The 267,410-nt window shown below is 38.0% G+C and overlaps 3 protein-coding genes and 1 long non-coding RNA gene across 6 annotated transcripts; 2 read left to right on the top strand and 2 right to left on the bottom strand.

Moving 5' to 3' along the window:
• The first annotated feature begins 1,170 nt into the window (after window positions 1-1,170).
• GPR176 (G protein-coupled receptor 176) lies at window positions 1,171-33,439 on the top strand. Its single transcript, XM_059849781.1, has 3 exons — window positions 1,171-1,964; window positions 29,289-29,541; window positions 30,515-33,439. Exons 1-3 carry the CDS (start codon window positions 1,736-1,738, stop codon window positions 31,620-31,622), a joined length of 1,590 nt encoding a protein of 529 aa, XP_059705764.1. The 5' UTR covers window positions 1,171-1,735; the 3' UTR covers window positions 31,623-33,439.
• Window positions 33,440-34,401: 962 nt separating this feature from the next.
• On the bottom strand, window positions 34,402-37,197 carry LOC132329088 (uncharacterized). Its single transcript, XR_009486957.1, has 2 exons — window positions 36,929-37,197; window positions 34,402-36,021 (listed from the first exon to the last, which is right to left on the bottom strand). It is a non-coding gene; the product is annotated as an uncharacterized LOC132329088 (long non-coding RNA).
• A 93-nt stretch (window positions 37,198-37,290) lies between these two features.
• On the top strand, window positions 37,291-106,779 carry FSIP1 (fibrous sheath interacting protein 1). 3 transcript variants are annotated; one of them, XM_059849780.1, is made up of 12 exons: window positions 37,291-38,385; window positions 38,725-38,911; window positions 39,738-39,887; window positions 41,270-41,442; window positions 42,319-42,403; window positions 43,836-43,934; window positions 46,809-46,900; window positions 47,617-47,724; window positions 51,079-51,243; window positions 55,225-55,362; window positions 103,088-103,634; window positions 106,529-106,779. In XM_059849780.1, the coding sequence occupies exons 1-12, from the start codon at window positions 38,293-38,295 to the stop codon at window positions 106,549-106,551; spliced, it is 1,860 nt and encodes a 619-aa protein (XP_059705763.1). In that variant the 5' UTR covers window positions 37,291-38,292; the 3' UTR covers window positions 106,552-106,779. The 3 variants fall into 3 exon arrangements, with proteins under 3 accessions (XP_059705763.1, XP_059705761.1, XP_059705762.1); XM_059849778.1 differs by lacking the exon at window positions 106,529-106,779 and having other exon boundaries at window positions 103,088-103,663; XM_059849779.1 differs by lacking the exon at window positions 106,529-106,779 and having other exon boundaries at window positions 41,273-41,442; window positions 103,088-103,663.
• Window positions 106,780-113,662: 6,883 nt separating this feature from the next.
• On the bottom strand, window positions 113,663-129,549 carry THBS1 (thrombospondin 1). The gene is made up of 22 exons (XM_059849782.1): window positions 129,398-129,549; window positions 129,138-129,232; window positions 127,840-128,417; window positions 127,279-127,354; window positions 126,835-127,031; window positions 126,538-126,663; window positions 124,912-125,005; window positions 124,389-124,562; window positions 123,841-124,017; window positions 123,365-123,538; window positions 123,062-123,189; window positions 122,792-122,944; window positions 122,059-122,277; window positions 121,451-121,558; window positions 120,912-121,071; window positions 120,410-120,528; window positions 118,518-118,752; window positions 117,906-118,133; window positions 117,432-117,703; window positions 116,873-116,970; window positions 116,623-116,762; window positions 113,663-116,005 (listed from the first exon to the last, which is right to left on the bottom strand). Exons 2-22 carry the CDS (start codon window positions 129,205-129,207, stop codon window positions 115,998-116,000), a joined length of 3,534 nt encoding a protein of 1,177 aa, XP_059705765.1. The 5' UTR covers window positions 129,208-129,232; window positions 129,398-129,549; the 3' UTR covers window positions 113,663-115,997.
• Window positions 129,550-267,410: the final 137,861 nt, after the last annotated feature.

Raw genomic sequence — 267,410 nt, forward strand, 5'->3', positions numbered from 1 at the left:
GAGAGGAAAAGGTAGGAGGGTGAGTGAGTCTGAGGCCACAATCAGAGTGAGTCAGAGATGGGAATTACTAGACAAGTGGCTGGAGCAATGAACTCCCAGAGGAATGAGAGGAGGCTGTAAATGGCTGGGCCCAAACGCGTGGAGGTACAAGCAGAGGCTTCACCAACAGCTTCCAGGATCTGTGGTGGGATGGGGCAATGGAGTCCCCTATCCCAGTGATCAGCAAATGTCTTTGAACCCATGGCACAGCACCTAGCTCTGTCTGGATCACTGAAGTTCACATCGCAGGAGACCGGGTGAATGTCACTGGAACACATCTCACGGGCCTGGCGTGCCTGAGAAAGCCTTGACGTGCAGGGGCTGAGCACATGGATAGCTCCTCTTCTCAGAGCTCTTCCAGACTGGTACCCAGTGGCTGAAAAAAATCTTTTTGGCTTAATTTTTAACTAGCTCTAACCCCCCCCACCCCACCTCAAGTCTTCAAATTAAAGGCAAACGCGTGCCCACTATATGGACCCACACCATCTGTAGAATCAATGCCCTAACTTATTACGACCACTGAAGAGGTTTTCTGGAAAATTATACATTTAGAAAAAAAATCTATTTTAACAAGTAACATGCGTATCTAGCACCGTCTATGGAAAGTCTGTCATCAGAACTAGGGACCTGTTTCAAAACACCGGTTTAAAACGCGCCCGCCCGCTCCCACAGCCCCCGAGCGAAATGGCGGCGCCGCCGAGCGCCGCGGCCGCGGCTACGTGATGGCGGCGCGCCCGCCCTGGGGAGCGCGGCGGCTCGGCGGCTCCTGCTTCGGCCCGGCTCGGGATGGCCGCAAGGTTTGGCCGTGCGGAGCCGCAGCGGCTCGGCGCCCGCACCGGGATGTGGCAGCACCAAGGAGCAGGGCTGCCGCTGCCAGCCGCGCTCAGTGCTCGGCGCGCAGGGATGGTACGGATCGCTCGAGCGCCCCCCGCCTTGCGATTCAAACCCCAGTTCATTTCCCCCGAGAAACAGCGGGAGCGCAGGGGCAGCCACTGAGCAGTCACTGGCCTCTCTGGACGCTGTGCAAGGGTCTTCGCGGCGTCCGGCGCCGCGCAGGGACACCAGAGAGACGGGAGGGAGCCGCGCACAGCCACGGGCGGAACGGGCAGGAGGGGAGGAGAGAGCGGGAGCAGATGTGCCACGGGAAAAGCCATGCTCTTCCTCTCTCAGAGCTGTGAGCAAAGCCAGAGCCAACGTTGAGAGTGCAGTGAGGGGACAGAGTTGGAGGCCCCCCCACTTTTGCAGGCCGGTTTTGCTGAGCAGTGAGCCCGTGGCCGTGCGAGCGTGTGCGCGGCGGCCGCGCCGCGACCCTGGGCAGCGGAGGGAGGATGAGCCGCGGTGCGGGATGTGATTCTGGGGACCGTGATTCCTTCTTTCTCACATATTGCGGTAAAACATTGCTGAGGAGACCTGTGGCAGTCTGAAGCAAAAACTATGGCACAGCTGATCGGAAGGAGAAGCCTGGCTTGTTTTCTGCTTTTGTTTACTGGCTGTCATGACTTACAAGGTGACAACGCGAACAGCCAGCCCTGCTTCTCGGGACACAGGAATGTGGTGAAGATACCTCCGAGAGGCAGAGACCAGGCTTTATCCTCAGAAACGTCTTTTTTGCCTTTCTGGGCTCCATTCGTTCACTAAAGACAAGGGCTGGACAGCCTGTGTTATTAGGTGGCAGCGAGGAAGGCGGAACTTCGCCATGGGGTACGACAGAAGCTGGGTGTTGGTGAATGAAAGCGACCATGCCTCGTCCCAGGCTGTCACCGGAGCTCTGGAGACGGGGAGCGCCTCGGCCGGGCAGATGGTGTGGCAGGGCGGGAATGTCAGCGAGGCGGGCGCCGTGGAGAGCGAGGAGCACGGCGAGGAGCAGAGCTACCGGCACTTCACCACCACCGTGCAGGTTGTCATCTTTGTGGGCTCTTTGCTGGGTGAGTGAGAGTTGCTGGAGTTCTTTGTTGATTTTATTTTATTTTTTTTTTTTTAAATCCTTGCGGTCAGGGACTGCAGGCCAAAAGGTAACTGGCATCACTGGTTGCCTTCGTGACTCTTCTTGGTACATTTCTGGTCCTCAGATGTATGATTTAAAGTTTCTTGTAGGTTTTGATGTGTAAAAGCTGTTGCTATGAAATATATTTGTCATGGATAAGAACTTGTACATTAGATGTATGTATTACTTAGTAGCCTTTTCTACCAGAATTTAAACGGGCAAAATTTAGATGGGTTGATGACATGCTTATTTTCAGCTGCAATCAGATCTGTTCTCTTTAATATAAACAAGGGTGTGGAGCGATTTAAAACAAGTTTTGCTGAATTTCTGTTTCACTCTGCTGTGATTTCGTACTTGTGTCCTCCAGATTTTAAATAAATCCTTTAGAAGTACTTTATACTGTAACTATGTATAACCTTGTGCAATCTTGCCTACTTACAGTAGGAATCATAGATTAGATACGTGGTCGTAAGGTATTGCTATATAATTTTACAAATGTGTGTATATTTGCTTTCTCGATGCTTACTCCAAATTTTGTTAGGAATATGTGTGCATTTCTTAGCAAAAACAAACAAACAAACAAAAACAAAAAAACAAGGCAAAATAAGCCTTATGGTGAGTCAAATTAGTGCTGTTTGGAAGATAAGTAAGCTGGATTTTACTAAAATGTCACTACTACCTCAATAATTCAAGGCTTTACACACAGGGCTTGACTTGAGAAAACACCCAGCTTCCTGAAGGGAGTTAATCAGGAATTTGCTGATGGTCATTGGCTCATTTTATCAAGGATTTGTTTTGGATTTTTTGGATTTTCCTGATCTTGAGCAATGCTAAAGTCCATTTCTGTGGTCATAGTAATAAATTCTAATATCTATCTCCTTTTGGTAATACGTAATATCACTTAAATAATTTCTAAGAAGATGGTAAGTGTTGAGTCCCAGTCACTTACTGAGTATTAGTGTAAATCACTGAGTTTTTTGGCATCAACTATTCCTCTGTGCAGTGGAGATAATCCTCATGGTTCTTGCTTTTTTTCTTCTTAGCATATAGTGTGGGGAAAGGATATTTTTAATAGCATAGGTACTCTGTGGTTTTTTTGTATGTTGGGGAGTACCTGGCACTAAACAATAACCAGCAAACAGTGTCTTAAAATAACAAGACTAGATGCGGAAAGTCAGAATTTTAATTCTTTTTTTTTTTTTTTTGGGTTTTGAACCTTACAGAGAATAAATTTGAGTCCTATGTTCAGGTTTAGTTTCATGAGCGTGGATCCTCCAAAATTATTTGAAGAAGAAAACAGACATTATCACGTAATCATTCCTTCAGGAGCCAGGAGTTTTTAAAAACTAACCAACCAAAAAAATACCATAGGTACAAACTTTGCAAGATTAATGTCAGTTATGGTTTGGCCTTCCTGCAATTTGTTTTCAAGACGGAGAAAACATTTCAAAATGTCACAAGGGGTTTATTTGCTGACTGAATGGCTGGGAGGCTGATGAAACTTCCAGATCAATAACTTTTCCAGGCCTATCAAAGGGCTAAACAGGGGAGGAAAGAATATACTTTTTTAATTATGAAAGTGCACCAGTCCAATGACAAATGTTAGCAGTGGGCCTCATGCATTTACAGTGATGGAAACCAATCTAAACTATTTTTTTGAAACTAGTAGCCTTTGCTACTAGTCTCCCTGTGTCCCTGAAGTGCTAATTTAAAACACTGATGATACACAGTATCATAACAGCTGAAAACTTTGGAGTCTTTAAAAATGTCTTCCCATATGAACCTAATGACTGCACTATTATTTCTTCTTTACTGAATGGAAAGAAAGCCACATCTCTCATATGTGCCAGAAGTGTTGGATATTCACATGTTGGAAAGTATTTCTGCATCAGCAAGGGATAACAACTGGGTACTTGCCTCACACTTAATGCTTCCAGAAACTCTGTTAATTAAGTTGTCATTTATCCTCTGCCATGGTCCTTAGAGCGTGAGTGGCATCCAGCTCTTTTCTCCATCATGTGAGCCCCCCAGTTAAGCTGCAGAATAGCAGTTCTTTGTTCTAGTGAGTCCCAGGCTACTCTTTGCAGCAGGGCAGCCCTTCAGTAGGTAGATGAGACTATCCTTCTCCCTAAAGCCTGAGATGGGGGTCACGCCCCTCAGGGGTAGGATGTGTGAACGAACAAAGGATGTTTGAATCCTCTCTGGTTTGGATGGATGTACAGCTTGTACATTTCACATCATCAGTGCGTGCCCAAGGCACTTTGCTGTTGATAAAATAGCATTAATTATCCTTTTAAAGGAAGAAATTTCAGCTTGAAATGGAACAAACCTGTATGACTCACCCAGTCTTGATAATGATTACAGGGGTCTGACATTAGCAGGAGTCTACAGCATGGAGAGGTCCAAGTCCTGCAAGAAGGAAGAGTTGCAGTTGGTGGTGTGAATTTAATTTAGGTCCCTGCTGCACAGAAGAATGTTGTTAGCTATGAGAGAGATGCTTGTTACGGTTTTCTTTTCTCACATTTAAGACCTCCGTTTGAGTCCTGTGGGAAGACTTGGGACACTAGGATACATTCTTGTGTTAGTTCTCACTGATATGACAGAACAGTGCTGTTTTGAGTGTTTCATTATATCTGCTGAAGGCAAGGAAGAGTCAAATCTTTTTTTTCTTTTTCTTTATTTTAAGTTTGGAATGACATAGTGCTCCCTTTCCAAGTGAATAAAGTTTTAATAGCTTTCTTTTTATCAAAGAAGATTCTTGAGATCTGTTTTGTGGTGAATATAGGAGTACAGCGACACTGATCTGCAAGGTGTATTTTTCTCTTGCCATTAGTAGGAATCAGTATGCAAAGACTAATTATTACTTCAGCTTTGAAAGAAGAAAGAGGGTGTATCACTTCTGAGTTTTGGTGGGGAGAGGTCACTAGAGATGGCTGCAGCCTCTTTCAGTTGAGTGTGAGCAGTAGGGTGAGAAATGGAAATGAAGAGGGTCTCCAAAGAGCTCTTGGAAACAGCGTGCATAGTGAGCTTAGTTTGAAAGGGAGATAAAAATGATGGATGGAATGCAGTGGACAATAACACCTTCTCAGGAAAAGGGAAAGGAAGACCAGAAATAACAGTTTTGAGGCAGATGAGGATGTGGGCTCTCTCTCTGAACATGGGCTTCCCACGGTTTACTTACTTGCATGTAAAGTCACAGCAGATAAGTGGGAGGAGCTTATGAGTTGTGCTTTTACTGACAGGTGTAACTGAATGCTCATGTCATGTCAGGTTGAGCTAAGATTATATCCCATTGTAGAATTATATGCAAAAGTGTTTGGGTTGGAAGGGACCTTAAAGATCATCTCGTTCTAGCACCCCTGCCATGGGCAGGGACACCTTTAGTTAGAGAAGGCTGCTCAATGCCCCATCCAACCTAGCCTTGAACACTTCCAGGAACAGGACATCCACAACTTCCCTGGCCAATCTTTTCCAGTGTCTCACCACCCTCACAGTTTATTCTTCCATATATCTAACTGAAATTTCCCCTTTACTGGTTTGGGGTTTCTGTTCTTTTCATGTTTCCAGGGTCTGAGAATCAACATTTGTTCCTGAAGCTATTTGACTATGTTCACAATTTTCATGTTATATAAAACTGAATTTCTTCTTTATAAAAATAATTATTGTCAGCCGCTTAGGAAAAAAAATCCACATGCACAAATTTGATGCAATTTACAACGAGAAAGAGATGTCCTCAGTGCTGATGTCTACTCCCCAGACTGAATATACCTCCTGGTTTCTAGCCGTGCTTTGAAGGAAAATGATGTGCTTTGAAAGAGGCATCCAGTATCACCGTGCAAAGTGAACCTCTGCTGCCTTCCCAGTGCCCTGTAGGACAGGCTTGCCCCTTTTCATGAGGATTTCCCAGTCTCTCTCTGCCCCTGAAACTGATCTTCTCCTTGTCTTGGTATCTGTGCAGAGAGATGTAAAACAGTATTGCAGTAACTAATTTTTAAATGGATAGGTCCCTTATGGGGTACAAACCTTCAGGTTTGTAAGACAGCCTAGGTAACAAACATTTACCTAATGTTTACAAACATTTGCCTACTGTTTGTAAAGGCAAGTGTATGTTAGCAAGTGTATGTTATATATTTTTGAATAGCTACCAGTAAAGCTTGCCATAGGCATCTTCTGTAAAGAATGGAGCAGGGAATCTTGGAGTAAAAAATACTGCAGATATATGACTCAAGGCTAGACTGAGAGAATTTTTAAAGAATGAGGATCATGTCTGCAAGAGCTTCAGCCAAAATTTATAGCTGTGCCCACAGAAAAGGGTAGAGTTACCTGACAGTAAGAAACTAAAAGGTTTGGGGATGGAGATGATGATGTTTTGTTTCACTGGTATCACACTTATAAGTGTCTTAGAGGAAATCTTCTGAACCAGGGACTTTGCATAGATTAATTTAGTTGCTGATTAGCTGAAATAAAGTTTGGCAAAGCAAAAAGTCACTGAAAATCAAGTCTAAAAAGAAGCATCAGGTGAATTATATGAGTGGTTGTTGCATGTACTACTAACTGCATAGAAATACCATATTGCAGTACCATAACATTGTAGTAATAATTTTCCCCTGTGGTTTTGTATGGGTGGTTCTAAGCCTCAGGAGTCATGGACTGTGCAGCAGTTGAGTCCAGTCCAGGATGACTTGGTAAAGTCAACCTGGAATAGATGTTATGCTTTTGTTTTTTTATGTGTGTTCAGTTGAACTACTAAGCAATTCTCTTTGGAAGAAAAATTGAGTTTGAGGAAAGGATGAAGAAGAGGGGTTGTGAGAGTGCTGGGGCCCCTGTTGCCATGGAGACCTCTCTTCTCCCCGAGCTTCAGCAGAGCCGCCTTGTCTGGCTTTGGCTGAGGGGCCCTTCAGGTAGCACTGCTGCTGCCTTTTAAAAGAGAGGCTTTGGGAAAACAGCCCTTTACCTAGCCTGGAAGTGTGAGATGCAATGATTTATACCTGAAATGCATATGCCTGATGCTGTGGGGATACTGTGTGATGAAGGGTTCCTCAGACATGTATTGGGGGGGGGTTAACCAATGTCTCTAAAGATCATGTGTGTCAAGGATGTTAAACTGGTGCCTTGTAGTCAACCATTGATCCCATTTATCCTAGAATCACAGAATATCCTGAGTTGGAAGGGACCCACAAGGATCATTGAGTCTGACTCTTGGTCCTACACATGACAGCCCCAAGAATTACACCATGTGCCTGAGAGTATTGTCCAAATGCTTCTTGAGCTCTGCTGCTGTGTCCACTTCCCTGGGCAGCCTGTTCCAGTACCCAGCCACCCTTTGGATGAAGAACCTTTTCCTGATATCCAATCTGCACCTTCCCTGACAGCTTCAGGCCATTCTCTCAGATCCTGTCACTGGTGGTCATAGAGAAGAGATCAGTGCCTGCCCCTCTGCTTCCCCTCTTGAGGAAGTTGCAGACTGCTACTATTTAGGGAGAAACTGATTCATACCAGTCATTTTACTGTCTGTACTCTCCTGTGAGCACTTTAATGAGAACTATGAACCACAGTTCTTTTACTAAGTGACTGGATGTCATGTTTTGCTTTTTATTGTGAGTTACAGTTGCTGAAACACCTGCTGGTGTGTATGGCTCGATTGTTTTGAACTTCAGTGAAAATCTAGATACGAGATTTTGTATTGATGTCATGGGCAGTAAGTTAGTATTTCAGGCATGAATGAACCCACACACCTAGCAAGAATTTAAATAGTGTTAGTTCTGTTACAGATTTCATTTAGTGGCTTGCTATTAGGCAGGCATCATGAGCTCTTAAATGAGTGTTTTTTTCTATTCTGTTCATCTTTAATTTCTTATTTCTATGATGTTGGAAAAAGTACGTTTGCCACTGAGGAACATTTTTCAAGATCTAGGAAATTTTACATATCTCCAGAAAAGGTGCTGGCTGTGCTGCAGAATCGTGTAGGCCAGTAAAGGTGTTCCTGATGCAGCTCCATGTCCTCAGAATGAGCAATATCAAGGCTGAGCACACATTCCCAAGAAGCACACATGCACACAGTACAGCTTATACCTATTACCCATGAGCAGCCACACAGACTGACACAGAAAGAAAATGCAGCATTCAGGCAAACACAGGGAGTACTCATCCTCTTCCCCTCTCTGGCTGCTCAGGATGAAAGCCCATTAGTATAAAATATATATGTATACAGACATATAAGCCGATATGGATCACTCTGTAGCAGCTAGTCCTGGAATCCCAGTCTGCCCAGTAGCTGGCCTGGGATCCTCTTGTCTCCCAGTTGCCTCACACACAGACACACAGATGCAGATGGCTCTCTCCAGTAGCTGATCCTACTGGATCAGTTGCTGGCCAACTCTCAGAGCGCTCTTGTCCCCCGTGGTTACCTGGATCACACCTATGGCCTCACCAACACTGGCCTCCTGAGCATCTCCTTCTTGCTGGCTGGTCTGGCTTGATGTTTAGTAGTGATCACACACTGACCCACACCCACACAAATGCTCACTCTCTGTCTCTCCAGACATTGCCATCCTGATGCATCAGCCCTGATGATCCATGGTCTTTCCCCAGTTACTGCACTTGGATTTCTGTTTGCTCACAGGTCCATGGAGGAGAGAGCCCCTCACCCATGAGAAGAGTTGGCAATGGAGTTTAATGAGAAGGTAGGACAGACTGTGCTGATCAGGTGCAGGGTGTGGCCAGACCAGTGCATGAATCAAATGACAATTTATAGATGGCTTTTATCTCATTTTCCCTCTGGTCTCCTGCACTTTTTCCTACCCAGACCACCATGGCTGGATACCTAGAGCTTGGACTGTAAGATAAGTCACCACAGTGAGAACTCAAGATAAAGGGAATACTATTGTCCAGGTGTTATTTCAGACCTAGAAATGTTAGAAATGCTTGGGGAATGCAATGTTAGAAAAGCTTGGGGAGAAGAATCTATCACTGGTAATGGGCACAAATAATGCTGGATTTACAAGCCACAGCTTAGCAACTGTGCTGAAATCAGCTTGGATTCCCTAAAAGGTAATTCTGGCAGGGGCACATTGCCACCACCGACTCACAGCCCACCAGCTCAGAAGAGAAAGAATTAGCACGTGGACTTAATAGCCTTAGAGGTGAGGAAATAATTTAGCCAGCAGAATAAGAGAGCTGTGTAGTCAATGAGCATGAATTCCTTTGTTTGCTAGGGTGTATAAATAGCAAAAAGTTTTGAATGACTTTTGGACCCCCACCACTGAGAAGCCCAGAGTGAAGAAGGACCAGCAGAATGTCACTGGATCCACAGGTGGTGACTATTTTCTACTTGATTTCTCCACTGCTCCCCCTCCCTTTTCTATTTCTTTCTACCTCACATTCATTGTTAAATAAAATCCGTATTATCAGCTTTGGCATATAGTCTCGTTTTCTGGGGAGGGTTTGGGGTGGGGGCTCCTTTCTCTGAGTAGAATTTTGAGGTTCCCACACTTGCTCTCTCCCTGCTCCTTCATGGAGGTGAAATTTCCTAATATAGGCTACAAGACACTTCTTTTTGATGTTTGGTTAAGATGAGACTCTGAGATCATATAGGAGATGTATACTAGTGGGAATATCAATGTGAAATGCTTTGCAGTGAAAAAAAAAAAAAGATTTTATATACATCCTGTAATATTTAAGGAAAATTTTCCATATTACCAAATTAATGTTTTGTTTTCCTGTTGTACTTGTTTTTGATCCCTGCACCCAACTGGCCCATCACAGAATTTGTAAATTGCTCTAAGTAGTCTTGGGTGTCCAGTATGGGAGCTCACTGGGGCAATAGCTAAATTGGATGCCCAAAGACTTGGGATTTCTCCATATTATGTTTCCTATACTTGTCTCAATATCCAACGAGGAAAGAGTTGACAAAATGTTTTGATAGTGGGGTAGGTACTGCTAGAAAGTTTGCAAATGGCAGAAATACTAGTGAAACAATTATTGTATTGTACCTTTGTTCATCTCACTGCTGATTAAATGCTCTCCCTGCAGGAAATACAGCCTCTTGTTTTCTGAACAGTGGTGTTACATGTAAGCCTTTTTTATTTTTAGCATCTTTAAATTAGATTTAGCTGCTGGAAGCAGGGAGAAGAGCTGGTGCCTTGTAGTCAGCCAGCTTCCACAGAAACATTGCAATAAGGAAAATATCCTGGACTGGAAGACTGGCTGAATAAGAAATTGTATAACCTCTCATGGTAAGGCATGAGTTTAGCCAGGCAATGCAAATGGCAATTATGGTAGTAAGGAAAGCAGTAGTGAAGCTGAAATGGTGATGGCAGGGAGAACTCTGATTGTCTTATTCTCTGCTCACGGTCTTGCTGTCATTGATGATTGCTGGGAGATTGCTGTGGACTGCTGCCTTTTAAAATGGTTTATTAGTTATGATATTCTATCCTGTAATTGACATTCCTTTCCATTACAAATAGTCTGGATCCTAGGAAATGGAGTCCTTCCTTCTGTTCTGCCAGTTCTCTTGGGAGGGCATAAAAAAGCCTCTAGTTGTTTGGGAGACAGAGACTATTTTTAGTCTGCTTTTTTCTACCACCTTTGACTTATTTTCTTGTCTGTCAAAGCAATTCCATACAAAGATTCAGGAATTTCTTCCAGAAGACTGATAAAATACAAAGTGATCTTGCTTCTGGTGTAACTTCTTGTATCTTTCTCCCCAAGCCTTTTGTCACTTGGCATGTTTCCAGACCCCAGCAGGCCTTACTTTTGTTGTACCTATATTTTGTGTGGCACAACAAGATCATTTCTTTGATACCATAGAACAAACAAAAAAGTCAGACATAAAAGGGGATAAAATGCATTTTCTTCTGCTATTGCCTGAATTAATTGGAACAAGTGGAAAACACTGAGGTAGGGTGGTTTTTTTTTTGTTTCAGTTTAATATCAGTAATTTTTTAGGAGTATCTACAACAAAAAGAATTGTTTGGTTTGCCTTTTCCATTTGTGGTATTAGGCTGCTTATTTCCCATTTCCTTTTCAGAGGAGCATTAGCTACAACCCATTTGGATTGAGTCAGTCTGAATTAGGGACTTCTCTGCCCCTGAGCAGGTATTCACAAATATTGTGCTCTGGCCAGTAGCATTGTTTATTTCTGGAATTTGGCTGGCACATTGAACTTAGCATGTTAGTTTTTAAAAGTTTTATTAGTTTAGCTTGTCTTTTGCTTCAGTGACTAAGATTGCTGTCCCCCCAGTGTACTGTAGGATGGTGCCTGTGTAAGGTGCTTAGCAGTGAATTAAGATGCAGTTGCTTGGCAAATGCTCAGAGTAGCCTCAGCAAACTCCCACTTACCCAAAGCACATAGCCACCAAAGGAATCAGGCCAGTCCCAAACTCACCAGTCTTGCTTGCCCTTCCCCCTGCTCCTGTCTTTCCTGGGCAAAACAGCTGTGCCACCTGCCCTGTGTGATTGCCCTTTGTTTACTACATGTACTCCCAGGACAGAGAGATAAGCATTCATCCTATTTTGTTTGGCATGCACAGATGCCCTGTGATGGCTGGACACAGCATCCATCTTTTTTTTAATTGACACCTTGTGTCTCCATCTTGCCTAAGTTCAGTCTGGGAAACGACCTGCGTGTGTACAGTAACACTGTGTATATGACTGCTAATCATCAGGGAATTGCAGGAGGATGTTGCCACATACAACACACTGTTCTCTGACATGTCCATGGCTTTTTTTGAGCCCATATTTTAAAAGATAGAGGCTTATTTTGCCCAGTCCACACAAACATTGATGCATTAATAGAAAATGAGGACATTGAAAGGAACATCATGTACAGGTCAGCAGAATTATTATTATACTTACAGAAAAAGCTGCAGAACTCAATAGTCTATTACAGAATGTTCTTTTACTTCACTTATAAAAATTGTTATCTGTTATCCTTATTTTCATCCACTGCAGTTCTCTAGTGTTCGTGTGAGATTTGGTTAAGTATTCTATTATGTATTCAGTATTCTATGTCTGCACTTTAATTTGAAAAAAAGAATAAATTGCCACCACACTAAAATTTTTCTGACTGTAACAAGCCTTTGTAATAGGACAGCAAATACATCCTTTTTTTTAAAATTTGTTTTTTAAAACACAGTCAGTAGAAGAAAAGAGATACTAAAGTCCAGGGAGCAAAGGAAAGAGTAAAAGAAGCCAGAGTATGTGAAGGTAGCAGAAGGAGCAATGGTTGTGATGTGCATAGAGATTCGTACAGCTGAAATTGTTCAGAATTATGAGTGAGTTTTGGCTGTCTGTCCTGAGAAGCCATGCAGATGGATGGTCACCATCTGCTGAGTATCGGGCTTGGGATGTCACCCAAAGAATCATCCTCTGCTTTTGCAAAATTGGGCCATAAGTGGCTTCCGAAGGTAACATGGCTTCTTAGGGAATACTGTGATCTAATCTCAATACTCCTCCTATTTGTGGTCTCTCATTGTAGACAATGGCCAGGTTGTACCTTTGGAAGCTCTAGAAAGAAAATATTCATTTACTTTTGATTTTAGAAAACCCACCCTCTCCCTCCTACACACTTCTATCATGTTTCAGTCGACTTATTTTTATAATAGGTTTTTATTTGAAAAATTATTCACTACACTGGAAGAGTCTTAATTAGAAAATCCCTGCTGGTTGTTGAGTGCTTTTAGTTATTCTGATTAATCAGACACTACTGCTATGTGGAATAATTCTGCCACGATATGGAAAGTCTTTTAAACAATTTGCTCCTGCTTAGGGGTTCCCTAAGATTGATTATAAACTGAGATCATCACAGGAGCATGCAATAAAAAAAATTCTGTGCTTTTTTAAACTCTGTTGCAAAACCTGTAAAGAACTGGAACAGAGACTGAAATCTAACTGTAGATATGAAGGTGAGTTGCACAAAATTACCTTGGTCTATGGAAAAGACAGCAGGCAGACCAAAGAGTTGTCTTACATTTCCTTTTTACTGTTTTGGTTCTAAACCTCCTGGGAGCAACCAGATTTTTTTCTTTGAGATTTGTCATTTTTGGCATGGTAACTGCGGTGACTGCAGCATATAACAGGAGTTTCAGACCAGTAGTATGTTAGGTAGCTCTTAGGGAGTATGCTTTGGTTTTCCTTGCACAAAGGAGTAGGTGTCAGGAAGCTCAGTGCCATGTCTGGAGCAGTGACTGCTCCAGAACTGCTCTGTCCCATCTGTGTAGACTAGAGGTAGAGTGGAAATATGCTCTTTAAAGTCCTTGAAAGAAAGTGGATTTAGAGAAAAAAATTACCCACTAATATCTTTAGTAGCCAACAAATACAGCATGAAAATAGTCTTTGAGAATCTTCATGTTTTTAAATGTCATAAATAAAAATATTACCCTTAAATTACCCTTTGTAAGTGGACAAAGAGGCAGAGCTGTACATTTCTTTTTCAGCATTTGTCCTGTTTCTCAGTAATGTAGAAATGGTAAAGAAATCAGTTAACATAAGTTAGAATAGACTAAGGAAATAATTTCAGTGCCAGTTGCATTGGATGACAGTTTTTATATTTTTTCAGAGCAGTGGAAATCTGGTAATTGTACTATCAATATACATCATTCATCTGGATGTGATATTTGAAAGAAATGAAATTTACCAGACAGTGCCTTCTGATTCCTCTGGTAGGCTGTGGAGAGGAACACTGGGGTCTGCCAATGCTGATCACACTGGGGGCATGACAGGTGATGTAAGGAGTGAGTTGTTGACAGAAGAAGCATCTGCTGGCAGCTTGGCCTAGGTCCTTTGTTGCAGAGAGAATTAAAAATGGTGATCAGAATAATACAGAGCAGTTTCTGACTTTGTGTCTCTGGGAGGCTAACACTTAATATTCCCAGCAGAGCTTGGACTTGCCATGTGAGGGATGCATACAGGAGGGAAGTCTCTTCCTCTCTCGTTCCCCCACCCCTCCCTTTTGTATTCCAAAGAAAAACACCTGCCTTCTTCTTTTATGGGTTGCATTACTTGGATTTATTAACCTGATGGAAGAGTAGAGGAAAACTGCCCATCTTCTCTTCATTCTGTTGTCCATAGCAGGGAGAATCAGAGATGACCTGCCAGTCCTGCTTTCCTCTCAGGACTTGTCATAGACTTAGCATGTTTGAGGGGGCAGTAAGGTGTAGTTTTATGATCATGTTCCTCTAAGTAAGTATTGGGACAGCCAAATTCATTGGCAGTGCTTGCTTCAAGGTTCAAAAGTGGCTTCAGGTCTCAGTTTTGCATTTTGTTATGGTTTTATCTTTTCTAGGATAAAGGTAAATTTATAATGTAAATCTCCTTGTATTTCCTACAGAGACACTATCATGTTGGCAAAGGAAAGCTAGGTATGAAATATTTCACAACTACTTCATACATCAGGCAGCCTGGGATCAGTGGGATGGCAAAAATAGGATATATAAAAATGCTTCCCAATTAAATCTCCCCATTTCCAATAAATGAAAATAGTCCATTGGTTCATTCCCCAATTCTTAGTGTATAGCAATATAAAATTTAATTTCCATTTTGTTTTCAGAATATCATTATCAAGTCACATTAAAAACATGCAGCCTTGAGAGAGTAGTGGCTTCTACTGATGCCTACAAGGGAGCTTTCTGTACCCAGGCAGGTACATCTGTGGTTTGTGTGTTTCAAAACATTGCAAAAAATAAAGCTAAATGACTGCCATCATATTGTAATGCCCCCTGAAGTAGAAATCACTAGCCATGTGTTTGATCTGGAAGAGCTAGTTTTCTTAAAACAAACCAAAACAAGCAAAAAGCCAAACCAAAAATCTACAGACAAAACCCTCAGACATGTTGTAAATTAGATGTGAAATAATGGATGCATTGTTTAGTCTAACCACTCAGTACATCAGATTAAGACTATTATAAGTAGGCTATTATAATCAGGAATTTAAAATCAGTAATGTATATACAACTCAAACATTAATAGTTCAATACTTTTTTTGATTGATGCATACAGTAGATGCTTTCTGAAAAATTTATATAACCATTGTATTTGTCAGTTCCATCCCTATTAGCATATTTTGCCAATAAAGCTTGGAACAGTAAATTCACTTTTCTGTCCTTAAAACACCAGTAGTTTTTGATTGATTGCTGTTGGAACAGTGAGGCATGAACAAAGAAATTATTATCTCCAGTAAAACCAATTTTACAGGCATCAGGGAAGTCATGTAAATCCTGCTGGAGGATGCAGGCTGGGATGCCTTGCTCTCCTCAGGGTGCAGGTTCCACTGTGCTCTGTTGAGCAGCTCAGACAAACAATGGTTGAACGAGTCAGGGTTTAACAATGCCTTTGAGTTCTGAGGCAGTGGTTTTCTTCACAGCATTATAGTGCTAATTTCTGAAGTTAATTTTTAATTGAGTAGGCTCCAGAGGCAACTGTAGCCTCTCACTAGAATGCTGTGGGCCCTTTGTTTTTTCTTTCTTTACTTTCAGTCTAGATCACACACTGTTTAAATTTCAAGTTACTTGACTGCTGAAGGCTTCCTTTACTATGCTCTTAGAAAAGAGGTTGCTTCTGAATGCACTTCTCATAAATTAAAGCTTTTAAAGCAGTTTTACAGTTAGTGTCACTCTTACAGTATTAGCACAGAGATCCAAGTGGATCATGGATATGGACCATTCAGAGGTTTCTGTGTACATAGGAGTGGGTTGTCAGGACAAGGCAAAGGGTTGTCATATGGTTTCCTGTGCAGAATATTTTTCTAGGAAAGCACTGGAGTGTTGCAATTTGATGGTAATAAATACCTTTAAAAAACAAAAAAGGGATCACTTCAACAGAATCTGAAAGAAATACGTTTGCTAGTTTGCTAAAATGAAAGCATCTTATAAGAGATTATCTTATTATATAGAAGCAGCTTATTTTCCTGCTGTATTTATATAATTTTCAAAATATGACAGATTATTACAATTATGTAGTCTTAAATTATTATCACAATGAAGCCTTCTGTTTGCTTGTATTAAACTTGCCCTTGAAGTTCACACAGTGATTCTCATGTGGTTTTCCCCAGTACACATCTAGAAGCAAATTGTTTTGAACAGTTACTGACAATGGGATGTCTCCCATTGGCAAATCAGAAAGAGTCGAGGTAACCTCTAACAGTGGATTGTGCTGTTCTTTGAGTATCTCCTCATTTAGCATTGCTGATGCTTGTATTGGCACTTCAATAACTGAATGGTTTATTACAATTTCTCTTAGGTAAAGAGAATTTCTGGAATGCCTTTTTCTTGATAAGTTTTTTGAATAAAATGTCCTAGATTGAATTAACACGAGAAAAACAAGTAATATTAATTTATTTGTATTTTAAGATTCATTCATAGTATTTCTTAGTGTAACCATGGTGATGGTTTGATTTTGGAATTTCAGTGATAACAAGCCTGAGAGTTTGTTAACAAAACCTGAGAGTAATTTAGTTATATGACATTGTTCACCATATGCACTACTGTTTGTTTGGTTTTTTTTAACTATTCCATTTCTTTCTTTTTCAATTCATTTATCATATGTTTTTGATGTGATTTACTCATTTCTGGTGCTAGTTTTATGCCTAGTAACTTATTCTAATAAAACATCCCAAACACATTCCAAATCCAAATAATACAACTGTGCTATTTTATTATGAAGTGATTTTACATTTGTATTTGTGAATGTATTTATTAAGTTGTTTTTGTGGTCATTGTTGATACAAATGGGTAGAATGGTGAAATAAAAGTGATCTAAAGATTCAAGTAATCTTCATCACAAATGAATCAAGAGGGTATGTTTTGAAAATATGTTTTATCAATGCATATAAATATCTTAAGGGCAAATGCCAAGAGGATGGGGCCAGACTCTTTTTAGTGGTACCCAGGGACAGAAGAAGGGCACAACTTGAAACACAGGAAATTCCATCTGAATATGTGGCAAAATTCCTTTACTTCGAGGATGACAGAGCACTGGAACAATCTGCCATGAGAGAGTGTGGAGTCTCCTTCTCTGGAGATGTTCAAAACCTGTCTGGATGTGATCCTCTGCAACCTGCTCTGGGTGAACCTGCCTTACCAGGGGGTTGGACTGGATAATCTCCAGAGGTCTCTTCCAACTCCAACCATTCTGTGAAACAACTGAAATGTTGTCCATATCAAAAATAATGTGTGGTTAAGAAAAACTAAATCTTTGATGGCTTCGGAAAGGCTTCATCTGAAAATTATCAAAACCACTTTGATAAGGAAGAATTTAGTCTTTCATGTGCAACAGCTTAAATTGACCAGGACCAAGAAAAAAAGCAGAACTGGTTTGTACTGCCTCTATCTGATGTAATATTGTTACTGTGGTCTAAAAATTGCTGTCAGTGGTGTCTTTGTTTTATTCATAGATGACATTCTTGTAATAAAGCATTCTTGCTTTATTGCTTCTGCTGATGCTTTCACATTTATTTGCTTCTGTTTGCATTTCATTCAGACTGATCTTGGTATTTCTGTTGCAGGTCTCCACAGACAAATCCCTAAATGGCTCAGGAAAGGATCCACTACTCTTTCTTGTATTAAGGTCACAACTTGAAGTATGCCAAAACCCCTGTAGTTAAATAAACAAGAGCTTTTTCTTTGTCTCTGCTATCTTGGAAGATCTTTTGGATTTGTCATAGTGATTTTTGAGGGACTGTTGAAATATGGGATCCTTATCTTGCTCTTCATATTCCATACCCTGAAGGTACAAAGTATGTCCATGTTTGCTTTTAAGGTAACAAGACTAATTATATAGTTATTACTGAAAATATTGCATCCAGGCAATGGCAGTACAACTTGAAGGGTTTTCATGTGTTAATGACACATTTTAGTCCCTTGATGGAAAAGATGAAATCAGTATAGATATTTGGAATAAGTTTTTGTTGCTACTTTGTCTACTGAAGTCAAGCAAAATTGCTGAATTGTTTTTACTTTCTGCTTGTTTCCATGCAGCATAGAGAGATACTAAACATTTTCACCTGCTGACAGTGGGTGACTCAGTGTACAAGAGAAAAGCAATTACATAAATGTATCATCCAAACATTCCCAACCAGTGTGACATGGTGGTTTTTGTAGGAAAGCAAAAGAGAAAAAGTGTGTGAGAAATGTAAAATTACAAAATATGACGTATAAGTAATACATGCCTTGGTTTGTAGCAGTAAATGGGTTGAATGTTTAATAAGCAGAGGTCAATCATACAGCAACCAATATCTTGGTTATTTGTGGATTTACTGCCTGTGTCACAAGAAACGTTGTTTTTGAGATGGTGCAGAGAACAGATGCAGGAACCGTGGAAAGCTTTGCAAATGAGCATGTATTTGTATATGTGTGTTGGAAAACACAGCAAGCTGTAAGTGGTTTGATGCACCCACTTGCTGATTTGCCCCAGTCAAGTCACTGCCTGTGTGCTGTGTATCCTCTTTGGTGGAAGAGGTAGGACATGCACATATGGAGCCTCCCTCTCGTTTCTGCTGGAGGCTGCTGTCCCTTACAGGGTTAGCTGAATGCTGCATGTGTCTTAAGTTCATTTAATTTTTACATGCATATGGCTAATTAATGCATGATTTACCTTATCAGGTCAAACATACATACATACACACACATATATATATGTATAGGAAGACAATGAAATATTTTTTTAGTTTCAGAAAATAAAGGTAGAAACTAAATGTATGTTATATTGTTCCAGCTTTTTATCATTTTTTCACATTGAAATCAGTTTGATTTTAATATGCTAAGAGGCCTAAAAATTCCATTTTGCCAGCAAAGAGATTCTGTTCAGCTGCATCTATCAGCAAAACACAAGTTTAAAATTATGTACTGCATGCAGATGATTGATGAGGGAGATTGTGTCATCAGTACATGATATATCATGCACTGCTGCACTAGTGCAATGTAACACACAGCAAAGTACTGGCAATGTTATGGTAGGTTTCAGGGTACATTATCTTCTACTGTGTCCAGCAATTTATGAAGTTCAAATATGTATGTCTACTTGTGTTTCTAATACTAGGGAAGAAAAACAGATTTAAAGAAAAAATTACCATCTTCTCTTCCTTTGCCAGCATGGCAGTCATCTGGATTATTGGAAGGTTAAAGAAAATTAAAAACTTTCAACACATCAGGGGTGTATTTGGAGTGACTGCTAGGAAGTTTTACAGCTTATCTTACTATCAGAACTATTTTGCTGCTAGACAGTGTCCACACATAGATTTAAAAAAAAAAAAAATTCATATTCTTAAGGTAAAGAAAAATTTCAATGTTTCTCCAGTTTTTGTAGCTTAATCTGGTTCCATTTTTTACAGTCAATCTCGGGCACTTGCATGTTGCTCTGGATTCTAAGCCATCAGTCCTAATGAGCTGTATTCCTGGCTTTTTTTTAATTGAATAGAAGTGTTAAGTACTAATATTTTTTTTTTTCAGTGTTTCCTGTGAAGGCATTTGAAGATTGAAAAGTTGAGGGCCATTTCACTAAGCCCAGTGTTATTCTGGGTTTAACAGTGCTGTTTTACAGAGAATGGGCCTGTGAACTGTGTCTTGCTGGCAGGATTTTGAGTTTAGAAAAGGGAACTCAGTTATAAAAAGTAAAAGAAAGCAGACTGGGAGAGGACAATACAGAAGTCCAATAGTTGAGTTCTGTGGGAGACTGTAAAAAAAAAAAGGAAGAAGAAATCTGGGGAGAGTCTCTGTCAACAATAGATTCTGTAAGTGAAATGCTTGATCAGAAAAATCTAAAATTATACTTCAGGCCTCTATATATTTTAAGAAAAAAAAAACAAACCAAATCAAACCAAACCCCACTTGCATTCTGTCAGGCCAGAAATGCTACCAAATGAAACTTCACTGTTTCATCATAACAGCGAAGCACCTTGCCTGCCCAGAGTTATTCCATGGGAGTACTTTTCTTTGACAGATGGGATAAACCTGATTTGGTTCCATAAATTCATGTTTCTTCAGAGAAATGCCACAATTTGGTAGCTAAACAGATTATTTTTCCATGTGATTTTTTTGATAGTATTTTATTTAGGATGATAGTGATTTTTTTTTTTTAAACTCCTGGTTTCTCAGGTGTGTGTCAGAGTTCCCAGATCTACTTTCTTATTCCTAGTGAGTATTACTTTAGTACATTTAGAGGGCTGGGAGGAGTGGAGAGAACTATTCATTACAGTCAGCTGGCAGGGAGGGAAAAAAGCTTGTTTCTAAATATAATGAAAATTAATCCCACTGCACAGGATGTATTAGGCATATGTAATTCCTATCTGAAGACATCTGTGTTTGAAAAATGAAGAGCAAATATGCCCAGCTGGTGACCTGGTGAACGGTTGCATGGCAAAACTATATAAAAAATAAAATTTTATTTCTAGTAAGCTGGCACTTGGAGAAAGGGAAGCACTAGCAAACTAATGCAGGAATGATGTCAGATCTTTCTTGGTTGTATAGAGCAAAAAAAGGTCACAGGAGTGTGGGGTAGGTCCAGAAATAATTTTTGCTCTATGAAATAGCTGTTGGTGTGATATCTTTCAGCTACAAACTCCCTAATTTCAGCTGTAATGGGGGATGAAAACTGGGAAGGAATTTCTTTTAATCAAGAGCACAAGACAGCTCTCTGTTAAGTGCCATTCATTTTAAATTGTGTATATGTCTCATTTTTGCCTCAATAAGCAAGCCAGGGAAAAACAGCTACTCAGTAATTTAGTCAGATTGAAATTGTCCAGTTGGTTGTACAGGCTGCATAGATCTCACATATCCACTATACTGAAATATAGCACAGCAACTAATTTCTAAGTTTTGTCTGAAAATCTTGAGCGAACAACTAGAAAAGGACTGGATACAGAAGAACTAATTTTGCATAAGTATGATATTGTTGGACTGTATTTGCATTGCATTCTGGTCTGGCAGCATTTTGTGTAAGGGTGGATGTGAGGGTGAAGGCAGGGGAGAATAAGGTTCTGAACAGCTCGGGAGGCCATCAGGTTGAGTGTGGAAGATGGGAAGTTGCTCCTGTCAGCTGATGATGGTGGAGCAGCTTACAGCCATGGCCAAATGCTGGAGTTGCTCTAAAACACATTTTTTTTCAGAGGCCAAATGCTGGAGTTGCTCTAAACCACAATTTTTTTCACAGCCTCTCAAGTGCAAAGCTGTCAGTCTCCTCCTGGATCTGCCCCTGGCATGTCACGCAGCGGTGCCAGGGTCCCGCAGATTCCTCCTGAAAAAACCTTGTTAGGGACCAGGGCTGGCTTTCTAAATGAAGCATCTGTGATGTGAGAAGTCACATCTTTGTGACCTTACATCCTTAATGGCACCAACATACCTGCCTATGAGTTGCAGGTGCTTTTCTGTCTGCTTGCCAGACAGAAAAGGTGCATTTGAAGAGCCATGTCTGCACTTACATAAGGAGGGTACCAACAAAAGTGACAGTAGGCTCTCTGCAAACAAAGAGGTACAAAGAGGCAGATAGCAGTGTTATTTAAAAACAAATCCTAAAACTTGCTTGTTTCCTGTGTTAAGACTGCTATTTCCAGTTAGATTCAGCACAGTGGTCAGGGTTGCTCAAGTAAATCACTCTGCTGCTTGACACAGTCCTCTCATGACAATACAGGTTCAAACCAGCCCTTTTTTGATTGCTTTATAGAACAAAGAGACAATGGCTATTCCTCTTGTGCCAAGGATGGTGAAGAACAGACAGCTTGTCCATTCAGGAAGATTACTGGCTTCACTTGCATTCCAGGCCTAGTGGTGTTTCACTGGCAACATCAGATTGGCTCTCTGAGGCAAGAAGCCTTGTGTAAGGTGGCCAGGGGTTTCACTACATATGGTCCTTTGTTGGCAAAGGAGATTCAGGATCCCAGATTTCTGCTAATGATTTCACATATGTTGATGATGTGGGCATCCAATATTTTTATCTCTTCTATATCTGTTCCTTGTATCTCCTTTCTCTGTACAATTGGTCAAAAAACTGTCCCTATGTCAAGGGGAAATCTCATGGAGATCATGTAAAATTCTTGGTTTAAAAAATTTGGTTACATTTTTGTACTAAGGCTAGTCCCTTAGGCACTGTGATTTAAAAAGCTGCTAACTTTGAAAAGACTTCATATTCCTGTTATTGTTAGAACAGTACATCTGGACACTCTTTTTTCAGTTTTTCAATTTCCTAGCTTAGGTTTGAAAGGTAATGCTGCCATATTTTCCTGACATGGGAACAATCCATGGTTCTGAAGTTGCAGATGCAATATTCTCTAAACTTTTTTCCTTCCAAGGTCTTTAAGAGTTTCAGATTCTTTGAGGAGATTGGTTTTAAAATAGAGGCCAGGAATTCAGGCAAGTCAAGAGTACTTAAGCAAAATAGGTAGGTTTTTAGATTTGATTGTTTTCTTGATGGGTTGAAATGATCTTGATGGCTGTTGAAGGACTGTAGTTTATCAAAAGGGAGAAAATTATTGTTCCTAGAAATTCTTTCCATTTAGTGGGATAGCAGATACAAAGGGTGAGGTAGGAAAAAGTGGCAGGGGGTACGAAGAACTGGAAGATATCCAGTGTAATGCTTTTTTACCTTCCTTCAAGTAAGCATATCTGACAGAAATACAAGTGAGAATACAAGACCATTAGCAGGATGCAGTTACTTTGGAATCTCTCTACAGACAATAAACATATCAAATACTAAGGACAACAGTAAGAAAAAAGTCACAATGGAAATACATTAGTGGTAAATTTACATAGTTATTTTGACATTAAAAATACTCATATAAGTTATGTTTGCTGTAAGTGTAACTTAAAATTTCCTCATATGTGTTTTCTACTTTTGCTCTTCCTTCAGAGCAAGTCGGAATAGCAGCTGCCCATGAATTATGTAGGCAGGTTGTGGCCTTGGATAATTCTAAGTGGTGCTGCAACAAAAAGTAACCAGTAACCTACCTGCTCCTGCAAGGAAATCTTTGTTCACTTTCTGAGACTAAGCTGCTATGAACTACCTCCTTCCATAAAACCTTGTAACTGTACATTGCTGGGAACAGAAACCACGTGGACAAGTATCAGACTTTAAATGAAAGGGCCAATATATATTAAATCCATGCTGAAACACTGCAAGGAATTACCCTGTGCTGGGCACATTCCTGCTTTGTGTAGTTCACTGCACCTGATAAATCTCTTACATAATTATACTTCTGAATCAATAGTTAGGATGAAAGTAGGAATGTGTGAATGAGAATTCTAAGAATAGGAGTGAGAAACATCTTAAAATTAGGGAGTTCATCTGTTTTATGAAGGGAAAGGAGGTTTGGCATACAGCAAACCTTGTTCCAAGGTAGTTCCTTTGCAGCAGACACTTCATTTTGGATATAAAACATTTGGTTGCACATATTGAAATTGAAAGAAATATACTAAAATGACAAATCAAATACTTTCCCACTATTTCTAACTAAACTGCAATTGTTATTTTAGCACCAAATTTTGAAGTTTGTAGCAAAAATATTAGAAAAGGTTGGATTTGGTTTCAGGAAGTTTACTTTTTGGTTTAGTTTTACGGTCTTCTTTTGTCTATAAAGGTTATTTGATCAGTCTCATGGCTGCACTTCTTCAAACTAATATAAAAATAATTATAAAGACTTATAAAGAATTGCAGGAATTTATCCGTGCTTGAGCAGGGTCTGGCCAACGTGATCTTCAGAGGTCCCTTCCAGCCTCAACCATTTTGTGATTCTGTGATAAATGTACACATTTCTTCAAGCTGTATTTCTTCAGTATATCCATACTCTTTCTGGAAATGAATAGGTAAATATAAATATTAATAAGAAGAGTTTGATAGCTACCTATCGTGAGTGCCAAAAATGTTTTCAATTAACCACTTTTTTGGAGTGTGGTTTGTCAGAGTAAGGTCTGTGAAAAACACCTTCCTCGAAATACTTGGAAAAGCAATAATAAATAGTATTGGAGATTTGGGAATTTAGTCACTCTGGTGTTTCAACACGAGAATTTTTCCCATTCATCATGTTCACAGAAACGGTGACTTTTTCAGTTAGTTTTTAATGAACAATTTTAATGGCTAAAGCCTAGTTTCTAACCTTTTTTGTGGCTTCCTGATTTGTTTTTCCAAAAAGAAGGCTGCCAGCTCCTTTCCTGTGACAATGCAGGGTGTGTGGGTGGGGTACACAGAGGCTCTCTTCTAGGAGGGATGGCTGGATTCCTGGAACCCTGCTCTGGAGGGAAGTGAGCAAGCAGAGGATGTCAGGTTGTGAGGAGGAGGATTTTGCTGGAGAGTGGACTTTGTTTTGACTCAGTTGTGTGCTGATTAAAGTTAATAAAAATGTAAGATGGATGTCATACCCAGCTAATGGATTGAGTCCCATGAATTAGGCACCAAAGAGCAGTATTTTTTTTTTTTTTTTTTTTTTTGACTGCATGGCAAATGCCTTCTTCAGATAACTGTCTCTGGTTTCCATGGCGATCTTACTTCTGCTTGTTAAAGGTATTTTTATGACTCTCTCACATTATTTGAAGTAGTGCTAAAAGCTAGTACTTCAGGACTATCTCGGCTGTTGATGCCTGCATTTGGCAGTGAAATTCAAGGAGTACAAATTGGAAGAGGAGCAAAAGTAATTTTTGCTGCTCTGAATCAGACTAATGTACTCTGATAACATTTCATGGTCAGAAAATGTTACTGTTTGCAGATTCAGTGAACTTGAACCACAATAAAGGCTAGAAGGACTTTGGGGCAGCATGCTGTGGTGAACCACTGTAGTTACTTTCTCAGTGTACTTCTGTGCAACTTAAGGTACAATGTAGCTGCCTATCTATAATGTTTCTCAATTAAAAAAAAAAACAGGGAATGACTGGAAACAATCATTTTTTCAATCTCATAAAACAGAGTTGGTATATAGTACATGGAGATTTATTGAATGTTGATAGTTATGATAACTAATAACAGGATAAAATTAACTCTGAGTTGGCAGGCTTTAAACATGTTCCTAAAGTGAAAAGAGCTGCTTCTCATGCAGTGGTTACCTTTAATATTTCACATTTCTTTTTTACTTGGACAATTGGGCAAAGGCACAGATGAGCTACTTACAGGGAACAGCTGAGGTCACTTGGTCAGCTTGGAGGAGAGAAGGCAGAGGGGTGACCCCACTTCAGTCTGCACCTTCCTCAAGGGGGGCAGCAGAGGGAGGTGGTGATCTCCTCTCTCTGGTGACCAGAAATGGGACACAAGGAAATGGAATCAAGCTGGAATCAGTCAGGGGAAGCTCAGATGAGGCATTAGGAAGAGGTTATTCACTGAGAGGGTGATTTGTCACTGGAACAGAGAAGTGGTCCCAGAGAAGTGGTCACAGCACCAACCCTGGCAGGGTTCAGCTAGTTTCTGCATGATGCTCTTAGTCATAGGGTTTAGTTGTGGGTAGTCTTGAGGCAGTCAATGAACTTCACTGGGCCTCTTCCAACTTCAGCTATTCTATTCTAAGCTTGATTTTTCTGTCCTGCTCAGTCAGTCTGTGTTCTGAGAATTTTGTCAAATAATGTCAGGTGTCGTAAGGGTTTTATGTAGACACTCTCTGAGAAGACCAAATATATGCTTTTCCTTTTTAAATTAAAAACACTTCATCTTTCTGCATTAGTGGTGGAACTTGGCAATACGGGATATGCTTTGTGACATGTGATTGTTTATCTCATGTTCCTGACAGTATTGACTTATAGGAAATCGCAAGGTGCTGCATTTTCCAGCTGTTTGTTCACTCCAATTTTTCTTGGATGCTTCTCAGCTAACCAGTACAAACCCCATGGGAAGTTTGGATCCAAGGTTATGTAGCTCTAGACCGGTTATCCATCAGAAACCCTTCTAAAACTAACCTTTGGTAGAAAGCTTTGCCCACTGTGAGGATGTGCAACATTCCAGGACACTTGTACCCTAAGGAGAATAAATTTTTCCCAGGTTCATCAGTGAATGACGAATACATAGAGAGTGGAAAAGAGCCTCTAGACATTGTGAAAAGATTCAGAGCACAATTGGTATTCAGAGCACAATTGTTTATTGAATTACCTTGTTGCCTGGAGCAGTGTTATCCTCTTCCATGGAAAGAAGTTGCTGGGGAAAACTGAGGAACAATGAAAAAGGAAATGTTTGTGGTTTTTTTCCAAACTTCTTATATTTAATGCCATGCAAAGTTTCTGGTGTAATTTTTCCTCTGCTTTGCGATGTATGAAGGGAATTACTTGATTTGTAGGCATCAGCACAAAGATCTACCAGTCTATACTAAAGCTGATCTGTTCATTAGAGCAGTTTATTAATAGATAAATCATAGTTGCTAATGAAAAAATAATGTTTCCCTGAGGGATATTCCCTGACTAATTTTCCAGTGTCCCAAGTGGACACTTCTGTCTGCTTATCCTTTTTTGCCTTTCAGGCTCTGATTTGATTTTTATCTGCTTAAAGAGTTCCTTCTCATCTTTGAACCAATACTTTTTTACACTTCATTCTTCCCCTTTAGGATCAGTCAGGACAGAGCTAATTTAATTTCCTTGTGACTCTCTGATGTATAAATGACAATATGACATAATTTGCAGCAGTAATTAAACAGATGATAATGTGGAGTCTTGCATGAAGCTCCTCTGCAGGACCCTGAAGAAAAGTTTAGTGGGTCTCTAGAAGCTTCTGAAGTATTAATGAAAACACTTCTGAATTCTTTTAGTTTTCCATTCTTCGTTTATATTAATTCTAACAAAGGTGAAACTTGCTTGGGAATTAACGTTATAAAATCAATGCAATTGAAACTAGATGAAAGATCTAAATTCATTTTTAACAAACAAACAAAAACACACAAAAAAAGCCTGTTTTCTCCCCTCTCCAGGGCATCGTAAAAATATATTATTACTGTTAGAAGTACTTTCTAATAGCTGGAGAGTTGGAGATATTTTTGAAAGCAAGTGGTTTGATTGACTGAGTATCTCCTAGCAACTCAGAAAGCTTTAAACACAACTAATTGAATACTGCCTGAGGAATACATTGTCGAGCCCAAAGCACCTGCCAAAACCAGGTGATGATTCCTTTCTTCAAAATACATTAGATATTAGAGGTGTAACTCAATATTTTGTCAGTATCAAAAGGGATTTGCATTAAGACACATGACACAATATATAGAAAATTGAATCCCAAATGACATTCAGGTACTCCAGACTGAAATAGGAGGTGTGTGAGGTAGATTTTAAAGTTAATTTTGCATGCCTCCGTCGAAACAGTGCTGTTTTATCAAGAAGCAGAAGTAGATTTTTTGCTAGTTCTTGGTACTTGCCATTTGGTATACACATTGGCCATGTGAACAGGAGTATGGTCTTGCTGGTATTTGACATGGACAGCCATTGGAATACTCTACTTGGCACATAAAAGCTTGGGTTTTTTTTTTTGATTGGAGGAGAAATCAAGGCAAAGAATGATAAAGTCAACAGAGAGAAGTTTTGGGGGACTGCAGCTGCTTTTTCATATCTCAATCAGCAGCTTAAGATGCTGTTTTCTCTCATTATGTCTATTTGTAGGTAACCTACAAAAATGCTAACAAATCTGCCACATAAAACAATTACACTTCAACTCAAAAGAACTTCTGGTAAGTGTCAACAATATAGAGTATCCACAATGTGGCTGTTCTTACTGCAGTAAGAACAGTTTAACTTTGCTTGGAGGTGGGAAGCTAAACTCTACTTTGAACACTGTCCAGCTGCAGAAAATAAATGGAGTTGTCTTGTCGAGCAGTGTTTGTATGCTGCTAGCTATGCTTCAGCTGATCTAGTGGTACTGCACAGTGCAGCTTTGGGAAAAATAAAATAAAGGAGAAAAAGAATGTCTGTGAAGTCAGGGCTGGAAAGCTGGGAGCAGGTTACGTGATGTTGTTACATGATGTTACATGAGTGTGCCCCACTCAGCTGTGCTAGCAGAGAACTTTGCCTCCATAGATCAGAGGGCTGAAGCACTTGATCTAGACAGGCTAAAGTAGTTGGGCTGTTAAGCCTGGAGAAGAAAAGGCAGCAGGGAGACCTCATTGCAGCCTTCCCATACTTCAAGGGAGCTACAAGAGAGCAGGCTGGAAAGGGATTTTTTACAAAGGCATGTAGTGATAGGACATGGGGAAATGGCTTTAAGCTGAAAGAGGGCAGGTTTAGATTAGATATTAGCAAGACATTTTTTACTGTGAGGGTGGTGAGGCACTGGAACAGGTTGCCCACAGACATTGTGGATGCCCTTTCCCTGGATGTGTTCAAGGCCAGGTTAAATAGGACTTTGAGAAACCTGGTCTCGTGGAAGTTGTCCCTGCCCTTGGCAGGGGGGTTGGAATGAGATTATCTTTCAGGTCCCTTCCAACCCAAACTATTCTATGATTCTGTGATCTTTCTAAAGACAGACTTTTAAAGGAGAGAGAAAATGCTTCTTACGGTGTCTTGATATGCATTAGAAGGGGCCCATGCTGTAAGAACAGATCACTTAATTTACTCTTGCACTGTTGCTGTGTAAGATAGAATCATAGGGAAATTTGTGGAGAACTTGTGTCTATCATATGATATTTCTTACTGAGATTTGGATGGAATGCAATGATAAGGGGAAAATACTGTCATAGATAATCCTGGGGTTTTTTTATTGAATGTCTGCTTCACTGCTATCCACCTACCCTATTTGAAACAAATGTGTAGAGCTTGAATATCTGAATCAGCAGGTTGCATTCTGTGTGTACTTCTGTGAAGTTACGTGCTGCAAGTCTTTTTTTTCTGTTCTGCTTGTCCCATTTGTTTTGTTATTATGTACATAGAGAATGTCTTGGGGGAGGGGGGGGAAGGTATATTTCTTCTGGATGTTGCTTTACACAGGCCTGTCCATGCCATTGAAGTGGTCAATGAAAAGAAAAGCAAGCTGCTGTAATCCACTTACAAACAGATTAAAACTACATACTTATATTTATATTTTAATTGTATCTGTCTTTAATTAGGCATTTGCCTTTGAAATCCCCTAATCCATTCATTACCAAAAGCTGCGAGGGGATAGCTGGGGTAAATATGTTTTCAGCCTTCTGATTCATAAAGGCACTAGCCCTTACAGACTTCCTAATTTGAGCAGCATCATGATCCAAATCAGTGATACCTGGCAAACTCCAAACAATTATTTTCATTTGCAGTACTAGGGAACATTCAAATCTGTTAAGATCATTGTTATAGGGGCATTGGGTTAGTTGTTTGTTTGTCTGTTTTCCTTTTTTTATGCTTCCTGTCTCTACTCACAGGTAACATCATGGTGCTGTGGTCAACTTGCAGAACATCGCTACTCAAATCGGTAACAAACCGGTTCATTAAGAATTTGGCCTGCTCGGGGATCTGTGCCAGCCTAGTCTGTGTGCCTTTTGACATTGCTCTTAGTGCCAGCCCACACTGCTGCTGGTGGATCTATACGATGCTCTTCTGCAGAATTGCCAAGTTTCTGCACAAAGTCTTCTGCTCAGTGACCATCCTTAGTTTCCCAGCCATTGCTCTTGACAGGTAATGGGGAAAATTTGCCATGATCCTGGATTTTTCTTTCTTCTTTCTCCCCTTGTCTTGGTAAATGTGGTATCACTATCTGTAATGCACACCAATGTTGCAACCACAACAGCATATCAGTTGAAAACTTGTGATCTGCCTCACAAAAAGCACAAACTCCTACTCTTATATTGATAAGTGTGAAAAGTTAGGTCTGCCATGAAAACTCTTTGACCTTAAAAGTCCACAGCAGTACTCCAGTAGTAAGCAAACAATCAATCAATCAGTCTCTGAAATTTGAAGTGCATGTTAGAGAAGCACTTTATTTTTTTAAATGCACACAGAATATTCAGTATTCAGCAATGCTTTTGCTCAGGGCTTGCCAACCACAGCTTGTGCAAAGCAAAACATCATTGTACTTCCATTAGATGTAATGTAATTGCATGTAATTTAATAACATGTACACAAATTACATGTTATTACATATAATGTAATAACATGTAATTTGTGACCAACAGCTTTTTCCAAATATCCAGAAAAAAATCTGTTATAAAGCAACTTCTAAAACTATGAGTCTGGCCTTTGAATGTGACACATGCCTCCATAATGTCTTTTGAAATTTTGAGTGTGTGCAATGTACTGTCTAGTTTACAAGGGAGTTAATGGTGAAATCTTCAAAATAATATTCGTATGCATCAGCCAAAGTGATGTATGGAAAGAAATTTCCACCACCAAAAATGTGATCTTGACATTTAAACAGTCAGATATTTTCTACAGATAGACCTTCAAAGGCAGACCTTTTGAGTTTTTTTTTTGGGTGGGTGTTTAATTTATTTATTTATTTATTTATTTATTTATTTACTTTATTTTCCCTTTCATAAACAGGTAGTCAGTTGGCAACCCAGTTAGGAATTTGGACTGTTATGCTCAGGTGGCTGAGAGGTTTCTGATAAGCAGTATGGCCAAGAAAATAATTTTTTTTTTTTTTTGACAGATACTACTCTGTTTTATATCCTCTGGAAAGAAAAATATCTGATGCAAAATCCCGAGACCTGGTTATCTATATCTGGGCCCATGCAATAGTTGCCAGCATTCCAGTATTTGCTGTTACCAATGTGTCTGATATTTATGCCATGTCCACTTGCTCTGAATCTTGGAGTTACTCCCTTGGTCACCTGATATATGTCATCATCTATAATATCACCACTGTGATTGTACCGGTGGCCGTGGTATTTCTCTTTATGATTCTTATTCGCAGAGCACTGAGTGCCAGCCAGAAGAAAAAAGTCATCATAGCTGCATTAAGGACCCCTCAGAATACAGTTTCTATCCCATATGCCTCCCAGCGAGAAGCTGAGCTCCACATCATGCTGCTTTCTATGGTTATGATATTTATCTTCTGCAGTGTCCCCTACGTGACTCTGGTGATTTACCGCACCATACTGAATATTTCAGATATTTCAGTCTTCTTGCTCCTCACTGCTATTTGGTTGCCCAAGGTCTCTTTGCTGGCCAACCCTTTGTTATTTTTAACTGTTAACAAATCTGTACGGAAGTGCTTAGTGGGGACAGTACTGCAGCTGCACCGAAGGTTCAGCAGGAGAAACATTGTCAGCTCGGGTGGTATTGCAGATGATAATCTGGAGCCCAGTGTCCATTCAGGAAGCCAGCTTCTGGAAATGTTCCATATTGGGCAACAACAAATCTTTAAGCCGATGGAAGATGAGGAGAATGAGACCAAATCCATTGGCTCTGGTGACTTTCACCAGAAAGAAATTCCTAGCAGCAGTTTGGAGCTCGGACAGACTTCGGTTCACAGGTTTATACCACAGACGATTGCAGACTCTGCAGCTCAGGTGGCCCCAGCTGTGCCCACAGAAGCTGATGCAGTAAATGACAAGTATTCCATGCAGTTTGGTTTTGGACCCTTTGAGCTGCCTCCACAGTGGCTCTCAGAAAACCGGAACAATAAGAAGCGACTCCTGCCTCCTTTGGGGAATACCCCTGAAGAGCTAATCCAGACAAAACAGCCAAAGTGTAAAGCAGAAAGAAAAGTCAGCAGAAACAATAAAATCAGTATCTTTCCCAAGGTGGATTCTTAGTAAGAACAGGAGATTTAAGTGACTGAGGAAGGTCACTTTCTATTACATTTTTGATCCCATGGATCTTTATTACGATGAAATTTGTAACAGCCTGAATTTTTTGCCAAATATAAGTTAACGAACAAACAAAAGAAAAACATATATACAAGTGTTCCTTATTAATATGAAATACTTAATGAAAATAATATATAAAATATATATGGAAATTTGTAGTTTGAGCTCTGAAATCCCTACAATGATACCTTGTTATTAACTTTCAAAAGTACATATGAATTTGGGAACTATTTTAATGGCTAAATTATGGGAATACAGCAGTTGGTTTTCTGGGAAATGTTATGTTGTATTAAAATGGACTGGGCATCAAAGTAACTTAACAGGAAAGGCTGTAGAGAGCAGAAGATATGCAGCATGGTAAGTCCTGCTCTCCCACAAATAGACACAGCAAGATTCTTTACATTTCATTAATGAAGTAGGATAGACTATCAAGTGCATTTGTGTTCTGTTATGCACATTTATTTGATCAGTGTTAAAACTTGCGGGGATTTTTTGCACAAATTAATTACCAAGCATCTAAAATATTTTAAAACCTTGAACACCGGTTTTTGGCTTAAAACATCCCCAAGAATACCCAAATCATCATGCGTGTTAAACCTGAGAAAGACCTCTTTTTATAAAGATCCCACATATATTCTTGTGGGTATAAGTAAAAACTGGATTGGAGACCATGCAGGACAAATCTGATTCCAATAAACAAATATGTATGTGCTAAGAATCCTGTGATAAAGGCCATATACAAATGTCCTTAAAGTGTAATGTATGTATTTAGTAAGTAAGGGGTAAGCCTTGAAATAAACTTAGCTGATGGTGCACTCTGCTGTTTTCTTATGGGAAGGCAAGCAAATGAAAGAAATGGGTGTGAAATGCTAGTGGCCTTTCTCTGAGTGTGACATCAGTTTCTGAGTCTGTCTCGCTCTCATACAGAGAGAGAGACTCACAGAGAGGGATTCTAAGTGTTTCAGTGACAGCAGAACTGTTGGGTGAAGAAGCTGGCAACAGACCTAAAAAGGCAAAGGTTTGTTAGTGCTGTTGCTCAATGTTGCCAGAGGTAGAGAAGTTTTCCTTCTATCTTCACAGATACAGATACCAACCCTCCTGCTCCACTCATCTTGCAGAGCAGATCATCCAGTGTATGAACACAAGACTTTCAAATCTGGTGCCTAATTCCTGAGTGAGTCAGTCATGCCAACCCTGGTATCAGCTTGGCAGCCTTTCTGTGAGAGTTCAGGCATTGTGCTGCAGCTTGCCTCTCTGCGCAATCACAGGCATATTGTCTCATTTATACTGAATGTGAACTTTAAACTCTATCTGTCTGTTAGGTGACCTAATACTACTGCAACCCTGACATTTTAGTTCTTGTTCAAACAGTCTTTCATCTGCACTCACTGTTGTCTCTGTGGGTAGTTTCTTAAAAGCACAATCTTGTAACACCTGCTTGCTCCTTGTGGTTTTCCTGTACTTCAGCCCTTTGCTGCATGCTGAACCTTTATCTGTGTTTACTGTCTGTTTGTGAAAGTAGTTTTCTTTAAAGCATACTTTAAAAGGGACGAGGTGAAGAATTTTGACAAGTTCAAAGAAACTTACTAAATCCAACCAGTTAATCATAAAAGTAAGAAGAAATTCTGCTAAAGCAGAATGTACCTTTTCTTCCTTCAACATGATTGAAGGAAGTCACCAGCTTCTGATGGCTCCAAGGTTGTGGATTTCTACAAGTCATTAAAAGCAAATGTTTTAATAAAAATGTATTTAAAGTGTATAAATTACTGTGTAAAATATGTTTTTTCTCCATTTCCTCTTTGGTTTCAGTGCATTTCAGTGCTAGTTCAAGAGCTTATCAGTTTGGGAGTGAGGAACAGTCTTCAAGGGGTCCAGATGGGTGGTGGGAGCCCGAGCTGCCCTTCTTAGATACAGAGATGAAAAGACAGACATAGCTTGCCTGAAATCAGACAGAAGAAAGATTCCAGAAAAAATTGGTCCTTTTGTGGCAGAGGTGGAGAAGTACTACAGCATGCATTTTTTAAAAGCACCAATAAAAAGCAATTTAATGGAGTGTTTGTTTTTTCTAAATTAGTGAAAGAATAGATGCCATTGAGAAAATCTTGAAAACCTAAAAATCAAAGTAGGAGTTTGTGGAGGGATAGAATGTAAGAAAATAAAGATAGTGCAGAAGGTAGTCTCACACCTGAGGAGTTGCGGCTGCACTAATCACCAAAGATTAGGAACAGGCCTGCCCCTAACAGACCCCAGTTGTGTCCAATAAGAAGATGAGTGCTGCAAAAGAGTGGATTAGCGAGTTGGGTTTTGTTGGTTGTGCTGTGAAGAGAGTTGGCAGCTGTGAAGAAGAAGGAGTCAGTGCTGTGAGGAGCTGCCCTTGAGAAATCACCAAGAAGTTACGGGAGCTTTGCAATATGATGACAACAGGAGTTGTAGTTTCCTTACGAATTTTGGCTAAGTTTAACATTCGTGTCTTGCTTACGTATAGGTACTGCTCAAAATCTCTGTGATTTCTGAATGTGGATAAATGTTTACTCACATCTGAACTCCTTTGAAGAAAGCAAACTTGTTTTTGTCCTTTTCAACTCTCATGTTGAATGAAACACCAATGATAAACTTAAAGAGTTAAACTGTATATAATTTCATGTTATATCTGGAAAGGAAAGGGTTTGTGATGGGTTTTTACTGTTGAGACAAAAATATTTCTTCCTTTCAAAAAGAACACACGTGAACACTTGATTGTACTTTATTTAGCAGATTGTATCCAAAGACACTGAAATCCTTCACCAAGAAATTATGTACAGTGGTTTTTCATACATCAAGAATTACTTGAGAATGTTTTTAGTTCATATTTTAGCAATTAATCCATGTGGAAAATATTCACAAAAGCACATCTTTTTATAGTGTGTAAAAACCAATCTGTGTAAAAACAACCTGTTTAATCTGTGTAAAATTCACAAACCAGCCTCTATGCTAGAACTGCCATCAGAAAACAATTATTCAGGAAGTTCTCTATGCAAGATGGAATATTTGACTTGTTTCATTTTTAACTCCTTTTAAGACAGTAGTAGCTTTGAGTCATTACTGCTGTTGCTTGGATTGTTGTTCAAATTATTCCTCTGGGCAAAATGTTTTCCAGTGTCCAACTTGAAAAAAAAATCAAATCTTGTTATAACATCACATTAAAATTACACAGAAGTGAGTTACGGGGTTTTTTTTTTTTTTTGGTCTTTTTTACATAATCACTTTTTCCTTTGCAAGATAGGAGTCTGTTTATTGCCCTAAGCGTTAGAGGAATTAATGTCGTGAATATTAGCTGTGCTTGTCCTAACCTGAGTACTGGAACTGTTACAGTCTGCCTTAGAAATATTGCCTATGGTAAATAAAAGGTACTTCAGGTGAGTACAGAGATACTAAAAAAAAAAAAATCAAAGGTAAATAACAAATGACTATTAAAAAATCTTGGTTTTTTTTCCTCCAACATCGATGAGACAATGAAATTAAAGTGTTTTGGCTACCTTTTGTGTATTAAAAGGCTTTTCAGAAAAGGAGTGTGAAGGTAAGCAATAGTAATTGGGAACAAGTTCCCTGTATGTCCCCTGTTGTTTGTATCTCTTTTTGATTGGATCAGGAAGAAAAGGATAAATAAATTGTTACTATGACAACTGTGTTCTGAGTATCAAGACAGCTTGTCTAAACATGATTTCATCATGTTATAACCTATTTTTTAGGATGAAAAGCACATCTTGGAGTGTTTTTCTTCCTGTCCACTTTCTAGACAGAGTTTTTTCCATTCCAACCTTTTTTTATTTTTAAGAAAAAAATTGTTATACTTCAAAGAACTATGTATTTTATCTTGGAACAAAATTGACCTGTTCCTGGAAAGGCAAAAAAAAGCTCATCCTTGATTCTGCTTTTCTAGTTCAAGCTTCAGTACAAGCTCTAGTTCAAGCTTAAGTACACCTGTCACCTATAACAATATTTGAGATTATGTAATATTTAATGTTATTAATAAAATTCAGTCCTTCTTGGAGAGGAAGACTCTTATGACCTGATTTACAGGATTTGAGATGAGCTCTATGAACCTCTTCATCTCTGGGTCTTCAGGACACAGGGCAGATGATAAGATCAACTGTGGCTTGACATATCCCTGCTCAGCCATTATTTGTCCATCTCAGGTGTGACAGCCTCACTGGAAACCTTCACTGGTTCTACATGGACAAACAGCAGCAAGAAGCCTATTCCTGCACCAATTTCAAAAGAGTTTTATGTCCATTTGTAAACAGATCCAGAGCCAGATCTGCTTTCCAGGTCTCCTTTCAAAGGCTCTTGTGAGGTTGTAGGCAGTCTGTAATACGAACAAGACAAACTCTGTCAGCTGTTCAGCATATGCATTGTACAGTAGAAAAAAAATAGATATTGGGCAGTTGCACCTAGCTGTTGCCATACCTCATTATGCATAGGTAATGTAATTCCTAATACCCCCATATTTTAATTTAGACAGTTTGGAAGGATACTGTCCATTCTACTGTTTTCTCATTGTCATTACTGGCCCATGCAAACTTGCACATGTAAATATGCACTCTTCTTTTTTTTTTTTTTTTTTTAAATTTTTTTTTTTCTTCAGATCATCATCTGCACCATCTGGAAAGCACCACAGGTTCCAAACACCACTATGGTGTTGCTTTAGCAATCAGAAGACATTAAAGTTTTAACATATCAGAGCTCAGCTTGCTTAGGGAGGAGGCAAAACCACATAGGGTTCCCTACTGCATTTTCTGTTTGTCTTCAGTTCTTAACTGGGAACCACACTGCATGGTGACTACACTAAATACCAGGAAAAATGGTTCTCTTAGTGGCACATGTGACAGTAAAATGCAATATACTGTAAGCATCAACAAAAGCTCTACAGCAGACCTCAATACAAAACACCACTAGCTAAGTAAGATTTATTTTGGCACAAACATTTGTCAATCAAATCCTTAATATGAGAGAGATGCACTTTCTTTCTTCAGAGGAAACTATTTCTTGTGAATTTTTACTGCCAATGAAAACCTGCCTTTAACACACATGGGTATCAAAGGAAGCAGTAGGAGCCCGGAATTGTCTCTGCCGGGTTTTTTAAGATAATCGGACCATGGGAATTAATCCTCACGTTTTGTTTAAATGCAGGAGAGATAAAAACGGATGGGATTAGGAAGGCAATGGCGCTCCCCTTATTAATAACGAATTCCTTATTAACAGCGAGTGCTCACCTAAAAACAGTGACGACCGTAACAACTTTAACGGGTTTATTGAAAAGCGATTCAGCTATCCTTGAGTGCGAGCATGACACAAAGAGTGCAGGAGCCAAGCCTGGGCAGAGAACACCAATAATGCACAGCACAGGTACTGCTCCGAAGGCTCGGCAGAGCTCCTGTGCTCACACGGCTGCGGCACGGCCGGCTCGGAGGACGAGGCGCCGGGCAGGCAGCGCCGCGCTCTACCGGGACGGGGAGGGCAGAGCTCGGCCCGCGCACGGAGCGGGACCGGGCCCGCACCGCGACACCTGCAGCTATCGCGAGACTTCGCCGGCCTGGTCGTCACGGCAACGGCGCCGGCGCCCGCGCTGCTGCCATCCCGCGGTAAGGACGGGGCTCCTGCATCGCTGCTTTCCTGCCTCCCTCTCTCCCTGCCTGCCTCCCCGCCTTCCTCTCTGCTTTCCTGCCTCCTTCGCTCCTTGCCTACCTCCCTGCCTTCCTCTCTGCTTTCCTGCCTCCTTTGCTCCGTGCCTGCCTCCCTGCCTTTCTCTCTGCTTTCTTGCCTCCTTCGCTCCCTCAGGGTTAGGGTTACGCCTAGGGATGGCGTCTCAGAAACCACAAAGCCCACAGCTCCAGGCACACTGCAGCCACGGAAGGCAGCCCAAGGGGAGCGCAAAACTTTCCCAACATGCCTGCCTCCACGGCTTTTTCCTCGGAGGCAGCACTAGGCCAGGGGCTAGGGCTTCCTGCCTCCCTTTCTCCCTGCCTTCTTCCCTGCCTTCCTCTCTGCTTGCTTGCTTTCTTTCCCCCCTCCCTGCTGGCTTTCCTCCCTCTCTTTCTGCTTGCCCTCCCGTTTTCTTCCCTCCCTGCCTGCTTTCCTCCCTGCCTCCCTTACATTGAAATAAAGACTTGCATTCATTTGAGCCTTCTGAGAATTTCCAGCACGTGTCATGATGTGTTGAGATGTCGAATTCCTGTGAATTCACACAGTTTTGTTGTTTCCTTTTTCAGAGAGACACGCGTGTCTGTGGTTTATACTACAGCCATGATAATTCCTCTTGTTGTGAGATTATTTGTAAGATGTATGCTATTCAAAGTGTCTTTGATAATAAGCACGTTTGAGTACTTTGATTGGCTTGATATAAATATATATTTGTATGTATATTAAAAAGAAAAGCACATACTTGAGTGGCAAGCCAGTCTGAATTGGAAAAACCTTGCAACATGGAGTTGCTAGAAAGCATTTGAAACTTACATGTATTTCTGAAATATTGCAGGGGTTGTAGTGCTTTATTATAGAACTATTCATTTGAAAGGTTGTTTTTGCTGAATTTTTCCCCAATTTTAGGTAACAGTGGATAATACAAGTAGGAACTTGGATGAAATTTCAAGGCCTGCATCTAGCTCAACCTATTTGTAGATCTTTAAATACATGTATGGAGTTAACAACACCAGAACCATGTTTGCAAGAGGTAATTTTTCTCTCCTTCAGCAGGTTAAAACCTCCATGGCTAATTCTTCATAGTAGAATGTTAAAGAAGTAGTATTCTTCTTTTTTAGTACCCTAACCTGACAACACCAAATCTGACAGTCTGGGGGATGATGAGCTGGAGAATCAATGTGAAATCTAAGTAAAAGATCTCTTTCCTAGCATCAGTATCAGACCTGAAAATGGTTCTGTTACTTAAAGAGTACTCTGCAGTGTTGTACAGAATCATTGTTGTTCTTTGTGATAGCATGTGAGTATTGTGGTTATCGTCTTCACCCAAAACATCCCTGTTTTCATGGTGGCAATAATTTGCATTTCACAGGTTGATTCACCCGTCAGTTTGGCTGATGGTTATCAGACAGGCGGTCTAGAAGATGGCTGTCCAGCAGAACACAAAGGTGATGACAGAGATAAATCTGATGCCCAGGAAGTAAGAACTGATCAGCAAACAGTGGAGAGCGTGACCATCTCTCTTCACAAGTGTCTATGGAAACCCGATGAGTTGTCAGGTGGGAATTACTAAAACTTTCTTGTATTGTGTCTAGACCAAATATCAAGTTTTTAGAGTTCAGGTAAAATTCTGCTGATGGAAGGAATAGAGGTTGCAAATAGGCAAATTTCTGGAAAAGAAGATGTCAAAATCCATACCTTCATTTCTCTTCACTATTTGAAATCTACCCTTGAAAGACATGTGTTAGTACTGTCAGTACAGTACAGTACATGTCTTGTGGCATCATGAACTGTGATCTGGCTTAAAAGATAATTAAAACCCGTGTGTGTGTGTTCTATGGAATCATGTTAGAAGGTGTTTTTGTTAAGATGTTTTTATCAAACTTTTCAGAGTAATCATGATCATTTGTTTGACACATTGTATCCTAATAATGGTCCACCTGTCCTAAAACCTGGAATTTATGGTTAGAAATTATAGTATTTAACAAATGAACAACGTTAATACTTATAAAGTACTTTGAATGTAAGTATGCAGTGTATAATTTTAATTGAAACACTTGCAGAAGTGTTTCATGGCATTCTTCTGTCGTTCTGTAAATGGTAATGGATTAATGTTTTGGGGTGTCCATCTGTTTACAAATAGAGACGCAAAGGCCAATGGCTGAAGCAGATATTTGGATACAGTCTTGAAATTTAGTTAAGATTTCATGACAGAATTTGGGTCAAAAGAAATCCCTTGATTCCTGCTCCTGCTTTTAACATGAGTTCTGGTGTACTATTATATGCTATTTTAAAAATTAATTCATTGCAAGGACTCTGTGGTGATCCCCAATTGACAAAAATGTACCTGGTTTATTGTGAAAGACTTTTCCCTGTGTTTTTCAGGATGTACCTCTGCTTCAGATTCTCGAGATGAAAGCACTGAAACAGAAATGTTGAAATTCTGTGAACCTTCCCCAGGACAACCAAGTAATGCAAAGTCAGATACAACTTCACAAACGTTGAAATCTTGTGAGCCTTCCCCAGGAAAACCAGGTAAGGCAAAGTCAGATAGTACTTTTCAAGTGTATAAAATGAGTAGTGCAAAGTAGTAGTACTTTTCCTTTTCTTATTAATGCTTCTGAGTTTGTAATGGTCATGTATTTATGTGTATATTCTACAGTTATAAAAGGATACTGCACACTGAATGTGTGTATGAATTGTGCTTTTCAAGAGGTATTGGATGAATTCTTTATTTAGAGATTGCTTTATTAATGGATATTAATTTTCTTTAATGCTATAATAGAATTTGAGTTTTCCATAGATTCAATCAGTCTAATAAGGCAGAATTCAGTGGTTATCATATCCAGTGCAGCAATATTAGTCACCAAATGTGATATTAATATCTACAGAACAGAAATTCAATAGAACTCAACCTAAAGCTTCACTCAGTAGTTTAAGGTTTATATCAATCTGCTGAGTTCAGGCCAGTTGAAATATGTGCTCTTTTTTTTACCATTTGTCCTTTGGTCCACCTGTCCTCTGTAGCTCACTTAGATTTTTATAGCTCTCCCCTTGTTGTATCCCTGATCTTTTTATGGCATTAAGTAGACCAATGCATCACAGTAAATGGTTGAATCAATGGCTGTGTAAAGCATTTGACCTCAAAAGATTAGAAAATGAAATAGAGTGTTGCAGGGTTCCAAAATTTGTAAATCTGTGGGATTAGGGACAGTGCTACAAGTGTTTCTTCTACTCTTAATGTGGAAGCCATAAAAGAGGACAGAGCATGAGGATGCTATAGGAAGGGGAAAAGGTAAAAGTTTAATTAAAATCTGCATATTTAGGAAAAAAAAGGAGACAGTGTAGAAATGTACTTTAATTAAGTAATGGTAGTTTCCATCATGTTTCAGAGTTTTTCATTTTTTATAGCAATATTTTTCTAGAACCAGTATCGGAATCTGGTTTTGCTAAGACATAAGACTGAAACTTCTCTAATATTTAAAGGCAGAGATATTACAGGGTCTCTCTTAACCCCCCCTCAAAAATGTCTCTTTTGAATTATTAATTTTAAAATGTATTCTACAAGTCAGGCTGAAAAAATTATTTTATATTTTTAAAGTCAGTGATTTTTTGCAGATACCATGGAGATCTTGTCACTCTGCTATTATAAATTTGAATCAAATCACTTGCCCAAAATAGGTGACTTTTCTTCTCCCACAGCTCCATATCCAGCTGATACAGCTCAGAGTTTGATTCATCACTCTGTTGCAAAGACTTCTATATTTTTCCCTGCTACAAACAGGTTTAGAAATTAACATGTGTTTGAGAATGCTGAACTCTTGTCTATGGTTGTTGCCAAATTACTTCAACTGCTTTTTAGTGTTTGTTTTTTTGACATGCTTTAAGCCAACATTAATTTTAAATATATTCTCCAGCAGACTCGTCTGACTTGGAATGTTCTGAAGACATGGACATAAATGCTCAGATTCAAGCAGCTATAAGGAAAATGAATAAACTTGACACAATACTTGAAAAACGGTGTTTTAAGGAAAAAGCAGTTAAAAAGCAAGGCAGAGAAATGAGGGCAATGCTCTGGGAAGAACTTCAGGTTAGAAGTGTTCTGCTTATTTTGTGACTGATATATCTTAGAGTACTGTCTTTTGAAATTATCATATTTCAGAGAGCTTTATTATTAAGTAACTCATAGTTGGCTAACTAAAATGAAGGAATGGATCTTAAAAAGTAAGATTGGATAGTTTTAATACATATTGGCTAAGCAGGCTTTGAAAGAAGGAGATGGTCCTTAAAAATTGGTAAGACAAATTGCCAAATACACAGCTGTCTGGGTGTGGTTTATTAGCACAGAATTAGCTTGAGTTCTCTGCTTGCAGGGAGAGTAAGGTGTGTCAGGAGGTAACATCAGTGAACCCTGGCTGAAAAGCATTTATTCTGCTCAAGTGGGATCCTTCTTAGGCCCAGCTGTTTCAGTAATGTCTTTTGTTGAAGAAATTAAAGATGCTGCTTGAAGAAGTCATAAGAATGCTACAACACAAATTCCTTTTCCCTCTCCATGTCCTGGCCTCTAGCCCTTAAATGCCTTGAAACAAGTTAGTATTTCCTCTGTTTTACATGAATAGAAATGTGAGTTGCTAAAAAACATGATTGGTTTGACTGCATTTCATAATTTCATTGGATTTGCATTTGGAGCCGCACAGAGGTTACAGAGCTTCTTTGTCTGGTGAAGTGGGCCTCCACATAAAAGGCAATGTGTAACAGAGGCTTTATTTAATGTTTCACCATACTTTTGTCATAACTTCTGGAGATATTTTCTTCTTGAGGTCATCTGAATAAATTGAGAGGAGTAATTTTTAATAGGGTCTGAAGTTCATTAGATCTGATAAGCAGACAGTGTATTTTCCTTTAAAGAATGTACTTTAAATGCATGCATGTATCTCTGCATACACAGTTTATTTCTTTTGAATAGTGTATCAGAACCACAGGAAGCAATGAGGAGGTGGAAAACACAAACCGGTTTTTAGCTGTGTTCTCACCGTGGCATAATACAGCTGGTAAGTAAAGAAAAACAGAATTGTGATACATCCTATCTTTTTTCTTTTTGGGGAGAGAATAAGGATTTGAGATCTGAATGGTTATTGCTGAGCAAAAATCTCAGCTTGAATGTTGGAAGTACATGCATAAGAATGGTAGCAGTGTGTAGTTAAAATATTTAAACAAAAGTTACTATTTACAATGTAATCTGCTTTTATTTCTATGCTAAAGTTTGTGTTACTAAGGGAGGGAAACAATTTGATACCAGTGATATTTAGACAGCCTCCAGTAGATGTCAGGATGTATTAAAATAGCAGTAGACAAACAAGACTGTATAACTGCTAACTCCTTTATCTCAAAAGTATCTCCTGTAGAGACCATGTGCATCATGTGGTTTCTGGTGTACTGCACTGAAAAAAACACATAGTTTAGATTTATAGCTTTCCTCCAGCTTGATCTTGAGATTTTCTGTGAGATTTTCTAGTGCCTTACTTTTCACCTCTTTTTTATTTTGCTATTTATTTAATTAAATGAATGTCTTGATGGCTGCCCTGATTTAAAATATTTTGCTTTTCAGAACTTGAATTTGATAGAGCTTTATTAAGTAAATTATATATGAGAGCTGTCATAGTTTCTAATATAGCTATGAAATCAAGCACAAGTTTGGTTACAAAGTCATTAATAACTTAAGTGTTCCAAGCCTTTCAGGCACAGCAAAACCTCGTGACACACTCACAGCAGAAATGTAAACCAGGGGTTAATTAAGCAGCCCTAAATTCCTTACCCGTGCTCTGTTTAACAAAATCATTTGTTCAGTGGAGTCCATTACACTTCATTATTACTGGTTTTTGTATGTTTTTTTCATTGTGAAAATCACATTTAATTAGTTTGGTTCTTTGCAATAGGAGTCCTTTTCTCTAAGTGCTAAGTGTGTAGACTGTTACTGCTCTAACTGGTATTTCCAGTTGGCACATATGAATACTTCAATTGATTTATTTTTCCCTTTGAGTAACTGAAACAACTAGGATGCTTGAACACTATTTTTCTAGACTGTGGCCTTGACCTAAGCTTCTTGGAAGTCTAATAATTCATGCACAGGCAGACACCAGCTGTGAAAACCTGGATGCCTTACTCTCATTCAAAGTTTTAGATGACTTGCCACATGGCGTCTGCAGAGGCATTTGAACTTCAGGGCCTTGGGCTATGTCTTGGAGAATGTGATGAATTGTCTTCCATGGGCAGTAGTTGTTAAAAACATGAACACAGCCATAAGAAACTGCATAAATATGACTCACACTTTGCACTTTCCCCCTTCTTTATTTCTTGAGAAATACAGTGCTTATGTCATTTATCCAAGTGAATTTCTTTACTTTCCAAGTGTTTGATACACATGACGCTAGATCTTCTTTAAATACATTTCAATTAAATTTTACTGGAAAAAATTCCTTACAGATCTCTCCCATGCTAAGGAAGATGAAATATGCACTTCAGTATTTCACATACATGCAAATCCTGAAGATTATAATTGCCATAAAGCCCAAGAAAACCAGGGTAAGCTTTATTAATGGTAGAGTTTGTATTTTTAGAAATGGCAAAACGACATGTGCAATGGGTGGGTAATGAAGACTCAGCCTTTTTGGCAAGGCCAGTGAAATGGGAAAAAGCAAGGTTACTTACTGGAAGAGTGACAGTTCTTAACCTTTTTTACAAGTGAAAGAAGAGAACAGCTATGTGACTTATCTAAGACATTTTACTCAACATGCTAAGAAAATTTTTTACTTTTGAGTTTATTAAGCCATTTTTCTTTAATTTCAAAAGTAAGAGGTGTGTAACTGATATATTGTAAAATGTATCATTGTTTCTTCATGGCAGTTCTTTGAAAACTTATCTTTGCTGGTACTCTAAGGTATCTAAGCTTTTATTAATAGGCTTATATTCAAAAAACTATCTGGAAATGACAAGTGGGGCTGAATCTGACTTCAACTGTTCTGTATTTTTTTTGGTTTTCAGCAGAAATTGTATGGACTTGTGTCAAACATAAATCTTCAGACAACTTATTTTATGTTTTGCTATCCTGATTATTGTAAAGTCTGCATTGCTTTTATGAAATAAGTACTTTCTGGCAAAACTCAACCACCTGCTGATTCTTTTAGGGACCATGTGTTATCATGCGTTGTACAAACATTTCAAATGCTGTTAGCGGTGTATGTCAAATAAATGGAATTGTGCTTGTATGCCTCTATTCTTTTCCTATTTGAAATTCAAATTTGTGTGGTTAGTAACTTTTCACATGTGTTGTGATATAAGAATAATAGCTTCAGCTGCCATTGCTATCAGCTGCAATTGTTTATTTCTTTGTCAACTACCATTCTATGTAAACAGAAGGAATCTATCTTCCTGGTGACTGGCTAAGATGACAAAGATATAATATAAGTGCATTCCTTAAGGCTGAAGCATTGATGGCAGCAATATCTCTGCAGTTTGTAGAATGTGACTGCATGTTTTAATTTTTTAACATGGAACTCAGCTCCTTTATCATTTTAGCACTTGTCTTAGTTCCCCAGTATGTGACCTTATCTTTGTGGGCTGAAGCTTTTAATTTGTCTGTCTTTCTACCATGTATTTTCATTCCTCCCTTAAAATAAAGCTTGGCCTCAGCTTCTTTCTCCAAACTTTGAGTTGTGCTGGAGTGCCCTTAAATAACAATGGCAGGTTTCATTACCAGTATTCAATACAGCACTGACTTCTGGAGCTCCCAGTACAGGAATGGTTGGGAGTTGCTATCACTTGCACTATTTTGAGATGTTCTGCACATTCCTACTTTGGGAATGCATGAAGCAGAGATCACTTACAGCTTGTGAGCAATATATATTGCTTTAAATGACTTTTACTATTTCTGCTGGAGGCTTTTCATGTGGTGTCTGAATAGCTAAGAATTACTGTTTTGGTTGCTTTTGGATTTCTATGTCACAGCTGTCATAAAGGCAGACCAAGAACAAGAGGGGCTTGGGAAGAAGAATGTATGCACTAGTTTTATGCTGTTACTTCATCAGTCTCATCAAGATTTATACCAAATCTTTGAAATATGTGCCAAGTCTACCAAAATGCATATGGGAAATTTGTTTAGCTGCAATCTCTTTTAATTACACTTGGCAGTCTTCAGAGTATTCTTTGTCTCAGTGATCCATATCTGTCCCTTCTTTATTCAATGTTCTGAGATGTTCTGTATGATAACTCCCTCTCAAAAATGCTATTCTACAGTCAAGTGAAAGATATAGCTTAAAATAAAGTAAAGCTTGCATGTTATGTTGGTGTTTGGTGTGTTCTGCTCATTTCAGGATGCAATTTGTCATCTTTATATTGATGCTTACCTTCCTATATGGTCCATTTCCTTGACACATGATGTTGCCTGGTAATGGTAAAGAAAGCTTAGGATGCTTTCAGAAAACAGTTGTGCATTTGAACTGTGAGGGGGTTTCTTGGTCAGATGCAACACCTCAGTCCTTTAAAGTTTGTGTGTAAAGGATGCATGGAATTTATTTCATATCTTTGGGAGTTTGCTTTCATTCTCTCTTCACTCTGAAAAAGAGTTATTTCCATATAGCCTGTCTTCTGTTATCTAACATGTCAAGTTAATTTTTTGTAGGGAAATAACCTACTCATTTTTCAACTTTCTGCTTTCCAGAAAAGTGAAAAGTTCCATGCCTGCTTTTAAAGTAGTTTTTGAAATTTAGAAGTTGATTATATTTGCTTAGACTTGTTATTTAATGTGACAAATATTTGCTGTTTATAAGGAATTGTTATTTTGAGTATGGTAAAAGTCTCTGAAAAACAGAATCATGGCTGTTTTTTGGTCATGGATAGAAATCTATTGTTATTAGAAAATCATGTGTGTGTTTAATAAATTTACGGCTCTATGATGAGTTTTATTTTTTAACAATATTTGTTTTATAAGCTGTGTTATAATAATATCAACCATATCATCTGTTTTTCAGCTGTTTTATTTAGAAAAATGTACTTGATATGTCTCCAGATAGTTCTGTGGTTTTCAAAAAAATTATTGTCTGGTTTTGTAATGATGAGAAAACTGCAGTGATGATAGGGTTTAAAGGAATGCTGTGGCTTTTAAGGCCACCATGTTTAACATTTTTGAGGTCAGAAATCCAAAAGTATTTTAGCCTTTGTAACATTGAGTGATTTCATACAATAAAAAGTTGAAAACGAAATTAGATTTTGGTAATAGTATGTTTTAAATACAATAATACATAATACTATTTACACAAATAATGAAAACAAAATACAAAAGTTTATCTATTGACTCTATATATTTGCTAAAGATTTGAATGGGACTGATGTTACAACAGTTCTTGTAGAATCAAAATAGTAATGATTTTAATGTAACAACTTTTCTTCCTCAAACATCAGATTATCCAAGTGAATTAGAAACAGAAAAAACACCAGAAAAAACGCATAGCAAAAATAAAACCAGCCTGCATTTCATTAAAAAGAACATTGAGGTAAGCATTGGAGCATAAAACCAATAATGTCTTTAAAATGTTAGCTAGGAATTAGTCAATAAGTACTTTTGGAAACAGTTTTCTCTTAAAATCAGGAACTTTAGAAGCTAATTAAGCATAAATGAAGAAATTACCTTTCTGTTAAAACTGCTGTTTATGGCAGAGTACTGCATTAGGCAGTTCTCAGCTTGGATGCTCATATTGGTTAGGATAATACTGCTTCTATGCATTTGATAAATAGTACTGGAAACTGAATTGTTGTGTTTGTGCCTGGACATAAGTTTTTTTAAGGGCAATATCCTAAGACTTAAAAAATGTTTTTACTGTTAAATAAACTTAACATTATTTACTGTTAACCTGATGCATAAATAAAGGATAGATATACATGTTGTTCATGTGTAGCCTGGATGGGACTGAGTATCAGAAAATACATCCCTTGATTTTCTGCTTTTTTTTTCCTGTGAGGTCTTCGTAGGTATCATGATTTTTCATCCAATGAAAAATATTTGCCTCCCCACTATGTCAAAGACTAAGATAAGATTATAAGTTTATTATATGTAGGCTGCTATATTTTTCTGTCAGAGTGCTAATTTGTATTATTGAAATAAATAAGATTTGGCTGTTAATTTCATAGAGTTTAAAAGCTTTGTTTTGGAGGTGTTTGAGTTAGTGGAGTTTTTAAGCATGGATATTTTTTCTTGTTGTAAATATTTCAGCTAGCAAGGGATTCAGGAAACCAATTTGTTATGCTTGAGGGAGAAAGGAAAAGGCTAACTGAACTATTGAATGATACAGAAGATGGGACTGAATTGCAAGACCTTGAGGTATGACAAATTTAGTCAGTACTGTTCTGTTGTATTTGGCTTATTTTTACAGTAAATCTAAATTTGATCTTAGTTCTACCATGAAATACCCTACTGATATATGACAGAAAATATGGATAGATACTGTTGAATTTGTCTCCAAAAATGAATTCTCATTGTTACTTCTCTTCTTCTCTTTGTTAATTTTACTAACATCAGAACCTAAAAGAAAAGTTAGGCACGGGAGGAGGGAACCTTAGAACAACACTTGGAGAAAATAACTTTTTTTTTTTTTTCCCCCATAAAATGTAAAGTTGTGGAGTATCAATCTCAGTGGTTAGTGCTGTAGTCTCAGAAAGAAAGGCCAGCAACTACTTGCAAAAACTTCCCAACAACAATTTTTTGACAACTGATAAAAATGCAGTAACTAGGGAAATATACATTTTTGAAGCTCGTGTGTCCATTTAGAAAGATAATGTGACATCTTTCTGTGGCTTCCAACTCAGTCTGTCTTAAAAGTACATAAAGTCTGCTTAAGCATTAGACATCTATGCCTTAACATAATATTGTTAACTAATGCACAGTCTGCACATTTCAGTGGATAGCAGGAGCTGAAGTGAGTAAAAATTATCCTCATGGAGAGTAACAGAGTGGCTGTCCCTTCAATCACTGTTTCTAGGAGATGGTCTTCAGTTTGATAAATGTCATCCTTTAAAGATCTGGAGATGTTTTAAACAACCTTCTGTTAGTAAACATAGCTTTCTGACTTAGGGATTAGTGGCCTTTTAAAACTAATTTATTTTACTGATTGCAAAAGTATTCTCTCAAAATGCGTAGTTACTAGGTTTTCTTTTCTCTTTAAGCTAGTGTCTGTTGTAGAATTTAGAGGCATTTATGCAGAGTAGCTAATGCAAATTCCAACTAACAGTATGTTTGGGTTTTTTTGCTTCAATTCTCAAGGCATCAGGGCAATGGACAAGTGTAAAATTTGTCCATATTTTGTATTTGGCATATGTCACTATTGTGTTGGCATTAATCTATAGAGATTTCATTGTTAATATTATATATGAAGTAGATGATCCTACATGACACGTGTGTTGTTGTATGTCCTTGATACTGTGGACAAGAAGGGTAATTTGTGGGTTGCTCTAGTCTGTACTAGATCATTTCTTTAGAGAAAAAAGCACCTAACTCCCCTATCAAAGTAGCGTGAAAGAAAGAAAGGATAATAGTTACTTAGACCTGTCTAGTCTAGTGATGGATTCTTCTTCTCCCACATTTGAAGTTTTTTATGGGTGAGGCATATCCTGTGGCTACTTCATAACAAAAATCATGTGGAAATTATCAGCTAATGAATAATCTAGACAACTTCAAGCTGGCCCAGGTAACTATCCAGCTGATTACCTCTTTCATCTTATTTTATTCTGACTTCTAAAAAGCTGGTGCAATCACATTGGCTGGAGTAATATTTTGGAGTCTATCAATCAAGGTAGATCTGGTTATGTTCTGTGAATTCCTCTGTATGGTGTAATGTAGATTAGATAATCTCAGTTGATTTGTACTACTATATATGCCAAATATCCAAACAGCATTTCTCACTTCTTGAAAGAATGTTTTATGAGTGTTAAAAATATTTTAGAAGTACACATATTCATGCTAATTTAATTGTCAAAGCTGAAGCTGCAGGGCTATAATTGTTTCAGATGTTCCACAGAAAGCACTGACCGTGCTGTTATAAAAGTATTGTTCTGAGTTAACACACAGGAAACATTGACAGGACAGAAGCTTATTTTCCAAACAAAACTATCCTGAAAATACAAAAGACAATGTGTGAGTCCATTTCATCCTGGAGTAAAATGACTGCTGGGGTAATTTGGATATTTGGAGTATGGGATACTGACACTGAGCTGTAGCTAACGAGCCCAGTTACATCTCACCGGACTCCTGTAGAGTCATTTCTGTGTTTTTGCTCTGTGATTTTCATTCTCTGATTAGGAGGTGGTTAACATGGCACAAATGTAGTACCATGCTGGATACTTATGTTTTTGTGGTCACTGTCTCACCTTTACAGATGTCTCCACAAAGCTGGCAGTATCTGAGACATTTGTGAGTGGCTGTTTTGGAGTCAGCTCAGATCTGGTCAGGCTCATTAGTTGTGTCTCATCATACTTGTATGAGAAAGCATTAGAAGTGATTTTGTTTCACGAAAAGGATGACTCTTCTTTCTCTTTTTTTTTTCCCATTTATTCTGAAGATAATTTATGACAGGTGTTTGGGGTATGCTTCTTTTTTCTTATTGCATCTGACGTGCTTTAGGGTAATGGGGATGAACCACAAATGACCTCATAGCAGTGGTATTGTAATTGGAAGCTGATATTTCCTCCTCTTGTATGGGTGCAACTGCTTGAATAGCCAGAGGACTGATCTGGAAGCTGGAAACAAATGGTGGACATGAACTTCTTGCAAGGCAGATGTTAGAGTCTTAGGGCAAGTTGCTGCTCCTGTTCTGGTAGGAAAAAAAGGAAACCAGCCATACACTCATGTCCTTCCACACATCCTTCCTCTTCTAAGGTCCTATCTACTGCTTCATTGTGGCCAGGACAGAGATGCAATCTGCTACTCTGATACTCGGTGGAGGGGGGCTGTGCAGACTTGCTTCCCTGAGTGTGAGGCAGGGAGGGCCAAGTTGCTGTGGGTATGAGCTCATTTGCTTGGCTTAAGTGGCCTAGCTCACACACAATATGCAACTGTATGTAGTAGGAGTATATATTCATGTGTTATTCAGGTGCTAGCTGCTATCAAGAGGGAAAAGTAATGTAAATCATGATCAGGAAAAGAACTCTCTGCTTTGTGTCTCTCCCAGGGTTTCTGTGATAACACATAGGGGCTCTAGAAGGATGGCAGCTGCTGACTTCAGAGCAGATCCTTTGATTTCCTATGAATGCCTTGTTTTCTTCTTTGGTGGTACCTTGCAAGCATCACATTGCATTTCCTACCCTCTGTTTGAGATTTGGCTCCAGGTGGTTTCTGCTGAAGTATCAACCTCTGCAGTTTCATTCCAAACCAAGTTTTGGTTAAGCATTTTCACTTTTTGACTCCTTTATCAGGTAGAAAGTGGTTGTCCATTTAAGTTGCTCCTTGGTTATATTTAAAAGTGATGAATGTATGGATGTCTCTACTTGTTCTGTCCATAGCTGCTCTTTAGTGTGCTAGGGACATGAATATTAGGGAGATTTAAGCTTTTTACTGGATGAAAATGTACATTTTACTATTATGTATGGTGTATCTGAAAAATAAATACACTTCATATGCAACTGTCCTTAAAGTCTGTTTCTTTTGCAAATGAAGCTGAAGTATTTTTTATACTTCCAACAGGAGAATGTCTCTGTCTGGCATGCACCAGGAGAAGGGTACACACCTGAACTGATGGAATTTCATCTGCTGAATGAGATAGACAATAAGCTTCAACTGCTACTCTCTGATGGGGAGTTTCCTGCACTTTCCAGCTCTAGCTCAAAAAGTCCAAGCCAGATATATCAGGTAGGTTACAGATCAGAGCTCATCTGCAGATATTTTATTTGAAGTGTGTGTTGAGATCAATGCTGCACATGGCTAGATTTGTATCTTTTGAATTTTTCTTTAAGAACATCTATTTATTCATAAAGTCTATGTGTTAAGGAGTGAAGTGAGAAATTTTAGCTGTAGAAAACAATGGAAAAACAATTTGTTGCTATTTTGAGTCATATGTAATTTGAGAACTGACTTGTTTTTAAGAGTTGTTGGTTCCACACTTCCAAGATACATATTCAGAAGTTGGTAACTCATACATTTTTATCTGCATGAGGGTGGTTTTTTCAGCATAGTAACAAATTATCCATTATGGTTTATCTTTGGGAATTAGAATTAATCTTCTTATCTCAGGATACCAAAAGTGCCTGTTCACTTATGATCTGAAAGATAAGGCAATGACTGATAAGAAATGTTAAAGACTGTAGCAGATAGATTGAAATTGTATGTCCCTTGTTTTTAATGGCCTTTGTCTTTTTGCCTTGCCGGCAATATTGAGATTTGAAGATTAAGAATCAAGGTCTCAGCCTTGAGAAATGATTGTTTGAATTTTGTACTTAGCAGACTCCAATTTATCCCATGCCCTGGTACTGTTGCCTCTACTATAATGAGGTTTAAACCAAAAACCCCTAATTCTTATTTTTCATTTATTTGCATAAAGCTTATATTCTTCTGTAATATGTTTGTTTTATGGCCAGAACTGATGTATCATAAAATATCTGTAAAAATGTTCATTCACAAAACTGTTTTCAGTTACAAGGGTATGGGAAACATCTCTTTCAAGGGCTAAAATAGCTGTGGGTTTGATTTTTTTTCTCCTTTTGTAAGGGCACTTCATTGTCATTTTTTATTGGCTTCTTTCTGAACGTGAAGTTTTGTTTTACCTCTAGCAGTATTTTCTGTAGCTCAGTTCCATAGAGTCACATTTTCATGTTGATCATTTACCAGCTGGAATCTAATGTGTGAAAAAGAGGGAGCTCTTGTTGGTAATCACATAACAAATGCAGTTGTTACCCTGAGCTTCCCAGTGATTGCCTGATCTTGTGTTCAGTGTTGCAAGACATCAGCTTGAAGTTAATGTGACTTGCCTGTGATAATGAATGCTCTGTTTGGAAATGTTTGTCCAAGTTATTGTTGTTGCTTCCTTTCAGGTAATAGCCCAGAAGAATTTGAATAGAAACTTGCATTTAGGTGTATGCTAATTAAAAAGTAACGTATTATCTTTTTTGAGTAATATTAACCTAACAACCAAAACCAGGTAGATAATTCCTTGTTACCTTTCATTAGTGAAAAGCAATTCCCTTCAGTTTTGTTTTGCAGCATGTAAAAAGCTTTCAGACATTGTAGGTCTATGATTTTAGTTTAGAATTAGCTTTGAGTTGCATATGATGAAGCTGCACATTCTTTTCTTCCAAGAATTGTGTTAGATGTAGCTTCCAAAATGCAGACACTTAATCACTGTTGCCTCAGTGGGAGATGTCCTTTTTGTCGCTGATGGATACTTTGCCAGGATACAGGAACTATTCTCTCACTCTGAAATCTTTTAATAACGGGCTTCAATTATCCTGCAGTACCATAGCTGAGCTGTAACAGAGGAGCAGACATGTTCATCTTTTTGTGCAAGAGGTCCAGCAGGATTAAGAATGCTTTTCCATGACTAATGTTCCCTTTTACATGGAAATGTTTCTCATCAGAACTGCATTTCTCTCAGAAATGTTTCTTTGCTCTGGTGCCAAATCAGCTAAATATTTAAAAATGTTTCTGTCTTACTTAATATTTTTTGGGGAAGAATAAATTAAGTTGAATTTAATCTTGAAAGAAACAGGAAAATGACAAGCTGAAGAATATAAAGTGTAAGACCATGTGTGATGAGTACAGTTACTAGCTTGAAAAACTACCTGAATACTAAGGCAAATTAACATAGTATTTAAAGAAACAATAATATCTGTAGACTGGATTTTCTTAAAAGATAATGTGTATTTCCATCAGGAGTTCTTTCATAACTGATTGGGGTTTTTTTAGTCAGGAAAATATTCCCCTTTTCTATTATAGAAGTGGTCTACAGTTAGTAGTCTAAGATTAGATAAATACTCAAAACTCAGAAGATACACTAATTTTTTCAATTAATGATGTCCTTGATAGCCTATGCTCTATGCCTATGCTTTGCCAAAACAGATGAATTTCACAGATGATATCTCTTTCAGATCATGGTTAGAAGCAGGTTAATAAACTGATCAGCCAACTTATGTCTCAAGATGATTGTATGACCCCAATATGCTTAATTAGGTGGGATTTTATTATTTATTTATAAAATTCAGAGGAGAGGGAGTACAACAAATAATTCTAGGTATTTGAAATGCTGTGTATTTCTCTTTGGCATTACGTTTGTTACAGCTTTGGCACTTGCTTATTTGTATTTTCCCTTGTGTAAAATGTTTAACAGTTTTATTTCCTACAGATCTAAAAATTTGAAAGACAAAATAATCTTAAATGGACTTCTCTACTATGTACATGTGCTTTATAATTGAAAGAAGACATATTCTGAAGTGTGAGAAACATTGGCAATAAAATGTTTTCCTTGATATAATACTTTATACATTTATTTCATGATATCTTGAGAACAATGTTAAAAAAATTAGCAAGTGGAGAAAAGCATTGACTTATATTGTGTGAGTTTCTATCAGTTATTATTCTGGGATGTGAGAAGTGAGGCTGTAAGAACTACTTATGAGAAAGCAGCAGCTTAATTCTTCAGAGTAGTCAAATATCAAATAGATTATTGTGAATAATTTTGAAAGCAATACAGAATGAAGCAGAAAATATGACTGTTATAGAAAAATTTACTGTCATTGTGGTACTGCCAACTATTACTGATTGTAAATATAAATTCAAAAATTTTTACTTATTTTTACTTATTAAAATAAGTTTATCTTCAAACAACTAATATTTTAATTTAAATGTCAGAACTCATAGATTTGCTTGATGTTTTGAAAAAGTCGTTTACAGATACAATTGTTTGTATATTGTAGCTGAGGAATTTACTGTTGAATGTTGAATTGTGAAGGTTGTTTTTCTTTCCAATTAGTCCTGCTACTTGGAATTGTTTTTCTTGTGTGTCTATTAAAATTTCTCGAGCTGCTTCTGAAAGTAAGAATGAATAGAGTACTTTTTTATTCTATGGCTGCTCATGTCCCTTTGGGTTGAATTGATTATCAAAATAGGGGAAGGTTTTTGCTTAGGCTTTTTACTTTTGCCACTATTGGATTTTTCTATAGAAACTGTGATTTGCAAGAGAAAGCTCTGGGTTTTTTTCTGGTTGCAACATAACTTTGCAGCTTAGCCAATACTTTCATTCTCAATGAACTGAATTGTGTGTAATACTGAAACCTGATTGTATTTGGGACTGATACAAACTTCAGAATCTAGTCCAAACCTATTGAAGGATGTGAGGATGTGAGGATGTGTAACTCAAATCTTTAATAAAGGCTGGGAAATTAACTCCAACTTACAGAGAGAGGGTTTTTCCTCATTTACCATGATACCTAGTAAACAAAAGATGTTGTCATTTTGGCTCAGTTTTTTCCTTCTGGCATGATTCTGATCCCAGTATGGTTAAGAGGAGCAATCTTTGAACCAGTCCTTCAGTCACCCCTATTGTCCAGGACACTTTTATTGCTGTAGTAGAAATTAAGCATCCAGGTTTTAGATCTGGAGACTAAGAAATTCCTCTTAAAATGCAAAGGGTAAGAATTATTTTATTGAAATATGTTTTGCCTGATATTTAGCTATTGTATTTGAAAATATGCATAATGAAAACTATGCATTTGCAGAATTTGACATTGATGTGTTATTCTAAGCATTTCACTATTTTCTTAGTAGAAATCAGAAGAACCCTCATCTGTCTATGAAGCAATATAAAGTTATGTGGTTAACTTCTATGAACTATTTTCTCAGGAGCCTCTGGTTTTTACAAGCAGAAGCCTAGAAACAATTCCAGGAGAAAAGGTTCTGCGGGACAATAAGGAAAAGCGTGATCAACAGAATCGTCTGAAAGAAATAGATTATCAGCTGGAATCCCTAGAGAGAAGGCTTGTAAGTTTCCTATTTTTGTCATATTTTTCTTCCCTCAGTCTGGGAGTTTGGAGTTTCTCATTCCTTGTGTCTTTAAATAAAATCAAGTTTTTTAACCTTACATAAATTTCTGAAGGAATCCCCAAAGAAATATGCAGGCAAAAGCCTCAAATAATTATTCTTAGTCTGGGGAAATCTTTTTTTTTTTTTTGAGTTGTCATGCATACTTACCTTTAATATAGGATCTTTCAAAGTCAATGTCATTATCCTCCTCTCTTCTTCCTCAGAAGTGCATACCATAAATAATAATATATAAATGCATCCTAAAAGGATTTTTTAATGGCTCATGTACTTCAGTGTTCTTTGAAGGACCAGGTCTGATGAGAATATTGTATACACTAAGTTATTGTGGTAATCTTTCTTTATTATCACTAAGTTGAAAGAAAAATAACATTTTTATGTCTGTGCATTGTAGAAATTTGTTTCTTGTGTGTAGCTGATTTTAGAGTTTTTCACTTAGTAAGAAAAACATAAATATCTAAGTTTGTTGTGACTGACCAAAGATCCATGTAGCCTACCTTTTTCTCTTGGAGGTCTTTATTCAGCAGTAGGCTTACTTTCCACAATAATCAGAGTTAGGAAAAGTATTGTTCCTGTTATCTTTTATCACCATCAAAAAGGGATCTCTAATGCAGGTCAAAAGCTTTGTGATTCAGGTGGCAACATAATCAGAGTGGTATAATGCCACTTACTTATGGCACCATTGCTGTAGTTGCAAAAGCTCCAGCCACTCAACATAAGCAAGGTTTATTCTGGTAGTGCTGGAATATACATGAAGAATGGGAACAAAGACTTCAGACAAGGAAACAGTGATTGTTTTAGAGGCTGTTCACTTGAGTGTGTGTGACTGCAGTAAGGAAGCATATTTAATTCTTTTTAATTCACAGTTCCAAAACAATAGTAGAACTTCATTTTAATACACTATTATGTTGTATTAAACAGTTAAAAGAGAGAGGCAAATAAATAGGGAGAGGGAAATCTGTGAGCTTTAGTATATTGAGTAGGTTAATGGGTAATCAGATAAAGTAAGTCTGCATATTGTAATATTTTTCTACTCATTGACCTTTATATCACTTTTTGTTGCTACTGACCTTGCTCATGAGACAAGTACAATCTGAGGAAGTGTGTCTGGGGATTGCATGATAGTCTACAGCAGGCCTGGGAAATGCAGTGGGCTGCTGACTCATTCAAATATTTTGTTTATAAATGGGTCAGTTCCAAAACTTGTTTGGGTTATAACAGTTTTGTTTGGTATCACATTACATGCAGACTCTTGCAATACACCACCCATTTTTCCTTGACTAGATTGTGTGTATTTAAAGTTCCAAATTGGTAGACTGTAATGCCAGTTTACACTGTTTGTAAATACAGAATGTCGCCTGCACCAATGTGTAGCATTGCTGCCTGCTATGCAGCACCTGGCAGGGCTTCTTTAGGGGGACACACTGTCTTCTGATCATAACTGCTCTGTGGCATGACTGAGATCATGGCATGTGGATGTCAACTATGTGAGTAGTAGGTCCTCTGTGAGATACTTCATTTGTCAGTGAAGGTAAAGAAGTGTTCAGGTCTGAATTAAAGTAGATTTTTCCTTCTAACAGTAAAGTTAAATGTATAGAAAGGATACACTTTCTTGAGTGAAAAAAGAACAACCTTTAAAAAAGAGTGCCTTTTCTTTTTCTTTTTAATGAAACACACATAATTTATTTTTTTCCCCTTAAATCAGGTAACTTAAATGCAGTTTTGTTTGGACCTTGTTTCTATACCAAAGTATAGAAACAAGGCAAATCTGGTCTCTGCCAAGACACTGAATGATGAAAAACTAAACTGAAAGCTTGGGTTGAGGAAGGGAGTCCATAGACTTCATGTTTACAGAATAATTTAATGATTTCTGGAAATACTGGTTTTTATTCAATAGGTGGCACTCTTCACTGTATGTCAGAAGAGGAATGCCTAGGCATGGTTCTAGGGATATTTTGGCTGGTAATATAGTTGTCATTTCTGCTTTATAAAGTGCAGGTTGTGAGAGATTTGCCTCTCACTTGTGGCAAGAGCCCATGTATGCAGCTTTTAGCATAGTTATTTTTCTACTTTTTTAAAAAATTGGGTATTTAAAATCGATGTTTTTAAAATTCACATTGCATTTCAATTTCTCCTTTACTCTTTCCTAAACCACTGTAATTTGCTATGTAAAATTATAAACAAATTCTCTGCTCTGAGTAGAGGAGGTAATTTGCCAGCCGTTAGGACTGTTATTTCTGAATGCATGGTTATACTTGGTAGTTGTAAAATACAGTATTTTACAAACATAGTATCTGAGAGAACTTATGTTAAAATGTATTTTGAGAAGTCCCTTGGACAAAATATTTTTGGTTTTCACTTCCTAGGTGGAAATTATGAATAGTTTATCTAAACAGAATTTAGCTCTGTGTGTTAGGACGTTACTTGCAGTAGGTATAAAGGTAACTCTGTTAGCTTTTCTTGGTATGTATCGCAGAATGCTGTATTTTTTCACTACTGTAAAATGGATTTTTTAAATTTATTTGATAATGGTAATGACCTTCTCTTCAAGGGGAATGAATACATTAATCATATTTCTGGAGGAGGCTATTTAGTAGGTGCTGGCTTCTGAAATGATTACATTTATGGATTCTTCCACTACAGTTAACCTCATATATGCTGTGAGACTTCATGGTCTCAGCTAAATCTGGGAGTAAACTCACAAATCAAAGCCAGAAGATAAAACCTTAATCTTATTTACATTTGATATAAACACATCGAATCTGCTAAATATTGCACTTAAATTAGTGAAACTAAGGGCTTTGGAATCTGAGTTCCTCCTTTACTTTGAAAAAAATTGTCCCTGGTGAATTAATATACCAAAGAACGTATTGTATGCATTGTTGAAATGCATTGTGAAATTTCAATCCAACTGAAATGTATCTGTACTGTGGTATCTGGGCCCTTGCTGAATTTCTTTTAGGTTTCAGTTTGACCTTAGTTCACTTGTTCTTCATTTGAGACCATGTCTGACTCTCTCCGCATTCTTTCATCTTTCAGTTTCCTGGAAACCACTGAGCTTATCTTTGTTTTGTGGATTGCATTGTTAACTGCTGCTTCAAAAAAAAATACCCAGTTCAGCTGCCAAATGCGTGTTGCTGAGCATTAATGAAAAGAATTTTATATAGAAAGAATAATACATGTAGTTATTTTTCAATTGTGGCTTTGTCTGCTTGGCTGTTTGTGATAATCCAGTGGCACGTTTGATGATGTGTTGAATTTCTTCATGGCAGACAGTAGATTTAAATGCCCATCAAAGCAAGGCATAATGTAAGATAGATTCACCTTTGCTGCCTATATTTGTGTTGATTTCTAATGTATTACATTGGAAGCTGATCAATTCCTGCCAAAAGCCTACTTACACATCTCTTTTTGGGTTTTGGTTAAATATATAAAATCAGAAATACTTCAAATGTATATTTAATATGTATGCATGTAATAGTGTGTATGCACACTTATAAGTGTAAATACCAGTTACCTCTTGGCACAACCAAGATACTGATACCTCCTTGAAAAAAAGGTGTCCTCCTACTTCTAGTAGGTACTTTTAAAACAGAGGCTAGATATATTTACCGAAGTCTTAAATTTAAATTTATCAGATATCTGTACACCTCTAGGAATCATTTTTTTCCAAGTTTGTGCAATCTTGTGGCCAAATGTATTGTGTTATTTTTAATTATTATGGAGTTTTTTTAATGCAAAGTAGTATGAGGAAAATATACGTTTGATTATTGCAATAGTTAAAATTTGGTGTGCAACTGGGGAGGATGGTGAAGAACAAAAATAATTAATGTGACGATGCTTTCAGCAGCTTTGATTACCTGTAGAAGCTTACTCCAAAAAGCATAATTCTTACCTTTTTGATGCAAAATAAAGTATATCTGTGGGAAAATCTCAAGATAAAAGTAATTGTTGTTTGGTCCTGGAGAAGGTCTTACATCACTTACATCATTTACTGTTCATCATGCTGATGATGGGGTTTGTTGTTACACATAGTCTTGTTCTAGTTTTAGCCCTGGTACTGACTGAATTCAGTATACCTGATCCTGAGTCTGTATTTGTCAGAACTCAAGACATTCCTTTAAAAGTCCAGAGTTTCCTAAGACCCTTGCCAGAGAACTCAAAGACCCTAGCACACAGCCCAAAACACCAACGTGTTCGATTACGAACCACAAAACAACTTGTCACCTTTATAGAAAGAGATAAAAGCCACAATAGTGTAAATAGTGTAAAAATAAAATAATTACAAAATCTAAATGTAAGTTTTAAGATTTTTAGTATAAGAGTTTCTAGTGACAAAATAGAGAGATTTGAGCGTGTCTAGCCTTTCTTCTTCTTCTCTACCTCCATCTTGTCTAGTAATGTCAACACTTTTAGATTAGTCTAAAGTAAAAACTCACTGTCTAATATAGATAATAAGTATTAAAAAATAACTGTAAATATTGTACACGTAGTTTGTAGTATATAAAGATAACACCGCCCTAAAAGTGGAAGAGAGTGCCTCTAGCTGTCCTACCAAACAAATCTCAACTAGACAAAGAGAAAGAACTTTATAGATAAGATGCAATAAACAATCTTGAGACCGAAAAAATGAAAAGCCCTAACTTCTTCTTCAAACACCGAACTAAGAAAAGAAACTTTCGAACTTTTCTCAGAGTCACTCTGACCAACTAAAAAGAGAGACCCCGGCATGTATTAGCCAGAAAAGAAGAATAATTTCTTCCTGACCTCTGCCATAGTTCCTTTCTTTCCTTCTAAAGGGAAGAAGAGAGTAACATAAGGCCCTACCACATATCTGGAAAGTAATTTGTCAACCAGACAATACTGTAATATGTTGTTGTATCACAGTCTCTCCAGAAATTAACAACTAATACTTCTGAACACCGAAACACATCCATATTTTTAACTGTGCATTGGTAGTCATTGTAGACTATAGCAGATGTCTTCATTTTAATTCATGTGGTGTCTGGTTTCTAAATAACTATGTTTTTGTTCATAAAAGTAGAAGTTGCCTAATAAAACATTTTCATAAGACAGGCTGTCCTTTTTCCCTTTATTTGGTGCAATATCTAAATCAAGTTGAGATATGCCACTCTCTATATTATTTCTTCAAAAAGTATCTATCAGGTGCTAAATTTGCTTGTCAAGCTGCTGTCAAGCTTCAAGCAAATCTTGTTTATTCAGGTTTTACAAGATTTCATTCTAATTATGTGATTGTACAGAGTTGTTTCAGAGTGAAATGTGGTAGCATTTCCACCTGGGAAAATATCAGTGTGAACATCTTATTTTCTTCATTGAACAGCTACTACACACTAGAAGAGAGCAATAAAATTAATTATAAATTGACAAAGTGTAAACATTTCACTCACAATTAAATAAATTTACTGTGTATTTATTGTTTTCCACTATACTATGGATAAGAATCAAGTGGCTGCTTAAAGGATTTGTAAAAAATATTTTAAAACTACATGTTGCATTAAGATTTAATAAAACTAAGTAATTTTTGTACACGTGTTGAATTTTAAAAACTAAATTATATTAAAATATTGATCAGTTAAACCCTTAATAATGCTTTTAGTTTATATGGAAGATAAAGATAATATTTATGTAAATGACTATTAAGTTGAACTGCATCCATGTGATGGTGATGAATAATATTGCTAGTTGCATCATAAGTATTACTTATCTGTTGATATTGTATATGAGAAATCATTGCTGGAATTTGATGTCTGTAATGGGACCTGTTCTAAATATAATGGACTTCTAGGTAAGAATGATCAAATTTTCTGTTAATTCAATGTACTGATCCTCCCTCTCCCAAAATGTAATTTCCAGTCAAGATAACTCTGCTGGTTTACAACTCTGCTATATTATGGTGTTTGCAATCATAAAATAACAAAGCGTCTTTGACTACTCACCCATCCTTAAATTCATGTAGTGTTACTTATAGCTATTGTTTGATCTCCTCCCATTTTGTGTCTCTAACATGGCTGTGGTTTCTAGCTGTGGTAATGTTGAAGTAATGCTTAAAAAATTCTCTGGTTAGTAGGTGTCGACACCGTGAAGTTTTCTTTATGGAAGTGTGCATGTCCCTCTGAGGCAAGGAGAAGGCATACACCTGTTGTCACACATCTCTGCTAGTAAATGCAGGACTTCCTTGTTCCTTGCTGCAAGTTAGCACTGTTCTTTAATCTCTGTAGGAAAGAGGAATTATTTTTGTTGACCTGCTTGTGCTCTGTACTATAAGTGAAATAGTCAGGAAAAAGCCTGCAAATTTTTTTGGGGAAGGTTGTTTCTGCTTTTCCCCAGGATGTCCCATTTAAATGAGAAATTAAAAACAATAGGGCTGCTGTGGAGGAAACCTTCTGCAATGTGTACTTAGGTGTAATTTATCCTTTGTCGGTGAGCATCTTAATATTTTGATAAGTAGCAATAAATGCATCTCTCCATCTTATAGTTGGGGCTCTCTGATAAATGTCAACATAGAAATTTTAGGCTGTAAATTTATCTTATAGCTGTGTGTATCTGTATGTCTGCATGTATAAACGCTGTAGTAGAGCTTTGGTTTTATTCTTGAGACGCTTTAGCTTACTTGGCCAGGATGGAAGTGTAATCATTCAGCATCTCTAAGAGTGAAAGATATAAAGCACATAGCAGATGCCCAGGTTGGAGATACTCCTGTAAACTACATCAAACTATTTGACAGCCACATGGGGTTCCTAAGCCAAAACCTTCTTTAATGTCCTAGCAATATGTGACTTCTAGAAGTATTTTTAATATTGCTGTTGGCGTGTTGATTATTTCAGTTTAATTTATATAATATTTTATGTATTTTCACCTATGAAAAGCAGTAAACAAAATGTTATTTTAATTATGATTCCTAAGAATATAAAAATCCCATTGAATTTATAGGTGAGAGGAATACTGCAATGAATGTTTTAAAGCAAACTGATAGCATACCATTATAAATCTGATAATCACAGTTTTACAACAAAGCTTAGTTGAAAGCTTGATGTAGTTCCAACAGAATTTTGGCTTCTAGAAAGAGTTTCCTGGGATGACATCAGCAGTGTTTCTAGCATGAATTTATTAATTTTATTTTAAAAAACAGGGTAATCCTGTTTACTGAGTTAAATAAAGTTGGTTGGAGTAAAGATTTGGAAGTTTTTTCTTATATATCTAAGTAGTCTAATTATACATCATATTTTTTAGTTGTGCTGCACAGCACAGGTCAGTATCAAAAAATACTTAGGAGGCTGGGATGTCCTCTTTCCAGAAAATCTGCACTTAAAATATTCCCTCTCATTAGAGCTAAGGGCATATAAACTTTTGATAGAAAAAAATCGGCAAATGCCCGACATTCTGCTACTGAGTATTTGTACTGGTTGCCAGTTTGGCAGGGTTGGGCACCTCGTGGCTTGTCTCATGCTTAAGTCTGTTTTTTGATGCTGGACTGAGCATTCCTTTGTCTATGGCCTCTGTTTGGTACACATGCTCAGAGCATGCCAATACACCCAAGCAGCCATAGATACAAAACATGTTATCACACATGATCAAAATTATGCCTCTTTTCTTTCAGAAACATAACCTGGCTTAGCGTACACCCCCACTTTTTTCAACCTAAACAATTTCATCTCAGTAACTTTATCTCCATTTTGCTTCAAGCAAAAGACTGACCTAACCCTAACAGAAATCTTTTTCTGTTATTTAGAGGAGGAAGGACATCATCTTTCCCATGGTGCTATTGTGATAGTCATCAAGGAAGAAAATATTCAGGGCAAACCAGCATAAATTAGAAGGATGATATTTCTCCAGCCTTGTACTGGGTGGAATATTGAGCACTGGTTGTATCTCTCATGTGAAATTCATGAACAGATTGTTGTACTAGGAGCTTCCTTTTTCTGATGACAGTCTCATCATGGATCTAGATTAACCATTATGGTTAGAATCATCATGGTTCTAACACCGTGATTTTTTTTTTTTTTTCAGTCCTAGTGCTTTGTTTCCGGGCTGTGATGAAAATTTTTCAGACTTGCCGATGTCCTAGCCATTGAAGTCTTCCCTCATAAAAAGGGAAATTAGGCTGAGACTTAGAAATGGCTTTCTGGGCACGTACTTTTGTAACTATGCAGGGCAAATGCAGTTGTCATCACACAAATTGATTGTATCCCTGTAAGAAGCATGGCCACATATTTTGTGAAAAATCCTAGCCTTTCACACAGTCCTCCAGTTCTTGAAGAAGCAGGGTTGTAGGATCATCTCCTTGGCTCTTTTTTCTGTGGTTTGGTTTGATTTTGGTTTTGATTTCCCCTCAGAGGAGGGTGCTAATAACACCAAGGTTGCAGGTTCCATCCATGTACAAGCCATTCATTTCAGGTTGGACTTGGTCATCCTTGTGGGTCCCTTCCAACTCAGAATATTCTGTGTGATTTGCCCACTTATTTCTTCGTTTTGGCGCTGTTATGCTTAGAGATTCTGAGAAGTGTACATTGGTACATCATACTGCATGATAAAGACCATTTTTTATATGTTTTGTACAACTTATTTATGGAGAAATTCTTTCTACGTAGGGTATTACCTTTAGTTTCAACTATTCAGTAGTACCAGAAAAAAGAAACCCCTTGTAATAAGTTGACATTGGAACACAGAAGATACTGACTGGACTTTGAGAAGAAAAGGACTTTTAAGAAATGGTTCTTAATCTGACCCATTTTTATTTTTCTATTCTGTCAGTTATGTTTAGGAGTAAATAGGTTTATTTGAATTCCTTCTCTAGAAGAGGAGGTTTCACATTTCTAAATTATTCCTTTCAAGAGTATTCATTTAAGAGTATTACTTCAAGAGTATATCTTCATAGGCTTTTTTCCCCACCTCTTCATTGTAATTTAAAGAGTAAATCAGTTGTGTAGTTAGTTACATTTTCCAAATGCAAAACCCAGTCAAAATTAAACACACCTCATACTAATAATTGTCTCCCTTTGTATGTGCTCTGTCACTGCCCTTTTTTTTAGAACACTTCCCTATTCCTTATGTGGTTGTCTTAATTTTCTGACATGCAGAGGACTCCCCATTCTATTCTGGTGAGATCCAGTCATTATTCATATCATATAGTCATTTCTGCCTGGACTATTGATGTTCTTTGTTTAAAATAATATATTTTTATTTTGATTGCATTTATCTTCCCTAGTGCCTCAATGCCAAATGTAATTAATTATACTGTGGTATATATATGTGTTGAACACTAAACAATGTTTGTTGCTAAGAAGAGTATTTAAATGTTCTGAATGTTTTCACTTTTTGAGATGTTAGTGGAAAAGAAGATTAAAACTGAATAACTGCTTCTACAAACATGAGCCTGTGGTTGTAGCAGTTCTTTTTTTCTTCCTAGCTGCTTTTCTTTCTGTAAATCAAAGCCTTCCTTCAAAGAAATATCAAGGAAGAGTGGTGTCTCTCAGCAGGGAGTCTTCATTCTGCAGGAAACAAACATTTTGTGCCTGTCCTTTGCTATTGGCTTAAATGTAATAGACGCCTATTAAGAGTGTGCTGGAAGCTTCTGGTTTGTAAGGAGCAGTCTACAGAGCCTTTTTGTTGTTGTTGAAGTCATGTATATTACTTTCTCAAGGTAATTGCAAATAAATATAACACACTGCTACAGTTTTTTATATATTTAACAGGTATATGTATGTAATTGGGAAAGTAATTAGAGTTGTTTAGGGTTAGAATTTCACTCATATGCAATATCTTGTACTTATTTTTTATTTAGGATAATTGGTTGAGGAAATAAAACCCAGTTATTAGTACCACCAAGTGTTTTTATTGCTAGTATTTCTAGAGGCAAAGCTAGAAAGCAGTAGTGAGGTAAGTGACTTCAGAGTGATAGCAATAACCAGCTAAGAATTTTTAATTTAGTAAAGGAGCAGAAGAATGGTGATCTTTTTGGTATTATATGCAAAGGAAGGCATTGTAACCTATATTTGTGAGAGAAATTTCAAGTATAGTGTGATGGTGGTCCTTCTCAGAAAGACATGTCTGTGAACTTATATAAAAATAATAATAAACTTGAATTATGTTAATTCAAGAAATGACATAATTGTATTGTACTGTATAGAATGTAGAGAGTATGTGCTTATTTGTGGAGAAAGATTAGAAATAGTCATCATGCATACGTTATTCAGACTCTATGAGTGATACACTTAGACTGTAACCTGTAAATATTATAGGTGTGAGGTGTGGAGATTAATTAGGCATGTCTGGTGAATTAATTCCAACAGTCATTATGCAAACAAATGCCTTTTCACCTGAATGGTACAAAAATGGAATTATCAGTGCTTGAAATTACTGTATGAGTAACTTTGGTTTTTCAGTCTCTTTCTCATTACCTGGTGACTTCCAGTTACTTTATAGATTTCTCAAGGTGTAACAGTGTATCTCCCTTTTTATTCAATCCACCTGTCAAACACTCTTTAATGGGAGAAGTGTGAACACTCTCCTGTAATACAAGTTCCAGTACAGAAATGGCCTTTTAACTTGTCTTTCAGTTATCTGTACTTCCTTATCTGAAAGTTTGCTTTTTAAATGTTTATAGTACAATAGTTTTAGTTATTTTATGACATTTTTTACTGTCACTAGGGGTTTCAGGTGCAATATATGTAGGCTAAAAAACTAAAGCATAGTTTTGGAAACAGAATTGCTAATGTAAGCAGGAAAATCAGCTGCAAATTTAGATTCCTTATGTTAATGGTATGTTTTTATTTTCATAAAAATGAATAAAGCCAAATTAGTTTATATCTGTTTTGTTGTTGCATGCTAAAGAAATTGCCTTTTTTTTTTCCTAAATGCAAGTGTTGCTTAATAAGAGGATGATCATAGTAGGAAAAGTAATATCTGTATCTTGCTTGGTTTTATACCAGGGGTTCATAACAGCATTTAGCTACAGAGTAAAGTGAGTGGACAAATCTTTTAATTAACCTCTGTCGTGATGCATCATGCCCTCTTCATTAAATAGATGTAACAGGGAGAAAAGCCAGTTGTTTCTAATAATTTTCGAGTGCTTTTGTGGTTTGTATACTTCAGTGTTCTGAAGGTCGGATAGAACTACCAGACCATAAAATCCAGCCAGCGAGAGATCTGGAGCTAAGAGAGCTCAAGGATTTATTAAGTGATGTGAAACTCTATTGTTTTGTGCATGTGTTACATAATTGCTGTCAGTGCAAGGCTGTTAAAATTCCCTGCTAGTAATAACACGAATACCATTTTATAGCTTCAAGAGGAGATAAAAGAAGTTTCTTAGTCAGCACTTCAACAATATCACAGCACATGTCAGTTTTATTATTCTGGGGCCTTCAGTTTTGGCAGATGCTCTCCATTCTGGCTGTGGTGTGGTAATTACCATATAAATTAAGCAGTGAAATAAGCTGAGTGCAGCCTTATCCCTGCTGCCTGTAACCAGGTTGCAAGTATCACAGTGTGAAACAGGCATAATTCAGGCTGATTATATTTAGAAGGCCACATTTTGAAATCCTGGACCTTTATCCCAATTCAAGTCAATTTTAAAAGTAAATTGAAGCTGTTTAGTTGCTGTGCAAACAGAGGGATCATTCTTTCTCCACAAGGTACTCTCCATAATAGCATTCCAGGAATTAGTTCAATCCATCCTGGTTTGATTCATAGCCACTAATTATATTTCAGCATGCATTCTAATGCTTCAAATTATATGTGTCCCTACTTTAATGAGTTGTAACTAGTCCTTAAATGGGGAGCTTTGCACTTTTCTTTTATATCTAACAGGCTTTGCTTTGGATTTTATGGGATTAAGCTGCTATGGAAAATCTAGGAAAGTAAGCTGAAATTAGTGGTTTTGTTTTATTTTGTTTTGTGCTTTTTTCCCCCCCAATACAATTAATTCTGCTCATTTGGGAAGCTTTGGAAATTGTTAAATCAAGAGCCCAAATGCAAATTTTTCCGATGATAGTGGTAAGCCAGATATTTTTCTCCATGTGATAAACAACTGCATGTGTCAAGACTGGGCAAAAAATAAAGATTATGTAGGCAACTGATGCTTTTTAAAATCAGAAAAATTGTGTTGGAAAATAAAAGCCTCAAAAGAAAAATAGTCTGTTACATAATTTTTTTTTTCTTTCTGGTGTTGCATTACAGAAGTCAAAGCATTTTAGAGAACTGGATATGTTATGAATGGCGTAGTGGACACAAGAAAACATGGCCAGGGTTTCAGTGGGCAAGTGACAAAGCTGATGATGTAACTGCAATCTTTTGATTTAAATTTTTCTTTTAAATTCAGTGTCATGGAAAGAACAAGAGCAGAAACTTGTGCCATCAGTGTTAGGTTACTGTTAGCTGTCTTTTGCTTTACTGGACTATTTTTTCTACATTAAAATGTGAATCCACAAAACTGCTGCATTAGAGATAACCTCTGATCTTTAATAGGATGGAAAGTAAAATTTGCTTACTTTCCACCTCTGAGGGATAATGTGCAAGATATCTAAGTTATTAAATTTATAAGAATTCAAAAGGTACTGAAATGCCTATCTTTTCAATTTACAAGTATTTTTGGAATAAAAACTGTTTTCCCTGTTTTGTTGATTTTATTCAAGTAGAGCAGATGGGTTTCCTTTTACATTCTTGACATGAAACCAGCAGTGTAAACAGTGAGACAAACCGGAAATAATAGGAATTTTAATCTTTAAATATCAGAATTGTGTTTAACTATTGTAGAAATAAACACTACTGTCAGAACCAATTCCAGCTCAGCTAATTTTATTATTCCTACTTCAACTCCTCTTTGGTGTAAGCTAATTCTTTTTTTTTGCTCTGATATGTTGTTTGGTTGAGATCCTTTTCCTCTTTTCCCCTTTTCCTTCAGTAAGCTTTTTTCAACAGCTGATTGACTTATTTTTTCTAACTGACAATTTTGATAGTTTCATGCAGCACTTCAGTGGCCTTTAGAAACAAAGGTGGTACATAAAAATAAGCTCTTATTTGAATAGCTTGATTTTGAATTACTAAGGACTCATACTGTTAAATGCTGGAGTAATCTTTTTGTGAGCATATTGAATAAATTTTGATACGATTAAAGAAGAGGCACCTCCAGTCTACCAGATGGATGGTACATGACATTTAATGACTTTTTATCTTTTGAAGAATCCTATTTCTTTCTCATTTTTGTTAGCCTTTTCTGAAGATAGTATTAGGTAAACCATTTAAATAAAACCCGCATTTTCTGTATGTGTATCTACTCTATGCATTGTTATTAATTCTTGCTATATAATCACCTTCATTAGGGCTCTTCTGTGTGCATTTTCTAAAAGATGACATCAATTAAGACCTGCCATAATCTCACAACTTTTGAGAAGTCACTGAGTATGACTGAGTAGTCACTGAGTATGACTGGCTGTAGAGATCTGTTTGGGCAGAATAATTTTAATATTGATTGCTGAAGTTACTACTTTGTTTTGAAACCCAGACCTTTCAGTAAATGCTTCTTTTGGTAAGACCTTCATGGGAGTATTTTCTGTGCTTGTCAGATATCATCTGAGAACACAGGTAACAGTGGATAAAACCAGTAATTGGTGCTGAGAATATGGGAAGGAAAGAGCTTGGTTAATCAGTAGAGATGTGTTACAGTTAAAGTTTGATAAACTGTTGAGCTTGTTTCATAAGCAAATACATACAACAAAACAACTCCAAACTACTAATTATATTATACTACATGACTTATTATCTGGATTTTTGCCAGGTAGAAAATGATTAGGCCAAATCTTACTTGTACTTTCACAGTTGACCTCCCAGTAATCCCACAGAGGAGGAAAAAAACCCAAAAAAACAAACCCAAAACTCAACCAAAACCCATGGGAAGAAATAATTTGTGGGGAAAAAATGTGCTTAAGTGTTGTCAAACTTCATATTGCTTCTGGAAAAATTTAATTACACTTCCATCCTTTGCCTTTATTCATTCACAACTTTACCTATTCCATTACAAATAATAGTTTTAAATAAAAGTAAAATGCTTATTTTATGTTGGTATCTAAGACATTGATAGAACCTGTTACAGTAACTCCACATCCTGGCTTATGTATTTGAATGGAGCTTTTGACTCTTTAGCTTTTCCTTCTCTGCTGTCTCTCAGGCTTCCTGTTTGTATTCTGTTTACTGTTATTTGTAATGGGGTTTTTTTTTGAGTTTCAGAGTGTATCAGTTGACTAACCGTGTTAAGCAGGGCAATGTAGATCACAGCTGTTCTCTTATGTTTAGCTAGTTTTGAATGTGGAGTTTACTTTTATAAATTCCATTGAGCAGGCAGATAACAGAAAACAAAATGCACTGTGAGAACAACATATTATAATGTGCAATTTTAATTCTGATTAATGATTTTCTCTCATTTTGGTTTTGGAACACAGCATGCAGCAAACACTTTCTAATTCCATTTGTTCATAATCTTCTCAGTTTAAAACCATTTCTGTGGTTTACCTCATAATTATGTATTTGAAACTATAAACTTCCAGGTGATGTGCAGATTTGCTAACTGCAAATAAATATAAAGTTTTAGGTTACATTAAGTAGTGTTGATGTATAGTTTTGGTACAAAATACGAGAATCTCATGCAGAAATATTATTTATGTTCTGGTGAAAGCTAGAGAGAACAGTCAAGTTGTCTTAATTAGTCTCCATATATCATTAAGTTTTACTAGGTTGGCTTTTTTCACTTAAAGGGAAAAATTGGTGCCTGAAAGAAGCCTACACGATTCTTCTAAAGGTGTCCAAATGTGATATAGACAAAAGGAAACAAACTAAGCAAGGTAAAGATGGGAATGACTTTCAGCTCTTTGATACAACACAACTGCTAATGTCCTTAACAGAAGTTTTAGAAGAGTGTAAAAGCTAATAAAGCAATATAGTATAGGAACAATATAATATTCAAGACTTAAAATCCTGGTTTTGAGGAATTTATGGTACAGCAAGTTAAATTTTGAATTTAGTGATTTTAACAATCTATCTGGCTTGAACTAGCCAAACAGTCTCTGTAGGAGAACATTTAAAGTACAGTCTAATTAATCATTAATACAGTTTAGTGAAATGAATGCCCCCTGCAATGAATTAGCTCTATCTGCATAGCAGCCAGTTGTCAGCCACAGCTGAAAATTGCAAATGCTTTCTGCTCTGGAGAAAAGCATTCAATTTTTGGATAGTTGTTAATGCAAAAAATAGAAGGGAAAAAAAATAACAGTACACTAGATTTGAAGTGAAATTGTGTGAATGTACTCTGAATCATTCTTGCATAGCTGCCTAGTTCAAAATGCCTGAAGACAATTAATATGTATTTCAGCTTCATGGGCTATTAAGTATTACTTTGGCCCCAAATAATGCAGTCTTCTAATAATTAAACAATAATTTAAAAAATGCTCTATTTCTGTTAGTGATAACATCATAATTTTGGAAGCTGGTGGAAGCTTTCAGCCTTTTGAGTTTCTTTTCTGTTAAGAAAGGGGAACTCTGCCCAAAATTCTGTGTGCTACCAGATTGCCTGTGTACAAGGTTTTAACTGTAGATGCAGTTAGGCAGGTGTCAGGTAAATTCAGAGATTACTTGTATAAGTTACTTTATAAGTCCAATATTATTTTTTTTCTCTAGGTAACTATTTTTGCCCCAGAATAATCTGCTAATTCATACTCTATTAAATCACTGTATTTCTGTCAGATAAGATACATATAAGAACTTAAATCATTGCATGACCAGTCACTTTAGAAACTCTTGATTTTATATAAACAAGTGTACACTGCAAGAGAGGCTACATTCAACTAAATGAAATCCACTAAGTCCTACATGTGCATTCAAGTGCTCTCTGTGAATGCTGTTTGTACTTGGGTGTCTGCTTGCCTCAAACGTATTTAAAAAAGCCCCTCATGCAGTTTCTTAGATTGTACTTGAAATGTTTAAGGAGTCTGCTGAAGTCTTCAGTCAGTTGAAGTTTCTAAGCTAAAGCTAGTCATAATCTATGCTCGTGATTGCCATTAGTAAAATTAGAAATTCTGTTAGACTGGTTTTTCTAGTTTACCTTTTGAAAAACTAGAAAGTAGACAGATGTCCTTTCATTTTGAGCAGAATACTGTTATTTTATATTTTGAGTACAGGATGAGTATTATAGCTTGGATAAAATAAGAAGTCTTTCATTCTCAGGCCAGTCTAGTTTCAAGGAATGTCATTTATGTGGTAATTTCTTTCAGCGTTTATTTCCTGTCCTAAATCTTGAATGAATCAAATGGAATATATTACCTGTGGCATAGATTTTAAAATAGTATCATCTTGACTATCTCTTTGCAAGGAGGAAGAATATCCTGACACTGTGCTGCTTCTTAGGCTTTCATACAACTCAGTAAATTAGTTAATCAGAATTATTGCTTATTTTGAACATTTTCTTTAGATATGAATAAACCTGCATGATAGTATTTACAGGTAAACTAGGCAGTTGTTTAATGAGCCATAACATTTATGGGTTTTGGAACAGTTTATCATAAATGTTCAAGAGCCATATTCTTTGTTATGTTTTTGTAATGTGACAGAGAAGGAGCAGAATACGTATTTAGAGAAGAATATTGAAAATGGAATTAATTTTCTTTAACCCATTACTCTTCTTCTTCTTTGTAGATATTTTGTGTTTTAGCACAGTAGCCTTAACAAAGAATTTTGGAATAGGAAACTGGTGATAATAGAAACAGTGGTCTTGTATCTCAGACTTCTCTAGTGAACTGATAGTATGCAAGTTGTCCAAAACATTTATTTAAACATCACAAATATTTTCACTTAACCTAGTGACATAGTTCTGAACATAGTTCTGAAATAAATGGAAATAATTTTTTAAAAAATTGTTTTTCTGCCACATATAGTATGGTTTTGACTAAGAAGGTGTACATAGACTCATTTAGTTTAGAAAAGATCTTTCATGTCATTGAGTCCAACCCAGCACTGCCAAGTGCGCCCCACAGCTATGTCCCTGAAGTGCCACACCTACACATCATTTAAATACCTCCAGGGGTGATAACTCAACCACTTCCCTGGGAGGCCTGCTCCAATGCCTGACCACCCTTTCAGTGAAGAAATACCCAGTCTAATCCTCCTGTGGTGCAACTTGAGGCCATATCCTCTGTCCTGTCACTCATTTCATGGCAGAACATCCATCTGCCTGCAGTCTTCTTTCGGTAGTTGTCAATGTAGCAATGAAGTCCCCCCTGAGCCTCCTCTTCTCCAGGCTAAACAAGCAGCTGGAGAAGGACTCCAGCAGCTCTAGCAGGACTTGTGCTCCAGATCCTTCACCCCCTTTATTGTTCTTCTTTGACTCTGAATTTTGTTAACTAGTAACGTTATCAATAACATAAAGTACTGTGGTAAGTCAAAAGGTGTATTTAGTGTTTGAGCATTAGTAATACATAAGTTACAAAGCAGTAAGAAAAAGGAACTAGCTATTCAAAATACCATACTTAGGCTGAGAGACAGAACACAATGAATGATATCTTTAGCTCAGTACAGTATCAGTTTTGTATATTTTCATTAAAACTTAGATCACTGGGTTTGTTGGAAAAAGGGAATATTGGTCAAAGAGCTGTTTAAACTGTTACTATATAGACAATGCCAGAAATAGTTTTCATCTTGAATTACCATATTTATTTTTCTATTCTGACAGATTTATCAGGGCCATTCATATAAAAAATGGAATAGTAGGAAATGTCTTAGGCTTATTTGCTGTGAAAGCAGAATGTGGACACATAACAAATGTGTTACTCTTCCATTATAGTTTATAACATCAGGGTGATAGTTTGGCTTAGGGTGTCCAAAATGTCAGTAGCTTATCTCTAACTTTTGGCATCCTTTAATAATGTTTATGCTTTATTGGCATATACCAGCACAACCATCTTTAATAAAATGGGAAACCTTGCTATAAGTGGGGTTTTGTTAGTGTGACAAGTAGACTAAACAGTAAAGGTGATTAAGTGTCAGAATTCATATTGGATTTCAAAGTGTCTTGCTTCAGACATGCTATTGAGTTCTCTTTCATCCCATCCATGAAAGACATATAATAATATTGCTAGACATAACCATCTCCTCACTTTTGGTTTCAATTGTTTTCCCTCTCCAGAACCAACATAATAGTTCTGTCTAAAATATGAGGTCAGTATTTGTGTATTTAGATGCTTCTGTAGTAATGAAGTTTCACAGATGCTGTAATTATGTACTTGCATTTACTGTCAAGGGGTAAATTGAGTGGCTTTGTCATGATTAGGTGTACATGCTTAAGGCTGTTGAAGTATGAAAAGAAGAGTCTACTTGTTTAATATTTTATGATCTTTTCAATCTGTCTTCACTACTTAAATTCATATTATAAATGTCTGATCCTGCAGGTCCATGCTTGTAATGTGAATAAAAAGTACTATCTATAATTTTTTTTAGGTTTTTAGGGGATTTTTTTTTGTGTGTGTTTATTTAGGATGAGGCCTGTAATTTGCATTACTGGAAATTATGGAAGTGGCAGAAAAGCAACATAACTCCTTATTCTGGCCTCTGTCTATGAGATGGTTTAAAAAATAATTCAACTAAATGTCTAGACAATTTCAGAGATTTCATAACATAGCAAAAACGCATGATTTTAGGATAAAAGTGCAGTTTTCTGGTAAGTGGAATGCTTTTTTGCATTTTCTTTATGGCAGTAACAACTATGAACTTCCTCCAGCTACACTAAAAGGTGGGCAGAAATATTATGATAGTCCTATCTGTGAAGTTTGACTTCTATTGATTTTTAAATTATTGCTAGTGAAGTTTATGCATGTGTATTCAGTTGTGTATGCTTGCTTAGTTGCTGCCTTGCCAAGTCAGGCCATAGAAACCAGGGCTAAATTTTCAAAACACTGTGGCATCAGTAAACTCTGCATAGTGCACATAGGCTGTGTGCAGTCATTTTCTCATGCAAATTTCCTGTGCATATCTAGTTGCTGCTTTTACCATAGTAACATGGAGATTTGCTTTCACAATAGGAAAGTGCCCATTGTGTGCACATAATAAATTAGATGCATAACTCTAATCATGTGAAAAGAGTTTTTTGCATGACCAGATGAGACATTGCAAGGTAGCTATTACTCCTTGAGATGGCCAGCTGTGAAAAGAGCCAATGAAAAAAGGGACAGATAGTCCTTTTTTCCATCTTGGTAGTTGTCTCATATGTTAAATCATTTAAAAAACTTGGTTTTGTCTCTTTACTGGTCAGGAAATATTAATCTTCTAATATGTAAATCATATCATGGTTTAAGCAATGGTTCATATGCATGAATTTTGTATAAAGGAATAAAACTTTTTTTGCTATGTTGTATGGTTTGGATGTGGTTTCTACTTGCAGGCTTTTAATGTACGATTACTGATCTACTTAAAGACCAACTATTTTCTACTTTTATGGGAAACAGATGGAATGTCTGGAATTCCACTTACAAAAAGGAATCTGTATCCTGCTGAGTAATAGCAAGATGGTTGTCTTTTTTTCCTAGCTGCAGATGTAAAATTCAATACCCAAAGGCATGCAAAATATTGAAGGTGATTTATGGTTAAGATTTAATATTGTTCCTTAAATTACATAGCTAGAAGAAGTATATCTGGCTGCATGATTAATTTCAAGAGATGTAGCTTAATATTTTATTGGAGAAATACATTTCTTAAAGGTAAAATAGAAGTAACAGGTTTAAGTGTTTCAGTTGTTCATATTATTTGTATTTTTTATTTCATGTATTTGTTGCTGTTTGTAAGCATTTGTTACCTGCATGTGTACTTCCTATGACTTTACCAAGTTTAAATACACAGAGCAACTAAAACTGCATTGCATTGTTGAATGTGTTTTGCTTATGTTGATGACAGCAGAAACAGGAGATGCTCAGAAAGTTGAAAGATATAGCTTTATATATTATTGAGAAATTTAAATACATTATTCTTAAGACTTAAATACCAGCCACTTCTGACGACAGCAATGAACCAAAATGTTGCTTCACTTCCATCAATAACTGTAATGCAGATAAGCAGTGCATTTATAATCTTCTTTTATGGGTTGGACATATATAATTATTTTAAGAAGATGATAATTTGCATTTACCCAGAAAAATTCCTGACATTTCTTTCATTGATAACATTTTGTAATTATTTTCTAGTTATCAGCCTTTTTTCTGAGGAAAAGTATTGTAATAAGAGGAGGACTTTAGAAATACTAAATGTAAAGAACCTCAAGCCATTACTCAGTTTGAAGCAGATATGTGAGGATAAAATAGCAATTGCCCTCTTTCTTTACTGGTGTGGATTTTGAATAGTGTGAACTATGTGTCTGCATTCCTCAGATTTGATGATTTTAGCAAATCGTTGTTATTTTTATAATAAATTAACTCTTAATTTTCTTCTTCAATAAAATACTTGGGTTAGCAGATGAAGAAATATCACCAGTTTCTATCTTAAAAATATTTAATTGAACATCATTTTTATGCTATCAGAAATCCAATTTTAAATTTGAAGTCCTACATAAAGACTTTTGAGCAATTGTTTGTCGCAAATAGAGGCAAAAAAAAACCAGACTCGCAAGTCGTGTTGTTGACCACTCTACAAAAGTGCACCATATACATATACAATTCATGAAGGTATTTTTTAAAATATAGAATGAAACTGTCAAAAGCAACTTAGAATTTGGCTAAGCACAAGAATCTTCACTCTCATTTTTTCTGCAACCCTCTGGTTGTTGAAATCACAGTGCTAATTTGTTATGGACATCTAGTAATTGGAAAAATTCCACATGTCTAGGAAATGGAATTAACAGCTCCTTTTTTTTTCATGTTGGGAGAACTAATTGTTACAAACATCTAGAGTAGAAGGAGTAGAAGTGTGGGAGAACAATATTTAAGTTGTGCCAGTTGCATGTTTGAAGTCAAGCACTTCATGCGTCTGAAAAAGTAGCAGTGAGAAGTATGCACTGTTTCAAAGGGGAAAATATGATTTTGGGGGCTGGAGATTTTTTTGGTGTAATGAAAGCACAGAGTTCATGCTGAAATAATTGGAATTCAGTCTCCTAATTGGGTTTTATAAATCTCATTTTATGGGGTTAGAATACTTGGTTTCTTGACCTGCGTTTTTGTGTAATTGATAATATTATTTCTGTTGGTACTGGGTGAGTCATTTAGACCTCTATATACAGATCAGAACATGGGTACCTGAGTGTTTACCAGTTTGCCTCCTTTTTCTAGTCTAGTTTGATTTATCTTCTTTTAATTGCTTCCGTAGATTTTGGGGTTTGGCTTTTTAGACTAATTCAAGGAAGTAAGTTTATTTTACTATTTTATTTCTGCCTTTAAACACTGAGTATATTACTGTGTCCATTAACTCTGCTCAGTAAATGAATATGCTTTAAGTCCAGAAAGAGGGTTTTTTTGTGGGTTCCTTTAAATAAAAGACAAGACTTTTGGAGAGAATGCTGTCATATTGGTGGCGGGGGGGGGAAACTGTGAACAGTCCACCACATTTTCCTTTGACACATTCTCTGTGGCTGAGAACACACTCTTACTGAACATTTTAGAAGTCATTCTAGGTATGAAATGTCTTTGAGGATGTTGTGATGGGAAGTCATCCAAGAAACAATGTGCCATAGAGGAAGAAATAACAAACATAGTTATACTACTGTCTCTGCTTATAAAATATTACTTTATTATGCTGAAAGCATTGTAATACTAGCCAGAGTGAAAGAGAATACGAATACATCTCCATCCCCTTGTCATATTATTTCTTGTTCTGTGTAGAGCACACCAGTAACGAGAGGCGCAAAGCATTTATTTGGAGGAGATGAACTGTTAAGGGAACATTGAGCATTTGTACTGTTTTCTGAAAATTTGGGTTTTGCTGTTTGTTTTTAGTGTGAGTTGCCTTTTTAGTGCAGGGTGGTTTTGTGTGTGCTTTTTTCTCCTAGGTGATTTCTGGTGATAATGTAGCAGGGCTGTTGATAAGATGTTTGGAAGTGTGGCTGATTCATTTTTCTTGATACAATTTTGAGCAAATTAATGTTTTGATGAAGCAGAAAATTGTCTTTTTTCCTTGGTTCTTGTTTCTCAAATTTTGGTTGTGTTGTATTTCCCACATGTACTTCTTTTTGCCTTTTCTGGTATCATAGTCCTTTTCTCTTTCTTTCTTTCCCTGTTTTCCCCATAGAAGAGATGGCCCTTTTTGAGTTGTTATCAAACCATTATGATCGCTGCAACCCACTCATCCCTTAGTTTCTTACAAAATCTTTCTGTTGTTAGTGTTGTCTCATGCTTTGTATTTTCTCCTTTAGTTTATGTAGCTTCCTTCTTTGACCCCTGTGTGTTCCTTCTGTTTTGTGTCTCCTGCAAGAAATTTCTGATTTTTAGTCACTGTAGAAACTACTCTTTGTCAAGAAAACAGAGAGGGGGTATAAGAATCTCTTTGAAGATCTTTTTCTCCTTTTGTTGAAGAGAAGAAGGTAGAATGGGAAATTCTTTTCCCTACTCTCAGTACATTTTTGGAAGCACTTCTTTCCCCTACTAGGGAAAGTGTGTTAAGTTTTTAAATTCAGAAAGCTTTTAGTTGCTGTAAGTAACTGGATTCAAAACTACTGGTTTTGAATCCAGTAAGTAAGACTGGATTCAAAACCAGGTGGCAGAGATGAATAGACAATGTCTGTTAACAGTGCTGCGTTGTATTCTACATCACAATACCTACCCTGATGAGATTCTTTTCTTCATACTGAAATAGGAATTTAGTGCACAGTGGATCACTGAAAAATGCTTTAAGAAATATTAAAAAAAAATAAGTATAGCTATTGTTTTGGTATCTTTGTCTGTTTCTTTGTTGTCTAAATTCAAACTGTTTTTAATCCTTCAACCCCTGTTGTTTCTTACATTATTGCTCTGAATGCACTGCACATTGTTATTTCTGCCCAAGTTCCCTTCAATGAGACAGGGTTGATCCATTGTCCCTTCTAACCTCATATTGTGGGGAAGTGTTGAGAGTGTGAACTACAGAGATAAATTTTTGTATTTGGCGTACCACTATGATTATTAATATAGCTGTATTTTTTCTTGTTCTCTTCAGTCTTTATTGCCATGAGCATGTAATTGGGTACTGAATTTGGTATTTGTCCTGAATGCTCGCCTCTCTAGAATATGTGACTCCAGGGGAGGAAAATTCTTCTACTGTGACATCAATTAATGGTATTGTGTTGTATAGTAGGCATGAATGGCAGAAACCCAGCCAGTCAGAGGAGGCATGTAACTTCAGGTTCTTTTGTTGTAATATTCAGAGTTGGTTTAAGCTGGATACAAAGCTTTGATTAGTGCACAGAATCCTATCACTTTGAAAAATTTAAACATACTTCAAAGTTGAAGGTGGGAAGGGATATAGATAATTTCTCAAGATTTTACTTAGTCATGAGATTCATAGCTTGGATAATGATTTCCATAGAGTAGGATGAAAATCGGAAGCATTAATTTCATAGGTGTTTATAAAGTACACTGTTCTTGTTCAAGTTTGAAGATGATACCAGACTGGAGGAGGCCAGAGAGGGTGATGCAACTCTCAGCTCAATATGCTTTAGAGCAGGGCTGCTGTCCAGAGAAACTTCAGCAAGCTGGGGCAATGGGCCAACAGAAGCTTTATGAAATTCAGCAAGGGTAAGAGCAAAGCCTTGCACCTGGCAAAGAGGAACTGCCAACAGCAGTTCTGGCGACCTATGGGCTGGAAAGCAGTTCCACTGAGAAGCACCTGGGGTTCCTGGTGGCTGGAGGGAGGGGGGGTCTAGCTGCATGGGAGCCAGCAATGTGCCTTGGCAGCAGCGCAGGCCAACAGCATCTTGGACAGTATTTACAGCAGCAGAGGCTCCATATGATTACTTATATTCTATTGTTTAATATTTATCCTAATTTCCTATCATGTTTTTGTATTTGTAAACAATGAGCTTATTGTCTACTACCATTTCTGTTACTGTCCTTTTTATAGATTTTAGCTTCTTCATCTTTGGGCAAATTTCCTTTTTTCTGAGGGCAAACTTGTATATATGTGAAATGTGTTGCTTCATCTCAGTATGTTGACTGGAAGCTGGGAATTCTTCACATGAAATTATTGCCCTTCTCACATAAATAATTCCTATTATTCTAAATGTCTATATATTAAATGAAGGGGAAAAGATATGTTTACATGATGTTAGTCCATTCTGGTTGATGTTTTGTGTTTTGAAAAGAAAAAGCTTCATGTTTGGATGCTTGTCCATCTCTTAATAAGTAGCTGCTGAGGAATGCTGCAAGGCTCTACCAGTGCTTTTTATAACCATGAAGGATTGTACAGGTATTTAAAATCTGTACCGGGCATTCTCCACTTATAAGGAACTCCTGCTTAATTTAAACTCAAATCAAACTTGCTAGTTGACCAGCTAGTGAGTATCAGCCTGGAGCATTATGAAGGTGGAAACATATCTAGCAAATGGGAGCCAAGTTATATAGGACTGGCTTTCTTCACATTACTGCATTCATATGTTTATCAACATGGTTTAGATCTAAAGATTTACCCCCTCCTTTCAATTTTTAAATAGTGATAAGCCCTACTGACCTCTGTCTTGCTTAGGCTTAATGCCTGGCACTTTAAAATCACTTTTACTGTCACTTACAATGTTTAAGAAAAAATCCAAACCAACCAGTAAATGTAACCCTTCACAGATGTTAGCACGTTTATAGCACAGTTGTTTTAATAAAGCACAGTAACACCTTTGTTGCAGGAAATGTGGGCAAATATCTCTTCCAGCAGAAAATATGGGAAGAATTTAAAGAGAAAGAATATTTGTGCACTTTAGGTGGTAAAAGTAAAACCTATATGCTTAAAGTGCTGTGGGATCTCTCTAGCACAGTTATTAAACCCCCCAGTTTTAGATATAATTCCTGTTGAGGCTGGTTGTGCTATAGAACCCCCATGTCTGTAGGACAGGAGGAAAGTAGGGCTTTTTTATTCAAAAAGCCACCTGAGTTGTGAAATAGAAGTTAATTAGATCTCTCTTGTACAAATTCGGAGTGGAATCTGGTTCTGCTTTTATAGCATGCAAGATTGCTGCCCAACAAGGCTATGGAGCATGTTGAGTGTGATCACACAGCACATACAGGACAACAAGGGATCAGATCCAGCCTGAAGGGGTTTATGAAAGCCAGGTTCTGCCTGATCAACCCCTGCTGGCTGGGGCTGATCCCTCGTGACCAGGTGACCCACGTGGTGAATGAAGGAAAGGCTGTTCATGTAGCCTATATGACTTCAGCAAGGCCTTTGGCACTGTCTCCCATGGCCATGGTCTCTGCTGGAAAAGCTGGCAGCCCACAGCTTGGACAGGGGCACTCTTTGCTGGGTTTAGAACTGGCTGGACAGTCAGGCCCAGAGAGAGCGGTGGTGAGCGGTGCTACATCCAGTTGGCAGCCAGTCACCAGTGGTGCACCATAATGATCAGTGTTGGGCTGAGACCTGTTTGATATCTTTACTGATGATCTGGATGAGGAGATTGAGTCTACTATGAGCAAATATGCAGATAACACCAAGCTGAGTTAAAGTATTGATCTATTGGAGGGTAGCAGTTCTTTGCAGAGGAACAGATGGGCTGAGACCAACAGCATGAGGTTCAACAGAACCAAGGGCCAGGTCCTGCAATAACCCATGCAGTGTTGCAGGCTGGGGGAAGAGTGGCTGGAAGGCTGCCCAGTGGAAAGGAATCTGGGGATGTTGGTCAACAGCTGACTGAACATAATCCAGCATGTGCCCAGGTGGCCAAGAAGGCCGGCAGCATTCTGACCTCTGTCAAAAATAGTGTAGCCAGCAGGAGCAGTGAAAGGATTCTCCCACTTTACTTAGCCCTGGTGAGGCCACGCCTTGAAGTGCTGTGTCCACTTCTGGGCCCTTCAGTTCAGGAGGTACATTGAGGTGCTGGAGTGTGTCTGAGGAAGGGCAGCTAAGAGATCGGGTACTATAAGTGGGGTATAGCCTTTTCAAAGTCAGGCCAAAGAATCAGAAAAGAAAAGCATGCACATCAAAGTTGAGAGGAATCTTGAGTTATTTAATGAATTATTAAGGTCTGAAAGGAAAATTAGATGAATTCAAAATGAGCAGATCACCACAGAAGATCAATAAATTTATGCAGACTTTTGTAAGCAGTTAACAAAGCAATCTAGGTTTTGGTGGTATGACAAAATGTTTAATTACCCAGATATCCTTTGAGAAAGGTATAATAGAGTAAGTTTAACAAGCATTCACTGGTGACTTTTTTCCTTTTAGCAATGTCATAGTGGTTTGGTTTTTCTTTCTTTAGAAGGAAAATGAAAGCAACTTGCTGGAAAGTTTCTATAGATGTAGTTTTAAATAGTGAGAAACCAGCTAAAAATGGCTAAGTGAAAGGCAACTTGATTGATGTGACAGTGCCATGATGGTACTCACAATGTTTAGTAAAGAAAACAAAATAGAAAAAGTGGATGTCAAGAAGCAGACTCTGAGAACTAATAGGACTAAACTTCTCAAGGGAATAAGGATTGAAAGAAAGCTTTTTAAAAAAACAACAAACATCCCAGCCCCCTAACTTTCAAACTCTTTTTAAAAGTGAAAGGTCAGATGTGAAGGTAATCCAGTTGCAAAAGAAGGCTTGGAACTAATTTGTTGATTTCAAAGGCACTAAGACAGTATATAAAAAGGGGAAATAATCTTGCATTCGTAATGGTAATATGGATAAGTATAGAAAAAAAAAATCAGGTTAGAGAATTTCATAAAGGCTAAGGCTGTTAGGCTCAGAAATCAGCAAAGTATGTCAAAGAAAAAAACAGTGTATGTTAGAAAATCCTACTACTAAAAGGAGGACCAAACCTATTTTAAGTCATGCTAGGGACAAAGTTCTTAATTTTAAATTTTTTTTTACATCACGCTCTGCTAAAAATATTGTATACAAGTGTTAACCTTACTGTTTCTAATGTCAGTGAAATAACATCTCTATCCATAGCAAAAATATCCCCCCAAAAGTAAGATAGATTTTTTGTGCAGACTGAGTATTTTCAAATTATCTGGTGGATAATCAGACTTAAATTACAGCTAGAGGAAATCTCTGAAATGTTCTTAGTCAAAATTAAAAATGGCCACAAGAGTGGTTACTGAGAGACTGCAAATGGGAAAAAAAGCACTTATTTTTTAAAAATAAAAAAAAATAATGAGGATAAAACAGCAAACAGATTTGTCAAGAAAAGGGGATCACAACAAAAAGGACTTCTTCCTATGCCAGAATGGCTTTAGATAGAAGCAGTAAATTGAAGTTGGGTTCAAATCAATTTATATGTGCAGGCTAGAAACATTTAAGTGTTCACTGTGGAAAAGGCAGTGAAAATTGACTGTGACAGGATTTCTCTTTGGTTCAGTTTTATTTTGAATGTTCATATGACCTGGAAATTGAAATGAACAGTATGCTTATTAATTTTTTGGTAGCATGAAGTTGACAGATATGTCATTATCTTAAAAAAATGAGTATTGTATAAAAATGGTCCAAAAATAGGCTGCAGTTCATCAAGGTGCTGTGATTAGAAATGACAGCACAAATACAAAGGACAATACCTGTTTAGGTGGAAGGCTTCTCAGCTTTCTGACAGATCCTGAACTGCCTGAGTCATGTTACATCATGAACCATCATACAGTGTTGTATAAAAAAGATATATCTCTGTTCTGTGCAGGTTTGTTAGGTCTCAGTTGGAATCCCACATTCTGTTATGTAAATCTTAGTGAAAGAGCAGTGGACTGTTTAGTGAGAGAGCAAAGGAGAGATTCAATATGTGTCTAGACGCCTAGATCATAGACCTAGAAAATAACTACACCAATATGGAAAGACCTGGGGTGAGTTGGAATAAGTGGGAGAACTCTTGGGAGGATGTGGTAGCAGTCTTTAACTAAGCGCTTCTGCAAAGTGGAATGAAGGAAATGGTTTCTGTAGTGAAAAGTCAAAAGAGAAATTGTGCTTCATTTGAACAACAACAACAACCACCAAAAATAATCCAGATGAGCTATTAAGAAAACAATAAATAACTTGGTATTTTAAGTAACTTATACCCACTAGGGGTGTGAAAACAGATTAGACAAAAGCTGAATTGGAAATGGCATGAGGATAGTTAAATATTTCTAGAGGGCTTGAAATAGGAGATTTTTCATAGCCTCTTCTAGGTAATTTTTCATATTTCTTTTCAAAATGTCTAATTTTCTGAATAGGTAAGAGGAGATGTCACAGAATTTCATAGAAGAGCTAGATAAAGTGACAGACAGCAGTAATAGGGAAACTGCAGTCCTCAAAAGAATTGATTATTGCAGGACCTAGAGTGGATATGTTGAATAAGACATTATGGGGAGGGTGCAGTTTCCCTAGATTATGAATACATCTGTACCTGTGAAATGCTGAATAAAAACTATGTTTCATCTGAAGGTAGTCCAGTAACAGTCATCTGTGAAATGCCTGTAAAACATCCTCCGTTAGTAAAGAAGAGAATTGAAATAAGCATTCAGTCATGAAAAGAAGGTAGATCAAGAGATACTGTGTAGTGTAATTTATTTTTCATTGTGTATTGACATTGTGTTGCAGGCTTTGATATATTTCATCTTTATTACATTTTTAGTTGTTCATTTGAAAGCATTAAGTATGGATTTGATTCTTTGAACAGTCATGAAGCCTTAATAAAAGCTAAAATGACTTTGCATCTCAGGTTATGCAGTATTAACTTAACCTGAGACCTGAATTGTTTTCATAATGTGAACACCTTATTGTTATAGAGTGAATCACTTAGGAAAAAATGTAACTCTGGTTCAGAAGAGTATTTCCCCAATCATTAAATCCAATGGTTGGTCTACTAAGGCGCATCTAATAAATTTCTCATTGTCAAAGAAAACTCATAGACTTAGTAATCAGTGAAGCAAGTGTCTCATTTTTGTACTCATATTTGAAAAAGGAGATAGGAAGAAAAGCAAAAGGGACAATGAAGAAGTTAATTGAGTATTAATTTATAGTTTCATGAATAAAGTAAGAGGTTTTAGTCAAGACTGAGAGGCCTAAAATAATCTTTGAGCCCTGTTATTCACTGGGATTTCGTGATGAGATATAGCAAGCATCAGTTTAGTTTGATTGCGCAGATGGTGTATGTCTAGACTCTCATACTAAAAAACCTCATGAGTTTTTCCTAATTTGAAATCTGGGGCTTGTTCTTTGTAGTTGAAGAAAGAAACACTGTGAACTGGAGGAGGTTGTGGCTCTTAAGTCAAGTACTTGCCTATATGCTGTGGGAACAGACATGATATTTAGTACAAGTTGGGTAAGTGCTTGGTGAATCTGCTGTCCCTAAAACAGTATGGAAAAAAAAAGCATATTTGAGAGTAGTGATCAGCAAGACTGGCAGAGAGGACTCCTTGTACCAAGAGGGTGGGGAGATGAAGCAGAAGCACGCAATTTCTGTAGGGGTTAATATGATATTAAGAATACAAGTGTGTATCACCCTCTGCCATCTCTCTGTTAACATCGAGAATATGAGTGTGACAGTGGTGCTAGCACTGCTAATGGAGCTGTCATTCGAATGGATTCACCTTGGACTGCATGTGCTCTCTGGAGATGATGAGTACATTCCATGCGCTGGCCTATGTGGAGTTCTCTCTTGCCATGATTTTCCTTCTAACAGCTGTTTTCAAGATAGCCTATATATGGTCTCACAAACAGCCATCACACTGGATGGCAATTCATGCACAGCTTTAGACTCAGACATTTATTTTATATATTTGACAAAGAACAGTTGTGTGCTAAAAAGTTCTTGGTAAATGTTTGACTTGACAACAAATTCCAGTGTAAAACATAGATGAATTTCAGCCATTCTTTCATGTTTGTCTGGCTTTTTTTGAACCTTTGTGTTGTTAGCCGTTGTATGAAACCCAGCAACTGGCTGATGATTTTAGCTTTTTTAGAACTGTCAAGTAAATAGTGACTTTAGCAAGCCCAGAAGATGACGTTCATGAACAATGTGTTGTTAAACTGTTATGATGATTTACCGAGACTGTTGAAGGAAAATTAATTAACTTGGTGTTAGAAGCTGAAATGTGAGATGGAGAGTCTTCCTTGTAGTTATTGATGGTGGCACATATTGTTTGAGTTTTCTAAGAAAGAGCGTTAAAATCTTTTGCTGGTTAGGAGTATTAAATTCCTGGCATTGTGTGAATGTTTTTCAGACACTCCTTTGTGAATATTTAGGGTTATTGAAGTTTAACTAGACTCAGAATGCAATTGGTGGAAACTAGCTCACAAATCATGCTTCATAAGCATTATTTTCATATCTTTTCCTTCAGAAAGAAAACAAGATGGGTGCAAACTGCAATACAAGATGTTCCTTTTAAACATAAGGGGGGAAAATCCCAAGCCTTTGAGAATGATTAAACACTAGTATTGGTGACTAAGAGGCTGTGGAGTCTTCATCCCCAAAGAGAGTTGGAATCTGACTGGACACAGCCTGATCAATTTAGTGTAGTTGATTCTGCTTTAAGCAGAGTTTTTCGACTAGGCAATCTCCAGAGGTCCCTTCCAATCTCAGTTATGCTATGATCCTGTGATTCTATATTTGATAAAATGATTTTGTGTCTTTGAAGAAGTCTTAAGTATTTGATACCTACTCATACTAGTTTCTTTCAACCTAATGATTTTTCTTTTGTATTATTTTATCGGATATACTGTATTGGTTGACTGTTTCATTCTGAACAAAACCAGACAAAGCCAGTAATTTTAATGTTTATGAAGAAAGGAGGCAATCCATTAAAAGCATAAATATGAAGTTTTTGGTGACCATGTGTATGAACACCATGCTTCACATGTTATAACTACAAATTATACGATAATAGCCCTTGAATTTTGGCAAGGTTGGGATAAGGTAAATGTCTGAAAATTTAGAGTGGAATTTTGCTAAGATATGTTTATCTTGTTTTTGGAAAATACCCTGGATAAAGGTGGTAGAGGATATAGATGAACTCTATGTACAGGAAGAAAATCCTCTGAAGCAGGGAAATATAAACAAGTATTTAATACTGCATCACAAGAATTTTGGTTATATTTAGATGCCAAGGAGAGTGATGAGCAGGAGAATTAAACTACAGTGGACCACCCTGAAGTGGTTTTGAAGTATCTTGGCCCAGAGCAACCCTTTGAACAAGCCAAAATAAAAAAGGAATAGAATTTTTTTAATCCTTTTGCCCTTTACGTATGTAGACTGTAAGTTCCTTGGTACTATTAAAAGATGCATCAGATAATCTCACATCTGGATATCGTCTGTGGCTTTACTCAAACGCCTTGTAGTTATATGACAGGAACATTGAAATATGCAGATGCAAAGAGCATATCAATATGCCTTGGCTTTGCCTTGTGATATTTTCTATTGTTTGAAATGGTCATATGCTTGAAATGTAATGTTCTTATCAGGTAGTGCTGTAGAATGTCCCAGCTAATCCCCTTCAGAAAGCTACCTTTGGCACTCATCTTTAGCAATGATTTTAGTATATTTAGTAATGCTGTAATTTTAATTACAGTTCAGTACTTTTGTAGTGCCGGGCATACTGTGCAATAGGTGCTGTGTAGATAGTTGATAGTTGTAGGATATATAGCAGTGAGGATTAAATAGCGATAAAGGAGTCACTGAACTGTACTAATAAACCAGCAGTGATTACAGTCTGTGGCAATGCATAGGCAGAGATTAGAAGATGTGTGCTGATGAATAGACCATAGACTTTCTGCTTATGGTATTTTTCTTTGTGTGAGGTAAGTGAAGAGAAAATGGTAGTGTAAGAGTAGGGTCCTAAATTACCTGAAATATGTAATGAAGGCAGTAATAGTTGAGGAAGTTGAATTAAATATTCCTTCAGTTTTGTGAGGTATGTCACCTCTTGTTTTTAGTTCTGTTCATCAACGTTTTCCTCTTTTCAATATTTTATAGTAATCTTACTGTTACGTGGTTGTCAATAAAAATACTTTGCTTTACTGTTCCAATAAACTAAAATTTAATCACTTGAGGTATCATGCTGTGTCTAATTTCAGAAAAAAATATAGAATGCAATTTTCTCTTAATTTTTGGACTTTTTTTGTGCTTGCATTTCTCAAATTCTAATTTTTTTTTGCTGTAGTCTCAGTTTTGTGATCACTTGTATGACCAGAGACACTATGTTGTTCTAAAAGATTTGTAGGTCTGATTTCTCAATTTTAGCATATGCAATATTGCATAGTTTGCCCATATTAGTATTCTTTCATGCATCATATAATATATTTTATTCAAGTAAATCAGAGTCCTCCAATCAAGCTTTTGACTGAACCCTTTTGTCCCTTTAATAGTAATTTTTTCAAATAAATTAAAGTGAGATACAGTAAGTGGCTGAACAGAAAAAATTATACAGTAAAACCAGGAATAGAAATTGTATTGTAAGCAAAATTTATCCTTTTATGGGTACTGTATCTTTGGTCTTTATTTCCTTCATGATAGTATATAAACCTTCTAGTAGCAATTGCAGTTTATCAGGTTAAACTCCTCTGGTTCACTTTGCAGCATCTTCAGAATAGCCACAAGTGTTTCTTAAATTTAGGATCCGGTTTCCTTTTGTTTTAGGATGAGAGATTGAATAAGATGTATCGTTGGTTTCTTGACTGTGCAACTGTTCCTGTCTCAGGATCTGTGGGCACCTTTTCTGCAGTGCTGTAACCTCAGCCAGGCGTGTCTTTATACTGTAGCTGTGACCAGATGTAAGCACGAGGAGCCTGGCAAGGCTTTCCCTTCTCCTCTTTGTCACACTATTCCTCTTTTCACATGGGCAATACAGTACTGGCCCCTCCCAGCTGTCCAAAAGCCACAAGATTGCCTCTTGTTAAAACTTTCAACCAAGTACTGCTCATCTGTTATAAAGAGGCCTCATTTGGAGAAGGAAAGCTGTCCTTTTTTTCTTATCTCATTATATTTGGTTTTTTTATCAAATATCCACCACTTCTTGTTTTCTTTTTTTCCCAGAGTAGCCTTTTAAAGATTTTAGTGTGAACTTTTTTCCTGTGTCATGTGAAGAATAAATCTTAAGTTTCTCATTAGAGAAATTGTTAGAATTCTTTGATGAGTCTTGTCAAAAATATTCCTGAATATTTTTAAAAGATTGATTTTTTTTCCATATGGTTTGTTTCATGAGCATATGGGTCTGGTTTGTGGTTTTGGAAGATACAGTGATACAGATTTTTTTTTTTTTTGCATGTCCTAGAGTCAAATATTGGGATTTTACAAAATTCTTTAATTACATACTGCAGAGTAGGAATTTGCATTCCACACATTCACTTAACTTACTAATTTATTCTTAATACTTCATTATTTTGTACTGGTTTCATTTGCAGCCTTTTCCTGTGCTCATCCTAATATTTCTGGTTTTGCGAATAAAGCCAGTAAATGATTTATTAACTCATTAGGGTGCGCAGTGGGTATGTGCGTACATACTTGCACATCCTTACCCCATTCCACATACACAGTATGTGGAATAAATCAAGAGAGAGAGGGAGACAGAAAGACTCAAATCACTGATTCTTTTTCATTACTAAGCCTTTTTTTATTTTTTCAACAGGATGTGAATTTCTATCCTAGGAACATTGTGAAAGACAGGTAGGTACAGTGGCTTAGCACATTCTGCCCTCCCACCTTGGGCAAGTCAGTTAAAACTGTATTGAGTGAATGTATGTTAATTCCTGGGCTTTCTCTGCAGTTCAGGGTGAGGATTATGTGGGTTTAGAATAATATTCAGAGCAGCCAGTTTACTGAGCTGGGAACAGCCTAAGGCTAACTTATAAGAGGAAAAAAAAACCTGAACTCGGAACCCAAATGTCTGTGGACTCACCCTTTCTGGAGTCTGGTTTTTTTTATGTGGGTTCCAGTCAGGTGCCTTTGTCTTCTTAAGATCTAAAACCTAGAGGAATTTTTTAAAGCTAGGCACTTTTAAAACATTTTTGTTTCAAACAAGGAAGAGCTCTTCTAATTACTCAATTTATCTCATGGTTCAAACATTTACTTGGCAATGGGGGAACTAAATTTAGTGCTTTGTAAGGCCTCTATTTCAAACTAGAAGTGTGGTCTGCTAAGAGAAACCAATCCATCCTTGGCAGAATGCTGTAGAATAGATTTGGTGCATTACTGTTCATGGCTATCGATGAAACTGCCCTGTCATGTGAAAGAGCCAAGCCAAAGAGAGTGTGCCTGAAAAGGTGCAAGATGTTGCGACACAGTGCTTATCACTTCCAGCTCTGAGCAGGGTGACTGAATTGCCTTAATCCTCTTTCCCAAGAGTGACTTGAGGATAAAATACAAAAGTACCTATGTCATGTCCCTTGCCTTGTTATTTTCTCCATATTCCATTTTATGGCTTTTCACTATGGTGCCTGACAGCCTATAACTCCCAGTAGCCAATATTAGACTGGCTCACATAAAGCTACAAATGACTCACCCATGTGAGGAATAGTTTTCCAATAATGCATAAAATAAAGCATAGACTCTGTCAAATGCATCAAGTGCATTTAAATAATTCCTGTATGAAGTGGTGCTTAATACGGTAAGGGGATACATGTGTGAATAGATTCCATAAGGCAAGAACAAGCTGATGGTGTCTCCTGCCAGGCAGACCAGTGAGATCCACAACAATTCATTCTTAAAATTCCAGAAAGAATGAATTTCTGATGTCTCTGGAAAGGACACAATATCATTGTGTGGCTCAGATCCCTTCTCTGTCTTTCTTAATTAAAATTCATTTTAGGAATTAAATATAACTCTCAAACTGTGCCAGCTAGGCTGGTATATGTACATGTAGTCGTATTGTAAAGACTGTACTGATACACAGCATCATTGTTCCAGATTGTAGCTGTAGTCAGCCTTGCTATTTACATACCCTTTTATGTCTGAAACAACATGTTAGACGTTTATGTATGTTTTTCTTTTTGCCATTAGCATAAAAAAATCAGATAAATGGAACTTCCATCTCTTCTGATTTCCTTTTGAGTCTTATGCAGCATAATAATGCTGGAAACTGCAGCTGCTCTATGTTTTCAGAGATGTATCTCTTTCTAAGAACGTATATTATACTTGCCTTATTTTTGATATAGAAACTGTTTTTCAATCTGGTCCTTGGTATATTTCATTTGAATAATTTGAATAATCCTGGAAGCCTTTTAAAAGTTTGAAATTTTAATAAGCCTAATGGAAAATCATGTTAACCTAAGCAGTGAGTGTCCTTGTTAAAGAAGTTAGGATTTTTAAATATTTCTCACTCACTCTAAGTTCCTATGTTTTGTTTCAAAAAATATGATCAATTCTTTTCTCAATGTTTTTTAAAAGGAACTTTCTATCTGAATTAACCTAATGAATAAATAGTTTTCTCCTAACTGCCTGGAAGAAGTAAATAAAACCCTTGATTCTGTCACTGCCTAGTGATTCAGTAGCTGTGATTCCACATAACTGAGAGTAATATAGTGTCTTCTAAAACCAACAATGTCATCATTAATTCATCAGAAACACAGCTGTGAACTTTGATTATTCTTTTTTACCAAAGCAACTGGGCAAAAACATTCCAATGTGCAGTAAAGAAAGTTCCAAGCAACTGGGGTGCACAGTCCTTTGTGTTTAAGCCATTGACCTTGTAATGTGATCACACAGACTTTTTGTAAATTAATCTTTCAGATCTTATGAGTGACATGTGAACTTTGACTTTATGGGCAAAAGACAGACTCCAGGTTCAGCAGAGTCACCTGTATCCCAAATGCATGATAAATTTTCATAACTTTCTTTTGAAAAACATGAGCCTTTCGGTGCTTTCATGTCTTTTACTAGGGGAAATAGTATACTGTTTTTTTCCTTTTTGTGCTGTGGTGTACATCATTGAGTTTAAATGGGATTGTCAAAAGCTTAATTTAAAAATATATTTTATATCCTATTGCAAGTATGCATTAAAAATTGCAAAAGAGAAACTTTTCTCTGAGTTACATGCATCTGTATCTTTTTACGTTTTTGTAATTTGTTTGTTGTTTCTAGAATTGTTTTAATTTCTCTAAAAGCAAAATTTCTTAGCATCAATATTTACTCAGCTGTTTTGAATTGCATTTTACGTATGAGCACATTCTGCAGAAAATGGTTGAAAAATTCAAACACTGCAATATTCTCCTATCATCAAGACATTATTTTTTAAACGAGTCTTTTTACTATAAAGCCTTCTACATGAGTGTAATTATTTTTTTCCCCCTCGTGCAGGAAAGCTGGTATGCTTATGCTTAGTATATGCTGTTTGGGCTATCTGATTTCCTGTACCTCTGTCACTTGGCTTGTGGCATGCTCCTTGGTGATGAGGAGGAAATACAGGAACCTGCCCAGTGTGATTGTGTGACCTGTTGAATGCTGATTTTGCTTCTAGTTAGAGACACACAGCTCTCTCTTATCTGCCAGGCATGGTCTTACCAGGAAAAGTGAGTGGAGACAAGGAGAAGTGTACTACAGTGATGTGTTGTGTACCTTCTGGTCTATGGCTCCCACTGTCAAATCAACCAACTGCTTCTCTAAACTGAGTAAAGGCTTTCTTGCTTTTTATCTGTATGCAGATACCTGTGCTTCTGATTATGTGAACCAGGATAATAACAATAAGGAGCTGCAGCACTTGGAATGCATGGGCTTTTTCAGTTGTCCTTGCTACAGGACATGAGGAAGAGAACAAATGAAGATGCTGAAAATGGTTTTTATTGCTAAGGCCTAGGGAATTGAAAACTATTACAGTTGTTGGCATAAAGTAGCTGAGGTTTTCTTTATTGCCTCAGAAGAAAAATAGAGAGGTTTGTTCTCTTACCTGTTCTTAAAATGTTTATGCTGTTTCCAGTTTGGCAAAGACATAACATACATGGTTACAAATATTTGGTTATAATAATAGATGAAATTTATCATGCCAGCAGGAATATAGACATTAGTACTGTTGCACATTTACTTTGCTAGACAAGCCTGAGAAAAAGCATGTTTTAATAAATAATCAAAACTGAAGTTTACTTTAACAACTAGACTTTCTGTGCAGTGCCTTTTGTAGTTAGAAAAAAAAAATTATAATTTTGCTTTTTTATGTGTCTTCATAAAAACAGCAGCCAAACATCAAGTAGTAACAATAGATTAGCACTCATATTATCTTAGTCTCAGCTTTTTTAATGTTATTGTTATGTGGTAAATGAGAATTTTCTGGTAATATATGTTTAAATGTTTCGAGATTTAACTCCTGCTATTGTACTTACTGAAAGGTTTTGTGCCCCGCCCCCTTCCAAAATCAAGAACGGGTGCAGGAAAGCTTGAAACTCCAAATAAAATGTTTTGCCTGGGGCAGTATTGTTCATCACATTCTTCCTAAAGGCTTTTGGGTTTTCCTTTTGAATGGAAATAGAAGAGCCAGATGCAGTTACCTCATTTCAAAATACCCTTCCATTCTTCAGTAAAGAAAAAGCTTTTTATTATTCTTCTTTTTAAAAAATGCTATTTCAGTGCTCCATAAAATATTTGCCCACATTGACAAACACAGCTACAACCTGATGTTCCCTGTAGAAAGTTTGCACTTGCCTTGTGGCAACAGGTCCCACCAAACAGAACTGATAAAGAATTTTCTTTCTCTGGCCTCTCACAAGCAGAGACAGAGCTGTGGTGCAACTATCCATACCCTTACACATTTATCTATGCTTATGTAGAGGGATCTTTCCCTTAAAGACAATGACAGTTTCTTAGATTTTTGATGGGATCTTCCTTTATCGGTGTAATTATCCATGCCATGAATTGAAAAGTACAGAAACATTTCAGAAGCAGTGAATTGGGTACTTGATTTTGTCTTTTTTTAAAGACACTTCATAGTCCTGAGACTGCGAGGTAGGATTCCATATTTGCATTTCACACAGCTACAAAGATTGACAACTTCTCTTCTTTATTCTTCTTTATTGTAATTTTTGGTACCGTTAATGTTCTAGATTTTAGCAGTGTTTGAATTCTTGCATTTTCCCGCACATGACAATACTGTTCATGCTGTTATATTAAGCTTGTGGGAGCAAGACCATGAAATGCTAAACTAGTATTATACATTATGGGTCTTGTTATTTAAAGTTAGATAATAGATTTGCAATTCTATATTTCAACATATTTCTTCACCACAAGTTTCTGAAAAGTAGTATATTTTATTCCTTTTTGTGTGACTTGCCAGATTTATTTTTTAATATTGATTTCTACTTCTTCCCATTTATTCTCTTTTGGTTGAATAGCTTTTCAAACTTTTGTCAGAAAGGCTTCAGTTTTAAAGCAGTAATTAGTAAGCAAAATCCTAAATGTTCTATCCTTAAATTTTAGCTGGGTTGAATTAGAATTGCCAATGCTGGTGTCCCTCTGCTGCCTGTGAGGACCTTGGGGAACAACAGCTGACATTAGCACTTGGCTGAGGCTCTTGATTTAGGTGGTGTGAATGTGAAACAAAGAGAGGATGTCAAAAACTCTGTAAGAAAACCACATTCATAAAAGAGAATTTGATCAACCTAAGGTTGGATAACTGAGATTGTACCCTACCTGTATTACTTCACTGAGGAACCCTGTGGGTTTTTGTATCTCCTTATTCTACATATAGCAGACCTTCCTTCATATAATACTTCTGCTGTCAGAAGAGAATATTTACGCCTTCAAAATATGTACTGCAGGTCAGGCTTACCATATACATAATTATGTTACTTAGAAAAAGTCAGTATTTAGAGCTGCCTGTTGCTATTGACACACACAAGGCCAACTGTTAAGAGTCACTTTAAAAGATATCTCTGAAGAGTATCAGAAAACTGAGTCTGAAGCTTCTGTCTGTAGTGTGCTTTAGATGAGTCTTTATGGCCTGCTGCTCCTTGGGCCAGTCCTTTCCAAATTTTGTAAGACTAATTTCTCTTAATTGCATAGGTCACCTAGTTCACGTGTTTGTGGTGTCTCTGTTTTCATAGAATTATAGAAGGATAGAATAGTTGGGTTGGAAGGGAGTTGAACCTCATTTAGTTCCAGCTGCCCTGCCGTGGCTAGGGACACCTTCCACCAGACCAGGTTGCTCAGAGCCACATCTGACCTGGCCTTGAACACTTCTGTTCTTGAACATTTTCTGTTCCTCCAGTAGATTATAGACCTGTAGGCATTCTTAAAATCTCTGGATAGTTCATTACAGTATAAAAGATGCTGTATGTGAGGGTGATCCCATTATGCTGCATTATTTCTCAGAAAAAAATATTAAGCCAATATGACCAAAAAAAACAAGGAAAAAAAAAGAAATGGGGTTTTGTAACAGAAAACAGCTGCAACCACATCAAGGCATTTTTGTCTACTCTACTGGCTTTACTGAAAATTAAAGCCACAACTTAATATTCAAGGAAGAGATTTCTATGGAATGAAATCTGTTAAGTGCTTAATAACAAACAGTTAAAAACACAAAACGGGTTGTTTAGGAAACTGGTTTTGAATGCTAAATAGTCTAGATTGCAGAAGTTCTGCTTCTTCAGGAGAGGATAGAAAATGAGAGACTTATTATGAGTAAAGGATTGTAAATACCGGTTCAGGAATTTGTGTCTTATGTTTTCACACACCATCAGTGTGTTTAGTTAAAACCAGCTTGCTTCAAATATAAGAACTCTTGAAACTGCATGAAATCAAGTGCTCTAAAAACAGGGAGCTATCCATTTGCTGAGAAAGGTTTTAGAAATGAAAATTTTTAAAGTGGCTCATATATGGAAAAGTACTTAGATTTTTTTCTATCAGCAAACACAGTAGATTAGACGAGATAAGTTTTGAACTAATCTGGAGTTAGAAGAGCTGAATTCCTGCAAAACATCTGTTGACAACCTTGGAGTAGATGGATTTTCAAATTCAAAGTGATTTAAATCAGACACTTTTCTCATAGTTGAGTGTTTAAATGAAGGGGAATTTACATCACGATTTATGTAGCTTTAAAAATTCTTAAACTTTGAAATTACATTCTCTAAGGAACGCTCAACTCTTATTGTTTAGTGACTAGTAGGATATCCAGTTAAACAGGCTTTTTACACTCTTTGCCCTAGCCAGGAAAATATACTCTGTGCACATTTAATTACACAATTTAAATATATATTTATTTAGAACTTTAGTTCTTATCTTCAATTAAAGATAAATGCTGAATAGCATTTAGATAAAATGCTGACTAAAATTGCTTCCTTTGTTAATTCCTGCTTACTTGAAATTTGTGCCCTGCTGCTAATGATGGAAGCTGGAGTAAAATTGAATAGCAGGACAGTGTTGAAACTTCACAAAAGAAAATTTTATTATACAATATATACAAAAGTAAAATATGCTATATAACTGGTGTTTGGACCTTAGGGGAAAAGGTACAATATATCATGAAGCATAAGTCTTATATTAACTCCAAAATGACAGAAAAAGCCATCATGCTAATGGAAATACATATTTTGATGAGTTATATTTAATATTTTAATTGTTTAGGTTGAATGCAGTGCTGCTTAGGGTGTAAAGGTTAAAAATACCCTCTTGGTTCAGATGGAGAAATAGAGCTTCAAAGTCATATGTATTTAATTGAGGAAAAAACAGTGATGCAGAGTAATTTTCAGTTACTTGAAAAATACTTATTTTTTATTACAATATGTGCCTGATAGAAATGTTAGAAACTTTAAGCCTGCATGACATTTTCAGGTTCTGTTTCCCAAAGTTACCTTCTAGAACTTGGTGAGGACATACAAATTTAGATTTTAGTGCCCATGGGTGAGAACCTGGTAATAGATAAGCGCCTAGAAAATGTTATGCAACCTGTAAATCAAAAGCTAAAATGAAATGAAGTTAAAATTGAAAGTTAGGGTAAAATATACAACTTGTAGCCATTCAGAAATACAGCTTTTTGGGTCTTTGAAAACAACGGAAACATTTCCATAGGGTTCTACGAAATATTTCCCACTTACAAACCTCTTAATTAGACCCTCATATAGTACCATGAAATCTCCACAGCTGTAAGCAATGTAGCTTAGTGTCTATAGGGTCAAATGAGAAGGAAATGCTTGCAAAAGCTCTTTTAGCTTCCTTGTTTGTTTTTTTCCTCCAACTTCTGTTACCTCTAGTAGGCAGTTGCTCTTCCTTTCTAAAGTTTACAGTGTGGCATAGCCAGTGAAACACACTTTTCCTTTATTGGCACATTCAAGCCACAAGCAATTGACTTGATATTTTTGAGAAAGGCAAAATTTAAGCAAGTGTTACACCTCTTTGTAATGACTAAAATAGGCATGTTTATGACAAGTTCTTGGAGGCAAAACTGATTTAATTCTTTTACCTCTATAACCTATAGGCTACCTTTAAAAAACTGCTGCAACTATCATGTCTTGTCTCCACAGTTTTCACCTACTTTGCTACTCTAAATAAGATCAAAATTGTATAAACTCATGTCTCCTTTTGATTTATTTTAAAATTTCTCTTTGTCAGAGAAAGAAGGGAAAAAATTCTATTTTTAAAAAATTTCTTAATGAAGTTAATTTCCTCTTCTAAAATTCTGATTTTTTTTTTATAGAAGATGTTTTATACTATTCCACAAGGCTGATAATCACTTTGATGTTGAGGTTCTGGTGGCTCATAATATTACAAATTGAATTTTCTTTTCAGACAGTGATGTTACCAGATGCCCAATAATCTCCTCCTCTTTTTGTCTGGTGCTTCTGTGTTTTTGCCAAGATACTTATGTCCTTTCTGTGTTTTGGCTCTTAGCAGCAGCACCTACCAAAAATTGACTAGTAGACCTGTTCATTTTGCCCTTACACAAACAGAAACAGTGGAAAAAACAAGAGAAGGGAAAATTTAACTAACATAAGTAAATATAGCAGAAGGAGGGAAAAACAGAAGCAGGAGATATTCTCCTATGGCTTAGAATCCTGTTCATTCTTGAAGATGTATGTCATTGCTGAAACACTACAGAAGTCCCCAAGCCCTCTAGACATAAGCACAGAACCATCAGATGGTAAATCATGATTGTAAGGAGCTCTTAATTTCTGATTCAGCTTTCAGTCTCAATTTTTAGCACCGTCAAATCCATACACTTTACTGGCCTCTCCAAAAACATGCTCATTGAGTTGTGAGCATGTTTCTGGTCTGCTCCCTGTAATACTTTCTGTTACATTCTGAACTAACCCCTCTGAAGCAGTTGTACAGAGGAAAGCTTTACTTTTTTCTTTTACATTCATTAAGCTTTTTCTTTTGACACAGTTTTTATAAAACAAGCAACTACTAGAAGCAGTAAAGTGACATGCTGAACACTTAATTTCTTTGTGCAAGCAGATGTGTGGGTCTCTGTACTGGATTTGGCTGGGATGTTAATGTTTTCTTAGCAGCCTATAGGGTGCTGTGTTGTGGATTTGTGACCAAGAAGTGCTGCTGACTCACCTACCTATGTTTTAGCTGTTGGTGAACAGCCTTTGCACAGCATCAGGGCTTTCTGTGGTTCTCAGTCTGCCTTCCCAGGGAGTAAACTGGGCATGTGCAGCAGGCTGGGATCGAGACAGGTGACCCAAACTAACCAAAAAGACATTACATGACAATGCATATAATCTTATGCACAGTAATAAAAAGGGAAAAGAGGGGATTCTACAAAGTTAACCATTTTTTGCTCAGAAGTGGCTGGGTGTTTGTCTACCCATGGGAGATGCTGAGTGATTGCCTTTGCATTGCTTGTTTTGTCATCTTTCTCTCTCTTTGCTTATTAAACAATTTTTATCTCGATCCACAAGTTTTATTGCTTTTACTCTTCCTTTCCTTTACTCGTTTTGCTCTTCCTGTCCTCTTACCGTACCCCACTGGGAAGTAAGCAAGCATCTGGGTGATGCTTAGTTGCCTGCTGAGGTTAATCTACAATGGACCTACTACATTAATTTAAATCAGTTTACAAGTTATGGGTACCAAGCTGACTTCTGTGGTGCAAAAGAACTTTGGGCTTTCGACATGTCTGGAAATTATAAGAAGCTCTTCCACAATGACATGATGTGTGTGGTTTGTATGCAGCATGTTAATAAGATTTCACAGTTGCACTGACCAGTACTGTTCGCAGACAAGTACATGATGCTTGGGTGTGATGCAGAAAGATGGGACCTTGGAGTTGATGTCCACATCGAGTTGAGTAATGTGGAGATAGAAGGCAAGGATTGCCTTTTCAAAGCAGAATAGAGCTGTTTGAGAAACTGTCAATAAGTTATTGAATAACTAAAACTTACAAAACTTTCCTGGGCTGATCTGTCAGAAATCTGAACTTTGTCTCAATAGATCAGTATTCTCTTTAAATGGGGTCATTTTACCAGAAGAAAGCAGTTACCTCAGAATTGACTGTTGCAGTCTCACACACTAGTAAAAATGTGAGCAAATTAAGCATCAAAGTAAATTATTTCAAACAAATACACTGTCATGTGAACTATTGAGTGTAGCTCTTTCAGACTAAGGAACAAAATTTCCATGTTTATTGATGTGCCAGCTACATGAGTCCTTAAATATCCTGACTTTGTAGTGCTTGCTCATTTACTGTGTGTCATTTTTTGATTATTTACTATAATTAGAAATAATCCTGACATGTTAGCTTTCTCCCCATGGTAAAATCTGATACGGGCTTTTAGTGTTAGTCTGTTTTTGTTACTGTACAGATGTAGAAAGAAAGCCTAAAGATTTGAACTTGAAAACTTGTAGTCACAGCAGGGCTGTCCACAGCGAACTACAAGTTTGCATTCCTACCACATGCAGTAAGGTTTTCTCTATAGACTCCTGTCACGGAGGAATTCAGCAAGGAACAAGAAATCTTCAGTCAGAGGAGGGCCACAAGTGTGTGAAAAGCTAACCACACATAAACAGTAAAGGTCATTAGCAGGCTCCTAAACTCCTGGCTGGGAATTAGTTTTTTGGATCATTAACGTTAAAAAAGCCTAGGAAATGAATAGGACTCACTGTCCTATTAAAAATTAGCCAGAACAATTAAAAGGTTTTCTAGTTTTTAATGGAAACCAGACCTGATACCTCATTTTCCCTTGTCTAGAGGGTTGTTTCTGCATTATGAATGACGCTCATTTTATGTCCTTGTATTTTTAAAAAGATGTCTTGAAGTATTTATTCTGTATAGGAGTTGTAAATTATTTACAGTGAGGGGAATGAAAGCTTGGGAGATGTAGAATCGAGTGTCTCCCTGAGACTGTGTTTCTGATTCCAAGTCATGGCTCTGAACTGTTGCAGTTGGTTGTGACTGGATTGCTTCTCATGTGTGCAAATATATACTCTGCAGACTCCTAAATAAAGTCATTGTATTATGCAATTCCATGAGTCCAAATGCTCATTTGGTTGCAAATGCACAGCCTTTTTTGCTGTGAGATGTCTTTCCCAATGGTGTTTCCCTAAACTCTGTTTCCTGATTTTAACAGCAGCCTTTCTGCTTTCATTTCAGTGTAAATTCCTGGCTGCTGAGTGGATGACTGGTGGCTGTTTAACTTCTCCACTGTGTATTTTTCCTTAAGCCCATAGTCATCTCTTGAGTTTGGCAAAAGAAAATAACAGTGCGCCTTTAGTATTTTAAAGCGTAATTTTTGGAGAGGTTTATTAAATACTTTCCTTGTCTTTACATGCATGTCTTACAAAAAATCCAAAGGGAGAAAAAGAGAAAGAGAGAGAAAGAAAAAGGAAGGAACAAAGAAATGTTTTACACTGTCTGCTTTGGCTGCAGGCCTGCCACTCTGGAGAAAAACAAGCCCACTAGTTCCCAAACTTTTTAACTCCATAGTTATTATATTCATTTCCCTCCCCAAATGCCTTAGGCTCTAAATCTTACCCCTCTGGTAATAATCAAGGTAATCTATGAATACAAACCATATGATTTTCCTGAAAGATAAAAAAAAGAAAAAAAAATTGGATGAGGGAAAATCGACTGCAGATAAATGGGGTGGGGATAGGGGAAATGAAAGGACACAAGAAAGGCAGGAAAAGATGATCTTCCTCCCAGTGTTAATTTTGTACTGATCATTCATTTGCTTCATAGACATAATTCCTTTCTGCAGTGAGTGAATTGCCCTGTCATTAACATAAAATTAGCTCCAAATGATCTTGGCCAAGAGGTTTGGAATATGTTAGTATAGAACCACACACTCAAAACCATGTGGGAATCTTCTATGTTACAAATATAGTTATGTTTACACAGTATAATCTGCTCTGTGGATATACTCTCAATTCAGATGTGCTTCCAGTAGTGGTCTCTTATGTTATGCTCTTCCTGTGTGGATGCCTCTGTTTCTTACAGTGACTCCATTCTGATAATCACTGCTTGGAAACAAAATTAATCCTGCAAATTAAAATACTTTTTCAAGAAATTGAAGGACTTCAGCATGGGCTAGTAGTTTAAATTAAAAGTGAAAATTTGAAACATTTCATGTTTCACTTTTGATTCATCATAGTGTTTTGCCACTAATTTTTTTTCCCTGAGTTATTTTTCATCAGTGACTACTTTCTACACCAGGATTAAAATTTAGAAGACTAAGTAAAGTTTGAAAATGTTGTAATATTTTGCTTGTTTTCTATGTTAAGCATTTAAGCTTGAGGTTTGATTTTATTTAATATTATCAAAAATACATAGATTGATACCAAGATTACTTGAATCTCAATATAATTACCTGGTGATGTGTTCATCTAAATAAAGACTAATATATACCCATAATAATAGTCTGTCAATGGTCTTTTTCTTTCTCTCTTTTTTTTCTTTCCCCATGTTTAAAAGCCCTTAACATCTTGATTTCTTTAATACAGTTGCAGTTTTATGTGCAAGAAAGAAACTTGGAGTATCTTTGGGAAGGAAATTGATATCTGCAGGAAAAGACTGTTGGGTTAAATAACTCTATAGAGCTGACCTTATGCACATCAGTTAGTGCCTGAACTGTACAGGCATAAAGATTTGGTCTGTAGCAGTGATTATTAACTATTATTAATGTTTGAATATGTAAGTACAGAATGGTGATTGAAGGTAACTTAAAATGTCATTCTTGTTCACTTTTTAGTGTCATCTTGTAATTTTAATAGCCACACATGTTCCAAAGAAATATTCTTTCCTTCCTGACTGAAAACTGTCCCCATTGATGAACATGAGTAATCAGTTCTCAGGCATAATCCATACACATTGTATGGTCCCTTGGCTGTAGTCTAGTCATGTCATATATATCAAACAGGACAGTATGACTCCTGTACTTGGATCAGAGACCTTCAGGGAAAAAATATCAGCTAAACATCTGATATTGATCTCTTCTCTGAAATGACAGCAGCTTCATCCTCTAGCACAATGTAAAGTAAATTCTCTGTAGAAGTCCTTACATGACAAATAAAATTTTTGTTTTACATAAAGCACTGTAGCCTAAGGGTTCATTAATGTGTCAGCTGATCCTTTGTGTCTTGGAGGTTGAGTAAACTAAGATTTTGATTGCAGAAAGCATTTTTCTCTATTGAATGTTGCATAGTGTTTCCAACATTTTAAATATATATTATGATATATTCTATAGCTCCTATTTCATGGGCAAATGTATTACACATATCTAAAAATAGCCTTGTCCTAATCATTATAATCTTTAAATTGTCAGGGAAAATTGTGCTACTCTTTTTTTGGGAGCGTCAAGGACTGCAAAAGCTGGAAGTAACTCCCTATTGCTAACCTCTTTAAGCAAAATATCCTTTGCTATTCTTCACCACAACCAAGTAATATCAGTCATTATCTTTAACATCAAATTTTAAGAAATGTCCTGTGTGATAAAAATGATGAGCGTGCCAGTCTCTGAATAAGAAATTAACTGAAAAGATACATCTGTGAGCTACGCAAGCAGTGACAGCTTGAAGGAAGCACTAAATCTGTCCTACAGAAGACAGAGCTTTCTTCTGTCACTTGCCATGGGTCATGCTTGCCATGGTAGGTATCTGATGTGCTTTGTGTCACTTGGTTGAGAGAGAGACTATGTGGCATTTCTGCCGTGAGAGGCTGGGAATATTTCAGTCAGCCTGTGACAGTCTTTGTGGGGTGGTGCTGCCCAAAACCTTTTCTAACCCCAGTTGCATTGCCCCAACAGTCCTTTATGAATGTGCTATTTTGCTTTCAATAACCAAAATCTTAAAGAGTGCGTATGTGTGTGTGTCTGTAGATATTCACAGCAAACCAATAAATGTGAGAAAGTGCATGCTCTGGTAATTAAAAACCAGTCAGAACTCATGGAAGACTATGCAAAATCAAAGGCCTCTCAGTGCCTTGTGGACATCAGGCTTCTTTCCTAACTTTCATTGCAGAATCTATCTAGAACCTAGTGAGGATGCTGTGTAAATTTTGTGATTATGGAAATGTATATTTAAATTCAGTTTGAATTGAAAGACATTGATATTTATTTAAGGATTCTGCCTATCTCTCAAGCTGTTTTATGGCACTGCTTTTCATTAATTATATTTTGACAGAAGAAATTCTCGCCTTTTTTTTTTTTTTTCAGACTGAAGAACAAACGAGCCTCTCTGAAGAGCAGCTTAAGACCCTTCTGGAAGAATGTATGCAGCCTCAGAGAACAATAAGTAACGTTACCATGCCACAGTCTCAGGAATCTCTTTCTTTTGGATTAAGTCCCCCTTGTTACACAAGTCAAGACTCCACTCTTCACTCCACATCTAGTCTTTCCAAAATGTTAGTTGAAGACCATATTGTAGGGCTGTTAATGGCTCAGGAAAAGGCTGGACTCGAAGACAAAAGCTTATGTGTTAATGCAGAGAGCAAAATCCCTGGCTACTATACCAGCAAAGCATTGGCTGGTAGTCACTTATCAAAGGATTCACTGGCCCAAACAGAGGAACCTGATGACCTAGAAGGTTTACAGAAGATGGAAGATAAGAGTATTACTGAAGGTTACTTTATGTCAAGAGCACTCAACAAAAAAAGATTGAAGAAACCTTCTTTCTTGGGTGAACCATTATATTGCATCAGCATGAACAATGAGCCATCCACAGAGGCTGACATTCTCAGCATACCACTGCAAACCAAAGGAGGTGAGACTCTTAACAACCCTTTAGAATAGGCTTTTGATTATAATGAAAAAACCTAAGCAGGTTCTCACCAAAGGTATGCACCAATACACACTGATTATTACGGTGGGACAAGAATGTTCTTTTAGAAAACATAAAACTGTGCCAAAAGTAATAGACACAAAATTACAGAATGTTTATTAAAATTCTTACCCTGAAATAATTGACTAGGAGTTTTATGAAATATATCATTGATGTTGATTAATTCTGTCAACTGGAAAACAGTGTTGAAAAGATGTATGGATTACCTTTTTGGTAGTAAAAAGTCACGTTCACTGTTCTGTGGAGAGCAAATATTCGCGGAGTAGCTGGTACAAAAATTCACATGAAAATCCAAGTGTTTCATGAAAGTTTTTAATAAGGTAAACTCGGTCATATAGAAACAAACATAAACTGGCTACATTAAAGATAATAAACTGCTTTTAGGGAGTTCAAATTTACACACAAAAGATAGCAAAATTAATAATACTGAACAATTACTTCTAGTTTGGTAAAAGAAAGAATAGACTTTAATCAGAAAAAAAAAAATCTCTCTGGTGTTATAAAACAGTTGTGGAAATGTCTTTTGGTTTCTTTATGGTCTTTACTTATATGTAATTACATAGTGATATTGTAATCTAAATCTATATTTAGATTTTTAACCTAAGACTAGTTCTCTTCCTGGAAAGCCAGCTATTCAAATAAGCCAGATTTTAGGCAGGTAAACCTTTTATTTTTTTTCATAAAAGTTTTGACAGCATGAAATTTGTGATTATAGTGCTAGAATCTAATCTTACTAGAAATCAATACATTTTGCTATGTTTGTCAATTGGTCTTTTTTGTACTGGCAATCTGTTCTGGATTTAGAGAAACTGTTTTTTTCACATACATCAGAAATTAAGAAGAACATTCTAATATCCCTCTGCTATGTTATAATTTCCTAATTATGATCACAACACTTTATTTGATTGTTTGTACTTAATCTTTCTACAGTGATGGAATTTTAATATTTTTCAATGTGATTCCACCTGTCAGAATGCAGGAAGTCTTGGTATTGCTGTTTTTACACTGCTAGACATAGTTGATATCTATACTTACCTGCACTACTTTCCCCTTAGGACATTTAAGTGCTAGCTTCTACATGAAGAAAATAAAAATAGTACCTGTAGAAAAGGTTGGGTGGTTTTAGTTTGGCTTTTTTTTCCCTGGCAGCTGATAAGGTAAATTATCAGTTACCTTCACAAGCTGTCTTTGCTCTTCATGTAGATGCAGGCATCACAGGAGCAGAGGGAGGGAAGAGAGTGGTCTGCCCAGAGGAGAGCAGGGTGGCAGTGGTGCTCATGGGGAGCACCACAGGGCTCACCTCTGCCAGGGGCAACCTGATCTCATACAGGAGTAACATGATTACATACTGCACTATCAGGCTTCTTTGGCAACCAACAGTGAGAAAAACTCAGTAACTTGCTGCCTTTACTTGAGTTAAAATTCTCCTTTAGTTTGAAGGACGTGGTCAGAGCCAAGTGTGAGTCAGCCTCAACTACCAGCTCTCACTATGAGTGTGTTTTAAGAGGGGATGTGTTAAATCAGGGAAAGCACCGTGCCCTGAGACCACTGGGTAGTGAAGTGAGCAGGTAACTGTAGATACAGTCACTGTGAGGTAATTGTATTGCACAGGAGAGGAGGAGATTTTCAATATTAAGTGGATTTCCATATGGGACATCTCATTGTAAAAGTCTACAAGGTGAATGTGTTAACATTTATCACATAATAATTTAAATATCTTTGAGTCAAAATCATGGGTGTCAGAGTAATGTAATGGGATATTTCGATTACCTGTTTTCACTAGTGACTGAAAAAGATGATGAGTAATGTTTAATCCTGTAGAGCTCAAATCTGTATGGTTAATAAGCACCTTGGTTTTTCTGATGTTTTTGCATACAAATTCTTTTTTTGAGAGGGGAAGTATTCTGAAATTTCAGTCCCTGATTTTTTTTCATTTTTTACTAAGCAGCTAATTAATTTGTTTCCTGCAAAGGTGACTCAGTTCTGTCTGAAGCAATTAGTTCTGGACAGAGGCCAAAGGGTGTGTTATTTATTGAATTTGTAAACTTGCATAACGTATTCTGTAGATAATTTGCTTGTTAGTTCAGACATGATTAAATGTGCTAATTAAGAAATAGAGATCCCAGTGCTACCCAGTTAAAGGCAAATACATCTGCAGATGAAGGTATGAGAAGTGTCAGGTTCTATTTTAATTTGTAAGAGGTATTTTCATAGTTGCATTTTATTGTTGTCTTAATTCTAACGGACATTTAAATATGTATGCATAACCTTCTGTAAGTAGTTTGATTTTATTGCCCACTCTACATACAGTTTAAATTCTTTGTAGTGCTGGCTAAGCAAACAAAATAGTGTGAAACTGGTTTAGCACAATTTCAGTTTAGCATTCCTTATGGTACTGTAGACTGATAGAGATTTATTGTAATACATTAAATTATATATATTTCGGGAACGCGTAATTATTAGCATAATGCATCTCTATATGTATATACATGAAGGAAACTCTCGTGTGCCTTCAAAGGTAAGTAATGCCTGTTTCTTGAAAGAAGCACTAATCTATACCCAGCTCATATGGGTATATAAACATAGATGATGTTTACTGAGCTTAACAGAATCCAGACTTGCCCAGATGCAGATATGAAAAGGCTGATATTTCTCATAGTTGTATGAGCCAGTAAATTATTATTTCCAGCTCTATTTTGAGGGGCTATATTAAGTTTTAAGTAGAAGGGTTTTTAATAAACCATTGTTATATTTTGCTGTTGAAAAGAATGTTGTGCTTACAGCAGCTCAGCACCTTTTTCTCTTCTCTTTTTCAGATCATATGAACATTGAAATTTGAGGGGAGAGTGACTGTGTGCTTTTCTGCACAACTGTTTTCTGAAGGTGTAGCTAAACCTCTATCAGTGATATTGCACTGATACAGTATCATATCAAGCAACCTGATGGGAATAAATTATTATAATTGAAAATGTTTCATGAGTTGATTTTTTCTTTAGAGCTAATTATTATTGTCATTGTCATATATTGTTGCAGTTTGGTTTCAAAATAAACTCTTGCATCTCATTAAATTTCCTGGGAGTGTTCTGTCTTATAAAGAAATGTACACAGATATTGTGTAGCTATGTGTCTGGTAAGACATATGTATTTGTTTGTAAAAAAAACCAAAACAAAACCAAAAAAACAACCAAACTTGAAAAGTTTAGTATTTACTGATGGGGCTTTATTAGAGAGGGTGTGAAATATATATAATAATTTCATTTTTCTTGACATACACACAGAGTCTAGCTTTTTCATAAAGTTAAGCTAAATCGTGTCTTCTGTTATCTCACTGCAGTTTGCTGGAGCTTGCAGCCTGTCTGACTCAGAGTCCTGACTCAGTGAAGCATCCCATTACTCAGTTTTTTGCCCCGGGGCTGTCTGTTGGCTGGACCCCTGGTTTGCCCGAGGGCTGGAATTGCACAAGTGCTCTGCTGGATCAGAACATCAGCGCTAGTCTGCTCAGGTCTGCCTGATTCTTGTCTGGGAAAACCACACAGCAAACATTGATGTCTTTGAGTTAAGAAATGCAATTAAACGAGGAAGGATGGCAGTCCCCGGTGAAGGCTTGGACGGAGTAGAAGTGGAGGCATTCAGAAGTTTACCCTAGCAGCTACTGGGTTGTGAAACCGTGTAGTGATGGGGGAGGGGTAATGCAGCTGGTTTGGGTTTGAGAGAATAGTAACAATTCATTACAGGTTTTTGATTGTCTAGTCTTTAACTAGTATTTTTTCCTGATTTTTTGCTTATTTACTCAGCTGATGGTCGGTTTCCCATTTCATGTGCTCCAATGTCAGAATAAGAAAACATTATTAAAAAAACGTGGTTCATTCTTTAAAGTTTTTTTGAGTGGGGAGAGATACTCTAACCAAGAAGACTCAACATTTTCCCATTTACAAGCTCTCTTGTGACTTCTTGACCTTAAAGGACATATTGTTTCTCAGATCCTATACCTATAGTCGTTTAACATTCACGACAAAAAGATGTATGGATAGTACATTAAACATACATGGGCTTTTATTGCATAGGGCTTACTTGATCTAATATGAATGTTTAAATAGATGCACATATTGGCCCAGATTTTACTCTAATTTACAGAGTTGCCAGTAGGATTGGATGCACACTTCTGGGGAAGTTGTAATTGTGTGTGTGTGTGTGTGTATATATATATATATTAGATGTAATTATATATATATGTATAAAAATTGTGGATATAACAGAGATTGGAATCTAACCAATTTGCTTTCAGTTAAAAATCTGAATGGAACATGATTGCAACAAGCTGTTGCTGTCTCTTTTTTTACTTCCCGATATTTTTACTTGTTCTCCAACAGCAATAACAAACCTTTGCATAGTGGATGTTCTGCATAGGATTGCTGTAAGCACATTTCATGGAACTTTTCAAATCTCACCTACATGTATTTCTTATTGTAAAAATATTAAGCCAGTGTCATAATTTTTTTAGCATAAATATAATTAAAGCAATACTGACAAGTGTTTTTAAGAGTATTTTCTGTGCCTGTATGATATTCATTCAGAACTGTCTGCTGGTTCTAATCTTTCCACAGTTATTTTGACATGGAACTTGTGTTTTATAGAGATCTTCTCAAAAAACAGTGTTTCAAGTGCTTGGGTAGTTTTTGAAGAAATCTAAATTCTGTTTAAAGATTGTATGTATAATATCTATAGAACGTTAAGAAAAATACTAAATAATTCCTAATATTCCTGGTTTATTTTCTTATCTTGAATCTCTTGCTGCTATAAAAAAGCTTTTGCTAGCACCCTTATGGAAGGGTTGCTGTTGCTAACAAAGATTTACAGCATTCCTGAAGCCACACATCTTTTTATTTGCATCTGGCATTTCAGGGATAAGCAGGTAAGTTTGGATGGATATTGACTTGAAATGTATATTGCAATAGGAAGTCTGAAACCTAACTTTTAGTAATGGGAAGTGCTGAGCACCCTGCACCAGTTGAAGTCACTCCAAGCCAAAGGGACCTAGCACTCATGGCTTGCTATTCCAGAGGTGTGTTGGGTCAGTGCCCAAAGCTCAGAGACTATAAAAAATTAGTGACCTAAGATTTATCTGTGCTTGGTTTCTACTGCATTATATTAAAAGGTTGTTTGGAAATATTTTATTTCCTGCTTGATGTTACAGGTGAAATATCAATTCAAGCCCCCTTTTCTTTTTGCATTCTCAGTTTTAAGTAAACTGTTGGAAAAAATTATTTGGAAAAATATGGTACTGGCGAGAGGAGGACAATAACAGAGATATTATATAAAATATAGTGACAAGGTCATTTGCTAAAACATCACCAATACTAGGGTAAAAAGAAAGTTGAGCCCAGGAGGATTCATGGGTTTTTCTTTGTTTTTCCAGTGACTCTGTGTTGTGACCTGCAATAACCCCTCCACTGGGGCCGCCACTTGAATTCCAGCTGCACTGGAATGTGGCAGCTTCTCCTCAGGGAGTGATGCAGCATTGATGATTAAGATATTTAAATTCATTTTCTTTTGCAGCCTAACTTGGGACTTGGAAGCAGGTTTTTTGAAATACATAGCTTCATTTAGCATCAGTTGTATTTGGCAGAAAATTCTGATAACTAACTTCTTCAATGTCCTCTCTATCTCCTTTAATCCAAAAAATAGGAGAGCACAGGAGACTGATTTTTAAAGTTATCCTTCTGATTTTTGGGCTTTGCGGGGTTTGAGGAACAAGAAGTTTTGTGTGTGCATGTAAATTTATGCTGTTCGTTCTCCTTATCTTTCTTCATACAATGATTTCACAGCACAGATAGATGCTTTGTTCCAAAAATTTAATATTGGTGAAGGCAACACAGCCATGAAGAAAAGATTCTGGTGTGATTCATCTAATTGCTGAGCAATACAGGACCAAATCATTCTGTCTTTGTCACTGAGACCCCTCAGTGATACACAACAGTGCTGGTGTTTGTGCTGGCCAGTGCTCAGCTGTTGATGCTGATTTTCTTCAGAGGGCATGTTTTGATGCTGCCATGGTTTGCTCTCTTTAATGACAAACTGCATATTTTTGTTTTGGAAATGGAAAATTAAGGTGGTTCAATCAATTTCATGAACATAATGTATGTATATTTATATATATATGCACATATAAATTGTATGAATTGAATATGTAATATAGAAAATATACTACACATTTGAGTGGGATATTTTAAAGGATTACAGCATTGATTTCAGTACACTGGAATGGTGTCAGAAGTTCACTCCAGCTTTACAGTCATTGTGCAGACTTAGAGTGGCTGAGGGATTTTCATTTCAAAGAGTAGTGACAAAATATATATCCTGATTAAAAAAAAAAAAGTTTAAAAGTTTTGAGAATCTGGACAACAATAAAACAAGTGAAATTATTCTTTTATGTTCAGAATTCAAGGTTAAATTAAAGCAGTTCTACCAAGAGGTGAAAAAACTTTTAGTTTTGTCATAAAAAAAAAAAAAATAATAAAAGAGGAAAACGCCCCACAAGAATGCTGGGCCTAATGCCTTTTTCCAAGACACGTGGGCTGGTGTCTGCTTAGTGGAGCTGTGGTGCATGCTTTCCTTCTCACTTCCCAAGCAGAACTCCTGCAGAGCCAGTGGGCATGCTGAGCACAGAGTGAAAACAGGCTGTGCAAAAATTATCTGCTGCACAGATCAGAGAGGAAAGGGCTGCTTAAACATGTCATCAGAGTAACAAGGACTGGTCTAGAAATGTGAAAAAGTATGCTAGTAAATTCATGTGCTGGAAAGGGTGCATTTTACCTCCATAGCAGGGATGGATAAGTGAGAGGCAGTTGTTTGCAACTGAATTTCTGTGATTTCAGTGACTTTGAGAGTTTTTATATTTTATTAAAACCCCGTATTTGCTGGATAAAATTTCAGCAAATATGAGAGTGCACCTTTTTGTTATGTTTCTTAAAAAGGCTTTCTAAGCACAGCCTTGGAAAAGATCCCCTCTCTCTTGCTTTTTAGATGAAAAATTTGCCAGAGTTTAGCCTTACAAGTGTGTTTCCTCCCCCACTTATGAAAAGAGAGCCTCACCTGTGGAGTCTCACAGTGTGAAGGACAGGCACAAGACAAGGTGGTTTGGCAGGTCCTCAGGAAGCTGACAAATTTGGAGGGTTTAAGAAAGCTAGGAAAAATAGTAATTGATTTTTTCTTTAATTTAATTTAATTTTCAACAGATATGCTTGCTTATTGAGAAATAATTGCTCCTTTATTTGTAGTGAGATTTAAAGGTCAGAAAAACTGTTTCCTTTTCAAATAGAATAGAGGCAGCTGAATACTACTGATGCCATAACCTACATTTATCCAATTATACGTTTCATTGAGGGATTGGCTAGAATCCAGATGCAGTAGTTGAAATAAAAGGCTCCCTGTCATTTATGTCTATGTGAAATAGTTCACTGCTTGCAATTGAATCTGCAATACCTCTTATGTTTAAAAAAAAACCCTGTAAACTGGAATATTCTGGAGTGTGCAGTAACTTGCAGAGTGTAAAGGGCATGAACAATTTTGCTTTGTAAGCAGGTATTCTGTATTCAGAACATTTTTTCCCCTAAAAATCTGCTGTTTTCTTGTGGAAATACTGATCTGTGCCATTGTTTTTTATTGTTTGCTTTGTGTATTTGGTATGCATAGTTTTGGTGGGAAGGGCATTGCTGGAGGCATTCTACCCTAATTTTACAATAACACTAAAATGGTCTCTCCATACTCATTTTGTGAGCAGAGCCATCAAGGGACATGGACACAGAGTCTCAGCAGCTCTCAGTTTAGCCTTGTATGTTTTGTCTAGGCTAGCAGTTCTTCACTTTGAAAGCAAGTGAAAAATAAAAGACAAATGATGTCTGGGCTTCCTGGGATTTGTTTAAATTTGAAAAACCAAATTTCTCTATGATACTTGTCCAATTTTATGGATTTCCTGTGGAAGATTTATTCTTTAAGACTTCTGCTTGCCAAGCACTTTTTTAATAGTTATCTCTCTCTTGTCATAACTCTGCTTAAATATTCATACAACTTTGTGTACCAGTTTTTTCTCTTTGGAAAAGGTGAGAAATAAGAACCAGAACTCCCATTGTGGATACTTTAAGATGCTTACTTCTGCAATCTCAACAGTCCTTTCCAAAATGAATTTATGTTGAAAATCTACCACTTACTGGGGACTTCCCTGCAATATGAGTAAAAAATGCCCGATTGTCATTAAGATGCAGATCTTTCTACACTTATCTCAGTCTTTATCTCCACAGCTTATGAATACCTGCTGGTTAAGCTACTAGTCCTGTTGAATATAGGTTCAGTGCAAATGACCACTTGAAAACTGAAGAAGCCCATTTGCATGGGCTCTGAGAAGACTGTGTTGTGGAAAGAAAACATTGTGTTCTCTACAATAGCAAGAAATTAAAAGATTTCTTATGCAGAAATAGTTGGCCAATGCCAAGTAATTTTAGAAGTGGCATGCATTGCTTGGTACACTTACATGTTCCACTGATGAGTCTGCAGGGAAGTTGGGAACAGCAAATTTCCCACAGGATTCTCTGCCCTGTGAAGTGTGGCCACCTGCCATGTTCTTCGTGTTTAGTTCTTCTTTAGTAGTTTCTTTGGGCAAGTAAAGGCCTAACTTACCTCAAATATAGCTCTTTCTTGTGTCCTACTGTATTCACACCCACCAAGCATTAAGTGGGTGGACTTAGGCTATGGGTTAACACAAAGCATATGGCTTGCCTTTTTTATTCCAATGACAAGAAAAGCTGCAAAAATGCATGCATTAAATTAGCATGAAAGTTTGGCATGGCTCTGACCAGATCATTGGAATGGGCTGCCAAGGCTGTCTTCCCCACAGCAGCAGCAGTTCTCTGTTTCAAACTTTGGTTAGACCTACATATATTCCTATATAGATATGTCCAGATATAGATACATGCTGAGAAAACTGTTGGTTTTAAGGTATCTCCTTCTTCCTGCAAGTAAGTGAAGGGATTTCTCCAGGTTGGAACCATCTTTGTTTTTTATAGTTCTCAGTCTTCTCGGTGTCTTTTGGAGGCCAAAAGAGTTAAGAGACCAAACTTGCAGGACAAATGGGAGTCCAGGCCCAGGTAAGATCAGATGGATTACACTGACAATGCACTCCCACTACCCCATCTCATTCCAGGGAACTCAAGCAGACAGTCCTGTAGCTGAGGGCAGAAATTCCTGGCCCTTCATAACAGGCCAGGAGTTCTTTGCTCTCCTTGTTCTCAGTGGAAAAAAATTCAAATAATACAGGACTTCCCTCAAATGAGTAGTGGCATAGCAGTCTTCATCCTCAGGAAAATAAAATGTAAATATTAATTTTCTATACCTGCAGGATACCATCACTACATTTCCCATGTGGGTACTCCTGCTACAGCACCTGCCTTTGCTAAGGGGTGCACAAGACAAGCTGCTGCTGCACGTAGAGATCGAGGAGCCAGTCTTGACCATTCTTAGTTTTAGCAGCATGTTCTAGAAGTTGACTGAGTGCCTTGGCATCAGCTCTTTGATCACACTAGCAGTTTCAGTCATGAGAGTCTGATGTAGCCCCTGCAAACAGCCAATATGCTGCCATGTGAAAGGGGCAGGGGCAGGCCTGGCAGGGCATGACTGCAGTCACTCTTCTGCCTTCTGGCTGCATCAAGGGCAGCAAGGCTTGGAAGTCTTAGTCTTCAGAATCCAAGGTGCCAGCTGCCCGTGCTGAGTGACTGCAGCACTGCCTGCAGGTGGGCCAGAGGTTACATGCAGGGGAACAGCTCAGGTGCACTCCCTCAGCACAGCTGTAATGCAGAGTGCAGAGAAAATCTTGCATGGAAGCCAAATTTGACACAAGTAACACATCAGTGATCCAGAGATGTATTACAAAACACTAATAAAACCAGAGCACAAAGGTATAAATATAAATGTCCTTGGTGGTTTATTGTTCTTTGTATGTAAGAAGCTTTATTGTACAACTTACACAACTTTAGAATGGAAAAATGGTTAAAAATGTTTACAAAAAAAGCATGTTCTTAGAAAATTATGCTAGCAAAAACATTGGGAGGAGGGAAGCAAAAAAATCTTCAGTGTGCAAACTTCTTATAAAAATAGAAATACTAACTCTACAGGTAGCATTTCATGATAAATTATTTAAATAGCCTATCTACACAATTATGTGATTAACTATTACAATGGCAATGAGAAAAATAATTTATAAAAATACAAGCAATGGTATACAAGATGACAGGAAAAAATATAATACAACATTAGAAATTGTATTTGACTTTTTTTTTTCCAATGCCATTTCCTTTCTGGGAATACATTTTCTGCAAAGAAATTTTTACTATGTACAGCATTAACTTTTTAGTACTACAGTAGCTTTAAAGTTTGTTAGACATTTGAACTCTGCTTGCTCCAAAGGTTTTTCTCAGTCACACAACAATGAGGTAATATTTGTACGTAAAACTTTCACCATGTTCATTTCTTTTTGTTTTTTGAAAAGACAAGGAAATATTATAGGTATAAGGATGCTGCCCCTTCTGCTGGGGAAAAACAGTCTTTTAATGTACATCAAGGCCTCTCCCTCTTTTGCAAGGAGCTCCTGAAACTGGCTAGTCTGTGCTGAATTCCTTTTGTAGCTGCATGTCCCTAGTTCCAAACTGAGCATGCAGCGGCCCAGAGAGCCCGTTACAGGGTTATACAGGGCTGTCCTCGTGCCTCCCGCTGCCATCTCCGCAGGGCAGCTCTCCTGGCTCTGCAGCAGGCCCACTGAGCAGAGGTGAAGCATCACAGACATTTCCCAGCACTAGAGAACACTAAGAGGGTGAATGGCATTCCCTCACCCCTAGTGCTACGGATGGGACAGAAACTGCTACTATCAAAAAGGACTGGAATTTTAGCACTGCAGAAGAGTTGCCTGCCAGGCTACCAACTGCCTTGCACAAAGAAAGGAAAAGCCAACATTGAGCTCAGACTGAGAAAAACAAACATCCGATTGCCCACACCCTCACTTTTCCTTGTGCCTCAAAGCCTTTATGGGAAAATTGCTCTTTGTAACAAATACATCACCACTATCTACTCCAGACAAGACTTTTTTCTTAACTAAACCCTCTCTAGTTTCAGTATAGAACAGAGACAATAAATAATCTGTATTTACAATCTTACAGTCATGAAGACTTGTAACAATGATTAGGTGGATAGTCTTGACGCATTTCTTGTTGTTTTAATCAATAATCCCTCAGTCATTATAACATCAAGAATAGGCAAAAATAAATATTTTACAATTTTATCTACAGGCCCCTTTTCCTCCCCTCTAAAGAAGCGAGGGGTTTAAAACATCTATGGCATGTAGAAAAGGAATGTTTTCATTACATTATTTTTGTGCCTCTTTAACCAGAAAAAGTGAAGCATGTGCTGGTTTCCTAAAGGACAGCACAGTGCTAGCTGAGATGGTGGTGCTTTCTGGCACCATATCTGAAAGAACACATTTGAAGGTAAGCAAGGCCAGCATCTAAATCAGGCAAAACAGAATCTAATCATAAATCCCAGTTCTCCCAAAGCTGGTGTGATCCAGTGTACCAGTTTTTATCCTCATTCCCTCCTGCCATGACAGAAATCAGTTTTAGGATATCTGTTTTGTCCTGTGTAGTACAGCGGCTGATCTAGCTCACCACAAACAGAGTAAGGCTATGTTTTTATCTGAAAGGTATGACATAGAAAACAATTTCTCCAAGTTAAATGGATGTAAACCAAAGTAGCACAGCCTTCCTTAAAAAAACTTCTCTACCCCATAAAGAAAGACTTAGAGTTCCCCCTCCCACCCCAACTCCCTCTTCCCCACACAATGAAAGGTCTTCAGTTTAAGTAGTCCACAGCACATCCAAAGATGTTCTTTTACAAAATGCTACTCCATGGGACCTCCAGTTAGAGAGGCAGTGACACTGCACTGTGATAAACAGCAAACAAATGTCTTTCCTACTGAAAGAAGTGTGCTTGTTCAGTGATGACAATTCTCATTTGCAAGACACATTTGTTTCCTTCCACTTCAGCAGAGGTCAGATACCAAGTATGTTCTCACTTTCATTCTCAAAAGCATTCTCTTGAGGCAGGTCATGTGTTTCGAGTCCACATTTACGCAGAAAGAAGAAAGGAAGGAATAATATAATGGTCCCAGGATTTGTAAGGCTAAACATTTCAAAAGGTGCAATTACCAGCATTTTTAAATAGTCTCTGAATCCAACAATCTTGTGATTATGAATCTGTGAAAAAAGGAAAATATATATTTAAATATTTCTGTGTATTATGCATGATTATGTCCAAGTCATTAATGCCCAGAGACATTTGTAGAGAAAATTGAAAGTACTCTGAATTAGGTACTTCCTTGAGTTAGACTTCATAATCTAATCTATGTAACCATTACATAATGAAGTGACAATTTAAGACTAAGACAGCTGGAACTAGCTGTATGCACTTATCTCCACTAAACTTCAAGACTGCAATACTTTGCTTACTTTTAAGCAAAATCAGCTTTTTACTTGCTAAAGTCAATGTATTGCATTTCTACCTTAGATTTTGTCAGATGTGCTCATTCATTCTAATCAGCACTTCGTAGAAGAGTCAAGGTGTATTTCATTTCTGGAACTCAACATGGATTTCTGATACTTTGAAATAACACAATAGAAATATACTCAGATTTTATATATTTAAATTTTTAACAGTGAAGAGTTTATCGTGGTGTCCTGTTTCTGCCTGCAGAACTTGTTTGAACCTGAACCATGAAAAAATCACAGTTGAACTTTCCCTCTTGGCTCTTATGTCTTATGTTCTTGAACCAATTCATTTATATAGGATCTCTTTAATGCAATGTCATCCTTACCTCTGCATTCATATTTAAGGTCTGAGAAGAACACCATTTCTTGAGAGAAGACAAATAGTCCTAGCCGACCACCAGCATAGGTTTTATCGTAGATTGGTCCTGAGTCTGCCATGATTTTCTTCCCTTCATACATTACAACCCTACAAAGAGACAACAGCTCAGCCATCTTTGACAAGGTCCTGTGGGGTTTATCTTCCCAGACATCCACTTTTCCTGTGATATTTACTTCAGATAAAAGGATGATGCTCACCTGATGTAGCCGGTCTTTGGTCTATGGCTAAGTCTCCATCTGTATGCAGTGAAGTCTTTCCAGCCTATGTGACGAGGATCATGCCACAAAGTTCTCACCTGTGAAAGAAAGTTTTTTTATCAACCAAAGGCCAGAGATAACACAGCAGTTATTTTGACATGAAGGTGCCTTATTATTAAAGGCTGCAAATAGGTCATTAGGCTCTGTAATAGCCTAAAGACAGAAATAATAGAAATCAACTGCATTTATATTTACTTTTAAAATATGTAAATGGGAAGCTACAACACAATTCCACAAACAATTGATTCATTGCTGCTGGGAAGTCTGTCTGCAGCAAGCAATCCTGTTAATTGTATACAATATTTTACTTGATTAAGAAAAATTATGAAGTTTTTGGTATTTGCCAAGAAGTCTACATGATCAGCATGTGCAGGCCCCCTCTAAGTGTCTAATTTTCTGGAACAACAGCCTGCCTTATGCAGAAAAGAATGTTACTACACTGGAATACTCATGTTATCACGTTAAAAGTACTTCAGCATGTAGTAAGTGCCACTCTTACCTGGCCAGGAGTGTTTCCTGTGTGCCACAGAGCATTACGAAGGTGTTCTCCTGGACCAGTGGTGGAATTCACAACTTTGATGGAGAGACCTGAATAGCCTTGAGCTTTGGTTGGTGTGGAGTCCCAGTAAGACTGGGTGATCTGCTTCCACATGACAACATAGAAACGACTGCTAGACTGGTAGCCAAATACAAAGCCAGCATAATCATCATCCCTTTCTGTATTGATAAAGAAGGTACCACTGAAGTCCACAGCATTGAATTCATCAAAACCTATGGGGACATTGAATAATAAAGTTTTAGGTGCTACTTCTTTACAATTCTTAAACAACTCCTTAATAGTAACTTAGGTCCTCTTCCTCTCCCCTACCCCAACTAATAAAAACAAGAAAACTACCGCTCACCCCCACTAACAAACAAACAAAAGAAATCAAAGCACGCCAAACAACAGTTCCTGTTAAATTTTTCCCCTTACCGACTGCAAGGCCAGGGTCACAGTTGACTGTCTGAACCAGTTCTTTACCCTGGTGACGAACAACCCAGTTTGGATCATTCTGGGATGTTCCTTTGGGATCCAGGGGAATCATCTGAAATTTTCGGAAATCAGTCTCACTAATTTCCACATTTTCAGGGCAGATATCATCAATGTCTGGCACATTGTCTTGGTCAAAGTCATCTTTGCAAGCATCTCCACGTCCATCACCTGTAGGATAAAAGTAATTTTACTGTTTAATTACCACCACTGTTTGCTTCTGAGTCATACAGCTTGGGAGCCGAAGTCTGAATTGCAGATCTCTGACTGCCCAGGTACTTGGCAGACACATGACAGAAGCCACAGCAGCTACTGTATAAATGCCCATTCACTCCAGCCTGATAGTGACTTAGGAGTAAATTGGATATGAGGTCATTTTTTGATTGATCTTTACTCCTAAGAAGCACTATAAGAACATTTTGGCTTTTTCTGCTGGTACAGACATTCTTGCGTTTTGTTACTTAGTTATGTCCCATATTAAACAGTGTCAAAAAAAAGCGCATCAAACTACTGGAAGAAACTCTTAAAATGTCATTATGATACTGGCTCTCTTACCATCAGAATCAGCTTGATCTGGGTTGGCAACCAATCTGCAGTTGTCTTTGTCATCAGGGATACCATCATTGTCATCATCATGGTCACAGGCATCACCTTTTCCATCCTTGTCATGGTCAGCTTGATTGGCATTGGGCACATAGGGGCAGTTATCAAGGTTATTTTGATGACCATCTTCATCTATGTCCTGGTTGTTGTCACACTGATCACCTATGAGATCAGAATCAGTGTCTTCCTATCAGAGGAGAAAAAAAACACATTTCAAAAGGCCATTTAAAGAAGGCTGAGATAGGAGTCTCTGAAATAGGAGTCAGAATACATAGAATTAATTGAGATTTCTGCTTGCTTTATCAAGAGCTAAGATGGCTATAGTGAGTGGATTAATACACGCTTACAACTGCCTGTGCTACTTATGCTACTTTAGTCTTGTTCTGGTTTTAATCTGAATTCACAGCAGATCAGAAAGCAGTGTGATCATCAGCTATCTTGTGCCTTTGCCACATCCCTTATCTGTCATTAGTCTACCATACTGGATGCAGGGTGCTTTATCTCCTACCTTCCCTGGGAGCAATGTGCTTTCAAAGGCCATTTCAGGGTTGGACTACTCTGTACTTAGCAGAAACTGTAACATTAAAACAGTCTACCAATGCTTAGTGTTACATCCTCTACACCACAGAGCTTAATTTTCTCTACCATAAATGCTCTTGATGCCCCCTGATTCATCACTCAAGACAATTGTTCCCATGGTGGTGGCACACTGCATTAACTAACTAGTGTGCTTGCTGATCACATATTTTAGCCAGTCATTTGCACAATCAGCTCCTGAACTAAGAAAAACAATCCTGTCATCCCTGAGGTTGCCTCACATTTAGCCTAGTAGTCATGAGAACACAGGTGGTGTAGACAGAAGACATATCACACACTGTTGGATTAGCTACTAATTCTGGCACTTGAAATCTAATATCTCCACTTCTAGAACTTGATTACGATCATGTTTGGAAAGCCATTAGAGTCTTATATTAAAATTTCAAAGTCACAAGAGAAAGGATCCTCCTGAAAGCAGCTGCTTTAAAGGATCTTCAGGCAATTCCCTCCCTCAAGGAGGGAAGTAGTAAAGCAAGTGACAATGACTAAGACATTTTATATTATCTGTTTAAATCCTTCAAGTAACACTGCTTTTAGGCTACTAGGCCACACCACACTACATTCCACTGATTTGCAACAGCTTTTCTAACCCTTCAAACATTCCAGTTATGTCCCTGAAGCTATTAAACTTAGTCTTTTAACTAACAGGATGTCACAGGCTTTATCCATTTCTGCCTTCAATTTTTCAATCAGTAAGCTGTCTGAGAGTCTGGATCCCCCTGGATTTTTATGAAGGTGAATTTTACAAGTATCAGAATATGACTTTTTCTTAGGGAAAAGCAACTTGCGCTGCCTTCTACTTACTCTAGAACAGTTATCTTCTGAAATGTAGTTGACTTCAAGTTTAGGGACAAAGTTTAAAAAACAGCTTTGTGTCTAAGTGAACACAGCACTACAGGCTATGAAGAGAGTAGTTCCACTATCCACATTTTACACAATGTTCCCAAACTGTTTCATATTCTCGCTGTGAGCATCACCACAACTGACAAACCTAAGAAATGTTTAGGCAATAAGCACATGCAGTAGTCTCACAGATCTTCACTACAGCTACCTTTCAGAAAATATCTAGCAGCTGTTCAAACTCTGAGGGCATGTTATTTGATAAAGGCATCAAATGGAAAAGTAGTAAGAATGATTTGTGACAAGTCAAACTTCAGGTGTACCCTATTCAAATACTTTCTACAACACATAACTTGCTGTATTTTCTAGCACACCAGTCCTCTACTTTTATAATTCAAATCCCTTACCTGGTCAGGGTTGTGTTCCAGTGGACAGTTATCACACTGATCTCCAACACCATCCAAGTCTGTATCCCGCTGGTCTACATTGTAGACATACTGGCAGTTGTCTCTTTCATTAAGCACCCCTGTAAAAGTTCATGAATGAAAGTCAGACATCTAAATGCTGCAAAGCCACTACACATGCCTAGATACCTTTTCTAGAGCATTTTGAGCAGCATTTAAAAGCTTTGAAACATGACTGATCACTAGCTCTGTCGCACACTCCTGCTCCTATTGCCTTGTGAGAGTGGAGCGAGAATTCAGCTGTGCCAAAATCTATATATTCCAAAGTGAATTTCCATTAGCCCTAACTGTTCCTTCAGTAGCCTTCATGTCCTGAAACCACCACATGGGAACTTTTGTGCGTTTTGTGGGATGAAATTTTGGTAGGAAATCAGGATTATACTGGGTTCATTCGATTCATGGCTGATTAGAAAACCATCTAAAGGAGTGATCAGAGGCCACTTACCATCTCCATCAATATCTATTGCACATGCATCTCCTTCTCCATTGTTGTCAGTGTCAGTTTGATCAGGGTTGTGATTGTAGGGACAGTTGTCACAGCGGTCACCAACATCATCCCTGTCATAGTCATACTGCTGTGGGTTGTAGATGAATGGACAGTTGTCCTGCAATAGTGAGAAAAGTCAAGTTTTAAAATGAACCAAATTAAAGCTTTAACCAGATTCTGCTTATGCTTGTACTGCTATATGAAAGAAGAAATGAAAGGAGGGGAAACAGTTAAAACTCAGATGCTACTATCTCAAAACATCTTGCTGCTGGCATGAGTGTATGAATGGCTGATTGAAAAATGAAAATTCACCTCCAAAGCTCAAACAGCTGCAGAAAGTTTGTCCACACAGTTATGCATATCTAAGGTTTCTAGGATAGCTGTCAGTGCCAGCAATTTCCTATGGTCCTTTCTTAAGGTTAGAAGCTAGAGCTCAGCTTTGGGAAAGGGAGTGGGAAAGCCACATTCTCAAAAGCTGTTCTTTTCTGTTTCCTTACCCGGTCATCAGGAATGCCATCATCATCATCATCGCTGTCACAGGCATCACCAATCCCATCCTTATCATAGTCTTCCTGCCCTGAGTTAGGCAGATTAGGACAATTATCCTACAAGAAAGAAGTACACAGAGATGTTCACTCCTGGTATTATTACAATATGGATTTGAGCAGGTAAAATCTAATAATTAGGCAAAATTGTAACACCTCAATCAGGTAGGAGTAACCTTACTGTAATTCTCTTAATTTCAGCTGGTCATTACAGTGGTAAGTCTTAGAAAGCCAAAGTTAAATAATTTTTAAAATAAAAATTAGGTTGCTTTTGAGAATCTTACCCTGCTGCTCTTCCCTTGGAGATTGCTATGAGAACCCAGGTGATATAGGTATGGCCTAAACTAGAATCTTCCTAGAACATTTACAACAAATCAGGTTTCATTTTTTCCCATATCACAGGAATATATAAAGCAATACAGCAAAAGCAAGAGCCTCCCAGCAATGCCTTGACAATGGTATCCCTACACCTCCTCTATCCCTAGAAGGTTATTTGCAGGGAGCATAGTTTAATAGCTTAGGCTGTTAGAATGGCAGATGGTAAAAGAGGATAAACTTACTTTTTTACAGTGGTAAGTAGCATTGGCAACACAAACCAGGTTCTCATTTGGCCATCCATCCAAGTCAGTATCTTCTCCACAGATTATGCCATTGCCAGCATAGCCTGGTTTACATTCACAGCGATACATGGGGTCACTAAAGTGGCCAAGGTAATTGCATTTGGCATTCTTGTTGCAGTCATGTGTTCCATCTGTGCATGGATTACGTGGCTTGCAGACCTAGAAGACCACACAGAAATTAAACCCACTGAAAACATTGTTTTATCCCCCTCTTTTCCCCTAAAGATTCAAATACGTCCTAGTCAATCGGGCAAAAAAAAGCCTCATATATGGCTTTCTTCCAGTCCTCAACTCCAGTACCAGTCTTAGCACTAATTATTTTTCTTGTTCAAACCTTATGTATTGTCAAATGGAACCAAGCACTAAGATATGAGGCACAAACTTTTGTATCATTAGTGAATATTGATTTACTCCTGAGTTACTCCTAAAATTATGTGTAACCTCTGAACCCTCCATGGCTGAGGAGGACACTGATATTTAAAACTCATTTTGATCTTCAAAAGAAATTGGTTAATGCTTCTTCTGTTCTGAATCAGAGAAGATGGTTCTATTTTAAATGCTCCAAGTTTTATTAAATGCTCCAAGTCTTTTTTGCCTAGAACACATAGGTGTTTTCTGTTTTTTAGAAACTGTGAGATTTCGTAACCCAGAACAACTCTCAAATTGACAATACCTGTTTGTTACTCATGGCATCCTCAACACTGCGGCCAAATGGCTGTGTTCCAGTGAAACGTGGTGGGCAGGGCAGACAGTTGTACCCAGGCTCAGTATTCTCACACCTGTGCACTCCATTGAAGACAAAGCAGGCATCAGGGACCTCTTTGCACTGAAATATGAGTTTGAGATAGAGGAGAACAACAGTTAGCATTATAAAACAGTGATTCTGACCTCCTTTTCTGTTTTCTTTCTTTCCCTTTCAAGGAGAAAACTATAGTCTTCATACCTCATCAATATCTTGGCAGTGAATACCATCACCATGGTAGCCAGCAGGACAGGCACCACACTTCCAGGAACCATCAGGGGCACTGGTGCACGTAGCCCCTGCAAAGCAGGGATTAGACAGACACCCATCTGTGAAACAAGCAAGGAAATGTTATGATAAGGGACACTACCATGCTGCTGCAGTGCTGTATTTGGCTGATATCCTGGTCTAAAATTCTAGCACTTGAGGTCTGCAGACTTTTTACATTGGTATTTTCAAGATTATCAACAACCTTCAGATGTTTATGGGCAAATGGATACTCACCAATCGGACAGTCCTGTTTGTTGCAGACCTGAGTCCCTCTAGCTTCACCTACACAAGTCTTCCCACCATACTGAGGCTCGGGATTATTGCAGAGACGGCTTCTCTTCTGAAGTCCTCCTCCACATGTCACTGTGCAAGCATCCCATGGAGACCATGGGCCCCAGTTGCCATTAACTAAAGGGAGAAGAGGATAGAAAACATGTAAAGCTTTAAATTCAGTGCTACAACTAGTTTCTACCTGACTTTACTTTTGCAGGGAGAGCAGTTCAGACATTGTTCTGACATAAATGATAGAATTAATGGACTCCATGAAAGAGGCATAAAAATAGTTTCATCTGAAACTAACCTGTGCAGTTTTACATAGCCCACCTCTAAATTTAAAAAGAGAAGAATACTAGAACAAGCTTACTTAGCAACTATTCAGAATGTTCACTATTTAAGCTACCAATTACTAGTTACCACTAGGACACACTTACTTGGGCAAGGGTCTTTCTGGCAGGCTTTGTTTTCTCTTGCTTCACCCTCACAAGGTTTGCCATTCAGCTGTGGTACTGGAGAGTTGCAAAGACGAATTCTAGTAATGATGCCCGTGCCACAAGTGACAGAACATGATGACCATGGCGACCAGTGACTCCAGCCACCATCCTGTTTAACTACAAGAGAGATTTCTGTTATTCATAATTTCTGAAGACTTCAGCTGTACAGCACCTAGGACATAGCCAGTACCAGGACCAAAGACTCCATGTGTAATGGATAGCCTCCTGAGTGTCACGGATCAAGTTTTGCAACTAGGGAAATTTCATACCTAAACTGGCATCACATTTCGTCCTGGGAGCAGTGCCCAAACATGCCTGTTTACTGCATTAACTATCTGCTCCCCTCCACCTTGTTAATACAAGTCCTTAAAGCTGGAAGCCAAGGATCCATGCCAGTGGCAGAACTACATGGTAATCCTTGCTTTTAATATTCAGCCAATAAAAGCAGCCTCTGTTTTTCTACCAGCATGAGTAGATTAAGTACTTACATCTCTTATCACACTCCTGAAGGTGGCAAGTCCGAGTCTGTACAGAAGAGCCTTCGCAGCGGTTATTGAGACTGTCACAGGAACGGCCTCTCTGCTGAATCCCATTACCACAGGTCACAGAACATGAGGTCCATTCAGACCAAGGAGACCATCCATCGTCTGCGTAGTCGCTAGCTGCAGAGGGATACAGGTCTGAGTAAGAATCCAGGTAGATGCTTTTCCATATCTTTTCTCCCACCCCTCTCTCAGCAAGAAAGGACACAACTGTCCTCAGAAGCCACACGCATCTTCCTTCTTTGTGTAAGATAAAGGCCATGAACTCAAACATTTCAGTATGTTGCATATTGTAGAAAGTATTTGAACATGTATCACGTAAGTGATTAGCCTCAAAGACACATCAGATTAACCTACTTCAGAAGTACAGGTTAGCCTTGGATATCCAGTTCTGGTATCCTGTAGAGCAGCGTGGGTCTAGTTAGATGTGAACAATGGCTACAGGACTGTGAAAGTGGTAAGTACTTACGCCAGCACCGAGGGCAGCACTCCCCATCAGGCACAGTGGCATTGGAACAAGGCATGAGAGGACAGGACACTTTCCGGCATATAGTGGCAGAGTTCTATAAAGAGTTGAGAGAATTACAGTTACCAAGCAGAATATAAACAATGTCTGGAGTCTGGGAAAATAATAGGGACCTTTTCTGCAGAACTTTAAGACTCAGTAGCATATCTAAAGCAGAGACCTTTGTATTTAGAGCTAAAATACAACCCAAGGGGTAGTCCCAGGTATTTTAAGTCAAACTTCATCTCGTTTCTGTTCTCACCCATTATTTTTTAGTCAAAAGCAGAAATATTTTGGTTCTGCAGAAGTTTATCAGTAGTAGCTAGCAGATGCTGGCTCAAGTAAATTACTATTATGTGATACCAAAAGTACAAGGTCAGATTTCAAAGAAATGAAAAAAGAATGAAAAGCCAACATTCTTTTCAGTTAATATGGATTTAAGCTGATTATATGGTAAAGATAAAATGAGTTTAGTGGACTTTGCTCAAGTGCTGTGCAATCTATAACTTATAATTAGAGGTTTTTGATCTGTAAGCCAAACAGGCAGGGTAAGAACACCCACCTCCAATCTCAGTAAGAGTCTGTAGTTTTGCTTCTTAAAGGTAGCAGCTTGGTCAGAAGAACACTCTCATGATTACTATTTTAATCTCCCCAAGCAAATTACTAGATTAAGGCAATTACAGCTAACATTGAGTAAACAGGTTGGTAGGAACAAAGCAAATGCAAAAGTCACAGTTCCATTTGCTGACTACAAGACAAAAGACATAATGAGCTAAAGGAGAAGACACAGAATTTGAGTTGCCTTGTATTGCACATATACAAATACTTGACTTTTAGTTTCTAAAGAGTGGTACGCTTATTAACCCACTCTTTGGTAGACTGGTACCCCAAAATGCTTTTGCTAAGGTATACTTAAATGGAACAAGCAAATAATTTAAAGAAATCCTGAAACTGTACGTTTTGTGTATATTTACAACATTCTGTGGAAGTGAAACACAAAGCTTAAGTATCTTGCGAGGTGATCCAGGGATTTAAACAGCTACACTGAAATCCAAAAGGGATTGCTGTTCCATATAATCTGCAAAAGCTAATAGGACACACCTGGAAGCATTTTCTAGATAAAGAAAAACACCACAAGTTTAAGCGTCTTTACTGAGAACTAGAATGTCTTTTTCTACTAAGTCAGCAGGAGGCTCAGTGAGGACAGAGGGTAGATCTAGAAAAGTTGATAGTACTATGCATTTGTTGTGTTGATACTGACTTTTAGTTTACTGATGGACTTCTGTAAAGAATACAGGCATTCCCCAAATTAAGGAACTAAAACTGTAAATGGCTGTATCAGAGTGATACATATAATTTCAGAGTTTCATATAATTTTCTAGAATACTGCTGTTGAGACAAGGTATGGAAACTGCCTTTATAGCAGAGATCTAGCAGAATGAAATAAACTGAGTAATTCCAAGGCTTCTCTAGTATACTCAGTTCTGTGTCTGATTCACTCTTTCTAACAAACAATGCAGTTTAGATATATCTGTTAATTCCAGCTTATGAGTTTATATTCAGGTGATTTTTGAACGTGAGGAATCTTACCTGGCAAGTACATTCAGTGCAGCTGTCAATAGTCCACTCCTCTTTATTTTTGTGCAAGACTCCATTATGAATGCATGCTCCAGGAGTGATCTGGACTACTTTAGCAATGATTTCATTTTCTTCAGTCTTGGGGGTGAGAAGCAAAAAGAAGATATTTAGGATTTAATACAGAAATACCCTTTTTCACAAAGTCAAAGTAAATATTTTGCTGTTTACACAGGCTCTCAAAAGTCAGGTTATAATTAATTCACTAAGTGCTAGTTAATGAAAGGTACCATGAAGTTGACCATCACTTACCACTTTTCGAACTCTGTCTTGAAGTGTTGTAACCATGGACCGTAGCCCTTGCATTTCCACAAACATATTTGTTAGTTCATCACAGGAAAATCCACAGACTGCTTGGATGTCCTTTGTTTTATGGCCAATGTAATTAGTGCGGATAGCTGGGCTGGAACCATTGATGGGGTTGTCCAGAGTAATGATTGCACTAGTGGCTAAGAGAAAAAACCAGACATGAAGTAAATGCATTTTATACCACATGCATTTATCGTTCCAGGCTAACACCTGCTAAACAGCTGCCACCAGATTCATTAGGGTGCCTGCAGAAATATAATCTTATTTCTTATGCAATGTGGATTTGCATGTCAGCATACTTCTGAGTTCTGTTTCAACCTGTCTTTCTAACGTAACGAGAAATCTTATTTTTAATAGGTCATTGGACTCAGAAGATTGTAAACTTACAGCTGGAGCAGCCTTTGTTCCGCAGGATAGTTTCCAGAGTTGTTCCAAACACAAACCGCACATTCTGCAGCAGACCCTGTGGACAGAAGCAGAATTACAGCTACTTGAGCAACTTCAAGGGAAAGAAGTACCACTTGCACTTGGAGAGGCTGAAGGTCGTGCAAGACCTTACAGAGCAATTTCATGACAGACAGACGGAAAAGTGAAACATATTGCTCTATTCTCCTTAATGAAAACCAGCCTTGCTTCCTAACGGTCTTATCCTTGAGCATAAGGACTTGGCGACTCTCCAGACAGGAAGGAAAAAAACCCATGGATTTCTGAATCTCAAATAAGAAGCTAAGCAATGAAGCTGCAACTACCTCTCTGGAAGCTTCAGTGCCTTCTTATTGCTGCAGAAAGGTCCTTCCCTGCAAATCTAATGCTTTACTCTTCAAACTCCATTAGTAAAGTTTAGCAGATTTAGAGGTCTTTGTTGCTGTTTAGGCTCATTGAGTAGGTAATGCACCTTCAAAACAGATGACTGAAAATTCTAGGCAAAAACATAAGTGAAAGTCTTACCTGGAAGTTGTCATTGACTCCTCCTTTGGCAATATGGAGCCTGGCACTGCTGGCGAGGTCCCTAGTGAAGATGTTCTGGATGGGGATGTCCAGTTCAGCATTCTCCATTTTCTCACACCCCACATAGAGCTGAGCTCGGTCCTCCTGCACAAACAGGGTGATATTCTTCCAATGCCCTGTAGCTAGCAAGACATCCTCTACTGACACTAACTGCTGCTTGCCATCAACAGAAAGGCTCAGGTCCAGGGAGCCTGCCTTGCCATTTGATACTAGACTGAAGACATGACCAGAGCCATCTTTCTGTTCCACAGAGAGCAGTGTGCCTCTGCTCTTCTTGGCTTGCCGGAGAGTGGCCAGGAGAATGAAGCCCTTCTCAGCATGGATGGCATCTAATAAGTCTTGGAACTTCGAGTCAGGGACAGCAGGGATGCGACTGGCATCTTCAATGCGGTAAGCAGGGCTGGAGGATTCTGGTCCCTTCACCAGGTACACCCCGGGGGCCCGGCGCCCGGCTCCCTTCCGCATGAAGCCAATGAGTTCAAAGAGATCAAAGACGCTGTTATCATCATTCCTGGACTCTGCAGGGAGAGATCAGGGCAAGCATCATGAGAAAAGGACAAGAGGCTGAGTATTTGCAAATCTTCCAGTATTAACATTTTGGCTCCTGGTGGACATCGAGCAAGGCACAGTGCCTCATCACATCAGAGCACAGACAGTAGCTCTGATGGTGCAGCAGTCCCACCAGGAGCTGCTGTGCAGCAGTACATGTGCATTCTTGTACAGGAGCCAGTCGGCACAGGAGTGCCAGGTACCCGCTGACTGACACACAAAGGTAGCAGCCATTTCGGCACCTCATTACACTCTAGCAGGACAGAAATAGACAGCAAAGCCCAGTCTGCAATATTCCTATGCTAGGACATGTCAAAGTGAGTTTGCATAATCTAGATGAGTGACAGCAGCACAGCAGCAGCTTCTCTGTGTCACCAAGACGGCAGCCTACTACCTCATTTCTTCTTCAGGCAGTTCCTACATCATGTTCCTCCTTTCCTCTGCTCAACGCAGAGGTAGACAAGCTACATGCTCGAGTTCTGGAGACTCTGCGTTCCTGCTTCTGAAGGCTACACAAATTCTGCACCGGAGAGAAGTTTCCTGTTCCCAACTAGCTGATGCTCAAGTTAAAACGTTTTTATTCATTGAGAGCTTTAGAGCTCTTTACCATTGAGCACAACTCCATCTGCCTACACAGGCACCAAAGTTTTTTATTTTTGCCCCCGGTACCAGCACAGAGCTGGCCTTACCTGCAGTGCGTTTGGTCTCTGAGCCGCCGAGCACGAGGAGAAGGAAGCAGAGAGCAGTCACTGGCCCCATGGCAAAGGTCTGTCTCTGAACCAGCCTGGGGACACACACACGAGGAAGGTCACGGCGCTGCCGTCGCACCCACGGCCGGCGCCAGCGAGGCTCCCGCAGGCAGAGAGAGTGCGCAGCGGGCACGGTGCAGGTGTCCTCGGCCGCCCTCGGACGGGACAGCGAGCGCGGCGGGAGCCGCTTCAGCACTTACCTGTGGCAAGAGCGATCCGGGCGGTCAGCGCCGGCCTCTGGGCACCGGCGACCAATATCCGCGGGCGGCCCCGACTGTCCCGGCGCGGGAGGGCGAGTGCAGCGGGCAGCTGTAGCGGCGCTGCCGGGACTCTGCGGGCGCCGGCCGCCGCGCCCGGCTATAAAGGGATGGCTCGCATTCCTGGGCGCACGGCGGGCCAATCGGCGGCGGCGGGGCAGGAAGCGGGAGGCGGGAGCCGGGTGGCTCCGGGGCCAGGGACAACTTTCCGCAGGGGCCGGGGGGCGGGGGCGGGCGCGCCCCGCGGGCCGGGCGAGCGGGCGCACGCGGGGCCGCTGCCGCCTGGCCGCGCCGCGAGGGGGCGCTGGCCCGTCGGGGTCTCCCGCGCTGCCCGCGGCCCCACGCGCCTGCCGGCTCCCATCGCCTTTCCTGCCGGCAGCGGGAGCCGCGGCGAGGCCGCCGGGAGTCCTCGTTCCCTCAGCCGGCCGTGAACCCTGCCTGGCATTAGCTCCCGCCTGTCCCGCCGCCCGCTCGGCGTCCCGGCCCTGCTCTCCGGCCCCGGGGCCGGCCGCGCGCACCGGCGCAGGGGGGGCGCTGGGGGCGCGTCCCGCCGGTGGCACCTGGCGGGGCCCGGAGGAGAGGTGCCTCCAGCTGTCCTGAGCGCTGGTGGAAGCGTCCTTCACTTAATTAACGCAATTCACTTAATGAGACCTTCTCTGCCTGCCCACTTGTTCCAATACACAGCACACTGGACACTGGGTTCACAAAAGGGCAATAACGTGGATTCTCGTTAGCCCTTCCTGGCCGCCCTTGGTAGAGCCGGGCCCTGTGAGGGCAGAGGACAGAGGATGACAGGCTGGAGCAGCAGCGACCTGCTGTCTCCTTTCCACTCCTTGTCGCTAGGGAAAAGTGTGTGGGGATGACCCTCAAACAACTTGGCCTTAGGAATGAAATGACTGTCGCTGTAGTGCAGCTGAGACTCTCCCATAGCAGCTTTGTTTAATGAACAAAATGACTGGCACTACTTCAGCTAAGAATTTCCCACGTAACAGGAATTTCAGGTAACAGGAAATCTAAAGGTTAAAAGGTAGGTTTCTTACATCGTGTCATATTCTGAATGACTAAAAGTGACTTGAGCGTGTGAAACAGCTTTGAAGTAATCGAATTCCAAAAATGGATAATTCCTCTGCATTCCCTGGCCTTTCTATGCTTGGCGTGTGCTCCCGTGGAAAGTGGAATGTCAGTGAACGAGAAGGACCTAGTCAGGCAATTGCGTGTGTGGTGAGGGAAAATTGGAGTGAGCAGTGGCTGAGTTGGACTCTGAACAGTGTAAAACGCATCAGACAATTGTGCTGGCTAATATATGAGGAGGAATTACTACAGAGTATCCTAGGAAATGCTCTGGGAAATTCTTGACCCAAAGAATGAGATAGCTGCAGAATTGTGTATATTAGGGCAAAGCCAAAATTACTGCCTGCCCTTTTAACTTAGAAGATAGAGTATACCATCTGAAGTAGGCCTCTTCACTGTACAGTGATTCATAGAATAAAAACCTCAACTGTCTCAAGATAAAGAACTGAGAGAGAAGAGAAATTATGGTGATGATGAGAGCTGTGTCAATAAAAAAAACCCTAAAAGGTCAGCAAGAGAGAGAGCATGCAAGATACATGGACTGCTCTAACCTGGATAGGTTTAACATTTTATGCTAGTTGAGATAATTTTTCTCCCTTCTTGCAATCAGTGTTCTCAGCATAAAGCTGAAGAACATAGTGAATGCAGTATCATATATCACAGAGTATTTCACTTCTATAAGTATAATGGTACAAAAAAGAACAGCTTATCTGTTAGCTGTTTGCTGGATAAGGAGTTGACCTGATGGTCACATCCAGTGGGTGGTGGTTAAGGGCTCAGAATCCTGATGGACATGAATCCCTAAGGGGTCTGTACTGGGGCTAGTTCTATTTAATGTCTTTCTCAATTACACAGATGAAGGGATCATCACGTTTGCAGATGACACCAAACTGAATGGTGGAGCTGACACACCTGAAGGATGGAATATCATCCAGATGGACTGGGACAAGCTCAGGAACCAGTCCATGGAAATCTCATGAGATTAAACAATGCCAACTGCAGGGTGCTGCACCCAGGTCATAATCTAGTATCAGCACAGGCTGTGTCCAGAATGGATTGAGAGCAGCCCTGCTGAGAAGGACTTGGGGGTGCTGGTGGCTCAGAGGCTGGACATGAGCCAGCCATGGGCACTCCCAGCCCAGAGAGCCAAATGTGTCCTGGGCTGCATCCAGAGCAGTGTGGGCAGCAGGGCCAGGGAGGGGATTCTGCCCCTCTGCTCTGCCCAGACCCCACCTGCAGAGCTGCATCAGCTCTGGGGTCCCAGCACAGGAAGGACATGAAGCTGCTGGAGTGAGTCCAGAGGAGGGCCAGCAAGTTGATGAGAGGGATTGACCACTTCTCTCACCAGGAAAGGCTGAGAGACTTGGGATTGTTCAGCCTGTAGAAGGCTGTGTATTGTGGCCTTTCACTACCTGAAGGAGCCTCCAGGAGAGCTGGAGAGGACCTTTTTACAAGGGCATGTTGGGGTGGAAAAAAGGGTAATGCCCTCACACTGAAAGAGAGTAGATTTAGATTAGATACAAGGATGAAATTCTGTATTCCATCTCTGTAAGGCCAGGCTGGATGGGGATCTGAGCAACACGGTCTAGTGGGAGGTGTACCTGCTCATGACAGAGGGAATGTAAAGCAATACTGGAGTGTTTTGCCCACCACAATTTCTCCCTCTGAAGGGAGTCCAGTCCCTGGAAATTGATGTGAGATGGTATTGAATAACATTAGGGCCTGGCTACCCGCCCTTCTGGCTATTGTAAAAAATTAACCCTGTCCTGTCTGAAACTAGGACAGTGGCTAAAGTCAGATGAGAAGGATCTCACCATTTATGACTTTCTGTGGGCTGCCCTCTGTTGATGTTTATTGTCCTGATAGTGAGGAAGCTAATGGTTGCCTACCAAGGGGAGGTAGATACCTGTGGGAGGAGTGTGGATTTCAGTGCAGGGAATAACCCTTCCTCTCTGGAGTGGAATCCAGGACATTGCTGTTTGGCAAATCTGTGCCATGTCTATGAAAGAATCATTCTACATAATTTGGAGTAAAAAAATACTTTGATGCATATGGTCTTGACAAGAATACCTTGCTTATCAGTGTTCTTTTTTTTTGCAGGCATATTCTGTGTGCTAATCACAGCTGTAACCTGCCTGCATGCACAAGGCAGATTGGGTATTTTTTAATTTTGAAGTTCTTCCATCAAAATTAGACCTTTGACCTTTTCTCATACCAAAAAAAGTGTGGGCAATTGCAATGTTTGATTAACTGATAGCTAACTCATTGAGCTGAGCCCTTACCCCTCAGAAAACAGAAATGTTTTAATTTCTTCTAAATTGTAATGGATGTGCAGCACATTTGTTTACTAAAAGTCAAATCTGGGGGTTTGCAAAGTCTACTATAATTTAAAGAGAAGAATATACTTTAAAGGGGTTAACTGAGTGGTAAAATTTTCTTGTAGGGTTGCATATAGTTTTGTACCAATGTAAAGCCAGTAGCACTTTTTTTGTCAGAAAAAGTGAAGCCATTCAGTAATTTTTAAGCCTTTTTTCCCCTAGAAGAGAATACATTTCTTTTAAAGAAATATATAGAATTTGCATCATGAACCAAAAAATACCCCTGAACTCTATTCCTGAAACTAAAACCAAGTTGGTTTCTTTTGTCTGTGAAGGCATAAAGAGGAAAACCCTAGTATCCTGTATCAAAAGGCTTTTTCATGTTCTTCCTTTGTAAGTAGCCGAAGAAAAGTAACCGTAGATATAGGCATCTAGTCTCTGCCTCAGTGAAGTATTTCTAGTCAGTGAATCATTAGAGCATGTATTCAAATTCAAGCACATGGTAGAGTTTCCTTGGTTTTCATTAGAATTCTTGTGGACATACTTGTGGACCTGCGTTTTCAGATGTTTTATTCAGCAGAGGTGACCATAAGTACATGTTTGTACATTTATATACTGGGACCTTTGATCCTCTGAAGTGAAAGAAAGCCGTTCATTTACATCCGTTAGCAATCTGTGTCCCAGTGTGTTTTTGTGAGTTGTAAACAGGCAGCTGCAGAGCTTATATTCCTCACAACATAATCACAGATAAAGTGAAAAAGAGATTTAACTTTTTGTTCACCTACCAGAGCATCTCCTGTCTCCATTAACTTCATATTACACAATCAGGCAGGATTGATTATGTGCAAGACAGAACATACATGTTTTGCCACAACATGAAACCTCACTTGAGCAAAATACCATATCATATACAAATCTTTACTATCTTCTTTCCTTCTTTTAATTAGGCAGAAGCAATCAATTATTTGCAGATCCGATAGAATACTCTTAAAATGCTGTTAATTACTTAATATTGCATAATATCTTCCAATCAGCAGGAAAAAAGGCATTGAAAGATCTGTGCAATACATAGCTGGGTGTTGCTGGCAGTCATGTGGTAGAAAAAAACAAATAACTTGTATATTAAAAAAGGACTGTTCTGTCATTACACAACTTGAAAGATATGTGTTTAAAATAACTCAGAGAATTGATGAATAAACAGTTATGTGCTCATGAGAGGGAAGATTAACTTTGTGCTAGGAAGTGGCGTGCCTGGAGTTTCTTAAAGGCCAGTTGCTTAAAATGGAGTGTCTAGAAGGGACAGAGAAATATAAAATAGAAAGCCTGGTTGGTAATTTCCAATGTCCTCTCTGTGGTTATCACAATATGTGTGATATCTCTGTATCTCTGCTTTTTTTTTACTTGCACAAAAACTGTTAGTGTAATCTATCTATGTTACAGTCTCTCATGGTCTAGAGTTAGCAAGTTTAGGCAAAGGATGAACTTCACAACTGAGCTGTAAAATGAAGAATACTGGCATTTAGTCATTCCCTTATTCTGCACAAGTTTCTGCACAGTTTGATGCAGCAGCACATTAGGAAGAACACAGACTGGAAGAGATTCCATTTGATGTTGAAGAAGGAGACTGAATAACAAAATTGCCTGGTATAGTTATTTTCAGGCTTTTATTACAAACAGTGCCTTGGGGGCAGGGAAGTAAGATGTCTTGCCAAGAGATTATTTTGAGCAAATAAAATGATCTATAAAATTTATGACTAAGAATCCTTGACACCCCCCAGCTGAAACTCCCAAGCAGTCTGCTACTTAGTGGAACTGCAGGCCACATAATGTATATACATGAGGTGAAAAGTGCATAGAAAGTATGGGTACATATTATGTCTCTCCTTTTCTTTATCCCAGAGGTCATAATAGTTGTGTTGAATACTGCAAAGCCTTTCCCATTCCTGTAGATTTTAGATAGATCATTAGCCCTGTTGACCTGCTCATACAAAGTCAAAAATTCTTCAGAATCAGGTTCTTACATGGCTTTATTAGAAGGTATCCTGATTTTGTGTGAGATAGAGTTAATTTTCTTCCTGTTACACAGCACTGTGTTTTGGAATTAGGATGAGAATAATGTTGATAACACACTGCTGTTTTAGTTGCTAGGTAGTGTTTATGTTGAGCCAAGGACTTTTCAGCTTCTCACCCCATTCTACCAGTGAATAGTCTGGGGGGCACAAGAAGCTGGAAAGGGATAAAGCCAGGACAGCTGACACTAACTGGCCAGAGGAATGGTCCATGCTATGTGGCATCATGCTGTACAAATTGGGGAATTGCCATGGGAATGGTGTCTCACTGCTTGGGCACTGTCTGGGCATTGGTCAGTGAGTGGTGAGCAATTACATTGGGCATCATTGTGTATTTTAATTCTTATAACAGTAATAACAAATAGCAGTATTGTTGTTATTATTTTTCCTTCCTTTTTCTGTCCTTTTAGTCTTTATCTTAACCCACAGATTTTATTTGTTTTTCTTCTGCTTCTCTACCGCATTCCACTGATGGGGGGAGTGAGTGGTGTTAAGGTGCCTGCTGGGTTAATCCATGACAGAAGTGCTGCCTGCTGTGACTCATGCTTTCTAAATTCAAATCACATATAGCATTATATCTATATCCATTGCAGTTGTCTCCCAAATTGTGTCACTTTAATTACTTTAACTGTTGGGAATGGGAGGAAATTTTGAGAAAGTTGTCTTAGCAGTTTGCTTGATACTGTAGCATTGCCAAGTTGCACAGCACCTGGAGTAGAGTAAGCAGTTCTGGAGAGAGTCATGAAGGACTGAAGAAGTCTGATGTGTAGTACATACCTCCCTCTTTCCCCTAAAAAAATAAAACTAATATTTTCCACTATCCAGCATTCTCTGAAATAAAACCTCTTAAAATAGCTGAAATAGGACAGTCTGACAGCTCCAGTAACATTAGAGACATCAAATAATTTGATCCTTACTGAGGAATAATTCTTATGGCTCTTTTAAGGCTCCAGGCTTGGCCTGCAAAATAGAATGAAAGCACAAGCAGTACTCTGCAACAGTTCAGCCTAGGCATACTTTCACTCAATATTAGGAAGTTCTCTAGGAAATTACTCTGGGACACACGGGCCTTGAAGTTACAGCCTAGCAGTAGTCTGTACAGCCTTCTTTTAGTAGCCTCACTTTGTTAGCAAGCACTTCAACCTAACAAACATGTCAGTGAAAATAGTTCCTAGGAACTGATAATGTATACATCAAAATTACTTTGTCTATGATTTGAATGGGGGTAGATTTTTTTTTAGCCAAATTTTGTAAGGAGTTGAAACATCTGTGATTATGCTCTGTGTCTGTTTGGATATGTCTGTGAAACAAATTGCTCTCTTGCTATCCCCCAGATAAATTTAAAACTGTTTTCAAGCACAGACAAACACAAATTCAGCAGAGGAGCAGCATTTTAAAGGAATTTCTACCAGGTCCTATGAAAATTGGCACACAAATTGGGATGCCACTCAGAGGGATCTTGACAAACTTGGGAGGTTGGCCTATGCAACCCTCATGAAGTTCAACAAGGCCAAGTGCAAGGTCCTGCACCAGTTTTAGTGCAATCCCAAGCATGAATGCAAGTTGGGCAGAGGACAGAAAGTAACCCTGAGGAGAAGGACTTGGGGGTGTTGATGGTTGAGAAGCTCAGCATGACCCAGCAATGTGCACTTGCAGCCCAGAGAGCCAATCATGTCCTGGGCTGCATCAAAAGAAGCATGATCAGCGGGTTGAGGGAGGAGTTTCTTAGTCTCTGCTCTGCTCTTGTGAGACCCCGCTTAATACTGCACCCAGCTCTGGGACTTCCAGCATGAGTAGTTTGTGGACATGCTGGAGCAAGCCCAGAGGCAGACCATGAAGATGATGCGAAGGCTGGTGCACCTTTCCTATGTAAACGGGCTGAGAGTTGGAATGCTCATCCTAGAGAAGAGAAGGCTCCAAGGAGAGACCTTATAACACCTTCCAGTACTTAAAGAGAGCTTAAAGATGCTCAAGTACAGCAGACCATTTCCAATTGTCCAACCCGTTTTTGTAAACCTTTTGTTCAATTTGGTTTCAGAGCTTCCCCATGCAGCTTGCTTACACCTCTTGTAGAGTTGCTTTCACAGTACAGTTTTCTGTATTGGAAATGACTGATTTCTTCTCGTCCTTCCTCCAGGAGGCATAGAGATTGGATCCTGTCCCCTTACAAGCAATCTTGCACACATGAAAGCCTCCTATCATGTCTTTCCTCAGTCTTCTAGACTAAACAAAGCCAATTTATTCAATCTCTCTTCATAGTTCATATTTTCTGAACCTCTTCTTCTCCAATTTGGACTTTTTCCAGCTTTTCTTTAGCTTTTTTGAAAAGCATGGTTATAAAAGCTCTTATGCAATGCAATTCTCCATCTAAAGCCCTAATAAGACTTAGAGAAAAAATTTAGTCTCTTATGTATAGAGTATTTCTGGTAGCATGTACTGGCATGACAGTGGTCTTTCTTTCCTTGAATTTTAGTTTTGCAGTGTCATATCATTAATTTTTATGCTGCCTGTGGTTTAATACAGGCCTCCAGTAAGGTCAATGTTTTTTGTTGTCTTGCCAGTTATTTTTACATTGCATTTAACTTCTTGTTCATATATACAGGAGTTGGTCTTCACTGTGATGAATTTCAACTTCGTTTTTTGTATACAAGACTGTTTATAAGGTAGAGCAGTTTGCATCTTAACATGGCTTTAGCCAAGTTTGCTAAGGTAAGTGAAGACCAAGAATCTGATATAACGGCACAGAGCAAGCCAGCAAGTCTTGGAGGTTACGGTCAGTATTACAGCATTTATTACAGAAGTACTCAAGAATATTCTTTAAATATTTGCAGACTTATATTATTCAATTGTGGGGGTGGCAAACAGAGGCATGAAGGAAGGCCTCGACAGTAAGATTTTTAAAAACTGCCAGTTCAAAATTGGTGTCCCTGCAGAACAGCCTTGGATGTATTAGCGAAATGTAAACAATTTGCTTCCTAAGAATGTCTCATTCCTGCAATGGTAAAGGCATCTGAACTTTAGGGCCATTTGGAAAATTTTGTCCAAAGGAACCTATCTGAAAACATCAAGCCAAGGCATAAACAAGGCATAGGCTGGAATGTAATTTGAGTGTCTGTATCTAGGAGTACATACTATCTTATGTCTTGGCAACAGGTCTGAAGTAAAATATACAGCCTTGCAGCTATGCTTATTAGCTCCGGCACAGCACTAACCGGCAGCATCTCTGTACCACAGCTGTGCGTGTCTAGCTGGCTCAGTCTGTGAGCAGAGTTAATGCAAGACTATCTCCATTGTTCATTTAGACAAACACTGAATCTTTGTTCTCTGTCTTTTCCTCAGCAGGTAGACAAAGCACTGTACTGCCTCACGTTGGCAGCCTAATATTTTTTGTTGATAAAATTAAAGATTTGAGGATACCAGCTGCAATTTTCTCTCAGAAATTTTTAACTACCTGTAGTTTCCCAGTGCGGAGTGGTGCCAATGTACTTATTAAAAGTGTAATTCATCAGTGCAGACTCTCCTTTAGATTGCTAATTGCTGCATGCAATTGTGCACATCCAGTATCTTTGCACTCAGGCATGTACAGATTTAAATGGTACCATTCTTAATCCAAAGTACCTGTCCTTTCTGGACACTGTGGATTCTGTCTTTCTGCTTTTCTCTTTCATTGCTAAATTACTGATTGAGAAACAACTCTCAAACTTTATGAAGTTTACTTCTGAGAAGCTGTGAATTTCGGTGTATGTATTCTCCTCTTATGGCTCTTCCTACAAACACGCTTCATATGATAAAGTGGCCTAAAAAAACAAATGCTTGCCTTGTAGCTCTGAACAATTAATTGATCACACTAAAGACAGGATAGTATTCAACATACAGGTGCAAGAAAACTGAAACTGTTAGAACATATTTCAGAGTATGACCAATAGCCACAAGCCAGGAAAAAAAAGTACAGCCCCCAATTCACTTGTAGAAACATAAGTGGATAAAGTATATGCATATTGCCTTTAATAATGTATATATCCTGAGGGAGAGGTAAACAGTATTTCTGCTTTTAGACAAAAATAGACAAAAAAATCAGGAATATGTAGATGCTTAGTTTCTGGAGTTCATAACTCTGCATGTAGCTTTTCAGTTCATCATATACTAGAAACTTGCCCCAGTGTTGCTGAATAAATCACTCTATGTTGCTTTGTGTTTGAGGTTTTATTTCTGAGCCAGTTATACCCCACACAAAATAGCCATTCTACGAACAAGTAGGAAGACATGTTTAATCAGAGCTTTCAGGAGTTAGAAACTAAAAAGGCAGTGGAATGTGGTATGTGGATTGGCATGAAAAAGTAGGCGACTTCCTTTTTTTTTTTTGTTGGAAGGTGTTATTTGAGGTCAGGTAGCCCACGTTGGCTGAAGGGAAAAAAATAAAAAAAAGCATAAATCCAATCCCCATTGCCTATAATACATTAAGGAATGGGGTGTTTGTGGAGAAATTCTCCAGGCAGCGCAGGTCATGATTTTGGAGGCAAGCATCTGAATATATGAACTTAAACTGGAAACAGGACATTCTGCATGGTTTTCTGCACTCCAGCATGCCTGGTTGTGAGAGAGGGTTAGCTTTAACAGATTGGAATGTGCCAGTAGTCAGAGGTTGCTGTCCCAGTTATGACCATGATTTTGGGACCTAGCCCTGAATGAGCTAGCTGCTGTTGACTGCATTATGATCCACATAGTTTTCACATGTAGTAGATTGTCAGTCAAATCACTCTTGTTCTTCTTTAAGGACATTCTCAATAAGGGGAATTTTGGTAGCCACATCATGTTTTGATGGAGAAGAAACACGAGTTTTCTTCATTCAGAAGAGACATTCTGTGTCTTGAAATTCTTCATATATAAACAAGATACTAGTATATTAATAGGTTAAAGAGGACTGCATAACTGAGTACATAAAAACAAAAGGCAGAAGGTATGTATATAAAGGTTATGGGGTTTTTAGTTGGCATATCAATTCCAACCATCAAAGAGAAATTCTGACAGGGTTTATAATACATGTATTGATATGTTTATGGCGGGAATGCTAGCTAATGTATGGTAATCCAACTGCTTTTAGAATTTGTTGGCTTATTTCTTTCTCCTGTACATGGTGCTTTAAGGATGCTAGCTTGTAGTTGTTTCATCATGCAAGGATGTTAGCGACACCATGAGTATTTTCATTTATTTCCTTTTTATAGCTAAAGCAATTTTATAATTGCAAAACTCCTTTTTAATTACCATTGTTATTTCTACAGCTGGAAGCTCACCCTGTTGTGGAATGTTGGTTTTGTTCTTGATTCTTTGCCTTCCCAGCTTGTAGAATTCTGCATAAGCAATTATTAAAATGTAAACTTGTCTAACAACAAAACAACCACGGAGGTTTCCACATAAAGATGAGTAACTGTAGAGTCAAGTAGGGAGTGAAAAAATTGGATCTGGAAGAGAAAAAGGAAAGGAAGAGAACATTTATAAGTACAGTTGGTGGGAGTACAAATGATGAATAGCCTTCCTTGTTCTTCACTTGCTTTGGTTGCCCTGTAGAAGTCAAATCAATTTTTCATTCCTCAGATCACCCATCAATGAGGTCTACAGCACAAATGGTAGGATAGGTATGAAATACATACAGCATATCAAAGGTACAATACTGTTATGAATTCAGAGCATTAAAAAAATTATCTCTGTCAAATAATACATTGCTTAGATGGACTCCACCAGACTTTAATTTATCCACTTCAGTCAGAAGCCAGTAGGATATAGGAGGTAATGTGTTGTACTAGTTCACTAGAAAAGTGCTTCAAAAACAATTAAAGGAAATGCACAAGGAAAATGTAGTGATTTTTTTTCTGATTGATAGGTTTTGCCCTTCTGTTAGAGCTATATTATTACTCTTTTGTGGTCCATTCATGCCTGTAGTCTTAGACTCAATTTATTGAAACTATGAAGAAATATATGTTTTCTCATGATTTGCAACCAAACAGAATACATTCCCAAGAGTTACAAAGAGGTTTCACATCTAAAATGTTCAAATAAATCTCCAGTCATAAGAATGCATGACTAAAATACCGTAAAGGACATTTTACTAAAGAAAAAAATTAAAACTGAAGTTTTATGTAGTGGAGATTCTTCACAGTGGTGAGACTTGGCACATGCAATGGTTGTAGGAAAGGAAAATAAGCATGCACAGTATAAAGTATTTAGAATGACTAGGCTTTTAATTTTGTTTGTAATTTCAAAGATTAGCTAATCTTCACACAGAGAGGGAAAGAAAAGCCATCATTTTTTTATTAAATTATTTTGGGAAAAACAACTACTTTAAACTTTCTTCCTTTCTGCGCCTGAGTACAAATAAATACCTGGCTGTATAGGTAGTCTGCGAATGCTACAAGTACAGCATGTGCTTACAGGGTGTGCATGGTAAAAATGCACTTTATGAACTGTCTATATGTTCAGTATTAATTTAATGAATACTGTCAGCTAGAGTGTTAAAGTGCAGTCTGCCTGCTGAAACATTTGGAATCTGTGCTGCTGAGAATGTGACCTAAAAATGTGGCTTTAAACTTTTATATAACCTCATCTTGACCTGGCTGCATTTCAGCTGAAGTTTTCAACAGTCAGTAACTTACACTGTTTCATGTGAGCAGCAGGGAAGACTTCAGACTGAGGGACAGCAAGTTGAGAAAGTAATTGTCTAAAAAAGGGAGGAGGAAAATGATGGAATGAGGAAAACATGAGAACAGAATTGCTGTGAAACTTGGTGACGATGACAATAAGATTATTCTTATTGTTTGGTTTTACCCTGTGCCCCATAAAACTTTAATCCAGTCATGTGGGGAAAGGAAAGTAGATTACTGTACAAATTATTCATGCAAAAGAACATACACTAGAACACACTTTTTTAGCAAAAGTGTTTGGGATCAGCACTCAGGATGTGCAGAATAGGAACAAATATTTCGTTTGTAAAGACCTCAGAAAGAAATACTAAATAATCCTCTTGAGATGGGAGGAGAATCACTGTTAGAATGAGTGTGTCATATCATCTGAAGAGTAGTGGTTACTTGTGTGTTGCAATGGCCAGAAAAATGAACAGTTGCTCTGTTGCTGGAGAACAATACTGGTAATTTTTCCTCTGATGGTGGTCTTCTAAATTTTTTTTTTTCTCTTGTCTGGTTTAGAATATGGTACCGTCTCTGAGAATTTTTTTGAGGGGTAAATGTATCTGCAAAGATCAAGACTCTGCAGTCATATGAAATCATTAACAGGTTTTTCTACAAAAACCCTCAACCAACCCAGATTTTCATTTTGGCACAAATTCAGTCATTAATTGGGTTTTGTTGCCGTTAGTAAATTGAGCAAGATAGTATTATGCTTTTTGAGGCAGGGTTATTGTTCCAAATAAAAGTCTGTTTTGAAGTTCTATTTGGGCCAGAAGTTGGTAACCATTCAAGGGAGATGGGAACACATAAAATGAGGAAAGATTGCAAGAGTAAAAATCTCTAAAATGATTGAAGCATCTTAGGTTGACAAGGGGTTTGTCTGAGAGAAACTTTCTCTAAATTTTTCATCTGTACCTTTTGGTAAAAGAAGACTTCAAACATTGGTCAACCTCAGTTTTTTGGGGGACATTTTGCTGTAGCATTGATTTACAGCTGTAATCCAGTGACTTTCAAAAGCATAAAGAAACTAAAGGTCAACATATTTTCTGAAGATGAAAATTTTGGCTCTAAAGTTCTTTTAGGAGGTTTTCAAATGTTCTTCATGGTCTAGAGTGCCACACTTATCTATATGCTATTTGTATGACCTGGATAATAAAGGGAGGCCTTTGCTGTTTCTTTTACAAGGTCATTGACCTTGGTTAGCCAGAAATAAACTGAAAAATACACACTGACAAATATTATGATTTATCACTCCATATGATAAGATAAATGGTCTTTTATTTTTTTTCTTCAGCATGTAGTTTTTGATAGCCTTGTGGTGGGATAGTCAATGCACAAAATGCCATCTTTAGGTAAGTCATCATATTGCCATTGGAAAATTGCCTTGCAGCCAAAGCCCTTCCTAAGTGCTGCTCACTTAGAGATTTCTAAATGTGTTAACACTAGCAAATGGTTCTTGTAAGTATTTTCTCTATGTGAATTAAGACAAGATGTCTCAATGCCTTTCCTAGACAGAATTTTAGAGCAGAGGCCCAGTGTGACAGTCTGAACCAGCTGAACATTTATGCTTTAAGTGCATGACAATTACGTGTGGCTTTTGACATTGAACAGCAAGGAAACTTGGCTTTTGTCCCTATTAAAGAAAGTGATATATTCTGGTGATAGACTCAGATGTAAAACAACCTCAATTAGGTATTTAGACAGTCAGGGAAGACTGGTGAAGGATCTTACCCTAGTCAAAATTAAGTTTAAATAATTAGAATCACAAAATGGCATGTAAAGTAAAGGTTTTCTTGATGAAGTGCCAGAGATGTCATGGCTGAGATTTCCAGAAAAAGGCAAAATTCAGTCCTGTGGCTTTTTGTTTCCCCTGTTTTCAGTGTATATATGATGTATAGTGGCATTTCTGGAGCCTTAAACTTTCTGTATTCTAGAATTCTTCAGGATGTGTGTGTTCTCAAACACACACATAGGCACAACTGCCTATTCACCCTCCAGAAGAATCAACACAGCATGTCGCATCAGTCTGGCAGGATTACATTAATTAGATGTTCATTTTTGCTTCTGACCTTTACCCACCCCCTCTCCTTTAATTTTCATTGTGAAGAAACAGCTTTAATAGTGGAATTATTTCTGGATTAGTTGACCTCTTTAGCATATTGTCTATGGGCCTGTTTACCTTGCAAGAATCAATGAGCCTGATCTGAGTCCCATAACAATGTCACAGAGCACAATGGCCTGGAATGAGCAGTAGGCAGAGAAACTCAGGACTATTAGCCTGGCATAGGGAATGGCAATGGTCAAAGGCTTCTGGCAGCTTATTTGAGCTGGCAGGAGATTGAGAGCTGCTGCCAAAAAACCCCGCAGAGACCAATTTCTGAAAAAAATCAGAATGGCCTGCCTGAGGAAACTACTGTGTCCATCTGTACTGTGCTAGATACTGAGAGTAACCCCAATGTCTATTCCAAGGGGTTTTGAAAAGCAGAAGAAAATCACTTTCCAAGATGCACTGTCCAGCTTTTGAACCTGGATGATAGGAGATATGGTCTTCAGCACAACTGAGATCAATGTAAAACTCTTAGGCAAATCCCCTCCTGATCTGCCAGATCCCAGCTCCGGGGCCTGGGGACCTCACTGGAAATTTATATAATGGATAGCTTTCAATGTGGAGACCTCAATATGGAGAGAGGTTTATTTTAAGTTTTGATAACAATTGCAGAAATATATATATATATGTTTATTTGGCACATTTATCCAAATTCTTTTCTGGGCAGCTGTGTAAATTTTTTAGGCTGAATCATTTCCTGTACTCGTTGTGTGTGTCTTTTTTCCTTTTATTTTTATTTTTTTCTTTGCTGGGAAATGTGCAAAAGGCCTACTGCTCAGTCAGGATCTTGCATTTTTCCTCCTTTCTGTCTTTGAATGCTTACTCTGAGTGTTGTGATTTGTCAGCTAATTTAAAGTTAGATTCTAATGTTTAAACTCAGAACCAACTTCCCCGTTAAAACAGTCACTTGCAGTCATGAGTAAGAGCTTCATATCAGCCTATTGTTTTTTATCTTGGAAGTGAAAATACCAATTTCTAGAATGGCAGATGGGAATTGTTAGTTATGCACTGAATTTTCTTTTGCTTTTTTCTGTCCAAATGTCAAACAAACCAAACTTATTTCATTTTTTCCCAATGCAGATTTTTTCGGCGAGGCTATTTGGACTTGCCTTTGACCACAGTGCTCTTGGCAGGCTTATAATAGACCTATAAACTCCAGTTGTGAGCGGCTGTTTGATGAAAGCATTAGTTTAAGGAATAGTTTCAGTATTTGTAGGAAATTCTGAAAGTCCTCTAACCTGACAGATTTTCACACAGTGGGTTTTGTATCACTGTTGCATTTTCTCCCATGATTTCCCCATTTAGTCCATTTGAGTATGAATCTTATTAAGATATTTTTGTTTATAATTGTCTTCAAGGCAAGAATGTGGAAGAATTGCAATTCCAGAATGTTTTAAATCCAAATTGCATTAACAAAGAAAAGTCTGGAGAACAAGGAGGAAAATCAACACTGAGGAAGAAAGGAAAACTGTTAACAAAGTAGGGATGAGAACTAGACTCTCAGAGAGCTTTTGCTGAGCCCTTCCAATCCCAGCCTGCTCCTCTGCACTTCCTCAACATGACTCTTTGCTGATATGCTGGTGTGGAGAAAGGATGAGGAGTATTTAAAGCACAGATTGGAATTCATCACTCCCAGCCACTTGAAATCTCCCACTCATAATAATGAGCTTTTAATCAGGATCCGGCTCTATTGCAGGCTCCTGAGTGAACTTCCACTTCTGAACAGAATAGAAGGCTTTGTTTTAGGCCAGCACATTGTAGTGAATCACTCTTCCATTTTTTGCAGTATGCACAGTAGAACTGTTTATTCTAGAAATGAGCCTAAACACTAAATGCCAGATTCAAATTCAGCCTTTCCTAAGGTTCAGTGGTGTTCTCTGATGGATGCACCAAATCCCTTCCTTTAAGCCATAAGTATCTGTCCCTCTCTGTCTCTGGAAAAGTGATGCTTTTGACTAGCACTCCCATTGTGTCTATCACAGAGAAATTCAAAAGTCAAATTTTATAAAGTCTTCATTTTTTTTTCCCAAGGAAGCAAAAACCACACTTTACCTCTTCCTTCCCTGGCTAAAAAATCTAATTATGAACTGGTGTCTTAAATTGATTTCAATCTTGTATGAGGGACATTATCAGACAGGACTTTGGGGCATTTTCAGTTTGCAGGCTAATTGTTTACTAAATTTTACAGTGTTTGCCTTTTCTTTGAGAACAAGTTAAAGCTAGGAATGCAAGTGTGCTGGAAATTTATTGCATCTGGCAGCTGCAAAACAGTGATTCTCAGCCAATGTGTTTATGAAAGAAGGAGGAGAAGAAAAAGTTACCAAGTGTATGGTAATAAATAGCATGGTTCCAGTGTTGCCCTTTGTCAAGCAACTGCTACAGTATATGGCATACATGAACAAACCTTAAGTTGGTATTAAACTTTTGCAAAAGGTTTGACAGACCTGTCTCTTCTTGCATTTTCTGATCTTATGTCAGCTGGCTTGATTAATTTCTTGTTAATTTGTGATTTTACGCTAGCAACTAGATAATGTATTTTATTTCAGTGAATCTGCTAATTTTGCTTCTTGGCAAAGTAACAGAAAATTTCCCTCAGAATTCCTAAAGAGATAACATTTTTGTGTGACAGGATCAGGGCACGTTGCCCCAAGTCTACCAGTGGCAGAAATACAATCTGGCCCATCTGCACCAACATATCTCCTGTGCTGATTTTGTTTGTAGGTACCAAAATCAAAGCAAGAGCTTGATTTCCAAACAAAACTAAAGAAAACTTTCTACAGACAGCATCTCATAAACCTCTAGTGAGTCCCTGGCATCTTTAAGGCACTTCAGTCAGACTCCAAAGGGATCTAGTGCTTCTCACTTCAGGCATTTCTTTTTCTCCTTGCTTATCAACTCCTCAGATTCAATGATATTTTAGAAAGTCAAACTTGCACATTCCTTGAGAGTGGGGCTGGCAGAAAGCATTTGCACAGTATGGTTGATCTGGTTCCATCCAGGACAGGGTTAAGTTTTGCTGTAGCCAGGAGGGGCATGGCCAGGACCCAGAGGTGATTCTGTGCCACCTCTGGGTGCATCATTGCCAGGGGCAGGAGTCTCTTAAGAGGAGCAGGGGTTTGTTCCAGTCAAGTAAGCGTGGCAGAGGGAGCATTGGGGTAGTGCTGGTTCTGAGCTGGAGGAGAGGTCAGAGTGGTGTGGCTGTGGTCAGGTCAGGCTCCACACTGAGCATTTTGCATGTGAATCACTCTATCACTTTCATACAATTTTGTTATTAATATTGCTGCTCTTAGCAATGATTTTTTTATCCCGTTGCTGTTTCCAGTAAGTTATTCTTATCTCAACCCGTGATCTTTGCATTTTGTGCCTCTAACTCTCCTCTCCATCCTGCCACAGGGCAGATGGGGAGGGGGAGTGAGTGAGCAGCAGCAAAGTTGGGAGAGGCTCAGTGGGAGCACTAAATGGGGGAGTACCACTTCTAAACCATGACAACAGTCCATTTGTAATTTAGCTGCTGAGATGGTATAGGGAGAAGAAATGTTGCAATTGAAAATAGCATGTGATAAAATTTTTTTCATTTCCTTTCATTTATGCAATGCCAGATATATACATTCCAAATCCTCTGCAAATCATCATTAACGTAGTGTCTACACCAAACACAGCTGAAGGTTTAAATAAATAAGCAATTGCTCTGAAATGCTGTTTGTCATGTTTTTCTTTCTTGTGCAGTTTTATGGTAACTTTCAGGTTAGATTACTCGCTCAGGAGATTTTTTTCTGTTTCCCAATCTATGGTATGTGTCTGCTTACTTTTAAACAAATGTTAAAGCTGTAACGATCAGTCAGACGCCAGTGCAAAAGTTCAAGTCCTGAAATGTTAATTTCTTTTTCTCTGTCTATTGTCACTTTAAGTGGACTGAGGAAGTCTATAGTTAGTTATTGCTGTTTCTCAGTGAAACTTTAAAAGCCTAAATGCATTCAGCTGCTTGAGTGAGGCTCAGAAGAAATGGTGTTTAGGGTTTTAGATGGAAGCTATTTTAAAGTTAATTGGCTCCTTGGCTTGTTGAAGTTAAATGTATATACATTGACATATATGAAATAGGATTGTCATATCCAGAACTGAAAGGATCATCTGCTTCATTGTAGCAGAACTGAGTATTGGAAAATTATGAACTCATTGCAAAATCTCTGCAATTGTAAAAGACAGAAGAAATTTATAAAAGATTATAAAAGATTAATTAATGTTATTCCATTCTGATATATAAAATATAACTTACATTTTTAGTATCCTGGAGGAAAGAATATTTTTCTTTTTGTGTCATTCAAAAGGGCTTCTAGAATGCATTAATGCAGATCTTTAGAATGAATTAATACGAGTCTTCAATATGTGTTCATGAATCTTTGCTCCCCAAAGAGTTAATAAACCTATTTTCGATTGCATTCTCTCTGTATGACAGCAACATTTTAATTTCATGCCACAAAGTCATCTTTCAACATCACCATAATGCTAAGTTTATTAATTTTCTCTGGTTTAGGATACTGCATTATCTATCTATAAAAAAATCAGGCAATGAATTCCCTAAAGCTCAAGAGGTGTCCCTGAATTCTGGTACTCACTTGAATAGGGACAAGCCTTTGGAAAACCAAATAAGCACCACAAAACTGAGCTTTCTGGAAACAGGAATTTTTCAACAAGTCTGATGACTAAAAGAACTTTACTTGAATCCCCTAAAATCCTTCTGTCTGCCAAAAATCCTCCCACCTCAGATTCCCACAAACTTAAAGTAGGAAATAATTTCAAAATTTTTATCTATAAAAAACTCTACTGTTTTACTTAAATGTTGCAGAACCAAATACCCTTCCTATACAAAAGATGTAAAAATATTTTCTATCAAAATCCACACTAAATGGATCATTGTGCCTGCTTCCCAGCATGATGCAAAGCCTTACTTACTTCTGGTTTTACTTTTACAATTCCTAATCCTCTAAAACATGAAAATTCAAGTCCAAGTTTTATTATACACCTAAGACTGAAAATGCATAGGCATCACTTCTCCTTTTAATGCAGTGTGGTTTAAAGCAAAAATAAAATAATTTTCTTTGCCCTCTTGAAATCAGTGATGACCTCCCAGATGACTGATTCACTTAATAACTTTGGGGGCCACAAGTATGAAAGTAAAATGGAGTAAGAATCCAGTGGGTGCTGCCCTATCCTTTGACACTGCTTTAAAACAGTGCTTTTTGTACGGCTAATACATTTTTCCCTTGGAGTTAAAAGAATTTTTCTTCTGATTTTAAACAAAAGCATGATCTCAATTATTTGGCAAGTCCTTAAAGATGTTAGTCTGCACTTAAGAAGAAGAGAGTAATGATTCTGGTGGCTTTTTGGAGTTTTTGTTCCCACAGTTTACCATGACTAACTCATGAGCACAATCCATTCCTGAAATGTTAAGGCTCAGCAAAATGCATTATCTAATGCAAGTGTATTATGGAAAACGTCCTTACTGTGCAATGATAGACAGTGCTGCCATCTTCCATACTGTCTATCTGCCTCCCCCAGCTTAATCAATCAATTCCTGAATGATCCAAAGACACAAAGTTATAGAAAAGCCTGAGCCATCTTAGAAGAAATGTAAGTTGATAGTATCAGAAGTTATTTTGTCTTAATTAGTTGATATATGCTCAAAATTACTTTTAGAAAATTGAAATAAACCCCCCCAACTTTGGATTTTCCTTACTACTCAGGTCACATATAATTTCTAAAAGTGATTGAGAATAATTTTGAACAAATGAAGAATCACTGAAACCCGCATGATAAAGGACACTGGAAAACTTTTCTCATCTAAAGGATGGAAAAAACCCAATGCAAGAAAACCATGCTTTATGCCTGCTTAGCATCCCATCATCTGCAGAGCATGTCAGTAATCTGTGAAGCAGCTGACCTTGTCCCATGGTACATTATAGAGCTTGGTGGAGCTGCAGTCCAAGGCTCTGCTCTTTGCTCCTAGGCTAGCTTTGTGCTCGTTCTCTTGGTGCTCTGCATTACATCCTTGGCCAATTCAGCAGCAATATTACACATGCTCATGAGGGAACCTCTGAGCAGCCTTTCTTGCTGGGAAGGATCAGCTGCCTCATATGGGACCTTGCATGTGGGAGGAGTACACAAAAGAATAGGATGATTCAGAGTCCTTAGAGAACCAAAATATAGCAGCAGACTGACTATTGAGGCTCTGTCTGGGCAAACTGGGTTTGATTCCTGATGTGGCAGTGCAAAACTGCAGCAGGCACGTTGATGATCTTCCCATCAGGCTTGCATTTTACTTCCGGCCTTTACAGTGCTAGGAGGCTGTGAGGCTGTTCTGTGGAGGGCATAAGGTCAGAACAAACAAGCCAAAGCCAAATTTTGGTGCAATCCAATTACCATAGTAGCTGCCTGTTTTTATGGTAAAAGGTTTGGGTCAGTTGTGTCTTTTTTTTTTTTTTAAGAATGTTTTTAAAATAAAAGAATCTATATATTTTTAATTAAAAAAGGTAGTAATAGGGCATGTAAATCTTTCCATGTAATGCTTTGACATTTGCAGTTCAACCTCAGCCCTGTGTCAGCTCACAGTTCCAAGACATGAATATCTATACTATCATGAAGAAGTAGGTAAAGTTACAGATTTCCTTGAAGACATTCAATTTCAAGACGGAAATTTCAGGAAAACCCAACTCTCTTCTGGCCCAGTAATTTCCTACTTGCTCTTGAGTCAACCTGATCTTTTGTAATGCTTCATATTTCTGAAAAATCTATCAATGAACAATGTCTGCTTGTACTAGTAGTAATTTTCTGTAAAGAACTTCTGTTTGTTGCTTAATAGCGTCCCCATATACATCCCATGTCTAGAGCAGAAGGATTACTGGAGGGATCCCAGTGTCTGTCCCATTGTATATCAACACCAGAAAGCTACATGGCTCCAGCTGAGATATATGACCTTTAGATTCACTTATAACTGCAGCAACCATTTTAGATGTTATAATTTTTTCATTGGTGCATATAAAAAATAAGTGCAGATATATTTTTCTATACTTGTCACCATTTCCTCCATTAAATCAGGCAATAGCAGCAGGCAGGTCAACATTTTCCTCATTATTTTGACCAGAAGATAAACCAGTAAGCCAAAACACTTTTTTCCTTGCAGTGGATCTTGGCTGCTGCAGTTTTCTGAGACACCTCTTGAATCCCTTGAGAGTAAAACATACACTGCTAATACTACAATTTTTGCACATGGATTTAATTTTTAGGATTAATATAGAGTACGTGTGATGTGTGATGTGACTATTCTGTCTTTTCTAAATTGATAACTTATTTAAGGTAGGAGCTACCTTTTGTATTTCTTGAAGTAGTAAATGTAGGACTGAACCAGCACACTGTGATTCTCAAATTATTAAACGTTTAAGTAGTTTAAAATTTATTATTAGGTTACGCTAGAGAATTTGCTCATAGTGATGCTAGATATTTTGAGGGGTCTAATGAGATCTAGTGGCCTGGCTCTGAATTAATTAAATACTTCCACTCACAAACTAAAATCTCTGAAAAAGCTATACAAATATTTTAGAAAATAAAAGTGAAAACCTAGAAAATAGTAGAAAAAACATTGGTTTTAGCATGTGATTAAATACTTGATGGAGGAAAATTCCAATGCATTTGTTCTCATTGATTTATTTTGCCTGTTTTAAGCCAAAGAATTGGAGTCCAGGAGTTTTAATATTTGCTTAAGATCACAGACCTTGGCATTACTAATTAATTAATTCCATGGGAATGTACCTGCCTGCCAGAGGTGTAATTTTACCTGATGGTGTGAGCACATTCTGGGCGTCCTAAAGAATCCTCATCCAGTTGTTTTTCTTGTCCTAAGGTGGGCAGTTGATGCCAGAAGGGAAAGGATCTGGAGAACAAAAAAACTTCTAAATCAGGTGTCTTCTAAAATACTGGATTTCACCCAAGAAGGAGCTTTCAGACCCTTCAGTAACATCAGCACCACCACAACATCATAATTCTAGTTTGTGAACCAGATGTGGCACAAGGTCAAGAAGGAAAAGCTCAGGGCAGGAGTGTGTTGTGTGGTGTCAGTGAGTTTATTTGTCAACTGGATGGATAGCTAAGGAGTTCTGCAGGGAAGTCTGCCTGTTCCTGCCTTCTGCCCTAGAGATTTACTTGCAAGGCATATGGTCAGCTCTGCATGTTCTTAGATACATTAGGAACTTGGAGAGACATTAAGGTTGTGAATTCAAACTCACTGCATAGCTGTGTTTTGCTGGCAAGTCTTTTTTTCAACAGTCGAAACGATTTCCATCTACAGCAGAATTTAATCCAGACCAGAACAGAGGATCTCAGTCTGCTCATTCTGTGGGAGGGTGCAGATTGGGTTGTGGTTCCAGTCTCTCTGGCTTAAGCCCATTTCTTGTCTCTGTTGTGGTTTTATGAGTTGATATAGCAAATATGTGACATTTGCTCTCCTTTTTTCTTCTTTTGGAGTTTTTAGAGTCATAAGAGTTCCCACTGTAGTGTAAGGCAGAAAACAACAGAAGAAGAAGAAGTCTGAATAATAATGGTATTCTCTGCAGAAATCTCCATGCCTGGAGAATGGCAATTATTTGGAACCTCCTAAAGGTTAAGGACATGTTGGATGTATAGACATTTGTGGATCATGAAAAAGTCCCTTTTGAGGAAGAGCAGAGACACAAACATAATTTTCCTCAGCGGACGCTAACAAACTATGAAGTCCCTTTATCTCAGGAATTTCTAAAGGAATAGCATTACTAGGACAAAGATGCAGCCTTATTAAAGATTCTCAGTAGAGTAATATGAATGTTCAGACTTCAGTTCAGAGAAGTTCTTTCTGATAGTTATTTGGAATCTAACCTAGCTGCCAGAACATCTCTTCTATTGAGTAGAGAGAAATGGACACTTCCAACAAGTGTTTCATCTCTGAAATCATGGTGCCTGAAATAGCTGGAGGAATACACTTTCTGAGTGGTTCTGTCGCTTTCCAGTGGTAATGGAAGTAACATGGGATAGACACCTATATTTTAGATTACCTGAATCTCTCCCTGTATTTCTTCCCATTGTGCTGTGAAGAGGCAGTGCCTCAATAACAATGCTGTGAAAGGGATTAAGTTGACCCACTTTAGTCGAGTGGTAGTTAAATGTTTGTACAACAAAGTCTGTAACATTGTATATTCCACTTAAAAAGTCAAGACAGGGAAGCAAACAGTGCCCTAGTACGAAACACACTGTTTCATAAAAACAGTGATCAGATTCAGTTTCTGTCTGAGCAACAGAAACTTTATCTGACCACTAAAAATTCCTCAGAGCTGTGCAGCCATTGGAAGTGTAATGACTAAAAGCCATGTAACTGAAGACTAATAAACAGCTTTAGATATCCTAATTTCTAAATGTACCTGCAATACTTGTGGGTTTTTTTGGTTTGTTTTTTTTTTTTTTTTTCATGTTTGGAAGTTTTTTGTTAAATATGTAGTATTTTCAAGTGTGTCCCTTTGGTGGACACTCATAGGTCACAACTGTAGGGCATATCCACAGTGTTGCCTCAATAAACAGGGCACCGATGTAGAACTCGGGCCTTTGTGCTGGGCCTTTGTGCAGCTTTGGACTGTAAGGAAGAAGAGAAGATGGCTACTGAAGAGACTGATGTTCTTGATTTTTTTTGTGTTTCTTGGTAGTAAGTAACAGGGGAGAATTCATCCCTTCCTTTCTCCCCAGAGAATCTGAAATGTAACCAGATTCAACTTTTTCTCTTTTTAAATATTTTTTCCAGAATGCTTTTCTCTGTTGTTCTATTTCTTTCATGTCATGTCAGGAGCAATTAAAAAGAAGAGAGATTGGAACAGTTCCTTTTTGGCCAGAGCCAACTTCACTCATGCTACAGTGACCTGGCTCTAATTGATACTTCCTTTGCTGCCAAATATTCTAGATAACCCTCTAAATTCAGCAAAGGAGTGCTATGGTGTGTATTATGGGCCTCTTATAGCTTTCTGGTTTCATATTTTGCACTATGTTTAAGCTAAGGAAACCATTTTTTCCCCCCTCATTTTTATTGTGTCTATTTTTTAGGACAGGGTTTGAAAGGCAGTGGATAAATATGCACTGATAATTTTGCATTTAGATTTCTGTGTACAGAATACTGGCCAGACATTCTGCTACCACTGGCATGTAGGAATTGAGTAGTCTCTGCTCTGTTTAGGCAGGTAAAGTTTCCGGCTGGCAAATGCAGGAATTTGAGATAGAAAGTAAAATTTCACAGTTAAAACAATTGTGAATGCTTTAAAGTCCCTTTGCAGGTACCACAGGAGGTATCACACATACACAGCTTGTTATATCCAGATAGACAATATGAAGTCTGAGAGATAAATATGTCATGATTGAAAAGGAATAGTTTATTCTAAGTGCATTTAGATAGTTCACCAGTTTCAAGGAAATGTTTTCAGATACAAAATATCCATGTGGGAAAGGTAGGAAATGACAGTGACACATTGTTTTGTTACCATTTTTTTCCCCTAGAAAATATTTTGCTTTTCCTCCTATCAAGTTGGTAGGAAGCCAGTAGCTTGGCCTTGAACAAGGAGATTGCTTTTGTATACCAGTTTTGTGTGTATGAAGAAAATAATGATATGGCAGAGTCATCAGAGTGGATCTAACCAAATTTTCCTCTATTGATATATTCAGCATGCTATAGCTGACCTCATCAGAGGTCATAACAGCAGATGTGGGCTGTTCTTCAGAATGTCTTTTAGTTCCACTTGTTTTTATCCAGAAGCCTAAGTGCAGGATCAATATGTTGTAAGTTATCTAAAGAGCTCTTGCATTTCAGGTACCATAAAGAACTTTCTGTTTATTACTCAGCACTTTACTATAGACTACTGAAGAGGTAAGCTTATGTGAGTTTTGTGCACTCTCCCCTCAAATAATTTCTGAATGTTTTTCCTGCAAAACTGGGACTCAGTAAATACCAGCACATGGTGTGTTCTGTAGCTGGATCCTGACTGCCTCCTCAGCAGTACATCTCTGTATCTGTCTCTAAAGTTATATCTTAGCTATGTGGTAGGTAGGCAGAATTTCAAGGCAAAAGGAATTACATGCCAATGTCTGAGGAAAGACAGGAATGCTCTGCTTGTTGTCACTGGGTGTTTCTCAGTCTGACATACCTATTTCACAGGTAGCTCTTTCCCTTTAGAGAATTTCCAGTAGGAAAGCAAAAACAAGACTACAATTATTTTTGTTTTGTTTTACTATTTACACAAGTGTTTCCAGTGAAGATGTAATTTCTCAGTCTACAATTTATTATTTCACCTGCCTTTAAATAAGAATGCCAGCACTTTGCCACTGAGCAGTGCTGAGGTGCTTTTTTTCATTTTAACTTGTACAGCATGCTAGCTGTGGTAGCCTCCAGTGAAAATCATTTGGCTTTCTGCAGTAATATTTTGCCACACCTACCAGACAGACACACCTATGTCTCCTCTAGGAGCTAGAGTTCAGAAAAAGCAGTACTTTTCCCTTCAGTGGCATGGATGGTACAGGCACCTGTTTCTCTCGACACTGAATTTTTACATTTGGTGCTGAATCAAAATCACGTCCATTTTCCCTTTAAAATAAGGCTTATGATAAAGATTTCCATGATGGAAAAGTGAGGGAAGGATGTAAGTGATTTGTTTGCCTGTCTTTAAGAACATGACTTATCCACAGGTTAGCTGATTTTTGTGTATAACTTCCTTTTGTGCCCATACGTTTACACTGTTAGATTTATAAAATTAATACCTGTTGGGAAAGCCCAGAGCTTAGTTGGCTTTCTAGTCTTAATATCTGCTTATCTGCTTTTTTGGTGTATGCATTACCAAAATTTAAATAATTTATAATTACCCTTCAATTTTACTGCTAGGAAAATAATAGATAAAAATAACTTGAATAATATTGCAGAGGAGAAAGTATCCAGTGTTTCAGACACAAATGTAAATAACATATATATTTTCAGTAGCTGATAAAAAAAAGAATTTGGAAAACATAATTATTAGCCATTAATTTAGTTAGAGCTAGTTTTTATTTTTGTATTAAAAAGATTATTAAATAAAATTTTATAAAACAACAAATTCTGATTTTGATTAAGTGAGAACCATTCTTTTTTCTTAATTTAGTTTGTACTTTTTAGCTTTCACAGTAGAAAATATTTCTTTAATTTCTCATGTAATTTTGAGGAAAATGATCCTTTCCAGACTTATGTTTTGAGGGCTCCAAAGAGATTAAAACATGACTAGAATGTCCATTAAAGTGTTTGGATACCAGATTGGTGCTATACAATTACTATGCTATCACCACTTTGCAAAAAGATAATATTTGTTGAAAATTACTCCTGTGTAGTGTTTCCAAGCCACTAGATTTGAGGTTGTTTTATAACATTAAGTATATATCTTTATATGTTACTTAATCTGCAGGAGGGGCTTAACACAGTAGCAAAAGTTTATAACAAAGTTAGAGTATCATCTGAAGTAATTTAAAAAAGAGATCATGATTTTCTTGTCCACCCTTGAAAGAGAATAGCCAAAGGAAAGGAACACAGTATAATAATATTTATGTGTCAGAAGTACTCTTGGCATCTGTTTTTTATTGATGAGGATAATATTTATTGCCATCTGGAGTTCCTAATTTATTTTTCTGATATTGCTTATCTGGGGTTGCCATAGGACACAAACAGCTGGATTAAATTCCATCATGTTGCATCACTCTGACTCATTTATTTTTTCTTATCTATGAAAATTTCTTGTTGTAAATAACATCTCAGTCTTTCCCCTTCTGAAGTGCTTTGCTCTCTTGCAGAATTCATGTGGTCCCTCTCAGTGTTTCTCTCTCTCTTCCCTTCCTCTTTTCTATTCCTGCTTTTTATTTTTATCTCCATCTCTCAGATTCATTCTTCCTTTTCGTCTTTTTCTACCCTGGTTCTTGGGTCGACAAATGCTGAGTAGCTCTATAGATAAATTTTAGCCTCATTCATGGGATCTAAATGTAAGTTTAATATTGCCTGAATGACGTAAGATGTTAGTTAAAGTTCATTCAATCTTCCCAGCTGAGATTTCAGTCTACCTAATTTAGAAATTTTGACCTGATGTCATAGGGACAGGGCCTTAGGGCTGATTCCCTGTAACTGTTTAGCTGCTTTACAATATTTTAAATGTTTGTAGTTATGAAGATGCCTAATATATTGGCTGTCTTCAAGCTTTTGTAGAGTGTCTGAAGCCCACTAGTTCTGTAGTACCTGTATGCAAAAGAAATAATTGCAAAAATATGATTTATCAATGTACACCACACTTCTTTGGAAACTGTGGTAGTTTTTTTTTGGGTTTTATTTTTCATTAACTGGACATTTTAGGAGTATAAATTCAGATGTAGCTGGAAGTCTTTCAAAAATGTAGATTCGAATCTGCCTCAGATTTTGGGTATAACCACAGTATGGCCATTCTGTGCATATTTATTTGAAAAATGCTATTTTTTTCATTGCCAGTGGCAAAAGCTAAAAAGAGATTCTCTAATTGTTTTGTGGGAAGGGACTTCTGATGATGAAAATGGTCATTGTTCCACTTTAGAATCTTAGTGTTGCACAGATATTTTGCTTTCAAAGTTTTACTCAATTTTTTTGGTATTTTTAGTCTTTTAAAGGAGCATGCAGCATATTGCTGCAAACATAATAGATCTTTAACAAATTAGGACTAATTTCTTAAAATAACATTAAGCATAGAGACATTCCTTTAGGTCAGCTACAAAACAATGAGGAAGAATCTGAATTCAGGGCAGAAATCATAGTTTATCTCCCATCTACACCTGAAGAGGTGCATCTCTTTTGTGGTCTCTAAAATCCATCTGAAGCTCATCTAACCTTCCCTGTACCGCTCCTGAAGGATGTCTCTGCAAGTGGCCCATATAGGCAAAAGTGCACCTATTGCTGATCCAGTCCCTCTGCAAGGTGTTTCTCCACAGGCTGGGATGGGATCTGGATGCTACCACAGCATTGTAAGGGCAGAGAGTTAAATTTGTGAACACAGAAGAAGAGCAGGATGCAGGACCAGCTCTGGTGCCGTTCAAAGAGCTCAAAGCTGAGGCACACAGGATTTGGACTAATTCTGGGCAAAGACAGCCTGACACTAAGTTTCTAGGGAAGACATGAAGGAACAGACTGGAGTGACAAACAGATCTAGGAAGACACACCTTGTTATTATGCCCATGAGAACAGATGGCATTTATGTATTGTAAAGGAATGAACAGGCGAACAAGGTGACAGAATTATTGCTGCATCCAAGGTGCAAGCCAAGAAGGATTTCTCTTGGGAAAAAATAAACATAATCATGCTTGCAAGTATCTATAGTAGTGGTCTACTGCATGTGTAGAAACCTGGTATTACAGCTGAAAATGAAATTTTGTCATCAGCTGTGGAATAGGAAAGGAAAACAGAGGACTTGTGAAAATTCATGTGCATTGGTGTGCTATACCTTAAGCATTGAAGTGTCTTCAGCAGAAGGTATCACTGGCCTAGGAAATATTTTCTGCATGGGTTGTGACAATATTTAGTGAACTTGCAAAGTCTGTGGAAAATCTGGCTGCCATGGATGGAAAATTGGAAGGAGTGTTACAAAGACAAATCAGTGGTGGTTCTATGCAGTTTGGTTGAGCACCCCATTTATAGTGCCCTGAATTTTACTCCTTTTTGGGGAAATGGTGCTAGAGAACCCCTCATGAAGCAGGAACTTGAATCACTCTGTCAGGTTTCTCACTAATGTAAGCTTCCCTTTTGTCATGCTCTTGCTGGTTGCTTATTATCCTATTCAGTCATGAATCCCTATAACTTGCAAGATGATTAGTTAGCTCCCTTTAGAATGATGCTTTCATATGGGCCATTTTGTTCTGCTTGGCTCTGCGGCCGGTGGGGTTGCATGAGAAAAATCTGGAAATGAAAAATCTACATGAAATTCATAACAGCCCTTCCTTAGTGAAACAGCTGGATTGAGGTTAGGTTGTTAAATGATATAAACTGAGCTACAATCTATGGTATACAATTTTCTCTTGCGTAGAAAGCCTACAGTATACAAGACCTTTTCTATTTTGCTGCTTCACTCAGATGTTAATGACCCATATCCCATTGAGCATAGACATGCACGAGTTTGAAAACCCAAGAGCCATGCTGATTTGGTTTTTCTAGTTGGTTTTGAGTGTGTGTGTGTATCTGTTGAGGTCTGGGTTTTTTTTGAGTGGTTTTGTGGTAATTGAAAGAACAGATATTTCTTCTTACTAAAATCTATTAACTTCTAGGCTAGAGAGTAGAGGAAAACATTTACTGCTGGTTGTTCATACATGGAGCTGCCCAGGTTCTTTCAAAAAAATTGTCTTTCCTCAGAAGATATATACACATAAACAGTGACTGGCCAACCCAGGTGCACTTACCTATTTTTTATTGTCATGGTATATTCTAAGAAGAATTGAAATATGTGCTCATTGCTGTGGTTACCATGATGAGGGGATGGTTGCTTATTGGTTAGGGTTACTTTTGGCTATTTCTGAGACTCATCAAAGTAAACAGAAAGGATAATTAATATATGCTCATTTAATAAATTTACTGTGTAAGGGTACAGCAAAGATTCAGTAATTTCTTAGGAGAGATGTACCTTGTAAGCTGAGCAATGGCTACTCAATACAGTGTTCGATGAGAGATGTTCTTTATGTTTCTCTGACATCCATCCCCACCAACTAGTTTTACTTTCTAACCCTGTCAGTGGTTGTTCTTTCTTGTACTGATTTGTTGAGCTTTTTATGTGTTTGTAATGATCCTTGTATTTTTGGTTCTGTTTAATGAACACCTCTATGAAAAATTAAAAATATTAGAAAGAAAGAAAGGAAGAACTTATTTTCCTGTAGTATCATCATTACAGTAGCAGACCTGGATGGAGACTGTTTTTCTTGCAGCCTCTCATGAAGCCTGGGACAAAGCTGCTGTGAGAATTCCACACTGGAGACAGAGCTTGGATACTGAGGAGAGCTCTGCTGTCACTGCAACATGTCATGCTTGACACAAGAACAAATTAGAATTTTACTCAGGAGATTCAGAGTCCTGTAATTAACATGTGCTGATGGGTACCAGTGTGCATAAGGGGTAGAAACAGGCACCATAGCATTTACTCAGTTTGGCAGCCAAGAGAAGGAAAAATAATGTCTTATTTCTTAAATTTCAAAAAGAGAAAAACATTATAAGTCCTACATTATGCTACACTTAAGCTCTGCATTCAGTTTTAAGTGCTGCTTGTCTTCATAGCCTGAGTACCACCCTTAAACTGTGCTTGAAAGCATTCTTTAAGCATCAGGTGCACTGAAGGAACAGACAGCAGAAAAGAGGGAAATGCCCCTGAGTAGACTGATATAAGATTTTTTAAGCCTTAATTTATGAGAAAACCTATTTCACAACCTTGAGGAAAATCAAGAATTAAGCCCTTTTAAAGATCTTTCTAATAGATCTGAGTAAAATAAGCAAAAAGCAAGTTTTCAGTTGTCTTAACATTTCTCTTTTTTTACTTATAAAAGTATAATTTGCCATTCTATATAATGTCACAAAACAAAGACAAATTTAGATATTGAGTTATTATACGATGAATTTTCCTCTTAATAAAATTTGAGCAGAATTAATTACAAGGGACTTTCCATAATGACAGGCTAAGGACTTGCTCGACTCATTGTGTGGGATCTTGAGAGAGACTTTTCAGGAATATTTCTGTGAGCTAATTCTGTTCTTTCACAAAAATATGTAGGACGAAGAAAGGAAATGTACAGGAATCAATTGTGTGTAAAAATAGCAGCAGAGGATGTTGCAAGTAAGATTTCTTCTCTAGTCTTTGTGTATTATAACTACCTATGATGTGCCAGATTTAGTGCTGCTGAATTGCAGTATTCTGTCAGATCATTAGTGTCAAGTCACATTGGATTTTAGTATCAAATCCTAAAGTGCTTGAAGACATTAGAAAGAAAGGTAGAGTATCTTATAAATACCAACTAGTTGTAGTATTTTGAGTTTATTTCAGAAGTTTTTCTTAGGACCTTAGAGATTAAAAGCTCATATTGACACCATGTTCTACTTTTATGAAGACACCAGCAACAGCAGCAGTAGTTTCTGATGGATAAGCAGGATCAGATGAAAAAGAACCTAATATATGAATTGACACCCCTTTCAGCTCTCCTTTCCACTGCATTCCCCCACCATAAAAAAACCCAAACTCTCCACTTCTTAGGCTTTGAAAAACACAAGCAACTTCTTTTTTTTTTCTTTTTTATTTTTTAATTCTGTCTTTTTTCAAATGAATCTATTGGGAATACTGATCAAGCATGAAAACATTCCTTTTAACATTATTTCTAGCTTGGTTTTGCAAAGTTCCTATTTGAAGAAAGGGTGTTATTATCATATTGGATTTGTTAGGCTATGCTTGGAACTCCCAGCCATGAGCCAAACACAAAGCTATTACAATGTACTTCAGACATTAGCAAATAGAAGAACACAAAAATGACCCTACCCTTGGGTAGCAAAATTACTTTTGGAGTTCAAAGCTGCACTATGATTTTCTGTCTGTTTGTTGCAGTTCAGACATTCCCCATCCACCAGTGTATCTGCAATGTGTGACTTTGATCAGAACTGCTGCTCCTGCTTGCCCTGTGTCTGCTTGTTTTGGCAGTTCCGATGGCAGAGCGCGCCGGGCCCCTTTCATGTGGTTTGTGTCACATGTGCTGCTGTGCGAGACACGCGCGGCTCTTTGGGAGCCCTCGCCGCTTGCTGCTCTGCCTGCTCTGGTGTGCTTCCTCTGCAGATGGCTTTCCTGGCTCCCATGGACCATTTGTTTGTTCAGTTTCTTTTATGGTGTGTACACCCACCCCATGCAGTTCCAGTGAAGTATGTGTTGTTTATTTCCTCTGCTGTCCAGCTCTGAAGGTTTAGATCTAAGGAGGCAGTCTCTGACTAAGTCCAACAACAGTCCTTAACACAACCTGTCTTCTCCTGGGATGCTTAATCTTTTCCCTCTTGGAAATGTGGAAGTCTCCACTTGTCCTTTTTTAACCCTGTAGTCACTAATTTTAGCTATCTTACCAGCAGGCACCCACTGTGGATGAGATACCCTCCTGAGGCAGGCCTAAAATAGGTGGACAGATCTGTGTCTCTCAGATGGCTTTTGTTTCTCTCCCCATTGACAAGGAGGAAGACTAGATGACAAACGTGGGCTAATTGGCTCACTTTGAGATAGCAATATCTGTGTGAGATACATCCCCCTTCAGGGACCCAGGCTTTGTGGTGGTATGTATGAATGCTCTATCCTTGCAAACTGATCTCTGGCATTTTCTCATCAGCTACTCCTCTTATCAGCACGTTCCATACTGCTTTACTCACGAGGACAGAGTGGAGAGCTGGTGTCAGCAGAGGGCCATGCGAGTGTTAAAGATAAGGCTAAGAGCCTCTTTTCAAGTGGGTCAGTTCCAGACTCACAGGAGTTATTTATTCACTATATAAAACAGTAACAGTCTAGCCTAGGGAAGAAGGGCAGGGACAAAGAAAGTGAGAAAGTATTGTTGAGAAAGAAGTATAAAACCCCAGAACCTGATAAACAGAAAACCCCTGGAATAGTAGGAGGACAAACCTACTGCGGAATGTTGCAAATGCAGGTGGAAGATTTAGCAAATCCTTATAGTCTGAGCTAGAAGTGCAAGCTGAGAAAGGTCAGGCTTTCCATGATGTTAATGGTCCCATTGACATACTCCTTGAAAAAGCTGAATGTTTGCCATATACTTTATTTATACCAAGAGCTATTTGTTCCACTATCAAGACTGATGCTTTCATTAACAGCTCTGCTGGTTTTATTCAAGAGTAAAACTGTCAGAACCCAGGTAACAATGGTAAGTTTAAAGCATTTCTGCTGATCCATCATTTTTCTACAAAAATTTTCAGAATTTTTACAACTTCTAGATTTAAAGGTATGCATTAAGTAAAGTAACTAGCCACATATGGGAGAAATAAGGCTTTCTCACATCAGAGGCAAAAGCTTGCTTACTGGCAGAGCTGTTCAAACAATCCAGTTTTTACATGTGTATCCTGAAATAGTATTGAAAAATCAAATAAATCATTAGCAGCAGTGAGATTTTCATTTCAGTTGTTGTCCAGAAGTAAGAAAAATCTTACAGATATAGACTTCTTCATGTTTACCTTAGGATTAGCAAAGTGATCCTGCATGTGAACTATGTGTCAAAGTCCCTGTGATGCCAGTGGCAGCTCTGCTCATGGATGACACGCACAATCTGTTCCCACATGCAGGCTGCAAGATCTGTAGTGAAGGAGATTTTAAAACAGCAATGTTATTACCTGGAGAAAAAACTGGCATTGCACTAACTCTGCACATCAGTGTTACTGTTGCAGCAGAAGGCAAAGATCAAAAGGTAATAAATGTGAGTCTGTGAGACCTGGGAGAAATGACAGGGCTCAAAAGGGGTTAATTGCTCTCTTACCAGACAGGTATTATATGTAAGGGCATACTTCTACTGCTTCCTTTCTAGTTTGGTCTTTATCCATCCCTTAGGAGTTTCCTGTACAAAGTTGTTGGAAGAAAGTCCTCCATAATGTGAATTATAGGTAAGGATTCAGTCCTATGCTCATGAAACATCCTGTTGTAATCACTGGAAGTCAAGCCTGGAAAGAAGGCAAGAGTGCGTGTAATCTGCCTTTTAAGAATTTATTATTTCTTTCCCTGAAAATTGATTAATTCTTAAAAGATTTACAAGGCTTCAAAGCAATGGACTGCTCATAATCTCTAGACATTTCCTGACTGCCTGCAAAGGTCATCTTGGAGTGACTTGGGGAAACTGAAAAAAAGTTATCTGAAGGCTAAATAAGGTGAAGGTTGCTGTGGCTAAAGTTCAAGTTTATTTACGCAGAATAAAAAGGAGAAGTGAAAAGTTTGCTGACTTATTTTCCAAAGCCTTGGTTCATGTAAAAGACAATGAAAATTAAAAATAAAGGGAGCGGAATGTACAGTGACATAATAGAAATAGCAGTTAATGATTGTCCCTGGCAACTTGACTTTTTCCTTTTTTATCTTATTTTAACCCAGACAGTGATATTGCTGTTATTTTCTATATTGAGAAACCTTGAGGCTGAGGCCTTATATTTTTTCCCATCTGGAAAGATTGCAAATATCTTGACACCATGGAAGGAACATAAAATTCCTACAAGCAGTGGAAATAAGGAAGAACAGGTTTATGTAGTTGTACATGTTTTTGTTTACATTTATAACACAATCCTCAACAACAAAATGATGTGTGACTCTTCTGCATTCCTTACAGCATTCCAGAGACTTGTGGCAGCACATTGTGGTGGCTTGACCTTGGCTGGATGCCAGGTGCCCACCAAAGCCATTTTATTGCTACCCTCCCTCAATGGGAGAAGGGAGAGGAAATATAATGAAAGCCGCATGATCTGAGATAAGGGCAGGAGAGATCACTCACAGATTACCATCACAGGCAAAACAGACACGACCTGGAGAAATTAATCAAATTTATCACCAATGGAAATCTGAGCAGCATAACAAGAAGTAAAACAGATCTTAAAAACCCTTTCCTCCCACCCCTCTCTCCTTCCCAGGTGTAACTTCATTCCCAGTTCTCCCACCCAGTGGTGCAGAGAGACAGGTAATGGAAGATCACAGTCAGTTTACATGTTGGGGGTCCTTCCTTCCTTCCTTCCTTCCTTCCTTTTACAGAAAAAATGCCAAATATCTAGGGGAAGATGACAGAACATGTTTGGGAATATGCTTCAGGAGTAAGTACAAATGGAAGGAAATATCTGATCTTGTTTCTTATTTATCTTATTGATAAAAAGCAAGAACAGACTCTTTATCTAAACTATCTAAATGTGAAGAAAAAAAATGGTAATAAGCACAAAAAATGAATGTGCAGTTCGGTTGAAATTGTTAAGATCTAGTATTTCTTCAAAGTTAAATTAGACATGAACAGCAGTGGGGATTTTTCTTTCTTAGTAGTTCAATGAATTAGCAAGAGCAGGATCAATGATGTCACTGTCATCCAGGATTCTCATCTGGTGCCACTTTTCACTGGCATGCAGCTGTTAGGAAAGAGAAGGCTATGAAAAAGTGAACAAGGGAATGGGGAAAGAAATAGTTAGGAAGACTCAAAAGAGAGAGGACAGAATTAAAATGTAGTTGAAAAGGGGGAAAAAAGACAGATCAGATGGAGAATAAACAGTTAAAAAGATGGAGCCCCAACAACACTGGTCTGCCAAAGCAAACCCATGTTTTCTAAAGCTATTTTCATCAACATGCTGAACTTGCATCTTGTCTTGGTAGTCCTAACAGCTTTTTGAGTCGTTTGTTGGGGACTTGTAGGATTTCTATAAAGCTCAGTGGAGCCATATGTGGGATGGACACTAGCTGAAGACCCCTCCCACATTCTCAAATGTCGGACCACTTAATTCTGAGAGGTCAGTATAACATGAAAGTGTGCTTTGGAGTCCCCTGATTCCTCACAGGAAGCTTACTGAACTATAATGTGCATGGGCAGAACTTAAGACAGAAACAGGTCAGATACATGGGAAGTCTTTATTTCTGTATGCCCTTGCTTAAACTTGTAGCGTGCCATTGCAAAATCACAGAATAGAATCACAGAATATTGTGAGTTGGAAGGGATCCACAAGGATCACCGAGTCCAGCTCCTGGCCCTACATAGAACATCCCAAGCATCACACCATGTGCCTGAGAGCAGTGTCCTGATGCTTGTGAGCTCTGATAGGCTGGTGCCGTGACCACTTCCCTGTGCCCAACCACTTTCTGGGTGAAGAACTTGATCTAAAATCCAGCCTAAACCTTCCCTGAGACAGCTTCCTGTCATTGCCTCGGAATCACATGGTGACAAAAGCCCATTTCATTGTAGTGTACATAGTAACAGCAGGGCAGCAAACAAAATAAACAACCTGGGTGACACAGTCCCACTTTAAGTGTTAAAGATACACAGCAGCCAAGAATAGCAGTGCTGCTCTAAGTGTCAATATCTCCTGTTTCTGACTAAATTTTTGGGGTTGGCTGTTGTGCATGTGCTATGTGTGTAGTGAGAAGCAAGGGAATGGCTAAGTGGAAAACCCTGAGGGGCTCTCAGATGGCTACTGTCATTTCTGGGGGTCAGGAGGAAGGGGAGCCTGGTGGGAGCTTTTGTGGCTGTGCTTTGAGGGATGAGTTACTGCCCTCTCCAGCAGGGAGGACAGTCAGTGCTCAGGATAGCCTCTCTCTGGGTATGGTGAAGTGGGACCTAGTTTCCAGGGGAAAGAAGAAGCTTACCCACACTTGGAAGTCTCCAAGAGCATCTGTGTTTTCTGAGGTTCTACCCCACAGCACCATTTGAGTAGAAAAGCTGCAGTGATGCTTTCACTGAGCCACTGCAGTAGCTTTGCTTGTCCCTTGCGTTCCCTGGTTGCAAAAAAATCAAATTTGTTATGTGACTGTCATGATAGGAGGGAGGTAGATTTTTGTGTAAAAGCAAGTTACAGTCAGCCCAAATAGTTGAACAGATGAGGAAAGTCATAGGACTTTTGTCTGGTACCATGCTGAAGCAGGGCTACGTGTCTCACTACAGTAATCAGGGAGCGGCTGTCTGACCTGTTACTGCTTGTAGGTACAACTGAGTCAAGCTCTGCCACATATCCTGCTAGGGGCTCAGCAGAGATGAAAACAACTGCTGTCTGCTTTCTGGGTAGGTGTATGGGGCAAGAAGTCCCTGTCCTGCCTTGAACTTGGACTCTGGGAGGGACAGGAACACCAAACCACCTTAGAAGAAAAAGAGAAAATTCTGGTGATTAACTAAAGCCTAATGTTGTCTGAGGGTGGACTCTGTGCATGTTTGGCTGGGAATCTCCAGATGTATAGCACAGTGTTTGGAATATGAAGAATGCATGTGGCTCCCTGTATGCATCCCTCCCAATATGTGTCATGATTGCTGATGGTTTTTCATTCTGATGTCTTTACCATGATCTTTTATAGGCTTGATTTCACAGGAAATAAGCCTGCAGAATGTGACCCAGTAGAGCTGTAATTTCAAGATGCTCTTGTATGATTTGGGGTCCTAGATATTGGAGCAGAGAGCAGCCATGGAGCAGAGAGCAGAATGGCTGCTATAGAGCAGAGAAGCCTTACTGGCCCTGGAGAGAAACAGTGGTTGTCTCACTTTTACTCTAAATGTGTTTCTGCATCTTCCTTCCCTCACAGGCTGCTGTTTGGTCCTCCCAAAGCCATCTGTTGAGCAGGCTGAACAAGGATGGGTCCATCAGCCTTTCCTCACTGGTCAAGTGCTCCAGCCCCCAACTGTCTTGGTACCTCTCAGTTGAACTTCACGAACTTTATTAGTGTCTTTCGTGTACTGAGGGGCTCGGAACTGAATGCAGCACCTAGACATGGTCCAACAAGTGCTCTGAGTAGGGAGGCTGATTGCTTCCCTTGCTGTTCTATCTCTGCACGTGTGAATGCAGCCCAGGGTGCTTTAGGCCTTCGCTGCCATCAGGAGACAATTCTGGCCCACATGCTGCTTGATCCCCTCTCTGTCTACCAGGTACTTCTCAAAATCACTGATTCCCACTCAGTCCCTACCTCCAGCAGTGCAAGAGTGTTTTCTTTCCCAGCTGGAGGTCTTGCGATTTGTTCTCACTGTATTTTATGAAGTTTCTGTCAGCCCTTTCCCCCAGCGTGCTGAGCTCTCTGTGAGTGGCAGTCCTGCTCCCAAGTCTGTTAACTGGTTTCTACCAGTTTAATGCCATCTGCAAACATGGCTAACCTTCATTCTGTTGTGTCCTCTAGATGGTGAGAGGAAGATGTTAAACAGGATGACCCCAGGACAGACCCTTGCTATTCACCCAGCTACGCCACCCACTTGACCAGTAATGTTCCTTCTTGTGCACAAGATGATCGTAAGAGACTAGCTTGGAAGCCTTGCTGAAGTTGAGGAAGCTGCTTTCCCTTATCCACAAATTTAGTCATTTTGTCATAGAACAGTCAGATGGGTCAGACATTATTCACCATGAGATAATCCATACCTTTGCCTGTTCACTAGTAGAAGTAGTCATTGCCTGCCTGAAACACCTACTTCGAGTACCTGAAAGGAGTCTATGTGAGTTTATGACAGGATAGAAACTGCTTTTTATGTATTTTAAACTGCTCGGTCACTTCAGTGTTCCAATTATCCTGTGATGATTGGTTCATACAATTATAAATATCATGTAGAGAGTTGTTTCAGGCTTATTGCAGATTCAGGCAGACAATAATGAACAGGTTACCTGCATTCATAGCAGCAAGCCATTAAAAAAACCTTAAAGAAAGTTTGGATTTCTGGGCACAAGGGGAGTCAAGTACTAAATAGCATTTTGCCAGAGTGCTTCTGAAAACAATGGCTTTACAGCCTGCTTTTCTTTTTTTTTTTAATATATTTTTTCTTTTTTTGCAATTGGAAATAGCTCCTCTTTAACATGTAAAAGATAGTTTTCGTATTTTCAGGGAAGTGGTATGTAAATGCATGCAAGAGAAAGAGAGGTTTCTTTATACTGTTGCATAAACTGAGAAGCTTTGTAGTTAGATACCCTGTTTCTGTTCATAATTAGACTGGAATGTGATGTGCTAACCAGAAAGTAATTATCTTCTACCCAAAGAGTTTTCTGGGAGTTTGAACTGAGCCAAATTACTTCGTCCAGGGCTCTCATCATCCAGGTACCTGTGTGCAAAATGAAGGAAAGAGTCGCTTCGCAGGTTTTTTTCAGGTCCCCTTTTCACTCCCCTGCAGCCTTTGGAAGTGTGATTCACTAAATTTAAGGGAGAATGCAGTGAGAATCACTGAACGGCATCCAGACAAGGTGGCTCTTGCTTCGCAGAAAGTGTACAAACAGAAGTTAATGTCTTTCAGGCCTCCTAAAGCATGCCATAGGAATGCTAAATAGAAACTTTAGGGTTGTGTATGCTAAGTAACCTGTCACATGCCTAAAGCAGCCCTACAGTGGTTTTTTTCTCTTTAACTAGTGCTTTATTGAAATTGTCCTTTGCTTTCTGCTTTAGTACTGTCAGCTTGTCTCTTCTTTCCAAACATCAGATTCTGGCTGCTTTAGTTTATCTGTGCAATGCTGCAGCAACTTTGATTCCTTGCTCTCAACCTCAGGCTGCCATCTCAAATGGTCCCTTCAGTATCCAGCCTGAAGGAGCTTAGATAGAAACAGGAATAATAATCAGTGGGATTACTTTTAAAAATCCTTTCCAGTAATGCTCTTTCTCTCATGTTTTCTGCAATTTGCATGGCTTCTCGAGATCATGTTCTTTTCATGATCTTTTTCTCCCCTTCCTAGTTCTTTCTTTCCTGCTTAGAAACATGGAGAAAAAGGTGCCCTCTCATGTACTTTTCTACTGCTGGACTTGTTTACATCTCTCTCTGGAGATACAGAGAAAGAAGAAATGCAAAGCAACAGGGACTTGTAAGGACAAATCCCATGTTTACGGGGCAGTAAGAACAAATCTGATGAAACTCCCTAGTGAGCTCCAACTGTGGACAAACTGCAAAAATCCAATAGTTGCAGTGTCAGGAAGCCTTACTGTGTCAATTCCAGTCTGTCAAGCTGGAATTCCCTCTGGTGCAAGTTGCCTTCATTTTTTTGTTAGTGCTGCTTTTAGTCAAAATACAGGAGAGAGCTCCTGTGCAGAGCTCCCCAGTGCTACCTGCCAGTCTTCAGTGGCTGAGTGTTATTTAGGTAGATGTATGTAGAACCTTTTAGAAATAAAACGGTTTTAATCAAAATCGAACGTCTAAGGAGAGATTTCTTTTAAAAATGAACTCTGAAAACTTTTCACAATATGATTGATATTTTAATTATTTTTAAAGTGTCTAATTAAAAAAAATAAAAGGAAAAGCTTTGATCTTGGATCATCCTATCAAAACAGCAAAAAATAAGTTAAAAATGTCATAAATTTTTGACTTTTTATCACTGGCTTTCCTGATGCCTGCTTAAAAATCACCTTTATTAGCCACAGAAATAAATCCTAGATTTGAAGAAAAATAAGATCTTGGCTTTGGTCTGCTGCTACTTGAATCTGAAGATGGTCATGAGAGTCCAAATGACATGGACACGTTGCTGTTGGAATACTGTACTCATTAGCACTGAACAAAACTCTAACATTTAACTTGAATATATGAAATTTGCAAAAGATTATGTAATGTAATGGTATGAACAACAATCTTAATGTTGTTCAGACAGATGTAGAGATGACCAAAAGAATAAAATCAAGTATTCATTTTAAATAATCACAGGTTTTTCTACTCCACAGCTTATTTGTTACTTTTTATTTCTGAGTTCATTTGTAGTCATGTTTTTTTCACATTATGGTATTCATATCTGTTTAAATTGGAGAGCAAAATTTTATATTATTTAATTACAGAAGCATCAGTAAACATAACTTATACCTTATTAATTGCTTCTCTTTGATCTCCTATTCTTGTAGTAGGTCTTTAAAACAGATAAACTAATACTATCCTTATAAATAGTGAGGCCAGAGCTCTGTGAAACGGTGCTGGCTGTATTATTAGGTTAAATCTGCAACAGCTGTTTTCTCTCTGTGTGAAGTTTCAGGGTAAGCTGAACTAGCCTTCACCCTGAGATCCTTTCATCTCTGAAATGCAACCAGGAAGAGAGGCATTTGGGATGGAAAGAATAGTGATAATAAATAATAACTATTTATTATTACTTGGCAATAATTGTTACTTAACAAACAATAATCAGATGTGCAATAAGACTGTATATGTTTTGATACTTTGGGTTTTTTTACTTTTCCTTCATTGCATTTGACAAACAACTGAGGATTGGACAGAGAGGTTGGGTTATTGCATTGATTAGTGGCTTCCTCACAAGCAGAAAAAAACCAAAGCTGTATTTTCTTCCTTATTTCACCTGTTTGTGGTCAGAGGGACTGTCTTCCTCTAATCTGCTTAATGAAGTTGTTGTAAACCTTCATTCACATTCACAGGTCATTCTCAGCACTTGGGAGACTGCCATACTTGCTCTTCTTAGAATAACAAAGATGCTATGAAAGTTTGCCTGGTTTTTGTTTTATCTTGTTAATGTGATATAAAGTAATCTGTACGAGTCATAGCAAAGATTAGAAAGTTAGATTATGGAATAGTGATTTAACAAGGTACACAAGTCAAAGGGCTGAATGGTGAAAGCTTTTTTGCTTAACATAGTAGTGCAAGAGTTGCAATATCATGCACTAGGATTTAAATTGAACCTGCAGTCTGGACATAGTAGTCTGGAAATGAAAATAGGTACTTAGGTGATAAATGGAGAACTGGTAAGAATCTTGTCTGGAGAGGAAAAAGTAGATATTGATTTGAGAAATTAACGGTGTGAAGAACCAGTGGCGAAATTACTTTTGTGTGTGTTCTGTTTTCTAGTTCACTTGTGGAATTTGTTGTACCTTGTTTCTTACATGTAAATGTCTCTTTTACAGGTTCAGATTTCCAGTAGGATTTTAATTAGCACAGCAAAATTCCAGTGCAGTAGCACAGTTTTAAAGCGTGTAATTTCTCAGCACTGTTCACTCCTGCTGTGATATCATACTGTAATAAATTGTTGTACAGGTTACTTATTTAATTTCCTTGTCTTTTGAAGTAGATAACAGTTGCATAGTAGATGAATGTTCATCATGGGTTGATTGTTTCTACATTGCCTAGACAGAGCAAACCACTGCAATATATTATTAGAATGTCATTCTTAACATTTATCAAAGCAGAATATGATTAAATATTGTGTTTATGATGATAATGAGCTGAGTGAAAATTATATATGTATTTTATATTTTCTTTGTTACAAATATCAAACTCTTGACTTTAAGAGTTTTTTATAACTTGTTTCCTTCTGAAATAATTTGCTCTTCTTGATAGAAGTATCCTCAACTTCCTTACATCACAATTTTAGATATAACATAGTCAAGACGAATCATTCAGAGGCACATACTCTGTGACAGCAGATTGAAAAATGTAGTTAAGACTTAAAAAAAAAAGCTCTTAGAAACAAAAAACTGAAATGAACAACAATGACAAAAATAGGGAAAAAAAGAAAATTCTTTCTCTTGGCCCAGATCCACGGTGATATTTGCCCAGAGTACACAGTGAAGTGTTAGCCTTTGTAGGTAATATTTGGTGACATCTTGAGCACTGGAATGCATTCGTGTAGTACTGCATGGAGACATTCCTTGGCTGTTCACATCTGACAGTGAGTAGCAGCCTGGGACACTTGATGAGTTAAGGGGAAAGCATTTATGGTAGCAGGCTGCACGTCATAGGAAGTTACAGCCCAGGTTTCTACATATAAGGCCATCGTTCCGGTGGAAGCACTGTGTCTGCAGAAAAATAACTTATTGTTGAATCTTTGAGCATTCCCAGATTACATCTGTACATTTTCCAGCAAACAATTGGCCTACATCTTTCCCTGAAATATGGAGATTCTTTCATTGTGCAGTCATGCGTTGGCTAATAGAAGACTTCCTGTGAAATCTGTAAATCATCAGTAGTGAGATAACAAAAATAAAACCTAAAAAGATTATTTAAGTTAGTGTTCTCCCAAACAGCATATCTCAGTAGAGCATTAATGCATTTATGTACAATGTTACAGCTGTTGTACTGGATCAGAAATTGTTAGTGACTGAGGAACTGGCAAGAAAAAAAGTACAACCGTAATGGTTTGTTGACTGCTTGTAAGTAGCAGCTGCATTTCCTTTTTCTTCACTTTCGTGTTGCTTTCCAAATTAACTAGTTAAACCATGTCTTACTGCAGTGTGACCATTTTAAAGGTTTTTTTCTCTAAACCTCTGCTACTGAACTGGTGACCTAGCTCTCAGTCAATTCTCTGCTGGAAGGAATTGCGGATCTTCATTTCACATTAGGAAGGACAGCAGAAGGAAGAATCAGAAGGAGATGACCAAGCAGTTGTTGAACTCTGCTTTTACCCCAGAGGCAAAAGATGCCTACTTAGAGATGATAAATGCAAGAAGATGTCATGGGGGAACCTTAGTTGTGGCTTGCAATGCTGCCTCTAGAGAGGATTTCATCCTGTGGTGTCGGTATTCAAGAATCTGTAATTAACAATCAATTAAGTAAGAGATTAGTCATTTAAAACAGAAAAAAATATTAGTTGTGGAGTCCTTTGGATGTAAGTGCTTTAGCTGGAGCCAGATGAATGTACTAGCAGCGGAAATAGACTGCGGTAAGTTCTTGGCCACCACATCTGTCACCCCAAATGTCACAGGAATAAGTGTGTTGACAGATGAACTGGTCAGAAATCTTACTTGTTGGTTTGAGAAATTAAAACCCATGTACTCCTATTGCCTGCTGTAAGCTGGTCTTTCCATAATATGTTCAGTGGGAGAGAATGACCTAGTTCTGCAGCTTGGAGGGAACAGTCTGATTTTGAGAGGGGAGGCTGGGGCATGTGCTCGTGTTCTGATCCACTGCTTGCTGTGGGAAGAGAATGGTCATGAGGCTGGAGCTCTGTTTGACAGTGTTCATGTCTAAGATTAAGAAACCCTTGCTGTGGTTACTTGGATGTTTTTCTGTGTCAAGGTCTGATCCAGAAAAGCATTTCTGATTAATGCAGTACTCCAGCTAGTACCCTATTCTATTTGAATCAGTTTGGGTAGTACTGTGTGTCTAATCAAAGTCATGCTTAATTCATTTTCTGACACAGGGCCTAAAGTTTACTATTGTATGACAGTAATACTATATACAGTGACTACATAAAGTAAAATTTTCCTCTGGGTAGCACAGCTGCGTTGTTTGAAGGTCTCATGGATGTTTTAAAATACAAGTTTGCTGAGAAATTGCCCTAAGACAGAAATCTTACCAAAGATACTAAAAATATAATTCTGTTGGTTAATTTAACATGACTTCAAGGATCTCCAGTGTATAAATGTGCAGCAGCTCAGGATGCAGTGTGACCTTGAGCAATAAAAATTTTGACTGACCATTTTAAGTTTTAAAATATCCCTCTATATCAACCTTAATTTGAGCAAAACATGCTTCTGTTATATAGCTGGGACATGATGAAGAGCTACTTTTCTACTGAAAATTATGATCTTCAGACTGCATTTATCTTTTTTCTCTCATACTCTATTCCTACAATTGCTGTGCTTCAGAACAGTAGCCTGTTGAACAGAATCTGCTAATTTGTTCAATAGGTATTTTTGCTTTTTGCATAATATTGCCAATGTGGAGCTGCTTGATGAAAAGATTCATAGTGGCTTATTGTAATATGGCTTAATAGTAGTAAATTAGGTCTTTTTGCTTGCAGCTTTCTTTAGTAGGATATTTGCTTTATTCAACTGATAGATATGATAACATGAGCTAGTGAATCCCAGGGACTGGATTATTACAGCTGTGATTTTAAAGAAACAAAAATAAAAACCTCAAGAAGTCTTATACCCAAGGCTAAAGTAACATGCAGACGCCATGAACTCAAGAAACCTTTGCTTAATAAATAAATAGAATGACAAGACAGTGAATTGTCGCAAACATGTTTCCCTTGGTTCTGCTTATGAGGACTGGCTAATGTTAGTCATTAGTGAACAGGAAAAACTTTCCCATGCGTGGCTGAAGCTCTTGAATATGTTGACTCATATGTTTAGAATGCATCATGCTGTGACTTATCCATGTTATATATAGATGTATATTTGGGATTCCTCATGCATGACTAGGCATCAGTTCCCTCTTCGGTTACCTCTTGTAACTGAAGGTTGTACCAATGAAAGGGAATATCCCAATTATTACAGAATCACACACAATCACAGAATCATTTATCAATCTATTGTCTGTAGGACCTGGACTGGACCTGTGAATAAAAATATAATAAAAAATTTGGGAATAAATCACAAAGCTATTTTTGGTAACTTTGCCTTTTTTATCCAAGAATGTCCTTGGATAAGAAGAGCCCTTTTCACACTAAGGTTCTGATTCCTTTCCTTCCACTACCGCCTTGCTCTAGGGTGGCTTAGTTCCAACTCATATAGTGAGTAGACGACAGTTACCTTTTTTATTCTAGTGAGATTAACTGCTAGCAGTGTACACAAGATTCCAGGATCAGCATCTTCCTGCATGTGAAAAGCATTTGTGGGACTTTTTGGAGTTAGTAGTTTGGTTTTTGAACTTCAGAAAGACCTTGTGTGGAAATGTGGGTGTTAAGGATGGCTGACCTGCTCCGCGGCCAGGTATGTCTGTAGATCTGCTTTATGCTGTAAGATGTTGCCTGCTCTGAGGTACTTCACATGCTGGCTTACAGCACACAGCTTGGTTATTGGTAACTTCTCCCTCCACTGACTACACCAACTTTCTTTGGCTTGACATCATGGCAGATGGTTGTAATGACATCTGAGGTGACTGTGGCTTTTGAATTCTATTCTTGGCTTTGCATGTCTAGTTTTAGTCTGTTGATTAGCTGTCTATAGTTTTACTGAAAAAACTTCTGAAGGTATAGACAAATGCCAAAATTCTTGAAGGATTTTTGCTATGCAGAAAAGTCTTTTTTTTGATCACATAGGAAATGAACGTTTTTGACCAGGGAGGGCATGGATAACACCACTCATTCTTTTGTCTGTGACCTGTAGAAACTGAGGATGTGATAAATAGTTCAAGCTCTTTTCAGTATCCAACTCCTCCTCGTTTCTTGCCCAATAAAAGAGTAAAATAGCTGTTTCCCAGAAGTGAAGTGTTCTTTAATCATTGCGTGAATGACATTATGACTTCATTGCCTTGTTTAAAAGAAATAAATTCCATAAGCAACCCATTAAAGAAGGTAATTAGAAGAACAGTGCCTTAGCACACTCGCTGGAGAAATTGCAGTCCTTCCCTGCTTGTGGTTCATCGCGGTCAGAGGAATCTGGCACGCAGATGGTGTGGCACGGAGCTTTGTCAGACAGATAGCGAGAAGGCCAAGGGAGTCTAGGAAGAATGACGAAGCAGGAAGAACAGAACAAACATCTTAAAGATGCCTCACACATGCTCTCACCACAGGAGAGTGTGTCAAATGTTCTCACATGTGCCTTTGCAAATATTTGGCGGAATGGGTTATTTGGTGAGAATTTAGGGGAAAATTTTACTCTACAAAAGGATTCTGGAGCTTCAGTATGAATTCTCTTTCTTCATTCTTTTTCTGTTCTATGTGTTTAATTCTTCCATGTCATTTTAATTCTTCTGTGTTAAGGGCTTTGACTAAAGGTGATGTGAATATGATTCTTGCGAAAGAGTCCAGTCTTTTGAAAAGTAATGAAAGTCATATTTGCTGTGGTGGCAACAGGCCCGGGCTGTGTTTAGTTGAAGTGTTTCTCATTTTGCAATATAAGGGAGACGTTTTAATTTTGCCAGGATTGTTACTAAAACCACATTGATACTGAGGATATATGTTGCCTACTATCTAAGGGGGCTTAAAAAATTTATAAAAATGTTGGACTCTTAGGAAATTGCTGTTGTCTTTTTTTTAATAGGCCCATGAATTTTGTGAAATTGGTGTTTGAAATTTATAAAACAGGAAGAAGGAAGATTTAGGTAACTGAGGAAAGCAGAAAAACATGTTTTTGTTGTACTGCATTTTGTATTTAGAAAAATGACAATTTATCTGTTTCCCTTCAATTTCCATCAGTCTGATGACCTAAATGCATATTTAAGAGAAGATTTTAACTTGATCAAGAGAGTTTGTCTCTCCAAATTCAATGGTAGCAAATGTCTAATAGTCATCCAAAGAAAATTTCACTGTCTTCCGTCTTCCCTTTTTGGAAAGCAAACCCAACTATCTGGCATATGCTTGATTCATATTTGGGCAATAGGGAACGTGTTGCTGGTGCAGTGTGACAACAGCCAAAAATGCAGTTTGTTATCTCTTGTGAAGCTGAGTTATGGTATACTGTAAAATCAGTCAATTCAAGCAATAAACTGTTTTCTAGTACAATGTTCTTTATGGTTTCTCTTGCATTGCCTCCCATAGATGGGATGAGTCCAAGGTCACCTTCAATTCTGGCCACAAGACTGTTTTTCCATGACACCCTCCCCTTCCCCACCTCACCCCAAAGACCTTCCAGCTTCTAGTTTGATGAGATTAATTTCTTTCGCATCTACTAGTCTTAATGCCTTATTGTATTCCTAGCATTCCCCTTGTGTTGTCTCCATGCTCTACAGCAATAATTAAAACATATATCTAGCAATTACTTAAAATATACCTTTTTATAAGAAACCTCTAAAAGTGACTGACATATAGGAAGAAAAAACATATGTTAATTCCACTCCTTTCAATAATTTTCCATTCATTTTGTGTGGAAACTTTTGTGTTTCCTGCAAATTTTGATTCTCCTTCAGGAGATATTAAAATGATAAGTTAGCAAAAGTGATTCAGAACTGGATTCCTCTGAATGTCATACAGATCTTGGAAGGGAAAATACCACTGTAAATCCATGGAAGTAGCTCTCCTCTTCTAATCTAGAAGGGGATTAATTAATTTATTTATTTATTTATTTTATTTGATTTTATATACTCGCAATATCATCACAAAACACAGTTGAAGTAAAAAGGCAGTCAATGACACAATTGATATGATCTTTTTTAAACAAAAATCTCAGGCAGTAAAGAACATGCCTACGGCATCACATTTAAGTCTTTCTGTTTTCCTGCTTTTTTTCTCCTTTTTGGGGTAAATATGAGATCTCCCTGATTGCACTGAAGATCTGAGTCTTTTGACAAAACTTAGTTTGGCAGATTATTCGAAGGGTCCTTCTTTTAGAAATGAAATTGTATTCACTCCTTGAAAGGAGTTAAACATCTTAGAATAGGTGTCTTTTGAATTTGCTAGTCTTACTATCCCAGAAAAACAAGCACTTTGTCAAAATTTTTAATATGATTTAATACAAACTTTGAGTAGTATTTGTGCAGAAGGTACCTGGAGTCTTCTGGGTAGGCAGGGTATTGCTACTGTCAAATGAATTGATTGCAGTCTAAGAACATCTACTTTAAATAGCTCAAGAATTGTGTTTGTGACTCAAGAGAGCCAGATAGACATTGTAAATTGTCATTATTTCACTGCCATTGGTGGTTCTGTGACAGATTATGCACAGTGTTCTTCGGCCATATCTGTCTATACTGTCACTGAACAAGTAAAGACATTACTTGTAAAGTTTCATACAAAATGAGAGATGAAAGGAAACAGGTCAGTGTAGATAATAATTTATATTGCATTTAATAACTTGTCAGAGCAATCATCAAATAAATGATTTATAGCTTCTGTTTACTCAGTACTTAGTATGCAGTAAGTTTTTGGAGTAGCCAAGAGCTACAAAAATCTTCCTCAAGTAATCAATCTAAGAGGAGCTCCAGCACTCTCAAGGAAGAACAGCAGCCAGCTCCAGTGGATATAAAGCCAAGTATGTCAGCAGTTGTTTGGCTTTCCTTGGTGTTACAGACTTAGATTGTTGTCCAACAATCCATGTCAGGTAGACTGCAATTTTTATTCCTATTTTACATATTGTACACGGCACAGCAGCTAACTGATTCACTGCGGGCCGTATTTAAAAGCCTAACCTAATTTCCAGTTTGAGTGGTCCCATTGTGACAGTGTTTCCAGGACCAAATGTTAACCTATGGAAGGTGTATATAATTTTGACAAACCCTACAGAAATTTCAGAACTGGCTACTATGCAACTAATTTTCCAGAAATGTAAAGCTTCACTACAGCCTGACTTGGGCCTTGACTTAGGCCTGGTGTTTCTCCTTCCTTTAGGATGAAACATTGCTTTTATATTCAAGGTTAAATTATACCACTGACATTAAGTAGAAATGATGAGAGTAGTGGAGTTGACAAGCCCCTCTCCCTTGTCTGTTCCTTGCAAAATTAACAACCACACTGCACACATAGCACCTAGCTGCTTTATCTGTTTTGTAGCACCTAACCAGTTGCTCTGTTTTGAGAATCTTCAGGGAAACAAAAAGCCCTCACAGGTAATCTGAAATAAAGAAAGAAGATTTTGTTTTTATATTAGAGGTTTTTTTTAATACTTTCTTTCTAGAAGCTGTACAATTAATCTTCCTATTAAATTTACTTTAAACTTGTGGCTTCTTGTTTGCATCCCACTCTGCAAAAGGAATGTAATCTGTTTATATCCTTCTTATTTTTAGAGATGTGGATCTCAACCAGCAACTACTCTATTTTTTTCCTTTTTATTTTCTTCCCCTTTTTTGGCAGTGAGATTTGACCTGAAATGCAAGTAAATGTTATGCTTGTTTCGTATCAAATCCTCTATAAACCCAAACTGCTCTGTGTGTGGGTGGAGGGGAGAAAATGCACTGAGGGAAGCTGCAGTCCAGTGAGGGAGTTAGACAGCTTGGCTAGATGATCATTTCCCTTTCTCCTGTTTTCTTCTGAGAATTTTGAATGCTCCATCTAAAGCTGAAGCTTTGGCCATTCTCTCTTTTGGCTATCATTCACTGCTTATTTGTTTCTGAGGGCAAATATCTTTCTAATTAATGTGTTTATTCCGAAGAGGTCTGGGAAGGGAGGTTCTGATGAGAAGGGAAGCTAATGGGGGATAAGTAATTTGTCTCACTTTTCCTGCATTAGTATCTGAAACCAGCTGCTGTCATAGGTCTAAGGGAAAACTTGACTCAATTTCACATTTTTGCAGCTGGAGTTCCATCCACATACTCAACAGCATTTTGATAGGCAAAGCCTCAAAACAGAATGGAGACTGTTTTGGTTTTTTCATGTACAGTAGTTTCAGTCTGTTGGAGGACTAGTACTTAGAGGGTCTGTTTGAATACAGATTGAGGAGCAATATAAGAGAGCAATATAATGTAGATTTATAAAGAGGCCTTATATAATAGCAGGGGGCCAGTAGATTTTATAGAATGTGGTAGTTATATAGAATATTTGAATAATATAAGAATGCTTATTATTTTTAGACGTTTATTTAAACATAACCACTTTAGAATTCGCTTCTTTAACATGGGTATGTGTTGTGTGTAGAGGTTTAACGTTTAATCACACACAGTGCATTGAAAATACATAATAATGCAGCTTAGTATGGTAAGAATCTGTAGGTGATTTCAGATTGGAAAGGATCACAGATTGTCTCTAGTCCAATCTCTTGCCCAAAGCAGGGTTGACTGAAGTCACTAGCCATGCAGCCCAGAGCTTTATCCAAGCTTTCATCTTGAAAACACTTGAGGCTGAAGAGGACACAAAACGTCTGGGCAACCTGCTCCAACTGCCCAACTGTCCTTATGGTAAAGAAGATCTTCCTTATATCCAGTTAGGACCTCTCTTAGTTCAAATGATGCTTCTTGTCCTTCCTCCATGTGCCACTATGAACAGGAAGAGGCAGGCTTTGTCTTCCTAATACCTGTCTCCCCGCTCCAGGTACTGGCAGGCTGCTCTTAGGTCTCCCCGAAGCCATCTCCTGCACAGGCTGAACAAGTCTCTTTCCCTCAGCCTTTCCTCACAGGCAAGTGCTCCAGCCCCCAGCCATCCCAGCAGCTCTGCTTAACTTGCTGCCATTGCATGTCTTTCCTGTACTGGCAGCTCAAAATTTGTTAGCGTAAGGAGAACACAAAATAGTACTATCCTATATCAGTTCCTTGCTCATCTTTGAATTGTGCTTCTTACTTCTCCTTCTCTGCTGGTGCAGGATATAAATGTTTCCTTTTATGTTTTTTGTAAGCTTTTTTTATTTCAATGGCTGTTTAGGTTCTATCTTCAATGCTTGGTTTTGGCAAACAGATTGACTAATGGCAGAACTTCCAGCATTTGAGATGCTGTGCGTTTTTTTCCCCTCTATAGTAGATGAACTAAGAGGAGGGCTGGGCATGAGATCTGTTATTATCCAATACTTTGTTTAGAGATGCCAGCGTTCTGTAACAATGTCCATGACAATAAATAAACAGCTATACTCGTTTCAGTGTTCTCCCTTGCCAGAAATAGTTTCAGGGGACTCCATAAAGATTTTACTTCGTTCTCTCAATCTGCATGATTCACACAACTGATCTGTCCTTTGCTTGCAACTTTTTAACAGCAAGGGCATCTTATGTTTTTCATGTCTCAGATACTTAAGTGACCATCATTAATGGGAAAACCTTTGTGGGAACTGAGTAATATATCAACTTTGTTAGCCTGTGGATAAGCCTATCATGAGTCTTTTTATGTGGATCATGCTTGGGATGGAGTATATTAAAGCCTAACTGAGGAACTTGGACCAACTTTCTGGTCCTGCTTGGAGTAGGAGTCAGCCATTCAAAGCTGCCTCATTGAGTGCACTTGTGCTCTAGGGAAGATTCCTCCAAAGCCTGAAGCTTCCTTGGGTTGTTTAACACCGAGGTTGTCTCTACCTCACATTTCCCCACACCAACTTTCTTCTGCTTTCCATCATGTTGTATCTGCATCCAGGTCCATCTCATTTCTGTTTTGCTGCATTTGCTAAGCTTTATTTCATTCTGCCAAAGTAAACGCTTCTGCACTGGATAGAGCTGTGATAGTTCAATGACAGAAAAACTGTTAAAATCTGGGCCAGCTGTGGTATCCCAGCTGTTTGGAATCTGGTTGTCTTTAGCAGTATCCCATTCTCAGAACAACAGTGTGTTCATAGCTGGAGTTCACAAGTTAGCAGTGCCACTTTCCTCTGCTTAGAATTTTCATTATTTTGGCTGTGTTACATGATGTCACATGGAGCTCCCCAGAGGTCTGGAGAACACAGAGCATAAACTCTCATAAAATGAGGAGCTCCACCAGTACTCACGTGGCTGACCTGCCTAACATTGGATGAATCCTTGCCCTTATCTTCATGTTGAAAAAGCTTAGTTTAGTGAGAGGGTTTGCTTAACTGCTGTTGGAAGGTTTAAATTTACTTTAACAGTAAACTTTTCTCTTTTGCTGAAAAAAGTTGAAGTGTCTAAAACTTAAAAGATTTAAGAGCAAAAGAAGTATAGTATATTGATATAAACAAAATTGATATTACAAAATCTTGCAGGCTCAGGTTTCATAAGAGACTTGGCCTGAAAGAAATTGTTTCCTCAGACTAAATCTAAGCTAATAACTGAGTGTTTTGTTGCTGCTGTGACCTTGCTTGACTTGAGCTAATATGCTATATTTTAGTTGTGGGTTTTTGTGATGTAAAAAAAGGGTATGCATGATTCAGTAGTGCTGTCATTCAGAAACTTCGTGCCTTTATAAGCTATTCCCTATTTTTGGCTAAGGGTTGTGTGGACGGTGGGTGACACACTAGAACTTGATGATCTACCCAGTACATTCTGTTCTTTGAACAAAAACTGCAAAACGCCTTTTGCTCAGATTGGTTTGAACCATTTCAAGAAGCTATCAACATAGATTAAATGGTAGTGTGGATATTCCCTTCTGAACTATCTACACATGTTGAACTTTGAACTAACAGATTTTAAACGGATTTTTAAATTTTAACAGATTTCTGCACGATGCAGAAGATGCAAAAAGGCTTTTGACTTGGAATCCCCAGATGCTCAACATACTTTTATACATGGATACAATCTAAGATTCTGGAAGTGTTCCTTATAGTGTGCTCCATTAATTTTTTTTGGTGGTGGGAAGATGTTGACTGAGTTAACTGAGACGCTGAAATGACCTGAATTCAGTCTGAAATGGTTAGTCTGATATTCTCTGTTCACATTTTGAGCAACACAGTCTACAGTACTAAATACCAACTTTTCATCTGGCCTTCTTGACAAACTTAATGGGTAAGAGCAATGACTGTAGACTGCTTTCCCCTAGAGAAGTTCTTTTTTGGCTTGCACCAGTCCAGTAGGAAGTTAGCAACAGCCTGTCATGCTAATAGTTTAAGTGATACCTTAAGGAGGCTTGCTTTTCTACTGCCTGCAAAATATGCCTTTTCTGGGAAAAAAGGGGGTTTCTACATACATTTCTTATTTTTAACTGTATGTTAACATGATTCTTTAGGAGGTTTAATAATGCTTGTGATTTAATTGTGCTTCCATGTTTACAACATGAATATCAGTCTTTAGAGACAAATTGGAGAAGCAATTCCTGGCTGTTCTCCAGCATGAAACCAAAACTATTTCTGAGAAACTCTTGTTACTATCAGCTAGACTGTCTGGAGTGCTTTCACCCTCAGCTACTGAGGGCAAAATACAGGAAATTTGGTCCAGATACAGCAGAGGAAAAAAGGAGCACATGCCCAAGAAATGAAGCAAAGTTTGCTTGAGGATCTTGTCCTGAAAAAATGAGACTCACAGTTTGTTCATTGAACTAATGAACTAATAGATGCACTAGGTTCCCATGACTTGTGTAAAGCCTCTGAGTCTTCAGTTCTCCTTCCCAAGGACCTATTGTTGATCATCTCAGTAAAAAGTTAAAAGCAGCACTAACCTCAGTAAAAAGATAAAAGCGGCACTAACAAAAACTGAAAAAGGAAGATACTACTAGTAAAAAGGAGACAAAAGTACAAGTTAACACAGAGGTCTTGTGATTCCTTGCAAAATATGTACATGGTATGCCTTTATAAATTTAATTATGACTTTCATTTTACATTTCTGATACCAGCAATACTGCAGATGACTTTCAGTGTGGATTTTACAAAATCCCTGAATGATGGCTACAGGATACATAGTATCACACCGTGAAAGAGGAAAGAAATAAAGACATTTTCAGACAGCTCTAAATAGAAGCTTTAAAAGACCTAATTAAAGACATCTGGCTCTTTCTTGAGATAGAGAGAGCTGATCCTAAGCATGCAACAGTCAAAGTAAGGCAAAATTTACATCCACTTACCTGTACCAGTAAGGGAATGGGGTAAGGAATAAGATTTCACAAAGATAATCAACATGCCTTCCTTACATGTTTAGATTTTCTAGGACCTAATCTTGCAAGTATGATTGTGCAAGGCGACTGATGTAGAATTCACTCATGATTTTCATCTTGCTTTGTAGATATGGATAGGAAAAATTGACTCAGTAGGGATTTCAGTTGTTTATATGTCTTGGGAACAACTTGAGACCAAATCTAGATGTGGGTCCTATGAGATCTAAAGACTGACTGAAAATTTAAATTACAGTTCTCCACTAAATATTGCAGAACCTTGCACTCAGCTGCTTTTGAGTGGGAAATATTTCACAGAAGTACTTTAAATATGATCCTGTTTTTCCCTGAAAATCAAACATATCTTTGACTCCATCAGACATATCCAAGGCAGCATTAAATGCCTTCTGACATTGCACAAGCCTTTTTCAGGAATTAATTTTCTAAAGGATATAATGTGCTTATTTTTTTATCCCACAAATGGAAAGCTTTTGTCTTAGGAGAACAACCTTTTTGTTTCCTTTGTGAATTATGGTTTTGGAAACATCCATGTCACCTTGGTATTCGACATTTTTTGTAAAATATTCTACTTGGCACTTGAGAAAATGAGATAAATATCTTCCTAATATAAAGACTGGTATTTGAATTAAGGAGTGGCCTGATGAACAGGACACTAGTTAACCATCTTGTTATTTTTACTATTTATTCAGAATGCTGCATTGAGACTGGCATGGATTCTGTTGATGAAAGAGAGGCCTCACAAAGCATGCTAAAATTAAGACTATCCTATAAACTTTCCATTCTAGATCCCAAATTTGTGCATAAATCATGGTTCAAGAATGATAGATTGTTTTTGAAGACCACGAATTTAGGCATTTGTCCATTTTTTTTCATTGTTTACTGAAATTTAATTTTTTTTAAATCCCCTCTGAATATTTTAAGCAATGAAAAAAAAATGTTATGGAATATTGTGTCTAATGTAATTCCCCAAACTTTTTGACAGAAGTTGTGACTATTCAGCTTAAGCTGAGGTGATCCAGCCTGTGTTACCTTTCCACTGTTCTTGCTAAGATCTTGGCCTGGCTCTCCATGCATACAGACTGATGCAGGTTAAAATAACCTTGGGGAATAGGGGAGTACGGTAGAGGTTGATTTTCACCCAGAAAACCAAGAGGTGCAGTAATCTAAATGCCCATACTCATGCTGAGGAGGCAATTATTATGCAGATCAGAGTTTAGCTGGACTGTCAAAACCAGCTGCAGCAATTTGTAGGAGGATGGTCTGCAATCTTGTGGAAACCTGTTACCTGATGTTTCTATGCCTTCTCCTATCTTGACATCAGTTACTGGACTGTCTTCTTGCTTCTTAACAGAAGTTTACTTCTACTAGAATTCCTCTCTGAACAGCCTTTAGCTTTGGGAACTCCTGGGGCCCCTGGTACGACTCAGATTAGGAGAAGGGATAGTGTTTTGAGAAAGCCAAAGGTTCCAGTAAAAGGAACTCTACCCTGTGTGTTGAAACTCAGGCCACGGAACCACCAGAACATCCAGCACAGATTCAGACTCTAAAGTGATGAGCCAGACAGAGGAATATGTCAATATTGTTGATCACTGACAACAGTGGAAAAAATCCCTGAAAAACAAAGGAATGGGTGCAATGCTGAATGTACATCAAAAATGATCATGTTAAATTGTGTCTGAGAACAGGGAACTAATGAAAAATAATTCTCCACAGATGATGAAATCTAGAATTAGTGGTCTAAACTGCAATAGCTCCGCTGACTTCACTCATTATACTAGCCAGCTTTCCGAACAACTGTGTTAAAAAATGTTAATAGCATAATTAAAATCAAAGCACATTGCCAAGAGAGAAAATCATAACAGCTTTTTTGTTTTCTTCTCTCTCTTTCTCTTTCTCTAAAATGCTGGACTCTGAAATTGGATAAAAATTGATTTTAGCACTCTCTGTGGATAAGTTTTGATTAAAACCACCAATTAAATGTATACAGCACTCCAGAGGCCCTGAAATCAGAGGGAGCCAGGGACTGACATTTCAGAGATGGTGTTCTGAGGAGTTCTTCAGCTCTATCTTCAGAGATGGCCATTTCTACCCACATCAGCCCTTTGTTGTAAATACTGGCATACACCTCAGTGCTCTCAGTGCTCTGCAGTTCTCAGAGCTGGACCTGTCTCAAAAGCATTGCTTCAAGTACAAACAGATCTCACGGCGTATTAAGTGTTCTTAGACGTGGCTGTATTCTCAACCTTTCAATGACTTACCAGAAGCTATACCCAAATCAGGCATGGCGCCTGCCTAGTCCTTGAGAAAGGACACTGCAGAAGCTCCTGATAATGGTTTTCAGAGGGATTTTATAGAAATGTTTTCATAACTTCTTTGTAAAATTAGCCCAAGTAGAATAAAATCTAAAGCAGTCTTTCCTTACCGCTTTTTTACAACTCTCTTCTCTGTGTTTCTGAAAGTGGTGCAATAGCATCAAGGTAGGTCAGGTAGTGTTATCTTCTCAGCAATATTTTTCATACACAAGAGTGCTTTCCCAAAGTTCACAGGCATGGAGAGCTAAAGAGTAAAGAGCCATTGTTTCATTATCAGTACATGCAACGGACTGTAACCTTTTTCTTATTACACAAAGAAATTTAATATAAATAATTCAAACAATAATTAAAAAAAGATGCACGGAGTATTTACGGAACTAGCCAGTGAATTTAACCTAGAAATATTCCAGATAGCTAAACAGCAGTTAGCAGCTAACTGTATGATAGCTAAAATAGTACTGAGACTCCCTGCTCTTTTTATAAATTTATGCCTGATTGAATAATAGAGTATGCTATGAGAGACATAATGTGTGCACACTTGAACCACTGTGATCAGATGAAAAACTGAAGGACAAAATGGATTGACATTTTATGAATAGAATAGCCCAAAGCCCTGATTCAAACACTCTTGCCTGCATAAATGGTAGCCTTGCTCTGTTTTGAGGGCTTTCAAGTAGGATTTATACGGTTGCATGCTAAGCAACCATATCCATGTTGCTCCTTTGTGCCCCATTGCATCCAGTACATGACTGGGCCTGTATTCCTGGCTGCACTTTGGGGTAAAAGAATCACCAATAAGTCAAGACAAGCAGCATTTCCTAATTGTCTTTCCTAGGTGACAAACTGAGTTGGCAGTACATCCTGCAGATTTGCTGTATACTCAGAAGATACCTCCGAAACTGAAAGCAGTCTAGAGCCACAAAAATGCTTTCTCTCCACACCAAAAATATTTTGTTACCTGTTAAGATAGTGGTGATCTGCTCTAATCTTCTTGACTAGCTGCTCTTGGTATTGAATTTTTTTAACAGATTTTTCTAATTTCTCTGTCCGGAAGAGGTGCTAACAGTGATGGAATAATTAGTATATTTTTATATACAATTCAGATTGGTTCACAGGTCACTCCAAATGAGCCTGAACAGTCTTGTACATTGGGAGTTTACGTAATTCAAAAAAATTTAGCAAGAATCAGTGTAAGTGCATCCATGCTACTGGTAAGTATAATTTAGCTTTCTGAAGGAGAAATTTATATTTTAGAGCAGTGGCAATTGAAAAGTACAATGCTGATACAGAGTTTTCTTTTTTGTAGTCAAGAAGTCATTTATGTCAGCAACATTTAAATTAAGTATTACCACTTTCTTAATCAAGACTTTTTGAGGGAAATTTTTCTCTGAATATGTGGGCTAAAAAATTCCAGATTCCACCTAGGGTGATTAATAGCAAGGAAAAAAGTCAGTTGGAAGTCACTGAAGCAGTAAATGGCTTAGAGTATTTGATTTTAGTTATTGGGCTCACCAGCTGTAAAAATGATTGAAAAGAGCTATAATACACTTCATGGTTTATTTTCTTCTTTCTGTGAAAGCATTGAAAATAAAATCTAAGCTGAAATGATTGCTCAGACACTGAAAAAGAGTTAGACTTTTTCCTGGAAATAGGCATCTCCTGATGTGGCTGTTACAGGTGACTTCTCCCTCTGCACCCCTAAAGGTTGTCTCAAAGATCCCTTTATGCAGGAGACCACAAGTAATGCGGTGAAACATTCCTGCTCTCCAGCTCTCCTGCTTTACAGTCTCTGTAAACAAACATTAGCTTAGATCAGAGAGTGTGGATACAAGATAACCCCTTCTGCAAACAGTGTGTGACTTCTAAAGCTAACACAGCAAGCCTGCTGTCCCTCTCCCTGGACCCTTGCTCGGGCGAAGGGAGTCTCCTCATAACTCAGCAGTCAAAGGATTCTTTGATGTGTTTGAGCCTCTGTGCTGAGATCCCTGCTCAGTGACATGGGAGTGTTTAGGAGCTCCAGCTTTGTGAGGCTGAAGTGTCGGGTCAGGCTGAGGCATGATTTGCAAAGTTTGCCAAGAGTGTGTCTGATCTCAGAGTGCCTGTGGAACAACCAAAATAGTGCATCTGATGTACTGCTGTGCATGTAACACTGGAATGGTGAGTGTCTTGGATTGCATAAAGGGGTGCTCTGCAGACTCCTGTGCCTGTGACTCAGAGCAGATACTTTCCAAATGTCTGGGGCTTATTCTCTTAAAAAAAAAAAAAAAAAGAAAAAGAAAAAGAAAAAAAAAAAAAAAGAGCAAGCATTTTCCTTTTGTAAGTCCAAAGGAACATTTCACAATAAAAAATACTTTTTATTTTTTTAAACCAACTCACACTGGTATTTTTAATGTGTCTCTGAGCTCCTGATTAAGAGCCTAATCCAACTTTTTCCGAAGGAGGGGTCTTTGTTTTGAAAATAAATATATCTACTGAGCTATTTCTAGCTCAGAAAATGCAAAATTTTTGAACAGGGTGTATTCTCAAAAGGACCCTTATGATTTATTTATGTATATCCTTGTGTTTTACTTCAAAATAGTTCTTGTTGCTTGTGTTTTATACTAGAATCCTTTAGGTGTTGGCTCTTTACTGTTTTCATTCTTAATTAGGATTTTAAATTACAAGGGGATTAAACTAGGAAAAACCTAGTCCCTAAGCAGGAATCTAAAATTTGGTACTTTTATCCGTATATAAGTTACTTATATTAAACAGGAATTACCTGATTTTCCCTGTAATGCCAGCATTGCAGAGAAGAACTGAAATTATAGAGAGAAATGGAGATTTAACCCATTAAAAAATCCAATTATTTTGTTTTTTATGGATGAGTCTTTTAAAAACCACTATAAAGAGAGAATAATTTGGAGTGACACAAGAAGATCTTTAATTTTTTGTGAGTGGTGTCATTTTAGTCCTCTACCTGTGTTTTAATCCAGTCAGGGGAGCTGAGGCTTCATCACAATTTTCTGCTTTCTATACCCTAAGTTCATCAGAGCTTGGGAACTCCAGTCCAGAGTCTCCACTATCTAATACTGGCAATTTTAAAGATGAAAATGAACAAGCTGCTGTTTTAAATTGAGTGCAAATGGTTTGATGTGAAATTATTATGTCAACGATCATGTTCCCTCACATAACCACCTATTTCTATTCAAGTGCTCTGACATTCCATCCCAAGTATTCTTTTTTTGGTAAACAATAAGGTTTTGGCAAAACCAGAAAGCTATCTTTTCCTAAGAAGGATCCTTGAACTTGCAGAGTTGAAAATAGAGCATTCAGTGCATGGCTTCTTATGTCGCTGGATTTGAGTCTTCCTGGACTTAGGATTCCTAAACCTGTGTTAATGCAGTTCTTGCTGTACATTGCTTTGGAGTATATGTCCATGATCATATTTTCCTCATTGGGTTGACCCTGGCAAGGTCTGTGGGACACCTGTTGAGGTAGCTGCAAATTTTTCAGAGCTGCCACTCAGAGCAGCATTGAAAATGTCAAGGCTCTGCTCAGAGCCTTCCTGCTGCAAAAGCTGGCAGTCCTGTGAAAGTGAAACCATGCTTAGTAGGTGGTATTAAGTGTGTTTATTTCTCAGAGCCAAAAATCTTCTTAACCCTCAAATCATATCAAATCTGAGATTAAATCTATGCAATCTCCTCACATAAACACTTTGAAACACACCAGGCTGCAGAAATCTGCTAGTTCTGCAAACTACTGAAACTAAGCTATGTAGCTCTGATTTTCTTATTTAGAAAACTGCACAAAGCTTCCTTTTTTCCTTTCACTTGGCAAATCTTCCTGGTGAGTTGAGCTTATGTGCTTCAGTTCTATGCAGTGGGTGAGAGAATGCTTAAACATCTTGGGAATTGTACATAAATCTGCTTTATCTTCATTTCCTCCATCCCGATTCCAGCTAAAAGGCAAATGTAAGAAGTTATACACAAGGGCAATTTCACGATATATACACAACATATGCAATTATTTCTACAAAGGCTTTTAGTTATACACAATATTGTCTAGACAAAATAAAAACCAATTTTCTTTCTCTTTAGATAAAAACAAACTCCTAAATTTTAGAAAGCATTATGGAGTCTGACCAAAACTAACAAAAGCTAAGTAATTTCAAGATAAGTTTGATTGACTCAGATCAACTTTGCTCAGTTCATTGTGATAGAAAGTACACGAGTGTATCACAAGGCAGACAGAATTGTCTTTGACGTAAAAGTTTTCGAGCTTTGCTTTTCACTTAAGGTCTTCTTTTTATTTTTCAGAGCTTTTGATATTTTGGGGTAAAGGTGTTGTGATTAATGGAAAGTAGTTCACATGAAATCAACAGAAGGAATAAGAATTAGCTTTAGTGATTCTAAGAGCTAATGAGGTCTCTATTTGTATATATCCATTATGAAGTATTTTCAATGTCTTCACTAGGCATTTCCTACATCATTTAGGTATTCTATAATTATATGATTCTTAAGCTTGACAATATGCCACCAAATGTTTACAACACTGTGTTACATTCTGCTCAATTTTACTGAAATCTTTCATGGGACCCATGCAGTTCATTAAGGAGGAAAAAGGGGATAATATCTTAATTATGAGGGAAAAAAGATCAAAGTGCTCTAGATGAAATAATACCTCTTTATAGATGAAAAAATTTGGTGTGTACTGGTGGTGGCTTCATTACCTTCTGATCAAAACCAACACATTCAATGTGGAGAATTTGGCCTCAGTATTAGCTAATCCTAGCCTTTGTCCATTTTCTTTAAATGGGTATATGCTCCAAACAATTTATAGAGCTCACCCACAAGAATTCTTGCATAGACTGTGGTGTGGGAATTCCCTTATGAGTGAAATATTCCAAAGATAGAATAACCATATCCAGCGCTCACATGGCGGAATTACAACCTTGGTGTCGATATGAGCTCTCTTTTGTCCAAGGGTGCTCCCACTGCAGAGCTGGCTGTGGTTATGAGCCAAAGAGTCCTTTGAGCATTAGCTTTGTCCTTAGACAACCATTCATATATATCTAGCAGGAATAAGCTGGCCATTTGGAAACGAAGGGTATTAGCTGCTCAGGCTGACTTCTCTCTCCTAGCTTACATTAGTAGTTAAATTGAGTCATGTTTTCAGGGAAGAAATAAGTGCAACTTTCCTGATTAATTTTTATCTAGGTTTCCCTTTTACCCAGCTGCCATTCACAGAGGAACATTCCTCTTCCCCAAATACAATGGTGCTTTAAAATAGGACTGGCTGGCCTGGTTTGGAATGTAAATTAGAGTTTAGGTACTAATTTTCATGGACCATAATAATTTTCATGGGAAAAATTGATGGGAACGTATAGGTGTCCATAGTGACCTGTCTGCCTTCCTGGTGCTATTTTCTCTGAATAATCATAAAATAGTTGAGTTTGGAAAGGACATTTGGAGATCATCTAGTTCAAAGTCCTCTGCTCAGATCAAGGTCAACTAGTAAGTTCACCTTGCAAGTTGTTCCGGGTTGTGTCCCTTTTGGTCTCAATATTTTCAGAGTCAGAAATTTCAATTTGTGGCCATTGCTTTAAGTCCTTCCACTGTGGCTCTGTCTCCTTCACTATCACCATGAGGTATTTGCATACACTGTGACAGGATTCTCTGCTAGGTCTGCCCTTTTCCAGACTGAACAATCCCATCACTCAACCACTCCTTGTATGATCAGAGGCTACACGAGAGTCTCTAAGTTCTTACTGATATTTGTGGCCCTTTGTGGTACTTGCTTCATGTTCCCCTAATCCTGGATTCAGCACACCTGATGTGTCTCACCTGTGGTGGTTAGAGGGGAAGGATCACTTCCCTCAGACTGCTGCAGATGCAGTTCCTACTGCAGCCCAGGAGGCTGTTTGCATTCTTCGCTGCAAGGATGCATTGTGCGCTTATATTGAAAAAGTGTTGAACCTGAGAAAGGTTGAAATCTTTACTAAGCAAATACATTGTAAATTTTAAAGCCACTTCTTTTGCTGAAGAACAAAGTGAGGTTCCCGGAAGTTTCACCAATATCATGTGGATTTCAAGAGCATTAACATGTGATCTTTTTGCAGCATAATTTTTCATGCCTTAGTTTGGCTACTTTGGTTGTTATCTATCTAACAATCCAACCCTGGTGTCATCAGGATATCTTCTATACTAATAGGTATAAAAGAAGAGGAAGAGAACTCCGGACACTCCATGTTGCAGTTTTTTGCAAAAAAAAACCAAAAAAAAACCAACCAACCAACCAACCAACCAACCAACCAACCAACCAACCAAAAACCACAAAAAAACCCCCAAAAAACCGCAAAAAAAACCCCAAAGAAGGGCTAAATCTGCTCTTTATCTGTCATTATATGGTGACTCTCCTTTGTTCTTCTCAGAGATGAGGCCACGGAAGTAAGCATGGTCCTGTGTGTGCAAGGTTCACAACCTTTTAGCGGTAAATCATATAGAGACAGATTTTAATATTATTTACATGCCAGCCTGAGTTTTTAATGCCTAACTAGTGCTAAGCAACAGGGTTTTGGTTTTTATTTTGTCTCTTTTGTTTTTCCTCCAGTTTTCCATCAGTAAAACTTAGATAACTCTATGTCCTTACTAGAGAAAAGCAAATCAGAAACTTGGAAAATGACTTTGAACAGAATAGAGAATCTTTTCTGTTTGCACTTTTTGGACTCCATCTTGTTCTGAAACAAAAACTTTGACAAATACTGCCTCACTCTAGTGCCAGGATTTAATCTTATTACTTAAAATCTCTGTTGGATTTTACAGACTTTTGTAATTAAAACTGTTCAAAGTTTTCTCTCAGGACAAGGTGAATAGGATCTTTAGGGTTTAATCCATTATTTTTTATTTATATTCCTTAAATTTCTTGAGGGTACTTTGCTTTTAAGTGCATGTTTCTTTTCATACACAGATAACACAGAAGGTCTTATCTTTAATTATATTTTTATTAGAATGTGTGTTTTATAGTTTTTAATATTTAATACACCTAATTAATTTATAGAATGGTAACCCTTTAACCCACTTTAACTAGTCAGTCTATGTGATAAAGACAGCACTTTATTAGGAAGGAATTGAACTCATCCTTTCCCTATTAATTTTCATTGGGAGGATCACACCTCGGCTCTGGAAAGCCAGGTCCTTTGGACCTTCTTTCATGTTGTGTGAAGTCCACCTATTAGGGAGCCCTGAAACTGGAGGTCTAGGTGCTTATCCTGCAGCAATTAAAGAGAAGTCAACCTAACCTATATGCTGTGGTCTATATTAAATATTTATTTTTCTGATTTTGATTGTTTAAAATTTGTGTGTGTTTTTGATTTAGCTGATATTTACATTGCTTTTCAGAGTGATCTTTGTCAGAAATGCAGGCAAAAAATTTTCATTATTTTAATTTCTGTGTATTGAGAACTTTCATCCTAGCTTATTTTACTCCATCTCTTCCCATTGCACCACTTCCTACACAGTGTGACATTTTTAGAGTATTTTAAATCGACTTTTCTTGTTTGTGGACCAATGAATATCCTCATGCTGTGCTGCCTTTGCACTCTGCTATGCTGAGCTAACAACTTTTTGGGGGCATTTTCCCCTCAGTACAGATTTCTATAAAATCATGGCTATTTTTTCAGTATGTTTGCATGGATTGATGGTATATTTTGAAAGAAAGTTACTTCTTTGTGCTGCTACTGAAATTAATATTTTTTAGTCTTAAAACTTTGGAAGAAATAAATATTAACCTGGCCATGTTATTAAATAATTCTTTTTATGCTCACACTGTTATTTGTCAATTTTAATTACACTAAGCAAACTGGAAGTCATTGCTGAGTTTTGCATGTCTCTTTCAGGGCAAAATAATTAATTCACAGTACTTTGCTTCACCTTAGGCTATTTTGCCTAGGGAACTTATGGTTGTAAAATTCCTCACATTGAGCTGTCATTCTATAAAGAATTCCAAACCTGAGTATGTTTTTGGCAATTGAAACAAAAAGACTAATAGAGTGGTGCATTTTTTTTAAATGTATCTATCCCTGTTAGTGTACAAGTAGCAATCCTATAAGATATTTGCTGCTCCCTTGCTAATTGTTTAATGAAGATTGTGCCATGCCCGCAAGACAAAATCCATTTTTTAATTTCTCATGGTCCTTGATCTTTCTCTTTTTTTTATGGTACTGTGTTGTAGAGCTCTTCCAGAATCCAGATATTGTAAAAATGCTTTAAAACTTATTTACCTTAGCTGCTCTTTCTTTGTGCCACAATCTGCAAGTTTACATTTACAAGTGCATTGAAACTGGTCGAAATTAATTTCATAATTCTGTTATCTCATTTCTATGAGATATCAAATCTTATGAGATTTATACCTGAGATATAAAAAAAAAAAAAAGTGATAGACCATATCTGCTTCATTCTCCAGCTGGATAAGTATATTTGCTGTATAACCTTTTCTGTATATGCTGAAATTAGATGGCAGTGATGCTTTCAACAGGACTGAGTTAGCCTTGTACTACAGGGTACTAAGTAAGGAAATGTGAACTCATTAAATTATTCAGTAGAGAAAACCTCACCAGTAGTTGTCACATCCTCTGTAAGTTCAGACTGTGGCAAAGGCTCATAATTTAAAGGGTTTTTTTTCCCTAAAGTGCTGCAAATCCTCAATGAAAAATAGCCCCAGTGACACTAAGGACAATTTGTTTTCATTTCAAGTCATAGGGTTGGAAGGGACTTTAAAGGACATCTAGCTCCAACCCCCCTGCCATAGACAGGGACATCTTCCATTAGACCAGGTTGCTCAGAGCCCCATTCAACCTGACCTTGAACACTTCCAGGACTGGGGCATCATCACTTCCCAGGGCAATTGATTCCAGTCCCTGGCCACTTTCAAAGTAAAGAATTTCTTCTTAAAATCTAATGTAAACCTCCCCTCTTTCAGCCCTTGCCCTATCACTACATGCCTTTGTAGGAAGCCTCTCCAACTCTCCTGTACCTTACAGCACCTTCCAGTACCCTTTAGGTACTGGAAGGTGCTGTAAGGATAGACAACTAATCTCAGCCTGTTTTCATAGGTGAAGTGCATCATCCCTGGGACTATTTTCATGGCCCTCCTTTGGACTCTCTTCAGCAGGTCCATGTCCTCGTTCTGTTGCAGGCCCCAGAGCTGCATGCAGCACTCCAGGTGGGATAGCAGGAGAGTGGCGTAGAAGGAGAGAATTACCTGCTGCCCATGCTTCTTTTGATGGGGCCCAGGATATAAGTGGCTTTCTTGGCTGCAGGCATACCCTATCAGGACATGTAGAGCTTCTTGTCAACCAGATCCCCCAAGTCCTTCTCCTCAGGGCTGCTCTCAATCCATTCTCCACCCAGCCTGGACCCATGTTTGGGATTCCCCTGACCCAGGTGCAGGACCTTGCACTTGGCTGTGTTGAACTTCATGAGGTTCACACAAACCCACCTCTCCAGCCTGGCAAGATCCCTTTTGATGGCATCCCTTCCCTCCAGCATGTCAACTGCACCACACAGCTCAGTGTCACCAGCAAACTTGCTGAAAGTGCTCTCAGCCCCACTTTCCATGTCACCAACAAAGATGTTAAACAGTGCCAGTCCCAGTGCCTACCCCTGAGGAACATCTGCTCCTCACTGGTCTCCACTAGGACATTGAGCTGCTGTGGTTCCCTGGGACTTATTTTATTCCATTTATAAAAAATAGGGATTATGTCATTGTCATTATTTTCTAATGGAACTGAACTCTAACAGAAAATTCTGTTTTCTTCTTAGATTGGAAAACCAGGGTCTTATTGTCATCTACACTTGAATGCCTTTGCATCGCTGTAGTGGTCTAATAGTGGTCTAAAGGACTCTGAGGATGGGTAGGAATAAAGGCTTCTGGAGATTATAAAGAATATTTATAGTCTATAATGCATCACCAAGCAATTAGAAATTTTTTTTTGCAAAACGTTGTATCAAAGAGGCTTTGATGGAAACAATAACTCATTTCAGAGCAACGAAAAGCTGAGTCAGAATAAGTATGCCTTCAATGTGCCTAAATAGAGAGAATATAAGTAAAATCAAGGATATTTGGGAAATTCTCCAGTTTCATGTTTGAAAAGACACTAGAACATCTATACTTTTAACAAAGTCTTAAAATTTCTTTTTGAGATTGTCTTTGAGAGGGGGAATCAAACCAAAATACTAATTGATAAATTAGTTAAAAATAAATTTTTTTTTTATTAAAAAATATTTTACATCCAAGGACTTGGGCTTTTTCATAGCTTAAACCTCCTTTTTCTGCTGATGCCATTTTTTCTACAAAATGGCATCAGACCTCTCTATTTCTGCAAGACTAAATATTGCTCAGTGTCAGCATCAGGCCAGGGTTATTTTCTGAGAGAAATTTTGTATTTGGGGGAAAGTAGAAAGCATTTTTGTGGCATGCTGATGTTTGAAAAACAATGGTTGTTTAGAATTGCTTAGAGGAGTGGAATGTCAGAAGTAGTCTGAGAGAAAATGGATTTGTTGGCAGGAGACAGGCAAAGTGGTCAAAGCCATGTGCTAACTGCAGTTTGTGACATGGCTTTTTGATTTGTGCTGTACCTAGCACACCTGTGCATTTGGTTGATGAGCAGCAATATGGAGCTGTCTCTGTAGGCAGTCCAATTCCCAAATTTACATTTTAAATGTTGATTGCCATAGCCAGAAGCCAGATGTTAAATTCCTGTAATATTATCAGTGTATCTAGAAAAATGTCAAACATTTTGGCTAACAAAAAATTTGAATCCTCAATAAAGTTGATTTGCAGCATGTTTTTTCAACATGTTTTTCTGACTTGCATGATGAAAAGCTGTGGGTTTTGAAATGACTAATATACACAATGGCTCTAGTTTAAACAACAGTGGAAGTTCCAGCCTGCCTGGTTCTTGGTGGGGCTTCAGTGAATGATCTTATTGGAAATAGATTAGTTCCATAAACCTACATGTGGAGATAGGACTAATAATATTAAGTGCAACCAGATTGCTAAAGCAAAAATCCAACCACAATTGCACCAGAACAGCACTGGACAAGTGTCGTTGGTTTTTCACTTACAAGTACAAGCAAATCCTCAACTGTTTCAGAAAAATTCTTGAGCTTTCAAACCAGAAACATGGTGAATAAAGTGAGACAACTGAGGCACTTTGATCTCTATTACAATATTCAAATGGCTTCTTCAGTTAGATAACTGGGATAGTGTTTTGTGTGAAGAGCACAGCTGCTTAAGAAGGGCTTTGCTTTGTTGTTTAATATCAAACATGAGAAAAGCAATCACATGCAAAATTTGAAAGTATCAGATTTTTTTGGGTGCAATTCTTTTATAACAGAATCATGTCTGCTTATGTTTTCATGTGGAAAATGTGTAGATCTTGGAAGGAAAAAAAAGGAGGGCAGTTTTTATTTCTCATAATTTAAATTTGTTTGAATCTCAGACTCAAAATAGTACTCAGGAAATGTGATGATATCTTGGTAGAAGCATGCTTAAGTTTTACTTAAACCAAAAGTGAAAACTGAAAACCCCTTATTTTTCTGACTGCTCTGCTATGTTATGCATCTGCTATATCATGGCAGATGGATCTATCCATCTTCAGGGATATACAAGTTTGCTAACTTGCAAAAACCCAGCTCTGTCAACTTTCCTGCCCCATATCAATGCAATTACTGTGCTCAATGAAAAATGACACTGCTGTGGAGAGCCAGACTATCATTATCTTGCTTCTCTGATTATCTAGGTTTTCTCACTAGGTGATAAACAGGCATTGTGTGGCACACAGTGAGAAAAAAAGCAAAGAATACAATATGAACACCGAAGTGAAGCAAAGTGGTGCTCAGGCTCTTGTATCGCCAGGGTTTGCCTTGGGTCTGAGTCTGTTCAGAACTGAGGAAATACAAATGTGGCTCTGCAGAAACCATGTCTGAGGTTGCAAACCAACTGTGCAGACCTGCTAACACTTCGGTATTACTTTGCTTTAATTTGAATCACATACCTCTCTTTAATTTGATTTCATAGAATCATGAAGTCATGGAATTGTTAAGGCTGGAAAAGACCTTTAAGAGCATCAAGTCCAACCATCAGCCTAGCAGCACTGGCACAACACCATTTTGGTCACCATTAAACTGCGTCCTCAAGTGACATATCCCCGTTTCCTTTCAGATAGATGTTGATAAAGTCTCCCTGAGCCTCCTTTTCCCCAGGCTAAACTAACCCCGAGCTCCCTCAGCCACTCCTCATCACACTCGTGCTCCCAAACCTTTCCCAGCTCTGTTGCTCTTCTCTGGACCTGCTCCAGCACTTCAGTGTCCTTCTTGTAGTGAGGAGGCCCAGAACTGAGCACAGCACTCGAGGTGTGGCCTCGCCAATGCAGAGGGCAGGGGCACAGACACTGCCCTGCTCCTGCTGGCCACATTATTGGTGCTATAGGCCAGGATGCCATTGGACTTCTTGGCCACCTGGGCACTGCTGGATCATGTTCAGATAGCTGTTGACCAGCACTCCCAGATCCTTTTCCATCAGGCATGTGTCCAGCCACTCTGCTCCCAGCCTGTGGGGATGCACGGGGTTGTTGTGACCCCATGCAGCCCCAAAGTGAAGGCTCAGAACTTTGCCTTCTGCAAAGCACAGCTTTTGTAGCTCTTTTCTTCCAGAAAGTCACTAGTGGTATTTTTAATGTCTTTTGAGTTAAGCCACACATTAACTGATGAACCACTCCCACTCACTTTTCAAAATGCTGGTTGGGGAAGGGACTGGAACCAAATCTAGATACTATGGAAAAAACCCAAAAACTTAGTAACAGAAAACAATAAAAAACTAAAGAGATTGCTGAGAAATTAAGACCAAATATATTCTCTACGTGTATTATATGTAATCTTAAATGCAAGTCCAGCTTGTTCAAGTTTGTTTCTATATAAAATTTGGCAAGAGGAAAGATATAAGACTTTGTAAGGAAAAGACTCATTTTCATAGGAAAATTAATGTCTTTTCCTGAATTATTTTTTTTTCTTTCCACATGCACATACACAAACAGACCATCCCTGCAGGTGTTTATTGACACAGGAAAAAAAAGTTTAGTTTTTCATTAAAAGCCCCAGCAGCAATCAGTTTCCTTTTACTTACTTGCCCCCTATCAGATTCATCCATTGACATTTACTTCTATATTTCAAAGGCATATGGTGATCCCTTTACTTTTTTTTTAAAGGCGAAATTCTGTTTTGGTGCAATTCTGAAGAAAGGCTTTGCTGAAGATTTAGGCTCCTTTAAGGAGATTTTGGAAATTCTAGGAATGCAAATACCATCTCACCACAAAAGCCATCAGCCATTCCGGTATTTTTCTTGTTTTCCTTTCACCCTTTACTTTTTGAGGCTGAGGTACAGAAGTCACCCAACACTTGTAAAACAGATACATTTTTTGTAATAAGTCAGAGGCCCTGCTTCACTTTTCAATTGCACAAGTGCAAATCTTCTAGTTATTGAAGCCTGAAGGAATCCTCTCAGGATGAACCAAAGGCTGTGATATCAGGAGAAAGTGCATGGACATTTCAGGTAACAGAGGTTTAATTGCTGAAAAGCCTCTGGATAGGTCTCATGCAAATTTCTGACCTGCAGAAACCCAGAAATTCAGCTGCTTCCTGCACACTGCTTTCTCTACAGTCATTATGTTACCACTTGCTGCTCCTCTCCAACTTTTGAACTTTCAAGGCTCTTTTCCAGTGTACTTGTTTGTCAGTTAAAGCTTCTGTGTATGGGAAGAATAAACAGCTACAGCAATCATTAGGTAGTCTTAGGTTGTAGGAAACTTGCTTTCTTCAGTTTGTTGTTTCTTCTTGCTTTTAAAATATTTTTTCTTGTTCTGTCTCCTAGAGCTTTCAGTGTCATCAGAGATGTGGTGCATCTTCACACCAGCTAGCCAGGGGAGCTCTGCCTGCTCTGGATTTACATGCTAAGCCTGAGTTGTTTCAAGACCAGAAGAAATGGGGTTTTAAAGCATTTAAGTGCTTTAAAGTTTTGAAAAGCCATCCCAGAATTCAGATTACTTCACTACCAATTGTCCATCTAGACATGCTACATTTACATCAGATGTGACAATTCTTGTCAAGGTCTAAGGGTACATCTCCTCATTTTTCTCTTTAAACCAGAATTCCCTGTGTAGCTGCATCTCACATGATGAGTTGTAACTATTGTTGCCTATGACAAACTGATGTTTGTCATACTTCTTGCATTGTGGAAGAAAACCATAGTGCCATAGAAGAGAAAGAGAGGCTGAAATGACAGGTTCTACAAAGCATCTTTAAAAGGTGCTTTGCAGAAGCTGTTTCTTTTTCTTTGGAGCCAAATTTGACTTTCAGAGAAAAAGTATGCCTGCCTTGGCATTTCACACTAATTTCACATTGGGAAAAATCCACTTTTACAAAGGCCCCAAACCAACAAATAGGAAGGGACTAGTAGTTACATGGCAGCTCTCAGAGAGCTGCTCCCTGTGGGCTGGGGAGCTGGGAGCCACAGGGCACCCCTGTGGGAGCAGCAGGATGTGTCAGCCAGGCCCATTGCACTGCCTGAGCCAGCAGTGGCACAGTGGAGCAGAGCCAGTCCCAGACACTGGGCACTTTCCTGGAGAAAGGGATGGCCCAGGCTGGGACAGGAGATCAGTGTGATGGTGTGGTGAGGTCTGCAATGCTGCCAGGCTGAGCTGTGGCTGTGGTGCAGCTGGAGGGGCAGCTCGGGGACAGCCCAGCCCAGCCCATAGCCAGGCACCCACAGTTAACTGTTTTACAGGGAATAAGGGCTCAACTGATTCCATTTCTTTTTAATGAAGCTATCTAAAAATGAGGGTGCAGAATGTGGAACTGCCTTCATTCCTCCTACCTTGTGTGTCTTTCAAGTGTGTGCCTCAATTCCTTCATCTGTAACTGATTATAACAGTCCTTGTAGAGCTATTCCTATGCCCTATGACAAGGGCTCATACCCCACTTTTGTTACAAGCATTATAGAACATGTGTTTAACTCCAATGCAGTCAGAAGCTTTCTGGTTGAATGTGCCTTTTGACAGCTGAAGGTGTTCAATGAATGCACTACGAATAAAAAATGCAGATTAACTCAAAACCAGTGTTATGGTATATAAACATTGTAGGACACTATACTAATATATATATATATATATATATGTAAAACACTATGTATACTGTTCTGGCTGAATGGCTTCCAAAGGACATTCTTAAACAAAAATATTGCTTTGTGGGAGTGATGTTCACACCAGGTGCAATAATTTCTTTAATAGATGCTTCATTTCATCTACTGAAAATGCTGAAATATTTGCTTGGTCTTTTCAAGGCTGATAACCTTAGAATATTTAGAACTTTTATGTACAGGAAATCATTCTTGATTTACTGACACCTCTAAACATATTAATCTTTTTTCCTCTTGTTATCACATTAGAGTACAATCCTTTCTTCGCATTTATGGTGCATGTAAAACCCTATTCCATTTATCATTCTTGACACACATCTGCTTGCACTTCCTTAGAATGAGATGTTTTCAGCTAGAAATAGCTCTTGGCTATAGATATTTTTATTTTTCAGTAAAATTTATTATTTTTATTTGGGAAATAAATCCTTGTCTTCGAGATTACTTTTTTGTAACTCTCTGCAAACCATGATGATGTGCTAAACCTACAGATTCTTTGAATGTCTAGCACAAGTGTCTGTGGTTAAAGTTTTCTTTTTGCCAGCTATTTTCTGGCAAACAGAGATTACTTGGTTCCTGCAAGTGTTATAAACACTTTGTTAGTATTTGCTTAGAAGCATAACCTTTTCAGCATTTTTTATTTTCTTAACACTTGCATTTGGTCTGTTTGGTTATTTTTTTTCTGGAAAACTGAATGCTAATATAAGTCACTATTCATGAGCCTTTGAGAGATTAACTTTTCAGCTTTGTACTGTACATTATGGAATGGCACTGTCACTCGTCCATCTAAGTCCAAACACACACATATAGGCAGGATGTCTGATGAACAGGAGCACTATGATACTTGAAAAGTTAGGCAATACCAGAATTAAATTCTAGGTTCCTTATTAGTGGGCACATGCACACAATTTTTGTCATAGGGAAACAGGTATTTTTCTTCAGAAAATTATATTTCTATCTCATTCACAGTAAAACCTAACTGATCTTCATTTAACAAGAGTATTATCTTAATTTTTCTCTTACTTTGCAGTTCAGTGGATGGCCCTATTAATTTCGTGTATGTTACTGAAATTCCCTTCTGTGGTTGTTTTCATAGTGTATGTCTCCTTATGTCCACAGCTGTAGTCCTGGGATGTCTCATTGGCTTTCACAATATCTTAGTTAGAGGGGAGGAGAGTATCATCAGATAAACAAAACTGAAATGTGGAAATGTTAAAATTAGAAGCTTCCACTCTTTATGAGCACAGTGTTTGAGAACATGTGCTTTTATTTTTCCTACAGGAAATCTAGTACTCATCTGATGTGTACAGGGGAAAGTAGGCTCTTTGTGAAACAGAGTGTAAATACAGAAATTTTATAATCCACCATCTTGATACCAATATTATTTACAAGCTTTTTTGTTGATAGGTGTGTTCAGAAGTCCAGGAAAAAGTGGTATTCAGAGGCCACAGTCCACATCCACATATAGGAGCATTCTTTGAAAGATATTTGCTTTTCTGTCCAGGTTTTGCTAGCTTAACTCTCTTGATCATCCCCTTCTGGCTGTCTTTGTTGTAGTCCTGTCTCTACCCTACTACATCTCATCATCCAGTTCCATTCCTCTCATTTGGCAGACACAGTTTCTGCTTTACAGTTTTCCCATTTCAGTCTCATTTTCATCATAGTCTTGTCATACATTTCTCAGGTCTCTGTTCTGGTCACTACTATCTGATCTGGTTATGTCATGTACGGCCTCCTCCTGAAACACCCAGCTCATTTTAATCTCACTTCCAAATCCGTGTCTTGGGCTTCTCTCCCAGTTTTAATGTTGATCTTGCCAGTTTGCATTCAGATGCCATTCAGTGACTATCCACCTTTGCAGTTTCAGGTCCTGCAGGGTTGAAGGTGTCCAGAGCACTGAGAGGAGAGTGCTGTACTGGGGAGTGTGTCTGCTCAGCTACGCATTCCAAGTCAGGAAATAGGAACTATGCATTTTTCTATTGCCTTTGGAGAAGGCGCCTAATTCCACTCAAAGTCATAATAAAGGGATCTCCTAGAAGAAATCATGAGAAATGAGAGGGTTTCTGTTCCCTGGCTCTGTCTTTCTGTGACCTTTCAGGCAACAGGGTTCAACCATGTTACTCCTGGGTCTAGCAGGGAAGAGGAGGGCAAGAAATGCTTCCTGCTTCTCATGGCTGCCAGACAGGCTATAGTGGAGGAGCTGCTGCAGTAGGAGAAGCTGGAGGGGGAAGCCGTTCCTGTGCACAGGTCTTAATTCCCTGGTTTGTCTCTTTTCCTGGGTGCAGCCTGTGAGGAGTGCTGAGGAACGCTCTCTGGGGGCCTGTGCAGGGGACAGGGGTCTGTGAGGAGCATGGCCATGTTGGTGACCTGACTTTTCCTGTCATGGCAGAGACATCTACCTCAGCTTGTTCTGCTGTCTGCATGCCAAGCCAGCCCCTCAGCCAGAACACTTGCCACTCATTTGTCTCATGAGTCTGGAATGGAGGGATCATGTCAGCTGACCAGAGAGATGTGTGCTTTGGGCAGGAGAGGCCAGAGCTCATGCTCAACCCATTCTCTGTAGCCCTGGTCCACGCTCCTTCCCACCCTCTCTTCTCTCTGCTCAAACCTGTGCTGCCCTTCTGCTCACCAGACCCTTGAGCTGGTGGCAGAACCAGAGCACTGGTGCCATCAGACTGACACTGCAGATGACAACCTTTCTGCAGATCCAGTTAAGGGGTGTCAGATATTTTAAAATAAAATGGAAATCCTGCTTCTTTTGCACTTCTTGTTTTCAAACCATGGGGGCTTCTAAACCTGTTAGAACACAGAGAAGAAAACTTCAAACTCCTAAGAGAAAGCAGAAGTCAGATAATAACTGCAGGGAAGGGGAGAACAATTCCCTGATGAGGAAATCAGAACAAATCAATAAACTGCTATTTTTATTTCACACAGTTTGGGGATGAAAGATACCAGAACTTCAAGAATTACCAGCCTACAAGCATTTCAGGAGGTGTCTCAGAGGAGAAGGAAGTTTCAAGTGTCTGCTTTTATCAATCATGCAACTTTGAGATGTTACTCAGTGTTTCTGTCTCTTCCAGACCTCCCAGTCATGTGTGCATGCTTGGCTTTCTGAGTGATACAGGTCAAGGGCAAAGTGCCACGCAACAGTTTTAAATTTAGTGATTCCCAAAACACAATTGTGTTGATGAGGTAACCAGCATAATGATGTGCTTTGTCATTTATAGAGTAATTTTTAAAGGATTAAAAACTTTTAAAATTTGGAAGACAGAGTAAGGCATGAATGTTTGGCAAGAATTTCACAGATCCATCAGTAAGGCAACGAGACAAATTGATTCTGTTTCCAAGGGCTTTTTGGTTTGTTTTGTTTTTTATTTTCAAGTGCTGCTCAAATATGCCAGATTACCAACTTTTCAGAAACTGAAGTTCTTTATTACTGAACATATATTGAACCATTCAGGACCCAAAAATATAATTCAATTTTTCTTTATTGAACTGCACTGCAGTTTAAAAAACTGCCCTCAATTTGAGAAGCTTAAGGCGTTGACCTGTGGGGCATTAAAAGAATAAATAAACTATTGCTAAGGTTACCAAACACTGTATTTGAGTAAACAGATGCTTCCAAGAGCCATAACTCACATACAGTTTAAAAGAAGCAGCATTGCTCAAATCATGTGAGTACTTGATAATCTCAGATTCCTGTTTCAATTTAAGTGCTGTGGTGGACAACCTTCTGAATTGCATATTTTTTGCCTATTAATGCTTTATTAAGGAATTAAAGTCTGGAAAATGGATCTGTTTGAGATCAACGTATTGCCCAATACTTACACAGAGAAACAACATAAATCACAAAATACATTATTTTCTCAACGGAGGCCTTGGCATATACAGACATCCAGCTTCTTGTGGAATGAATCACACATAGAAGCTGAACTGCTCACTTCTATAGTGACTCATTTTAATACACTTCTTTCTTAGACCCTGCTCAGGAAACAAATTCATCAGCACAAATGTGCCCCATCTGCACTGTTTATTCCAATCACTGCTGGTTCTTATCACGTCATGTTTTGTGTGATGGGGGACCCACTGTCCTAAAATGAGCATAAAACCATGTGTAGTGTGAATGGAATGAAACCTTGTGTCCTTTTCAATTCAATTCAAAGTGTAAAACATTTCTTAATGTGTGGAAACTTCAAGGAAATGTTAACCTGGCTTGGTAAAAGGAGCATCAGCAGCCCTGTGGAAATGAACACATTGTTCTGGCTACTCCAGTTCAAAGGCACTTTAGTATCTGAAGCAATCTACATTGTGTGGTAAGATGTAATATGATTTTTATTCCCCTTAATTGTCAGGGAAAATAGGGGAAGATAATATCATTTGGCCACTGACAAAACCTCAGGCTCATAATACTTTCTGATGCTGAAATTGATAGTTTGTAGATTGTATCTATTTGGATATTACTGTAATCCAAAAAATGAGAGACTAAGTTAGATATCCAGTCACCTTTTAAATGCTTTCTAAACCAGCCTGGTGTCTGTGACTATGCTGTGTTCCTTTCTATTTGGTTTAAGCAGCTTGAGTAGGAGAATCTGGTTATAAATACCTATTTATATTTGCCATATTTTTAATCTTCTGATAATCTGATTTTTGTGTTTATTTAACAAATATGTAGGCAACATCTGGAAAAGCCATCAGTTTGCAGTATTTCACCTCCAAGGTAATTTTTTTTATTAGATAGCTGTCAGAAAGCAGTAGAATTACAAGTATTTTCATTTATTTTAGAAAATCCTTTAAAAAGAATATGTTTCTAAGCTAAGTAAGACTCAATATTGTTTGTATTTCTCAGATATCTTTCAATGAAATGAGGCCATACCACCTCTGTGTGCAGATCCTTACATGATGTTGGAAATTGCACTGATGTGGGATACATAAGTTATATGTAGGAATCACTTAATATCATTTTATGCTTGCTAATCTGGAAGTGTATCTTGTGTAACATTGTCACATTTACTCTTTTTGTTCTCATTTTAAGCTACTAGTTACTTAAAATTTCAGTGTTTCCCTGTGGAAAAGAATGATTTACTCTAAATCCATCTTTTCTGCCATATGAAATGACTGACCATAGGAGAGGTTGGAGGAAGAGCTGATGAAAAAGATGGGAGGAGACAGGGACTCTGGGGTCACTGATTTCTATGCCAAAGGATTACAGCACAATTTTCTGCTTCAAATAAGATGCCTTAAACAACAGTTTTAGATTATGCTTACTCCACCATTGGATTGCATCCCTTTTGTTGTGCAATATGCAAATTTCCAGATAGTGACAATACCTGCCAGAAATAATGGCTAGTTACAGGGCCCTAAATTTTGGGTAACTGGTCTAATGAAATGCTCCAAAGAATTTCCAGCAAGACTTGTTCATATATTTGGGTAGTCTGATGAAAATTTGTTAAGTCTAAATTTTATTCTTTCTCCTTCCAGGCTACAAGGAAGACACTTTAACTAGCAAGAGTGGGTGGACTGGTGGTGGGGGGGGGGGGAATGTGGGGGAAGACAGATATAAGAATTAACTTCAATAATTGAAATATATGCTCAGAGTGGTTTTTATGTAGGATTGAAGATGCAGTTGTGAGTTTGTGGGAGGTGTGAAAGATCCAGTCACCAAATGAATAACCGAATAATCGAATGAAGCCCATTCTCTTTTTCCATGATGGTATTTTTCTGGATTATGATGTAGGTGTATGTTCAGGCTAATCCAGAAAGCAGCCAAATAAAGCTCTCCATAAAGGTACTACTTGTATGTGCGGACATGATGAGCACATGATCATGATAAGGGTAAGATAAGGGTGAAGTATTGAAGGGAAAATGCTGACAAAGCATATGTGCCTGAGTGTCCTGACAGCCTCTAGTGTGTTAACACATATTCCAAAGCTTCTTTCCACCTGATGTGTCATTTACTGAATCACTGTACTCTCAGTGTATGAAGAAATTGTGAAGAGGATGTTTGTTTTTCTGACCGGGGAGAGAAATGTATGTTTTCTTGGAGTTTCCTTTGTTGATTTGTCATTCCTTGCTCAAGCTGGTTAGGCTTGCTATAGCTGAAGGTGACCTGGCTTTAGTCCTGTCAAATTTCATTGACTGTGATAGAAGGAAGTGCTGCAGAAACAATATAGTTGAGTTGGAGAACATAATTATATCCAGCCACTCAAGCTAGGTATGCACAATGCCTCATCTTAGAGATAGCACAATTGCAGCCTTTAAGCTTGTTCAGTGATATTTTTTCTGCAAGCTTCCAAACTCTTTCATCTAGCACAGTAGAAGTTGACTACAGACTACATAGAAGGAGTGATGAGAGTCCATGACTATTTTGCCATGCTTCCATAGCCTGTCTAGCCAAAATCTTTAAAGTCTTAATTTCAGAGAGTTACTACTAAGACTTCTAATCAGTTATCTGAACACTGTATGTTTAAAAAATTGCGTCTGATTACTGACAAAGAAGACTGATTCTAAATGGCTTAGGTACTACCAACTTCCTGATCCAGAGTCACCCTGCTGTGAAAAGCAATTGACAGTAATTGATTGATTGATTGAATGTATGTTAAAAAGTTTTTCTAACATGTGCCCTTGCTGAAGGTTGTTTTATTTACAACACCTTTTCCCTCCAAACATTCAAAGCAGTGACCTGCAGCACTGATTTTCTCAAATGTTGTGAGCTTTAGACGTGTTCCCACTTTTAAAAATGACATTAAGTGTATTACTGGACTCATCTTTTCCACTTCTGTTCTGCTGCTAAGTTAACAGTTTTTCTCCCTAAAAGCACACCAATTCATTTAGGACTGTGCAAATCACTGTAACTTTGCAGTTTATGCGTTACGTTCTGTAAGGAAGCCAAATTTTTAAAATGCAAACATTTAAAAAAAAAATCTCCCATGCTACTCCACTGCCTCTTCTAGCTGTGGTTTGTGAGAAACCATCAACGAACATTTAATTCCAAGAAAAAAACTCTTGAAATTCCTAGAAAAATTCTTGGAAAACTGTGAATCCCATTCTCCTTTTATACAGAGAAGGAAAAAAAACAACTTTCCACATAATGCACTACTTTTGTGGAATACTTTTTTTGTTGCTTAACTTTGCAACACCTTGAAATGAACTGAACTGCCTTGTTCACAGCTATCAATTCCCTGAGGTGGTGGAAAGGTGAGTGTTGTGACAGTGATGGTAAACCCCTTTGTGGATCAGTTCCATAATAATAAATAATCTGCTGATGATGCAGAACACTGCACAAACAATCCTAGTCTTCCTCCAACTCTTTTTCAACCTTCTGGCATACGATCTAATTCCGTAAGTAGATAAATATTCGTTATTGCCTCTTGAGGTAGCTTTTCTTTTTTGTTCTGGAAAACACCTTACTTTTACAATTAGCACCTAGGCGTACTCTGAAATGCCCACAAGAGTTTTGAGCTGGGTCATCCTGTTTCTTTTTAAGACATTTCAGGTTTTTTTCTGTGCTCAGGACAGTTTTTATTTCAAATGCTCTAGTGAAGGAAAAAAAAAAAACCAAAACCAAAAAACAATCAACCCAAAACAAAACAAAAAAAAAAAGAAGTGTGGTTGGAAAAGTATGACACTTGCATCCCTCTCCAGGTTTTCAGTCAAATCAGTGGTTAAGAGAGCAGTTCCTTCCAATCTTTGGGTGCAGGCTTGTAGCTCTTCAATGAAAGCTTTCATTATTAAGGGATTATTAAAATGTGAGATACAGGGAGTGAGGTGGGCTTATAAACTTGGGTTTTAGCAGCAAGTGTCCTTCATGTCATTTGAAATTCCATCTGAATAGGGACCAGTCTCTGTATTCAAGAGAGTGCTGCCTTCCAGTCTGATAAGAGTACATCTAAGTGCTTTCATTGAACCAGAGTGGTTCAAGTCCATGCTAAAAATAAAGCATGTCTGTACGTAGCTGACTGAATCAAGAGTGGTTTGCTGTGAGATAACCCCAGTATCATTTTATCACTGCTATGCAAGTGTACAGTATTAGGTAGAAAAGCCTAATTCTGTTATTAATTTCATTCTCAGGCAGATGTAAACTTATCCTCTCACCTGGAGATAATCTCTGCTGTTTTTTTAATAGGTTGAATTTGTAAAGAATGTCTCCTCTGTAGCTTTCTGCTGAGAAATTGTTATTCCTTTTTATATTTAAAATCAGCGTACATGCTTCCAGTTATTTCTTGTTACACAATCCAGGTCTTACCACAATTAATAATTTGTCCCATATTGTGATCATGCTTTTTTAAAACAAGTTAATATTTCTTAGTTCTGCAGAATTTTAATTGTATGCTATACTCTTGTAATAGACATGTTATGTTCCTGTGAATTTCTGTGAAAAGAGAATTTAGCTTACAATGTTACAGCAAAACAGATTGCTTTACATAGTTTTCATGAAATCAAAGGATTTAAACCTGTCAGAAGAAAATCTAATATGTAACTCAGCAGCTGAAATTATGCTGGAATGAAATAAAACACACTCTAAAAACTAAAAGAAAGCAAAAAAGCAAGTCCTTCATATGCATCAAAAATGGAAGGAGGAAGTCAAATGCCTGATCTCAGCCTGGGACCTCTGGAAAAGGTACCAAATGCAGAACCTTCAGATTTTTGGGTGAAAAGTGGAATGAACAGAGACATAGGGTCTGGGGCTCCTCAGCCCATGGGAGGCAGCTACTAGAAAACTGGGTTAGAGTAATTCTGGTCTCTGAAGGTGTCACAAACCCACAGCGGTGGCACCACGCACCCTCAGAAACTGCTTGGAAAGGTGACTTTGTGAAGCTCTCAGGAGCATACCAAGCCTTTAATTTAGATAGAAAAATGCACTACCCTTGAATTGGCATGAGCCCATTAAAGTCCAGAAGGCTGAAGCTGTCGTAGGAATTGCTCTTCCAGCATTGGATCAATTAGAGAGACCTCCCATCCCTGCCATTGCATGCTGCAGCTCTCTGTCTGTCTGGAGGATATTCCTAGAAGATTGTGAAGCTCACAAGGTGAAGTGGAGAGTAATACGGTCTCTTTACAAGAGAAAGCACCTCTCTAACTCTCTTCCCCTGTGGGATAAATATCCATTTTGCTGAAGTATTTGTTAAAAAATGAGACATTATGAGTGCAAATAATAAAACACACTGTTTTTTCTTTAAGATGTGATTGCATCCAAACAGATCTATTTCCAGTCCTGGACCATTACAAGGTTCATGTTTCTTCCTTCCAAATTTTGAGGAATCCTTACATAGCTGAGGTGCTGGAGATGACCTCAAAGACACTAATTGATATTCCAGAATGTTAATGGCATAGCATGAGGAGGGAAGTGGGTTACTAAGGAATGGCAGTAATCACTCAGTAACTGAAGTTGTGCCACAGCTCTGTTATAAATTTTCATTTTGACACTATATCACCATGTCTACCCCTCCACCCACAATATTCTGCTGAAAGGGAAATCCTGGAACTGATAACATTTAACACAGTCCATCTCATCCTAGAGAAGATTGTTAAAATACTAGAAGAGGTTTAAACCTAGGAGGAAGAAGAGACATAAAATGTCACAGTTTTTAGGATTGGCAGGATTTCAGTAGTGTTTAGGGAAATTTAGTTGCCTTTGGTTTGCTTGTCCTCTCCCCCCAGTGGTAACTGACTGCAAGTGTGGGAAATATAGCAGTAAATAATGCAATAAATCAATTAAAACATGAACCAGAGTGTACTGGCCTGTGCAGTAATTCAGCTAAAAGGTGAATGTTCTGTGGGAACCAAGCATGCCCAGCACAGTCTGAAACCACAGTAGGGATCTGTTGTGCTATTGCAGCCCTTTCTTCACTGTGAGACAACTCATGTTTTTCAGAGGTTAGACTGCCCTTATTTAATTGAAGTTTTGCAGACATCAGAATCTCTCCGACAGTAATAATTGAATCATCCTGAAGCATTCAAAGTTTCAGCCAAAAAGCTAATATTTGCTGAAATCTGAAACAGTTACAGAAATGTGAAATGCTGAAGAATATTTCTTTCAGGAAGTAATTAAAATTTTGACAGTCCTAAAAGTACATAACAAAGTTTGTCTGAATTATTTAATCCATTAAATGATTACCACAATATGGTAATCTAATTTTCACTTGTGCTAGTAGCTAATAGCTTTTTCTTACTGTGGTTTGTATATATATATATATAATTATGTCTTGGAGATCTCTACTGAAGTAAACACATTGTACTTGACAGCAGTGATAAAAAATAATCAGGGGCTCAAAATCTGATATGGATGGTCTATCATTTTTTTCAGTCTATGACTGAAGACCCATAAAAATTACATCCTTATATGTCTTCTAAATTTCTAAAGTGATCCTATTTCTCCTTCGACCCATTACACTGCTTTAACCTTAGGCCTGTTCTCCTTCCCATGACTGTTCTCAGTCTTTTATTTAAGATATTATCAATGCAAGGATCATCAAATGCCAGGAATTTGCAGATAATCCCCAATGTCATCAGAAAGAAAGCAAACTTCCAATAACTTTGTACACCTCATGTCACTTTGGTTTTAAAATTCCCTGGGAAATTTGGTCAACAACCAGATTAAAATAAACATTTAAGCATTTTGAAAATGGCATTGCAGTTCTGTTTTTTCAAAATTCTTGTCGTGTTCTTGGCTTATAATATCATTGACATGACTTGGTCATGTTTTGTTAAGTTGACCTCGCCGAGGAGAAGTCCAGTTTTGGGACAAGGTTAAGAGGCAACAAGAGGTTGTTTCTGAATGTACAAAGATCATCATTTGTCCTTAGAAACAGTGCTAGATTTGAACTGGTCTCTCTCTAAATCCAGCTGCTGGGTCCAATGCAATGGAAAGCATTGGTTTCCTGGCATAAGAACCAGGAAAAATGCAGAAGAGGGGGTGAGAGTGAGTGTGTTTGGTGACTAGAATGGAGATTGCTTGAAAGGTCAAGCAGTGCAAGGATTAGAAGTCGGACAGGAGCTGGAAGGCCGTGAGAAAACGGTGCAGGTGTAACTTGTCCCAGTACGGTGTGATTCGAGGGGCAGGACAGGCATCTGCCAAGGACCTGTGGAGCTGTGCTGTCTGATGAGGAAAGCCAAACCACATGGTGTGTTTGTGTCTTCGTTCTGTTCCTTTTGACCTTCATTCTTTCGGGACCATTTTTAGAAAGCTTAGTCATTGTGTGGCCTTAGCAATATATTTCCTGGGAGTTCTGGGACTTTCTGAGTGTTGCAACCTTGAATGTTTCTTAGGAAAGTGTTTTATTTATGAAGCATCTTTAAGTAGCAAGGCCAGTGTTCTGTTTTGGGGCAAAAGTTTCCCTCTTGTCCAAAAGAAACTCTTCCTGTGTTATGTCATTTTCTATTCTTGATTGTAAGTTTTCTTGATGGTGATGGTAACTTGTCTATTGTTGAAGAAATAAATGATGTTTCACTAGATAGAGTTTTGAAGAAGGGGCAAGAGAAATGTATCAATCAAGATAAAAATAAACAGTTAAAAATTGCTGAGTGTATTTAGCTGTAACTCTACGCATGTGTTACACATTTTAAATCCTCATGCTTTTTTGTCGGAGAAAATCTGGTGTCAGAAAGCTACAAGACAGGAATATTTGCTATATTCTTTTACAAAGAAGTTTTCTCTCTCAACAATTGCTAGGAAAGAGTTGGTTTCAGACAAACAAAACTATTTGAAATGTTATCTATTTATTTAAAAGTTATAGATAGCATATAGATGAAATGTAAATATGTTTTTTACAGGAATTGCCATGGAAAAAAGAAATACTTGATAAAGGATGTTATTTATTTAATGGTAAAAAGTGTTTCTTAGGAGTAAAATCATCAGAAAAGTCCTCCCCAGCACTATCTGAAGCATACCTGCCTTCTACAAGTCATCTGCTTGTCATAGCACCAATTTATTGCATCAATAACTGAGTATCTACTATTTTTAATGATGTAATGATAAATTATACACAAATGTACTATGAACAAATGCAGTATATTTTAGTGAACCTTGTCTCTGATACAAATTTTCATTCAGAGAAGACAAAATTACAGACTAATTTAGTTTGACAGAGCCCGCAAGAAAAGTTAAGGAATGAAGTTATACTGGGTTTATAACTTGATAAATTACTTTAAATAAATTTGAAGTGAAGGAAAAGAAAGAGGAGTCTTGATAAGGTGGCAACTTGATCATTAGTTAAATGGCTGTGATTGAAAAATCTGGAATATTGACATCTGAAACAGCCATCAGTGTTTGCTTCACAGACAGAAAAAAATTTATTTTTAGTGGACTGGAATTGCTGAGTAATTATTGTTCTAAAAACATATCTCAAGTTCTTGATGAACTGGGAAGATGCTAACACCTTTTTTGAAACATAATGCCATTTATAGAAACTGTATTTTAAACTGTAAAAATTTTCTTTACAGTTCCAATAGCAGAAATGTTTTAAGTGCTATTTCAAATCTACTTGACAGTATATCTTTAAATCCTTGTGTTTCCTTTGCATAGGTGACTTTAGATGTATAAGACTCCCACTGATTACCAAAAATTTGGCATAAGAAGCTAAAAATAAGGTCCATAATTAAACTTTAAATGTAAAAGCATTTCTGGCATTAAGAGAGTTCCCAGAGCCACTCAGAGTGATGGGGTTTTAAGGAGAAGGTATGTTGCTAAAGTCAATTGCTAAGTAAAACTTAATATCTTTATAAAGGAACATTTTCTGCCTATGACTTATTCTCTCTGCTTGCTCTTACCAAATTCAAGCTAGGGAAGTTCTGACTGCTTGGCCATTTTCTTCATTAAAATGACAGAATTCATTGAATTCTACTACTGAACACGTAGCTACCCTGAAAGTTTGATGCAGTTGCTCCTCAGATGTCACCAGAGATATACCAAAGAATGTTTATAGCTGCAGAGGCAAAAAATGAATGCTTTTCAAAGAGAACTGGTACTGTGTCTATGTCAAACCTCTGAAAGGCTGCTTGAAAATGTTCTCAGCAAGAGTTTTGATTTCTTCCTTGTCTCAGGCTTACATAAATAATTGCATGAATTTCAGCACAAGACGCAAGGAAGACCGATCCTGGGGCAATGAAGGAAATCTTAAGCAAGACAAGGAAGGTTACTCATGCTGGTATTTTTTTCATTGCAGTTTCTTTGCATTAAGGTGCCAAGAATTTTTAATATACATTAAGAAGAACGATGTGCCTGCTTACTGGCTGCACAATCAGATGAGACTTGTATGGTTTGTTTACTGTAATACAACTGCTAAAGTTTGCAATTGAAATTACTACAAGAAGTGAAGTGGCATGTTGTTTTTCACAGCTTTGTGTTATATTTCACAGAAACTTTTAAGCTCTGTTGCTTACAGATTTTATTGAGGTATAGATTCTAGAATAGATAAATGTCTGTTTATTTGCATAAAATGAGTTAGTCACTTTCTGAAACTAAAGCTTCAAAACTTCAGAGATGGGCTCTAAGATTTTAATCTTTTCTATCAATGTAAAAAAGCTATTTTTCTGAATGATTTATTTTTATTTTGCTATGCTATTTTTTGTTTGCTTTTTTTTTTTTAAGATACTCACTGCAGCATGGAATAAACCAGGACATTGATTGTCAGTACCAAACTACTAAACATAAGTGGCTCCCGAAAAAATAAAGGTCCCAATAAATGTTAAGATTGGATTAGAAAGTCAAAACTAGAGAATCTCAGCAAGAAAATGGATTCATTTTTAAGGTAAAAAAAAGTTAAAATCACTAAACAATAGGGTCTTCTCTGGAAGAGAAAGTGAAGTACAGATGCATGAACCCATCAGATAGACAAGTTCAAGTAGTGTAGCCCTGCCTGCTTGTCACATGTTTCTGCAACACACCACCTTCTTTATCCTTGTGTTGCAAGTGGTGCAGAAACCCTGAAAGAAATGTCTCAGTGAGCCTGCATTTCTTATACATCTTTATTATGGGAGCAGATTGAGGCTAATATTTCTTTACTCACAAACATGGACAGAAATGTGTGCATCAGTGCTTCTGTGTTAATAATGGTTACTTTGGTGCTCATTATTGCTGAGATTCTCTTCCATGAAATCATGCTTGATGCACATGGGACATCCATACAATTATGGAAGAATTTGGTCTTTTTGCTCAGGTGAACACCATGAGCAAAGCAAACATGGGAAATTTATACTTTATTTCCCATTAATAGAAATTTCTGATCAATATTTTGTGTATTAAGAAGAAAAGAACACAAACAATTTAAAAAATCAGCCTAATACTGTCATTTAGCATGCCTTTAGTTTAATTACTGAATTTAGGTGCCAAATGGTCTAACCACAGTTTTTCTAAAGATCTCAGATACAAGTAATGTCCCTTTCTCAGGCCATAATATTCCAGAAATGCCAATGGCACATGACTAAGGACATAGGTACATTTCAAGCCAAGAAGGAGCATGGTAGTGTTTTCAAGCACTGAGCATGACAGAGATGTCTCTCTGGGATATTCTGAGATGCTCAGTTGGTCCTAAAGGCTTAAAATCCTGGTTTAAGCACCAAAGGGCTTGACTTTACAAATGCAATTAATTGAATAGTTTTAAAATAAATAGAGAAAGAAATTACAAAAGACCGTGGAGGAATAGGGTCCTTTTGAGAAGGCCTGATGATAGACAAAACGTTGGTGATTCCAAATAGTTCTTGACTAGAAAAGCTTTATGATATTCTTTTTTTTCCCCAGTAATGTATTCTATCAAACATGATAGATTAAAATAAGTTGCTGAAGGTTTAAATAATTTAATCACCTCTAGAAATACATGGCAAAGATTTTTGTGTGTGGGTGCATATGTTCACAGAAGCTGCTTTGCACTTCCAGCTTATAAGTGGAACCAAAAAAAGCAGTAAGATATCAATGTGATTGTCCAAAACACTGAAATAGTCGCTGTTCAATTTGCTGGGACTGCCCACATGGCTTCTATCTATTAAGTTTTCAGGAACAGTTTAAATGTTCTATTCTCTCATATTTTACAGTGATGTACCTATTTTTTGTTTGTCAGATCATTTGTTTCTCTTACTTTTAAGTTACTTATTAAAGAGGAAAGGCTCCTTTCTTTTCCCCTCATAGAATATTCCAGTTCTGACTAAGCAGCAATTAAAAAATACGACTGGTTATTTTCAAATCACTTACAACTCACAGAAGGAGTACTGCACTGTGGTTACTCGCTGTTCTTATAACAGATATACATTCAAGGTCATTGTATCCATCATTCAGTGCTTCTGAGTTTGCTTTGGTGACTGCATTTGCAAGTGCTGAATGCTATTTCTGATAGATATAGCCATGAAACTACTTAGTTAATTCCTCTGAAATCTCTGGGACTACTTTGTCCGTAGAGTTATGCGTGATTCAGTATTTTGCTGTACTGGGGTCAGAAAGTTCAGTGCTCTTTCAGCCTGGCTTATTAGGCACTGACCATGGTCTTAATTTAAAGCTTAATTTAAACCTGGACAAGGCCAGATTTCTATCATGTAATGCAATCTGCTCTTTTCAGTTTCCAGTGTAATGTTCACTTGTGTGTAGACAGAAATGCAACGGGACCACTTGCATAGTAAATGAAGGGCTGCCCAAGTCATGCTGTAATGTGTTGCCAATAAATTTAACTAACAGATTTAGCTTAATTTTTAATAAAACTGCATATTGTGTATAGACAAACATGTCTGATGCCCAGCATGACTCATGTTTAGTTGTTAATATAATCCTGGAGATAAGGTATTTGACTAGAGTATGCCTTGCATGCTGAAACTGAGATCGTTATATAAAACCAGGAGCAGCAAACAACTTTTTCAAAGTGGCATGGAAACCATTCAGGAGTGGGAACTGAATGCCAGTTTCTTTGTCACCTATAAGGAGCCAAACAATAAGGCATTGTAGGCTCACAGTCTGAGCTCAGAACAGGAGGTTTAAGTGCACCAGCCAGTAGGCAAACTCATCCAGGCTAAATCCTGGCAGATAAATATATCTGGTAACAGATCCATTACGTGCATTTTAAATGTTTTAAATGTTTTAAATGTTTAAAAACTTAGTGAGAAATGTTCATGGGATGAACAAGGGACAATGCAGTGCACCAGGCAGTTCGTAGTGAGTTCATAGTAATCTTTTATTCACTGGCCTCAGGATATTTTACCATCTAAGCAGCTCTTTTAAACTTCATTTTACAGACTGGAAATGAAGAAGTTAGGGACTGTGCTCCATGGGAACAATAACATTTTAAACTAAGGAGGGAAAATGCTAGAGAGGTAGAGAGGAAGTGGTGAAAATGGTTTTTGTTTCGTGTTTTTTGGAGAAAAAGTGTTCTGATTGTCTAGTTATGAATACATACTGGTGTTGTCATTTACCAAGTTACCAATTTTATTTCAGCCTATCAAAGCACTGATAAGAGTTTATTCCTACCAATCTCTTAGGCATTTTTAAAAAGTTCTCTTTATTCCTCATCATCAGTTGAGCACTATGAAAAAAAAAGTAGCAGGGTCAGCAGACTAGGATATTGCCTTTGCCTAGTTAGATCCAACAATGAAATAACAGTGCAAAGCAGCTGGATTTAAGAGAAAGAAGAGCCAAGATGGATCTAACTAAGTCCTGTCCTGAGGTATGAACTTTCTGGAAAAGGTCTACAATATCCTTTAAAAAAACTCACATGAGAAATTGTGTACTGGTTAGTAGTATGGGCTAGAGTTGAAATAATTCTAATTATAGTATAAGCATAGTATTCAAATATTAGAACTTTTCTACTTGAGAATACAGAATTAGAAAGTTTTGTATGTCATGGCTCCCTCTAAATATGCAGAACTTCTGTCAAAGATAATGCAGGAGAAAATGTGTTAAATCAATACTTCCTTCCTTTTGCTCTGCGCCCCTCCGGTAAAACTGAACAAGGATACAGACAGCTGTTATCAAAACTGAAACAGTGATTTGATGAAGGAGTCAGAATTTAAATGTTTGCAGTCTAATGGTGGTGGAATACTTCCTTCAAACGTTTTCTGAAGAGGACAGAGGCAGAGCACCACTGAATAATAGTTGCAGTACTCTTCAGGATGTTCCGCCAAGAAGAAGCTCCATCTCTCTTCCTGGCAGAGGTGACAATAAAGATTTTCATCTTGAATTTATTCCAGGCAGCAGTTAGTGTTTACCCTCCAAATATTGCAGATTGCATTCATTAAAATCACGTTCAAAAATGTTGATGAGGAGAAGGCTCTTTGCTGCTGCTGAACTTTTACAGATGTGCAGATATTCCCATGCATACCTGACACATTGCAAGGCTGGCAGTTACACGTAATAAATATCAGATTGTCCTTCAATGGTGTCATTTTTGTACTCATTAAAATGAATAGTTCTCTAATTTAAATCTAACTGTGGTGAATCATATCACCCTTCACAAGTGAGATATTGCAGTCCCATCTACAACAGGAAATTGTAAGAAGAAAAAAAATCCAGGAGAAAATCCAAAAGAATTTGTAGTTCACAGTAGGTATTGCATAGCTATATGGGATGAACCCACAGAATTTGGTACTTCTGTTTCTGTGTGCTGATGCAGTTCTGCACCAGCACCTCCACAAAGCAGAAGAGTAGGAAAAGCTGTAGATGGGATTATTCACTCATTTCTAGCATATCCCAGTGAGGATTCTTCCATACCAAATATAGGACTAGTCAGTCTTTAAAATAACGCCATGTAAGGGAATTTCCCATACATTTTGTTTCTGTTTCTTTTATATTCAAGGGGTTCTCCAGGGAATATTTCTTTAAAATTCCCAGGATAACAGAAGAGTCTGGTGACAAGTTATTACAAGAGTCTTCATTTCCTTAGTGCAAGTTTGTATGTGACAAAATTTGAAAATATTTTTTGTATTGCAACACTTAGACATTATGGAAGTTAGTAAGGCCTAAAGGGGCAGGAAACACAGCTAACATCCATTTATCAAGAACAGTAGAATCTCATCTGTCCTTCTGAGAAGCTTGATTTTAGATCCAGGTTGGGATTACATCTAATTGTAGCTGTAAACTCCCTCAAATGATTGTCTGCTATTTTTGTTGATTCATAAAGTCCCATTGCTGTGTACGTATAGAGCAAAATAATTTAAAATGTAAAAAAAAAAAAAAGAAATAATAAAATTTTTTTTCCAATCTAGAAAATTTTATCCCTTACAAGATGCTACTCAAGAGGCTTGAGGTAATTTATCCATTAAGTTAAAAACAGAACACAAAATTCTTATGCTTCATGCATAATCTCAATTTTAACAGAACACACAGACATTGTGAACACCAGGATTCATACAGTACAGTAGAGAGGGCCAAAAGATGAAAATTTTTAGACTGAATTTAATATTTGAATTGGGCTGTAGTAAATTATTTTGTAAGATGTCCACACCTCAAATTACTTCTAGTGTCATCTACTTGTGCACCCTTCCTGACTCTGCCAGGATAACCCTTCAGGTTTTTATTCCCCAAGACCTGCTATAATGTGAAATGGGACTGAGCTATTTTCCTCAGACGTGGTCCAGACTGTATTCAGTTTTGAGGAGGAGATGTAAGTACTGGGTCCACTTCACATCTCCTTGCTACATTGCCCCCTAGGTTTCACAGACTTGTAGCTCTCCCACTGGACTTTCAGCTTAGATGTTCCAGTCTGTGTCCTGGGGAAACTGGAAAATTTTGCTGCTATAACATGAACGTGCTCTTATTCTGTCCCAACTGACTTACACAAAGCTGGGAAATGTTTCTAAAATTGATCTTTACTTCTTGAAAAAGGTTCAAATGCTATCATGTAAAAGGAGCTGAACTTAGATTTATTTCCAGAGTACTTATGCATTTCAGGGAAAACTAGCAATCTAGAAAGTGGATTAATCTCTTCAGATCTAATGTCCTCTGTATGATTCTCCTCTGAAAATGTAGTTTATGTGCCTGCTCTTTGAAGCCACTTTATTGTAGACCTCAGGCTGAAATGCTGGTTGTATAATCAAGCTAGGACTTGGTTTATTTTTCTTCCGCTAGTCATGAATGGGTAAGGAATGAACTAGCATGGTTTGCAATGACACATCTAGTATGTTGTCTTCCTGCTTTTTCTCAGAGTTGTGTCTCTGAATGTTTACACATACATGCTCACAAGAATTAATAAACCTACAGAGCCTATATTTTTCACAGTGTGAAGTCAGTGGTGTCTCTGTTGGAGATTGTGTGTTTTTGTCTTCTCTTGTCACTGTTTTTGTTCAGCCACAAAAAAAAAAAAAAAATAGATGAAAGAGCATTATTGCAATTAAGAGTTTTGGCACAGTTTTTTAGACAAGTGTTCAGGACATCCAGATGAAAAGAAATTTTGGTATTTGGTAAAGTTGTTTCCAGAAAGCACTTGTTTCCAGAAGGTCAATATAAGTCACAGTCCGCTATGCAAGCCAGAATGCTGAAAAGAAGAAACATTTTAAGCATTCCAGCTTGGCTAGTCAGTATAGAGCTGACTATCTCCCTAGATTATGAACATTCTCCCTCCATTTTTGTTGTTATTTGAGCCCAGGCTTTACTGGTATGATAATTTAGAATTTTGAATTTGTACAAAAGGTGTCATGTGTGTTTCAAGGTCTGTTATTAAAGCCCAACCCCATATAGGAATTCCTTCTTTTTCCTTATGCCAAATTTTTATTGGGAGAGAAATTCTAAGATGTACACTGTTTCTTTACAGTTTTAGACTGGAATGCATCTTTTTGCAGCAGATATATCTCCTTTTGTGTACTGTAGTAGCTGTTATTTTATCACATATCTGTAGATTGGCAGCAGTCTCTGTCAGACTCTCACATGAATTGCTTTCATCATTTTGCATGTCTTTGTCTTACTGAAGTTATTTACTAGTCCAAGCCAAAATTCATTATGCTGAGACACACAATGGCAATGTTATGATTATGTCTTAGCATTACTGGGAAAAGGCACCAAATAAAGTGTGAAGTGTTTGTTTTAGTTCTTTTCTGTCATAAATTCTGTAAGTGATGTGGCAATTGAAGTGAAGCAAGATTGTTTGCTAAGTGTGCAGAGAAGGTTGTAAAAACTGCCCGTTTTTGTAATTTCCATATTACAAAATTCATCCTTGGAAATTCATCCTTGTTCCTTTTCACCTGCCTCACACAGTGATGACATTCCAAGAGTGAAATTCAGAACAGCAAAACTGAGTTGATATTTCAACCAGTGAATGTTTCTCTTATCATGGACTTGTCTTGCAGATATTTTGCTTCCTGTATCTTGATACAAATGAAAAAGATGAAAAATATGTTGTGTTTCTATGCTTAACTTTTGAATGCAAGCTGGGGGGCAGGATGATGGCAGGCTGTTGAGGACTGTGAATCACTTTGATTGCAATCCTATTTTTAGTGGACAATTTTGGAATCTTCAAAACTGTAAAATGTTCTCAGTTGAAGATAGAACAACTGGGCAGACATGAAAACTTTATTTATCCCTCCACCAATAATGTTTTACTCCAGACAGAAGCATGCAGAAAATAGCATGTGGTAGGCTTGATGGGTAGTGTGTAGATTGAGTAGGTGGATGTTCATCATCATAACTGTTTTCTAAATAATGTCTAAATGTATATTTATGTAGGTTCCTGATTGAAGAGTGCAGACTTATCCTGTTTTCCAGCGTTGTGCCAAGGCCAGATCCATGTTATAGTCCACCAGTTCTTCCCTCTGTGCTTTTACTAGGTTCCTGTGGAAATGAAATTCTCTGCATGGACTGGGAGGAAACTTGGGCTGTATTTCAGTAAATCCCTAGTCTGCATAATGGGAGAACAGTATTCTGGGGATCTGGAAACAACTGAGGCTCAAATATTGATGTGTGTACTTCTAAAATTTTCTATGAGCAAAAGTAAACTTAGCAGCAGGGAAAGTGAATAGGAGGAAAGTGGAATCAGGGGAGACAAGGGCAGATGGGATTTTGGAGGAAGGAAGCAAAGGTGAGCTGGCTGCACAGTGGGAGTGGAATAGTGAGGTGAAGAAAGGTGGACTGTGTGATTTCCTGATTTTATGGACACTCTTGAACAGGTGGATGGTAAACTTGGACAGAAGTGACACAATGTGCACCTTGAGTAGTGTGGTAATGCAAGCAAAGCCAAGGGGCTCTTAATTTCCAGATGCTTCTCCTGTTTGAAGGAGCTCTGGAGGCTCCTTCAGTAGCCAAAGCACAGGGCCTTGCCTCTTCTCTGCTACAGTGAAAGCAGTGGCTTCTTTCAAGGCTTGTCTCAGGGCTCTGAGGTTTTTATTTAATACTGATAGTTATGAAATAAATTGGACTGAGGTTTAATTTTCTTCATTGCCATCACAGGATTTGTGCAGTAAATTCTAGGCTTTAAATCTGTTCTGGTTTTCATAAGAACTTGTTGCCCAAATCTGATGATGCTTTCATCTTGATAAGAATTATGACCTAGGAATGTGATTTTAGTCTGGGGATTTTCTTTCTGTGTAGATTCAATATCTTTTCCTAGAACAAACTCCACCTAATCTCTGATCCCTTTTACAGATGTTAGATGCAGTGCCATGTCAAAATTTGCTGCATATGAGAGAATCTCAGCTTAAATTCAGTGATATTCTAGTCCTGGTGGCCTTAAGAGAGGAAAAAATACTTGTGGGTTAATAAAAGTAATGAAATTAATGTTTCCCCCAAAGCTTTAGTCCCAGAGTCATGGAATTTGACCTGGCAATTGTCTATGTAACTTCTTTTCTGCAACTGATACTGACATTGCAAGTAATGAGACTGGGCATTGAGATAAGATTTCTTGTGATAGCAATTGTAAAGAATAGGATCTACCTGTTGACTGACTACTTTCATATCATGAAAGTAATACACAGCATAGTGGTTGCTCAAGAAAGGAAAATTGCGTTACATCATCCTGTTTATCTCTTTCACTTAGAACAATGACCAGTGGAAATACCTTATAATATTCTTATATGTTACAAAATTCATGTCTGTCATTGTACCAACCAAGAAAAGACTACTTAAAGGTCATCTCATGGATGGGGAAAGTTATGACTCATAAACCCCCCAAAATGTCTGAATTAGCAAATAGTTTTTGATGAAGAATGGAAGTATATTTTAATTATTCCCAGTGATATATTATTAATCATTTCCCATCTTTGTGTAATTTTTTCCCAGCTTGCACAAAGAATTCTTTGGCAGATAAAAAAAGTGCTTTGTGGCGCTGAGTGACAGTAATTTTTACTACACAATATTTAAGAAGTTCTGACACTTAAGAGAGGTTCCAGGAAATATTAATCTGGTTGGATGTGTAAAGCCAAACACACAAAAATGTGGCAGCTGTAGCTGCTGAAGTTTTTTCCAAAAATGAGACGGTGAAGTTACCAGAGCTAAAAGGAGACTAAATTAATGTATTAGACATGCTGTAAAGATCAACCTGTAAGGAATGATGGAGGAGGAGCGGGAATTGGGAAAGCTACTGCACCGCTGTCATCAGCAAAGAATTTCCTCTGTAGTGTTTGCTATTCTCCTTTAAAAGATGAGAAAGTGTGCAGATGGGGCATGAGAGGTTTTTAAGAAAGCTGTATTCAGTTAGATCATCTCAACTTTTCCAAAAAAACTTGTCTTAAGATAATTTAAGCTGAATGCAATTCTGAGAGATGATTGAAGTCATCTGACTGGCTAACATACAGGACTTGTGGATGTAGAAATGCCCCTTATGGGACAAGTAAAACATCTATTACCTTAAAAAAGTCATATACTTTTATTTATCTGTAAATAAAAGAAACCTTGAATTTATCGTGAGTTAAATTCTGCAGTTCATGGAGGTAGATTTCCCATTGAGAGTTGCCCAAATCAGGATTTGCAGAATTTGTCCCAGTCATGCAATTGGCACAGGGTGTATCTGTGTCAGGTTTGTGTAGCAAGGTTGTGGCAGCAGGAGGGCCACAGGAGTGGCTTCTGTGAGAAATGGCTTCTGTGAGAAACTGCCAGAAGCTTTGTCTGTCGGTCAATTCCGGCTTGTTCTAAGACAGACCCAGCCTGAGCCCATGAGTGGTGGTGGTAGTGCCACAGTGACAGTCTGTTTGGGAAGGGGGGAAAACCACTGCAGAGCAGCAGCTGGAGAGGGAAGTGAGAATATGAGAAGGAAACAGCTCTGCAGACACCGAGGTCAGTGCAGAACGAAGGGCAGGAGGTGCTCCAGGTGCCAGAGCAGAGATTGCCCTGCAGGCCATGGTGAAGCATCTGTGCCCCTGCAGCCCCCGGAGGTCCATGGTGGAACAGAGATGGACCTGCAGCCCCCAGAGGATCCCGTGCAGGAGTAGGTGGATGCCTGGAGGAGGCTGTGACACCATGGGAAGCCCACACTGGAGCAGGGTCCTGACAGGACGTGTGGATCCTGTTGGGAGGGAAGCCCAGGTTGCAGCAGGTTTGTTGGCAGGAGCTGTAACCCTCGGGGACCCCATGCTGGAGCTGCCTGTTCTTGAAGGACTGCAGGCCATGGAAGAGTGACCCACACTGGAGCAGTTCATGAAGAACTGCAAAGTTCTGAAGTCCTCCCTTGAAGAATAAGGAGAGGCAGACACAACATGTGACTAAACTAACTGCAAACCTCACCTCCTGCACCACTGCTGGCAGGGAGGAATTTGAGCCCAGGAAGAAGGGAGGGTTGGAGGAAGGTTTGTTTTATTTCTCTTTTATTCAACTGGTAACAAATGAAATTAATTTCAAATGTTGAGCCTGTTTTGCTTGTGACAGTAATTGGTGAGTGATCTCTCCTTGTCCTAAGCTCAACCCAAGAACTTTTAATTATATTTTTGCTTCTCCACTTCAGCTGAGGAAGCGGAGAGATAGAATGACTTTAGGCACCTGGCATCTAGCCATGGTCAAAGCCCCCACATCTTGCCATTTGATGTGTAATTCTGCCATTTGATATGTAACTCTTCATTATCCTCAGCTGTCTTGGACAAACATATAAGTGAAGCATGCAGAGCTTAAAAAGGGAAAAAATCCTGCTTGTCTGTTTTCCTGTGGTGGAAAACCAGTGATTGTATTGGAAAGACTGTAGTAGCATGAGACAGAAGGGAGAACTGAGTTCTAAGCTGTGGTTATCATACAAATACAGATTTACTGGGAGAGGCTGAAGGAAATTTTGCATGCTTATTACATGAATCAATGGAGTACATGTTCATGCAACAACGAGATGCATCTACCCCTGCAGCAATGTGCACATGAACCCATAGAGCTCTGTGTAGGGGCAACAATCAGATGAAATTCATTCACCATCATAAATTAGGTGTACTCATAATTACTCATTTCATAGCCAGATAGTGGTGTTTGTGGGGTAATTTGTTCAAATATGTTCAAATTAATTATGACAGCAAATATTAATGAATTAAAAGATCCATTCCAATCCAAGAGCTAAGGTAAAATTATCAGAATTTCCTGAGGGAATTTCCAGGTTCTGAGGTCTGTTGCCTCAATCATGATGCCATAATAAAACATTGGGTTGTACTGGCCTTCAAAAAGGAATTCTTCATGTTCTCCATATTAGATAGGGCAAACTGAGTTTTAAAGTCTGAATATTTGCAGTTATTATCAAATTTGACATGTACTGCCTGTTTGGTGCAGAAAATGGAGACTGATTACTACAGGCAAGAAAAATCACAGTCTACTGTAATAAATTTGTCCAAATGAATAATGTCTTCAACTAGAAGTCAGTTCAAACCTAAAAGGGTCCTAATAAAACTGTGCATGTTTGGAGGAAAAAGAAATTCTGAACAGAATGAATTCCATCAATTTTGCAGCCTAAAGGAAGACAGCTGCAAATGCAGGTGACTGCATCTTACATTGTTGAGCTGCAAGACAAATCAAACCCACGAATATTTAATCCCCATTTACAAACAGAGAAGCTAGGAAACATCACAGGGAAACATATCTACTGTCACAGACACTGTGATTTCAGGGAGGTACAGCAAAACTGATTTAAAAGTGGTCAGTGACAATTCAGTCCAAAACAAATCATATTAATTTAGCAGCATTTGAAAACGATGTTGTGGTTTGGTTTTCTTCCACTATATCCTCTATTCATCTGATCATCAAACTATGATATGTTTCATACTGAAGGAATAGAAAAAATATAGCTGAAAATAATTAGGATGTTAAAGTGACAGAATGAAAACACATATAAAGTTTTTAAGAAAAACTACCTCAAAAAAAAAATTGAAAAATTCATTCCCACATAATTGTAGAAAAGGCAGAGGACAGTAAAACAAGGCTCTCTCTAAACAGTTGTCATGAGTGCATGCTCTGAGGTAGACTTGATTTCAGAATAGAGAATTCTTTGGCATTCAAGGGGGAGTTAGGCAATACAAAAATGTGCGTACGTCTCCTCTGTATATACACATATTGAGATAGGTATGTGTCTGTTTACAGTTCCACATCAATGCACATTCTCCATCTGCTTAGCTCAGAAATGGTTAATTAATAGCACAGTCACCTCTCCAGTTGGAATAGGCCTGCCAATCAGAACAGACATATGAAGAAACCTGCAGCCTAGGGCAGGATGGGGGCAGTGAGTGGGATGTTGTGTTTTTTTTCACAGCTTTCCTCAGCCTGTTCCTCAGAAGTGCTGCTAAGGCAATGTGAGGTATGCAGGAGAGTGGCTCAGAGAAAAGAGCAAGAAATTCTGCTGCTACAGAAGTTATGATCCTTGAACTGTGAGTCAGAAGGAGGTTTTTCCCTGGTAAAAAAGCAAATGGTACCTCTCGACCTGATATAACTAGAAAGTCATGTGTGCAAAAATATGGCCATTTGGACTTGGATATAACTTCTGATTTTCTGTGATGGCTGGTGCATGCCAGTCCCCAGATATCAAGGTGAGAGAACAGTCAGCCTTGCTGAGGAAATGACAAGCTGAACTCCTAGTCTTTTTCAGTAAAATTAGTACTTTGGTGGCTGTAGAGTAATGTTTTTTATATTCCCTTTTCGTCCATTTGTTCATAAATAACGAGAAGGATGAGAAAGGAAGAAAAACTTCTCATGAAGTTGAATTGAGATATAAGTCAGGGACCATCAGAGGGGATAGTGAGCTCGATCTTCATCATCATATTTAACACAGTGAATTTAAGAAGAATATGGAATTTCACAGTTTAGTGAGAAGAATGCAATATACAAACTGCTTATAGAAATATATTTCACTCTAGACCGGTACCATTTTGACCAGTTCAAGATGATACAAGAGATTTCATTCTTCCCTATTAAATAATCTCAAAGTGCTTAATGATGTATCTCATGGGCTCCATAGGGCTGAAGGTGACGGTAATGCCAATGGAGGGATTGCTCCTTTAGGAAAGAACTGATGCTAATCTAAAAGGAAATTATCGTACACTAAAATAGTTTATCATTCCAAAGTAAGGAAGTAATAAAATACTTATCTCTCAAAAAACTACTTGAGAAATCACCTTTAGAAAACATGAGAAGCTGATACGTAAAGGCCTTTGGGAAGGCAAGCTGTCAGGGAAGAAAGGGAAGAAGGGCTGTCATTTAATGAAAGCAGGGGTCAAACTAGTGTAGTAGCAAATTATTTCCCCAGAAGGTAAAGATAAGAAACAGCATATAATGTAACAAAGTTCTAGAATTTTCCTATAAGAGGAAGAAAAAGGAATATTCATTTACCAGGACAGGCAAAAGTACAGTTGATATTAAAAAAGGAGTGAATTATTTCTTTGTTTCCATTTTCAAGCATTACCATTTAAATGCATTACATTACAAGCCTTACATTATAATTTAAAAATTTATTATATAGATACTTTCGAAAGGAGACAGAAAATGATTATGAATACATAAATAACAAGTTGAAGGTGCTTAGATAAAATAAATGTGGTCACATTGCATGTGAATGAAGTCCGTTAATGAAAATTAGTCCAGCATTCTTAAACACAATACTAAAACTAGTATCTGAAGGGTGAATAATTATCTTTGGAAATATGGATGATTTTAAAAAGGAAATGGATTCCAAGCAGAATTCTGGAAAAAATTATTACTTAGTAACAATAAGGAGAATAATAAATAGCAAAGCAACATGAAGTTGTCCAAGACACATTACAGTAAGTGTATCTGTTTTATGCTTTTTTGAGTGGGGAATTGCTTAGTGGAGGTATGATGCCTGCCTGCCTGCATGTACGATGTATCTTGAGCTTAGAACTTCTGTATTGTCACATCAATTCTCAGAATTAAGCTAGAAAAGTCAGGTCTGTGTAATGTTTTCCCCACAAGTTTTGTTGCACAACTGTCTCAGTGAGAAATTATTGATTCACTGGCAAACTGGGAGACTATTTCAATGAGTCAGTCTCAATTTTTAAGCAATATTTTAGTGCAATGATTTAAGTCTTGGAATAGAAACTAAAGTCAAGCTATTATTTTTTTTTTTTTTTTATACAGGCCAGTGAATGAATGACGCTGATGATCTACCACTGACGGAGATGTCCTTTACTTAGAACTCTGTAAGGCCTTTGACATTCTCTCACACAAAATCCTTTTCTCTGAACAGGAGATATGGATTTGAGGGATGGACTGTTCAGTAGGAATTTTATGTTTTATGTAGAAAATTTTGGTACAGAATGCACAGTCTTGGATAACTCTAAATAGCAAAGAATACAATTTCTATTGCTAAAGAAGTCCTTGATAACACATCCTTTACAAAGTACGGAAGGAACTGCGGTGAGGCAGAGGCCTCTCATGGTACCTGACTTGCTCATCCCTGAAGAAAACAGAACAGTTTGATTCTGAGCCAGGTAAATACCTGGGCTCTTCTGAGTGATCTGCAGTAAGGCCTTATGCACAAGTGTTTTAAAGATGTCAGCAGACCTGCTGGCAGCTAAGAAGTTGTGCAGAATAATAAACTGGATTTCTTGTATTATATAACTAGTGAATGAGAAGAGTAAATTGTAAGATGAAGCATCATTTCATACACAGAGGAAGGAGATGAAGGCAGGGAAATGTGGTCTGATGAGATGTTTTTTTCAGTTCAAAAGGTATGGAACAGTTCTGTTATAACCCCATCCCTCCAGATGGAAGAATAATGTAAACAAGTCTGTTAAATAGTGTTGTTAACTGTCCCAGCTGTAAGATAGAACTGAGCCTCTCATATGTTGAGAATGAAGAGGCTAGAATAGCACAGTGTTTGAAGATGATTGTTGGCAGGATCACCACCATAAAAATAAGACTCCTTTTTCATGTCTTCTGGCATGCATGTGGCTCAGGCAATTCATTAATTTCTGACAGAACTTGAAACAGACAAATATATACATATATGCAGGTTTTTATACAGGAAGAGTTATGTCTTAGGAGGGACACTGAGAATTCCCCTTAATCATGTGAAAAAACAAGCAGCTTACTTTTCATGGCTCTGCAGCTCTAGTAACAATAAAACTTAAACTGTTGTCTTATGGTGCCACAGTGCACACATATATAAAACATACTTAGATCAATAATTACTGGTTGAATGGTCTTCATGGATTAACTTGACATAAAAGGTGACTGAATAGGAAACAGATATAAAACATATTCTTTAGAAAAGTTGGTTTCGGTGCAACAGACAATGTCCATGCCATGCTCTCAAAAGTTTGTGCTACATGGATTTCTGAAATTCAGAATGGAATGAAAGAGCTTGAGTCTGCACCACATGGGTGAATTTTTTTGTAAAGAATTTTTCTGATAATTATTTCAAGACTAGGAACATTCAGACTAATATAACATGTGAAAGCAATGCAATACAGAGATTGCTGACTAACAGATAGAAAGAATACCAGCTTTGCAGCATTGCCCTCTGCCTCACACACTTCACTTCCAAAGGTTGCTGGAACACATAATGGTTTCTGTATTATACTCAGCTAAAAATTTCATAGCTGTGACAGTGCCATTGAAAATTTCATAGCTGGGACATTATCAATTGAATTAAATATGTCATTTAACATAATTTATTGCTCCCATTCTGTGAATTGCTGCAAGTTTCAAACATCTGGACCTGTCATATCATATTATCTCAGAACAATAAGCATAAGCTGAGAGACTGATCTGTTTATGAGAATGGTATCTGTGCAGGGACACAAAATCACAAGCAATAACATTCATACTTCCCTGCTTACTGCTTTTTGCTAGAGCGATTTACACTGTACCATTTTGTGCCTTCATCTTAGTTCTTGAGTAGAGATTTTTTTAACAGAAAAGAATACCTTGTTTATGGCTGAATATCTATTAAACATAGGCCTGGACAATTCTAGAGCTGTGCAGGAAACGTTAGAAGTCCTTTACTAAGTTTTAATTTACTGTTGTGTGTTATATAAGCCTTTCAATAGCTTTTCAAATGGATGAACATTGATCTCCAATGCAATTTATGTTTCATGGTCTTATCTGTTTCTTGACAAATGCTGTGGGAGTAAAACATCCCTTTACTTAACCATGTGTGAGTATTTTTTTTCATTTTTATGAATTATGATAAATACCTAAATTACTTGCCAACATTCTTTTTACTAATTATTATTGGTATGATAATAACCTATTGAAGAGTCCTTTGGACACATGGGAACCTTGTATAACCCCAAACCTGGAGCATTCTGTGTGCCTGTAATGCTGGATTGTGTCCACAGCCCACCTGTAGCTCCTTTCCTACCAATGGCAGGCCTGGGGAGAGATAAGAGTAAGTTTATCCCTACAGAGTAACTTCACTGCTGGCTTAACAGCAAACAGGAGCTGGGGAGGCACTCAAGCACCCCATGGGAATGCATTTTGAAAGACAGTTGGGATCTGTGTAAGCCTTGGCCCAAGTTTTCTGAAGTGCTGAAGGTGTGTGCTGACAGACGGTCAGAGTCTCCTTCCCTGCCTGTGCTTGTGCCTGATCAGACAAGAGCCAGGCTGGGCTGTTGTGGGCCCCCCTGCTCTGACAGGGTAGACAAGGGGAAATGCAGTGTAATAATAATGTACCTACCTGGCTTCTGGTCTGAACCTGATTTGTGTTTGTTCAGGAACAGTGCAAGGTCACAAACATGCTTCTTTACACCCATGCATATAGAGATTATGTCATATGAATTTTATTGACTGTAAATTTTCAAATGATTTACACATCTTTGAAAATTTCATTACTAGTAGTCTCTAAATAATTGAATTTTCCACTTTCAGCCTGGAAGACCAGTGCACATTAAAGAACACACAGCATCACACAGATGTGACACTGCCTCTGATTTGGTTTTTAGCTTAAAGGCATTTGCTTATACTTCATAGTAAACAATCTAGAAACATTTCTGTAACTAACTGAAATGTTGCATACAAGTTTACTTTTAGAATTTCAAAGTGAAGATATATTTGTACAAAAATATTTAGATGTCAGTATTGCTTACTCTTTGTCGAATAATTAGAAATGACACTTCTGAGGAGTTTACTCACAAGTGATTACTGAAGCATGAATATTTGTAATCTGTGGAGTCTGTCTTTTTACATAGTATCTTTTGTGCAGTTAGTATGACCTTTCCTTATTGTTACTGCTTATGATTTCTTCACAAAACTCTAAGGAAGCAGATGAGTTAATTTAGTTAATTTCATTTTCTAAAACTAGTGATGGAAAACCTGTCGGGGAATAAGAATTAAAGATAGCGTCAAGTCATTCTTAGCTGTTCTCCATGTTCAGATCAGATAAAATCTCAATGGAAATTGTTTGAAATTATAACAAACCTTCACCTCTGATGTCTTGAACCTTACCCAGCCTGGATTGTAAGCTTACATGCTCACTCATCTTTCCTTCCTTTTAGAGATGATCTCTGCACAGAATATACCAGTAGCACAAAATCACAAGCTCCCAATGGCCAGCGTCTTCTGTGTTCATGAATTGTAGAACTGGGATGAACATTCCCTGAGATCCTCTTAAAGGCTTTACTTACCTTAGAAATTCTGTGCCCTGGCAAAAGGAATGAGTGTGCTCTGTCTTTCCAAACTTGTAGAGTGTATTCACTTCACACTTCAGCCTACTACTGCTGATGCCAAAAAAAGTTTCTTTTTTACTATCTAATGGGAAACTTTACAGGGTTTTTCCCTTAAAGGCCATTTCCTTACCTGAACTTCAATTGCAAAAATAGAGACATAAAATAATATTATGGGTGGCCAAACAGTCTCAAAGAAAAAACAGCACTTGTAAGTTTTATTTTGTGTGTACAATTCACCGCAGTCTTAAAAAGGCATGAAATTAGATTCAGATTGTTTTGAGCTCCATGGCCAGGTTTTGTTGAAAGACTGCATGTCTTCAGCCTGAATTCTGCATTGAGAACAAAGCATAATCTGCCATTGTGTTCCTCAGTGTTGCAACGTTGCAAGGTTGAGTGAGTCAACCTTTCCCTGTTCATGTGATGAATGATCAGATTAAGACATTTCCTTATTTATGAACCAGGGCTGGTCATAGTAAGGGTCAAATGGAAGATCACTCGTGTTGGAGACACCCATTCTGTTGCAAGAGAGCTCTGCACTTTTTGCTTGAAGGGTCCAGCTACAGTAGACACCCATCTTGAATGATGAGAGACAATGCAGGTTTTGTTGGCTTTTTTTTTCCATTGGAACATGTAAGCCTCTGAAGCGAGACCCTCAAACTGTGCTTTGTAGTGGAATTTACACTGACATGTTGTCTTTCTGATGTGTTGGGATGAAGACCACGGAGATGTGCTAGAAACTGCAGCTAGTTACTGCCCACTGCAGTGATTCTTAGGTCAGAAAGGATTCCACTGCAGTTTTGCCATTTTATTTCATTTTGTGTATCAACAGCTGTTGTCTGTTGAATGCTACAGAGAAAGCTCACCAATAAGGCCAGATTATTAAACTCCTGAGAACAGCAATGAGATAATTTGTGTATTTTTAGTGCTTCTGAAAGAAAGCACAGAACAGTAACAACAAGACATATGTTTTACAAAATTATTATCTTTGCTCAGTAAAATAAATTTCTGTTCTTCTGCGGACAAAACAGTTTAATTCAAAAGATTTTCATTTAATAAAATAATTCATCTCTGGGTTGAATTTACTCGAATAGTACGCTCGTGCAGGATGAACAGCTGATGTCATAAACAATTCTTTTCTTATACGAGGCTGCCTACCACCATTTCTATTAGTTCTTGGTAGGGAGAGAGGCTTTGGCAGGTGTTTATTCATGCCTTGGCAGTGGTCAAACTTCTAGCAGAAAAATTTAAAAATGTAGTTTTAGAGGTAAACTGCTAGACACTGCAACATGGTCCAACTTACTCCTAAATTTTTGCTATTTTGTCAGGAAATAGTTTTACACATCACTTTTAGAAGCCTGCTATATTGTGCCACACTTCAAGGCAATCTTCAAAAATTCTCCTAAAAGCTTCATGCTATCTTTATAGCAAAAATCAGATTTAATTATTTGTTTCATTACTTATATAGCTGATACTATGACAGCTGCTGCCACAAAACACTAATATGACTTAAAAATAACACAGCAGTAACATCAATACACTTCACAGAACTGCTGCAGCTGCTTTGGGATGAAACACAAAACCTCCCAAAAGGCTGCAAATGAAAACAAAACAATATGTGCTGATTTATGTCGCATTCTGAAGGTCAATAAATCTGGGATCTAGCAAGGAGCACATGAGAGCAAATTCCATAAGAGACATCTGCTCTGGTAAGTGGTGCTGCCACTGATGCAAAACTCAGCACCAGAATTTGACAGTATAAAATGTCCTGACTGGTGTTTAAATGTTTAATTAGCTGCTGATAGGCACCATGAGAATGCAAGAAAGTATTTAGGCTTACATTGGTGCAAAGCATATGGTCACACGTCAATCTAGCAGCACACATTCGTGGCCTTATAGTTACATCAGCACAGCGTGTGAGCGGGCAGTGGAAGGCAGATCTCTCTGGGAGCTCCAGCTGCAGAGCACCACAGGCTTTGGCCTGATGTGTGCCATGGAGTCACCTGGGGGTAGTCCATTAGGTCCAACTGGTGTCAGCCCAGATTAATACTGCAACATGCACTGCAAAAATATAATTACTTCCCTTCAGTTAGGAATGAAGACAAAGTGTGGTCACCTCTTGTCCCTGTTTCCTGTCTTCACATGACAAAACACACTTTTTAAGGGCCACAGTTCTTGTTGGTCTCACTAGAAAGATCAAAAAAAGGTTTAAGTTCTGAAGTCTGAATTACTTTTTCAAAATCCTTCTGAAAGTGAGGCCTGTGCAAGTCAATGGAAACACGGGGGAAAGAGAAGCTGGAGGAAGTTAATGTTCCACATATGATACGTGGTCTGTGTCAGGTGTGCTGGAGGTGTGAAGAGTTTAGGTAGGCTCCACATGCCACTCTTTGAGAAGCTGACAAGTGGGGAGGACAGAGGTTTCCTGTCTCTCTTACCATTAGTAAATGTGATGTCCCAGTGGGATGGAGGCAAGGCATGGGAGGAAGCAACTAAAATATAAATTTTTGCAATTCACCAACCCATAGCAGCATATCTGCTTGCACAGTGCTTAAAACAATTCAGAAAACACATTCATGCTTCACTTTCTAGTTTGTTATATTTTAAAATATTAATAGGATAATGAGAAGTGAAGACCTGCAGTCAAAAGAACAGGCTCTTTCCATCACTGAAACTGAACTGCAAGTGTTCCCTTGGCAAGCACAAAAGTAAATGTAGATTAGGAACACAAATTTAATGTCAGGAATATCAAATATAAAAAGAATGAGATTTTAAAGTGGTAAATATTTATAAAAATACTTTGAATGAATAAGATTCTAATTAAAGTTTCAAAGGAAATGTGGCATTTTTTTGGTTCTGTATTTAAAAATAACTTTTTATTTTAAGAAGTGGAAGAGTGTAAATTTATTTGAGACTCTGTAATTTGAAAATAGAAAGTGAGACAAAAATTGCTTGGTAATATTTTTCTAATTTGAATGGTGACAGGACCACGTGCAATTTATTTTAACCTTATCTAAGAGCTTGTCTGTCTATATGACAAGAGAACTAGGAAATAAATATTATGCTGTAATAGCTGCATACAAAGAATATTCTGAGCTCAGTTGTTTTTTTCTTACTATTATTGTAAATTGCTCTTTTAAAGTAATGGCTGCAATAGATTTTTCTTCAGATTTGGAGGACTTCAAAATACTGAAATACAGAAGAGTGAGATTAATAAAAAGTAATACTTAGAAAGAAAAATTCTGGAGTGTGTGAGGGGAAGAGTATAACACAAACATTCTGTGTGAGGAAGCTTTTTGACTGCAGACATCATTTTGGACAGTGTTTCTTTAACCCAGAGTTAGCAATTGGCTAAATTGTCCCTCACCACATGAAATCCAGAATGCATGGAGGTGTAACTTGACCCTGAGCAAGGAAACAGGGGCCAGCAAGTGGGTCTGGGCCCCCTGAGTCCTTGCCATGCCGCTCTTCAAACATTTGTGTTGTGGACTCTCTCCTTGCCATCACCTAAGCTTCAGAAGTGCTGAGCCCAGTCTTTCTGCTGGTAAACTGGGCTGGAGCAGATTTTTGTATGTCTGAGAATCTTTGCCTGATCCAGAGGAATGATGCAAGAGAGAATTTGGGTGCATGAGACCCTTTAACAAGTTCAGGCTGCAACCAGGTGTGAGAACGTTTGCCTGCTGGGCAAGTTGGTATCTGAGAAAGGGCTCAGACTCCCACTCCATCAGGAATTTAGACCTGGAGTTTGCAGCCTGTGGCTCATGAACTGTTTTTGCCTTCAAGCCTACTGAAAGCAATGAAAAAAGGAAAAAAGCAGCCTACTGCTGCTAAGCGTATATTTGCTCCACAGGGGTCTTGTCAGCCTTGGAAGATTTGCAGGACTCTAAAAACTAAAGAAGAGAAAAACAGGAGGGGAAAAAAAAAAGACTAATTTGTGAAAGCTACCTTTCAGTAGAAGTTGAAATTTAAATTGTGTAGTCAGTCACAAGAAGATTTGAACTACACTCAGGGAGTTCAAATGATGATTTAAGTACCTGGGATGAAAAATTCTTTAGGTTAAGCATATTAAATTCAATGGCAACAAGTTTAGGCCCAAAACTGGAGAAGATTAAAGAAACTATGAGTATTCTAATACAAGTCTTGTGAAATAATATATTCATATATTAATCAAAGAAATGTGAAGATTTTTGAAAAAGATAACTTTGAATCAGCAAAAGCCTTAAATACACAACTGGATAGAAAAATAGAGTTGTTTTTTGTTGTGCATGACTAATGAAAAATATGCAATGCAGCTTGGTTTTACATACACTACAGCATGATTTTTTTCAGATGAAAACAGATTTTTGCTCTATTATGGTAGGTATTTTTAGTAGTAATTTTGAGAGATTTATGAGGAATCATAGTGAACATAATTAAAATAATCCAATTATCCTGGATGTTCACTTTTGCCAGTTGTAATCTGTGCTTCATTCTCTGATGCATCAGCATTTGAATACAAAAGGTTAAATGAGACCCCACATGATTATTTATATATGTATTTGCCAAGGAAAAATTAGAGCTTCCTAAACTGCTTTGAAGTGCATGATGTCATTTAAACCTTCATTAGGTACATAATAAATGTGCATATTACAGATGAGTCAATCACTGTATTTTTCCAGAGATAAAAAGAGGGGTTAGGGGAAAATTCGAGCACAGATTTATATAAAAGTTTAATGCTCCTCACAATCTGAGGAGCTTTTCTATAACCCATAAGGTACATCAAGGTGTTCTTAGCTTTTAGTTTGCCTAGTGAGTTGGAGCTTTTTAATCAGAATTGGCAAATATGTTTGCAGCTAAAATCAGATCAAATCAATCTTAATTCTCAGTCTCTGTTCAAGAACACCATAAGAGTTTGCAAAGACTTTCTTTGAAAGATCACTGAATTGTGAACTTCGCATGAATCTTTTGTACAAACTTCAGTCTTGATCACTTTGCAGTTGAGATTTACAGATGCATAAAATTTCTCTAAACTGAAGGAAAAAAGACTAAAATCTGTGGCCCAGATCCTCCTTTGGATAGATTCCACTTCAGGAATCAGTGTCAGGATACCAGACTTAGGCCAGGTTGAAAAATCCTGTTGAGACAAGAAGCTTATGTTTTAGTGGCCTTGCCTTGTGTACATTTCACATACTTTCCATATAATCCCATATTTTGGTAAATTCTGTCTCGGATGAAATATTTATTATATGACTCAGAAAATATGTTTGAGAAGAGTTTCATCTTGTAACAGTAGCTCACACTGGGACAAGCCTCAAAATATCTTGTGTTGTGGGGCTTTGAATTTTTTTCCGGTTATAAATGTCCCTCTATAATTATTAATATACAATTTATATATCAGAAATTTCATGGAACTGGATTATTTGTGTTTCTTTGAAATGAATAATAAGAGTTACATCAATTTTATCAGTTTATTTTTATATTTCCCCTTTTACTCTAGGGTGGTGGCTTGAAAATATCTGAACACTGGTAATCCCTTGAGATCAAGCTCTCTATTATCAATCAATTTTTTTTTAAGTACAAGTGTCTTTTCTGAGAAATAGGTTACAATTAATTCTGTTCTCAGCTACAGATGAAATTATCAAATACATGCTCGTGCTAACTACCTCAGGTGAGAGTAGAATCTGCTCTGCCTAAAATTAATTAATTCTTCTGTGTGGACCAGTACAGCAATATCCATGCTCTTTTTTTCATTTAAATCCTTTGCACACAGAATTTCAGAAGGCTACCAGGTGTAGGCACCAGAAGGATCTCCACAGTACCCTAATCTGGTAGTTGTGATCCATCAGTCCTTGAAGCTGCACATTCCTGCAGTTCTGTGGTGTGCTGTAAGCACAGATAAAGATGTTCCACAGAAACACCACTGTGTTGCTGAAAGTGCATAAAAATGCACAGTGGTTCCGTAAGAGACACCACGTCATTCCTGTTAATCATTCCTCTTTCTCAACTGGTAAATTTCATGGTGGTATTTCTGAATGTAAAGGATATCCTACAAGGGTATTTATTTAAAGGGCGACTGTTTCCCTGTAAGTTTAATTTATTCAAAAATTATGTAATATATTTACCTATGAGTGCCATTAAAATTCCTCATTCAACTTCAAAACATGACACACCATGTACTTCAAATACTGCACTAAATTTCTGAATTTGACATGTAATAGAACTTCAACACTCAAATATTTGCACACTTAGACAATGAGATATTTGGTGTTTTCATGTCACTTTGCTGAAATCTGATAAAGAAACATCAAAAAGTTGCTACATAAGCAGCAGAACTAGTAATTTATTTGTGTCCACTGTTTCCTTAATGTAAATGTGAAGTTCTTCAATAATGCATTGATAAGATCTGTTTTCTCTACTACTGGCCTACCTCTGTAAAGTTTGTGGATATGTAATGTCTCTATGGTGTCTTTACCTCCTGTTAGTTTTGTCAGAAATCAGCTTGGAAACGTTATCAGGGCAGTGTGATGAACTAAGTCTTGGTTCTTCAGGAAATTATAGTAAATTACTACTTCTTTTTACCATTTTAATATAGTACGTAAGCAACACTATAAATAGTACATTTGCTTCTCCTTAGCTAATATCAGTATATAGTACTATTAACAACACATAGGTAAGATACATGACATAGTATTGAAGTGTTTTTCCACTCTGGAAGTGATATTTTTGTTTTGTTGAAGTGCTTTATAAATTCATGTTACTCTTGTCTGCATTGTCCAGCTGCCAGTTTGCCAATAATTTACCAGAACAGCAGCATCTCTACTGTTTGCTCTGTGATAAGAGATGCAGAAATCATGAGCGTCTGCCTTCCAAAATTTCAAGAAAAAAAAAGGATAGTTAGCTAAACTTCTTCCTTGCAGCTTTTCTAGCAGGAGTTGTGAGGGTTTCACTGAATAAGGAGCAGCAAGGCAGACTGCATTACAATGTTGAACACACATTCTTTCATCAAGAGAAGAAGGGCTGAGAAGGTCTGACACTAAGAAAAGCTGAGGTGCCCACAGGCCCTGACAATTCCATTTGTAATTGAAAACTTCTGGCACCTTATGGTGTACATTATATGGAAAGAAGAAGAATATAGAAGATTTGGGAAAAAAAATTTCTGGGCATATTTCAGTAATGATAGTAAAATATGCATTAGAGTTAAAACAGGATAAATAATAAATTGTAAGTTTTCAAAGAACTATGATTTAAAGCAGGATTGGATACAGCATTAAATATTTTAGAAGTTTTCTTCAAGTAAGTATCCATTAATCTGAATAAAAAGACTTGAACTTAAATGCAATTTTTAAAACTACCTAAAAATTTCAAAATAATATCTTTTCCTCATGGCCTTCTCAATACAAGTTAGAGATGACAGAGGTAGGTAGATGAGTTGCTTGAAGAATTTTAATTTTAACACTAAACAAAAGTCAGTTTGGGCATTATTTTATCAGAACTAGGTACCCATTCAACTCTACTTTAGACAAAACTATGCCTAATAGCTTGAGAGTCACAGCTGATATAGTGTGATATAGTCCTAATTTGGTTTCCTTCAGATAAAACTCCAGATCAGATTGTAAAGTTCAAGGCATTTTCTGTTACCACCCCAATTTTATTCATTGCCTGGAGGCTTTAATGCTTTATTTGTAGGTATTAAATACAAGTTGAATCTTCGTGTTATTTTATTAAATGAAGAGACATTGTTTTAATGAGTCATAGATGAAAACTATATATCAAGAGTCCAAATATTAATTAAAAAGAATATGCTATATTCAGTAACATAAAAATACCATAATGATGAACCATTATTATGGGATAAGATCCTTTTCTGGCAGAAGATACATTCCTTGGATTTTCATGTCAGTGCCTAAAGCAGAAAGAGCTGCCACAGTTAGTGGCTGGCAATTTAATTTCAAATCACAGGAGAGTTGGCAGATAGAATTTTAAAAACTTCAGGATTCAGAGACTGTATTGCATGTGCTAGTAAATTAAAACTATTGGAGTCTTTCACCAAGTCTTAATTGTAGAAAGTTCAGGAAAAGGCAAGGCCATTTGTTTACTCCATAAGTTAGGATGGTAAAACTACTATTTTGAAAAGAAAATCCCTTAATGAATGTTTTTGACAATTCTCCTCCCCACCCCTGACCCCCAAATTGCTTCAGTATTCCTGGACACCAGACATCTCCCTTATTTTAGGAGATGATCATATTTTAATGTCAAAACAACTTGAGGGAGAAAGAACAGTACATTCTAGGAAGTGTGTCAAATTCAGTTTCAGTCAACAATTTAAACTGTGACAATCTTATACTGCAGTTCTTAAAACAGGTGCTTCTTTGTTCAAGTTATTTCCTGTTAGTCTATGTAGTGGGATTTCTCAATAATTTTCCACATATTTGTGAGTATCATCATTGAATTAGCCTGCCATATCTGACTCTAGGCTTTATAATAATGCCTAGTTCCTAATTCTGGAGGAATTCAAACGTTTGAATCAAATGTTTGAAACAAATTCATCCAACATTTGAATTGCTATAGATATGCCAAATTTTTCTGAAGGATCAAGCTCTCTTTCCATTTAATGGCAAATCTTACCTTAGTAGGATAAAAAACCATGGTGTCTACCAACAGCAGTAAAAGTCATTACAGGCTACTGGGTAAAATAGAGGATGAAAGATGCAGTCCAACACCCAGTATTTCCTTTGAATAGTTTATTTTATTTTGCAGCTGAATATTGTTCAAAAAGAATCTGAGTGTCTGCTATTTAGGCTTTTTGGCTGTGTAGAGAGCATCCATTTTTCAGATTATAGCTAATGTGGTCAGTAATACAGACAATAATTTAAATTCTCACTTAACCTTGTGGGCTCCAGCATTCCCACATTTCCTTCTCAGGAATTTGAAAATACTTTTCTGCTCTGAAGATAATTTTTGTTCTGATGAAGACATAAAGGCTACACTGTTTTGTCCTTTGAGATTTACTAAATGAACAAATAGTGACCTCAGCCTGCTAAGCCATAGGACATTGTGGCAGTTAAGGTAGATCACCTGAACTAATAAAACCCTTAGCTTTTGCACATTCCTTATGCTCCATATTGATAACAGCGTTGATGATGAGTTGCCATTTAGACAACACACCTGTCCAACACAGCCTAACTCTGGAAGCTCAGCAAGAGGGGTAGAGTGAAGGATATTTCTGCCATGAACAAGCAGTCTGACACCAGGACAAGGAAGTTTCCTTTTCTGTAAGGACCTCAGGGTCCCACCAGTGCATGTGAGCCAGCAGTGTGCCTGACAGCAGGGTACTCACAGGAGGAGAAATATGAGAGCAAGGGAAGCGATTTATTGAAGGATTTAATTTTCTCACTTTTCTCTTAGAGAAAGGAGGTACACTAGCATCACCTAGAAGGATATGTTGATGATTTGATCTCACATCTATTTGAGACAAAGTTGTCTTAAAATATGTAGACTTCCTAAATGGTTGTGTTATGAATCTTAGCTTCTTAAGAAGATGCAGTTAAAATCTAGAGTTTCAGAGTATGCAAATCCAGTCTGTAACAATTTTGTCGATGGAAAATCCCAAAGGTTAGGAGTTCCATACAGATTACAAGAATCAGCAGTTTTTCCTTTTGAATTGATGGCAAAACTGCCTGAAAATTTTAGTGATTCAAAACCAAATATATGAGTCTTGAAGTCACTTGGGCATGGCACACTGTGATACTTTCATCAAAGAATGTACAGATTTCACATTCACCCCACAATTAGTCCCAACAGCCAAGTACTGTAACTTGTTTAAACCTTCACTTCAGAATTTCCAACTAGATAATATGGCAAGCTATTAAGGAACAAAAATGAAGTAAAAATATGTGATTAACATTTAGCACCTGAGATAATTTGAGAGTGAAAACAAAAGCTATCTTTGGATTAAAGGTAACTTACCTAAAAGTGACAGATGCATTTTTTTCAAAAATTAAATGTGATCAGCTTTTGACACATTCACATCTTCTACTGCAATAATGGTTTGAGGTTAGTGGGCATGATGCTCTTTCCACAAAGAGATGTAGACATGGAAGTGCTTAAAATTCTCCAGTATCAAAGTCTCTTTATCTTTAGGGAGACCTTTTCTTTTTGTGAAAAAAAGGAACCAAAAAATTTACAGAGGATCTGAGGTCTGGACTTATGCTTTTTGTTGGGGATGAAATGACAATGTACTACCTATCCCTCTGTCAGGGGACAGATTAATACTGCCATTAGCAGTTTGCCATAGACAGTGGTCTGCTAAAATCTTAAGAATGAGAGCTTTTTTGTTCTGTGGAGAGCTTGGTTTTCCTAGTTGAAACAGAGATTATTGACATTCCATGTTAAAATCTCTGTTTGACAGAAGTTGTATGCTACAATCAGTTCTTTGAATTGGGACAAAGAATGTGAAAATCTTGGCCAGTTAATGAAATTTGAATTATCTGCTTTGAATGTGCATTTGAATGTGATAAGTTCTAAGGTTTCATGTCCTCTTGGCATTTGCTCACAGCTAGTCAGATCCCTTGTTTTTTTCTTTTCTGAAATTCTTTTTCAATTCATTCATGGTTATACTCTGTTGAAATTGACTCCTCTTTCAGCTGGTAATGCAAAAGCAGAAGGAATGCATTGTATCTTTTCTGGAGAAACTAGTAAGAATTTCAGAAGTTGGCCCAGAGATTGGTCTGCATCCTGTGGACTTATGAAAAAAAAAAAAAGCTTAAATGCCATGGAAAGGTTTTCCTCATTATTTGAAGTATTTTTTTTTAAGCAGAAATACATATGTCAAAACACCTGTAGCATAAAGTGCATGTATTTGTAGGAAATTTCAGTCTTTTTTTTAATGTCAGTCTAGCATGCATTTTATAAAACAATTTTCCATCACTGAAATTTACAAAAAAAATATTTATGTGCTACAACTAAAATAAATAAAGATGTACTGTTTAGTTTTCCATAACCAACTATTACTCTATATCATATTAAAAAACAACAACCCAGGAGAAAGAAATATTCTGATTATGAAGCTTCGATGATTTAGACTGAAAATGTCTTAAAAATTCTATCTTCTGGGATGTGTTTACAGGTGCTGGAGGAGCTGGCATTTGTGGAGCTGATTTTTCTGCAAAGGAAACCTTTTGCTTGCAGAGACAGAACTGCTGGGTCTCAAAGGTAATGCTGCCACTAATGAAACCAAAAGTATGCAAAAATAATTCTACCTATGAGATAGAAGCCCAAGAAATGGGAACAGCTGTAGAGAAAATGGCTACCAGCTACAGAGGATGAAAGACACTTCAACCAGCCTGTGCCTGAAAACAAAAAAGGAACTTGCTCTTAGACACAGTAGGGGCAAATCAGAAGGAAATGCATGATTCCAGTATAGCCTTTAGATATGTCTTAAAAATTTCATTCAGTTCTAATTGTTATTTAAAGGTAGATATTTTCTGCCTATTTGCCTCTTTTCCCTTTTTTATTTTATTGAACTTTATCCAGTTTTCTCCAACTCACACTCCCATTTCAGGCAGGTCTGGAGATCAAAGATTTTGTCTTTAAAGAGAGAGAAAATTCTCCCTATGCTTGTGAAGTCCCAGTCATTCCTCAGTCTTCTCAATAGTTTTGCAATACACCCTGCAATAAAGTTAGCTAATCAATGGAATTTACATGTAGTGGATGTAGTAATTTATAAAGTCTGTGGGATTAGACATAACCAAGCAGTTCTGTCCAGTAGCATCTAAGGTGATGCAACGCACTCACTGAAGAGGAATCAAATGTGGTTGAGCAAGTTCTCGGTGAATCAAAAGAATCTTTCCTTGATTAGGCCAGAAGAAAATCTGATTGAACAAACACAGCTGGATTTTAGATTCATGGCTGCAGCTCTCCAAAATCCCCATACATAGAGAAAAAATAGAGGTGATAATTGGCACGGCTGGCAATATTGTGGGATGGCTTCCGAAGGATCGGCTAATCAGCTACTCATTGAGGTTATCTGTCCACTGATCTGCTGCTGACAAGCAGTAAAAATCATGGCTGCCAAACACTTTTAAAGCACAAATCTCTCTCAGGATGCCAAGCCTGCAAGGCCTGTTATTTTGATGTAGCTTGCCTGGATGTAGAAGGCCTGATTTGGAAATCTTTCTCTTTGACAGATGTTGTTTTTGCCTTCGGCTTCATAGGAAAGTGAAGCAAGTAATAAACATAATAAAGTCACAGAACTTAGAGGTAAGCTTTCAAAGTAGTCCAAGAAAAATATTGTTTATATAAAATAATTCTGAACTGAAACCAGAACTGTCTCTGGACAAATACATAATTGTAACCCATGGCATTATCTTTTGACTGAATACCATATGAGTTTTATATTTACTTTACCACACTATTTGGGAAAGATAGCCTGCCTGGTTTTGAACAATGAATATTTAAAGTCCAACACAATTTGTAGATATATTTAATGGTCACTTCTGACTAAGAGCAGCTGCCACTTCTGGAGCATTTGAGAAACAGAGGTAGACTACAGATGTTGCAATGTTTTCTAAAGTCTTGGGAGTATCTTTGAGCGTTTCTATTGCAGCTTTGCTTTGCACGTTTGAGACTTCTAAATTCTCTCTCTGTATGCCATATTGTATTGGGTTTGTTTCTCCAGGTTTTGTTAGTGGTGGGGGCTACAAGCATGGCTTCTGTGAGAAGCTGAGAGAAACTTCCTCCATGTCCAGTGGAGCCAATTCCAGCCAGCTCCAAGATGGACACACCCCTGGCCAGGGCTGAGCCCACCAGTGACACTAGCAGTGCCTCCAGGATAACAGTTAAGAGAGGGGAAAAAATACTGCAGAGGAGCAATTGTGGCCAGGGAACAGAGGGGTGAAAACATGTGAGACAAACAAACAGCTCCACAGACACCAGGGTAGGGGAGAAGAAGGCACAGGAGGTGCTACAGGCAGCAGGGCTGAGATCCTCCTGCAGCCCATGGTGCAAACCACGGTGAGGCAGCTGTGCTCCTGCGGTCCATAGAGGACAACGGGGGAGCAGAGATCCACCTGCAGCCTGTGGAGGGGACCTGTGCCAGAGCAGGGGGAAGCCTGAGGAAGCCTGAGATCCTGAGAAGCCCATACTGGAGCTGTGAACCTGTGGAGAGAGAAGTCTGCACTGGAGCAGGTTTGCTGGCAGGCCTGGAAACTCCATGGGGCTGCACACTGGAGCAGCCTGTCCTTGAAGGACTGACCCCTGTGGAGAGAGACCCACAGCGGAGCAGTTCATGCAGAACTGCAGCCTGCGGGTGAACTCACGTTAGAGAAGTTTGAGGAGGACTCTCTCCCTGGGGAAGGACCCCACCCTGAAGCATAGGAAGTGTGTGAGTATGACCCCCTATAGAATAAGCATTAGAAGGAGTGTCTGATGAGCTGCCCACAGCCCCGTCCCCTATCCCCCCAGACTGCGGGAGGGGGAGGAGGTAGAGAAGATTGGAATTGAAGTTGAGTGCAGGAAAAAGGGATGGGCATGGAAGATTTTCTTTTATTTCTCATTACTCTGCTCTTATTTGATTGGCAGTAAATGAGGTTTCAGGCACTGAGTCTGTTTAGCCCCAGTGGTATTTGGTGAGTGATGTTTCCCTGTCCTTGTCTCAACCCACAGGCCTTTTGCTGTATTTTCTCTCCCCTGTCTGGCTGAGGGGGGGAGTGATAGACCACCTTTACTGGGTACCTGGCATCCAGCCAGGGTCTACTCATCACAGATATCTAGGAACTAGATTCTTAGGTATTTTTCTGTTTGGAAAGTGCCAGAATTAGAACTTAAGGTAAACTCTGAAGATTACAAATGTTGGCTCATTTTATTTGCTGCGTTTGAGCAAGTTAATGTGGTGGGGTTTGCTTTGGTTGGTTTTTCTTTGGTAATTTCCTTTTGCTCACTTAAACTTAATATGACCTAACTTTTAAAACTCTCTCGCACAGGCCACCTCAAACAATGTGACCTCAAAGTATAAACTCTTTTGAAACAGTGGGTCATTTGAAACAAGTGATTGCTTCTGCCACTCATTTTTCAGACTACAGGTTGTAAGCACAAATAACAAGAAAAATGTCCCAGTTCTTCTTTGGTCTACTAAAAAACCTGTGATAAAGAAAGCATATGTGCATTGGACACACTCCTAGGGAATCTTCTTTATTCATGTAAGACAGGACCATGATGATGAAGAAGACCTTGTCAATGTCTTTTTGAAGTTCCCTGGTGTTGTAGAACTTGCACGGCTGCTCACACAGCTCCTTGGCTTGGCAGCACAGCTCCTCAGCCAGGTCATACCTCCTGCAAACAAGGACATCTTGCCTGCTCCAGCCTCCCTCCCAGGCACTGCCAGCAGTCTGGAGAGATGTGCTGTCCCTCTAGAGCTCTGTTTGTGTCTGCTCTCTGCTGTGCCAAAGTAGTCATTTCAGCCATAGTCCTTTCCCTAGAATATGATGAATGGGTGTTTGACCTTCTTTAACCATGAGTCAGCTGGAGACAAAAGCTGAAAGATTTTGATAAAGGCTGTGAGAAACTGATAAAATTCACTAGAAAGGAAAGGCTGTAGCTTCTCTATCCCAGCAGCAGCATTCCTTTGAATACTATTGAAATTCTTATGCCTCTTTGTACTAGCAGCAGCAGCAGACTAGAATTAATTCAGTCATAATATGTTATGAATAATATAGCCTCAATAATAGTGGGGAATAAAGTTTCTTCCTGTGGATCATCTCCAAAAGTCACCAAAAAGGTATTCTAATATGAGAAATAGAGTTGATGATTCTCTAGGGGAAAATCCTCACACTTGAACCAATTCTGAATCAATGGTACACCTTCAGGAACTGACTCAGTATACAAACTTCATAGAAACCTCCCTGGGGGATTAAAATTGTGGGTAGTTTTATGCTGGATGAGTTTACTCAGTGAAGAGTCTCAATAAGAAGCAGAGCCCTTATTGAGCTGGATCCATGAGCTACCCTCATGAGAAATGAGGAAGAAAAAGATAAGGAGAAGTGATAAAGGAAGTAAGTGAGACTTCCTCATTTGGCCATGGCTAGCTTTAATAACTTACTTCAAGCTTGTGTAAGTTCATTTTGAGTGGTGTGAAATTGCAGTGTGTCAATGGCTCTGCAGAAACTGCCAACTCCTGATCCAAAAGAAGGAGAGGTCCCTTTGTTTCTGTCATAAGCTAGGCTGTATGAGATGATATGGACAGACAATTTTCAATTGTCTATTAACCATCCTACATCTTTGTCCTACAAGCAGACCACTGTCTGGTGTATCCTTGTACCTTGTTATCTGTGCAGACACTCAGACACTTCATAGTTGAACTGGAATGTGGAGGGGTTGAGTCTGACTTTCACTGGACTAAGTGGGGAAAGGAATGCTATTGCTACCTTTAATTAAAATTAAGAAGTCCAAATTTGGGGTTAACACTAAATATAATAAAGGAAATCCCATCTGAATCTTAATATTTTCTAATTTCTGGCAACATTCATGATGCTAAAGACATGTAGAAATCTGGTATGTGTCTCATGGAGGCTCCTACTCTTCTTTAAGGAATCTGAAAATCACAATTTCTGTCACTTCCCTAGACATGCTGTACATATTTGGTAGACTTCTGTTTATTCTTGTGGCTTCCTTTATTAGGAAAATTGAGTTGTAATTTAAATAGGAGGTAATTTATGAAAGCAGCAAGAAGGTGTTAAAATAATATTACTACGGCTACTGAAGCAACAATGAAGAACAATAAAACCATATTGAACATAAATTGCTGGAAAAATATCTTCTCCTCCCTCCCTGGGTTTTTTGGGTCACATTGACTCTAGTAGGTGATGACTACATTCTGAAGACACATAGCATTCAGAAGAAACTTCTGTGGGGTATTACGGGCTATTTTCTGCAATCACCAGTTCCATGTTCATCAGTGCTTAGAAAGACAAATAACAATTGGAGATAAAATATTTGTATGTAGATTTATGGTTCACCTAGATCTTAAATACTACACACATTCAGTTAAAGACTTATGGTTATATAATAAAACTAACATAAAAAGAAAAAAAATAAAAACAAACCCAAAAGAACAGAGAAAGTTTACCAAGGGATGGAGCAGTTTTGTAGAAGGAAATGCTGAGCAAGTAGAGACTGTCAGTATTAAAAAGAAGACAACAAATAGGGACGTGATACAAGTAAATGAATGAGAGGGAATAAAGAATTACTTTTCACTTTTCCCTGACCCTGAAAAGTAAGGGGTACCCACTGACAGTTTGTTCAAACTAAATAAGTACTGTGTCACACAAGATGTAATTAGATTGTGGAATACATTTCCTCAGGACCATATAAAAGGAAAACCAAGAAGTGACTTAATGGAAGAAAGTGTATTTGGTAGTTGAACAAAATGACTTGAAAGCAATCTTTTTCTCAGGAAAAGCCTATATCAATGATTTTGGCAAAACACAAGGGTGTGCAGAAGGAAGGCTCACTATGAACTTGTCATTTTATTGCTAGGTAATGGGATTACAGGCTGCTCTCTATGAACACAGAAGAACAGAGAGGCACAGCAGGAGGTGCTGGAACCCAAATAACCTGCTCAGAGAAAAGAGCCCCTGCCCCAAACCTTCTGCAGGCTGTACCAGGGGACTCTCAGCCCCATGAGTGGTCCCCATCCATGACTCTGTGCCAGAGGCTCTCCAGGTCTCCTTTCAGGCCAGGGGGATTTAGGCCAGGGGTAAGGGAGTTACACAGGGGAACTTACTAGGGGAACTTTTATAGTGCTGCTTAGGGTAGGTATCAAAATGGTGAAAGGGAGAACTCAAGGTCTTTTGAGAAGGAATGGATGTGGAAGACTAGAAGAAAAGGGGAATAGAAGACAGTTGGCATATGGCCAGTACACTTGTCTGGTCATGTCCTGCTCCTGGTCAATTCAGTCTGACCCATCTTCTCATCAAGTTCCACTCTGGATTTTTTTTGTGGGTGAGGAGCTGTAATTCTCTGTTCCACATGTGTGTATGGAGGTCTAGGTGTGGCAGCTGGCTGCAGCTGGGACTGTGGGTCACTGGGGGCCGTGCATCTGTGGTGCCAGAAGTGCAAGTGGGGGCGTAGGTCAGCATGTGGTCACCAAACCAATTGGTGAGCAGGTGAAGTGATTTGGAAGGCAGGGGTATTTGTGTGTGTGAGTGTGATGACCAGAGGGATTGTGACTGAAGAGATCAGGGCGTCCAGGCCAAGTGCTGAAGACACCAAGAGGTCTGAATGCCAACAGGGGTGGGGGTGTGTGTGTGTCTGTGTCTGTCTGTGTGTCTGTCTGTGTGTGTGCAGGGTTTGTGTGAGGGACTATGAGGGGTCTGGAGCAGCACCTGGAGGGGAGCTGCGGCCTCAGCAGCAGCACATGTGTCCAGGTAGCAGCAACAGGAGATATCAAGGATCCAGAGACCAGATACTGGACCTTTGAGGGGCCTGAGCCCAGTCGCTAGAGGAATCTGCATAATCCATGTGGATGTAATTCCCACTAATGGTCCTCCAGCCCGACCAGCTGGGGAGGGACCCTGGGTTGGAACAGAGGTACATTGTGGGTGGCCAGAGGGGCATTGTGCTCTCTGTTACTGCATGAGTGCCCTGTGCTTGTGTCTGTATTGGTCTGTGCAGCTGGCTGTGTGCATCCATGAGGACGTGTTGTACGTGTTTCCATGTGTGCCACTGGGAAGAATACATGCTCAGACTCCATATTGGTGGGGCCTGGGGCATGTGGCAGTCTTGCCTCTTTTGACCTACCCAGTTTGTCCACTACCTAACATTTGCTATCACTGGTTGCTACTAGAACACCCTGAGCAAGATGTCTTTTGTTCTGACCCAGTAGAGCAACCCTGAACAGACAATTAAGGACGCATTGTAAAATTTCAACAGCCGTGCCTAGCAAAAAATAATTAAAAATAATGCAATAAATTCCTTCTAAATTCCCTTTACTTCATACTTTCCTTATCTGATTCTCTTCTTTATCCTCCCTACATGATGTCATCTGTTGTCTTTGTATCAACTAGCCTTACCTTTACACATTCTTGTATAACATTTTAGTTTTGCTGCTTTTATGTTTTTTGATTTCACCTGAGGGAAGAATAATCATCATAAATTTAATAATTCTTCCACTGAACCATGGAAGAAAAAAATCAAGAAGGAATCCAACAAAAAAAAAAAAAAAAAAGAAAACTGGTATAAATGGTATCTAAATACTTAGTTGATACATAGCCAAAGTGAAGTATGCACTAGGATTTTATCATTTTTCTTTACTTTCCATAAAAATCACAATAAAAAAGATGGAAAGCTGACATGTAACTACTTAAATTTCAGCTTGCTGTTCTTAATACCAAATCATGTGATAGTAGTATGTACCTATGGACATGAAAAAAACCTGATATACATGTTCTAAATTTACTATCTTATCCCCTTTATTTTTAAAAGCTTTTAAAAATCTTTAAGAAGAACCTCTACCTTTACTTATGTATGTGAAAATAACTCTGACCACAGCCACCACACATATATGGTAGGATTCAGTGGATAAATTAGAGAAAAAGTTCAGTTTAAGGAACAAAATATGCATCATAACCAGTTTAAATTGTGATGAGACTTTAAATTAACAGATTTAATTAACAAAAAGCAAATTTCAAGCACCTTTATACCAGAGTTAGTAATAGAGGGCCAGACTGTCTACTAGAAGAGTCTGACTCTGTGGATGGGAATTTAGGACAAGGCTTGAGGTCTAGCAGAAGTTTTATATCCCCAGGAGCATAGATTTCCCTAGTGATGGACTGAATCATGGCTCAAAATAATATTTTCTCTTTCTTACTTCAAAACACATGTGAGGTCTCTGGTGCAGCTCTTTACTCACATGCACTGAACTAGAGATCAGAGAGTATCACAGCCTGAAGTGACATGACTTCAAGTTAGAAATGAGCATGAAGTTGCTTGGAAGGAGCTGGATGTCTTCTCTTCTGTTTGACTGAGCTACACATAACCAAAGGCATTGCAACAGCTTGGGGCTATGTGATGTGTTTGAGTTATTTCCCTTGTGCACAAGTTGCACACAATTTAACTGCCTAAGTATTTACATATTTTCTGAGACTTCCTTGTTGTAAAAGAGGAACGTTTGTCTACATAACTGTCAAAACATGCTACTCTTTAATCTGGCATAATATTTACTTCTGTGGTAGTGTGTGTCAGGAATTCAGGCGCAGGTTGTAGATGGTATCAAATTTTAGTAAGTGATAATGACATTAGGGAAGGTTGCCAGGAGAAACATCTGAACTATGCAAGTTAAAAATTGCCATTCAAGAATTGATTTAGCGTGCTTCTGATTATAATATTCCTTTGAAATGCTACTGAAATTCTTATGCCTGTTTGTCCTAGGCAATGCCTTTTGTAATGCAGTGCAGCATTTTCTTATCTCTGAAGCTCAGCTGCAGAAAATCAGCCCCCAAGAGCATCCACCTCTCATTGCTTCACCAGCAAATCCTTTTGCATTTCCCCCCACCCCTAGCAAACATACATAAATGCCTGGTGTTATTAACCCAACTTTGTAAAATACAGATTCAGATGAAAGGGCTAGAGATGAAGACATGAAGACAGACATTCTTAGCTGGCTAGAATGCAGATGCAGAGCTGAAAAGCGAGTGGAGCATTTCAGCATATCTGTTCCACTTGGTTGGTACAAAGCTTTCCAATGTCATTTTGACTAGCTATGAAATCAAATTCTGCATGAAGTGTTGAGCAGCACTGAGCTGTTCTAATGCCCACTGGATATTGTGAGTGACTCTCTGTGCATGACTCCTCATTTCTATAACTATTCTGGCCAACTGTTTTATCCTAAGCAACTAAGAATCCAAAATTTCATCTCTGCCTGAGCCTGGATTTTCAGGTCCAAAGCAAGTCCATGGAGTGCCCACTGAAACTCACTGAGTATCAATTCCCTTGGCATGCTCAGGGACACCCAGGGACACCCTCTGCAGGTGCTATTCAGGTGGTTCTCACTAAGGACTGGGGTGCCTAGGATCCTGGGCTCCTATTGTACTCACGGCTGTCTTTTTGACATGTATTTGACCAGAAAATTGTTGCACTACCTTTAAAGAGCAAAATTCCACTTCTAGAATGTCTCTTTAATCCCTGTAACTGCAACACGCCCAGAGCAAGTGGGCATGGAATGGCTGTTGAACTTCTGTATTAAAACCAGTGGATTGTTTGTGGTAGTTTTTTCGTAATGGAATTAAGATTACTTTGCAGGACATGTATTGAATTTGTAGTATAACCAAAATTAATTAAGACATTAACATTTTAAAAAATGTTTAGTCTAATTTTAAGATTATATTCACATTATGGCTGACAAGAACTTCTCTTTTAGTATGGTTGTTTGTAGCAGTTTCTCTAAGAAAATATATAATTTCATATTTAATTAAATGTGAAATTATGAATTAGTACTGCTATCAAAATCTATTACTGAGTATTTATCTGAAAAAAAACCTGCAAAGAAAAGCAGTTTTTATCTTACTGTAAAAATAAATTTTAAAAAAAATTGTCTAATGAAAGCTGATTTCCTCTCAGTGAATAAAACATCCTGGGAAGAATGATCAGAAATATCCAACTAAAAATCTATTTGTTAAATTCTGAATGAAACAAACCCTACTGATTCACCAAAATTTCTCTGTCTTTATTATCTAAATCCAAATGAAAATATTTATATCTAATAGCTATATAACCACATAAAAATAAAGAAAAATGAATGTAATCTTTCAAAAACTTGTGTAGTGTTGCTTTTATCTACAGTCAATATATTCACACTCAGCTGACCTAAGTGTCTTTAAAATAGAAATGTTGAGCTTACTTTATAGCAGTGTGAGTAGTGCATTTGCCACAGAAAAGAGAAGGTGCAACAAAACAGAAAAGAAAATGCATTTTTTAGTCTGCTCCCAGCTCCAGATGGAGTGCTGATTTAGAAAAGAGATAGATAATAGTTACCTGCAGGATATGAGATGAACAGAGTGAGGGATTGAGTTGACAAGTTTATTATACTCTGTTCCTTTTGTCAACTGTAGGATTCTTTAATTTATTGCTTTTCTTCTCAGGACATCCAGGGTAATATTAGAGAAGTGCTGATAGTGTAGATACACTACAGTGAGCCACCTGTAGGCAATACTGATGTGACCTGTTTCTCACACGTATCAAATTCTCTAATTACCCTAAAAAATTTCAGCTCACATGTCTTCTATTTGCAACTATGATTCCTTCTTTTGTTTGTTCACTCATTCACTCACTCTCTTTTCTTTTCTTTCCCACTACATACATGACTCTGGACAGAATTTTAGAAAGAAGTCTAATGATTTGAAAAATGTTATTGACACTGTAATCAATGGGATGCAATGTGTGATTCTATCAGTTGCTGGTATCACTTCTATTACTGCACCTAAGGGAAAAGTTAAAATTTGGTGAGAAGAAGAAACCCACAACATACCAGTCTTTGACAGTAACTAAAATGAAAGAATAATAAAATCACAGTTGTTCACAGCATTTCTACTTTCTGCTGAGTCATTCTACTACATCAATAGTCAGTTTAAGAGACATAACACAAGTGTAAGACACAAGGCAAATGAAAGAGTTTGGTATATTAATTCTGACAAACACCATTGGGAACTAAAAGCCATTAGTGTACCTTGTTTATCTGTCTTCCTTGCTGAAATTACTTAAAAGCGTCACTATTTATTTTTTCAGGCAAGTTACTGCATCTGAAAATTGTTGACAAAATTGCTCTTGAATACCATCTTCTGGGGAAAACCTGGAGGAGAAGACAGTGGGCATTAAATGCATTAGGGTTAAGGTCATACATATTTAGCCTTTGGTATTTAAAGCACAATTTGGTAAACATCTAGCTTTATAAATTTCAAAAACTGAAGAACTTTCCTCCATCCCAGGGCCAAAGTGAAGAGAGAGATTTTAGACATATTTTCTTAGAATCTCCATTTGAATAATAAAATTTTCATATCATCTTCTCCTAAAATTCCTAGGAAACAATTGCATATGAAATGCCAAGTAAGAATACTCTCTGAAATAAGGAAAAAACCAACATTCCAGCTCAAGTCTGGGGACAACTTTGCATTTAAAATCACTGCTAATTTGTGAATTACAGCTAGTGCTAACAGGGAATGCAAGGGATTATATTCAGGTATAATTTTTACTGATTCTTTCTGTCATTTTAACAACCCACTGATCCTGGCACAATCTATTCTAGCCTGAGTTGAAGAGAAAAAATTCTTTCGGAAATCCAGTTGTGCCCTGGCAATTTTTGCCCCAGCTCATCACCATGAACACACCTAGTGCTCTGCAGGCCTGGCAGATATTGTGTTCTTATTTTAGCTTGAATAAGTGAAGGGTCAGGGGAGAATTTAGGTGGTTGTTCCCTACTTGAACTTCTGTAGCATATAATTCAGGAAAAAAATGAAAATAAAAAATATTGGAAGTATGCAAAAATATCTTCATAAACACTTGCTATTAGATATTTACTGATAAATAACACTCAATAAAAAAGTTTATTGTACAGGCTCTGTCTCTTGAAACCTTCCTATTCCATTCCTTGGTAAAAATTTGTGGTCTAATCTTTTTGAGAGTCTAGGTTTTCACTTGACCACTTCCTCCAGATGATTTGAATTCAGAGGCTTTAGAGAACTTTATCTACCAGTCTCAGTGAATCTGCAACTTTCACATATTTTAGGTTTTTAATTATTTCATAATTTACATATATTACCCTTTAATTTTTTTCCCCAGTAGTTGAATAAGGCACAGAATGAGATTTTACCAGGCCATTTTTATTAGAGAATTTTGAATCATGGGTAAAACATTACTTTGCTTATTTTTAAACTATTTTACGGAGAAAATATACCACTAGAACTATACATTTCTCTCCATTCAAAGTTATGGAAATTAGTTCTCTTCCTGCTATGAAGTGTAGCCTAGGCTGTGATAATTATTACTACAGAAAAATCCCCTTAATCAAGATTGATTTTGTCTGTAATATTGCAAAGAACAATTGATATGCTTTGGGACCAAAATTTATTGAATTTTTAGCTTTTCCTTTTATGGTATAAATGAATGGTCATATATTTTTCCCTTTTCAGTAAGAGATAAAGAGGTTAAGCCAACACGGAAATATTTCTACACTGAACTGGTTTGTGGGTATCTTTCCAGCAGCATTTGATTTAGCACTGCTAAACTCATTACTTTCTTTTTTTTTCCTATGGTGGATCAAAACCAGAATTTCCAAAAATATTACTGCCATTCTTGGGTTGCTTGTTGACCCTATGAAAGAATCAGTTTGAGGTAAACTTGTCCTAGGTATCACAGCCAGTTTGGAGATTGGCCGAGCCACATGCCCTTTGGTATCTTCTTAAGTGGGGAAGCCAAATTTGCAATTTGCTTAAAAAATATGTCTGGGATTTAAATATTTTCAGAGCTACTTAGAATGTCAACTTTTGGCATGTTTACTCTCCAGCTGTGAAACACAGCATAAGAGTCAAGTGATAAAAGTGGCGGATGAATTGGAGAAGTGTCTTTGGTCACTAAATAGACTTTCAGACAATTTCTGACAAGCTAAATTTATAGACTGTAGAGTTTTTTAATCCCCTTGCTGCAAGCAAAATCCTTTTCAAATCCACTCTATTCTTTCATATTTTCTCCTATTTTTTTTTTTTTACTGTTTGTACATGACTGTGTTATTTTACTGTTTTAAGTTTTGAATTGTTTGGTTTAATTCTAAACCATAATTTACCAGGATTTTGCTGTCCTCAATTTTCATAATTTCCATCACACGCTGGTAAAACTTGAGGCATCCAAAAATATATTGACTCACAGTCTAGGTATTTGGTAAATGATCTGCATCTTTCCTTTCAGTTTTTCATGGCCTAGGTATGTGTGACCATTCTTCACATAGCTGTCATTATGCAACAATAAAATCTTCTTTAAAATATACAAATGAAAAGCTAAATGAAAATGATCAGATGAACAGAGTGTTTGGAAGGAAAAGTGTCTATATGAAATTTTCCACTATAAATTTGCTTTTGTTTTAATGGCACCATTTTACTATGCTTATGGACAATTTGTCCCTTCTCTTGAAAGGTAAGTATGTGCTGCAGAGGCAGTGTGCACCCCTTAACCTCTATTCCTAGCAGAATGAGCTTTCCTTGCCCTGCGCGTGTTTGTTCCTTGTGCTCATGTATGTAAACTTCAGTGGCCATGCCAAAATTTACAGCCAGGCATCTTTGAAGGAGAGCAGTTGTTTAGAGACACAGAACGTGTCTTGATAACTCATGGAATTACAGCAATGTCAAGTAAAATTGTTGTGCTGCTGCAAGTCAACATTGTGTTGTCTAATTTAGTGCTGTTTTGAGGAACTTGAGCAAAAGCCGAAAGGAGTTTGTTTATTCTGATGAAACCAGTGAAGACAAAAGAACTAACAACCAAGTACTTATAATGCAAATTGTTAATATTTCACCCAGACACCCAATTTGAACAAAGAATCACATGCTAGCAGGCATTTTAATGAGGTGTTTATGTTGGTCTTAAACAGATTGGACAGTCCCTATTCGACTTTTATACTGATAAAACCTCATCAATATTCCTGCATTACTGCTAGTTAATAGTGATCAAGCTTAAAGCTAAAATTCAGCTAAAATGAATTTGTTGTTTGTTTTAACCAATTTTAACCAAACAGTTGTTTGTTTTAACCAATTCAAAAGATGTGTGCACAGGTGATTTTTATCCAAGACAGCTTGAATTGGTTCTTTCCCTGTTGTTTCTTTTAGTCAACGGAGGTACAGAAGCAACTTCAAAAGTGATTTATCCTATTCCAAAATCAGTTTTGAAGGAAAAAAAGTGGAAAAAGTTCAATGCTGAAGATGTTTATCTTCCTCTGCTGACTGTTGAGAAGACATAGACCCAGAGAAACAAGTAAAGAGAGAATAAAGGTTATTGAGCCTGTAATCCCAGGGTGAAGAGAGATGCCCACCTAGACAGCCCTTACCCTATCTATTTTTGACACTATCTTAAAAGATCCTTTTTGTTCTCTCTGATTGCTCTAGAGGTAGCCTAGCTGATAGTTGCAAAATAGATGCCTGACTTCTAGATGGTTAAATTAGGTGAGCTGAATCACAGCTTCAGTTTTTTTCTGAGGCATAGTTAAGAATGTAAGTAGAATTTGTCTCTCCCTGCTCATTAGCATAGGCTTCTGCTTTTAGTCTGCAAGATTATGAGGTGTCTGTTTTTCTTTGTAAGCCTGCGAGGAACTATGGTTATTACAAAGGCTACCAAATCAAGATGTGTGTTATTCTCTTCCCACAGGCATGAGGAGTACGGTTTTGGTTTTCACTGATTTAAATATAGCGGTAGGTTAATCCACAGAAATTCAGGTTCTAACCACAAAGATTTCCCTGTGTAAATCTGAGCTGGCATGTGTCAAAATGCAATGGTATGGGATCCCATGGCCAAGAACAGCCTGTGCCTTGCTGACCAGTACCAGAATGAGAATAAGGAAATGGTAGAATGTCAATTAACTGAGGTAGTATTACACCATCTCCCTGCACAAACAGTCTTCTGGAATGAGACTTCCATTAGTTGTAGACAAATTCAGGCTGTCTACAAGCAGTGGCTGTCTTTTCCTAATTCCTGGCTGGCCTGAGCTGGAAAAAGCAGCATGAATCCATGGGCTGGATTGACATGTAAAGCTGGAGAGATGTGACCCCACATATGTAATGTGCAAATCATCCTCAAATTAATACACAATAAAATAAAATAAAATAAAATAAAATAAAATAAAATAATAAAATAAAATTTCACACTGCTCAAAATATTCTTCAAAGAATCCAGCAGGCAAAATTCCACTGGAAATTATACAATTTTTCATTTTGAATAATTTGGATTTTTTGGTATCAGATAATATTCTCAGTATTCTCATATAGCATAACCTGATAAAAATCTGTAAGATCAGTCCCCTCTTGTGAAATCCATCTCTGTTTTTCATTGTAACACTGTCTGTGGGGAGACCCACTGAACACTATTGTAGAATGACCTATGGCAAGTCTTGATGAAGTGATCAAAAATGCAAAAAACTAAAAATGCATAGGGCTGTAGAGAATTCCTGAGCAAGCTCAGGTAATCTCAGGAATGGGTATGGTGCCAGTTACAGCTGTGGTGACTGATATTTCTCAAACACTACTATAGAAAGTAATAAGCCAACAATGATCTGCTTTATGGAAAACTATGGCTTACCACCTTTCATTCATATTTGCCTCCTAGGTGGAGAGGCAAGAAAACCTTTCCCTTGCCAAGCAGATATTGAAGTCTTTCAGTGTGAGATGCTTCAGCAGTGAAGTGTGCAGCACTTACAGTGGGCTGTGCTTCCAAAGCAGCTGATGTGATGAGACAATTAGGGTGTTAGGTAGACATCCTGTTCTAGTTTGGGACTAGAGACCTTGCAGAAAGCTAGGTGACTTTCTAATGGAAAGCTAGCTAATGAAAGAACATTTCTTCATGTAGATGAAAGAGTGAATCTCTATGAAACATGATGGAAATATAAAGGAAGAATAAATCTTAAATATTGTCACGATTGCTTTGCTCATTCACACACCAGAAGCTGCAGTGAATAGAGTGAATCTCTATGAAACATGATGGAAATATAAAGGAAGAATAAATCTTAAATATTGTCACGATTGCTTTGATCATTCACACACCAGAAGCTGCAGTGAATTTAGAAATACTTGGCATAAATATGCACTTATTTATGTAAATATTGAAGGAAAAGTATTACTGGGTTAATTATCTATTTACAAAGAACAGATAAAAAGACAGATCTTTCTAAGAGTATGGCTTTTACATATATAGTTTAAGATATTTAAATAATAGAAAATGTGAATGTTAATGACTTGTGTGACTTCTATGGCTGTATTGCTCATTTAAACTATACTTCTGGTAAGTAATTCGAAACATGGAATAAGGCTGCAGAGAATCTTTGTTTCCCTTGAGATTTTTGAACAAATGTCTCAACTGTTAAATCATTGGAGAACCAGAAGGAATCACTTGTAGGCCCTACTGACTCTACCTGTTTGCTTTTGCTGCTTGGCTGCACTATTTTTACCCAAAGAGAGAAATGTTTATTCAAGACATTTTCTTGATTAATTTTGTTTTCAAAAAAGAAGTGAGACTTTTTCTATTTCTTTATAACAATGATATCCAGCTTGTTTTGAAGTACTTTAATATTCTTTTTAGCTTCTACAGAAAGAGTCTTAAAACAAATTTATAGACAATTTAAAAATTGATTTTCATTGATGAACCACAGTTTTAGACATGTACCATATCCTCAAAAATTTCCAAAATAGGAACCTTTCTTGCAACAGCCAACCAGGTATCACATAAGGAGAGAGAAGGTCCAGACAGCAGAGACCATCTGTGAAGTCTGCTTTTATCTGTTAGCAAGAATTCTTAGAACCTCTTCAAGTTTCCTGAGAACTCTTAAGACCAGAAATTGATCCAGGACTGACACCTGATCCTTACTGAGCACACTGTGATTCAAGGAATCTACGTGTCTAGGATTCATGCCAGAATCTGTGCTTCTGCACAGTCCCTAAGTCCTCCTCTTGCTGAGGAAGATAGTCTTAGAGGAATTGTAAAAATAGCAGGAAAATAGACTTCTTTTCCTCTAGACATTGTGATTGCATATCTCTGCACATTCCTTTAGAAGCTATTTGTCAATCAAAAAAAAATTTTATGATTTCTTATTCTCTGTCAAATTTTGAAAAAATGCTAAAACAATTTTTATATGCAGTATATAATTCCATATTTAGTGACAGTTAATATATATTAAATATTATTTACCCATATAGAAAGCATACTATACATTTGTATATGTTGCAAAAGAAATTATTATACAGAAGTACCTCAGATAAGGATGCCATATAGTTTTTCTAGTATGCTGATGTTAGTTGGTGTTTATGAAATTAGTTCATATAGAAAATAATTTCTAAAAAAAAGGAAAAAATTGACAAAATGGTGACAAAGTATGACAATGTTGTTAGAGATTTCGTTTGTCTTCTGATATTTTTCCTTATACAACTGAAATAAGATGCTTCTCTTCATTGCAAGACATTTTACTTTACTAAAAAGAAGCTAATCTTCTTGCCTTGAAAAAAATTGCTTGCAGACTACTATGCTACTTATTAGCAACCCAAGCATAGTATTTTTTTGCAATGGTTGTTTGCTTTACCACTGATTTCAAAGGTAAATCCAAGATCTTTCATAATTTGACAATCAGAGAGCATATGCAACAGGAGTTGAAGGAATTGTACAATTTTTGCTTTCCATATACATATTTTGCAATCACCTCTATTCTCGTCACTTTACATTTAAAGAAAATCCAAACTAGATTGTTGCATTGTTTGCAATATTTCAACTCAAGGAAAAAATACTAAAAATTATTTCAACCTATGTTCTGTGGTTGGCATGGATAGGCAACCATCAAGCCTTTGCTTGGCAGTGTGCATCAGAAAAGAAGGATCAGAACCACAGTGAACAGCAAAAGACCTCAGCATCTCCTTAACGAAAATTTTATACTGGTTTTCTCTTCAGATTTTGTATTTTTTCTGCAGCAACAACAACAACAACAACATTCTCTTTGTCTTTCTGAATAGATTTTTGTATTTGCAGGAATGATAGAAAATATTTTGAGAAATATTTCATTGTATGAGCGTGTGTTCATTTGGACAACATGGAACCAAGTCCCCCGTAACTATTCCTTATTCAATGCTTGTTCTGTCAACTCAGGATACCCTCTCTGATCATCCTCTGGTACATCCTCTGATCATCCCATTTTTCTCTCATTTCCTTTTGTACTTAAAGTATATTTTTCTTAAAGGAGAATGGCAGAAGTATGCAGGATTTCAGCTCAGGTTCACTTCTTTCAGCTCTGGACACATTTTCCCAGAGAACATTTGGATTGATCTGTCTTTTCCCCATTGCATCACACTGAAAGTCTTACTCATTCTGTTATTGAACAGTGCACTCTTTCTCTAGGTCTTTAACAACTTGTTATTTCTTAATTTATAGAATTGATTCCTTTTATTTGTGTTTGTATTCAGGACCTTTCATTTTTTGCTGTTGACTTTACACCATTTCTGTTACTCCAGTCCCAGAAATCATCCCTTACTCTGTGTTTGTGATGGCTCAGAATCTTGTGCCAGGCTCTTTCTGCCAACTGCACAGATGAGACTCTGTACTTTAATAGTCCCTAAGGAGCTGCTTTCAGAAATTCCCTTGTACTGTCAACTACTCCTCCCACCTCTTTGAAGTAGTTGGTTTTTCATCTAACTAAGACAGCTAAACCTAAAGCTATAAGGTGTACTCCATTTGTTTGGAAAATGTAATACGGAGTTTTCCATCTGAGCTAATAAGTACACTTATATGCAATGTTTTACTGAGTTCTAATGAGATATGATCCACTTTATTTGCAGAGAAAATAATTTCGAGGAAAAGCTCTGTATTAAATATGGTTTATTGTACCTGTCTTCTTTTTTCATCACATGTATTTACATAATCTTTCTTTCAGAATTTGTTTCTTTGGTTATGACTGAAACTAAATAAAATATTTGTCAATAAAACACAGACACTATATTATCTAGTCCTATATATATGATTACCTATCACAAAAGTTTACCAATTATTGGGGTTTCTTCTGCAGCTGTAAATAACTTCGGCCTGTGAATGGATAGTCTCTTCCCTCAAATTCTGATTTTGTTAAATAAAGTCCAAGACTAGGTAGGGATGAAGTAACTTCCCAAACAGCAAATTCTATGGGGGAATCTGTCATCTCAATCTGCTTTTGGCATGCTGTGTGCTGTCACAAGCCCCTTTGAGTAAGATGGGAGAGAGGGAGAGTCCCAAGGGATGAGCAAAGGCCCTGAGGTGCTGTTTACTGCAACCTAAGCACTAGCCTTCAAAACTGAGCTATAATGCAATGTAGTCAATGGTCACTTCAATGTCTCCTGGGGTTCCAGTTATAGTTTGAGTCCCTTTCCTGCTCCACAGAGCCCTCCAAAACATAGCCAGGTCTCTCTACCTCCCCACAGTAGTAGCTATGTTTCAGTAGTCAACAATGTACAAACTCTAGAGAACAATATAATACTATGCTGAATAAAGGTCACACTTGATCATAGGGGACCTATGGCTCTACACATGGTGTAAATGTCACATCGCATCAGTCAAAGTTTACATGGAAAACAATGAGACTAGGTATGCCTTCCAATTTGTTGAAGTTAAATGTTTGTCTGGCTGCAAAAAATACCTGAATTCTGCCAGAATTTAACATCTCATTTTTGATCTCCATAGGGGAATGTAAAACAGTGATGATTTTTTTTTTCCAATGCTGAAGTTGTTAGATCCTAAATTTCCAGCTGCCCATACTGACACCTTTTCAAGGACTCTATGAGAACAATTGAATCATTTCTTTCAGCAGAAAAACTGACTCCATTAGATTGCAGTGGCCCAGAGGACCAAGGGCAGCTGTTAAAATGCAATCACTGTTGAGCTCATATAAATTGTTATAAAAGTCCTTTCACTGTTTCTCTATTTAAACTTGCTAAAGTACATCCAGTAAATGCATCCAACCTCTCCTTTAGATGCTTGCTCCTACTAGGGTTATGAATGAGGGTCTCTCTGTAGCAGTCTTTGTGTTGGTCTTTTATCCTTGGTAATGTTCCAACAGCTCTGAAAATGGCAATTACTAATTCACTGGGAAAAAAACACCACTTCTTTCTTGATATTCTGATTCATTTTATTCCAGTTTCTAACCTGCTGTTTCTGGCAAAAGCCTTTTTGATAAAGTGAAAGCTGAGTCCTTTTGAGGCAGACTTTGACAAAATTAGGTGTCATATGTGACAAGTTTCAGTTAATATTTGTTTAAGCCAGGGGGTAGACCACAACGACTCCATTTGGTAGCTCAGCTTTAAGTTGACAGAAGAGTATTTAGCTGCTTGACTCTTCTCTGGAGACCAATCACCGCTGGGAGTTTGGCACCTCATACCTCCACTGAGCAGGCCAAGGCACACACAGGCATTGCACTCAGCTGACTGAAATCACAAAACAGGGCTGCTAAGTGATTAAGAAGTTCCTGACAAATGCAGGCTATTACCCCAAACTGAGTTTGTTCCCCTCACCAGGCTCTCCAAGACTGTAGAAACTGCAGTTACCCCCTGACCGTATGGATGGGCTGCAAAACTGTAGGATCAGCTGTGAATTCAGGCAACTACCTAAGGAAAAGGTTTTCTTTGTCAAGACTTATTCTAGATTAAATTTGAACTGGCTTATGTTTCCCTTGCTGGGGAAGTGAGATACCTGGAATTGCCTGGTACTTGCCTGAGGCTAAGAAACATGGCTGGGTGATTGCTAGAAAGATGCTGACACAGTAACTTGTTCATATACTCAGAATTGCAGCCGTTTGGATTTTGAGTGAAATAAATATATAATTATTTTCACAGGAACCAATGGGCCACCTTCATGTACTAGTCCAATGATGATAAAGAAGATCCATTTCTTTGGCACCAACTTTGACTTGGGAAATCCTAATTCCAGCACTCTCTAACACCTGCAGTGATCTTAGGCAGGCATGTTCTCAGATCCTCAGATGTACACTCATCACTGATTTTGGGGGTGTAACTAATTGGCCTTTAAGGATCTGACCAGCATGCCTCTATGCCCAATGCCAGCTCTACTGAATGAGTTCCCAGTAAAACCTTATGTTACAGTAGTCCTGCAGGACTCATGGGGTGCTGTGTTGCTGAGGGCACTGTGAATAGCTAAGACAGATAACCTAGAAAGAGCATTGCTCAACTGAGGTGTGTTTAATGGGAAAATTTCTTTGTAGCTTAGAAACTCCCAGAGTGAATCTGAGTGGTAAAAGCAATTCTGAAATATTTCAGGTTTCCTTCCTTTGTATCTTTCAAAATTCAGGTGCTTGTGGAATTTGTACCCCACCCCAATTTTTGATAAAGTGAATTCTGATACTCTACTTGTTTCATGACTGCCTGATTGTATTAAAATGTGGTGGTGAATTCTGTGTGCCTCTGCTAAGGCTCAGAAAGGCTGTTTCATGGTAGCCTTCTATGCACAAGCTGTAATATCCTTATGGTATATCACAGTATTTCTGTTTGCTTGCAGGTAAAGGAAAACTTTTGTATTTGTGTTCTGAGGTTTACTGATAATCCCAGTGAGGCGAAGGGCATCCCTGTACATAACTTAGTTCAAAAACAATTGCATATCAGTCCTTCTGACACCTGTGGGGATTGAGTTATCAGATCAAAGCTCAGAACAGATTTCATTCTTTGTGCTTGTTTCACTCAGTCAGAAATAATTTGTAGAAAACCTTTAGGGTACCTTAAGTGGAGCACAACTGCATTGATTGGAAAGATATGCATGCTTTTTGTGAGCATACTGTGCAGATTTCAAAGTGCAAGGTATTCAGACCAGGGTTTTCCTGGAGGAATACCAGTGAACTACGTGGGTGTACACATTCCTGTATACCTGGAGAGACATCTATGGGCTGTGAGCACAGCTAAAACATAAAAACTCTCCATAATGTAAGTGGAAAACAAAAGGGGGAAAATGGGAATCTAGCACGAAGACTATTAGTGCTGCATTTAGTGGGTAACAAGGGGGGCACAGAGCAGGACAGGGCATTTCCTTTCCTCTCTACTGGTCTTGATCACTGCTGGCCTAAACAGTGAACATTCTCAGAAGAGAAAGGAAAAGGCTGGTGCCAGTGTGTGGGACAGTCTGTTTATTTCAGTAGTAGAAATCCACAGTCAGGTGAAGAGATTCCAGGATTTCCTCATTTGTTGAAGTGCTGTAGTACACCTAGAAGAGCTGGCAACAAAAAGGAAGAAACCAGCAGATGCCACTCATTTCATCCAGCCATGTGCCCAGCTGCCAGGGACTAAAGGGAGCTATTATATCAATTTTATTAAAGGAGGGAAGTCTTCTGCAAAACTCATCAGTTTTTGAGCATTGGGGGCTGAGAGGCGAGAGGATCTATTTAAAGGATGGGGAATCAATTTGTTATTGTGTAACTATTTTTTACTTATGAAAGGTATGATTTATAATGGTAACTATTATAAATAGTTACCCAGAGCTTGGAGTGAGTGATTAAAACACTCTTTAAAAGGACATAATTACATTTTCCCCTTTTCCAATAGAAACCTTGTCCAATAAAGTAAAATTATGGTTGTGATATGAAAGCATTGTTCATAAAAAATATTGAGTCACAACACGGGAAAACTAAAAGAGGAGTCTGAGTAGTAGAAAATTTAAAAATTTATATTTTTCACTCAAGAGGACTTCCTCAAATATGAGAATGTTTAAATTATTACTCCAGCATATTTGATGTACATGACATTCACTTTAGAAATTTCTTATTTCCTTAGCAAGTAGAAATTTAGTGTAAACAAAGCAGTCAGATAATAGGCAATAATGACTAGAAATAGCATTCTAAATATTTTAATAGTGACATTCCAGAGATGTTTACCTTTGTGAAGATAAGCAGAACATATACAGAAAATGAATGAACAACAATCTGCATTCCATCATTAAAATGAACTTTACAGATGACTTGCTCTTGGGCTCTGAGGCAAGTTCTTTTTTTTAGAGCACAGTCTGCAGAACCAGAAAATAAAGACAAAACCAGCCTGTTTGCAGCCTCTCAGGGACCAAATACCACACACAGAAAGTGTTTCGTGCTTTTGTATTTATTTTTAAATGCTTAGTTTAGTTATTAGAGCACCAGTTCTTTGTTCTCCTTCTGGAGTATTTCACATCAGCTCTGTGGTTTAAAGTGATACTTAAAATGTCTGTAACTTCATTACAGTTACAGAGAATTCATGCCCAAAGCCTTTTGGATATATATACTGTGTCTCTTTTATACTGCTGCATGATAAATAGGATGCTTTTGAAGCATCTGCATTTTCATTCTCAGATGCCACTTTCATCCATCCCATCCATCTCTGCCACTTTTACACATCTGGGCTGTCGTTCACCAGGGCAGGCTAACCTGATATCCCTTGGCATTAAGGGCACTTTTATTACATTTGCTGAGAATAGAGTCTAACACAGCTATCAATTTATATCAATAACTGTTTCAAGGAGTCCAGACCTTGGGAGAATTCCATCCACAGGATCTCAGACTGGTCAATGTTCTCTTCCAGAGTCAGGGAAAGTCAAACTCAACAAAAGCAATGTGTGAATGAGGAAATGAGGATTATCAGACTCTCAGAGCTCCAGCCATATTCTAGGTGAGATATAAGATGGAATCCCTCACCAGTGATCATTAGGCTGGACAGCAGCTGTTCGTGTGGCGTAGATTCCAAAATTGTTTGTCCATGCACAGCACCAGCCACCATGCCTGAGTGACCCTGGAGCTGACTTGATCATAAATCTGAAGATTTTCCCCAGGGAAAAGGAAAATCCCTCCAGTGAACATGATCCAAAAACTACCCTCACAGTACAGGTGAAGCCCAGCAGCCTCCAGCTATGTCTTTTGGTTGAACCAGGAGGCAGCAGGGAACCTTGAGACTTTCTTAAAAGGAATTTTATTCCAAGCAGCCAGCATCCACAGGGAATCTGAATTCAACTTGTGTTTAAGCAATCAGGGTCTTGAGTGTCTTGTTAACACTCCCAGATACAAACTGATTTGCTCTTTGGTTTAACAGCTAAAGAGTTACATTTAACCTACAGAATTACAAAACCTGCATTTTACCAGGCAGAAGAAACCATTTTAGAAAAATCCATAACAGTGCCTTGTCATCTAGCCAAAAACAAGGAGAGATAAAGACAGGGCTTCAGCAATCTTCTGTATTACAGTTCAGTACAAAGTAGCAAAAAATAAGTGTTGATGGAAAAATTTTAGTAGTGTTTTTTGAGAGTGTCCTGAAGACCTTTCTTTCTTTCTTTCTTTCTTTCTTTCTTTCTTTCTTTCTTTCTTTCTTTCTTTCTTTCTTTCTTTCTTTCTTTCTTTCTTTCTTTCTTTCTTTCTTTCTTTCTTTCTTTCTTTCTTTCTTTCTTTCTTTCTTTCTTTCTCTCTTCCTTCCTTCCTTCCTTCCTTTCCTTTCCTTTCCTTTCCTTTCCTTTCCTTTCCTTTCCTTTCCTTTCCTTTCCTTTCCTTTCCTTTCCTTTCCTTTC

This window comes from Haemorhous mexicanus, chromosome 6 (genome assembly GCF_027477595.1).
Source record: "Haemorhous mexicanus isolate bHaeMex1 chromosome 6, bHaeMex1.pri, whole genome shotgun sequence".
NCBI classification, from domain to species: Eukaryota; Metazoa; Chordata; class Aves; order Passeriformes; family Fringillidae; genus Haemorhous; species Haemorhous mexicanus.

Excerpts from the sequence above, each read along its gene's own strand:
- GPR176 (XM_059849781.1), top strand. The coding sequence starts at position 1,736 with ATGGGGTACGACAGAAGCTGGGTGTTGGTGAATGAAAGCGACCATGCC. Across the intron at positions 1,965-29,288 it reads CTTTGTGGGCTCTTTGCTGG|GTAACATCATGGTGCTGTGG; the intron begins GTGAGTGAGAGT and ends CTCTACTCACAG. Across the intron at positions 29,542-30,514 it reads CCAGCCATTGCTCTTGACAG|ATACTACTCTGTTTTATATC; the intron begins GTAATGGGGAAA and ends TTTTTTTGACAG.
- FSIP1 (XM_059849778.1), top strand. The coding sequence starts at position 38,293 with ATGAAATTTCAAGGCCTGCATCTAGCTCAACCTATTTGTAGATCTTTA. Across the intron at positions 38,386-38,724 it reads CAGAACCATGTTTGCAAGAG|GTTGATTCACCCGTCAGTTT; the intron begins GTAATTTTTCTC and ends TGCATTTCACAG. Across the intron at positions 41,443-42,318 it reads TGCTCTGGGAAGAACTTCAG|TGTATCAGAACCACAGGAAG; the intron begins GTTAGAAGTGTT and ends TCTTTTGAATAG.
- THBS1 (XM_059849782.1), bottom strand. The coding sequence starts at position 129,207 with ATGGGGCCAGTGACTGCTCTCTGCTTCCTTCTCCTCGTGCTCGGCGGC. Across the intron at positions 127,032-127,278 it reads GAACAAAGGCTGCTCCAGCT|CCACTAGTGCAATCATTACT; the intron begins GTAAGTTTACAA and ends TTTTTCTCTTAG. Across the intron at positions 118,753-120,409 it reads TGGAACACAACCCTGACCAG|GAAGACACTGATTCTGATCT; the intron begins GTAAGGGATTTG and ends CTCCTCTGATAG.